Consider the following 288,358-nt stretch of genomic DNA (forward strand, 5'->3'; position numbering starts at 1 on the left):
CAAATGCTGCCAAAGATATAAAACCCAGACATGAAAACAGGTAGAATTTGCAGAGGTCAAGGAGTTTGGACCGATATGTCAGTTGTCCACAGAGGACCTGTCTCTGAGATCTCCCCAGGGGATCAGTCATTGACATCCTTTCTTGGCTACACTCCTGAGGCCAGAAATCAGACCATCAGCTACTGGGCAGCGCTGGCAGGAGGAAAAGTGTGTTTAGAGGAATCAGGACAGTTGGCCAAGGACTCCGCCATCCAGGAGTTTGACATATGGTAGGTTAAGAGTAATAAATCTCTTGTTTAAGTGAGAGGTGGTTAGAGTGTCTACTTTGTTCTCAGCAAATCTCTAAGGAGAGAAAAAATTATTTCACAGGATCAGAGGAATGGGACTAGATGCTACAATTAGGCTCCAAGTCCTGAGTGGGCCATCAAGAGACGAGGTAAGCAGGGAGCCTGTGTGATTCAAATGAGAACCTCCAGGCTCTGAAGAGGCTCCAGATTTATTAGAATCGGAGCTGATATGGGCGTGCTTGGCCTTGGGCAGGCTGACAGTGCACACTTGTGTTGTGCTTGCTATGATTAAAGGTGATGTTAGTGTAAAGGCTCTGTGCTCTGTGCCAATGGGCAGCAGCCCTCTGCCATTCTGGTTTCTGAGGGTTCCCTTTAACGGCTCCCAACCTTAATCTTTTCTTTTTCCTCTGAGCTTTTAATTTTTCTCAAAAGTCTATATATATATATATATATTTTTTTTTTTTTTTAAATTTATTTTTTGCGGTACATGGGCCTCTCACTGCCGTGGCCTCTCCCGCTGCGGAGCACAGGCTCTGGACGCGCAGGCTCAGCGGCCATGGCTCACAGGCCCAGCCGCTCCGCGGCATGTGGGATCTTCCCGGACTGGGGCATGAACCCGTGTCCCCTGCATCGGCAGGCGGACTCTCAACCACTGCGCCACCAGGGAAGCCCCCTATATATATTTTTTAACATCTTTATTGGAGTATAATTGCTTTACAATGCTGTGTTAGTTTCTGCTTTATAACAAAGTGAATCAGCTATACATATACATATATCCTCATATCTCCTCCCTCTTGTGTCTCCCTCCCACCCTCCCTATCCCACCCCTCTAGGTGGGCACAAAGCACCCAGCTGATCTCCCTGTGCTATGCAGCTGCTTCCCACTAGCTATCTATTTTACATTTGGTAGTGTATATACGTCCATGCCACTCTCTCATTTTGTCCCAGCTTACACTTCCCCCTCCCTGTGTACTTAAGTCCATTCTCTACATCTGTGTCTTTATTCCTGTCCTGCCCCCACGTTCACCAGAAGCATTTTTTTTTTTTAGATTCCATATATATGTGTTAACATATGGCATTTGTTTTTCTCTTTCTGACTTATTTCACTCTGTATGACAGACTCTAGGTCCATTCACCTCACTACAAATAACTCAATTTTGTTTCTTTTTATGGCTGAGTAATATTCCATTATATATATGTGCCACATCTTCTTTATCCATTCATCTGTCGATGGACAGTTAGGTTGTTTCCATGTTCTGGCTATTGTAAATAGAGCTGCAATGAATATTGTGGTACATGACTCTTTTTGAATTATGGTTTTCTCAGGGTATATGCCCAGTAGTGGAATTGCTGGGTCGTATGGTAGTTGTAGTTTTAGTTTTTTAAGGAACCTCCATACTGTTCTCCATAGTGGCTGTAGTAATTTACATTCCCACCAACAGTGCAAGAGGGTTCCCTTTTCTCCACATTCTCTCCAGCATTTACTGTTTGTAGATTTTTTGATGATGGCCATTCTGACCCATGGCCAGAGTGTGGGTGTGAGGTGATACCTCACTGTAGTATTTGATTTGCATTTATCTAATGATTAGTGATGTTGAGCATCCTTTCATGTGTTTCTTGGTAATCTGTATATCTTCTTTGGAGAAATGTCTGTGTAGGTCTTCTGCCCATTTTTGGATTGGGTTGTTTGTTTTTTGATATTGAGCTGCATGAGATGCTTGTAAATTTGGGAGATTAATCCTTTGTCAGTTGCTTCATTTGCAAATATTTTTTCCCATTCTAAGGGTTGTCTTTTCGTCTTGTTTATGGTTTCCTTTGCTGTGCAAAAGCTTTTAAGTTTCATTAGGTCCCATTTGTTTATTATTGTTTTTATTTCCATTTCTCTAGGAGGTGGGTCAAAAAGGATCTTGCTGTGATTTATGTCATAGAGTGTTCTGCCTATGTTTTCCTCTAAGAGTTTTGTAGTGTCTGGCCTTACATTTAGGTCTTTAATCATTTTGAGTTTATTTCAAAAGTCAATCTTGATCGAACTTCTTAATCAGTCTAGCTTCTCTTCTTTGAAATTACTTCCCTTTGACAATCTCTTAATAGTAACTAAGGCATCTATGCAGAAAATTAGAAATGTGTTGCCCATCCACCTCCCATGCTCATCCCCTATTCAGTGAGTGGGCACTGTTGGCTGGACCCCAAGGTTTTGAGAGAAGCAGAGGAATGCCTTCAAGAAAGAAGAAACCATATTATGTCACTATACCATTCTTGGAATCCATGTCTCCCTCCCCCTCCCTCCTACCACCATTTCTTCTTCTTCTTCTTCTTCTTCTTCTTCTCCTTCTCCTTCTCCTTCTCCTCCTCCTCCGCCCCTTCCCCCTCCCCCTCCTCCTCCTCCTTCTTCTTCTTCTTCTTCCTCCGCCTCCTCCTCTTTCTCTTCCCCTCCTTCTCCTTCTTCTTCTGAATTTATTAGCTGTTAGGCAAGGGGTTCTGTACTAGGCATTAGAAAGAGATAAAGAAATCAGAGCAATTTATTGTTTCTGTTCTAAAGAAATATTCAACCTGGTAGGAAAGCTGCTAAGATATAGTAATGAAAGATTAAGGATTTGGAGTCAGAGGAGCTGAGTTCCAATCTTGCTCTTCTACTTCCTGGCTATAGGTCCTAGGGCAAATTATGTACCCTTAATAAACCTATGTTTCCTCAGCTGTGGGATGGAGTTAATAATAATAACACCTTTCTTATATGGTTGTTGTGTGAGGATTAAATGATAGAGAGTGGTGTCTGATACATATTAAGCACTTAAAAATGTTGGCTGTTTTTAGGGGAGGTAGGATGAATATACACATCATTTAAATAGTATAAAATTAACATTATATAAGTGAAAAATAATGAAAATGAAATAGCTACAAAGAATCAGTTATTTAAGAACATTTTCAGGAAGGCACCCAGTAGCATACATTTTATGAAATAGGTAATTTACAGTTCAAAAATTCAAAACTAAATTGTGTCCTAAAAGCTCTTCTAGCAAGAGTCAAAAATAATAGTATCGTGCTTCATTTGCTTGTTAACACTAAAACTCACTGTTACGTTTAATGCAGCAATATTTGAAGTGAGTGAAGAGACAAGTGTCCAAGATAATGTGGACTGGGAAAGACATTAGAATCTACAGAAAGTGAAACATGTCAGAAGGTGACACCCTCTGTTAGCTGTCAGGACCATAAGCAAGATACAGTCAGGAGATGACCCCATTGAAAATGTCTTTCCTATAAAACTTGGTGTTGAAATTGAATATGTGATATTGTAATATATAGAATACTGGGGAATAATGAAAAACAGTGGCTCAGAGTAAGAATGCACCATGTTTTCAGGCTTAAACTGAGAACCAATGGACTCTAATTCTAATGAGCAGCTCCTCTTTATTTCCTATTTAATTTAAAAATATAGTTCTGAATATTATGTACTCTTTGAAGGAAAGGAACATGCCTCATACTTTATCATCTCTCCATGGAACCCAGCAAGGTGCTGAACACTTTGAAGTCCCAGAAGGGCTCTTAGAAAAGAGTTAGGTAAAAAGGTCTTGCTTTACAAATGCCAAACTTGAGACCCTCAACAAATATCTTGGTTGACTGTAGAGACTGAGAAGGGTTTTTAGGGGGAAAAATATCCACAAGAATATATGAGGCAATATTTTTTGTTTTGACTCATAGGGAGATTGCTGATAGAGAATTTGATAGATTATTTCATTGCATACAAAGAAATTTTGACTATTGGTCCAGTTACATTTTTCAGCACATTTTGAAAAAAGATGGAATCTCGGGGCTTCCCTGGTGGCGCAGTGGTTGAGAGTCCGCCTGCCGATGCAGGGGACGCAGGTTCGTGCCCCGGTCCGGGAGGATCCCACATGCCGCGGAGCGGCTGGGCCCGTGAGCCATGGCCGCTGAGCCTGCGCGTCCGGAGCCTGTGCTCCGCAATGGGAGAGGCCACAACAGTGAGAGGCCCGCGTACAGCAAAAAAAAAAAAAAAAAAAAGGAATCTCTTTTATCTGCATTCTGGAGCTCAGTTCACAGGGACTGGAGTGAATGATGGAATCAAATTTCCTGCCCAAGCAAGGCTGAGAACAGGCTCTTGCAGCTGAAGTAATCTCATCAGGTCAATAGAATAATTATTAATATCTGTAGAGTATTTTACAGACTACTCATTTCTTCATTTAAGAAATGTTTATTTAGCATCTTCTATGTTCTATATTTAGCTACTATATACTATATTTATTTGTAACAAAGAAATAATAACTGCATATCTTGAGAAGTCTCTATGTCCTATACTTTTTTTCCCAAGCTTCTTATTTATACTCATTGGATCCTTGCAACAGCCTTCCCACATAGGTAGTATTACCTGCATATTACAGGTAGTAAAATTGAGGCATAAAGAGATGAGGCATCTTGCTCTGTGACGCACAGCTCATAAGTAACAGCTGATATTTAAACCCAGGTGTGTGTTTGTCAGGCTCTAAGACACTTATGCTCCATGATAGCTACCTTCCGGGGGCTCATGATACAGAAGGAACACGAATAAAAAAGCAATTGTGATGTATGATAGGAACTAACACAGAGTTATGTGAAAATATGTATGATTTATTTATTCTTTAAATGTGCATGTGCTTTATTCACAATGCTGCAAATTCTCTTGACTTTGTAAGTTATTGTAGTAGTCGCTTCTGAACATTAATATTCTCTGTTTCAATCTCTTGCTCTATTTTTGGTGGAGGAAATGACTTTAGAGTAGGTTTAACTGACAATTAAAATTATCAGAGTAATAAGTGAGTGAACTAGGATTCAAACATAGGGTTGTCAAGTGTCAAAAACTACCTTCTAGGGCTTCCCTGGTGGCGCAGTAGTTGAGAGTCCGCCTGCTGATGCAGGGGGCGCGGGTTCGTGCCCCGGTCCGGGAAGATCCCACATGCCGCGGAGCGGCTGGGCCCGTGAGCCATGGCCGCTGAGCCTGCGCGTCCGGAGCCTGTGCTCCGCAACGGGAGAGGTCACAACAGTGAGAGGCCCGTGTACCGCAAAAAACAAACAAACAAACAAAATACCTTCTACTGCTTTTTGAAGGGCTCGGAGTCTTTGGTGCTATGAGATGATAGGAAGGGTTTACTCAACCCTTCCTGGGGGAGTCCTGGCTGACAAAGTAGCTCTTGGACTAAGGTTTGCAGGATTAGAAGCCCAGTAAGTGAATGAGAGGATGGAGGGCGTCTCAGATTGTAGAGTCAGCATGTGCAAACTCTCCCAGGAGAGAAAACTAGAGCTGATTTGGGGAAGAGCCTGTCATTTGCTACAGCTGTTGACATGCAGTAGCTTTGATTTCTCACGACATCATAAATAAAGCACTGGCACAGTTCAGAGAAGCTAAGAAAGTAATGTTGACTCTAGGAGAATTAGATAAGATCTCATAGGAGTGACATTTGAGCCTTGGAGGATGAGTAAGAATTGGACAGATGGAGATGGAGAGGAAAAAGCATTCCACATGTCAGGAATAATATTAGAAAGGGAATAAATAAATATTCAGTCTGTGAGCAGGAATCATGACTAATCACTCAGTTTGACCAGACTTGGGGAAATAAGACTGAGAAGGATACTTTGCCATATCCAGGAAAGCCTTGACTATGGGCACAGGAATTTTATTTTACTTGTAGAAATCACCAGAGGAGAGACATGAACAGAACTGTGCTTTAAGATGTTGGAAGTTGATATAGAATTAATTTATAACACCCTTTAATAAAAGTCATTGTTGGAATAACTTGGTAAAAATTAACACTAAGACAAATAACTGAACTGAATTTTGTATCACCTGTTTTAGTTTATGACCTGTTGCAGCTAAGGATTCATTTGATCCTTAAGCAATTTTGGATGCAGGCAGATGAGGAACCTTGAAAAACAGATTTTAGGAGATGTTCCAAAACTCACCCTGTTCTTACAGAGTGCATGCAGATCTTCTGACTCCAACTTCCCTATCTTCTGAGTATTGTCATGGTAGGCATTGGCATTTTGCATTTCTTTCTTTTCTTCTTTAGATCATCTTGTTCTTCCCACAAAGAAATTGATAAAAGTCTGCAGTGTCTATTTCAGCATAAATGATAAAAGCTAATATTAATGATTATTTTATATATCAGGCACAATGATAAATGTTCTCTGTGAATGAGATAAATTAATCATAACAACTATCCAAAGTAGGTAACTTTTCCATTCTATAGTTTGCCCCAAGTACTTGAAGCTATTAAGTGACAGAGTCTGGGTTTGAACTCATGGAGTAGGGCTTCTGTGTGTATTATATCACTGTGCCTTACTATTTTTCCAAGGGCAAGAGTTTTTTGAGGGCTTGGTTAATATAAATGCAAAATAAGCAACACTTTAAAGACAACAGAATTATTTCCGGGCTTGACAGGATATATATAACAATACTTCGCAATAATAATCATAATATAAATCTATACAGTGATTTATTTGAAAGTAACAGTTCAGATTTATAGGTTTTCCAGGGGCTGTTGAGATGATCTTTGTAGCATTTTGATCCCTTTATGAGTACCTTCTAGCCAACCTAGAGTTGTGCACTGGTGAGAGTGAGAAGAAGGCAATGCTTTATAGGATCTATTCCGATTGGTCTTAGTGGTTGGTAGCAAGTGTCTTAAATTCATTCTTTATAAAATAAATAAAGCAGAAATAATCTCTAAGAAACTTTCTGATTGTAGATAAAAGCATCCAGTATTCTCTCTTTATCTGCTTTCTCTTTATATCATTATATCAATAGGTACATCCACCCACTGATGTGATACCTGCCACGGGCATCAGATCCAGCTTGTTGAACTATTTTCCCAGAGTGACTTATATAATCATGAACAGGTCACAAGTCATGAGATCTTAGGGTCTGGGCTTGTCTACTAATAGAAAATTATATTTTGCTGATGGAATAATTTGAGCCACATCTGAGTAATCGTCTATCTAATTTACAGTTTTAAAAAGATAAAAGGAGGCATCAAGATGAGAAAGAGAATAACCAAGATGATTCATGGAAAATAAATTTGAAAATGTGTGGCAGAGCTTAGAAAGCTTGGAAAAGCAGTAGTTTCCCCCCCCCCCCTTTTTTTTTTTCTTCTTCTTTTTTTTTTTTTTTTTTTTCCTGCGGTACGCGGGCCTCTCATTGTTGTGGCCTCTCCCGTTGCGGAGCACAGGCTCCGGACGCGCAGGCTCAGCGGCCATGGCTCACGGGCCCAACCGTTCCGCGGCATGTGGGATCTTCGCGGACCGGGGCACGAACCTGTGTCCCCTGCATCGGCAGGCGGACTCTCAACCACTGTGCCACCAGGGAAGCCCTCTTTTCTTTTTTGTTAGCCAAAACTTGTCTCTTTCCTTCTAATCCTCCCTCCCCTACTTGCCTGCCTTATTCAAGAGAACTATCAACGTGCAAGTTCAGGTTCTTTGTAGATGTCAAGTCAGTGTGGACAGGGCCCAAGTACTCAATGAGCTTAAAATCTGCCTTTGGAAAGAGACTGCAAGCCTCTGTTATACATAGGAAGCAGTCTCTGGGAGGTAGAGTTTTTTATTTTTATTTATTTATTATTTTTTTAGGAGATTTTATTTATATTTATTTATTTTAAGCAGAGGTCTTCTTAGAAGCCCATATGATTTAAATTTATTTATTTATTTATTTATGGCTGTGTTGGGTCTTCGTTTCTGTGCGAGGGCGTTCTCTAGTTGCTGCAAGCAGGGGCCACTCTTCATCGCGGTGCGCGGGCCTCTCACTACCGCGGAGCACAGGCTCCAGAAGTGCAGGCTCAGTAGTTGTGGCTCACGGGCCCAGTTGCTCTGCGGCATGTGGGATCTTCCCAGACCAGGGCTCGAACCCATGTCCCCTGCATTGGCAGGCAGATTCTCAACCACTGTGCCACCAGGGAAGCCCTATTTATTTATTTTTATTGGCGTATAGTCGTTTTACAATGTTGTGTTAGTTTCTACTGTTCATCGAAGTGAAGCAGAGCTCCCTGTGCTATACAGCAGGTTCTCATTATTTATCTATTTTATACATATTAGTGTATACATGTTAGTCCCAATCTCCCAATTCATCCCACCCTGCCTTTCCCCCTTGGTGTCCATATGTTTGTTCTTTACATCTGTGTCTCTATTTCTGCCTTGCAAACCAGTTCATCTGTACCATTTTTCTAGATTCCACAAATATTTGTTAATATGCAGTATTTGTTTTTCCCTTTCTGGCTTACTTCACTTTGTATGACATCTCTAGGTCCATCCACATCTCTACAAATGACCCAATTTTGTTCCTTTTTATGGCTGAGTAATAAAAATAATTTTTTTGGCTGCGTTGGGTCTTCGTTGCTGTGCGTGGGCTTTCTCTAGTTGCGGCGAGCGGGGGCTACTCTTTGTTGTGGTGCTTGGGCTTCTCATTGTGGTGGCTTCTCTTGTTGCGGAACACGGGCTCTAGGTGTGCAGGCTTCAGTAGTTGCAGCATGCAGGCTCAGTAGTTGTGGTGCACGGGTTTAGTTGCTCCGTGGCATGTGGGACCTTCCTGGACCAGGGATTGAACCCGTGTCCCTTGCATTGGCAGGTGGATTCTTCTTTTTTGGCAAATGATTGCTGTCTCTTTTATTTTATTTTATTTTATTTAACAGCTTTATTGGAGTGCAATTGCTTTACAATGTTGTGTTAGTTTCTGCTTTATAACAAAGTGAATCAGTTATACATATACATATGTTCCCATATCTCTTCCCTCTTGCGTCTCCCTCCCTCCCACTCTCCCTATCCCACCCCTCTAGGTAGTCACAAAGCACAGAGCTGATCTCCCTGTGCTATGCGGCTGCTTCCCACTAGCTATCTATTTTATGTTTGGTAGTGTATATATGTCCATGCCACTCTCTCACTTTGTCACAGCTTGCCCTTCCCCCTCCCCATATCCTCAAGTCCATTCTCTAGTAGGTCTGCATCTTTATTCCCGTCTTGCCCCTAGGTTCTTCATGACCTTTTTTTTTCTTAGATTCCATATATATGTGTTAGCATATGGTATTTGTTTTTCTCTTTCTAACTTACTTCACTCCGTATGACAGACTCTAGGTCCGTCCACCTCACTACAAATAACTCAATTTCATTTCTTTTTATGGCTGAGTAATATTCCATTGTATATATGTGCCACATCTTCTTTAACCATTCATCTATTGATGGACACTTAGGTTGCTTCCATGTCCTGGCTATTGTAAATAGAGCTGCAATGAACATTTTGGTACATGACTCTTTTTGAATTATGGTTTCCTCAGAGTATATGCCCAGTAGTGGGATTGCTGGGTTGTATGGTAGTTCAATTTTTAGTTTTTTAAGGAACGTCCATACTGTTCTCCATAGTGACTGTATCAGTTTACATTCCCACCAACAGTGCAAGAGTGCTCCCTTTTCTCCACACCCTCTCCAGCATTTATCTAGATTTTTTGATGATAGCCATTCTGACCGGTGTGAGATGATATCTCATTGTAGTTTTGATTTGCATTTCTCTAATGATTAGTGATGTTGAGCATTCTTTCATGTGTTTGTTGGCAGTCTGTATATCTTCTTTGGAGAAATGTCTATTTAGGTCTTCTGCCAATTTTTGGATTGGGTTGTTTGTTTTTTTGATATTGAGCTGCATGAGCTGCTTGTAAATTTTGGAGATTAATCCTTTGTCAGTTGCTTCATTTGCAAATATTTTCTCCCATTCTGAAGGTTGTCTTTTGGTCTTGTTTATGGTTTCCTTTGCTGTGCAAAAGCTTTTAAGTTTCATTAGGTCCCATTTGTTTATTTTTGTTTTTATTCCCATTTCTCTAGGAGGTGGGTCAAAAAGGATCTTGCTGTGATGTATGTCATAGAGTGTTCTGCCTATGTTTTCCTCTAAGAGTTTGTTGGTGTCTGGCCTTACATTTAGGTCTTTAATCCATTTTGAGTTTATTTTTGTGTATGGTATTAGGGAGTGTCCTAATTTCATACTTTCACATGTAGGCAGGTAGATTCTTAACCACTGCGCCACCAGGGAAGTCCCTGGGAGGTAGAGTTTTTTAAAATGAAGGTGTTAATAGTCCAGGAAGTCCGAAGCTCTAAAGGAAATGATCTCTGCAACAGCTGATATCTAATAAAAAGGGAGGATGGAAAATGTCACTGGAATTTTGATAAGAATTGCACTGAATCTGTAGATTGCTTTGGGTAATATGGACATTTTAATGATGTTAATTTTCCCAATCCATGAGCATCAAATATCATCTATTTGTGTCTTCTTCAGTTTCTTTTATTACTGTTGGTGGGCATGTAAATTGGTGCAGCCACTATGGAAAACAGTACGGAGGTTCCTCACAAAGTTAAAAATAGGTCTACCATACGATCCAGCGATTCCTCTCCTGGGTATCAATCTGAAGAAAATAAAAACACTAATTTGAAAAGATATTTGCACTCCTATGTTTATTGCAGCATTGTTTACAGTAGTCAAAATATGGAAACAACCTAAGTGTCCATTGATGAGTAAACGGATAAAGAGGATGTGATATTTATAAACAGTAGAATACTACTAGGTTATAAAAAAGACTGAAATCTTGCCATTTACTTCAACATGGATGGAGCTTGAGGGTATTATGCTCAGTGAAATAAGTCAGACAGAGAAAGAAAAATACCACATGATTTTACTTATATGTGGAATCTAAAAAACAAAACAAACAAACAAAACCCAGACTCATAAATACAGAAAACAAATTGGTAGCTGCCAGAGGGAAGGGAATGGGGGTGGGGTGAAATGGGTAAAGGGGGTAGGTACAAGCTTCCAATTATAAAATAAATGTTGTGGGGATGTAAAGTACAGCATGAGGAATATAGTCAATAATATTGTAATCACTTTGTATGGTGACAGATGGTACATAGACTTATTTGGTAATCATTTCACAATATCTACAAGTATTGGATCACTATGTTTACACCTGAAACTAATATAATATTGAATGTCAAATATATAAATATATACACATATATAAGTGTATGTGTGTGTGTATATGTGTATATATATACATATATAGATGTATGTATGTATATAGATGGCTTTCGTGGGCTTTTGTCTCAGTGACTACTGCACTGGAAATCAAGTAGAGTCCCCCCACTCCACATGGCTCTTTTTTTCACCCATCAATATGAATTCACAATCCCACCCCAGGGGCTAAGCCTACTCCTTCCCAGCCACCATTTGCTTAGAAGAGCCTGGATTTACCCCAAATGAAAAATACTGATATTTTAAGAATTCAGGTTCACAGAAAGAACAGGTATGGGCCTGAGGCTTGTCCTCTTGCCTAGGGGTGAAGAGCTAAAATCTTCATACATTCTTCACACATTGAAGATTAGCTCTGAGTGTCATGATTTGGGGCAAAGCCAATAGGTCTTACTGTCAAGGAAATCCGCACGCCACTCTTCTTCAACTTTGAACTGAGCAAGTTGGGCAAGTTGCCAAACCTTGATAAGCCTCCATTTCTTAATCTTTAGAAAGAGAATAAGACTTCTTGGTCTTCAGGATTGTTGTGAAGAGGAGCTAAGTTTGCTTGGCAAAGTCGGTATAAGATGATGCCTGGTCTACACCTGTTGGTTTTCTTTACCCTTCCTCATAAATACCTCATTGCACTGTGAAGAATGGGAAGAGCTTTAAGACAGAGTGAAGTGGTTAAAGTTGCCATAGGTCTGGGCATTGTGAACCCAAGTCCCATACCTATTGCCAAGAGTCATTGAAAGAATATCTCTGTTTTTCCAACCTCTCCTCCTTCCTCCAAACATCCGTAGTTTATTTGTGAACTTCTTGCACTTGTGTTAGGTGTTTGTGGAGAGAGAAACGAGGAGACAGGTAAATGGTCAGTTCTTGGCTTGGAAAACCTACTGTACTCTCATATCCAAAACTGACCTTGTAGTACAGCTTCTAGAATCAGGCTGTGTTTTGGAACATGAGTCCAAGCTGAAGGGGGAAACTCAAGTGCTAGAACCAGTCAGATCTGACTGAGGGAACCATGACTTTTTCCCTGTCTGTCGAAGGCAAGCTATCTGGCTATCTTCAAAAAAGTATTATTCTAGGGGCTTCCCTGGTGGCGCAGTGGTTGAGAGTCCGCCTGCCGATGCAGGGGACGCAGGTTCGTGCCCCAGTCCGGGAAGATCCCACATGCCGCGGAGCGGCTGGGCCCGTGAGCCATGGCGGCTGAGCCTGGCGTCCAGAGCCTGTTCTCCGCAACAGGAGAAGCCACAACAGTGAGAGGCCCGCGTACCGCAAAAAAAAAAAAAAAAAAAAAGAAAAAAAAAAGTATTATTCTAATCTGCATAAATTTACCCAAGTATAGATTATTTTTTTCTCTTTATAGAATCATTTAAATCATGGAAAAAATTTTTACGCATTATTTTTTTTTAAGCATAATGTTGGTCCAACAAAATGGAGTGCCAGAATTCTGGTTGCATGTTGACCCTGGCAAGAGATATTTGTCCAAAATGTGCTGATCACTTGAAATCTCCCTCCTGGTTTGGAGACCCGGTTCCTCGTTTTCCAGTCAGGGTGCTACCACTTCATTTTGGGTGTGCTGAGATCTCATGAGTTTCCTTTATTCAGTGTGTGAAACCCAGTGCCAGGTATATATCAACACATATTTTCAGATTTGTTTCTCCCTTTGCCATTTTTACTTTTATACAAGGGAGAGAGAGGGAAAGAATAGAGGAGATGATTAAAAAAAAAATGCATGGAGTGAAGAAACTTTGGCCAGGGGTGGAATTTTCATGATCCTTTGGGTTATGGTTAGCTCTATGCCTTTTAGAAAGTGGAAAGCCCAAGTAAAAACAAATACCTGTAAAAAGCTAAAAAAAAAAAAAAAAAGTAAAGAAATTTTGGGAGAAGCTCTTCTAGTACAAGGGCTTTATGGTAGAAATGAGTTGTGCTTTCTAGAATAGTAATAAAACTGTATTTCCAAATGGAATGGAACTGCTGGAATGAGACAGGACTTGGAATGGAAACACCTGGACCCGAGTTCTTGCTTTGCTGATTTATAACAGTGCTTTTCCAGGCAAGTCTCTGGCCATCTTCTTCATTTATAAATGATTGCATCTACCTAAATGACCTTTAATATGATTTCCAACTCAGAAGACTCCATGATCCTAACTGAGGCTTCCTGTCCAAACTCCATGTATAGGGCCTTTTCAGTTCTCTGCTTTACGATTCTGAATGAAGGTCTCACTTCCACTTCACCACTTTCACCACTGTGTGGAAAGAGAGGAGAAAGGTCTGGAAAGGGACTCTGGGTTGTTAACTGCCATCTGGCACAAAGAACAGCTGTGCTACCAGAATTTCTTATTCCTAAAAAAATACGATGTGTGGAAGTGGACAGAGAAAGACCACGGAGTAGAAGGACTAGAGCCTCTGGAATGTTTGCTTTATTTAGCCCCCAACGATTGGCAGCCAGCTGTGACATTATTACTCAGCGCATCTATGTTGCCATTCAAAACATTTGTTGCAAGTGCTCAAAAGCAAACAGTGGGCCTGTGTAGCTCTGTTTTCTCTCTCTCCTAAGGGGTGGGGAGGGATGCTTACACAACTTGCTTTGAAGAATATTAGTGGTTCGAGTCAGGGTCTGGTGATGGTCGGTAGAATTTCTCTAACTCCTCACGTGGTCTCATTTTAAGAAAAATGCTTTCCTCCTTCTGATATAGTTATAGTGTACACCTATTGTCCATCAGAATCATAACTTCAACACCAAGACATAACTACATTTTGGAAAAAGATTTCATAAGAAATAGATCAGTAAGAAGCCAAAGGGGGCTGGGAGGTAGGAGACACATACATCTACATAGGAAAACAGACCTGGAGAAGTTAAGCAACCTTTGCGACATGTACAGATTCTTTATACTACACCACACTTCCTCCAGGGCTCAGTTAAATCTTTCAGAAGGGTGAAAGCACTGTTGACACTCAAAAGCCAAAGTCAGGACTTGGGATAAGGCAGTGTTGTTCTCTAGTTCTGAGAGAAAAAAAGAATCACAGTGCACACCAGGAAAATAATTTTGGAAACTTAGTTAATTGCGAAGGTGATGCTGAGCCAGCTTGTGGCTGGAGACAAAGGAAATATTGTTCACTTCCCATAAATGATTTCCCATATGTAAAGTGAGGCTGGTCCTAGCAGGTGACTTCAGAGATGTGGAAACATTTAATCACATATGAATAAATCTTGCAAACACTTAAAAAAATGCAAAATGTAACCTTTAAAATAAAATCATGGCTGTCACATTTTGAGACTGAAAGCTCTAAAAGCAGAGCTTGCTTATAGCAACCACAAAGGCCAGGGACCTGTGGTTTTATTGGATTTCTCATCCCAAGAAAATATTTACACTTGGAGGAGATGATGTGTTTTTAACTATAAAAGCCATACGTAGAATATTTGTGGAAAATGTTGAAAATAAAAATGTTTTTTCCCTTCAGGCTGGCAAAATTGACAGTTCTGCTTAAGGCATTAAAAAGTAGGTAAAATAAAGAATTGTGTTCCTTTTAAATGGGTGAAGTTTTAAAAGTCTTAGTGGGGAGGTGTTTGGTTGATTGCCATGAAGGAAAAAAGATCTTTGGGGAGCCTCCTTCTTTCTATTGCCACAAAATTCCAGTCACTAGAGTTATTGGAAGCTCAGATACATGAGAGGGAGAGAAAAGAAAACCACAAGACAGAATGAGAAAAAAATAGCGTAGATATAGCTCAACAGACCATAGGCGAAATGGAATAAATGAACATTGTAGGGAAATAAAGGCAATTTGGGGGAATTTAACAATGTTTGCCATTCAATCATTGACAATCCAATTCAAAAAAAAATTACGGATTTAGGGATCCATTGGTTTGTGGAAAGAAAAACACCCCAGACAAAATATTTGTCTTTTGTATTAGCCATTATGCCATAAAATAAAGTTTTTATTTTAAGCGGAAGCCTCCAGGCTTCTAAATAACAGAGGCAGAAATAAAACAAAAGCTGCAAGCTGGAAAAAGTGATCCAGAAAAGGATGTGGCCACACATGCTGGTATTTTGTCCTAACAAAAGTAATATCCAAATGCACTAAAATGGAGGGAGCCAGACCTCTGCCTTAATATTCCCTATTGCTTCTCTCACTTTTATAATTTCTGAATGCCTCTCTAAAGAATATAAGCCCAACCCATGACAAAACTATATAAAGAACTTCTCAAACTGTATTGCTGGACTGACATTTAATTGTAGCAAATGTAGCAAATATTGCTTGGAATATAGAAATGAACGATCCCAAGAATTCAGTGTTTTTTGGATTATACTGTTGTGAATTTAAAAAAATCACTGATATGATTATATATTTGCTTCTTTCTCTCCAGTTCCTGACACAGGGCTCCTAAAATCCTTGTAGTTTCCTATTCTAACAGGGTGACTCTTGGCGGGCTCCTGGGTGGGGTCTGGTCATGAGAAAGACCAAGTCATGATTAAAAGTTTGGAATTTTCACACACACACATCCCCCAACCCCCGGAGAGGGGAGAGGGCCTGGAAGTGGAGATAATAATCGATCATGCCGGTGTGATGAAGCCTCCATAAAAATCTCTGCAGTATGGTGTTTGGAGAGCTTCCAGGTTGGAGAACATGTCCAAGCTGGGATGGTGACACACCCAATTCCATGGGGACAAAAGGTCCTGCAATCGGAACCCTTCTGGACCTCACTCTATATATCTCTTCGTCTGGCGGTTCATCTCTATCCTTGATCATAGCCTTTATTATAGAGTACACTGATAAACATAAGTATTGTCTCTCTGAGTCTGTGAGCTGTTCTAACAAGCTATAGAACCCAAGAAGGCGGGTGTGGGAACCCCAATTTATAGCTGGTTGGTCAGAAGTACAGGTGACTATCTGGGATTTTTGACTGGCCTCTGAAATGTGGACCGCCTGTGGGACTGAGCATGTAACTCGTGGGGTCTGACGCCAACTCTAGGTAGACTGTGTCAGGACTGGGTCAAATTGCCCGTTACCCAGCTGGCATCAGATGCTTGGTGGGTGTGGGAAAACCCTCACATCTGATGTCAGAAGTCTTGTGAGTGTGAGAGTAAAGGAAAACAGTGAGTTTTTCCTAGACAAATGAGATATTTATTTTCACAGTGTTTGTTGGACCACACTGGGACTTGATTGGAATAACAAATGGCAAAAGGCCACAAGTCCAGCAAAAGAGGGGGCACCTAAAGCTTCACGCTAACTGGAACGAGTTAGCAGGGGACATTTCTCCATATGCCCATGTGACTTCTGTTCCGGCTCAATTCCTTGGCCAAATGTGTGTAAACTAGAGCAGGTACTTGTAAAAGTGGGAGAATCCACTTCAGAGAGGTTGTGCTAATGAGAGAAGACATTCACTTACCTGTGTGAGCTGTGGAAAAATATTGCTCCTCTATACCTCGTAATTGTACATGTTAACACTTTCTTTAAGTCTGGAGATGGGCCCCTCCCACCAGCCCCCCTCCTACTGCCAAGTTAAATGGACTGAGGGAATTAGCTTCCTTTAGCTGTTATATCTAAAAGAATCCCTGCCCAACCCAGTTTATGGCTGTCTTTATAGCTCTCTGAATGGCAAACTGCTACCTTTTTTTTTTTTAACATTTTATTTTGAAATAGTTGTAGATCCGTAGGCAGTTGCACAGAAATGTACAAGGAGGTCTTGTGCGCCCTTCACCAAGCATCCTGCAATGTTAATGTCTTACATAAGACATTATAGTACAATATTAAAACTAGGAAATTGATATTGTACAATTCCATTATCACCAGTTATATATATCTCATTGTGTGTATGTGTGCATGTGACTCTATGCAGTAACCACCACCATTATTAGCTACTTTACCATCACCATAAGGGTCCCATCTATCTGCTGTCCCTTTATAGCCAGCATCTATCCCTAATCCCAGGCAGCCCCTAATCGGTTCTTCATTTTATAATTATGTTATTTCACAGAAGTGAACTAAGAGTAGAATTACATGCTATTCAGACTTCTACCTTGCATACATAACAATGTCTTACCCATGACAGTTTTTGATGGAGTGTCAGCTGCGGGCCTAGCACTTTTCTTATTGCTTCGCCTATATTGTCTCATTTAATGCTCACAACAGGGTTAAACTAAGAATGCTCACTAGTTTACAGATGGGAAAACTGTGTTCAGAGAGGTAAGTGCATCCAAGCTTACACACTTAGCAAACACTGTGCCGTACTCACATGGGGCCCATGGGTTGACACCCAAGCCCACATACCTCTGCTACTCACTGTTTTAGAAAAGAGAGATCACTTGTAGTTTTAAATACTCAATATTCCAATTTCCTTCCCAATAAAAATCATCAAAGGGAAAGATAATCAACATCTTCTTTATTGTTAAAGTACATGTCAGATAGAGGGAAAATTATTGTCTGGGCATGGGTTGAAAATGGATGAAAATAACGGCCTAAGAGCTACACAAATTTCAGACCTTTGGATGCCACCTTTAACATTTTTTCTGTAGCTTTGTAATACCTGCATTACTACTTACTTTACATGGACTTATCTTTTTTTTTTTAAGTTAAAAATGTAGTTATAAAGAAAAACTTATATCATGGTGCTGTATGGAAAACTAGCGTCATGTATTGTAAGTAAAACGTAACCAAAAAAATATATAATGAAAACATGGCAACTTTATTAAGTTTTAGCTCCCTCCATTTTTGGATTTCCTCCCTCAGTTTCTAGCCCCTCTTCTCCCTCAAGCTCCTTTCTCTCTGTCCCACTACACAGGAAGGACAGAGGTTTTCTGTTTGAATTCTCTTAGGAGTATCCTCAGGGTAAACATCTTGAAAAATGAATGGCACTCTGGTTCACTTCCCTTCTTTCATGTTTTGACTCTTTCCCAGTTGCTACCCACTCTTGCATCATCTTCAGTGCCTTTAAAAAGTTGTCTTTGGTGTTAAGAGTTTGCAACTGAAATTTGCAAAAGGATAATTCTGACTCAAGCTACTCTGTCATGATCAGAAGCTAGAACTGTTTTATCATAGTTAGAAATAGATTTCTGTGTTTTTGTTTGTTTGCTGGTTTGTGTGCATAGTATCTATCTCTTCCATGAAACTCTAAGCACAGGAAATGAATGTTATAAAAAGAGGTCCTCAGGAAAAATTCTCATTTGTCACAAGCTCCTTCTTACTGACCTTAACTGTCTTGGCCTATTTTAATGGCTTCACCTTGATTTCAGGAGTAATATTAATAAATTGCTCATTCTTTATATCCATTTTGATTATTATATACGAAGGTTATAATGCAAGAAATCTTTAATCAGAATGCAACAACAGGGACTTCCCTGGTGGTCCAGTGGTAAAGAATCCACCTTCCAATGCACGGGACATGGGTTCTATCCCTCGTCAGGGAACTAAGATCCTACATGCCACAGGGCAACTAAGCTCTCGCACCACAACTACTGAGCTTGCGTGCCTCAAACTGGAGCCCACGCGCCCTAGAGCTCGTGCGCCGAAACTAGAGAGGGAAAGCCCACACGCCATGATTAGAGAGAAGCCCGAGCGCCGCAATGAAAAATCCTGCACGCCTCAACAAAGATCCCACATGCTGCAACTAAGACCCGACGCAGCCAAGAATAAATAAATAAATCTTTAAAAAAAAAAAGAATGCAACAACATAAAACACCCATGAAATGAGGCTAGAATAATAATCTTTTATAATCACTTAAAGTGAGCAAAGTATATTTGAGCTCTAAATGTCATGAACAGAAACATGAGTTGAAGGCTGGTGTTGTCCAAGGAAAGGGGATCCCAAATAGAAGGACTGTGGGTCCAGTATGGTGTTACCTTCTGGAAGACAGGGAGAAGGGCTTCCTGGTCAGAGGCTGAGATGCCCCACACCGTTAGTACTTCACAACGGCCGGGTGGATCTTTGCCCAAGCTACTCTAAGACCCAGAAGTTTCACAGACAACTTTTCAGGTGGAGTTCTCTGAGGAACAGCCTTACTGTCTGCTCCCTGAGCCTAAATCCTAAATCCACTTCAGCCAGTGGTCTCAGAGGGTTCCTTTCTCCCTTGGTGAGCTCACAGGCAAACAGAGCAGAAGTAGAATTGGTTATATGCTTTCTCCCTTCCTAACCATCTCCTTTCTCTACTCTGAATCTATAAGGAATTGAGGGGTGGGAAGGGGTGGCAATAATACCTTTAGGAAAACTACAGGTAACTCTCTACTTACTCTTTGATTCTTCCCTGAGTAACTCAGAGTAAAAATGGGATGCTTTTAAAACAAAGTTGGGGCGCTTTAATTAGTAGATTGGAAAATGATTCAAACCCTGACAGTATGTTCAGGGACTGACTTGTTGGGTTGGTTGACTTGTTTCCTCATAGGGTTTAGCATGGTGGCTGACTCATTGTAAATGCTGACTATTATTCATTTGGTAAATGAATCAATGAATTTAGGGACAAAATATACCAAATGAGCTTTGGTATATTATCTTAGCTTGCATGGTTAAGACAACCCTTGTTCTCAGAAAAGTTATAAATCGATGGGGAAGTCAGACAGCTAATAAAATACCATGAGTGTTATGATAAGAGGTACACAAGGTACAAGGGAACATGGGGCGGGGGACCTAGCTTGTTTGGGTGAACATGTCCTTAAAAAAGTAACTTTCAGCTGGCCAATCAAAGAGGAGTAAGAGTTAGCCCAGATAAAATGAGAAAAAGTTCCCAGCAGAGAAGGCACCATTTGCCAAAAAGTTCCCAGCAGAGAAGGCACCATTTGGAGAAAGAGCTTGAAGCATGGTAGACTTGGAAAGCTGAAAAAGGCTAAAAGAGCTTATGTGAGGAACACTGGTGTGAATGTGCAGGGAAGGGAGGCGGCAACCAGGTCACACAGGCTTTGTATAGATCAACAAGTTTGAACTTCCGGGCAGAGGACAATCTCCGAACAATGTGTATTTTATTTATTTATTTATTTATTTTGCGGTACGCGGGCCTCTCACTGTGGTGGCCTCTCCCGTTGCAGAGCACAGGCTCTGGACACGCAGGCTCAGCAGCCATGGCTCACGGGCCCAGCCGCTCCGCGGCATGTGGGATCTTCCCGGACCGGGGCACGAACCCATGTCCCCTGCATCGGCAGGTGGACTCTCAACCACTGCGCCACCAGGGAAGCCCCAATGTGTATTTTAGAAAGATGGCTCAGGCTGCAGTAGAATCTGTCGGTTGGGAGTCCATTTGGACATTTCCAGACTTAAGAGGATTTCCACTGGCTTTGCACAGAGAAGAGGCTGCAGGGATTAAGGGACATTGACATATGTAAGACATATCAATGAGTTAGAGTCAACAGTGTTTGGACGTGGGCTGCACGTGGCAGGAAGGAGAGGAAGACAAGAGAAAGGCTCAGGATGGTATCTAGGCCGTGCAGTGGTCTTGGATTGAGGATCTAAGAGAGAGGTCTGTGCAGGTTCTTCTAGACCGTCCATCCCATGCCACACAGAAGGCTGTGCTTGCTCTCCAATGTAGCTCATCTAAAATAATTTGATGATCACCGAAATTGTTCTCTTTCAATCTGATTTTCCATTTTATTTGGCTCAATTCCACTCTTTGAAGCTTCCTTTCCAGATTGTGGGTCTCCAATGCATTGCTTTTTTCACTGTGGGAAGACAATGCTTCTGAAGTCCCAAACCAATCCCTGAAGCAAGATGAACAATCAAAGACACTCTCAAACGCACAAACCCTCACGGGATTTAGGTGGATTAGCTACAGTTTAGTCCTGAGGCATATGACACACCTGTGCATTGCCGCAAACAGTTTAGAAATAAAACCCATTCGTGACCTGCAGCAAGGCCTTCGAACCTGAATGTTCTCTTTCTGGTATTTAACACCTGGGCCAAAGCTGAGAGCACACACCTCCTTGAATTTTGCATCCTGGACCCCTCACTTGCTTCATCCTAATTCCAGTTTTGTTTAACACGTCTCCAAATAGTTCATAGGAATGTAAGTGGAGTTTAGATCGTTTGATGGAGGGGTGTTTTTAGGAGGATGATCTGAGTGGCTAAATCCATGTTGGTGGGATAACAATTCTGGTGAATTTAAATCATGTCGATGAGGTAGACAGAATCCCTGGCAGCTGTGCTATGAATATTGTCCCGAGAAGCGCTGCTATTAGAATCTGATACCACAGCTGTGAGCGTGAGCTGGAAGGCTCCCAAAAGGCTTTCTAAGGGCTCTGCCTCTACTGAGTGCTTTTTGTTCTTAGAGCTTCTAAACTCAAGGGTTGAGCTTTGAGTAGAGTATTGAGTGGTTCTTGTGATTACTTGTATGCCATTGTTAGTACTGGCCTGTCAGCACCTTGAAGGGCAGAGCATTTTCTGTTTGTTCTGAAAATTACTCAATAATAAATCCTTAATTATATAGCAGTATGGCTTTTTGAAATGTTGAGTGATGCACTGCTGTTGTTTTATGTTGCTTTCATGCTTTCATGCTTTCATGCTTTCATGCTTTCATTCTTATGGTGTGTATGGCCTTCAATCAATAAATGCAAATGATGTAATGGAATCCCACTTGAGTCTGCCATTAGTTATCTCACAGATATCTTCATTGCAGGGCTGGTGATATGGGCCAACATTCAAGACAGCTAGAAAAAAATATCCACTAAAGTTTCTTTATTTGGAGGGGATTTATGATCTGTGGAGACACATGAATCATGTATGTATACACACATCCACTTTCATGTACCTAGGTCTATACTCACTCATACATATTTACATAAAACCACATGTGTGGCTAAATAGACATAAACATGCAAATATATATTATAGATATGGACACATATGCATATATATGTATCTATGTATATATAGATACAGGTACACACACCTCAAATATATATGTGTACTGTACACGAATCTTTTGGTTGCAAGTAGCAGGAAACTCGACCCAAATAGACCTAAACCATAAAAGGAATTTATTTGTTCTCAAAGTTTTGGTTTCTTCCATCTTTCCTCCAGATCCGAAAGCTAGTCCTCTTCATATTTATGAAATGGCTGCCCAAACCTTCCACATTAGCAGGAAGAGCATGACTTTTTAGACAGTTTCTATGAAAGAGTGAGCAGCTTCTTTCTCAGAAACCCTAACATACGTTTTCTCATGTCTCATTGGGTTTCAAGCCCAGCTCTGATCTAATCCCAGTCACTAATGAGATGAGATGTGAAAATGGCCTTAAATTAATCCCTGGAGCTTGTGGGTTATTGGGTGGGGTGCAGTGTCAGCATGTCCAGAAGCACAGAGTCTGCAGAGGGGAGAGGCAGATACCCAAAGGAAAATCAGATTCGGTTACTAAGAGAATCCTGAGAGTTGACTGCATTCTAGATGGCCCGGATTAAGAAATGCCTCAGCTGCTGGCTTCCACACATACATCACAGTTGTCAGAATCTTTACAGTCGAAGATTTCTTTTATAACTGATTTACTTTCTGGACTTCATGTTTTGACAGATTCTATCTGCTAAGAAACTGAGAGCATTGTTATAACTAACTCACTGTTGCATTTTCATGCATGAGAAACTGGTATTATTACCACAATGAGTTTACATAATTCAGCTAAAGCAATAAAATGGATGTTTTAGATAGCCTGGGAGACCTGACAGGAAGTAAATATACAATTGCAATTAGAAATACTGAAATATTAAAAATAGCTTGATGAGTCTCAGGAGTCCAGGGCCTTGTTTGGGGTCACTTTTGTAAAATATACATCCTTAGGTCAGGGTTTGAACAGATCTTTCTTGGCAAAGGTAGAAAATCAAGATGAATAATTCTCTGCACACACAACTGAGGGTAGAATTGCCCTTTGGTGTGCCTCACCCCACCTGGCCCTCCTTCATTTCCTGTTTCACTTCCTTTTTCCTCTAGTGATAGGATATCACCAAGAGGCTCCCCTGCTGGAAAAGAGTATTTGGAAGTCACCAAACTTCTTCCTCTGGCTTTTTTGGTTTAAAACATAGTCATTATTCGGTATTCAGAGAGTGTTTTTATCAGCCAGTCCCCGATCTCAGTGATTTAGCAAAGTAAACATTTATTTCTCATTCACACCACAGTGCAAAGTGGGCTGCTTGTGGGGTAGGTACTGGGGTCTGCTCTACACGTTGATATAGGGAACCAGGCCTCTTCTATCTAAGGAGTTCCTAGGACATCAGAGTTCTCCAGTGGCACCTTTAAATCCAATCTGTGGATGAAGGGCAATGATGACATATGGACAAAACACGGATGATTGTGTGGGCAGATTTCAGTGATCTAGCTTGGAAATGGTGCATATTCTTTCTGCCCACATTCCACTAACTGCAAGAGAGGTGACACATGTGGTCTAATTGTGTGCCCAGATGGAAAAGGAACCAGGATTTGGCTAACCCATGGCCATCTTTGCTGCAGATAGAAAAATGCTTATTTAGAACCTTACTTTTCTCCTGATACAGGTACACAGGAACATTGTGAATGCCAGGAGTTTTGAATCTTGGCATTTCAAATTGGGAGGGTCAAAGTCTTGACTGATGGAGCTGAATCCCTATTGAGTAACAGCTTGTATTGCAGTTAACAAAGAGTTTCTGCGAGATATATTTTTACCCCAGAGGGCACTGCATTTATAGTCTCTGTGCACTCCAGGACTTCTAGAGAGAGCACACTAGTAGCCAAACCCATAATGCAAGTAACATATCCATTTCCCTCCAGCTTGGAATGTGGTGGCTGTCCTGAATAGCAGGATTTGGTGTGCTGTTCTGAGGCAGCACCCTGGGAAGGTGGCAGGATCTCAAAGGGATTACTGTGTGGTTTTGAAAGGGAGTTGAACCTAAGGGCTCAGATTTATACACTTAAAGTATTCCCATGCCTCAAAAGCAGAGAGTCAGTGAACTGGAAGGGACAATGGCAGGCGTGGAGACTGGATAGTGGACATGTTGGCATTAACCAGTAGGGACCAAAATTGGGAGGTGAGAGAACGGGGCCACTAGGCATTAAAAAAATTTTTGCTCTTCACAAGACCTTAATTATCTTGTATGGCCCTAAAATGGAGTGGAGGGGACTCAGTGACAAATTAAATTACCAGCCAGTTTTGCTAGATGAGGCCATGAAATCAGACTTCTTCTTCTTTTTTTTTTTTTTTTTTTTGCGGTACGTGGGCCTCTCACTGTTGTGGCCTCTCCCGTTGCGGAGCACAGGCTCCGGATGCGCAGGCTCAGTGGCCATGGCTCACGGGCCCAGCCACTCCGTGGCACGTGGGATCTTCCCGGACCGGGGCACGAACCCGTGTCCCCTAGCATTGGCAGGCGGACTCTCAACCACTGTGCCACCAGGGAAGCCCCAGACTTCTTTTTGTATAAAGAAAACAAAGAAATATATATTTTTTTCTTACTCAAGATGGGGGCTGCGAATTCATAGGCCTTACAGTCAGAAGGGCTTTAATGCAGGAGTGTTAGTGGAATGAGCTCTCTGTAAGGTGAGAATACAGAGAGATTGTGGGCAGCAACGGAAGCTACTAGAGAGAGTGTTGGGAGAGCTAGGGTTCCTTTGGGCCCCTCAAGACCCTTTTGGGGGCCCACACTTATACTAAGACAAGATTTGCCTTTTTCACTCTCATCTTTCTTTCCTCTATGAGCGTACAGTAGAGTTCTCCAGAGGCAATGAATCGAATGAGAAGTAGATATAAACATCCAGCTGTCTTCTCTTAAGCCAGGCATAAAAGAGATTTGCAAAAATGCAAAACACTCTACTCACTAAATATTCTTTGTTTATGATTATATGATTACTTTTCATAAAATATTTATGCTCACATGCTTTTTATTGCTGTTTTAAATGAAGTCATAAGTAAATATTCTTAAAATTTCAGTTTTAACTTCAAATAGAGTAAATAGTGATAAATACAACCTACTTTTTAAAAAGCTCTTTAGGGGTTTCAATTCTTTTTAAGAATGTAAAGAGGTCCTGACACCAAAATTCTTGAGAGTGCTAGGCTGGAGAATTCCATCAGAGCTGAGAAAAATTAAATTCGGCCATTTATGGTCTAATAATTTCAGAGAATGTGGAGAACTGAGAAAGTATAGTTTTTCTTTCTAGAGAAAAATCATTAGAAGGGCAGTTAGCTAGGGGTTATGGTGTAGATGGCCATTGGTGGGATAACTAAATTTTAATAACACTTCATCCAGCAATTTGTAAACCTAAAAAATTACAATACTGCCATCTAGTGTTCCATAATGAAAATATTTTAATATTTATTTATTTTTCATTCAACATATGATTGCTTCACAACTGAAAGACTATAAGGACTTTAATTTAATACCATGCCCTGTACTTTTTTAAACATCTTTATTGGAGTATAATTGCTTTACAATGGTGTGTTAGTTTCTGCTTTACAACAAAGTGAATCAGTTATACCTATACATTAGTCTCCATATCTCTTCCCTCTTGCATCTCTCTCCCTCCCACCCTCCCTATCCCACCCCTCTAGGTGGTCACAAAGCACCGAGCTGATCTCCCTGTGCTATGCGGCTGCTTCCCACTAGTTATCTATTTTACATTTGGTAGTGTATATATGTCCATGCCACTCTCTCACTTTGTCCCAGCTTACTCTTCCCCTTCCCCATGTTCTCTAGTCCATTCTTTAGTAGGTCTGCGTCTTTGTTCCCGTCTTGCCCCTAGGTTCTCCATGACCATTTATTTTTTTTAGATTCCATATATATGTGTTAGCATACGGTATTTGTTTTTCTCTTTCTGACTTACTTCACTCTGTATGACAGTCTCTAGGTCTATCCACCTCGCTACAAACAACTCAGTTTCGTTCCTTTTTATGGCTGAGTAATATTCCATTGTATATATGTGCCACATCTTCTTTATCCATTCATCTGTTGAGGGACACTTAAGTTGCTTCCAAGTCCTGGCTATTGTAAATAGAGCTGCAATGAAGATTTTGGTACATGACTCCTTTTGAATTATGGTTTCCTCAGGGTATATGTCCAGTAGTGGGATTGCTGGGTTGTATGGTAGTTCTATTTTTAGTTTTTTAAGGAACGTCCATACTGTTCTCCTAGTGGCTGTATCAATTTATATTCCCACCAACAGTGCAAGAGGGTTCCCTTTTCTCCAAACCATCTCCAGCATTTACTGTTTGTAGATTTTTTGATGATTGCCATTCTGAGCAGTGTGAGATGATATCTCATTGTAGTTTTGATTTGCATTTATCTAATGATTAATGATGGTGAGCATTCTTTCATGTGTGTGTGTCGGCAATCTGTATACCTTCCTTGGAGAAATTTCTATTTAGGTCTTCTGCCCATTTTTGGATTGGGTTGTTTGTTTTTTTAATATTGAGCTGCATAAGCTGCTCGTAAATTTTGGAGATTAATCCTTTGTCAGTTGCTTCATTTGCAAATATTTTTTCCTATTCTGAGGGTTGTCTTTTAGTCTTGTTTATGGTTTCCTTTGCTGTGCAAAAGTTTAAATTTCATTAGGTCCCATTTGTTTATTTTTGTTTTTATTTCCATTTCTCTAGGAGGTGGGTCAAAAAGGATCTTGCTGTGACTTATGTCATAGAGTGTTCTGCCTATGTTTTCCTCTAAGAGTTTGTTGGTGTCTGGCCTTACATTTAGGTCTTTAATCCATTTTGAGTTTATTTTTGTGTATGGTGTTAGGGAGTGTTCTAATTTCATTCTTTTACATGTAGCTGTCCAGTTTTCCCAGCACCACTTATTGAAGAGGCTGTCTTTTCTCCACTGTATATTCTTACCACCTTTATCAAAAATAAGGTGACCATATGTGCATGGGTTTACCTCTGGGCTTTCTATCCTGTTCCACTGATCTATATTTCTGTTTCTGTGCCAGTACCATACTGTCTTGATTACTGTAGCACTGTAGTATAGTCTGAAGTCAGGTAGCCTGACTCCTCCTGCTCCGTTTTTCTTTCTCAAGATTGCTTTGGCTATTTGGGGTCTTTTGTGTTTCCATACAGATTATGAAACTTTTTGTTCTAGTTTTGTGAAAAATGCCAGTAGTAGTTTGACAGGGATTGCACTGAATCTGTAGATTGCTTTGGGTTGTAGAGTCACTTTCGCAATGTTGATTCTTCCAATCCAAGAACATGGTATATCTCTCCATCTATTTGTATAATCTTTTTTTTTTTTTTGCGTTACATGGGCCTCTCACTGCTGTGTTCTCTCGCGTTGTGGAGCACAGGCTCCAGACGGGCAGACTCAGTGGCCATGGCTCACGGGTCCAGCTGCTCCGCGGCATGTGGGATCTTCCCGGACCAGGGCACGAACCCATGTCACCTGCATCGGCAGGCTGACTCTCAACCACTGCGCCATCAGGGAAGCCCTATTTGTATCATCTTTAATTTCTTTAATCAGTGTCATAACTATCTGCACACAGGTCTTCTGTCTCCTTAGGTAGGTTTATTCCTAGATATTTTATTCTTTTTGTTGCAATGGTAAATGGGAGTGTTTTCTTAACTTCACTTTCAGATTTTTCATCATTAGTGTATAGGAATGAAAGAGATTTCTGTGCATTAATTTTGTACCCTGCTACTTTACCAAATTCATTGATTAGCTCTAGTAGGTTTCTGGTAGCATCTTTAGGATTCTCTGTGTATAGTATCATGTCATCTGCAAACAGTGACAGCTTTACTTTGTTTTTTTCCAATTTGGATTCCTGTTATTTCTTTTTCTTCTCTGATTGCTCTGGCCAAAACTTCCAAAACTATGTTGAATAATAGTGGTGAGAGTGTGCAACCTTGTCTTATTCCTGATCTTAGAGGAAATGGTTTCAGCTTTTCACCATTGAGCATGATGTTGGCTGTGGGTTTGTCATATATGGCCTTTATTATGATGAGGAAAGTTCCCTCTATGCCTACTTTCTGAAGGGATTTTATCATAAATGGGTGTTGAATTTTGTTGAAAGCTTTTTCTGCATCTATTGAGATGATCATATAATTTTTCTCCTTCAATTTGTTAATATGGTGTATCACGTTGATTGATTTGCGTATATTGAAGAATCCTTGCATTCCTGGGATAAACCCCACTTGATCATGGTGTATGATCCTTTTAATGTGCTGTTGGATTCTGTTTGCTAGTATTTTGTGGAGGATTTTTGCATCTATGTTCATCAGTGAAATTGGCCTGTAGTTTTCTTTCTTTGGGACATCTTTGTCTGGTTTTGGTATCAGAGTGATGGTGGCCTCGTAGAATGTGTTTGGGAGTGTTCCTCCCTCTGTTATATTTTGGAATAGTTTGAGAAGGATAGGTGTTAGTTCTTCTCTAGATGTTTGATAGAATTCGCCTCTGAAGCCATCTGGTCCTGGCATTTTGTTTGTTGGAAGATTTTTTATCACAGTTTTAATTTCAATGCTTGTGATTGGTCTGTTCATATTTTCTATTTCTTCCTGGTTCAGTCTCAGAAGGTTGTGCATTTCTAAGAATTTTTCCATTTCTTCCAGGTTGTCCATTTTATTGGCATAGAGTTGCTTGTAGTAATCTCTCATGATCCTTTCTATTTCCGGAGTGTCAGTTGTTACTTCTCCTTTTTCATTTCTATTTCTATTGATTTGAGTCTTATCCCTTTTTTTCTTGATAAGTCTGGCTAATGGTTTATCAATTTTGCCTATCTTCTCAAAGAACTAGTTTTTAGTTTTATTGATCTTTGTTATCATTTCCTTCATTTCTTTTTCATTTATTTCTGATCTGATCTTTATTATTTCTTTCCTTCTGCTAACTTTGTGGTTTTTTGGTTCTTCTTTCTCTAATTGCTTTAGGTGTAAGGTTAGGTTGTTTATTTGATATGTTTCTTGTCTCTTAAGGTAGGATTGTATTGCTATAGACTTCCTTCTTAGAACTGCTTTTGCTGCATCCCATACGTTTTGGGTGGTCGTGTTTTCATTGTCATTTGTTTCTAGGTGTTTTTTGATTTCCTCTTTGATTTCTTCAGTGATCTCTTGGTTATTAAGCAGTGTGTTGTTTAGCCTCCATGTGTTTGTATTTCTTACAGATTTTTTCCTGTAATTGATATCTAGTCTTATAGCATTGTGGTCGGAAAAGATACTTGATATGATTTCAGTTTTCTTAAATTTACCAATGCTTGATTTGTGACCCAAGATATGACCTATCCTGGAGAATATTCCATGAGCACTTGCGAAGAATGTGTATCCTGTTGCTTTTGGATGGAATGTCCTATAAATATCAATTAAGTCCATCTTGTTTAATGTATCATTTACAGCTTGTGTTTCCTTATTGATTTTCATTTTGGTTGATCTGTCCATTGGTGAAAGTGGGGTGTTAAAGTCCCCTACTATGATTGTGTTACTGTCGATTTCCCCTTTTATGGCTGTTAGCATTTGCCTTATGTATTAAGGTACTCCTATGTTGGGTGCATAAACATTTACAATTGTTATATCTTCTTCCTGGATTGATCCCTTGATCATTATGTAGTGTTCTTCTTTGTCTCTTCTAATAGTCTTTATTTTGAAGTCTATTTTGTCTGATATGAGAATTGCTACTCCAGCTTTCTTTTGATTTCCATTTGCATGGAATATCTTTTTCCATCCCCTCACTTTCAGTCTGTATGTGTCCCTGGATCTGAAGTGGGTCTCTTGTAGACAGCATATATGTTGGTCTTGTTTTTGTATCCATTCAGCCAATCTATGTCTTGTTTGGAGCATTTATTCCATTTACATTTAAGGTAATTATTGATCTTTATGTTCCTATTCCCATTTTCTTAATTGTTTTGGGTTTGTTATTGGAGGTCTTTTCCTTCTCTTGTGTTTCCTGCCTAGAGAAGTTCCTTTAGCATTTGTTGTAAAGCTGGTTTGGTGGTGCTGAACTCTCTCAGCTTTTGCTTGTCTGTAAAGGTTTTAATCTTTCTGTCAAATCTGAATGAGATCCTTGCTGGGTAGAGTAATCTTGGTTGTAGGTTTTTCTCCTTCATCACTTTAAATATGTCCTGCCAGTCCCTTCTGGCTTGCAGAGTTTCTGCTGAAAGATCAGCTGTTAACCTTATGGGGATTCCCTGATGTGTTATTTGTTGTTTTTCCCTTGCTGCTTTTAGTATTTGTTCTTTGTATTTAATTTTTGATAGTTTGATTAATATGTGTCTTGGCATGTTTCTCCCTGGATTTATCCTGTAAGGGACTCTCTGTGCTTCCTGGACCTGATTAACTATTTCCTTTCCCATATTAGGGAAATTTTCAATTATAACCTCTTCAAATATTTTCTCGGTCCCTTTCTTTTTCTCTTCTTCTTCTGGGACCCCTATAATTTGAATGTTGGTGCGTTTAATGTTGTCCCAGAGGTCTCTGAGACTGTCCTCAATTATTTTGATTCTTTTTTCTTTATTTTGCTCTGCAGTAGTTATTTCCACTATTTTATCTTCCAGGTCACTTATCCATTCTTCTGCCTCAGTTATTCTGCTATTGATCCCTTCTAGAGAATTTTTAATTTCATTTATTGTGTTGTTCATCACTGTTTGTTTGCTCTTTAGTTCTTCTAGGTCCTTGTTAAACGTTTCTTGTATTTTCTCCATTCTTTTTCCAAGATTTTGGATCATTCTTACTATCATTATTCTGAATTCTTTTTCAGGTGGACTGCCTATTTTCTCCTCATTTGTTAGGTCTTGTGGGTTTTTGCCTTGCTCCTTCATCTGCTGTGTGTTTCTCTGTCTTCTCATTTTGCTTAACTTACTGTGTTTGGGGTCTCCTTTTCATAGGCTGCAGGTTCGTAGTTCCTGTTGTTTTTGGTGTTTGTCACCAGTGGCTAAGCTTGGTTCAGTGGGTTGTGTAGGCTTCCTGGTGGAGGGGACTAGTGCCTGTGTTCTGGTGTATGAGGCTGGATCTTGTCTTTCTGGTGGGCAGGTCCACGTCTGGCGGTGTGTTTTGGGGTGTCTGTGGCCTTATTATGATTTTAGGCAGCCTCTCTGCTAATGGGTGGGGTTGTGTTCCTGTCTTGCTAGTTGTTTGGCATGGGGTGTCCAGCAGTGTAGCTTGCTGGTCATTGAGTGGAGCTGGGTCTTGGCTTTGAGATGGAGATCTCTGGGAGATTTTTGCCGTTTGATATTATGTGGAGCTGGGAGGTCTCTTGCGGACCAGTGTCCTGAACTTTGCTCTCCCACCTCAGTGGTACAGCCCGGATGCCTGGCTGGAGCACCAACAGCCCATCCTCCATACGGCTCAGAATAAAAGGAAGGAAAAAAAGAAAGAAAGAAAGAGGAAGATAAAGTAAAATAAAGTAAAATCAAATAAAGTTATTAAAATAAAAAATAATTATTAAGAAAAAATTGTTTTTAAGTAATAAACAAAGAAAAAAATCAGACCGAACCTTAGGACAAATGGTAAAAACAAAGCTATACAGACAAAAATCACACACAGAAACATACACATACACACTCACAAAAAGAGAAAAAGGGGAAAAAAAAATATATCATTGCTCCCAATGTCCACCTCCTCAATTTGGGATGATTCGTTGTCTATTCAGGAATTTCACAGACGCAGGGTACATCAAGTTGATTGCGGAGATTTAATCTGCTGCTTCTGAGGCTGCTGGGACAGATTTCCCTTTCTCTTCTTTGTTCGCACAGCTCCCTGGGTTCAGTTTGGGATTTGGCCCCGCCTCTGCGTGTAGGTTGCCTGAGGGCGTCTGTTCTTCGCTCAGGCAGGACGGGGTTAAAGGAGCCGCTGATTCAGGGCCTCCGGCTCACTCAGGCCGGGGCGGTGGGCGGTGCATGGAGGGTGGCGGGGCGGGGCATGGAGGGCGGCGGGGCGGGGCATGGAGGGCGGGGCGGGCCTGCGGCAGCAGACGCCACCATGACGTTGCAGCTGCCATGACGTTGCAGCAGCCTGAGGCGCGCTGTGCGTTCTTCCGGGGAAGTTCTCCCTGGATCCCGGGGCCCTGGCAGTGGTGGGCTGCACAGGCACCCCTGAAGGGAGGTGTGGATAGTGACCTGTGCTCGCACACAGACTTCTTGGTGGCAGCGGCAGCAGCAGCAGCCTTAGCGTCTCATGCCCGTCTCTGGTGTCCGCGCTGATAGCCGCGGCTCTCGCCCGTCTCTGGAGCTCCTAAGCAGCGCTCTGAATCCCCTCTCCTCGTGCGCCAGGAAACAAAGAGGTAAGAAAAAGTCTCTTGCCTCTTCAGCAGCTCCAGACTTTTTCCCTGACTCCCTCCCGGCTAGCCGTGGTGCACTAACCCCTTCAGGCTGTGTTCACGCGCCAACCCCAGTCCGCTCCCTGCGCTCCGACCGAAGCCTGAACCTCAGCTCCCAGCCCCGGCCCACCCCGGCGGGTGAGCAGAGAGGCCTCTCCGGCTGGTGAGTGCTGGTCGGCCCTGATCCTCTGTGCGGGAATCTCTCCGCTTTGCCCTCTGCACCCTGTTGCTGTGCTCTCCTCCGTGACTCTGAAGCTTTCCCCCTCTGCCACCTGCAGTCTCCACCAGTGAAGGGTCTTCCTAGTGCGTGGAAACTTTTCCTCCTTCACAGCTCCCTCCCACTGGTACAGGTCCCGTCCCTATTCTTTTGTCTCTGTTTTTTCTTTTGCCCTACCCAGGGACGTGGGGAGTTTCTTGCCTTTTGGGAGGTCTGAGGTCTTCTGCCAGCGTTCAGTAGGTGTTCTGTAGGAGTTGTTCCACATGTAGATGTATTTCTGATGTATTTGTGGGGAGGAAGGTGATCTCCGCGTCTTACTCTTCCGCCATCTTGAAGCTCCTCCGCCGTGTATTTTTAATGTTTATTTCACCAAACACATACCCTTTAAATATCTTCCCTCATTTCCTTTGATAGTTAACCTCTTCTTTCTTCTTAGGATTAGGATAACTGGAGAGGGTAGGATTTCAACCTAGTTATACCTCATTCCAATCTTGTGTTCCTGTCATTACACAGTGTAGGATGAATTACTGCTGTCTTAGGGGAACTGAATCAGTAACTCTCCTCACTTTGATTTTTCCTAACTCCTCTTTTCACAGGCATTAAAAAAAAACTTAATTTTGGACAATTTTAGATGTACAGAAACGTTGCAAAGATAGTACAGAGTATTCCCGTGTATCCCTCTCCCAGCTTCCCCTATTGTCAACATCCTGCATGACTACGGTCCACAGGCTGTGTGTCTGGCACAGTGGATGAGAAATTCCACATCAAGCATGTGACTGTGAAATTTCAGAAACAGAAGCTTGGGGAGCAGGGAGGGTGGGCTGGGGCACAAAACAGGTGACATATAAAAGAATAGGACTGGATTGTCATCAGACTTCTCAGTTGCCACACTGGAAGCTAGAAAACCGTAAACCGATGCTTTCAAAATTCTGAATGAAAATTATTTCTACCATAAAATCCCATAGTAGCCAAACTACATACATTAGAATAAAGTTAATTGCAGAACTACAGGTTTCAGAAAACGTGCCTCCCATGCCCATTTTATCAGAAAGTTATTCAAGGATTTGTTTCTCTAAAAAGGGAAAGGAAAAAAAGAGGGAGAAAGCCCAGGAGACTGGTGAGGGAAGTTAAAGACTACATAGCTCTGTGGCTGCCTGAGAAACAAACAGTGCAGAGTGGAGCAAGCAAACAGAGGTGTTTAAACATAGATTCATAGTCCTGTCAGGCTGTTTGGGGATAAATTAGTGATAAGAATAGAGGAATTTAAATATAAGATCCAGACAGTTGAACCCTGGAGAAAATGAAAAGTTGCCTGTAAGCATGGTATACTACACAGCTCAGCTTTGAGCCATACGCAGTCAAATTCATGTACATATCGAATATTTATTTAAACAGAAGAGGTAATCCAACCACATCGGGTCGATGGAGGAAGGGGAGAGAGAGAGAGCACACATGCTAGGATCTTCCACCCTTATATCCAGAAGTCAGTAGTTATTATCTAAAATTGAAAAACAAATTAAGAGGCACCAATCTCAGCCTATTATTTGACAACAGGGGAATAAATATCAGAAGAAACACTTGAAAATGGTGGCCTCTAGGGAGTGGGGATAAGGAATTGGGAGGAATTGGCCAAGGGAAAGTTCTAGTAGGATTATGTGACTTTTAAAAACAATGTCCATGTGTTTCATTAAAAGGGACAAGATTAGATGAATGGGTGCCCTGCCAAAGCAGGGACCTGGTCTGTCCCCAGGCTGGCCCAACTCCGTTAAAAATCGGGGAGTGTCCGGAGAAGAACAGTGTAAATGGTCCCCCTGAACCAAGTGTCTTGGTTTCAAATCAAGGCTGTGGCCAGTCAAGTGGGATGCTTTAATCAGCTTGCATACTCGTTTGCATTCTGAGACTTCGGTCAGGGTGAGAGTTCACTTACTGTTTGCACAGCTGCTGGGCTCGCCTGCCTGAAGGGTGCAGCTCTGTTGCCTGAGTGCTCCGGTTGGCCGTCTTCTGAAAGCATGGATTTTCCTGCAGGATTTGGATGGGGGGCAGTCACCTCAGCTTATCAAGTGGAAGGTAGGAGAAGCTTCTTCCCCTTCTCCAGAGCTGGAATGGCTTACTTCTCATGGATTCTGTATGTCTGGGGAAGAAGGTTGGGTGAGGGGGCAAAAAGAAGAGAAGCAAAAGGACTGAAGAGCCCGTAACTGCATAAATGAAGCTATCCCTATTCACATAGAAGACACTTGCTTCCCATGTCCCTTTCCTTAGGCACAAGGGTGGTGGTGACGAGGGGCTGAAGACCCCTCTAAGGCTGTAATTTTGGTCCGTTCCAGCTCATCTGAGACATCAGTGTACACTGGACCAGCTGCTTTCATCACTGGTTTCTTGAACACATTTCCCATAACCTCCCTAAAAATGATAACAATTTCTCCTATTGGTTAGAAAAATATTGACTAAATACCTTCAAGGAGTCCAAGAGACATCACTGAAGGATGTTCTTCAGTTGGGAGAGGTTCCCTGTTCTATTTCAAGGCACCCCCATTTCCTGGGTGGCTGAGAATTAACTGTGAGATGGCAAAGCGCACCCAGAGTGGAGTTGGAGGTCTGAGTTCTGGTCTCCATCCTGCCAGGCATGAGCTTGTGAATCTGGTCTCCTCCTCTAGTCTCAGTTTCTTCCTATGAAAAATAGGAAGATTAGATTAGCTTTTCCCTATATATATTTTCCACCTAAGGAATTAGGGATTGTTAATAGCTATCATGGGAAAATATTTATTTGGTCAAATAAATGTGGAAACCCAGGGATAAATAAAGCTAAGAGAATTTCTGGCAGCATTTTCCTAGAACTGCTGTAGCAAATGACCATAAACTGGGAGGCTTAAACACAGAAATGTATTCTCTCACACTTCGGGGGGCCAGAACTAGCCATCTGAAGATGTCATTAGCTAAGATAAGCTAAGCTCATACTGGAGTAGAGTGGGGCTTTAATCCAATATGACTGGTGTCCATATAAGAAGAGGGAAATTTGGACACAGCAACACATGTGGAGAATGTCATGTGACAATAGAGGCAGAGACTCAAGTGATGCAGCTGTAAACCAAAGAACACCAAGGGCCGATGGCCACTCCCGCAAGCTAGAAGAGGCAAGGAAGGGTTCTAGCAAGAGTCTCAGAGGGAATATGACCCCGCTGAAACCTTGATTTTGGACTTCTAGGCTCTAGAAATGAGAGAGAATAAGTTTCTGTTGTTTAGGCCACCTCTTTTGTGGTACTTTACTGTGGCAGCCCTAGAAAACAAATACATCAACAAAAACAAGTAAATTAAAAAAGATCTAATTACTGCTTATGGTGAGTGCTAGGGTGATACCAGTTTTGATTTAGGAGAATCTCTGTGAATTACTGTCATTTAATCTGAAACTTTAAGGACGAGAAGGAGGGAGCCATTTGAAGATGGTGAAGGGTTTTCTAGACAGAGTGCAGGTTGATCCTGGCATAGTCCATGCTGCTTATGATGCTTATGATTCCCAGCTTCAGTTGCCATTTCCCAGGCCTCCAGAAATGAGAATGAGGAATCTCTGCTATGATCATTGCAACAGCTGCCATGTGGAAGACATCTTCCACGGGGACTATGTATGTTATGACACATATGCTCTGTGATACAAAGCACTTTCAAAAGAATGTCTGGGGATGTACAGGTTAATAGGGATTCCACGTCACTTTTTTTCTCTCTATGGTATCTTCTACATTTGTTCCCAGGTAATTTTCACTTGGTCAGGGTGGGTGACTTGATGAAGCTGGCCTTCTAGTAGTGAAAACAAGAAACAGGACGTTGGCTAGTTTCCTTCTCAGAAGAGAGGTCAGACAGAGCTGAGAGGGGGTTGCAGTGCACAGAATCAGGTTCTAGAAGGTGCACAGCATGGAAACTAGGAAGCTGAGTTCTGGAGCCAGACTCGCTAGACTGGGGGTCCATCTCTACCTTTTTCTAACTCTGCATGACTTTGAGCAATTTACTCAACTTCTCTGTGCCTCCTTGTCGGTAAGATGGGGGTGATTATGGTATCTACTTTATAGTGCTGCTGTGAGGTTTAAATACGATGACGTGTGTTAAATGCTTGATGCTCAGTAAGTGCTGAATGCATCGTATTTATATTTAGGTGGGGGAGGGTCACAAACGGGCTACTGAGAATGAATCACTTTAGAACTCCACAGTGAACTTGGCTGAAGCACACAGTCAGTTATACAAGACAACACAGTGGGTTTCAGTTCCCAGCTCCCAGATCCTGCTCACTCAGCCCTGGGGATAAGATTACTGGTCCTTTCTGAGCTTCTCTCATCACAGGGTCTCCGCATTGCTGTACCTCTTCTGTCTGCACTGGGCTTGCTGCTGCCTTATGGTAAGGTCTTTATTTGTTGTCCCGAACCTGCTATTGTGCTGTTAGCTCTCTAACAACAGCTTTCAGAAGGGAAATTGATCTTCCCTTCTCTTTTTGTCAATGCACAGATGCCTTTTATATGTTTCCTTGGTTTTCTTATCTATCCTTTTGTGCTGGGTTTGAATCCTAGCTCAAGCACTTACTAGCTGAGTGACTTTGGGCAAATAACTTATTTAAGTCTCAGGTTCCTTATTTGTAAAACTAGGAAAACGGTCATGCCCACTCTGTAGGTTTGTTCTGGGGATTAAAGAGGTCAGCATATATGACTGGAGCACAAGAGTGCCTGGGTCATAATATCCACGAAATAACAATAACAACAACACTCCCGCTACTACTACTAGTAATAATAATAAGGATGATGATGTTATTCTTTCTCCTGGCTGGATTCTCTCCCACTGTCTGTACTGATAGGAGAGCTACATCATCTGCTCCATTTACTGGGAATGGTCCTTTCTTCTTTGGACCACAAGTAAGAATATACTCCCTTCTTGCTCATTCTCGTCCTGATCTTCCAGCAGCGCCTGGGAGAGTTACTGTTTAGCTACCCCTTCCACCACTGCGAGGATCACATATGCAGGACGTCAACACGTGGCTTTGTCAAATCAATGTGGCCCGGAATTTAAAAGCTTGAAGTCACCTTGTCGCTTTTCGATTTTGAGAATCTTTGCACTTTTGAGCTTCCCTGGCCTTTGAACGTCTACAGAGCCTTTGGAAGTCATGGACACTCAGCAGAACTGAGGATTGAGCGTGAATTGTATTTATACAGAAAAAATCTATCTCGGTGATTTGTTATAAAACATCACTATGTATCTTTCTCCAGAGATTTTCAAAACACATTGTGTGTGTAGGTATCTTTGTTTTCAGACATCCTATCTGGAGCCCGGAGATACAGCTATAATACTCCACCCCCTCCCCACTCCCCTACAGACCCACGCCCACTCCCACACAGAAATAGAGATACTTGGGCTCTGTCACTTTTAATCAAAGGCACTCTCAGGGTCTTTTGCAGGTAGAGTGACCAGAGAATGCAGGACAGGCCTTCCGGTCCCTGGGCCTCCTAATATACTGACTACTTGCTTGCATATTTCACCAGACCCATGGCTCTTCGTTCTTCCTGTGCATGTCTCTTGGGCCTTCATGCTGGCCACTTCCCTGACTGTGGTTTTTAAGAAGAGTTTAATGTAATGTTTATTACATCAGAGTTGGCTGTGTAGTGCCTTTTGGAGGAAAGCGCCATATAAATCTAATAAATAAGTAATAAACAAGTGATATAAACAGGAAAATTATGTGTTTTACGTGAGCTGTAAAGAATATTGTAAAACCTGTAAAAATGTATTTGTTAGATGAAGAGGCAGGGAAGAAAAATGCAGATGATCATTATTCGTACAGAAGTGAGTTTCATGCAATATTTTAAAGTGCAGAAAAATTCCCATGATTTTTAACCCTTTATGAAACTGACTCTGCCTATGCTGTTGGCTGCAGGGAATGTGAGGCCCAAAACAGCAGGTAGCTCAGTGGCATTTTGTTTACTTCCTCAGTAGGCCACGGAGGGGCCATGAAAATAACATTTAGGACCTGATTCTATAGCTCTTATGAGCTTGTACCTCCCAGTGATTTCACGGAGGATCTCTTAAGGGGTGAATGTGCTCTACAAAATCCCACGAACCATCAGCAAAGTCCAGACTACTCCGTTAAGGCCTCCTGGTGTGATCTGAGTTTGTGGGTTTCTTTTTTTTCTTTGTCTTTTACTTTTTAAATTAAATTAATTTATTTTTTATGCAGCAGGTTCTTATTAGTTATCTATTTTATACATATTAGTGTATATATGTCAATCCGAATGTCCCAATTCATTCCTCCCCACCCTTGGTGTCCATACATTTGTTATCTACATCTGTGTCTCTATTCCTGCCTTGCAAACTGGTTCATCTGTACCATTTTTCTAGATTCCACATATATGCGATAATATACGTTATTTGTTTTTCTCTTTCTGACTTACTTCATTCTGTATGACAGTCTCTAGGTCCATCCACATCTCTACAAATTACCCAATTTCGTTCCTTTTTATGGCTGAGTAATACTCCATTGTATATATGTACCACTTCTTCTTTATCCATTCGTCGGTTGATGGACACTTAGATTGCTATGACCTGGCTATTGTAAATAGAGCTGCAATGAACATTGGGATGTATGTGCCTTTTTTTTTTTTTTTTTTTTTTTTTTGCGGTACGCAGGCCTCTCACTGTTGTGGCCTCTCCCTTTGCGGAGCACAGGCTCCAGACGCACAGGCTCATTGGCCGTGGCTCACGGACCTAGCCGCTCCACAGCATGTGGGATCTTCCCAGACCGGGGCACGAACGCTTGTCCCCTGCCTCGGCAGGCGGACTCTCAACCATTGTGCCACCAGGGAAGCCCCGATCATGTGGTTTTTATTCTTCAATTTGTTAATATGGTGTATCACATTGATTGATTGGCAGATATTGAAAAATCCTTGCATCCCTGGGATAAATTCAACTTGATCATGGTTTATGATCCTTTTAATGTGTTGTTGGATTCTGTTTGCTAATATTCTATTGAGGATTTTTGCATCTGTATTCATCAATGACATTCGTTGGTAATTTTCTTTATTTGTAGTATCTCTGTCTGATGTTGGTATCAGGGTGATGGTGGCTTCATAGAATGAGTTTGGGAATGTTCCTCCCTCTGCAATTTTTTGGAGGAGTTTGAGAAGGATGAGTGTTAGCTCTTCTCTAAATGTTTGGTAGAATTCGCCTGTGAAGCCATCTGGTCCTGGACTTTTGTTTGTTGGAAGATTTTTAATCACAGTTTCAATTTCATTACCTGTAATTTATCTGTTCATATTTTCTGTTTCTTCCTGGTTCAGTCTTGGAAGCTTATACCTTTCTAAAAATTTGTCCATTTCTTCCAGGTTGTCTATTTTATTGGCATAGAGTTGCTTGTAGTAGTCTCTTAGGATGCTTTTTATTTCTGCAGTGTCCATTGTACCTTCTCCTTTTTCATTTCTCATTTTATTGATTTGAGTCCTCTCCCTCTTTTTCTTGATGAGTCTGGCTAAAGGTTTATCAATTTGTTTATCTTCTCAAAGAACCAGCTTTTAGTTTTATTGATCTTTGCTACTGTTTTCTTTCTTTCTATTTCATTTATTTCTGCTCTGATCTCTATGATTTCTTTCCTTCTATTAACTTTGGGTTTTGTATGTTCTTCTTTCTCTAATTCCTTTAGGTGTAAGGTTGGATAGTTTTTTTTTTAATATCTTTATAGGAGTATAATTGCTTTACATTGTTGTGTTAGTTTCTGCTGTTTAACAAAGTGAATCAGCTATACGTATACATATATCCGCATATCCCCTCCGTTTTGTATCTCCCTCCCATCCTCCCTATCCCACCCTTCTAGGTGGTTACAAAGCACTGAGCTGATCTCCCTGTGCTATACGGCTGCTTCCCACTAGCTATTTTACATTTGGTAGTGTATATATGTCCATGCCACTCTCTCACTTCATCCTAGCTTACCCTGCCCCCTCCCCGTGTCCTCAAATCCATTCTCTACGTCTGTGTCTTTATTCCTGTCCTGCCCCTAGGTTCATAAGAACCTTTTTTTTCCCCTTAGATTCCATATATATGTCTTAGCATATTGTATTTGTATTTCTCTTTCTGACTTACTTCACTCTGTATGACAGATTCTACGTCCATCTACCTCACTACAAACAACTCAATTTTGTTTCTTTTTATGGCTGAGTAATATTCCATTGTATATATGTGCCACATCTTCTTTATCCATTCATCTGTTGATGGACACTTAGGTTGTTTCCATGTCCTGGTTATTGTAAATAGTGCTGCAATGTGTACATGACTATTTTTGAATTATGGTTTTCTCAGGGTATATGCCCAGTAGTGGGATTGCTGGGTCTAATGGTAGTTCTATTTTTAGTTTCTTAAGGAACCTCCATACTGTTCTCCATAGTGACTGTATCAATTTACATTCCCACCAGCAGTGCAAGAGGGTTCCCTTTTCTCCATACCCTCTCCAGCATTTATTGTTTGTAGATTTTTTGATGATGGCCATTCTGACCAGTGTGAGGTGATACCTCATTGTAGTTTTGATTTGCGTTTCTCTAATGATTAATGATGTTGAGCATCCTTTCATGTGTTTGTTGGCAATCTGTATATGTTCTTTGGAGAAATGTCTATTTGGGTCTTCTGCCCATTTTTGGATTGGGTTTTTTTTTTTTTTTTTTTTGATATCGAGGTGCATGAGCTGCTTGTATATTTTGGAGATAAATCCTTTGTCATTTGCTTCGTTTGCAAATATTTTCTCCCATTCTGAAGGTTGTCTTTTTGACTTGTTTATGGTTACCTTTGCTGGGCAAAAGCTTTTAAGTTTCATTAGGTCCTATTTGTTTATTTTTGTTTTTATTTCCATTTCTCTAGGAGGTGGGTCAAAAAGGATCTTGCTGTGATTCATGTCACAGAGTGTTCTGCCTATGTTTTCCTCTAACAGTCTTATAGCGTCTGCCTTACATTTAGGTCTTTAATCCATTTGGAGTTTATTTTTATGTATGGTGTTACGGAGTGTTCTAATTTCATTCTTTTACATGTAGTTGACCAGTATTCCCAGCACCACTTATTGAAGAGGCTGTCTTTTCTCCATTGTATATTCTTGCCTCCTTTATCAAAGATATGGTGACCATATGTGTTTTTCTCTGGGGTTTCTATTCTGTTCCACTGATCTATATTTCTATTTTTGTGCCAGTACCGTTACTGTAGCTCTGTAGTGTAATCTGAAGTTAGGAGCCTGATTCCTCCAACTTCATTTTACTTCCTCAATATTGCTTTGCCTATTTGGGGTCTTTTGTGTTTTCATACAAATTGTAAAATTTTTTGTTCTAGTTCTGTGAAAAAATGCCATTGTTAGTTTGATAGGGATTGCATTGAATCTGTAGATTGCTTTGGATAGTATAGTCATTTTCACAATGTTGATTCTTCCAACCCAGGAACATGGTATATCTCTCCATCTGTTTGTTTCATCTTTAATTTCTCTCATTAGTGTTTTATAGTTTCTGCATACAGGTCTTTTTTCTCCTTAGGTAGGTTTATTCCTAGGTATTTTAGTCTTTTTTTGCAGTGATAAATGGAGTGTTTCTTTAATTTCTGTTTTAGATTTTTCATCATTAGTTTATAGGAATGCAAGAGTTTTCTGTGCCTTAACTTTGTATCTTGCTACTTTACCAAATTCATTGATTAGCTTTAGTAGTTTTCTGCTAGCATCTTTAGGATTCTCTGTGTAGATTATCATGCCATCTGCAAACAGTCACAGTTTTACTTCTTTTCCGATTTGTTGATTCCTTTTATTTCTTTTTCTTCTCTTGTTTCTGTGGCCAAAACTTACAAAACTATGTTGAATAATACTGGTGAGAGTGGGAAACCCTGTGTTGTTCCTGATCCTAGTGGAAATGGTTTCAGTTTTTCACCATTGAGAATGGTGTTGGCTGTGGGTTTGTCATATATGGCCTTTTTATGTTGAGGTAAATTCCCTCTATGCCCACTTTCTGGAGAGTTTTTATCATAAATGGGTGGTGAATTTTGTCAAAAGCTTTTTCTGTGTGTATTGAGATTATCATATGGTTTTTATCCTTGAATTTGTTAATATGGTGTTTCACAATGATTGATTTGCGTATATTGAAGAATCCTTGCATTCCTGGGATAAACCCCACTTGATCATGGTGTATGATCCTTTTTATGTACTGCTGGATTCTGTTTGCTAGTATTTTGTTGAGGATTTTTGCACCTATGTTCATCAGTGATATTGGTCTGTAGTTTTCCTTTTTTGTGACATCTTTTTCTGGTTTTGGTATCAGAGTGATGGTGGCCTCGTAGAATGAGTTTGGGAGTGTTCCTCCCTCTGCTATATTTTGGAAGAGTTTGAGAAGGAATGGTGTTAGCTCTTCACTAAATATTTGATAGATTTGGCCAGGGAATCCATTTGGCCCAGGGCTTTTATTTGTTGGAAGATTTTTAATCACAGTTTCACTTTCAGTGCTTGTGACTGGTCTTTTCATATTTTCTATTTCTTCCTGGTTCAGTCTTGGGAGGCTGTGCTTTTCTAAGAATTCGTCCATTTCTTGCAGGTTGTCCATTTTATTGGCATAGAGTTGCTTGTAGTAGTCTCTCGTGATCCTTTGTGGTTCTGAATTGTCAGTTTTTACTTCTCCTTTTTCATTTCTATATCTGTTGATTTGAGTCCTCTCCCTTTTTTTCTTGAGGAGTCTGGCTAATGGTTTATCAATTTTCTTTATCTTCTAAAGAGCCACCTTTTAGTTTTATTGATCTTTGCTCTCATTTCATTCATTTCTTTTTCATTTATTTCTCATCTGATCTTTATGATTTCTTTCCTTCTGCTAACTTTGGGGTTTTTTTGTTCTTCTTTCTCTAATTGGTTTAGATGTATGGTTAGGTTGTTTATTGGAGATTTTTCTTGTATCTTGAGGTAGGATTATATTGTTATATACTCCCCTCTTAGAACTAGTTTTGTGGCATCCCATAGTTTTTGGGTCGTCATGTTTTCATTGTCAGTTGTTTCTAGGTATTTTTTTATTTCCTCTTTGATTTCTTCAGTGATCTGTTGGTTTTTTAATAAGGTATTGTTTAGCCTCCATGTGTTTGTGTTTTTTACGTTTTTTCCCCTGTAATTCGTTTCTAATCTCATAGCCTTGTGGTTGGAAAAGATGCTTGATATGATTTCAATTTTCTTAGATTTACCAAGGCTTGGTTTTTGACCCAAGATGTGATCTATCCTGGAGAATGTTCCATGTGCACTTGAGAAGAAAGTGTAATCTGCTGTTTTTGGATGGAATGTCCTATAAATATCAATTAAATCTATCAGGTCTACTGTGTTATTTAAAGCTTGTGTTTCCTTATTAATTTTCTGTCTGGATGATCTGTCCATTGTTGTAAGTGAGGTGTTAAAGTCCCCACTATTATTGTGCTACTGGCGATTTCCTGTTTTATAGCTGTTAGCATTGGCCCTGTGTATTGAGGTGCTCCTATTTTAGGTGCATATATATTTATAATTGTTATATCTTCTTCTTAGATTGATCCCTTTATCATTATGTAGTGTTTTTCCTTGTCTCTTGTAACATTTTTTATTTTAAAGTCTATTTTATCCGATATGACTGTTGCTACTCCAGCTTTCTTTTGATTTCCATTTGGATGGAATATATTTTTCCATCCTGTCACTTTCAGTCTGTATGTGTCCCTAGGTCTGAAGTGGGTCTCTTGTAGACAGCATATATATGGATCTTGTTTTTATATCCATTCAGCAAGCTTGTGTCTTTTGGTTGGAGCATTTAATTCATTCACATTTAAGGTAATTATCAATATGTATGTTCCTATTACCATTTTCTTAATTGTTTTGGTAGTTCCTTTTCTTCTCTTTTGTTTCCCACTTAGAGAAGTTCCTTTAGCATTTATTGTAGAGCTGGTTTGGTGGTGCTGAATTCTCTTAGCTTTTGCTTGTCTGTAGAACTTTTTTTTTCTCTGTCAAATCTGAATGAGATTCTTGCAGGGTAGATTAATCTTGGTTGTAGGTTTTTCCCTTTCATCACTTTAAATATGTCCTGCCACTCCCTTCTGTCTTCTATAGTTTCTGCTGAGAAATCAGCTGTTAACCTTATGGGAGTTCTCTTGTGTGTTATTTGTCATTTTTCCCCTGTTGCTTTTAATAATTTTTCTTTGTCTTTAATTTTTGTCAATTTGATTACTATTTGTCTCGGTATGCTTCTCCTTGAGTTTATCCTGCCTCAGACTCTGTGCTTCCTGGGTGGCTATTTCCTTTCCCATGTGAGGGAAGTTTTTGACCATTGTCTCTTGAAATATTTTCTTGTGTCCTCTCTCTCTCTCTTCTACTTCTTTGACCCCCCCAATAATGCGAATGTTGGTGCATTTAATGTTGTCCCAGAGGTCTCTTAGGCTGTTTTCATTTCTTTTCCTTCTTTTAGATTTGGCTGGGGAATCCAGCCAAAAAGAATCCTTCTTTTTTCCTTCTTTTTTCTTTATTCTGCTCCACGGCTGTGAATTCCACCATTCTGTCTTCCAGGTCACTTATCTGTTCTTCTGCCTCAGTAATTCTGCTATTGATTACTTCAAGGGCATTTTTCATTTCAGTCATTGTATTGTTCATCTCTGTTTGTTTGTTCTTTAATTCTTGTAGGTCTTTGGTAAACATTTCTTGCATTTTCTCAATCTTTGCCTTGATTCTTTTTCCGAGGTCCTGGATCATCTTCACTATCATTATTCTGAATTCTTTTTCTGGAAGGTTGCCTATCTCCACTTCATTTAGTTGGTTTTGTGGGGTTTTATCTTGTTCCTTCATGTGGTACATAGTCCTCTGCCTTTTCATTTTGTCTGTCTTTCTGTGAATGTGGTTTTTGTTCCACAGGCTGAAGGATTGTAGTTCTTCTTGCTTCTGCTGTGTGTGCTCTGGTGGATGAGGCTATCTAAGAGGCTTGTGCAAGCTTCCTGATGGGAGGGAATTGTGGTGGGTAGAACTGGGTGGTGCTCTTCTGGGCAGAACTCAGTAAAACTTTAATCTGCTTGTCTGCTGATGAGTGGGGCTGGGTTCCCTCCCTGTTGGTTGTTTGGCCTGAGGCGACCCAGCATTGGAGCCTACCCAGCTCTTTGGTGGGGCTAATGACAGACTCTGGGAAGGCTCACACCAAGGAGTATTTCCCAGAACTTCTGCTGCCAGTGTACTTGTCCCCACCATGAGCCACAGCTGCCCCCCGCCTCTGCAGGAGACCCTTCAACACTAGCAGGTAGGTCTGGTTCAGTCTCTCATGGGTTCACTGCTCCCTCCCCTGTGTCCTGATGTGCACACTACTTTGTGCGTGCCCTCCAAGAGTGGAGTCTCCACTTCCCCCGTCCTGTTGAAGTCCTGCAGTCAAACCCCACTGGCCTTCAAAGTCTGATTCTCTAGGAATGCCTCCTCACTTTGCCGGAACCCCAGGTTGGGCAGCCTGACGTGGGGCTCAGAACTTTCACTCCAGTTGGTGGACCTCTGTGGTGTAATTGTTCTGCAGTTTGTGAGTCACACATCCATCGGCCATGGGATTTGATTTTATTGTGATTGTGCCCCTCCTACTGTCTCACTGCAGCTTCTCCCTTGTCACTGGATGTGGAGCATCTTTTTTGGTGAGTTCCAGTGTCTTCCTGTCAATGATTGTTCAGCAGTTAGTTGTGTTTCCAGTGCTCTTACAAGAGGGAGTGAACGCATGTCCTTCTACTCTGCCATCTTGAACCCTAAGTTTGTGGTTTTTAAGGAGGCAAAGGCCTCAGTTTTATGAATGCTATTATCACCCCTGCATGCTGAGCTTTGATTTAACTTAGACTTTGACTTTATGTTGGCAGATATTGAGGCTGGCCTCAAACTTTAGCCATTTGTTTGTCTTGGTGTGTCAAAGATGGAATGCTATAGTTGAGAAGCTTGGGCTTACCTTTGCACTTACAAAAGTGGGAGAATAAACAAAGCAGCTGAATTCCTTCGTTTTAGGTACGGTTTGTAGTGATTCTATCCAGGCTGTTTCTTCCTGTACCTTTTAAAAACTGAACTGGTCCATTCAAACCTGAGCTAGAGACACTTTTTATCTACCTGCTATAGATGTCAGCACAAGCCCCATATTTCTTTAAATCACTTCCTGTTTGCTTTCTCTGCTCAACCAATTTTGGCAGTGTGTCTTGGTTCCTAGTTCCTACTAAACTCTTTGGAGGAAACATTCCAGTCTCGGACTTAATCTCTTGGCTGCCCTTGGTAGTTTTCTAGAACGGAGCTCACCAGATTGGTCTGCCCTTTGTGTGGACCACCTAAGAAAGGAGTGGGAGCAGGCTTAAAAGCATGGTCATTTATTTCTTGATGTGTAAGGAAAAAGGAAGAAGAAAAGTGAGGCTTTATTCATGAAATTTCTCACAGATTGAAGTTGAGGTGACAGAAAGGACCCTTATTTCTTTCCCCCAGTTTCAAATTTGAGATTCACAAAAACTCAAAGTTGCCCCTTTTTTTGAATGTACCATGAAATTATGTAGTCATCATTGAACGGGTATGGGCTTTGGCAGGGATGATATTCAGATATTCATCAGCTGATACACTGGCCAATCCAATGTTAACTGTAAACAATAGGTGTAGACTGGACTGGCACCTGCCTTAACTGAGAGTAGATGCCAGCCTTAAACAACTGGTATGGAACAGACCAGCATCAGCATCTTCATTGACCATTAAGAGTAGTGGCCAGCTGTCAACAACTGATTTGACTAGCCTGGCACCCACATTAACTAATCAGAGTGGGTGCCAGCTGTAATCAACCACTGGGGACACACTTCCATGAACTGACTGAATTTTAGCTTTAGGCTTATGAGTGGGACACAGCTGGAATATATCAGACTCTATTTGTGAACTACTAGAGAGTCAAATCACTTAATTTCTTCTAGCCTCAGATTTCTTACCTGCAAAATTCCTAATGCTCACCTCTTTTTTTGAAATTTCATTGGATAAGTGTTGGAGAGCTTTTTCTTATGTTTTGTACTTCTTTGAATCTGAGGTGATTTCCTCAACTTTTTCTTCCAGATTATTAATTTGGATGTTAGCTTTGTTCATTCTATTTTTCAGTCCCTCTATGGAATATTTAATTATGGCGATCATATTTTTAAGTTTTAGGAACACATTCTTATTCTTTGATTGCCTAATTTCCAGGAAGTCAATTTGTTTTTTCGGATATAGTCACCCTCGAATCTTTTTAAGAATGCTAGTTAAAAAAATTAAGTCTTTTTTTTCTTTTTCTTTCTTTTTATATCAATTTGAAATCTTTGGATTATTTGTTTATTTGGGTCCATATCTTTTATGCTATCTGTTTTTGTCAAATGGCTGGTGATCCTTGAATACCCGTTTATGTTTTTGAATGAAAGAATATGTTGATAGTAGTAACTGAGTTAGGCTTCCTTTGAAGTTAAGTAACTCTGTTGAACTGAAACAGTGCTGGCCCTATAAGAAGCAGGGTTCTGTGTAAGTGGGTGGGGCCTGTTGACAGTCAGGCTTCTCATAATGGACTATGTATATGAAGGAAAGGAGCCAAGATTTAGATCTCAATAATTGCCAGATAATGGGGTCTTTAAGAAGGAATGTTTTGTTTGCTTTTTATTTATTAATTTTTTAAACAACCTTTGAGAGACTACCACTTGTGTAGTTTTAAAAAAATTATTTATTTATTTATACTTATTTTTTTCCAACATTTTACTTAGCATTTCTTTCTTTCTTATTTAAAAAAATTTGTGTTTTTTTTTTTTTGTTGTTGTTTTTTGTTTTTTTTTTTTTTTGAGGTACACGGGCCTCTCACTGTTGTGGCCTCTCCTGTTGCGGAACACAGGCTCCGGATGCGCAGGCTCAACGGCCATGGCTCACGGGCCCAGCCGCTCCGCAGCATGTGGGATCTTTCCGGACCAGGGCACGAGCCCATGTCCCCTGCATCAGCAGGTGGACTCTCAACCACTGCGCCACCAGGGAAGCCCTTTTAAAATTTTTATTGGAGTTTAGTTGCTTAACAATATTGTGTTAGTTTCTACTGCACAGTAAAGTGAATCAGCAGTATGTATATACATATCCCCTCTCTTTTGGATTTCCTTCCCATTTAGGTCACCACAGAGCACTGAGTAGAGTTCCCTGTGCTATCCAGTAGGTTCTCATTAGTTATCTATTTTATACCTAGTATCAATAGTGAGTGTATATGTGTTAATCCCAATCTCCCAATTCGTGCCTGGTCTTAGTTGTGGCACGAGGGATCTTAGTTGTGGCATGTGGACTCTTAGTTGCAGCATGTGGGCTTCTCAGTTGTGGCACGTGGACTCTTTAGTTGTGGCATGTGAACTCTTAGTTGTGGCATGCATGTGGGATCTAGTTGCCCGACCAGGGATCGCACTCAGGCCCTCTGCATTGGGAACATGGAGTCTTATCCACTGGACCACCAGGAAAGTCCCTTGCTTTTTAAAAGTGTTTTTGTTAAGTCTATTTCTTTTTCTTCAGTTTAATTGAGATATAATTGACATATAGCACCTTATAAGTTTAAAGTGTACAACATAGTGACTTGACATATATATTGTCAGTTGATTACCACAGTAAGCTTAGTTAACATCTATTATCTCCTTTAGATACAAAAAGAAAAAAAGAAAACAGTGTTTTACTTTTGATGCAAAATGTTAGGATCTACTCTGTCAGCAACTTTCAAATATAGCATGCAACAGCTTTCGCTGTAGTCATCATGTTTAATATTACATCCTCAGTACTTATTTATCTTATAAACTAAAAGTTTAAACCTTCTGACCACCTTCATTCAATTCCCCCTCCCCCCACCTCCCATCTCTGGAAGGCACAAATCTGATGTCTTTTTCTATGAATTTGATTTTTCTGTTTTCTTAGATTCCACATGTAAGTGAGATCATACAGTATTTGTATTTCTCTGTCTGTTTGCTTTTGACTTTTGTTTCCCATCTACACTACCCTTCAAGTTCACGTTTAGTTCTAGAGCTTATTCTATTTTTCTTTACTGTCTCAGTGCCCTTGATAGCAAGGGCTGTCTTGTCCCCACATCTCTCACTTTTATTAATCATTTCTTGGAACTTCCACCTGGGGTGAAGGCAGCACTAACTGCTCTGTTTATCGGGGAGAGGAACCAGTCAGGCCAATAGTACATTAGATAATCCTTTAATTAATTACTGTGATGACTGCTCTGAGCCTGCTGTGCTCTCTGCAGTGGCTGACCTGCAGATTCTCTAGGGCAACCCCTCTGAATCCTTACCAGCCGTCTTCAGTGTGTGAGTATATGTTGCAATCCTTTGCTTTAATTTCTCAGGCAATTCAGCCCTAGTTTCTTTCCATTTGCCGGAAATACTTTAGTCAATGTGATATTCTTTGGGGGCTTTTTTGTTTTCAGCTCTGTTGTGGAACTTATTTTTTAAAAAAATTTTACTGTCATTTCAATGGGGTTGTGAGAGGGAGAGGAATTAAGTATGTCCACTGTACTCCCCATCCTGAACTGGAAGTGCTTATTAATATGTGTTTATAAGTGCCTTATAAACCATGCAGTTTTATTCAAAGTTAACAAGTGAATTTCCCTGTCTTCTTCTTACCCTTATCCTCCTCTATCACTAACACATCCAACCTCTGGAAATTTTCTAGTCCTATGCTTTTTAGAAAGAGGATGAGATAACATGGAATTGATGGCATTTTAGACAATGTAACAAGAGAAAGTGAAATATTGAGACAGGGTGAGGAAAGCCATAGCGGAGGAGGGGTACTATGACCAAGAAAGGCCATATGTCGAGGTGCCTGCCTCTGGGGTCAGCTGCTCTAAGCCATTTGCACTTTTCATCATTTCTTACCTCTCTTTATCCTGGACACACAGATTCTCCATGTACCAAGTTTCCGGGTACCTCCACTGGCTTCGTGGGCAGTGCTGAAATGTAGCTGCTGCCATCACTGTTGGTACATGTGGATTATTCATTGATAACAGTCTGCCTGCTCGTGTATTCTTTTCTACAGGCGAAGTTCTAGGTACAGAATGGATGCTTATCACATATGTTTAGGAAAAATATTTTTATTTGTACTATGGATGTATTAAAAAATAATTGTAGAATATTTAAAATATACAAACAAGAAAAAAAAAAGCAAAATAAAAAATCAGCCAGAGAGGTATTTTCAGATTTTGAGTATGTACTTTCTCTATACATTCACAGACTTTCATGCACTTCTGTTCATCCTAATAGGTACGTTCTGTAAATGGTTTTGGTTCCTGTTATACCCTTACAAATATCCTGATAGGCTATAACACATCTGCCTCTTTTCTCCTCTTCTGGTGCCCTTTCTTCCTTCTCTATCTTTCTGTACACATGGATGTTACATAGAAAGCTAAATGTGAGTAAATATATGTATCTTTGAAAAATAAGAGATAATTTGCTGCATTTCAAACATTTGTTTGGAGTAGGGTTCTATATATTGTCCTACAAATCTGTACATAAATTATTTTGTCACCACTAAATTCATCAGTTAGGATGGAACATTTGTTTATTTGGATGAATGTGTGCCAACATTGTACTGAAAAAAAGGCATTATTTATGCTGTTCCTTCCTGGGCCTGCCCATCTGGTAGGGGTTGCTTTCCAGGTAAGTTCACTGGTGCAAAGCTTAAGCTATTCTTCAATAATTATTAGGTCATCACACAGTGTCCCACACAGTATGGGACTCATGCTAGACCCTTCTTCTTAATCTCTCCTTTATTTAATCAATTATTTTTTGTTCTGTCTCCTCTATACCTCTTGGTTACACCCCTCTTCCCCATTACTACTTCCTTTCTTTTAGTTCCAGAACTCACCGCCTCTTAAATTCTCCTTCCCTCCCCTCCCCTCCCCTCCAATCTCTTTGGCACACTGCTCCAGCATGGTCTTTTAAAATTCCGACCACACCATTCCATTTCTTGAGAGATAGCATGAGCTCTGAAATCAAACAGACTAGGTTTGAACCCCGACTCCACTGCTTACCAGTTGTGTGACCTTGGGAGATAGCTAAGCTTTGCATACCTTTTTACATCATTTGTAAAATGGGAACAGTAAGGGTGTCTATCTCAGGGTTGTTGTAAATATTAAATGTGTTTATGAACATCGAATGCTTAGAACATTTGTACTGGGCACACTGTGTTCAGTAAATTTTAACAATTATTTAAAGTTTTTTATTTTCCTCTTACCTTCTACAGAATTATTTCTGAACATCCTGCATGGCATAAAAAAAACCTTTTGTAATTTTACCTCTGACTACTTCCCCAGTTTTATCCCTTGTTTCTTCTTCATTTGTATCTTATTCTTTGACCAAGACGAAGCACAAGTAATTCTTTAAATGTGCCATGACCTTCATGTACTGTTGCACGCACTGTTCCCTCTGCTTGAGTGCATACCTGACTGCTGGCATGAGCGGAGACCAACAGAGGACACCGATCCAGGCTTCCTAACTTCCAGGCTGGATCTCTTCCTACTGCAGCATACTGCCTCTTTCATCGTCATCCTTTATGCTACTCTTCTAAGTGTGTTATGTGAGCACGGTAGAGACAGTAAGGGGCTGGGAGTGGGGTGTGGCAAAGGAAACCCCCGAAAGAAGTTTTTAGTACCTATGAACAATCTATTCTCTTATTAACTATTTGGAACAACATGGATAATATGTCGTTTACCTGGGGGCATTTGGACATAGCTCCATGCTTTTAAGGATGACTAATATCATGAGAGGTATTGATATGGATTGATATGGTATTAAGATGGATATTATAGCTAAGTGTTTGTATTTCAGATGACAAGGGAGCAGCTGGGCCCCTGTTATTTTCCTTCGATTCTGCTATGTGGGCCTCTGCCTTGAGGTGCCCTAAACCAGCTGAGCAGTTCTGTATTGGCTTTGGATCTTTCTCAAGGTGCCTGCTTTTCCTTTCATTAGTGTGGATAAGCAGAGTTTGATTGTAAAGTATGCCTGGGCCAAATACAAGGGCTTTTAAAATTGTCTGCTGTTTTATATTATCCAGGCCACTGATCCCCCTTCCTTACCATGGATAATTGAGAATGGACCAAGCTGAAGAGTGCCAAGCAGAACCAATTGACAAAATAAATGAGATTTAAAAAATCCTTTATGTTTTGATAATAGAAAAAAAAAAAACCAGGCTAGATATTCTTCTTTTTTAATCTAAAAGAGCCTATTTTATATTTTGTAACAGTAAATATATTTGGTTTTAAATTGATTCAAAATAGGAGAGTATTTCCTAGGATGCACTAGTTTAAAATGTATACTGACCACAGCATGTATTTAATGGAGGTAGGGGAAAAATTGAAAATATAGGCAAGAGGTTGGACAGTTCCAGATTCAATGTCACATTCTCTTATAACCATGTTTATGTTTCAACTAGGTAGCAAGGAGTGGGTGGGAGTTACTTCAAATTCTGAAAATCTCTCTCTTGAAAGTGGAGGCTATAATTCTTTGACCCTAGTGAGCAATAACCATGTGGAGAAGGGCATTTCTTGAATGTTTGTGTAAGATTAACAGGATTCTGATTTCTGGAAATATATAATCTCACCTCCTTCTCATTTTCATCCTTTCCTTTTTCCCAGTGCATCCCTGCATACAGGGAGAAATGCATCTACATGTTACTTGACTGGGAATTTAGAGGACATGTTCTCAAAGGAACAATGTTGTAAATAGGGATTGGTGTCACTGAATGACTTTCAGGTGTACAATGAGATAAATAGGTTTGGGGAGTTGGCCTGGGAATTTGGAACATAATGTAAGAGGCAATGGTGAGTTTCTGGGCAGGTGACTCATAAACAAGGTTTTTGAAACATTATCCATTTTTATGTTGGGAATTGCCTAGCTAAGGCTTAAAGTCTCCCACAGCTCCCGTGAATAATCATTTAAATACAGGCTTTGAGACTTGGGGAAAAGAGTGCATTATTTAAAGACAATAATCTTCTTTTGGAGTCATTGTAGTCCTTCATACAGACGCATACTTGGGGATCTTTGAAAGAGCAACATTTTCTCTTGATGGTCCATTCCTTCATATATCTTATAAATTATCATCCAGGTCTAGGTGGCAGGCGCAGGTTAAGGATGCACGACAGCCACTCTGCACCAGAGTGTACTAAGGCTAAGAGACTAAGGCTCTTTCGAAAGGTGAAATATTACAAAGTGGCTTTGGCCACTGCTTATTGTATTTGTGTGAAGAACAAGACATGGGGATGGAGATGGTAAGGGCTCTAGTGTATCCTCTGGTTCTTTGTAGTGCCAAGAACTTGGCAAACGTAGGCACATAATACTTTCTTGTTGCCCAGTTGATTTGATGAAGGGAAAATGGAAGAGTTCTCAGCATAGAAACTATATAGCTGGGCCAAACATCCTCCAGGGTCATCTCAATACACTCTCTGTGGCTCGAAGAAAGACCAGGTACAACTATACTAAACCTATGATACAGTTGGCTTGTTGTTAGATGATGACTTTTCTCTTGTTAGCAATTTCTTTTCTCCAAGAAATAATTGGAGAGAAATTATGCAAGAACATTCAGAAAAGTTCTGTCTCCATGTTGTACCTGGAGACCTGGGTCCCCTGGCATGAATTAGTAATTAAAGTTAAATTGAATAGATTTTTATTTGAATTATTACTATGTAGTTCTTCCCAATTAGATATTTGTTTACTGTGAGTACTAGAGTCTGGAGGTGTAAAAGGTAAATAGAATGATCATTTGAATCCAACATTCTAGTGAGGTCGAGCGTCATATAAATGACTGTGATATCATGTGACAACTCTAGCAGTAGAAGAAACAAAATGATGTTGGAGCATAGGTGGGAAGAGTGGGGATACAAGAATAAAACTGGGGAAGATGGTATGCCATCTAAATTGAGCTTTTAAGGGAAAGTTTGTTTTGTTTTGTTTTTCAGGGAAAGACATAAGGAAGGGCATATTAGCAGAGAAAACATTTTGAGTCAAGGATCAGAAGTATGAATGCTTATGTTATATTTGGGGAATAATATAGTCACATTTAGCAAAGTAGGTAAGGGGTTTAGAATTCTAATACTTTAGAATGTATTAGAATCACCTGGAGTTCTTGTTACAGTGTAACTTTGGGGGCCTAGTACCAGGTTATATAATAGTGGTATTTACAGATGGGGCCCAGGAATTTACATTTTTTAGTGAGTTCTCTGTGTGATAACGTTGTGGATGGCTCATGCCTTGAGAAATTCTGCCACAGGCTCTGTTTTCTGATAACAGGGTGAATGGTAGGACCTGAAGCCAGAGAGGTAGATAGGTCCATGTCTTGATGCACATAAAGTACCAGGCTAAGGAGTTGATGTTAGGATCATGTGCTCTAGGTTCTTGGGACCTACAAAATATTCTTAAGCACAGGGAGTATTATGATCAAGTCTGTATATTAGAAGAGTTTTGACTGCAGTGTGGAGGATGAACTGAAGGAAGGAGGCGTGGAATCAAAGGAACAGTTGTTAGGCTATTGCAATAGATGAGGTAGATGATGATGAAGTCCTGAATTTGGATGGAGGGGACAGAATGGAGAAAAAGCAGAAAGAGACATCACTGAGGGACAACCAAAAGCATACGTTCATAAGTACAATGTAGGGCATGAAGGAAGTAGGAGGAGGACTAAGGTGACTCTTGTGATAACAGTTTAGGTAACTTTCTGGCTGATGATGCTGTGAATAGAAATAAAATACACTGGAGAAGGAGCAGGTTTGGAATTTGTCTGGAAGATATATAATAGGTTCAATTTGGATTTGAGAGTCCCTTAGTGTATTTAAAGGGAAATGCCTGGGAAGTCACTGGAGATTCATACTTCCATTTCAGATTCGATTTGCTCTTAGTTATCAGTGTGTAGCTGATAGTTCAAATCATAAAGGAAGAGAATTCTTGAAATAGGGTTATAGAGGGAAACAGAAAAGGAGCAGATTGCAAAGTCTGGATTATGTGCTGTAGAAGAATTTAAAAGACTCAGAAGAGCCCATAAGAATGTGACATTCTTCCAGAATATGAGGATGACTAGAAAGAACTTGAGGAAACTTCCAGTCCAGTGGTGTTAAAACATTTTTTTAATGCAGCAGAACTCGGTTTTCAAGGAAACTCTAGCTCAGGACTTTAATAAAGCAGATACAGATGGAGCATCTCTGGTCGAAGAGAAGAGTGGGAGAACATGTGCCTATCCACCCAGTGTTCCCTTCTTTACTGCTTCTTTCCCTCTTGTCAACTCCTGACTCCTCTCCAGGGAACATGGTTTTTAAAACATAGATGTGCATCCTTTATTTTATAGAGGCTGGATGATGGATTACATGATCAATGTCATGAAACTCATTAGTGACTGAGGGGGAACACAATGTGATAAAACCCACAAGAAACACAGCAACAAAAGGGAACCAGCCCAGTGGTGAAGACAGTACATTGTTTCAAGGAATGGGGGGTTAACATTCTGAGTTATAATATTATGGGAAGGAGTTGTAGAGGTGGTAGATTTTAAGAGACTAAGAAAACATTCAGGGGACTTCCCTGGTGGCACAGTGGTTAAGAATCCGCCTGTCAATGCAGGGGACACGGGTTCAAGCCCTGGTCCGGGAAGATCCCACATGCCTTGGAGCAACTAAGCCCATGTGCCACAACTACTGAGCCTGCGCTCTAGAGCCCACGAGCCACAACCACTGAGCCCACGTGCCACAACTACTGAAGCCTGCATGCCTAGAGCCCGTGCTCCACAACAAGAGAAACCCCTGCTAGCCTCAACTAGAGAAAGCCCGTGCACAGCAACGAAGACCCAATGCAGCCACAAATAAATAAATAAGTAAATATATTTTTTAAAAAAAGAAAGCATTCAGGGATTCAGTTTCTTTAGCTCTGCCCATTTAAGAGTCAGAGCTAAAGGTTTGTGCTGGGTTGGAGAAAGTTAGAAAGTGGGTCTTTCCAACTTCTACAAAACTGAGGAAGTTATCATAGACATTGCATTGCACTTATAGCCCAGACCCCATCCAAATTCCAGTAGAAGTGAAACTTTAATGATGGGATGAGAAGTGAAGGGCAGTAGTAGCTTTCCTTTCATGGAGGAGGGTCTTTGGGAGGACAGCCTAGTTGGGGGGCGAAATCTTGATAACTTGCCTTAAAGTTCCATTTGCAAGGCAAGTATGCTTTTCTTATTAGAATGCATGTTTATTTAAGAAGACTCTTTTGGAAGGTTGCTGATGGAACACCCCTTTATACTGCCAACTGGCATATAGTAGAAACTATTTGTAGCAACTACAATCATTCTTTCACATGAAAACTCTAGAATACTCTGCATTCAGGGAGTTGTTTTGCAGTATCAGCTGAAATCTGCCAAGACTGAAGACTGACCCAGTGTTTCCTGGGGGACCTTGAGGAAAGTCAATTTGTTTATGAGTCAAAGGAAGCTCAAATTATTCTAAATGACACTTGCTGCTATCGGAAATTTCTGTCCTGGAATTAGCAAACTGCTGCAAGTTCCAAGCTGCTGTCTTTTCTTAGAAAGACGCTTATGGGATATAAATCCTTGTAAGTGCATTTTATTGTACCAATTGTTTTGTTTAGAAAAAGCCTATTAGTTTGTTATTTAAAGTGGTCTATTTAATACTGTTAATAAATTCTAAAATTGGAGACTGAGTATTGTTATTTTGGATGTTTTTATAGTTCTGATTGTCTAAGTTACTTGGCCTTGGCTCATTTGCTTGGCCTTTGTTTGTTTTAATGGCTTGGGAAAAATTCCCCACTACACAGAGTTGATATAGTGGCTCTACATATATGTGGTACAAATATGGAAAATATTTGAATATGTTAACTAACAGTATTTGAATGATTGGATCAGGTCTATGTAACCAAAGTGAAGCAGACTAACTGAAAATTTTAGAGGAATCAGAAAGTTCAAGTAAAAATACAATTTCTTACAAAAAAAGTTTAACTTATTACATTTATTATTTTGAGTATAATTATAACTGTGTAATAACTATCCAGAAAAAGGACTAGAAGATTGTACTGCAAAATAGTAATACAGAGAAGTGATATAATGTGCTAGTTACTGGCACCAGTGCTTCTACACTTCACTGGCTTAGGAAAAACAAGCATTCAAATTAGACTTTCACAAGCAATGTAGTCTTGTTTTTGTTACTTAACCTTTTAAGACTTACTTCCCTCAGGTGAGTAATACCTACCTTTTGGAGGTTATTGGGAAGAGTACATGAAATAATTTAGGCAATCTCTTAGCACAGGGCCTGACTTTTTTTTTTTTTGCGGTACGCGGGCCTCTAGCTGTTGTGGCCTCTCCTGTTGCGGAGCACAGGCTCCGGACACACAGGCTCAGTGACCTTGGCTCACGGGCCCAGCCGCTCCGCGGCATGTGGGATCTTCCTGGACTGGGGCACGAACCCGTGTCCCCTGCATCGGCAGGCGGACTCTCAACCACTGCGCCACCAGGGAAGCCCAGGGCCTGACATTTTTTAAAGAACTCATTAAATGTTAGTCCTTATCATCATTGTTAGTCCTTATCATCATTCATCACCATCACCATCACCATCACCATCACCATCACCATCAGATGATGCGTTAGTCTGGGTCCTCCAAGAAGCAGATGCCAGGATGGTATTAAACATGCAAGAAATTTATTAGGGGAAACACCCATGAGAGAAACTGGAGTGGGAGCCAGGAGAGGCTGGGATGCAGGTCTGATGAGTGAAGGAGTAAGGGAAGGAAGAAAGAAGTTTGAGTGAAGCATTTAGACGTAAGTGAAGTTCAAAGAAATTTCACCAGGTCTTTGGGGAGTCCTTTATGCAAAGTTTCCTGTCAGAAGAGTCCCACATCTTCCAGGTCCAGGATTGTCATAGCCTTGCCATGCTCATCACTGGCAGGGACCAACCCTGGGAAGTGGGCCTCAGTGCCAACTCCAGCACACGTGATGGATTTCAGGGCTCAGTAGCTGGGGCCCTCAGTCAATTACACTCCTTGGAGTTGCGGGTTTTCAAAATGTGCTATTATGGCAGTCACAGTTTTGAGTGATTTAAACAGTCTTCCCATTTTGGGGGTATTTTATTAATATTTTATATTTAACCTGCATTACTGTAACATTTGGTAGAAGAGGTAAAATAAAGAATTTAAAATACTTCCTTTTGCTTGGGTAACCTGAACTCTTTTAGACTTGCCCAAATCTCACAGTAATTCCAAGCTTTGACTTTGCTTGAATATTTTGGTACAGTTATGTTATTGTTTCACCTGGATCTTTCCATGAAAAGTTTTATTTTTCTGCTTCAACTTTAATTTCTATTTAGAAAACTGATTTGATTAAAGAGTGAAAGTTGAAGTGTTTGTAACAGGATTCAATTAAAATAGGTCATTCTTGGGGCTCTGAAAATGGTAACTGGCCTTGAGCAAATTGGAAGAAAAGTTGTAAAATTCAATTGGATGCGTCACAACATTTAACATCTTTAAGGAGGACGTTTTGCCTAATAGATTCAATTTAGAAATATTTAGTGTAGGTCATCAGCTTAAGCACCTAAAAAAAATGTGTTTGTGTTTTTCTCCCTTTAGTTATAGCTAGACTCAGGACACCTGGACTCTATTAAATAAACAATTTGTGATGGGACCTTGAAGAAAGTCAATTAGTTTCTGTGACTTTACCGGTAGGTTAAAAAGGAGATTGTAATATTGGTGAATAATGTGCTTAGAGATGTTTGCCTAAAAGATGCTTTGTCATTGTAAAGTATTACTGAATATTTATGGTCTACCAGACTGAGCCAAATGGCCCAGAGGAAAAAGCAGTCAGATTTATGTAAACCTTGTTCAGTGTCCCAGATATTCCAGGATGGGTGCTCTATATATGAATGAATAAATAAATGGTATAAACATTATTTTAAATTTTGAAAGTACATCAGTAGTATCTGGGGTGTTAGTCAGTGTGCCTGACCTTTGACATTGAATGAAATGTTTTCCTCCAGGTAACTATTTCAATTACATAAATATTTTTAAAGCCAGAGGAATTGATGCAAGTAACGTTTTCTCAGAATTTTGTGTCTGCAAATAAAGGTAAATTATATCTTTACCTAAAACCTACAAGCAATGATTGTCTCTCACCCACAGAGTTGCTCTGAGAATTCACAGACTGAAATTGCATATCTTATACTTCTTTTCTTTCCTTTCTTTTAAAAAGGGTTTGACTCACTGTCTGCACAGTATTGTCACTTTATTGTGATAAATCTGAGCCTTAAAGAAAAAAAAAAATTAGCCGTAAACACTGCCCAAGGACTTAATGGATCTTACTGAGCCACGCAATGCAGATGTATTGGGACATAAATAGGTAATAGGAGATAAGAGGCACAGAAGCAATTTATTTGGATTGGGTCACTGCTTAATCCAAATGGGTTCAGCACAAGAATTCATGAAACGTGGCAGTGGGCCAAGAGGAACTTGCTGTGACATTTCAGACTCCCCTACCTCTTTTAATTAACCATTTCCAGTATAACAAAACTTAGATTACGTAAAGATTCAGTAAGACCCGTCAGTACCAAGTGTAGACCTGTCTGTGGGGGATGGATGGTTCTGCTCGCCTAAGGCAACGGACTATGACTCAATTTTACCTCAAGCTGGGCTTTTAATTTCTATGATACATTGATTCTGAACCGCAGTTTTCTAAAAGACAAAAACCACAGCAGAGTTACCTCATGACACAGCCTGTCATTAAATGCACTTGGAAATATTGCATTGATCTAAATATACGTTTGCAAGTCTAATGAGATATTTGAAAACATAAAAATCACATAGAAAGAGCTTGCTATCATGGGAATGACGGGAATAATAGCAATAGCAATAATAATGTGCCTTTTTAAAACAAATACTGTTTGCCACCATGCCAGACATTTAACACGTTTCCTATATAATCTTTCCCTTTTAAAAAATAAGGACAGAGTACAGCCCCAGCGGGCTTGGCCCTGGGCCGGGAGACCAGAGACCCGAGACCCGGCTTGAGCCAGGAACAAGCCATGCTGGTAGGAAAGAAGACCGCAACTCCTCAGGCAGCTGGACCCCATCTTGAGAGGATACACCTGTGACCTGAGGCTTCCTGCCAAAACTACTATCCAAGACTGGGGTCTGGAGGAGGAAGTGGTTCTGGAGCTGCTGGGGCTGTGGACGTTCCTCAGCAAGGCTCGGCTTTGCCCCCTTAACTCCTTGACCTTGCTGAGGAAGAAGAGATGACCAGTTCCCAGGAACCTGTTACGTTCAAGGATGTGGCCGTGGACTTCACCAAGGAGGAGTGGGGGCAGCTGGACCCCACACAAAGGGCCCTGTACAAAGAGGTGATGCTGGAGATCTATGGCAACCTGGCCTTAGTGGGAAAGAAACTTTATGACTGTGCCGAGTGTGGCAAGAGCTTCCGTCAGAGCACAGACCTTCACATCCACCAGAGAGTCCACACGAGAAAGAAACCTTTTGTGTGCGATACATGCGGCAAAGGCTTCAGTTATAACACGAATCTTTGCGTGCATCAGAGGGTCCACACAGGAGAGAAACCTTTTAAGTGCGAGGAGTGTGGCAAAGGCTTCCATCAGAGCCCCAACCTTCGCATCCACTGGAGAGTCCACACTGGAGCAAAACCGTACAAATGTGAGGAGTGTTGTGAGAGCTCCAGACAGAACGTAGACCTCCAAGAGCATCAGAGGGTCCACACAAGAGAAACCATTTCAATGTGAAACCCTTAAAGTACAAGCTTCCGTGCTCATCAGAAAGTCCACACAGGAGAGAAACCTGTAGGTGTGAGGAGTGTGGGAAGGATTTCGATCACAGTGAATCTTCACGTTCTCCAGAGAATGAAACTGCAAACGTGATGGGTGTGTGATAAGGGTTTCTTCAGTTAGAGCTTAGATCTTCGAGTTTATCTAAGAATTAATACAGGAGAAAACCCATTTATATGTGCTAAGTGTAATAAGGGCTTTGGAAAGAGCACTAACCTTGAGTTCCATAAGTCCCCACAGGAGAGCAATGTTACAAATGTGCAAGTGTGGTAAAGGGTTTCTTTAGAACACAGAGCTTCTCTGCAGAGCGTCTATGCAGGGGAGAAACCATTGCTTTCAGTGTCTGTGGTTGGGGCTTCCGTTACAGCACAAACCTTCATGCACATCAGAGTCCATGTGCGGTAGAGACCCTGTGCGTGTGAGAAGCGAGTCAGGCCTTCACATCCATCTGACTCCACGTGGGAGAAAACCATGCAGGTGTAGGTGTGTGCATATCTCCCCCTTCCCCGGAGAGCCTGTTTCTACCACGATTCTGGCAGCTCCAAGAGAGGGCAGCTGCGTGTGCTTTGCTCGCCGTTGTGTCCCCAGCTCCTAGCACAGTGCCTGGCAGGAGTAGCCACCTAGTAAATATTTGTTGAATGAGAATCCCTGTGGGAGAGAACCCCTGTTTGTGTGATAGTGGGGTAAGGACTTCAAGGTCAACATGTTGAAGCCTTTTTAGAAAGTGTGTTCACAGTCAGATCATGGGTTTTGTCATGAGTTAATCCCTGCAGGAGAGAAATCCTGTGAGCCTGATGATGATACTAATGGACTTAGAGATAAATGATCAAATTATTAAATCGGTATAGTAAATTTAAAAACACATGTCTTCAGCATAAGAATCCACACCCCCAAAACTGTATCAGCTGTGAAAATACTTTAGTCAAAACTCATACATTAAAATGTGTATCTATTCGGGAGAAAAAAATCCTGCGTATACCCTAATGAAGTTATGTGTCAGGCTCTGGACTGACCACCTCTGCATAAGGCGGACTCCACCAGAATCTGGTAGCAGTAGCTCTTCTTTTGTTTTATATTTCATCTCAAAGAGGTTTATGTTAGACATAACCAATGAGTTATCCAGGGCCAAGGATTAACAAGGTCTTCCTTTTGGGAGAGACGCCCCTTACCTGGCAAAGTGCCCTTCTAGGCTGGAAGCCTCCTGGCCCTGATTGAGTGTCTCCCTGCCCATCATATCATCAGGCTGCTGGGAGCTTTGCACCATGGATTGTAGAAATTCCCAGGTGAGGCATCTTCAGGGTAAATGTCTATAGAAGAGATAGCTTAATAAAAAGGGGGCTGGGTCAGGGTTTACAGAGGGGAGCTAGAGGAGAGGAAAGCAAGTCTGAAATGGTAGGGAATGGTTAGAAGAAAAAGGAAAAGAACAGTGCTTGGGAGGTAGTTGGGGGGGTTCATGGGGGTGGGAAGCCCCAAGGCTTCTAAGTCTCCAGCAAGTGTCTCGACCTCCAGTACAGGGCTGTCCTTGGAGATCTATGCTAACCAGAGTGTGGTCTGTAGTGGGTAGAGATGGACCCCGGTGGCATCAGGGCCAGTTGGGGCCAGAGGTGGAAGAGCTGCTGTGAGGGGCCTTGGAAGGCAACTCTATGCCCCATCATTTCCCCACGTGGCCCAAGTCAGGCGGGACCATTATCCCTCCAATAGAAGGAAGGATCATATATGCAGGCAATAATAAGCTTGACCCCCTTCAGGAGGCATAAATTAACTAGAGAACAGCCTGGGGGTCTGGCAATGAAAAGGGAAGACCTGGACCAGTGGAGGTTATGAAAAGGTCAGTGACCCAGTGTCATCTCTAAATCTGGGTAGGGAACAGAGAAAGTTGGTCAACATTTCCACTGAGTCCTTCACCTAAGAGCAATGTGTTTTTCTGCATCCCCGCTGAACAGCCAAATATTTGGGGGTTAGAAAGGCTTTGGGGCTCTTTAGGAGGACTGCCAGTTGAGCTGTCCAGGGACCACTGGCCTAAGTTGGGAAAGGGGATGGTATCCCTGAGGACTATGATGGCACCCAAATACCACTGAATGAAGGTATTAATAAAATTCTCACAACACTGAGGTTTTATATTAGTTTCTTTTCCTTCTTCCTCTTTCTTTTTCCTCTCTGTCTCTTCCCTTTTACTTTCTTTCTCTGTGTTTTTAGATTTAAAAAATATTTTAAGTACAAAATATTTCAGACATACAGAAAAGTTCAGAAAATGTAACAGCTATTTTCTCAACTGAGATTAAGTAGATGTTAAATTTTTTGCCATAAGAGCTTCAGGTTTTTGTTTTTGGTATGGAAAAAAAATGCAACAGATACAACTAAAGCCTCATGCTCTATTCTCTCAACTCTGCTCAGAGGTACCCATTATGCTTTAGTTACTATGTGTTGTTCCTCTGTATGTTTTTGGTTTTTTTATTACCTGTATGTCCATGGTATCTTAAATTTTTACATAGGTAACATCATCTTGTATATTATCTTTTTGCAATTTGCTTGATTCACCAAACATTACAGTTTTGATATTTTTTTATGCTGATGTTTTAGAACAAAGTCATGGATTTTAACTTCTATCATGTTCTAAGCTATCAGAAAGGTATTCTTTTCAATAGATTATTTGTATATCCCTGTGCCAGTAACACATTTTTGAGTAATCTAGCTTTATAGTAACTGTCCTAGCTATTTAAAACCCTTTATTCTTTCATATAAATTGTAGGATCAGCTTGCTAAAATTTTTGAAAAAATCTGTTGGATTGGGATTTGGGGAGTGTTGTTTCTTTTTCTCTCATTTCGTTCTTTCCATTGGATTATGTTGGATTATGTTCTCTTTATTCTCCCTTTATTTTCCTCTACAAGATTAGTATTTACGTTTTATCTCCTTTTGTTTTATGTTAACTTGCATAACTGTTAAATTAAGCCCCTCCTTAACAAGATAGAACAGAACACTAACTCTACTCCTCCTCTCATGTTACATGTTATTGTTGTATCAATACATGGTTTTAATTTCATCATGTTTTTAACACACCCCAGATTTATCACTATTATTATATGTTGTAAATAGCCAACACAAGTTTGGATTAACTGAGACATTTACCAGTTTCTTACCACTGGTTCTTGCATTTCCTCCTTCCTTCTGAGTTCCATTTCCTCAGCCTCCCAGAGCAGTTGCAGCTTGTATCGTGGTTAAAAGCACCAGCTCTGCAGTCAGCCTCCTGGGTTTGATATCTGGCTCTGTAGATCTCTAGCTGTGTGACCCTGGGCAGAGTACTTAATTTCTCTGTGCTTCAATTTCTCCATCTGTAAAAGAGAGATGATAGTATTATTTGCTTCATGAGGTTGTTATTAGGATCAAATGAATTAATATTTGTAGAATGATTAAAATAGTGCCAGGCATATACTAAGCCTTATAAAAGTATTTCTTATGTAAATAAAATAAATGAATCCTTCAGTAGTTTTTCAGCCAAAAAAAAAAAAAAAAAATAAGGACAGAGATTCAAAGAAGTTCAGTTGTCCAGAGTGAACTAGTATGTAGGAGTTCTAGAATTTTTTTTTAATTAGAGACAAAAAAATAAACCCACATTCCTGCTTAGGCAGATTGTAAGGAATTCTTGCCCATTAACTTGTGGGTTTGACATTCTATAGGTGCTAATATCTGGATATGACCCACCTCTCTTCAGGTCTAGCTCTCTAAGTCTACCTACCCCCAGCTCTTCTCTCTTCTCCTGGGAAATGGGAACTAAGAAAGAAAGCCCAGAGTCATGCCTCATTATCTGAAGCATTGTATGATTCATAAATATTTGCTGATATGGTCAAAAAAAGATCCAGCTGACTCTGAAGTTTGTGATTTTTTTACTCGTTACAAAAGGATGCCAAGAGAGACCTTCAAGATAGTGGAGGAGTAAGACGTGGAGATCACCTTCCTCCCCACAAATACATCAGAAATACATCTACATGTGGAACAGGAATGTGAGGTTTCTTCAATATACGCAAATCAATCAATGTGATACACCATTTTAACATATTGAAGGAGAAAAACCATATGATCATCTCAATAGATGCAGAAAAAGCTTTCGACAAAATTGAACACCCATTTATGATAAAAACCCTCCAGAAAGTAGGCATAGAGGGAATTTACCTCAACATAATAAAGGCCATATATGACAAACCCACAGCCAACATTGTTCTCAATGGTGAAAAACAGAAACCATTTCCTCTAAGATCAGGAACAAGACAAGGTTGTCACTCTCACCACTATTATTCAACATAGTTTTGGAAGTTTTAGCCATAGCAATCAAAGAACAAGAAATAAAAGGAATCCAAATTGGAAAAGAAGAAGTCAAGCTGTCATTGTTTGTAGATGACGTGATACTATACATAGGATATCCTAAAGATGCTACCAGAAAAGTACTCGAGCTAATCAATGAATTTGGTAAAGTAGTGAGATAGAAAATTAATGCACAGAAATCTCTTGCATTCCTATACACTAATGATGAAAAATCTGAAACAGAAATTAAGGAAACAATCCCATTTACCATTGCAACAAAAAGAATAAAATACCAAGAAATAAACCTACCTAAGGAGACAAAAGTCGTGTATGCAGAAAACTATAAGACACTGGTGAAAGAAATTAAAGATGATACAAACAGATGGAGAGATATACCATGTTCTTCGATTGGAAGAATCAACATTGTGAAAATGATTATATTACCCAAAGCAATCTACAGATTCATTGCAATCCTGATCAAACTACCAATGGCGTTTTTCACAGAACTAGAACAAAAAATTTCATAATTTGTATGGAAGCACAAAAGACCCCAAATAGCCAAAGCAATCTTGAGAAAGAAAAATGGAGCTGGAGGAATCAGGCTCCCTGACTTCAGACTATACTAGAAAGCTACAGTAATCAAGACAGTATGTTACTGGCACAAAAACAGAGGTATAGGTCAATGGAGCAGGATAGAAAACCCAGAGATAAACCCACACACATATGGTGACCTTATTTTTGATAAAGGAGGCAAGAATATACAATGGAGAAAAGGCAGCCTCTTCAATAAGTGGTGCTGGGAAAACTAGACAGCTACATGTAAAAGAATGAAATTAGAACACTCCCTAACACCATACACAAATATAAACTCAAAATGGATTAAGGACCTAAATGTAAGACCAGACACTATAAAACTCTTAGACGTAAACATAGGCAGAACACTCTGTGACATAAATCACAGCAAGATCCTTTTTGACCCATGTCCTAGAGAAATGGAAATAAAAACAAAAGTAAACAAATGGGACCTAATGAATCTTAAAAGCTTTTGTGCAGCAAAGGAAACCATAAACAAGACGAAAAGACAACCACCAGATTGGGAGAAAATATTTGCAAATGAAGCAACTGACAAAGGATTAATCTCCAAAATTTACAAGCAGCTCATGCAGCTCAATAACAAAAAAACAAACAGCCCAATCCAAAAATGGGCAGAAGACCTAAATAGACATTTCTCCATAGAAGATATACAGATTGCCAACAAACACAAGAAAGGATGCTCAACATCACTAATTATTAGATAAATGCAAATCAAAACTACAATGGGGTATCACCTCACACTGGTCAGAATGGCCATCATCAAAAAATCTACAAACAATAAATGCTGGAGAGGGTGTGGAGAAAAGGGAACCCTCTTGCACTGTTGGTGGGAATGTAAATTGATACAGCCACTATGGAGAACAGTATGGAGGTTCCTTAAAAAGCTAAAAATAGAACTACCATATGACCCAGCAATCCCACTACTGGGCATATACCCTGAGGAAACCGTAATTCAAAAAGAGTCATGTACCACAATGTTCATTGCAGCACTATTTACAATCGCCAGGATGTGGAAGCAACCTAAGCATCCATCGACAGATGAATGGATAAAGAAGATGTGGCACATATATACAATGGAATATTACTCAGCCATAAAAAGAAACAAAATTGAATTATTTGTAGTGAGGTGAATGGACCTAGAGTCTGTCATATAGAGTGAAGTAAGTCAGAAAGAGAAAAACAAATGCCGTATGTTAACACATATATGGAATCTAAAAAAAAAAATGCTTCTGGAGAAGCTAGGGCAGGACAGGAATAGAGACGCAGACATAGAGAATGGACTTGAGGACATGTGGAGTGGGAAGGGTAAGCTGGGATGAAGTGAGAGAGTGGCATTGACATATATACACTACCAAATGTGAAATAGATAGCTAGTGGGAAGCAGCCGCATAGCACAGGGAGATCAGCTCTGTGCTTTGTGCCCACCTAGAGGGGTGGGATAGGGAGGGTGGGAGGGAGGTAGACGCCAGAGGGAAGAGATATGGGGATATGTGTATATGTATAGCTGATTCACTTTGTTGTAAAGCAGAAACTAACACACCATTGTAAAGCAATTATACTCCAATAAAATTTTAAAAAGAAAAAGAATATATATATATTTATATATATGTATAACCGAATCATTTTGCTGTATACCTGAAACTTACACAACATCATAAATCAACTATATTTCAATAAAAATTAAAAAAAAAGAGATGCCATTAGCCCATTTTCATGAGTGCCAGGTTTAAATATGTATTTATCATATATCAAAATGGAATTAATTAAAATAAGACATTTGAATTTAACTGACATAATTGATTTACTAGGCCTAATTCTCGGAATATATTTAGGGAGCCCATTATTTTGCTTAGTTATGTTGGGCAATGAAAATCTGTAATTTGTGTTTGATAAGAAAATAATGAAAATCAAATGAGTGTTTATAAAATTCTTGGGTTGATTTGTTTCTAGAATTAGGCCTGAATTCCAGGAGTTGGGGTATTTTGCTTATCACATGATGTCGCTGGGAAATAACAGATAAAGGCAATGGTGCTCTTTGTAACTTTCATGCATCAGAGGCAGGTAAGAGTTAAAGGGTTTATTTAAGTCTTGCAAAGTGTGTTTCTTCTGGGCAACAGCAGTTGGAATGTAGGGCACTTTTTGCATTTTAAGCACTGTTTGATCCCTTGTCCCATAGTTATGTAATAAGAGAACTTTATTATTATTATTTTTAAAAGGGAAACAGAAAAAAGCCCGCTGGAAAAAAATGCTTGCCTCTAGGGGAAGAGCTTTCATAGTGCATTTTGTCCAGGAGCCATTGCCCCCTGCCCCAAAGTTCTGGAACAGGATGAATGTCCTTCTTACGGTACTGAGAGGCTAGATGATGCTGAAATGCATCTCCAGAAAAGAGAACCAGCCCTGTAGTCGTCAAGGAGGGCAGGGAGTCAAGGTGGGTTCCTAAAAGGACTATTTACTTTGAGATCTCTTCTTAGGAGAGAGTGTAGCCTGGAGTCATAGGTACAAACACTGTTTATCAACAACAACAATGAAACACTGCCTCCCAGCAAGTCAGTTTTAAATGCCTCAACTCCCATAAACATCCAAGAAATTTTCTCAACAACACTGCCAAAGAGGAAGACCCAGCTTTATTATCATCCTCATTTTGCAGATAAGGAAACTGAGGCACAGAAAGGTTGAGTGAATTCTCTAAGGTCACAAAGATAGCGAGGTGTAGAGATAAATTAACATAAAGAAAATATGAATTGAGAGACCATTGAGCGTAGTCAGAGCACAGTCTTGGATCAGTTACACCAGCTTACAATTTTAGGTTCACTACTTACCAGCTCTGTGATCTTCTTAAACTCAAGGAAACCTCAGATTCTTCATGGCTAAAAGGGGTAGAATCAGAAGGCAGAAAGCATGTGATGGGGTTCAGGACAAGTTCTCGCTCTCTCAAAACATGGCACTTTGGAAACTGAAGGAGTTTGAGAAAGTGGCAGAAACAGGAAGGTCTCTCTGATCCTCAGCCCCTGAAACAGGTCATAAAACATTCATGTGAGAGGTGTTCTCCCTATACCTGGAGGAAAGGCGCATTCTTGTCTCAGAAGACAGAGGGACATTGAGAAGAATCTGAATAAGCAGGCCTTGCTAAGTTTCCCCCAAGTTAGCACATACTCCTTGACCTATCATATTGCTCCACAACTGTCTACTCTTCATCAAACCCAGCATAAAAGTACTCAGGTTTAACTATTTTGTCTGGTCTTCATTTCCTTACGAGGTCTCCCATGTCATGTAAAACTTATATCACATAAATTTGCATGCTTTTCTCTTGTTAATCTGTCTTTGTCAGTTTAATTTTCAGGCCCAGCCAGGGACCCTTAGAGGGTCAAGGAAAATTTTTTACCCTACACATGTAAAGTGCTTAGCAAAGTGCCTACCCCCTGCTGAGGGCTTAATACATAATAGCTATTATCATCATCATGATGCTTTTTCCAGTATACCGTTCCATCCTCCCAAATGGGGCTCAGATTAGCATAGTGACAATCAGAGGCTGAAGCCAGCCTAGATGAATGCAATGCTCTGATGGATGAAAAGAGGAGAGATTTTCTTTCAAAGGCGAGAAAAGTGTCTTTCAGTAGATGGAGGAATTCTGTGCATAAATGCCTGAATGCAAAGAGACTTAACTGAAAGATAAAAGAATAATTGCAGTAGAATAGTAGAGGCAAAAGTAGTTAAGACAAAAAGGACAAGTGTTAAACAGGACTACAGTAAATGAAGAGGGAGTCAGGAGTCTTTGTAGCTGAAGACATTATGATTATCAGAAACCAAAAAACACAAGTACAGGGTTGGAGCCCAGAAAGTCAAGTCCCAGAACCAGGATTAAATTTCCTCTCACTATTTATTCCTAGAAGAATTTATCACTTCCCTGAATTATTAAGTCAGTAATTAACTTATAATCATGTTCTGTTATACATTATATTTCTACAGTCCACGAGTACAACACTCAGGGCACGCTCATAAAAGTAACTTCTTAATTTTCCCCACTGTACCTTTACATTTACCTAGTGGGGGTAGTTCTTCCCTTCTCTTTAGAAGAAAACACAGGTAGGCTCTGTTTGTCTGGTGGCCTTAAGTCTTATTGTGTACTGGATATATTCTTTTTTAAATTGAAGTATAGTTAATTTACAGTGTTGTGTTAGTTTCTGGTGTACAGTGAAGTGATTCAGTTCTACATATATATACATACTTTCTTTTTCATATTCTTTTCCATTACAGTTTACTACAAGATATTGAATATAGTTCCCTGTGCTCTACAGCAGGACCTTGTTGCTTATCTATTGTACTGGATATTTTCTGTGTCCATTGGGATCCACTCTCCACCTTTCCCTGCTCTTGGCCCTGGGAGAAGACCTATATGGATGGCATTGTCCTTTGGCTTCAGTTTGGACTTGATCATCAGGAAGCATTAGCAGGAGATGGTAGAGTCTGGGTAGGAGGAGGGAGAAGACAAAGTATTTATTCTTCTGGTTCCCCCATCTACTGGATTGCAGTGGGTTGGCTCTGCTAAAGAACTCCTCTCCTGCCAGGCAGCCCTCAGCAAGCCACTACTCTCTGCAGGCTTTGGAAGCCCCTTCTGCTCCAGCACCTTCTGTGGTGCTGTTGACTTCCTGCTGCTGCAGGCCCGGAGGTTCTGCGCCATCCTTGTTGCTTTCCTCAGACCCTGCTCACACCACAGTAAAATGTCCCTGTATAAAACTCTCCTCAATTACCCAGTTTGAGTGCCATCTGTTTCCTGCTGGGACCCCGGCTGATACATATGGCCACTTCAGTTGCAACACATAGTCTCATTTTGGTATTTAGAATAATTAATCTATGAAATAGTTAAAACTCCAAATCGGATTTAAGGTTAAGTTCCTTTCTTAGCTCTATTGGAGGAGAGGGTGTGTTCATCTTCATTTTTTCCCTGCTTCTCTGATTTCCGATTGTTCATCAAAGCTTCTGACCTAGTTAAACCTGGTTGACCTGGTTGAAGGCAAGGTAATGAAAAGGAAAGTTCTTAGGTTGGCTTCACAACATCCGATTTTGACAGATATTTCGATGATTCTTTTTCTCGTGGACACATCTGTGGCTTCCAGAGACCTCCCCAGTATCTGAGTACCGGGCAGTATCTGAGTACCACAAATGTATATCTCCCCCAGCCCATCACTTTCTCTATTCAGCCTCAGCTCCCATCTGTTGAGGAAAAGTCTGTTCTATAGAAGCATTTAGCTGCATTAAAGATGTTTGTTTTCAGGTTTTTTCTGTTCTTAAGATAATTTTAATAACACATTTTTCCTCAAAAACCATTCTGCTTTATTTTCTGTTTACTCCAAGATTTAGTTAGAATTTTAAATAAAATCCAAGTGGATAGATTGGCTTATTCTTTGGTTGTTAAAAATCTTCCTCCCTTCCTCCCTTCCTTCCTTCTTTTCTTCTTTTTTGTTTAATTGTCAGAGACTGTAGCCTGCATGAGTTCTAGTATTTGTGAATACTTCAAGCGTGTTTGAAAATAATTTTCTATTGCTGATTACCAATCTTTGTTTCTCTCGTTCATGTGTGTGTTTCATATGTATATATACACACACATACATATTTACCTATATGTGTAAAGTCATACATAGACTTCTATCCATAAGAGAATAAGCTTATAAACGATATTAACCAAATTCTTTCTTTCTTTTTCAATTTCTGAGAGAATTTCTCACTGTCTTAATTAAGTTTTCAATATATCCCAGCATTTGTAGCAGATTTTTTCTTGTATATTTCAAAACTCTGTTGTTAGATGCACAAAAGTTCATGATTACTCTATAGTTTTGGTGGGCTATAAGCTTTATTAATATGAGCTTATTATTCTTTGTTTTATTTGATGCTTTTTCCTTGTATTCATTTTTATATCATATTAATATTACTAAATCTACTTTATTTTTATCAGTACTTACATGTAAATATTTTTTTCCTCTTAATCTTTACCTTTGGTGAAACAGGACTGTTTAATGGATTTATAATTTTTATGATTACCAATATGGTTCAACTTTTTTCTGCCATTTTATTATTTTATATCTTCTAATGTGATAGTTTCCTTTTGCTTTGTCCTCCCTCTGTTCTGTCCGTTTCCCCTTCCCATTGGATGTTTCTTTACTCTTTTTCCCATCTCCTGCAGTGTTTTCCAGTGGAGGTGCCACTGGCAGTTGTTCTGGCCATTCCTTGGTGTGTGTGGCTGCTCTGTACTTAGCAGGACCTCTTATTGGCCCTGTCACTAAATAGCAGCAGCATCCCAGTCACTGGCACAGTCAAAAGCACACGTGCATGTTTCCACATGCCTCCTTCCGTGGCATGCCCTCCTACCTGCAAACAGGTGCTGACTAGTTTGGGACCTAGGTCTACCATTTTCCTTCTCTTTATTATCTTTATTTTTCTAACTTAACTTTTAGTTTTATCTTAGTAACATACGTGCATAGTTTAAAAACTCAGATAGTACTGTGAGAGTTATAATACCCAACAACAATATGTCACTCCTCTCTGCTTCTTATGTATTTTCCTCAAAGCCAATGCTTTTGAGTCTTTTCACTTTTACTAGGATTTACTTTATGTTTCTAAAGAGCATGCCTATACAGCTATTATTTGATGTTCTAGTTGAAAATATAACATTGACTTCCTATTATGTCAGATTAGATTTTTCTTTTAGGCCTGTTTACAGTATCTGCTCACAAAGCAAACTTTCTCTTCTCCATTTTCTAATGTGAGTATTTGGGAATTAAACAAATTTTGTTTAAATTATCATTTAGTTTTTGCATTACAGTTTTATGTAAATTTTGTGTGCAAGTGAGCCTAACATCCTATGACTTTCTTTTCTTGTACGGCTTTTCTTTTGGTCTGAGAGTCAATACTTTGTTGTTGTTGGCTTCCTGTTCTGTGATTCTTTCACTAATTCACCCCCACACTGTCTGCCAGAAATGTAAATTACTTCTTGACATGTTCAAACGTATCACATACTTCATCCGTTTCTTTTGTTTTTATTTTCTTGGAGACATCCTTCTGGAACCCTCCATCCTCCTGTGTTGTGATAGTGAAATGCGTTTCTACTTGGTATGGTGGTTTTTCTTATCACTTTTGGGGCCCTCATCCCTTCTGAATTAGCTTCAGGCACAGGGCACTCTTTCTAGATCAGGGAATCTTTGCTCTCCACAACCTCAAAAGTTTCACATAGAATAGTTACGTCTAATATTCTTAATGAATGTTAGTTGTAAAAATATATAAATGTTTTCATTTGAAAATACATCAGGTCACAATTTTTGAATGGCAATTACTTGAATTTTTAACTGTCCCCTCTTTTTAAAATAATTAATTTATTTTCAGCTGCGTTGGGTCTTTGCTGCTGCGCGCAGGCGTTCTGTAGTTGCGGCGAGCGGGGGCTACTCTTCGTTGCCGTGCGTGGGCTTCTCATTGTGGTGGCTTCTCTTGTTGTGGAGCACGGGCTCTATGAGCACGGACTTCAGTAGTTGTGGCACGTGGGCTCAGCAGTTGTGGCTTGCAGGCTCTGGAGCACAGGCCCAGTAGTTGTGGCTCACGGGCTTAGTTGCTCTGCGGCATGTGGGATCTTCCCAGACCAGGGCTAGAACCCATGTCCCCTGCACTGACAGGTGGATTCTTAACCACTGTGCCACCAGGGAAGTCCTATATTTCCTCTTTCAAGTAAAGAATTTGCAATCACTTACAAACACGGAGACAGCTTTTCCACATTTCTGTGAAGCAATGACATAGCAAACATCAATATTCCTATTTTATGTTAAGCATGCCACACAAAAAGCATTTTTCTAAGCACACACTGTTCCCATATGCCATTCTTGCTACTGGAGAAACAAAAATAAGTGAGTGACACCTGGACCCTGCCTTGACAGAGCGCAAAGGAGGCAAAAGATGTTTTTAATGTTGACTCGACACCATGTGTTATTTGTCCAGTGTGTACCCTGAGGAGGGTGTGATCGTGAAGAGTTAGAGAATGCTCTTGAGAAGAGGTTGTAAAGTAATGTCATTTTGGGGTTTTGAAGGAAAAGTATATATACACACACACACACGTCAGACACTTACTTAGTTTTTGCTTGACGTGATTTCCTTTGTGCAGAGGACTGAGGTCTGTATAGATCTATGTCCTCACAAACAGCATTGTCATGGAAAAAGTGAAAGTGACATGACACCATTTGTAATGACGGCTTCTAAACCAGGTAGCCGAGGACCCCACAGATCCAATCATGCAGGTCCAGACACTGAATCTTCATCACAGGCAAGTTTGCAAATATGAGTTACAGTGCTTCCTACATGTGTACTCTGGCATCAAGAGCTGGCCACAGAAAGAAGAAAAAAGAGCAAATGGTCACTTTTTGTGTAAATTTTTAGTTAGTATTTATTGCATTGAGTCTAGAAGACTAGAAAACTAACACTTGCTGCATACATACTATCTGCCACACGCCCTGTAGACACTTTGGCTTTGGCTCAGTTGATCTTTATGAGAACCCTACAAAGTGGATATTATCCTCTCACTTCATATACAGAGAAGACAAGTAGAGATGGAGCTGAAACTCCTCTATGCCAGCTTTAGAGCCTGTGCTCTTTCCATAATCCTTTGCAGCCTTGGAAGTTTTTGATATTTTGATTTGTAGGTAATGTCAATAGTTTACATTTTTTTGTGGGAATCCTTTCTATGTCCTCATATGGTAAGAATTTCAGAGACAGTTTTATTTTCTTCCAAATTACTAAAAAAGCAAAATACAGGAATTTGCCATTTTTGCCAAAAATATTGCAACAACCTGCTAACTGGTCTTTGGGCTTCTAGTGCCTTCTTTCTGCAATTCACCCCCACCATTGCCACCGAATTACACGTTTGCTTTTCCCTTATCAGAGCCACTGTTATAACTCCTACTCATCTTTCAGCACCTGCCTTAAAATGTTTTCTCGTGGGCAAGTCTACCTGCCTCCCAATGACGGAAGTAACTCGTGAGTGCTTGCTTCTTGGTTCTCCCGTAGTGCTTTTACATGATTTTAATATAGCTCTTATCTTAATGTAGTCTAAGGCTTTGTCTGATATCAACTAGACTGTGAGATCCTCAAAGGAAGGTAGATATTGCAGTTATTATTTGGGAAATGCGTAGAGGTGGAACGAAACATTAATTCACAAAGAAAGATTTCATTTTGTCTAAGACTCACCTAAGTGGTAAGTAATGAAGGAGTTTAAACTGTTGATGTCAGTAAGGGTAGGACTGGGGTATCATGTTTTGATAGTCACAGTTATTAGCTATATGATATTGGAAAGTTACTCAGTCTTTATACTTTTGTTCTTATTAATAATAGTAGTACATCTTCTAAGGGTTGTCATGGGGGAAGAATGAGATGGCCAGTGTAAGTTTTTGATATAGGAGTGATAGAAAGCCAAGGCTCAGTAAATGGCCCTTATTATGAACAATGAAATGTATTATAAGATTTGTTTGTTCAAAAAACAATAGCAGGCTTTGTGCAGTGGCAGTATCGTAGCCAATGATGTTTATCCGAGGCACGATTATTGCTAATTGAAAACTTTTCCCAAAAAACAATAGCAAAAAACATTTATAATTTCTGTGTAGAGAATCAAAAATAAAACTGATATCCACATACTCACCATATTTCTAGGACCCCCTCTTCAGTACTTTCTCCTACCCCTTTTCCCAGAGGTACCCACTAAGATGAGTTTTGCATTTATTCATTCCTTGCTTTTCTTTATGATTTTATCATGGTAGACTATATAGCTGAACAATTTCTTGTTTAGCTTTACATGTTTTGGACATTGTATAAATGGAAATACATTGTGTGTATTTTTTGCTTCTTCCCTCTCAATATTATATTTGGGAAATTTATGCATGGTGATACAGATGTGGTTCATTCATTCTTACCCCTGTATAGTCTTTCATTGTATGACTATTCCATAGTTTATTCATTCATTCATTGATTTGTTGTCCTGACAAAGGAAATTTGGGCTGTTTCCAGTGATGGTTTTTGTTGCTGCTTTGCAATCATGGTTATATATGTCTCCTGGTCTGCATTTGTAGAAACAGGATATATGGTGGTATGTGAATTATGGGGTTTTGATATATGTGCTTCTTCAACTCTACTAGGTATTTCTGTATTGTTCTCCTACCAGCATTGTATAAACATTCTTGCTTTGCAACAATCTCTCTAATGCTTGATATTGCCCAACTTTTAAATTTGTGCCAACTGTGTGGTTGTAGAATAGTATCTCATTGTGGTTTTCATTTGCATTTCCCTGTTTTTTAATGATCTCCTATGTGTTTTTAAATGTTTACTAGCCATGTGTTTCTCATTCTGTGAAGGAACTATTCACATCTTTTGTCCATTTTTTTATAATCTTATTGGTCTTTTTAATTGAACTATCCAAATACAAATGTGGATCTGTCTTTGCAGTTCAATCAGTATTTGCTTCATGTATTCTGAATCTCTGTTATTAGGTGAATAAACATTTAGGATTGTAAATCCCCTGAATATATTGACCCCTTTTAATATTATTAAATGGCTTTCCTTATACCTGGTAATATTCTTGCTCTGAAATCTACCCTGGTATTAATATAGCTACTCCAGTTTTCTTTGATTAGTGTTAGCATGGTATATCTTTTTAATCCTGTCACTTTTAACCTTCTTTTGTCTTTATATTTAAAGTGGGTTTGTTATAGGCAGTATATAGCTGAGTCTGGTGTTTTAACCGATCTGATAATCTCTGCCTTTCAATTGGGTTGTTTAGATTCTTTCATCTTCAGTGATATTATTTATATGTTTAGGTTTAAATCTACCATCTTGCTATTTGTTATCTATTTGTTTCATCTGTCTTTTTTCTCTTTCCCCTCTTTTTATCTCTTTTTCAGATTATTTTTTATAATTCCATTATATATTCTTTTGGCTTTTAGCTATAACTCTTTTAATAATTTTTTAGCTATAAGTCTTGTTTGTTTTCTAATGCATGCATTAACTAGATATCACAATGTTTTACTATTGTTTGTGATTTAGTTTTTTCTGTTTACCACTATTATGCCTTCTTTACTTTTTAATTAATTAATTTTTTATTATTTTAGCCCTAGCATTTTTTTACATTTTATTTATTTATTTTAACATCTTTATTGGAGTATAATTGCTTTACAATGTTGTGTTAGCTTCTGCTGTATAACAAAGTGAATCAACTATACGTATACATATATCCCCATGTCCCCTCCCTCTTGCATCTCCCTCCCACCCTCCCTATTCCACCCCTCTAGGTGGTCACAAAGCACCGAGCTGATCTCCCTGTGCTATGCAGCTGCTTCTCACTAGCTATCTATTTCACATTTGGTAGTGTATATATGTCAGTGCTACTCTCTCACTTCGTCCCAGCTTACCTTTCCCCCTCCCCGTGTCCTCAAGTCCATTCTCTATGTCTGCGTCTTTATTCCTGTCCTGCCCCTAGGTTCATCAGAACCATTTCTTTTTTTTTTTAGATTTCATATACGTGTGTTAGCATGCCCTAGCATTTAAGAAAAAAATTTTTTTGGCTTTGTCACACAGCACGTGGGATCTTAGTTCCTGGACCAGGGATTGAATACATGCCCCTTGTAGTGGAAGTGTGAAGTCTTAACCACTGGACCACCAGGGAAGTCCCTATTATGCCGTCTTTGCTTTTAAGCTATTCTGATGTTCCTTTTCAGATTTTTGAAAGAAAAAGCTAATGTTCTTTAGTTATTGAATTCTAACATTATTGGTCAGAGATTGCCGTCTGTATTTCTCCAGCTTTTTGAAATTTATGGCGACTTTATTTATGGACCAATTGGTGCTCAGCTTTCATGATGTTTTTGTGTGAATGAAAACAACGTATATTTTTCAATTGTAGCATTCATTATTGTGCAATGTCATATATATCAATTAGGTCAAGTTTTTTAATAAATGCTATACTTATTCTCTCTTGTTTCAGCTGCTGAGAGAGGTTTTAGTATCAAGGTTATTCTAACCATGTGAAATGAGTTGAGGAATTCTTTCTTTCTTATTTTTTGGAATAATTCATGAAAGAGTAGAGTTTATTGGTTTTGTTCTTTAAATGTTTGCTAGAACTTTGGTTGATTAAAACCCAAGGTGGAGTTTTGGGTTATGGAGGTGGATTTGTCAACTTTACATTTCAGTTGTGTCAATTTTGCTTCACATGTTTTGAAACCAGATTCTTAGATGCATACATATTTAAAACAGCATTGTTACTATGTGGTGACCCACCTTATCTCTAGTGCTTTTTTTTCCCTCCTTGAAGTCCTTTGCTTTTTTGGGGGGTGGATATCTTTCTCTATATTTTGACTTTCAATGTTTTTATATTCTTATGTCTTAGGTGTGTTGGTTAACAGTATATCACTGAATTTAAAATATATATATAGTCTGACAATCTCTGTCTTCTGTCTGGGGAGTATAGCCCATTGACATATTGTTATAAGTGATTATATATCTTGTCATACCATCTTATTTTATGCTTTTATTTTTCTTATTTCTTTGTTTACTTTTTATTGTTTTCCTCCCCTCTTTTAAATGTATTTAGTTTTCCTCATTTAGCATAATGGTTAAGAGCATGGGCTCTGGAATTCAACTGTCTGAGTTAGAATCTCAGCTTTAGTACAAACTGATCTAGGCAAATTAATTTAACCTCTTCATTTCTCAGTTTCCTTACCCAAAAATGGGGATAATAATTGCAGTTACTCATAATATTGTTGCAAAGCATCAATATAAAATGCTTAGAACAGAGCCTGGCACAGACTTGCTATATATGTGTTGGACTTGTCTTTAAAAAGAAATTACATTTTTTTCTTTAAGTGCTTACCCTAGAAATTTTAACCTGAGTATAAAATATAACAAAGTAAAATGTTAATCAATATCGTTAGTCCCCTTCTAGACAGTATATGAATCTGAGAACACTTTAACTCTGATTTCTTACCTTGGTGCTTTTATATATATATATATTTTTTTTGGGGGGGGGGCCCAGCATTTTAATTCTATCTAGTTATTCTTTTTAATTCTCACAAAACAGACATTTTATTATTGTTTTATACTTTAATAGCTTGTTTAGATTATCCACATATTTAATGTCTTATTTTCTATGCCATCTTTTCTAATGTTTAATATAATTTCTTAAGTTCATCTTCATGCTAACTAAAGTTAATATAGCAAAATAATTTAAAGAGTCAAAACAAGACTTTCAGAAACCATCAATCCCTTGTTCTCTTCCATGTTCCTCTCTCTAGAGGAAATCCCTTTTAATTCTTTTGGTTAATCCTTTTGGCATTGACTTCTATATCTTAAATATCATGCTTATATTACTATTTTTGAGGTTTTTTTCCTGTTGTAGGCATAATCTATTGACTTCTCCCTGTGAAAGATGAAGATTTACCCATTTGTCCACTTTTTCTCCCTCTCCCTTCCCACTTTCACCACCCCCATGCACAATTAGAATGGGAATAATTGCTAAGTTGTTACAAAGTTTCAGTTTTGCACAATGAAAAGAGTTCTGGAGATAGATGGTGACGATCGCCCAACAATGTGAATGCACTTAATGCCACATAACTGTACCCTTAAACATGGTTGAGGTGGTAAGCTTTGTGTGATGTGTATTTTACCCCAATTAGAAATATTCTTGTCAGCTAGAGGGTATACTGAAATGTGTGTAGATTAAATGAAGAAGCGTGGGTGGGATAAAGATGAAACAAGGTTGGCAAAAGTTGGAAACTGCTGAAGCTGAACCAGGGGTACATGGGGCTTCACTGTACTATTGTGCATGTTGACAATTCTCTAGTAAGTTTTTAAAATTTGAAAAATATCAAACTAAATATTCTAGTAGCATAATATTCTTGAAGAAATATTTCCCATAGCTATGGGAAATAGGCTGGTTTCCCATGGACTGGTTACTCCTTGGGTTTGCTGCACAGCTACATCATTCCACAGACTTCTTCTGCTAGATTCCTCATTTCCTGGATCCTGGATCTTTCTCTTTCTTGTTTTACATCATTGTTTTGGAGAAATTTATCCTCCAGTAATATCCAATGAGAGGAAAAAGTTTTCCCAGTATCCTGTGAGAGCTCGTATGTCTGCTAAAATCTTTTTCCATTCTCACACTTAATTAATGGTTTGAGAGCTGAGTTGTGGTTACAAATATCGAGGAGTAATTTCTCTCCCACAGGCTAGCTGCTTTGTTGTCTCTTTCTTAGGCAGAGCTTGTTGTTTATTCTGGCACTCTATGTGAAGTCCTTGCATCATCAGACTTATGTGAGCATCTTACCACAGGCTTCCCATTTTGGTGAGCTTTAGACTTTGTCTCTTTTCTCCCTTGTCCCACAGGCCATTAAAATGCAAGCTCACATCATCTGGGCTTCTCAGATGCTCTCAGGACAAAAGCCTATATCGCTACTCACTTATGCTTCTGAATTACCTCTCACTTTGATTTTGGGTTCCCTAACATCCTGCCAGATCGATGGCACATTTAACAATACATTTCCCATATTCCATCCGGCAATCGTAGTTGTTTGAAGGATAGCTCAGGGTATGTAGTCTGCCTGGAAACGGTAGTCTTGTTCCTCATAAAGAACAATGAACTTTTAATATGTGGACATAATTACATCTTGAGAAGATCCCTAATGAGCAAATGAGTTATTAATATCATTCATTCAGGAAAATTTACATTCAAGTACTAATGAGTACTGGCCACTATATACATTTTTTATTTTTTTAAAGGCCACTGTATATTTTTAAATCAAAATTTCACTTATAATCTTTACTTTGCAATTCATATTCTAGTTCTCATAGAAACAATGTTGTTTACATATGCTTCATCTAGTATACATCTAGAATGTATACTACTACTACTCTACATAAGTACGTTTTCCTGCTAAATGACATTTACCTCTTGAAATTGTCAAAACTTGTTTTAAGCACTTCAGATGGACTGTTTTCCAAAATGTGTAGGTCATGTTATGCATTTCTTAGGCTTCATAAATTGAGTAGCACGGGCATCAGTTGACTCTTCCTTCATTAGTCAGTCATTATTACTAAAAGCAGTGTGGTCCAATGGAAGGATTTGGACTTCAACATCAGACAGATCCGGAGACACATCTTGGTTCTACGTCTTACTAAGAGTGCAAGTGCTACAAGTCAATATTTGATGGATTGTTTTGTTGGTTGTCTGGACCTAGGAAAGTTATAGAAAAAATATTAATAATACAGAGTAAATGATTGTGTGTCATGTCTGTAACTGTTACATTGTGAGTAGGACAAAAAATTCAAGGAAATAGTCTTACGCTGTTTGAAAACTATTATCCAATTCAGCAAAGAAGCTGCTCATGTCACTAATGAACAAGTGAAATTCTGGTACATCTTTGTTATTTTCCTTTCATTGTGCTTGTTAATTTAAGCAACGATATCAGTCAACAGTCTGATACAGGACTACTCACACTTGTCAGATTGTACGTTGCAGTTTGCTCCCGATATGAGTTTGGCAAAAATCTAAACAAGCATAATATGAGAATCAATTGGCTATAAGGAATTTACAGTAAAGAGCATTGCATATTATTGCTTGGAGATGGTGTATTACACGTCCTTTATATCAGTAAAATTTATAATAAACTTATATACATATAGGTACATACATTTTTAACATACAGCCACTTGTTAATATTTACCAATACACTATGCCTAAACTCTCTGAGATTAAGCTTCTTCATTTATTGTAAATCTATTAACCCAAACTATAAGCACCATGCTTGGCCAAAATTGCATTTTAATATTCATACCTATTTCATTCTAAGATTGAACACCAGTATTCTTTTTCTTCCTACCTCTAAACCTTATATACAGACATAACTTGAGAGCCATTGGGATGTATAAAACTTTTTGCCTCTATTTGACATGGCTCCAGAGTACAATTTATTTATTTATTTATTTATTTATTTATTTATTTATTTATTTGAGGTACACTGGCCTCTCACTGCTGTGGCCGCTCCCGTCGCAGAGCACAGGCTCCAGACGCGCAGGCTCAGCGGCCATGGCTCACGGGCCCAGGCGCTCCGCGGCATGTGGGATCCTCCCTGACCAGGGCACGAACCCGCGTCCCCTGCATCGGCAGGCGGACTCTCAACCACTGCACCACCAGGGAAGCCCCCAGAGTACAATTTTTAATATTCATGATTTCTTTGTATAGATCTTTAGTACCCTACCTTGATATCAACTGTCGTTTTTGCTTTTGTCAGAGCTCCTTCTTTTAGCAGCCTCTCCTGTCTCCTCATGGTTCTCTCCCATAAATTATAGCCCAGGTTGTCTTTTTGTTGGTCTGGAGACTACATCTAATCCTATTAGAATCGTGCAAAAAATATGAGTAAGTTGGGCTTCCCTGGTGGCTTAGTGGTTGAGAGTCTGCCTGCTGATGCAGGGGATACGGGTTCGTGCCCCGGTACGGGATGATCCCACATGCCGCGGAGCGGCTAGGCCTGTGAGCCATGGCCGCTGAGCCTGTGTGTCCGGAGCCTGTGCTCCACAACGGGAGAGGCCACAGCAGTGAGAGGCCCGCGTACCGAAAAAAAAAAAAAAGAAAAAAAAATACGAGTAAGTAAATGCTAAATGAGGATCTAACAAACTTTTCTATAATTGCTTTAGTCTATTTACTCTAGCTGTGACTTCCTTTCTTACATGAAAGTCATTACGAACTACTTTAGGTATATAAAAAGGATTGTGGATAATGTAATCAAGAGCCTCTCATATACCTGTTAGCCAGCTTAAGGAGTGAAACATAAGAGATGCAAAGGGCCCTCAGGCTCCTCCTTGTTTCCGTTTCCCTCCATTTTCTACCCAAAGGCAGCCACCAGCCTGAATTGATCATCCCCAGGCATGCTGTTGTATGTTTACCTCATAGGTATATGTTCAGAAAATCCATGATTTGTTTTACATATTTTGCGTAAAACATGATAAAAGTACTGCATATATTCTTTTTAAAATTAATAACCTTTATATTTTAGAGCAATTTTAGATTTATAGAAAAATTGAGCAGAAAGTACAGAGTTCTCATATATCCCATTCCTCCAATTTCCCCTACTGTTAACATCTAGCATTAGTGTGGGACGTTGGTTACAAACGATGGGCGAATATTGATACATTAGTATTAAATAAAGTTCATAGTTTATGGGTTTTGACAAATGTATAATGTCATGTATCCAGTGTTACAGTATCATACAGAATACAGTCCACCCATGAACAAGTCAGGGTTAGGGGAGCAGACCCGCAGCACAGTGGAAAATCCATATACAGTTTTAGTAGTTTCACTTCCTTAAAAATCTCCTGTGCTCCCCGTATTCATTCCTGTATACATTCTTTTGACTCTTGATTTGTTGTTGTTGTTGTTTAATATTATAGTTTTGAGGATGTCTTAGTCCATTTGGACTGATCTAACAAAATACCATAAACTAGGGGCTTTATAAGCAACAAACATTTATTCTTCACAGTTCTGGATGCTGGATGCTGGGGATTAGGATGCCAGCATGGCCGGGTGAGGGCCCTCTTCCACATTACAGACTTCTTGTATCCTCACGGGGCAGGGAACATGGTGGGGTCTCCTTTTAGGAGCACTAATCTCATTCAGGAGGGCTCCACTCTCATGACTTAAGCACCTCCCAAAGGCCGCACTTCCTAATACCATCACATCGGGTGTTAGGATTTCAGCCTCTGGATTTGAGGGGACACAGACATTCAGACCAGAGAAGAGGGGTATCTGTGCTCTGATTCATTCACTTTAATAGCTGATTAGTGTTTCCTCTCTATGGATATACCCAAAATTAATGATCTGTTCTACTGTTGATAGGAAATAGGTTGTTTCCAGGATTTTGTTATTACAGAAAACTGTGCCTCAATAATCTCATATAATCTCTTTGTGAAAAGACATGAGCGTTCCTCTAACGTATGCCCTTAGAAGTAGAATTAGGGAGTCATGAGATTTTTAACATTACCCCTTTATACCATAAAATGGATTCTAACTACCATTTTAAACAAAATTTCTATGTGAATAGGGATTTCAAATCTAATGTAATTTTTTTACCTTCTGTCCCTTTAATATGTGACACTCTCTCTTACCTCTGGGCTTATTCTGACCCTGGCTCCTCTTTTTTTAAATTTTCCCCCCACTCCCACCTCTGAGAAATTCACCTTGATGAGTCAACATTTCCTTTAGATTTCAGCCTAGAAGCCATTTCTCTAAGAGACTTCGGACTCCTGCCCACATCTGGATAAACGCCCCTCCCTGGCTTTCATGCAATGGTCCTTCCGTTAGCTGTTTTATAATTGCGTGTAAGTTCTCCAAGGACCCGAAGCACAGCAGAGTTCACCATGATAGCCACTGTGCTTAGCATAGAGCCTGACACATTGCATTTGCTGAATTAAGGGAGGTATGAAGGAATGAACGTAGGATACCAATATCATCCCAACAATGGCAAAAACTAACCTCCTCTCCACAATAGTTGACTAGACCATCTCAGGCTCCATGGTCAGATGACAGGAGGATAGGGTTCAGGTGTCAGGGGTCAAAGATAAGGTCCCGAGACTGCTTTGTGCACAACAAGGACAAGGCATGTCAGTCATGGCCAGGAGAAATGTTCACAAGGAGGAGATGTTTTCAATTCAGACACTCATAAGCTGAGCCCTGCCTCTGTCTACCAGCTGGGAGATCTTCAGATAATGAACCGTGAAAGCCTGCTATGCCACAGCATTATGCAACAATTTTTCATTTGCCACCAGTCAGCTTCAGGGATCAAGGACAGCTGAACACATAACCCACTCATGCATGTTATTTTAAAGGCATATTTTAAAGTTACCAATATGATACATTGAGTTAATGAGGGATGTTCTTTGGGTGACAAATATTTACATTCCACATATGCCTCTTGATGTCAAGAGTGTAACTGTTTCATTTTCTTCTTTTTCTCAGGAGGCTGGGATACAGATGGAAAAGGCCCTTGTGTCTGGGACACATTCACCCATCAGGGAAGAGACAGAGTTTTCAAGAACCAGACTGGCGATGTAGCTTGTGGCAGCTACACTCTGTGGGAGGAAGATTTGAAATGTATCAAACAGCTTGGATTGACTCATTACTGCTTCTCTCTTTCCTGGTCACGTCTGTTACCTGATGGGACGACAGGTTTCATCAACCAGAAAGGCAAGTGTTTCTTAAAAATAGAAGGTTGCAGCTTTAATTCAAGGTTATTGCTACAGCCTGGCATAATTAATCCAGGGTGCTATTCTGCAGTGTTGCTTTGAAATTGCAAGTTTTTAGAGTGATTATAGGATAAATTTTTTGAAATGGGTTTGCATTAGCTTTCTCAGGACTATTATGGCTTCCCTCAACTGGAGATCTTTGTTGGGAGGGGTGGAAATAGATGGGCAGGAAGGGGGTTGGAATAAGTGTTTTATTTATGCAAGAGGTTATTTGACTGTTGACCTGAAGGTGAATTTCCAGAAGTTGTGTATAAACGATTTTCAGTTGTGTTATGCTGTGATGAGTCATGAAGAGCCCTGCGGAACTTGAGAAGATTCTGAGCATTTCAATTGAAGCTGAATTAGTGGAGCTAATTAACTAACACAGAGGTTAGCACCGGAGCCCCTGGAATCTGTTTACTTGGGATTAAGTGCCAGCGACGTCACACTATCTATGTAAGCATCTCCTGGGCATGGCTTGGTGCCTCAGTTTCCCCATGAGTAGAAAGGGATACTGTAATAGCTCCTACTTCAGAGTGTTGTTGGAAGATTAAATGAAATAATCTTTTAAAGTGCTTTACACAGTAGTAGCTGGTATAGCGTAAAAGCATTCAGTGTTAGTTATTATTCATATTATGCCTTGTAATGAAAAAGACTACTGTCCTATTTATAAGGCATTTTACATACATTTTCTCTAAACCCCACAAATCAATGAGGAAGATATAAGTATCACATTTTACAGAGGTGCATGTTCAATTCCAGTTATTTTGTAAATTTGTATTTTTTGGTGGATCTGGAATTTAAGCCTAAGGTCTGGCTAGCTCCTTCCACACAACAGTGTTGGCAGACTATGACCTGAGGCCAAACTTGGCCTGATTCCTATTTTGTTTAAATAAAGTTGTATTGCAATACAACCGTGCCCGTTCATTACGTATAGTTGGTTGCTTTCCCAATGTAATGGTAGAATTGAATAGTTGGGGCAAAGACCGTACAGCATGCAAAGCCTGAAATGTTTACTATGTGGTCCTTTATAGGAAAAGCTTTGTAACCCCTGCATCACAATTTAAAGACTTAATAAAGAACCATTATGGCTCCTTTGTTCTGGAAAAGATTTCACATTACTCCCAGGGTTGGGACTAGGAGAGGCAAGGAGGGACCTAACGTGGAAAATTTGAGAGGCATGTACTTTCAGCATCTCACAACTGCAAGGTTGTGCATGAAGTCACCTGCTTGCCTTGCTACACCTCCAGCCCAAAGGGCCGGCATAGATATTGAGGGGTTCTTTTTGAGTAAGTTATCTGATTTCCTACGTAGTAAGAACAACCTGTGATAACAGTTCCTAGGTGGACTTGTGCACTTGCACTGTAAGGTGGGGAAATCTCTGCATTGTGAAATGGAACCACAATTTATGCACTCACCCGTAGCACATGGCCTTAAAGTAGCCTCCCCCAGATAAGGACAATGCAAGACTAGCAGGTTCATGACTTGATTCTAAAGACATTAGCCTCTTTTTTTAACCACTCTTCGTTGAAGGTCTACTTTCTTGGCATCACCTGCCAGTTTTATTTTTTGACTTTGAACAGTAGGTAATTTGTTATTCAGTTTAAAAGTTAACTCATAATTTCCCACCATTCTAATCCATCATCTGTACCCTCTCTTTTCTCTGGCACCATCATAACCCTCAAGGATTAAAAACTAAGCGTAATCTCTGAATCTTCTCGTTTCTTTGCTTCTTACATCTAATTGGTTGCCAAATATGATCCATTCTTCTTATGCCTTTTTAACTTCTCCCCTTCTAGCCTTCTTCTCTGTCCCTGCCCTGGTTTAGATGTTTTTGATATACCCTTGATGGTTATACCTACTTTCACTCTCTTTCTTTGTCCTTTAATCCTTCATACAAAATGCCACCACAGCAATTTTCTGAAAGCTTGGCCCAAGTCATGGTGGCTTGCATCATCTCCTGCTAAAGCAGAGCAAGATAAAAAATTCTTTTTTGTCATTTAAACTCCTTCATATATCATTCCAGTTTTTGACTTAGTCTTAATTCACCTCTGAAGCATTCTAGGCTGAATCACCCATGCACGTGGTCCATGCAATTCCTCCACGCAAGGCCCTAAGCACATAACCCATTACTTACTAAACATGCTATGTGATTTTCCACCTTTGTAGAAATTTTCCTAAGCTCTTCCTCCTGCCTGGATTGGCCTTTTACAAAAACTCCCAACTATACCCGCTGAATGTTTATTCTACTGTTAAGGGCTAGCACAAATGTTTCCTCTTCTTTAGAGTCTTTCCCTATTCCAAGACAAAAGAAATCTTAAAAAAAAAATTCCCATAGCACACTGAAAAACTCTTAGGGTCTTTCTTCCACTCTTCGCTCTTGGCATTATTAATTCCCCTGCTAGACTGTGAGCACTTTGAGTTTAATTCAACCCAACAAACATATATTAAGTGTCTACTGTGTGTCAGGGACTCGGTCTACATACTCATAATGAAGATAAGAGAATCCCTGGAATTTTTTACAGGATAAAAAGGAGATGATTCTGCCTTGTTCACCCCTGTGGCCTAGAACAGTGTCTTGCAGGGATGAATTCAGTAAACACTTAACTGAATTTAATTGAATTAGGTCAATAATAACCATACAGATCACTCTAAGGGCAGTAATGGTTGCCTTTTATAGAGCATGTAGCATGTGCAACTCACTATGCCAAGCACTGCACCTGCTTTTGCAAATTTAATGCTCCGAACAGCCCTGTGAAAGAGGGCCCTCCCTAAACAGAGGGAATCATGGTAATCTGGGGTGTAAGGCTGGGCATAAATTTGCCAAGATGACAAATTTAGTTAGAGCTGAGTTCAACCTAGGTCTGTCTGATGTCAAAAAGTAGGATCCAGAGACATTTACAACCTTACCAAACCACTAGTATTCTTTGTGCTACAATTTCCCTGTTGGTAACATGAGGTGGAAGCACTGAATTACTAAAACTCTTTCCACTGTTCTAGCCTATGATTCTAGCAGTTTGGAGTTTTTAACTGAGCTTCCATTTGGATGGTAAACAACATAAAAATTAAAAAAGAAAACCCCACCAACTTGTAATATAGGTCCATAATCCCTTATGTGAAGTTCTAAAATCCAAAAGTTTCTGAATATTGAATCCATTTTAGTAAGTTTAGGTTTAGTAAGTTAGTAAGCTTTCTAAAACAGATTTAGCAGCAAAAGCTGACCTGAGTTGATGGGAAAGTTTTTTATCATCTCAGTTCATTTTGCTTGGTGAGATTATTTATCTATTTTACTGCAGAAATATTAAGGGATACTGACCCACACCCACTGGGGGTGTTAAACTTAATACGTAATGTGTACTCTGTTTCTTTTCTAAAAATCCTCAAATTCTGGACACGTGGCTGCCAAGATTTTCATATAAAGGATTGTGGACCTGTACCAATACGCCAACATATCCAGTTATTTAACACCAACTTAAGATACACAGGAGTTCATGGAGCTCACTGTAGATCAGGAATGCAAGAGCAGGGCAGCAGAAAAGCTAGAGGGTAGTGGTGGTGGTGGCTGGAGTCACTGGGGCCACCTGGACAACGTGAAGGATTCACTTGTGCAATTCTCACGTGGGGATCACGTGCTTCCAGCACTAAGCTTTTCATGTTTGGCACCAGCTTTTGTAAAGCCCATAGCTGATTAACATTACAGACTTTTCTATGAACAAAAGGGCAATGGAAGTGCTTCCAGTAGGCAGAATTTCAATAAGTGGTTGCTCATTCTTGTGCAGTGATCTGTTGAAGCAATTGGAACTGTTTTAGATCAGAAAGGCCATCATTTGTTTTCTCTGTTTAAACATTTTCTCAAAGAGCATGCAAAGAATTAGAGAACCCTTGTCACTATCTTTTCCAAGAAACTCCTGTTTTTGTATTTGACTCCCTATTTTAAAGCTTGATGAGAGGACATTTAGAAACTTGTAAGTAAAATCCTGTGTTCCCAAGCTGGAAGAATATTTTACAAAATGTCACTGTTACACAGTCTTTCTCTTTCAAATGTCAAGGTTTTGAGGTTTATCAAGAAGAGATTGAGCTGGCAACTGAAATCACATTTTTCTATATTTCTCAACTGTTCAAGTGCATTTTCATATCTGCTGCAAATGTAAGTTTCAGGTGATTAGCAAAAGACCCAAGTATTGGAAATAAAAAGGAAAAGGAATGGTTATGCAGAATTTCTTTTGCACTTTAAGATTTAAAATATGAGCACAGTTAGCAGGAATGGTAGTTAAGTAAATAACTAAAGAAACATTTATTAATCTCCTACTCTAAGTCGGGCAGTGAGGTAGGCTGAATAATGGCCCCTCAAAGTGTCCATGTCTAAATTCTTAGAAACTGTGAATATATTATCTTACATGGTAAAAGGGACTTTACAGATGTGATTAAGTTAAGGATCTTTAGATGGGAAGATTATCCTGGATTATCTGGATGGTACCACTGTAATCACACAGATGCTTAAAAAAGGGAGGAAAGAGGATCAGAGCCAGAGAGAGAAGATACAAGGACTGAAGCAGAGGTCAGACAGGAGACAAGGTGTTTCAGTGCTGGCTTTGATGATGGAAGAAGGGGCCACGAGCCTCTAGAAGCTGGAAAAGGCAAGGAAATGGATTCTTCTTGAGAGCCTTCCGGAGGAGTACAGCTCTGCTGACATCTTGATTTTAGCTCAGTGAGAACCATTTTGGACATCTGATGCCCAGAACTGTAAGATAATAACTCGGTGTTGGTTTAGGCCATTACATTTGTGGTAATTTATTACCGCAGCAATAGGAAACTAACACAGTCAGTTTGTCAAGAGAAGATAGGTCAGTGAAAGAAATGGGTGGTGTGGGTCTAGCAAGGAGTGAACCTAGAGAGTTATGTGTTTGACACATGGTGGGCACTTGGTCAAAATTAATTCTATGTTAAGACATTTACAGTTTGACTAGGAGAGTTCCAGTGTAGTTATTTTATGGACTGAGATATCATCTTTGCAAGTTTCAGCCACATTCCCTTGTAAGCAAATTTCCCCATTTCTTTGTTCTACATAATCCTGCTCTGCTCTTGGCCGCAGCTGACTGGATGAGGGAAAGACTTATTTTCCTGTGACATATAATTTGTTTAACTTCATTAAAAAAGATAATCCTGCTCAACTGCCTTCCTCTCTCAGGGATGTTTGGAATTGAGGAGCTGAGAGGCTGAGTTGGTGGGTGGTAGGCACTAGGGTTATGAGGTGTCATTGGCAGATGGGATGGCCATTTTGAGACCATAGCACAAAGGAAGCTGGTTCTTTGAGCAGGAAGTTGGGATGGGAGACATTAGTCTTTCCTGAGAGGCAAGATTTTCTCAGCTCCCAGCTTTAATTCCTTTAAGTTCCAGTGTGATTTTTTTCCTGTCATTGGGTATCTGACATCACTCATTTCAAATAATGCCCACTGCATCACATACTAACCAGCTTCTACCTCTAATGTCACCTTTACATTTGAGTTAATGTGAGTGGGCTTCTTTTCCCTATTTCCAAAAGACCTTTAACTTAAATATGCTTCATATTTTCAAAGATCAAATAAGAAGTGGGTTTAATTAAAACAGAGACGATGATAGTAACTATGAAAGAAGGCTGTGGAGATTTTAATACTGAAAATAACCCGGCCCTAAATATCCAGATGCAGAACAGGGTCCAAATGACCTCTCAGGGTTTCATGCTCCCTAGATTAGTAACAGATGATCATTTAAAAATACATGTTTATGCATAGAATTAGTTACCCTGAATTGTATGAGTCTGATAAAGCTAAAGCACTCTCTATTGTTCTCATTCAAAGCTTAAACACTCCTGAGGTGGCACTATTAATATTCCTCTTTTACAGATGAGGAAACATGGGTGTAGGGAGGCCACATGATTTGGCCACAATCCCTTGACTGAATTGTCTGACTCCAGAGCTCTGCTCTTAGAAGCCTCACTCCACTGCCTCATGGGAAAGTTTCATTACAACACCGAATAAACTGTACAAACCAGAAGTAAAGTGCTCGGTTCTGGGATGATAAATATTAAGTATGCAATGCTTTGTTGCTCTGCCATGTTGACGAGTAAAACAAAGTTTTACTTAGAAACTTCTAACTTCAATTCAATTGCAGTTCATCATGTTGTTTGAATTACATTGATTGCCATCATTAATGATAGTGCCGTATCTAATGATGCTTATAAATCATTGATTATTCCAGAAATTAAAAATAAAAAACCCTGATATTATGAATCAGCTCCAAAGTGGTGATTATTAAGGCTAGGGAAACAGTATCACCATGTTTCTGGATCTGAAACATTTGTGTGAGAAGGGGAATGTTGTAGTGGGAACAGCTCAGTGTTTGTAGTGAGACAGACTGGCTTCAAATGTTGGCTGTGCCATCTGACAACATTGTCGCTTTATGTCCGGTACTCACTCTCTGAATCTCCGTTTTTTCATATGTTTATTGAGACTAAAAATGCCCACCTCTTGTGCTTAGTGCGGGGATTAAACAAAATATGTGATGTTATGTACATATAGTATGAATGCAAAACATTAAAGCTGATATTATTTTTATATTCAAAGCCAATGGAAGGCGTTGGCTATAAAAACCTTAACACAGTCCAGTACCAAGATGATCCCATCATACAAATCTTTGGATATTCCATTTTACAAGTGAGGAAATGTGGGCTTGCAGAGGCCCAGAGATGGGATGGCAGAGTGCTCTTTTAGTGAGAGAGGAAAGAAAAGCTTTATAAACTTTGGTGGGTATACTAGTTTTCCTTGGCTGCTGCAACAAATTATTACAAGCTTACTTGCTTAAAACAATACAAACTTATCACCTTAGAGTTATGTAGGTCAGAAGTCTGACACAGGTCTCTCCTGGATGAAACCACAGTGCTTAACAGGGCTGCAATTCTTTTTCAAAGATCTAAGGGAGAGTCTGCTTCTTGGCTCATTTAGTTTGTTGGTAGAATTCAGTTTCTTGTGGTTGTAGGACTGAAGTCTCCATTTCTTTGATGACTGTGAGCTGAGGATCATTTTCAGCTTCTAGAGGCTACCTGCATTCTTGGCTGGTAGCTCCCTTCTTCCATCTTCAAAGCCAGCAATAGTAGGTTGAGTCCCTCTCATGCTGCCATCTCTTGTGCCTCTTCTTCTGTTGCTGCATCTCTTCGATCCACTCTTCTGCCATCCTCTTTCACTTCTAAGGACTCATGCAGCTAGATTGGGCCCACTTGAACAATCTAGAGAAATCTTCCCATCTCAAGATCCTTAACCTGAATTACATCTGCAAAGTCCCTTTGCAGTAACATAAAAAGTAAAGTAACATATTCACATATTCTATGGATTACTGCATGGACATCTTGTGGGGCTGGGGTGGGGGTGGTAGCTTATTATGTCCACCCAGAGAGTAATGGCATACAAAAGGGGCTTCCAAGTATGGAGTTGTTATGCACGATTCACATTATGTTCATGCTTGCAAAATAAGTGAGCTGTTGTTAAAAATTACCCGCTCTTACAGACAGATAGGCAGACAACACATGACCTTGCATAATTTGGCTTCTGCTTACCCTGCTTACCTCTCACTATTCTTATTGCTCTTCTGCTGAGCCATACACCCTCCTTATGGTGAACTTGCAGTTCCCAGAAGAGAATGAATACACAAACAAACAAAAGCCAGGCCATACATGACAATAGAACTCTGATCCACAAGAGAAGCTCAGGAAGCCAAACGACACCCACTGCAGCAGTTGGCCTAGAATAGTCAGAATGTGGTCAACAACTGCCAGCTTCTCTATTTTTTGCTCCTCTGTCCCCTACTTTGAACTTAGAACCAACCGGAAAAAGCCAAATATGCTTCCCAAACCAATTGCCTGGGATGCCCTTGTTCTAGTTAGCCTACCTCCAGCCTCCCTGTGCCAGCAACCTTCAATCAAAAGTACCTGAATCCTCCCCCCATTTTTCTTTTTTTAATAATAAAGCTTTCCTGCTTCCCTGATAGCCTTTAATTATCTGCCAAATGCAGGTGATAATGGCTGACTCCTTGCTACAACAAGCTTGGAATAAGTAAGCTGCTCACATTTGGGTGGGCTTTGTTTATTTCCATTCCTCCTTTGGACTTTTGCACATTTGTTTCCCTTTCTTCTCTTCCTGGATCACTCCTCCTTGCCTTATGTGGGTCATTTATTTTCATCTTTTGAAAATCAGCTTAGATGTCACTCATGACAATAATAATCATTATTAGGATGATAGCTAACTATGCCAAGAACTGTTCTAAGCATATTCGGTTTATCAACTCATTAAATTCTCACAACAATTATTGAAATACATTTCTATTATTGTCCACATTTTACAGACAAGGAAAGATAATTCAGAGAGATAAAGTAACTTGCCTGAGGTCACCAAACTAGTGGGTAAAGGCCTTGGGATAGAACTTAGGTAGCCTGTCACCATAGTTCACTTTTTAAACCATTATGCTACATTGCTTTCAGAATGTATTTCCAGATGCCCTCAGTTTGGGATAAGGACTCCTTATCATATGTTTAAATAGCATTCTGTACTTTATTTTTAATAATAACATTGTAGGATAATTGCTTATGAATTTGTCTGTAGTCCCGACTAAAATTTAAGTTTTCTTTGGACAAGGACAATGTTTATCTTACGTTTGTAAGTCCAGCATATAGTAGTTTCTCTATAAATATGTATTTGAGGAATGAATAAATTAATGATTGAATGAGTGAAACACATGCAAAAATCTAAATTATTATATTTAAAATTGGTAGATAATAAGTTAAAAAAAAGAGAGATAAAGGGACCCTGCTTCTATGCAAACTTTGAATGCAATACAATTCTACATATGAATTTAGTTATATTCACAACCTCTCAAAACAGGACAGCTTCTCTTTTCTTTGCTTAGTTTCCCTCCATACTCTTAGACATACAATCACGTGAAGAACTAATATCAGCCTTTCCTCAGAAAGTCTCTTCCAAGTTGACAGTCATTGTTAGGTTAGACCCAACATCTTCTTGGCATTGGTTTCTAAGGCAGAACATGTCCAACTTAATAACATTCTTCTGAACTCTGCCACATCCAAAAACTCTCTCTCTCACACATGCAGTGCTGGGAGAATCAGCTGAGAGCCAAGGGTAGCTGTGTATTCCCATGGACTATGTCAGAAATTTAGAGCAAACTCCCCAACTGAGCATTCCTTAATGTGCCACGTCCCTGGCTCACTGCCCTTGTAACCCACACTCTGGGACCGATGCTGAGCCCTTGTGCATGATCAGTGGGTCTCTCTTCCTAGACTTGTGAGACTGATGGGTCTGGAGAAGCACTAAGGCAGCCATTGGGTCCAATTTCTTTACTTATATTGAATACTTTTGAAATCTGTTCATTCATTCAACAACTATTTATTGAATCTCTACTAAATTTCTGGGATTGTCCCAGGATTTGGGGGATCCAGAGATAAATTAGATAGATAAGGCCCTTATTATCAGGGGACTTGTATTCAAGTGGAGTTGATCTACATAAAAACAAGCAAATAAAATAATTTCTTTTGTTTTAATATGAACATATAAATTTATAATTTTTAATTGAAGTAGATTTACAGTGTTTTGTTAGGTACACAGCAAAGTGATTCAGTTATACATATATATCTATTTTTTCAGATTAATTTCCCTTATAGGTTAGGATAAAATATTGAGTATAGTTCTCTGTGCTTCACGGTAGGTCTTTGTTGGTTATCTGTTTTATATATAGTAGTGTGTATATGTTAATCCCAAACTCCTAATTTATCCTTCCCCCTACAAATAAAATAATATTAATAAGCATGCCAATAACACAAAGTTAAGTGCTACCGACTTGCCCAAGTGAATCCCTTTCAAAACATACATCTTCCACAATCGTGTTGCCCCATCACATTTCCCTCTCTGATCAGCCAGTCTTCCTTGGACTTCTTCATGTTTCCTCCCAGCCTTTAATTGATTATAGGTAGAAAGTAATGAACCTTATTTTGGTTTAAAGTTATTTAGGATATTATTATTCCTGATCCTCTCCCAATCCTTATTTACTGTCAATGTACTAAAAATAACTTTTCTTATGCTTTTATTTTTCTCCTAGGAATTGACTATTACAACAAGATCATTGATGATTTGTTAACAAATGGGGTCACACCCATAGTGACCCTCTATCACTTTGATTTGCCTCAGGCCTTGGAAGACCAAGGAGGTTGGTTGTCAGAGGCAATCGTTGAACCCTTCGACAAATATGCCCGGTTTTGCTTCAGTACATTTGGGGATCGAGTCAAGCAGTGGATCACTATAAATGAGCCTAATATTTTTGCCCTGCTGGCATATGAGTTTGGTGCATTTCCTCTTGGTGTGCCTTACGTTGGAACTAAAGTTTTATCAGGCAGCTCATAATTTGATTAAAGCTCATGCCAGATCCTGGCACAGCTATGAATCCTTATTCTGATAAGAGCAGAAAGGTATGGTGTCTCTCTCAATTTTTGCTGGCTGGGTGGAACCAGCAGATCCCAACTCAGTGTCTGACCAGGAAGCAGCTAAAAGAGCCATGGCTTTCCAATTGGATTTCTTTGCTAAGCCCATATTTACTGACGGCGATTATCCTGAAGTTGTCAAGTCACAGGTTGCCCTCATGAGTAAAAAGCAAGTTTATCCATCGTCCAGGCTTCCAGAATTTACAGAAGAGAATAAAGTGATCAAAGGCACTGATGATTTCTTTGCTGTGCAGAATTATACGACTTGCTGAGTCAGGTACCAGGAGAATAAGAAAGGAGAACTGGCTTTACTCCAGGATGCAGAAGTTGAAGTTTTTCCAGACCCATCTTGTACGAGTTTGGATTGGGTCTATGTGGTGCCATGGGGAATACGTAAACTACTGAAATACATTAAGGTAAATGCACCTTTTGTTTGCGTCCATGTGTATTCAAACATGGGAAGATGGGCAGACGGGCATATTTCTGTGTGTATAAGAACCCGAACAAAGAATGATTTAGGCAATAGCATATACATTTGTTGGCCTGGGAAGAGATGATTAGGATTTAAGTCGATGGAGGTTAACTAGCTGATAAAGGGCTTCAAAGCTATTATTAAACTTAGGATTAAATTAAATCCTAAATTAAATTAAATTCAGTTGTGGCTACAGTAGCTTGGACATATTTTTCAGGCTGGGGTCACAACTGGAATTACTAAAAGGGATAATAAGGGTTGAAATAGCTGGATCCTTTTTGGGTCTCTGTTACACTGGATGGCATCCAGGTAGCTGAAATTAAAAATTTTAAGTTATCAGTTTTTAGGATCCCTGCTGTGTGGGGGGATAGAGGCTGTAGCTGCTGGGAGGGACCAAGGGGTTAAGGAGAAATGACAATCAGCAGATGCTGTTGGAAGAAAGATACTTCTGTCTTCTCATTATAACAAAAGTCATTTGACTGTCTTCATGGATATTTGCACAGTTTTTCTTTTCCATTGTTAGTTATAAAAGGTCAGCAAGCAGAACATTAAGTTAATAGGGTCAGTGCAATTTGATGAAAACTAGTTTTGGGGTTGTAGTTTAGAGAAGGTAGAGGGGAATGCACCTGATATAATGAGCTTTTTTTTTTTTTTAAACATCTGTTTGGAATAAAACTTCTGCTTTCTTGTTCCAGGATATGTATAATAACCCTGTAATTTACAGCACAGAGAATGGGTTTCCCCAGGGTGACCCGACATCTTTTGATGATGCTCAACGCTAGGAGTATTTCAGACAGACGTTTCAGGAACTGTTCAAAGGTACCATTTGAAATGATGAAAGATCAATTGTGCAAGCTTAATATAATTTTCCCATGTGCCTATTTGCATTCAGGAAAGACCAATGATTTTGAAAGCTGAAATTCATGTAAATCAGTGTAAAGCCATGTAATTAAGAGAGAGGGGAGAAAAAAAAAGTATTTAGGAAAGAGGAAGGTGAGGATTTTGGTCTAGCTTCAACCTGCTGAAATTTAAGCAAGTAAAAAGCGACTGTCTTCAGCATTTTGTGACTCCTGGGTGAAGGTGACATGAATAGAAGGAGTGGTGACTGTTGGGAGAGAACCTTAGTTATTACAAAAAGATCAGCTGTGACCAACTAGAGCATGTTTATTTGCATATTTTAATATCCTAACTACCAAGAAATGAATTGACAGAATTCTTAAAGGACCAAAATTAAGTATTTGTTCAATAAACTTTGAAGTGGTATGCATCTTCTATCAATGCATGTTTCATTTAAACTCTTACCAAGCAGCAGAAACAGTTTTTTTTTGTCATATAGAATCTGTGAATTTTGTTTCAAGACAATATTATTATTCTGGTATCTCCTTTTCCCTGATGGGATTCCTTTCATATTTGAAAACAAATGTGAAGGAATAATCTTTAACTGGTAGCACACATTTCTACCCCAGTTAATTTCTCCCTTTTAGCTACCACTTGGAACACTGTTGCTTCGTAAATTTAATTTCTCCTCCCTATAAAGGAATAATATCATAGCAACAAAATTCAATGCAAAATTAGATTTTCAATTTCCTTTTTTTAACCATGATAGGCACAGTTATTTCTCATCATTCTGTTTGAGAGGTCCTGGAATGATTCTTTCCAAAATAAATCAGTAACATACTGGAATCAGCCAGAAGGAATTCTGGAAAGTGACATAAAGTGGTTTCTTCCCCAAACCTAAAATATATTGACTCAGTTCCTCACCTGGGCCTGGAGTTTATTGACAGAGGGCAATTGGACTCCTACAGATTGATCCAAGCAAAATCATTCTTTTGTGTTACAGACAAAACGGATTCATCCTCTGTGTGGGAATTCCCCATCTGATAAGAAAAGGAAATCTCTCGGTTTCTGAGATTCTCCCCACTTCTCCCTATAAATGACCCTATTCATAGTTAATACACTGATGTTCCCAGCTTCACCCCACCAGACAAGTAGGCTAGTTACCATCATCAGATTTATGCATGCCATAGGGAACACAAACGACTTGTCCAAGATTGTTCTGTGCATGTTAGGGAAAAGAGAGAAAAAATTGAAATTGGCTTTCTTCATTCCCAGCTCTGTTTAGTGCTAACATAAGGACATTTCATTGCTCTCTGAAATTGTTTCAAGTACTTTATACAGTCCCTTAGATCTTTAAGACCCTCAAACTAAGATAACTTAAAGATAGAAAAGTTACTGAAGGCAAGAGTAGAAAATGTGAGAAGATTTGGTTTGTGAGCGACAGGAGAGAATAATAGGGTTAGGAACAAAATCCTGTTTTTGAACTTGTTGAATTTCTATTGTACTTTTGAATTGATGTAAAAAGTATCACGTACTTAAACCATTAATTTTTCACAGCATCTACAATCTCTTCTGATTCTTAACATTAGATAATTTATATTCATTGTAATTAACACAAAATATTGTTATTTTGATTTTTAAAAAATATGTAGCCTTTCAAAATGTGCAGAAATGTACACATTGACCAAAAACCCTATATTAAGTGTATATTCTGGACTGGGTATAGTGATAGCTATTTTTCATATGTTGTTGTAGTGGACAACAATTTTTTCATCTGCAGTGAAACTCTCTTTTCTAGTAACGAATCTGTTTTTTTCTATGAAATACCCACCTCCCCCCATCCTTAGACTCACCATACCAAGGGCCATGTAAGTAGAATAAAATACTGCTGTTTGTCAATAGATAATTGATTGGTCTAGATATAGGCACATGACATGAGCTGGGCCAATCCCAGTTCTGCCCTAGGATTTAAAACTTGGACCAATCAGTTTGTCTGTCTCATAGCTTGGATTGACCTTGGCAGGCCATTGGTGGCTATGCCTTGCCATGTAAAGCTTAGGGGTAGTGAGAAGGTGAGCTGCAGGTGCCCCAAGGGAAATGGAGACAAGAAATGGGGAGAGATTCAGGAGGGCACTTGCACCTCTAATTCCACTTTTTCTTCAGAGCCAGTTCCATGCGTGTTCTTGAGAAACATTACTTTTACTTACAACTAAGTGCTCTTTCTGCTTCATCTGCTTCTGACTGGATTTCTATCACTTGGAACAAAGAAAGTCTTAATTGATGCCATCATCTCATTTTATTTTCAAAACAGTGAGATGAGGTCATTGCTCCTAATTTACAGATGAGCAAACTGAGTTTCAAAGAAGCTAAGTCATTTGCTCAAGATCACAAAGTTACTAAGTAGTATTTACTAGAACAAGGCAGAATGTGTATATTATTATTACTACTACTGTTGGTATTGGGCTTTCTGACTCAGAGTGCTTGCTTGTCCCACCACACTTCTCCAAACTTTTCCTCACCTTTGGTGCCCTGGGCTTGCACAGATTCTTTGAAAGTGCTTCATGCTGCTTCTGCAACAGCCGACAGGTCCTACGACCTTGGACAAAACTCAGACACCCTGTATCCTGCCTGTTGTCAGAGGCACAGAGCTGAAGTTACTGATCGATTTCCTGAGACTCTTCCAAGGTAGCGCTGATGATCTTGGTTAGTGAGAACCTTACTAGTAAGAAGCACCTTGTGTGCAATTAAAAATAATAACAGACCGAGGAAGACATTTGTGGGAAGCACTGCAGGTGGGAGCCCTCCAGAACCCAGGGAGTCCATAGATGGACTATGGCTTTGTGATTCCCATGAAAAAAGCCCTCCCTCCAACATCACCCATCCAGACAGGCACATAATGACACCATAGTTGGATCAATGGCGGTCTTACTAATCTCTTCAGGTAAAATTCCACAACAATTAATTGAGCAGTAAAAAGAAAGCTAATGTTTCTGTTTCCTTTTTGGAAAGAAAAAAAAAAGAGGAAAAATGTCATTTCAAGAAAAAAAATCAGCTAACACCTTTTTAATCATTGCATTATTTAAATGCCTTTAAATAGATTGTGTTTTAATTAATGCAGATATAGATGAGAGAAAAGCAACACAGTGGAGACAAAAACACTGTAAATAACATAGAACTAGGCTTGCATTCCAGTCCCGGTTATTCAAGGACGGGCAAAAGGCTCAAACTCCCAAACTCTCAGTTTGTTCAGCAATAAAAATGGGATAACACTTTCCCTGGCAGAGTTGTTGAAAAGATTTTGCTTAATAAGCTATTGTGTTAAAAACCCCAAGCAATTGTCTGGCACATGGTAGGCCCTCAACAGATGGTATAATTATTATTATTACAAAATGTGCATTTTTAAGAACATATTTATCACCGCAAGTTATTTTCCTTATTATTTAAAAAATAGAATACCAAGACATTAAAAAAAAATTCCGTCCTCCCTCAAATCTCTAAGTTATGGCAGAACATTCCCACATGTCTGCAATTTTCTCCATCATTCTTTTTGGGAAACCTCTGAATGAGTGTTGTAACATTGGCCCTCTGGCTATTTATGATTGAACCCTGTGGAGGACAAAGCAGCCAGGACCTCCCTCCATTCGTTATTCCTTTGGAGAGGTTGCCAGATTAGGTGAAAAATCAAACCATTGTAGCAGAAACAACTGTCAATCAACTGGGTACCTGGAATTGTTCTGCCACAGGAAGTTTTGGAAAAGCTCAGGGAGCAGTGATCTTCAAAGAGTTAGGCTTTTCTCACATGATATGAATCTTTATTATATACATAAAATTTACACCAGTCCTTGCTGCTCTGGAGCCAGCAGGCAAGTTTAAGTTCATATGTAATCACACACAAAGGGATACCTCAATAATCTGAATGTTGATGAGCAGGTGAGAAAGTGTGAGAAATCAGGGGAAGTTATTCTCAATGGGCGATACTTGACCCATGACCTAAACTCTCCTAAAAGGGGATTCCAGTTGGGTTCGACCTGCTCCTCACACCTACCGAATATATGCCTGTTCTTGGCTTGGTTCCCAATCTTTCCTCAACTGGAATGTCATGGTCTTTGCCTTCTTCCTGGCCCAGTCCTGTTTGGGGTAGATCGACTAGCTTGAAGTCAGGCAAGACATGGGTTTGAAATTTAGTTCTTCCACTTACAAGTTCAGTAATTTGGGGAAAAGTCTTATGCAAACAATACTTCAGCCATCTAATTTTTAAAATGGGGATAATAAGAACATCTATCTTCTAAACCATGGTGAAAAATGAACAAGATAATGCATATCAAGCCTATATACAGTCTGGTACATTAAGAAAGATTCCATAATGATGGTTAATTTGGGGGGGCATCTCTGAGCCCTCTGAGAGTTGGAGCTGTGTCTTTTTTATAGTTATATCTTCAGCCCAGAGCACCGTTTCTGTCATGTAGTAGCTTTCTACACGTGTTTGTTGAATTTGGTTGTGTCTATCAGAGAAGAGTTAGTCAATGGATAATGAGAAATAAATGAAATGATTGGGAACTGTATTTTCTTTCCCTAAAGAAATATACACCACACAGGAAAAAAAATGCAGCCTTCTGGAAAGTTTCTGAGCCAGCCCAACTTTCCAGTGAGATCCATGCCTGAGTTAGCACAGTAGTAGATGATTGCAGAGAAGATTTGTTAATGACCAGCTTTAGGCTTTTAATGACAAAACCCCTCAGCAAGATGTCATCAAATTTATTGAAGACTTCACTGAAAGTGTTGAAGCTGATGCATTGTAACAAGAAGGTTATAAATCTTGCAGCTTGGGTATACCACCAAGACAGGATGCTGAGCGCAGAATCACCCTGCTGTTGTCTGTCAGCACTCTCCCTCCCTCACTTCCCATGGAGAACCAAGAAAGGAGAAATACATCCATTTCCAAAAGTGGTGCAGACGTGGCAGCCACCTGCCTATGTCAGTTTCAGACCACAGAGGCCCATTTAACTGGACAAAATGTGTTAAGCACCTGTGTGTTTCTAAATGTGCATTAAAAAAGTCCTAAGAATTAGGGGAAGATCTCAAAGTTTGACTCATTGACCTTTTGGAAAAATGAACCTATTAAAAATCCATTGCAAGCTCAGAATAGAGACTCAGTTACTTGAATATAGAGTATCACTCCATGTCTATTGTTTTATTGCTTCTCAAAGTAAACCTTTGTCAACCTAGCCCTATGGAGCAGTTCATCTCATAGCTCACAGAGAACTCACAGCTTTGGGAACGTGTGGGGTGGAATGTTGGATGCACTTAATACTGTTGCTCCTGGCTGGACTGGATGGAGCTAGCGAAGAGGAGTCAAGATCGGAATAGAGAAGGAAGAATGAGATTCGAAGGCCGTGCACAAGAATTGTTTGTGTGTGGTAGTGTACGGACTTGTAGCATTTGAAAAGTCATAAAGAAAACAATTTCCAATATATCTGTATCCCACCAACCTACATACTCAGACCACACATAAACTCAGGCAGCCAAAGATTACAGAGTAAACCTTAAGCAGAGATATGCCAGATGACCTTCCCCTATTGCTTCTCCCCTACTTCTCCCCAAAGTTCAGTAGCATACTTACCTTTGTCTTCCATTCTCCCATATGAAGGGTGGCAGAGTAGAAAGTCTGAAGGGTCTGAAGAGTGAAGACTTAAGTCCTGGGTTCTGGTGGTGTGCACTTGGGGAAGTTCTCATTGGGACTCTGAATGTCAACCTCCTCACCTGTTAAATGGGACAGATGCTAATTGCCATCCTGCCTAACCCAAAGTCAGTTGTGAAAATAATTTATGTGTATGTATGTCCTGAGCACCTTAAAATGTTAGCTATTATTCTCATATTTGATATAGTTACTTTACACCTTTAAGGATATCATCACTCTGGCCAAAAATACATAATCTGGACCTTAGTGTTCTCCACTGCAAAGGGAAGTGTTTGGTGCCCATTATCCAGATCCTGTCAACATTTACAATTCTCATATTCTATGGTTTTTATTTTCCTGCACGTTTCTGAAGGGCTGTGACAGTGGGATCAGATTAGGGGTTTGAGAGAACGTGTTCTGTGACCAAGTGACTGGTGTGGTGCTTGGCAAAGCTCAGAATCAAACACACACACACGCACACGCACACGCGCGCACACACACACACACACACACACACACACACACGCACACACACTGCTGTTGTTGAACTACTTCGCCAGACTTATCCAGGTGAGGCCCATACTGATGTGATCAGGAACATACACCATTTATCAGGCACACCCTCTTAGAAACACAGAACCTGGTGCATCTGCTTCCTGGGAACAGGTTTCATGGAGTTGCCCATTTGACAAGCAGCTCAATCACACATCTGCCCTTGTGCTTCCTGATTAGAAACCATTCTTTATCTTCTATTTCCATAGCATTCTAATACATATGCTCTGCCCCCACAGATGGACATTCCCTTTGGCTTCTTTTTAATTCAGTTCCAACTGTTTTGAGGGGATAATTACTTAAGTTTCTCCACCACATCAGACCCAGTGAATTTTAATACTACTATACGGCCTTTAAAAAATTTATTTAGATGATTCCAAACTCATCCTCCATTTTTAGAACAATCTGTCCAGTAGTTTTTGTGTTGATGTAGCAGCAAACAGAAGTGCAGTTGTATTTTTATAACTGTAAAAGAGACCTGTAAAATAATCAAAGTATAATTTATCTGAAGAAAATCTATTTTTCCAGTATAAAGAGTAGACTCAATAGAATCTTGAAAAAGGGGCAAAAATAAGGATTTGATAATGCTTTTTAAAATGAAGTATAATTGAGATATAACATTGTATAAGTTTAAGGTGTACAACATGTTGATTTGATACATTTATATATTATGATATATATTATAATATCACCATCTTAGTGTTAGCTAAAACCTCTAATATGTTACAGAGTTATTATTTCCTTTTTTTTTTTTTGGCAGTAGGAACAATTAAGATCTAGTCTCTTACAACTTTGCAGTTTATAATACAGTATTGCTGACTATAATCACTATACTGTGCATTAGCTCTCCAGAACTTACCTATTTATCTATTAGTTCATAGTTTGTACCCTTAAACAACATCTCCCTCCACCCCCAGCCTCTGGTAACCACCATTATACTCTCTGTTTTTACAAGTTTGGCTTTTTTAGATTCCACATATAAGTGATTTTATACAATATTTGTATTTTTCTGTTTGACTTTTCACTTTGCGTTATGCCCTCAAGTTCCATCCATGTTGTTGCAAATGGCAGGATTACTTTTCCTCTTCTCATGGCAGAATAATAGTCCACTGTGTGTTTGTGTGTGTGTGTGTGTGTGTGTGTGTGTGTGTGTATGTATGTATATATCAAAACGTCATTATTATACATTCATCTGTAGATCTGTTGATCATTTGTTGATGGACACTTAGGTTGTTTCCATATCTTGGTTATTGTCAATAATGCTGCAATAAACATAGGAGTTCATATATCTCTTGTCTATCATCAAGAAGACTAGAGATAATTATTGGCAAGGATGTGGGGATAAAAGAACTCTTGTACACTGTTGGTAGGAATGTAAATTGATTCAGCCACCATGGAAAACAGTATGGAGGTTCCTGAAAAAATTAAAAATAGAACTACTATATGATACAGCAAAATCCACTTCTGGGTATATATCCAAAGGAAATGGAAACAGGAGTTTGAAGAGTTGATGATTTTTTTCACCTGTTTGGGGAGAGAGCAATACTGGAATATTCAGGTGTTGAGAGGGCTATTGGAATTGAGAGAAGGTGAACATCTCAGGTTTTCCCCAGGTGAAGTTGTCCTCAATTGTCTGTCTACATAAGCTCTTATTTTCTGATCTCCAAAATAACCTGATTACCACCTGGCCTCTCAATTATCTAAGAACCTGCTTTGGAACAAGGCTAGTAGAATTTCTCTTGGTGTGATTGGCAGGGATTGCCTGGATAACTGTGTTAAGATGGATTCTGTTGGACAGCTGTGGGCTCTTGGAAAGAAGAGGGAGAAGTGGATGGCCAGGTGTTAGCCATTCCTACTCAGGAAACTCAGGAAACTTTTGGAGTTTTCCAAATCTTGGAAAAGGATATTCCCCACTATAAATTATTACATTGACATTATGTCTTATAAATCAAAGTCTTGTGAGTTCATCAGTGGAGATTAGCTCTGGGTGCACTAAGAAAATGAGTGTCTGGATTTGCAGTGTTGCTAATTAGACCTTAAGCAGTGTTAATCTCACCAGTTCTATGGCCTTCCCCTCTGTGGTCTTATCTTACCTATTTATAACTTTGATATTACTTATGCTGGACATTTGCTCTACAGTGACATAAATATTGTTTCTGCCAGCTTTCCCAAGCTTGTCATTGAGTAAATTCCTGGTTAACTACACCCTATATTGTTTTTTCAATATTGAGCCTGACACTGTATACAAGAAAATCAACAATATTATGAATAAAACATTAAACATTGGTGCCATAAACTGATTCATGAGACCCTCGTACAACTGCAGCCCTGTCACAATTGAATACTTGTTGAATAAGCCAACTGAATAGATGGAACTTGGGAAACACTTTGGTTTTTGAAGACAATGCCCATTATAATCCTTGAAAGGAAGGGAAAAAAACATTTTTAGGAGAAAATGGAAGTTATTAAAAGGTATAAGCATTCACAGACAAAAGCAGTGTGTAGTAAGATTTTATGCACCATTTTTTTACAGACAAAATTCTAACCAGAATCAGTTTTGGGGTTTTTAGTTCTATACTCAGCATTCAGTAAGTGCTAAGTAAATGTTTAATGAGTGACTAGGAGATTGAATCTACATTAGCAGGAAAACTGAATTACTCTCCAGAATTTCAATGAATATTAGATTTATACCATCATTTTGCTTTTTAAAAGAATTTAAATAAATGGTAGATTGTTTTTTACTATTATGAGAACAATTTACATGCATCAAGATTAGGCATGAGTGCTAATTGTACCCTTTTGACATTAAACTTGGGTGTGTTGTGACAATAATTGAAATCTATGCTAAAGTTTTTTAACCTTTCTATAAATGCACTTAACCTCTCTGTGCCTCAGTTTCTTCATTTGAAGAATAAAAGGCTTAAACTAGCTATTCTTTTGGGATCCTTCCAGTTTAAGAATTATGTGACCCTCTAGATATTCTTTCTCGGCAGGTATGTCAAGGATCATATTTTATTAGAACTCTTGGTAATTTCTTAGGCTATTTTAAAAAAAATTAAGTCTAAGGAATTATAATTAATAGTCTTTTTAAAAGAACTTTCTTCATTCTTCTCATCCAGCTACTTAATTTGAAATGTGAACACTTTTTTTATCTGGGCATAAAATTAGACCTTGCTCTCCAATGAACTGATTCTATTGATATTGATTCAGTTTCCAGGTAACATTTTCTTGACCTTCAGTCTGGGTGTTTCCTCCTTTATTCATTTGTATTGAAAATGAACCTCACTTTTCTTCCCCTGAGAAAGTTATCCCTTGAGTTCAGAAACAGAAGGGTCACCTCAGCTTCAAGTTTTACAAAGTTACTGTGGAGAGTGTAAAATCTCAGAGAGGAAATTGAATGAACAAATCAGTTCAAAGCATTAGAGGAAAATTCTCAATTGAACAACTCCACGGCAGTTACAATCATGAGCAGTGAAATCACCTTTCAAAACAGGATCATGGCAAGCACCACCTAATCTATCAAGTTTTAAGACAGTTAAGTATGATTTTCAAGCTTTGCCATAAATGCATAATTTAATTCAGTTAGGCAGTGCAGTAATTTTAACTTTCTTTAAATTTAACTTGAGCATGAAACTTTTGTCTCTGGGCAAGATCCTGAATTAGAAGGGAGGATCAGGTTTCAGAATTACTTTCCCGCAATAATTCTGGGGAGAGACTTCATATATGGGAAGTCTGTTTTTTTATTCTGAATTTTTGAGCAGAGAGATAACTCTAATCAGGGCTCCTTTGACCCCAAGTTACTGTTTAGGTAGCATTTTCTTCAATACAATGAAAATATCAGCATGATGCTAGAGATGAAAATAGTTCCTTTTAAGGCTTCTTAAGGCTTATCTGGAAATGCTACATGAAGCAAGAAGGCCAGTCTCTTTGATGAGGGTCATCTCAGAAGTGCAGCGTCTTCTTGGTGTGAATGAGATTAGCTAATGAAACAGTATCATGGCCGGAGATGATTCCATGCCTTTCTAAAGTTTAGCCACTTTCCCTCCTTGTTTGTGATATTCCATTATAGGAATCACTGTCTGCTTTGAGATAAGTGAAACCATTATGTGTGGAGGAAGAAGAGGCATTGGAGCCTTGAAGAATGTTAATTGGTGCTTGTGAATACAGGTGAACAAGAAGCCATAAATGTCTCAGGTGAAATTGTGACTGAGCTTGGGACTAAAAAGTAGATGATGGGAGAAGGAATGTACCACACCTGTTTATGAAATAACTTTTTTTCTCCCCTAACAAGTTGAATTCATTTCTTTTATAGATGTAAATCCAGCCTAAAGTCTTAAATAATTTTAAATGACCATGTTCTTTTACGAGGCAATTCAAATATTGGGTTGGCCAAAAAGCTCGTTTGTGTTTTTTTGTAAGATGTTATGGAAAAACCTAACAAACTTTTTGGCCAACCCAATGTATTTTATAGTTAAAGATAAGTGTATTAACACAAAAATTAGATCACTGAATAAAATATGAGTGAATGAATGTATATTAAGTATATACATTTATTGGTAAATCATTTTGTTATGTGGCTGAGGCTGTGCTAATATAGTCTCTTAAAATATTTTCTTCCGAAGATGTTCAGGCTATATTCTTCATCCTTTGAATGAGCAGTTGGCCTTTTATTAAAACAAAAAACAAAAAAAAAACTTGCAAAAATATTTCATGCCCAGAGTTTGCTGCCCTCGTGAATACATGGTAGCAATCTCAAGAATGGCTGAGAAAAATTCTTCAGCGTGTCTGGAAAAACAAAGAGTATGGGGCTTCCCTGGTGGCGCAGTGGTTGAGAGTCTGCCTGCTGATGCAGGGGACACGGGTTCGTGCCCTGGTCCGGGAGGATACCACATGCTGTGGAGCGGCTGGGCCCGTGAGCCATGGCCGCTGAGCCTGCGCGTCCGGAGCCTGTGCTCCACAACGGGAGAGGCCACAACAGTGAGAGACCCGTGTACCGCAAAAAAGAAAAGAAAAGAAAAAAAAACAAAAACAAAGAGTATGACCCACTGATTGTGCTTAAGTTTTATACAGACAGGCAGAAAGTTTTATGAATACTTTTATATAACAAGAATTTGCTTGTTTGACATAGTGAAAGAACATATTCCTTAAAGACACAGTTCTGCCCTCAAAATCTGGCTCTGACACCCTGTCTTGTTTTGTAACCTTGGACAAGTTATTCTAACTTTATGAGTCTCAGTTCATCATCTGTGAAATGTTATTTTTGGTGGGGATTAATGATATACTTCATATCCTAGAAAAATGCTTGGCACATAAGTCCCCCAAATGATAAAAAATGCAGTGAATTCTTTGTTACCCAGCATCTATTATCCAGGATTTTAGAAAAACTGTGACTTCCTGCACAGTCATCAAGCACTGATAATTTATATTTCTCTTGATGACCCTGAAATTCATTCTGAATAATTAGAGAAAGATTAAATTATAATCAGTTTAGTTTCAGTGTTAAGTGTATTTTAATATTCTCATTCTTTAAAAATTTGTAATCCTTCTGCATGTGGTAACAATTAACAGAAAATATTTGATTAGCTGGAGCACTCCATTTCCTGACTATCTGACTAATAAAGAGTTTATTGTGTATTGCTGGAACCCAAACTCTGCCCTGTGGATCAACTGGGCATTTGCTGTGTGGGTTCACTTCACACAGCCTTATATCCATTCTCAGAGTCAACGTGTTGACTTTATTGCCTGGTGGAAATTCTAGAATTAACCATTAAATATTCTCAAACAATAGTCTGAGTCTACACAAGGCCCTTTGCGTATTTTTGATCACAAGGTCATAATACTGGTCATCCAGTCTGATGTGCAGATGAGTAACTAAATCTTCTAGCCCTGATCCTTGTCCGTTCTTTTCCTATGGATTTCTAGAGATGGACATCTCAACCGACATTAGTACCCAATCTATCTTGGTGTTTCATCAACCTTTAGTTTTATCCAGTCGTGTTTTAGACATTTTCACTGGGCTTTTTAGGCTACATAACCTTCTAGATGAAAACTTCACTGTGCACTTAATCATTTTTGTGGTTCTTTGAATTATCCACGTTTCTCCCATTTGTCTGGTCCCCCACATAGTGTCACATGCTGCTTTAAAAGATGGCTTAACAACTGACTTGTGTTAGAAATAGTCTTTAAAAATGTATCGATGTATAGTTTCTTTGTGATCTCAGTAAGATGGATTTTCAGGCAAGCAGATTGATTTTGGAAGTTTAATTGATCACTGTAAGACATAGTATTCATCCGTCCTTCTCTGTCTGGCCTCATGCTGCCTTCCTTTAACTCTCTGCCTTGCCCTGAAATCCCCCTTCCAACCAACAGTCTTCTCTTCCGTAATATCTGTCACGTCCCAGCTGACATTCCCAGTACTTAGGGAATACAGTGGTGGCTGCAGAAGGAGGGTGATGGTTTCCTTTAAATGGGGAGCAAGGACAGGTAGCTGGTGAAGGTAATTTTGCTTTCCAAGATCAGGTGACTGTTGGTCCTGGTACGAAGCCAGGATTTGTGAGGATACTCCTGTCAAAATACGGGGTCTTCCTTGGCAATGTCTGGGTGCGTGCTAGGTGAAGATAGGAGCCTGGGTGACTAGCCAGAAAGCAATAGTTAGCACTCTAACCCTGTGCTGTCTCTGAGACTAAACACACTAGGTAACCATAGATCAGTTGATAAGGTAAGCTACCTATTACTACTACTGTGTGTAATTTCACCCCAAAGTGATTTTTTTCCCTCCTTATATAGACATATATTAAAACCAATAACTCAATGGTAATGTTATCACTGTTTCTCTAGGCACAACAAACCTATATTTGTTTGACTATTGCAAACATGTTTCATGTTTGACAAACCATACTTACATTATAGGCCTATGCTGAATCTTCTGAGAACCATAATTTTGAACTTTGGTATATTAGAATCGTCAATTGCAATCAATTGACCATTGACCAAAAAAATGGTCAATTTTTACTGAGGAGGCTTCTTTAAGAAAATGTGACATTTTCCTAGTTATGGAATCAGAGCTCCTTGGCAGAACAAATGAATTTATGTTAACATAAAATGTTAAAACTTAAGAGTGTTCATAAAATTGAAGTTAAAATCTCTTCACTGGTTTTTTTGTACCAATACATGCCAGAAATGTCATATTGAATATTTGTATTGGCCAGTCGTTGAGGAAAGTTTATATGAAGTTTCTTATTCTTTAACTTAAATTTTTTTTTGTTGAGATATAATTGACATATAACATTATATGAGTTTCAAGTGTACAATATAATAATTCAATATTTGTATATATGTTGTGAAATGATTCCCCAAATAAGTCTAAGTTGTGTTTTAACTCTTGATATTCCTAATGCTGGATTCTCTTATAAATTTGGGTAATTGCATTCAATCTAAGTCATTTATTGCTTTCCTTTTATTTAAGAGAGATCTGCTTCTTTGAAAAATCATCTTCTTTTTGTATTTCTAGTTTTAAAAATATTTTTTGAATAATACAAACACTGTTAAATCTCTCTTATTCAGAATAATGGTAGGGAGAACAGTTAAATGCCAGTTTAACTTGTTGAGAGGTATTAATTTTTGTCAGTTATCGAAGATGGGCCATTTGATTATATATTCAGGTTCCTGATGGAAAGAAATACAAGCTAGTAAGCCAGAACCAGGAGGGAAAGGGAGAATACAAATGTTCTGACAATAGATGTTGACAGAAAGCTTGAAAACTGGCACATAGCTTCCTGGCAAAGGGATTCATCATTCATTACAGCAGTAGTATTCAGACTGTGTGCTGTGGAGCCTTGGGTTCCATGGAGATATCTCTGGGGACTCTGTTAGATTGTATCGAGAGAAAGTGAGAAATTAGGGCTCTGGGGCACATCAGTTTTCATTGGTTGTATATATCAGAAATCCATAAAAATTTTCATTTGAAAAGAAGACTCTGTTGCTAAAAAAGGAAAAATTGGATACCCACTGACTAATAGGGAACTAATTATCAGAGGGGAAAAAACATAGTAGTAGATTGGTTAAAGAGGGTGGAGTAGAAGGTCATGTGCTCACTCCCTCCTGCGAGAGCACCGGAATCACAGCTACCTGCTTAGCAATCATCTATAGGAAGACACTGGAACTCACTAGAAAAGATACCCCACATCTAAAGACAACGGAGAAGCTGCAATGAGATGGTAGGAGGGGCGCAATCACAATAAAATCAAATCCCATAACCACTGGGTGGGTGACTCACAAACTGGAGGACAATTATACCACAGAAGTCCACCCACTGGAGTGAAGGTTCTGAGCCCCACATAAGGCTTCCCAACCTGGGGGTCTGGCAATGGGAGGAGGAATTCCCAGAGAATCAGACCTTGAAGGCTAGCAGGATTTGATTGCAGGACTTTGACAGGACTGGGGGAAACAGAGATGCCACTCTTGGAGGTCACACACAAAGTAGTGTGTGCATCAGGACCCAGGGGAAGGAGCAGTGACCCCATGGGAAACTGAACCAGACCTACCTGCTAGTGTTGGAGGGTCTCCTGCAGAGGCAGGGGGTGGCTGTGGCCCACTGTGGGGACAAGGACACTGGCAGCAGGAGATCTGGGAAGTACTCCTTTGCATGAGCCCTCCCAGAAGCTGCCATTACCCCACGAAAGACCCTGCAGCCTCCAGTGCTGGCTCACCTCAGGCCAGACAACCAACAGGGAGGGAACTCAGACCCATCCATTAGCAGACAAGTGGATTAAAGTTTTACTGAGCTCTGCCCACCAGAGCAACACCCAGCTCTACCCACCACCAGTCCCTCGCATCAGGACGCTTGCACAAACCTCTTAGATAGCCTCACCCACCAGAGGACAGACAGCAGAAGCAAGAAGAACTACAATCCTGCAGCTGGTGGAACGAAGACCAGATTCACAGAAAGACAGACAAAATGAAAAGGCAGAGGACTATGTACATGATGAAGGAACAGCATAAAACCCCTGAAAAACAATTAAATGAAGTGGAGACAGGCAACCTTCCAGAAAAAGAATTCAGAATAATGATAGTGAAGATGATCCAGGACCTCGGAAAAGAATGGAAGCAAAGATCAAGAAGATGCAAGAAATGTTTAACAAAGACCTAGAAGAATTAAAGAACAAACACCAAGAAGAATTAAAGAACAAGCAAACAGAGATGAACAATACAATGACTGAAATGAAAAATACACTAGAAGGAATCAATAGCAGAATAACTGAGGCAGAAGAACGGATAAGTGACCTGGAAGACAGAATGGTGGAATTCACTGCTGCAGAACAGAATAAATAAAAAAGAATGAAAAGAAATGAAGACAGCCTAAGAGACCTCTGGGACAACATTGAATGCACCAACATTCGCATTATAGGGGTCCCAGAAGGAGACAAGAGAAAGGACCCAAGAAAATATTTGAAGAGATTATAGTTGAAAACTTCCCTAACATGGGAAAGGAAACAGCCACCCAAGTCCAGGAAGTGCAGAGAGTCCCAGGCAGGATAAACCCAAGGAGAAACACGCTGAGACAGATAGTAATCAAATTGACAAAAATTAAAGACAAAGAAAAATTATTAAAAGCAACAAGGGAAAAATGACAGCATACAAGGGAACTTCCATAAGGTTCTCAGCAGAAACTCTACAAGCCAGAAGAGAGTGGCATGATATATTTAAAGTGATGAAAGAGAAGAACCTACAACCAAGATTACCCGACAAGAATCTCATTCAGATTCAATGGAGAAATCAAAAGCTTTACAGACAAGCAAAAGCTAAGAGAATTCACCACCACCAAACCAGCTCTACAACAAATGCTAAAGGAACTTCTCTAAATGGAAAACACAAGAGAAGAAAAGGAGCTACAAAAACAAACCCAAAACAATTAAGAAAATGGTAATAGGAACATACATATCAATAATTACCTTATGTGTGAATGGACTAAATGCTCCAAGCAAAAGACACAGGCTTACTGAATGTATACAAAACAAGACCTATATATATGCTGTGTACAAGAGACCAACTTCAGACCAAGGGACACATACAGACTGAAAATGAGGGGATGGAAAAAGATATTCCATGCAAATGGAAATAAAAAGAAAGCTGGAGTAGCAATACTCGTATCAAATAAAACAGACTTTAAAATAAAAACGTTACAAGAGACAAGGAAGGACACTACATAATAACCAAGAAGAAGATATAACAATTATGAATATATATGTACCCAACATAGTTGCACTTCAATACATAAGGCAAATGCTAACAGCTATAATAAAAAAGGAAATCAACAGTAACACAGTAATAGTGGGGGACTTTAACACCTCAGTTACACCAATGAACAGATCATCCAGACAGAAAATGAATAAGGCAATAGAAGCCTTAAATGACACAATAGACCAGATAGATTTAATTGATATTTATAGGACATTCCATCTGAAAACAGCAGATTACACTTTCTTCTTAGGTGTGCATGAAACATTCTCCAGGATAGATCACATCTGGGGTCACAAGTCAAGCCTCAGTAAATTTAAGAAAACTGAAATTGTATCAAGCATCTTTTCCAACCACAAAGCTATGAGATTAGAAATCAATTACAGGGCAAAAATGTAAACAGCACAAACACATGGAGGCTTAACAATACGTTACTAAATAGCCAAGAGATCCCTGAAGAAATTAAAGAGGAAATCAGAAAATACCTAGAGACAAATGACAATGAAAACAGGATGATCCAAAACCTATGGGATGCAGCAAAAGCAGTTCTATAAAGGAAGTTTATAGCAGTACAATCCTACCTCAAGAAACAAGAAAAATCCCAAATAAACAATCTGACCTTACACCTAAGGGAACTAGAGAAAGAAGAACAAACAAACCCCAAAATTTTTAGAAGGAAGGAAATCATAGAGATCAGAGCAGAAATAAATGAAATAGAAACACAGAAAACAATAGCAAAGATCAATAAAACTAAAAGCTGGTTCTTTGAGAAGATAAACAAAATTGATACACCTGTAGCCAGACTCATCAAGAAAAAGAGGGAGAGGACTCAAATCAATAATTTTAGAAATGAAAAGGAAATTACAAGGGACACCACAAAAAATACAAAGAATCCAAGGAGACTACTACAAGCAACTCTATGCCAATAAAATGGACAACCTGGAAGAAATGGACAAATTCTTAGAAAGGTATAACCTTCCAAGACTGAACCAGGAAGAAATAGAAAATATGAAATGACAAATCACAAGTCATGGAATTGAAACTGTGATGAAAAATCTTCCAACAAACAAAATTCCAGGACCAGATGGCTTCACAGGTGAATTCTATCAAACATTTAGAGCTAACAACCATCCTTCTCTTCCAAAAACTGCAGAGGAAGGAACACTCCCAAACTCATTCTACAAGGCCACCATCACCCTGAGACCAAAACCAGAAAGAGATATTACAAAAAAAGAAAACTACAGGCCAATATCACTGATGAATATAGATGCAAAAATCCTCAACAAAATGCTAGCAAACAGAATCCAACAACACATTAAAAGCATCATACACTATGATCAAGTGAGATTTATCCCAGGCATGCAAGAAGGATTCTTCAATATATGGAAATCAATTAGTGTGATACACCATGTTTACAAACTGAAGAATACAAACCATATGATAATCTCAATAGATGCAGAAAAAGCTTTTGACAAAATTCAACACCGATTTATGACAACAACTCTCCAGAAAGTGGGCATAGAGGTAACCTATCTCAACGTAATAAAGGCCATATATGACAAACCCACAGCAAACATCATTCTCAATGGTGAAAAACTGAAAGCATTTTCTCTAAGATCAGGAACAAGACAAGGATGTCCACTCTTACCACTATTATTCAACATAGTTTTGGAAGTCCTAGCCATGGTAATCAGAGAAGAAAAAGAAATAAAATTAATACAAATTGGAAAGGAAGAAGTAAAACTGTCACTGTTTGCAGATGACATGATACTATACATAGAGAATCCTAAAGATGCCACCAGAAAACCACTAGAGTTAATCAATGAATTTGGTAAAGTTACAGGATACCAAATTAATGCACAGAAACCTCTTGCATTCCTATACACTAGCAATGAAAGATCAGAAAGAGAAATTAAGGAAACAATCCCATTCACCACTGCAACAAAAAGAATAAAATACCCAGGAATAAACCTACCTAAGGAGGTAAAAGACCTGTACTCAGAAAGCTATAAGACACTGATGAAAGAAATCAAAGATGACACAAACAGATGGAGAGATATACCATGTTCTTGGATTGGAAGAATCAATACTCTGAAAATGACTATACTACCCAAAGTAATCTACAGATTGAATGCAACTCCTATTAAATTACCAATGGCATTTTTTTTACAGGCACAAAGGAGCCCAGATAGCCGAAGCAATCTTGAGGGGAAAAAATGGAGGTGGAGGAATCAGAGTCCCTGCTTTCAGATTATAGTACAAAGCTACAGTAATCAAGACAGTGTGGTACTGGCACAAAAACAGAAATATAGATCAATGGAACAGGATAGAAAGCCCAGAGTTAAATCCACGCACCTATGCTCAACTAATCTATGACATAGGAGGCAAGAATATACAATGGAGAAAAGACAGCCTCTTCAATAAGTGGTGCTGGGAAAACTGGATAGCCACTTGTAAAAGAATGAAATTAGAACAGTCCCTAACACCATACACAAAAATAAACTCCAAATGAATTAAAGATTTAAATGTAAGACCAGACACTATAAAACTCTTAGAGGAAAACATAGGAAGAACACTCTTTGACATAAATCACAAAGAGATCTTTTTTGACCCACCTCCTAGAGTAATGGAATGAAACAAAAATAAACAAATGGGACCTAATGAAACTTAAAACTTTTTGCACAGCAAAGAGACCTATAACCAAGATGAAAAGACAACCCTCACAATATGAGAAAATACTTGCAAATGAATCAACAAAGGATCTCCAAAATATATAAACAACTCATGCAGCTCAATATTAAAAAAAAACAAACAACCCATTCCAAAAATGGGCAGAAGACCTAAATAGACATTTCTCCAAAGAGATACAGATGGCCAAGAGGCACATGAAAAGCTGCTCAACGTCACTACTTATTAGAGCAATGCAATCAAAACTACAATGAAGTATCACCTCACACCAGTTAGGATGGGCATCATCAGAAAATCTACAAACAACAACTCTGGAGAGGGTGTGCATAAAAGGGAACCCTCTTGCACTGTTGGTGGGAATGTAAATTGGTACAGTCGCTATGGAGAACAGTATAGAGCTTCCTTAAAAAACTAAAAATAGACTTGGAGCTTCAAGAGGGCGGAAGACTAAGGCGCGGAGATCACCTTCCTCCCCACAAATACATCAGAAATACATCTACATGTGGAACAACTCCTACAGAACACCTACTGAACGCTGGCAGAAGACCTTAGACCTCCCAAAAGGCAAGAAACTCCCCACGTACCTGGGTAGGGCAAAAGAAAAAACAGAGACAAAAGAATAGGGACGGGACCTGCACCTCTGGGAGAGAGCTGAGAAGAAGGAAAGGTTTCCACACACTAGGAAGCTCCTTCACTGGCAGAGACGGGGTGGGCACTGAGGAAGTTTCAGAGGCACAGAGGAGAGCGCAGCAACAGGGGTGGAGAGGGCAAAGCGGAGAGGTTCCCACATAGAGGATCAGTGCCAACCAGCACTCACCAGCTTGAGAGGCTTGTCTGCTCACTCGGCGTGATGGGCTGGGGCTGGGAGCTGGGGCTGGGAGCTGAGGCTCGGGCTTCGGTCGGATCGCAGGGAGAGGACTGATGGCGTGAACACAGCCTGAAGGGATTAGTGCACCACGGCTAGCTGGGAGGGTGTCCGGGAAAAGTCTGGAGCTGCCGAAGAGGCAAGAGACTTTTTCTTGCCTCTTTGCTTCCTGGTGCGCGAGGAGAGGGGATTAAGAGCACTGCTTAAAGGAGCTCCAGAGACTAGTGTGAGCCGCGGTTGTCAGCGAAGATCCCAGACGCGGCATGGGATGCTAAAGCTGCTGCTGTAGCCACAAAGAAGCCTGTGTGCGAGCACAGGTCACTATCCACACCTGCCCACCGGAAGCCTGTGTGGTCCGCCACTGCCAGGGTCCCGTGATCCAGGGACAACTTCCCCAGGAGAACGGACGGCGCACCTCAGGCTGGTGCAACGTCATGCGGGCCTCTGCCACCGCAGGCTCGCCCCACATCCATACCCCTCCCTCCCCCTGGTCTGAGTGAGCAAGAGCCCCCAAATCAGCTGTTCCTTTACCCCGTCCTCTCTGAGCATAGAACAGATGCCCTCCGGCGACCTACACGCAGAGATGGGTCCAAATCCAAAGCTGAACCCTGGGAGCTGTGCGAACAAAGAGAAAAGGAAATCTCTCCCAGCACCCTCAGGAGTGGTGGTTTAAATCTCCACAGTCAACTTGATGTACCCTGCATCTGTGGAATAACTGAATAGACAATGAATCATCCCAAATTAAGGAGGTGGACTTTGGGAGCAGTGATATATATATATTTTTCCCTTTATCTCTTTTTGTGAGTGTGTATGCATATGCTTCTGTGTGTGATTTTGTCTGTATAGCTTTGCCTTTACCATTTGTCCTAGGATTCAGTCTGTTTTCTTTTTTTTTAACTTAAAAATATATTTTTCTTAATAATTATTATTTTTTTATTTTAATGACTTTGTTTTATTTTATTTTACTTTATTTTATCTTCTTTCTTTCTTTCTTCCTTTTTTTTTCTCCCTTTTATTCTGAGCTGTGTGGAAGACAGGCTCTTGGTGCTCCAGCCAGGCATCCGGGCTGTACCACTGAGGTGGGAGAGCAAAGTTCAGGATCCTGGTCCACAAGAGACCTCCTAGCTCCATGTAATATCAAACGGCGAAAATCTCCCAGAGATCTCCATCTCAACGCCAAAACCCAGCTCCACTCAACGACCAGCAAGCTACAGTGCTGGACACCCTATGCCAAACAACTAGCAAGACAGGAACACAGCCCTACCCATTAGCAGAGAGACTGCCTAAAACCATAATAAGGCCACAGACATCCCAAAACACACCACCAGACATGGACCTGCCCACCAGAAAAACAAGATCCAGCCTCATCCACCAGAACACAGGCACTACTCCCCTCCACCAGGAAGCCTAAACAACCCACTAAACCAACCTTAGCCACTGGAGACAGACACCAAAACAATGGAAACTACAAACCTGCAGCCTGCAAAAAGGAGACCCCAAACACAGTAAGTTAAGCAAAATGAGAAGACAGAGAAAGACACAGCAGATGAAGGAGCAAGGCAAAAACCCACCAGACCTAACAAATGAAGAGGAAATATGCAGTGTACCTGAAAAAGAATTCAGAATAATGATAGTAAAGATGATCCAAAATCTTGGAAAAAGAATGGAGAAAATACAAGAAACGTTTAACAAGGACCTAGAAGAACTAAAGAGCAAACAAACAGTGATGAACAACACAATAAATGAAATTAAAAATTCTCTAGAAGGGATCAATAGCAGAATAACTGAGGCAGAAGAATGGATAAGTGACCTGGAAGATAAAATAGTGGAAATAACTACTGCAGAGCAAAATAAAGAAAAAAGAATCAAAATAATTGAGGACAGTCTCAGAGACCTCTGGGACAACATTAAACGCACCAACATTCAAATTATAGGGGTCCCAGAAGAAGAAGAGAAAAAGAAAGGGACTGAGAAAATATTTGAAGAGGTTATAGTGGAAAATTTCCCTAATATGGGAAACGAGATAGTTAATCAAGTCCTGGAAGGAGAGAGAGTCCCATACAGGATAAACCCAAGGGGAAACATGCCAAGACACATATTAATCAAACTATCAAAATTTAAATACAAAGAACAAATATTAAAAGCAGCAAGGGAAAAACAACAAATAACACATAAGGGAATCCCCATAAGGTTAACAGCTGATCTTTTAGCAGAAACTCTGCAAGCCAGAAGGGAGTGGCAGGACATATTTAAAGTGATGAAGGAGAAAAACCTACAACCAGGATTACTGTACCCAGCAAGGATCTCATTCAGATTTGATGGAGAAATTAAAAGTTTACAGACAAGCAAAAGCTGAGAGAATTCAGCACCACCAAACCAGCTTTACAACAAATGCTAAAGGAACTTCTCTAGGCCAGAAACACAAGAGATGGAAAAGACCTACAATAATAAACCCAAAACAATTAAGAAAATGGTAATAGGAATATACATATCGATAATTACCTTAAATGTAAATGCATTAAATGCTCCAACCAAAAGACATAGACTGGCTGAATGGATACAAAAATCAAGACACATTTATAGGCTGTCCACAAGACACCCACTTCAGACCTAGGGACACATACAGACTGAAAGTGAGGGGATGGAAAAAGATATTCCACACAAAAGGGAATCAAAAGAAAGCTGAAGTAGGAATTCTCATATCAGACAAAATAGACTTTAAAACAAAGACTATTACAAGAGACCAAGCAGGACACTACATAATGATCAAGGAATCAATCCAAGAAGAAGATATACGAATTGTAAATATTTATGCACCCAACATAGGAGCATCTCAATACATAAGGCAAATACTAACAGCCATAAAATGGAAATCGACAGTAACACAATCATAGTAGGTGACTTTAACAACCCACTTTCACCAATGGACAGATTATCCAAAATGAAAATAAATAAGGAAACACAAGCTTTAAATTATACATTAAAAAAGATGGACTTAATTGATATTTAAGGGCATTCCATCCAAAACGAACAGAATACACATTCTTCTCAAGTGCTCATGGAACATTCTCCAGGGTAGATCATATCTTGGGTCACAAATCAAGCCTTGGTGAATTTAAGAAAATTGAAATCGTATCAAGTATCTTTTCTGACCACAATGCTATGAGACTAGATATCAATTACAGGAAAAAATGTGTAAGAAATACAAACACATGGAGGCTAAACAGCACACTACTTATTAGCCAAGAGATCACTGAAGAAATCAAAGAGGAAATCAAAAAATACCTAGTATCAAACGACAATGAACACACAACGACCCAAAACCTATGGGATGCAGCAAAAGCAGTTCTAAGAGGGAAGTTTATAGCTTTACAAGCCTACCTTAAGAAACAAGAAACATCTCAAATAATCTAAACTTACACCTAAAGCAATTAGAGAAAGAAGAACAAAAAACCTCCCAAATTTAGCAGAAGGAAAGAAATCATCAAGATCAGATCAGAAATAAATGAAAAAGAAATGAAGGAATCGATAACAAAGATCAGTAAAACTAAAAGCTAGTTCTTTGAGAAGATAAACAAAATTGATATACCATTAGCCAGACTTATCAAGAAAGAAAGGGAGAAGACTCAATAGAATTAGAAATGAAAAAGGAGAAGTAACAACTGAAACTGCAGAAATACAAAGGGTCATGAGAGATTACAAGAAACTATATGCCAATAAAATGGACAACCTGGAAGAAATGGACAAATTCTTAGAAATGCACAACCTTCTGAGACTGAACCAGGAAGAAATAGAAAATATGAACAGACCAATCACAGGCACTGAAATTGAAACTGTGATTAAAAATCTTCCAACAAACAAAAGCCCAGGACCAGATGGCTTCACAGGCAAATTCTATCAAACATTTGGAGAAGAGCTAACAGCTATCCGTCTCAAACTCTTCCAAAATTTAGCAGAGGGAGGAACACTCCCAAACTCATTCTACGAGGCCACCATCACTCTGATACCAACACCGGACAAAATGTCCCAAAGAAAGAAACCTACAGGCCACTATCACTGATGAACATAGATGCAAAAATCCTCAACAAAATACTAGCAAACAGAATCCAACAGCACATTAAAAGGATCATACATCATGATCAAGTGGGGTTTATCCTGGGAATGCAAGGATTCTTCAATATACTCAAATTAATCAACGTGATATACCATATTAACAAATTGAAGGAGAAAAACCATATGATCATCTCAATAGATGCAGAGAAAGCTTTCGACAAAATTCAACACCCATTTATGATAAATACCCTGCAGAAAGTAGACATAGAGGGAACTTTCTTCAACCTAATAAAGGCCATATATGACAAACCCACACCAAACATCGTCCTCAATGGTGAAACACTGAAACCATTTCCAGGAATAAGACAAGGTTGCCCACTCTCACCACTATTATTCAACAGAGTTTTGGAAGTTTTAGCCACAGCAATCAGAGAAGAAAAAAAGTAAAAGGAATCCAAATTGGAAAGAAGAAGTAAAGCTGTCACTGTTTGCAGATGACATGATACTATACATAGAGAATCCTAAAGATGCTACCAGAAAATTACTACAGCTAATTAAGGAATTTGGTAAAGTACCAGGAGACGAAATTAATGCACAGAAATCTCTTGCATTCCTATACACTAATGATGAAAAATCTGAAAGATAAATTAAGAAAACACTCCCATTTACCATTGCAACAAAAAGAATAAAATATCTAGGAATAAACCTACCTAAGGAGACAAAAGACCTGTATTCAGAAAATTTTAAGACACTATGAAAGAAATTAAAGATGATACAAATAGATGGAGAGATATACCAAGCTTTTTGATTGGAAGAATCAACAATGTGAAAATGACTCTACTACCCAAAGCAATCTACACATTCAATGCAGTCTCTAACAAACTACCACTGGCGTTTTTCACAGTACTAGAACAAAAAATTTCACAATTTGTATGGAAACACAAAAGACCCCGAATAGCCAAAGCAATCTTGAGAAAGAAAAATGGAACTGGTGGAATCAGGCTCCCGGTCTTCAGACTATACTACAAAGGTACAGTAATCAAGACAGTATAGTACTGGCAGAAAAACAGAAATATAGATCAATGGAACAGGTTAGAAAGCCCAGAGATAAACCCACGCATATACGGTCACCTTATCTTTGATAATGGAGACAAGAATATACAGTGGAGAAAAGACAGCCTCTTTAATAAGTGGTGCTGGGAAAACTGGACAGGTGCATGTAAAAGTATGAGATTAGATAACTCCCTAACACCATACACAAAAATAAACTCAAAATGGATTAAAGAACTAAATGTAAGGCCAGACACCATCAAACTCTTAGAGGAAAACCTAGGCAGAACACTCTAGGACATAAATCACAGCAATATCCTTTCTGACCCACCTCCTAGAGAAATGGAAATAAAAACAAAAATAAACAAATGGGACCTAATGAAACTTCAAAGCTTTTGCACAGCAAAGGAAACCATAAACAAGACGAAAAGACAACCGTCAGAGTGGGAGAAAATATTTGCCAAGGAAGCAACTGACAAAGGTTTAATCTCCAAAACATACAAGCAACTCATGCAGCTCAATATCAAAAAAACAAACAACCCAATCCAAAAATGGGCAGAAGACCTAAATAGACTTTTCTCCAAAGAAGATACACAGATTGCCAACAAACACATGAAAGCATGCTCAACATCATTAATCATTAGAGAAATGCAAATCAAAACTACAGTGAGATATCATCTCACACCAATCAGAATGGCCATCATCAAAAAATCTACAAACAGTGAATGCTGGAGAGGGTGTGGAATAAAGGGAACCCTCTTGCACTGTTGGTGGGAATGTAAATTGATAGAGCCACAATGGAGAATAGTATGGAGGTTCCTTAAAAAAGTAAATAACTACCATACGACCCAGCAATCCCACTACTGGGCATATACCCTGAGAAAACCTTAATTCAAAAGAGTCATGTAAGAAAATGTTCATTGCAGCTCTATTTACAATAGCCAGGATGTGGAAGCAACCTACTGTCCATCAACAGATGAATGGATAAAGAAGTTGTGGCACGTATATACAATGGAATATTACTCAGCCATAAAAAGGAACGCCTCTGAGTTATTTGTAGTGAGGTTGATGGACCTAGAGGCTGTCATACAGAGTGAAGTAAGTCTGAAAGAGAAAAACAAATACTGTATGCTAACACATATATATGTAATCCAAAAAAAGATAAAATAAATGGTCAGAAGAACCTAGGGGCAACATGGGAATAAAGATGCAGACCTACTAGAGAATGGACTTGAGGATATGGGGGGGGGGAAGTGTAAGCTGGCACAAAGTGAGAGAGGGGCATGGACTTATGTACACTACCATACGTAAAATAGATAGCTAGTGGGAAGCAGCCGCATAGCGCAGGGGGATCAGCTCAGTGCTTTGTGATTACCTAGAAGGGTGGGATAGGGAGCGTGGGAGGGAGGGAGATGCAAGAGGGAAGAGATATGGGGACATATATATATATGTATAACTGATTCACTTTGTTATAAAGCAAAATGTGACACACCAATTAGAAACTAACACAGAAACTAACACAGCAGTCATACTCTAATCAAGATGTTTTTTTAAAAAAAAAAACTAAAAATAGAATTACCATATGACCCAGCAGTTCACTCTTGGGCATACCCAGAGAAAACCATAATTCAAAAAGACACATGCACCCAGTGTTCATTGCAGCACTGTTTACAATAGCCAGGTCATGGAGGCAACCTAAATGCCCATGGACAGACAAATGAATAAAGGAGTTGTGGTACATATATACAGTGCAATATTACTCAGCCATAAAAAGGAACGAAATTGGGTCATTGTAGAGATGTGGATGGAGCTAGAGACTGTCATACAGAGTGAAGTAATTCAGAAAGAGGAAAACAAATATTGTATATTAATGCATATATGTGGAATCTAGAAAAATGATACAGATGAACCGGTTTGCAAGGCAGAAATAGAGACACAGATGTCGAGAACAAATGCATGGACACCAAGCATGGAAAGCAGTGGGGACGGTGGTGGTGGGGGAATGAATTGGGAGAGTGGGATTGACATATATACACTAATATGCATAAAATAGATAACTAATAATAACTTGCTGTATAAAAATAAGATAAAATAAAAATTCGACACCCTCCCAGAAAAAACCCCAAAACAACAGGAAAACAACAACAAAAAATAGTAGCTTCTTTGCAGAAATGAGGCTTCACTTCTTTTCTCTTTCACTTAAAAAAGTATTTCAAATATACAGAAAAACACAAATATACATATAACTATGACCCCGATTTAACAAATGTTAATATTTTGCCCCATATATTCTACTCTAAAAAAAGAAATAAAATGTGATTGACCCAGGTGAAACCGCTTTGTGCCCTTCCCAAATCTCCTGTCTTCCATCCCTTACCTGGGATAACCCTGCTTCTGAAGATGATGGGTATCAACTTGTGCACTAGATGTACATTTTGCTACAAAATGCATGGACCTATTTGTACATTGTTTTGTGCATCTTAGTATTTATATAAATGGTGTCACAGTAGACATAGCTGTTTTCAACATTACATTGTTTAAAATTTATCCATGTCAATACTTTTAGCTTGAATTCATTTTTTAAAATGGCCCTATGATAGTCTGATGTGTAACCAGACAACATTTATGTATCCATTTGCTTGCTGACAGACCTTTGGGGTCCAAATGATGGATATTTTTTTCACTTTTACAAACAGTGCTGCAGTGAATGTCCTTGAGTAGCTCATATGTTTAAAAGACATTTCCTACATGGGAGTTTAGAAAGCAGCCCCATGGTTAGCCCACATGGTATCTTTGTACCATTTAGAATAAGGCTCCCTTTCCTCAAAACGTTTTCTGGAAATGGTCACAAAGACTAAACAAATCTACAATGGCTTTATGTCAAGGGTGTTCTCTAGAGTTGTGCAAAGTACAACGTGTGTAAACATAAGCAGCAGTCCTTTATATAGGGGATGCTATAGGTGTGAACATCTGTAGGATGTGTAGAGTTTGGGTGAGTTAGTGTGCTTAAGAGTTTACAACTGGAATCTAAATAGAAGATTTGTGGTTTGTATTTCCTCAAGGTCTTTCTAGCTAAAGGTGGGGACTGGGGAAAATTGCACCTTCTTTGGAGATACTGTGTTGCAAATGGAGAACACAAAGAATGTCCGAGCCTTTCGCTTTTTCCAGGTCACAGAGGACGGGTGGCCGGGACAAGTGATAATGTGTGGCGGTGTTATGCGTATCTCCCCCTTTCTAGAATATTGCCCTCAAGCCTCTTCAGTGTAAACACATATACAGTGCAGGCTTTTACCAGGCTTCAGCTGCTAACTCAGCAGTGTGCTACTAAGGCAGGCAAGTTGTGCAGGAAAGGCGTATCTGCCTTTGCTCTGGGAAAGGAAGTTTGAAGTGTATCAGGCTGAGGTACCAAGCTGTGAACCTCCCACTGCGGCTGGTGCTACAAGTATCAATACCTTGAAATGCGTTAATCTAAAGTTCCTTTGGTCCTCACTAGGTGGCTTTGCCTGGGGAGGGAAACAACCCCACAACAGGCAGTACGATGTTCTCTATTATTGATGGGAGTTTAGTAGGGGAGGAATTCCGCCCAGCTTTGGATATCCTGAAAGCGTATTATTCGCTTTACAAAGTCCTTGTAATTAGATGTTGCTACAAAACAGTCTAACAGGAAACTTCGAGGTGCCTAAAGCTTCTCTCTTCTTCTTTTTTTCTTTTAGCAATGAAGTGTTTTTAAATTAAATGTATGTACATTGTTTTACAGACATAATACTATTGCATGCTTATTAGACTACACTATAGTATGAACATATTTTTTTCCCACAACTTTATTGGAGTATAACTGCTTTACAGTGTTGTATTTCTGCTGTACAACAAAGTGAATCAGCTATCCGTATACATATATCCCCATAACCTCTCCCTCTTGAGCCTCCCTTCCACACTTCCTATCCCATCCCTCTAGGTCGTCACAAAGCATCGAGCTGATCTCCTTGTGCTATGCAGCAGCTTCCCACTAGCCTTCCATTCTACATTTGGTAGTGTGTGTATGTCAATGCCACTTTCTCACTTCATCCCAGCTTCCCCTTCCCACCCTGTGCCCTCAAGTCTGTTCTCTACATCTGCATCTTTATTCCTGCCCTGCCACTGGGTTGATCAGTACCGCTTTTTAAAATTCTATATATATGTGTTAGCATACGGTATTTGTTTTTCTCTTTCTGACTTACTTCACTCTGTACGACAGATTCTAGGTCCATCCACCTCACTTCCTGCCCCTGCCCCATGCAACATTTTAACCAATGATTTGGGTAAAGAGTTGAGGGAATGCATTTCAAATTTGCGGATGACAAAATTTGCCGATGACAAAAATCTCATTAGGAGTGAGCAAAAACACGCTTGCTGCTCCTTTTATGATGGTTTGCTCCTTTTCATCAGCTAGGTCTTGGCTTAAATTTCACCTTCTCACAGAAGTTTTTCCTGTGCATCTGGCCTCCATTTCCAATCAATTTTTACCTGTTTTCTTTACCTGAAATTGTACTTCTTAGTTGTTTACTAGTTTCCTAACACGTCTTCATAGACTATAAGCTTGATGAGAGAAGGGACAGGGCTTCCCTGCTCATTTCTGGCAACCTAGGACATAGAATAGTCCTGGCACTTAATAGGAAGTTAATAAATTTCTGTTGATTGAAAGAAAGTTGGGGGAACCATCAAAGAATGTTAGGCAATAAAATGACATGATCACATTCCTGGTTTAGAAATGAAACTTGGTAGGAGTCAATCTAGAAGCTTGATAGAAATTGTTGAATATACTCCATGTATACTGAACATACATGTTTTAGTCATTTAAAATTTTCAGTCACAGTGTCAAATCTCCTGATTATAAGATGTAATAGCCTCACTCTCAGTTTATATCTGGAATATTATCTTCTATCTGTGGCACCATTAAGCATTAATGTTAATATTGACAATCTAAATCATACCCAGAAGAGAATGCCCAGGATAATCTCATATAGGGAGAGGCCTGTTAATTTTTGTTAAAATTGTGTAAGAGCTATCACATAAAAGACTAAAAAGACTCGTTTTGTGCTGTTGGAAAGGGCAGAGGTCAGGCCAGCGGGGGCCCATTACATGAAAGCAAGTTTCGATTCAACATAAGACACGGCTTTCTAACAATTAGTGGGACTGAGTAAGGGAACGGATGTCCTCAGGAGTTCATTAGATACCTGTCAATAGATGGCATGAAAACAGATGCCAGATGCCCATCTGTCAAAGATGTTCAGAGGATGTCTGCCCCATGTGGGATGGTCATTCCACAAGTGTGTGTAATCACCTAATATTTATTGAGTCCCCATGGTGTGCCTGTTTCTGTGGGGAATGCAGAAATATATAAGGTACAGCTGCTGTCTAGATGTGATCACCTTCCAATCCTGAATTCTGTGAATCTCAGGGAGTTTTAGCCAAGGCCCTGATGTCATTCTTACAAATTCCACATTAGAGCAGTCCAAAGTTATGAGGTCTCAAAACACCACCAACCTACCAGTCAGTAATACTTAAACTTATGCCCAACAGGGAAGAACACGGTTCGGAGAACCACTTCATATAGCCAAGTCCTACTATTGTCCATGAATTTAAGCTCCCACTTTGCTGGTTTTTCTTTTTAAAAAATTGACATCTATGTTGCATATAACATCATGTAAATATAATGTGTACAACACATTGATTTGAAACATTTATATATTGTACTACAGTTGCCAGGGTAGCAATAATTAGCACCCTCTATCAACTCACATAACTATTTCTTCTTAGTTTTTGGAAAAATTAAGATCTAGTACTTTTTCTTTCATGACATGGACGATTATAGCATATGAAAAGTGAGTTTCTTTCCTTTGGTTCACACCTCTTCTGGTCTTTAAAGTTAATGTGAATCCCGAGCTCAGGATGACGTGTGTTGGTTTTATTTAATCAAACTCTGTCAGGATAGATATTTTTGCATTAGAATTGGAGCTCAGGAATTCTCATTGATGGTAAAAACATGAATTATAAAGCAGAGAGTTCATGGAATTATAAGTAAGCACACTTAATTCTTTAAAGTCAAGTCTGCCTCAATCAATCACAACGTGTTTGACTTGGAAACCTCCTTCAGGGCACTAGAGAACATTAATAAATAAATGTCTGGATGGAACAGTTTTGGGGGCTTATGTTTGGATATCACATTAACAACCTAACATTTTGGTCTGAATTCTCTGTGCTGTGCCAAAGACCTGACCTTGGCTGTTGCATGGATCTGGCCTTTCTGTCTTTCACACACTTCAGAAAGGAGTGTTAGAATCTGATTAACATATTTCCTGCAGTGACTGGTCCACATGCTATCACAGTGACCTAAGAGATGAACATACTTCCTTAGGCTACTTATAACATTGGGAGCCACTTTGACACTGAGTAGATTACAGCCTCAGATCTTTAATGTTTGCTTACCTTACTGTGTTAGTAAATATGCAAGATACTTGGGAAGGCTTTAAAAATATTCCTTTGCCATATAGTCTGGGGACCTAGTTATTTCCTCTACTGGAGAGTGTCCCTTTGTGTGTGTCTCTTTTCCATTTTTTGACCTTGAAATTAATCCAGTTTAAAATTAGGTTTTCCCAGTGTAGTTTAGATTAATGTGCTGTGAGTAATGGATATAGTACAGAGGGAGTGTGTGATGGAGACAACTTTCCCAAGCCTTTGCTTTGGAGTGGCTAAGAATGATCAGCCAATGGGGCCTAAAGCTTCCATTTAGGATGATATGCAAGTATTTTTAAAGGATCTTAGCTGGAAGGGTAAAAAATTTGGGAAATTAAAAATATTAAAATAGAAGTTTGCATATTCTGACATTACTTTCTTTTTATTACTCTATTTTTTGCTATATACAGAGCAAACATTTGGAGCACTGCTTCTGAATCTCAGCTGCACACTGGAATAGCCTGGGGAGATTTCAAAAAAAGTGAGTTCTACCTGGTTCCCCCACCCCACCCCCCACCCCAGTGATTATACTTTATTTTTTTCCCATTTTTTGAGATATAATTGACTTATAACATTGTGTAATTTTAAGGTGTACAAGGTGATGTTTAGATACATATGTATATCGTAAAATGATTACCACAATAGAGTTACTTAACACTTCAATCACCTCATATAATTGCCTTTTTTTGTGTTTTGGTGAGAACATTTAAGATCTACTGTCCTAGCAACTTTCAAATATACAATACAGTGTTATTAACTATAGTCACCATGCTGTACATTAAATCCCCAGGACTTATTCATCTTATAACTGGAAGTTTGTGCCCTTTGACCAAACTTCCATCCCCTCCCTCCCTGCCCCTGGCAACTATCATTCTATTTCTGTTTCTGTGAGTTAGGCTTTCTTTAGATTCCACATGTAAGTGAGATCTTGACAATATTTGTCTTTCTCCCTCTGATTTATTTCACTTAGCATAATGCCTTCAAGGTCCATCCATGTTGTTGCAAATGGCAGGATTTTCTTCTTTCTCATGGCTGAATAATATTATAATATATATTATATGTATATGTATAATATATATGTATATTTATATAACTGTGTGTATATATATATTCTTTCTATATATATAGTTTATTATATACACATATGCACATATATATGAGATATATATCTATATCACATCTTCTTTATCCATTCATTTGTAGACAGACGCTTAGGTTGTTTCAATTTCTAGGCTATTGTGAATAGTGCTGCAATACACAGCAGAAACAGAGAGTCTAATTTAAATGCAGGGGGTGTGGCCTGGACATTAGGGATTTTACAAATTCCCCGGAGATTCTAATGTGCAGATAATGCTAAGAATCACTGATTTAGGGGCTTTGATCTCCTTATATTAAAGAGAAATCTAAAAATTTCCATGGTATTATTTGTGGAGCATCATTTACATAGAACATAGACTCTCTGTGGATCTGAGAATTGAAAAAGACCTAGTTTCTAAGAGATACTTCAGACCAGTGTTCTCATTTATGCTGAGCTATTGTGAAGTGGTAGGATCTTTCTGAAAATTACTCAGGAATGAGTTTTATCCAGGTGTAATGTTTTCAGAGCATTTCTGACATCTGTTTGAGAGTGCATTTCCGTTGTACTTGCACACGAGTAGCAATGTGTATGCTTCTAAAACTCTCCTTCTGCTCTTTCTTTTTCAAATTAAAAGTTTGATCCATTTTCTTCTGGATGTTACTGTTGTGGAAGCGAAGTTTGTAAATTGATTTGTGTTTCATTGTAGATGATTAAGCATCTGCATGGATGCTTATGAGAATAGCTGTTTTTTCTTGAGGTATGTAACCCATGATTCCTGTCTTTTCACTAATGTAGCTTGCCAATAAGCCATTTGCAATAAAAGTTTCAGGTTTTTCTTAAGCTCTCAAAAATTTTATGCTATTGTATCTTTGAGAGTTAGGTCTGTCTTATCTGTACCATAGCCTCTAATTGAGATTCTAATTTTTACAGATAGAGTGTCAGCATTTCTGAATCTGTTCTCCATGTCTTTTATTTTTTCCCTTATAGTTAAATCTTCTTGCCCTTCGGTGAGATTTGGGCTGATTTCCAGTTGTGTCTTCCACCATACTAATTCAATTTTTGACTATGCCTGGTTATCTGATTTCCACCAACCTGGTGATTTTTGATTCAGTAATTTATTTTGTCCATGTGTTCTTCGGTAATTTAGTTTTTCCATGTGTTCTTTCCTGATCTCATGACTACTTACTTTAGTTTCATAGATACAATAAACCCTCATATAATTTTGAGACAAAAGGACAGATGTGTTTTAAACATGTGTACTTTTCTTGCAATAAGTCTCTTTTAGAAGTAAAGCATTTTCTATAGTTTTTAGGGGTAGTTCTTTTCTTATGAAAGGCAATAACTTTTCAAGGGTCTAATTGTTTTCCTCCTCATTTAGGTGGAATTCAGGCTGTGGTCTTCCTGCTGGGGTGTTATCTTCCACAAGGGTGTTCTGTATTTACTTCTTGTCCACATCCATCTACCCTCTGTTCTTCCTTCAGTCTGGTGCCATCTGCCCTCTCTCCAGCAGACAAGCCAGAAAACTTACATTTTTTTTTTTTTTTTGGCAAATGGAGCAAATCCTGTATGGTTTCCAGAATTAATGCAGGTTTTACCTATCGTGTATTTTAGAATGTTTATAGGAATATGGAAATTGGGAGAATTAGGTGCTCATACTGACAGCTTATATAAAATCATGATAAATCATTGGAAAATATTTTTTTGATCCAGCTTCTGTTTATGTCCTTAAAATATAATTCTAGATGGAAAATTACTGTCAAAAAGTATGAACTTTTAAAAGTGTTTAAATATATGTTTTCAAATTGATTTGCAGAAATTAAATTTTTTCTTAATACTTATTAGGATACCCATTTTGCCACATCTTCACCAATAGTAGATATTGTCTTTAAAATGCACACATACACACAACATACAATTTGATAATTTGAAATGATGTTTACATTTGCATGTATGTCTCTCTTGTTTCCATTTACATTTATTTAGAGAAGATAATGTTTTATTTATTTATTAGTTATCTGAAATTCTTCTTTAAGGCTTCTGTTCAAGTCCTCTAAACATTCTATTGTGGTTTTCATGTTTAGCATATGTTTCAAGAAAATACCAGCCATTATAATAGCTGATTGTCATTTCCCCTAGCAGTCTCCAGAAAGTATGTAGAGAATGATGATTTTAAAATATGTGCTAAAGTCTTCAATTTTCTTTATATTTTTTTTAACATTGAATCCATTCTTTATAGTCTTAGATGCAGTTTTACACATATTTTAAAGCTCAAAATGAGATTTTAAGATGTAATTATATTAATGACATCATATGAAAGTGTCCAAAAGAGGATAAAGTGAGGGAGAGAGAGGAGGAGAGGGAGAGTTTCCCCTGTGGGATATGACACTCTAGTTCCATGAAGTATAGTTTAAAAACCAAAGTTTAGAACTTTTCCTTTTCTGTTTATGCTAATCAGACACTTTGGTATTATTTTACTGTAACTTCATTTGCCTTCACTGTCAGCGAATCAAGTGACATATCCCCCTAGCTGCTTACTGCTACAGGGATACCTACATTATGGATGCCTGTCATAAATTTAGTGATGATGATGATGGAGAAGAACATGCTGCTTGTTACATCCTGATTAAACCCAAAGTTAATTTTGTGATTCCTTAAATCTAGGCCACACTTTAGTTTAATCTCACAGACATATCTCATACTGAAGGCAAACAGATATATTGCATTATCTTTTTCCGGCTGTTTATGATTTACGCCCTTTCTGGGTGAAAATATGTTCATATGATTTTGCTATTGTGATACATTGAAGGTGTGATATTACAAACTAGGATTTGGAGCAAGAAAGACTATGAAAATTAAAGTTTCTGTTAACATGCAAGATGCTTTTTTAGTTGTTACTGAACTTTTTAGTCCACAGTCAAGATCTCTGTATAAAAGTTGTAAAAAGTCCTTCAGTTTTCTGGAAAATGACAATTTTCCAAACCTCATTTTTATATCGCTTGCTTATTTTATGACAAGGCCTTTATTTTTTGATGTGCCTTGTTCTTTACCGTTCTGTGTTTACTGCTATTCTTTCACCATTAATAGTCTTTCTACTTCAAAATGGGCAAACTGTAAGGTTTGATGCTCAATTCAGCCCGGCTTGAAATAGCTTTGTGTAAATAAGAGAACTGTGTTATATGCTGTTCAATCTTAAGGAATAAAAATGACTTTCACTTGACTGAAAAGAAGCATCACCATGTTTTAAAAATACAGGCTTTGAGAGCTGAGAGAACCATGGAAATCGTCGAGTCCATCCTTCTTGTTTCACGGATTAAAAGCGATCATGCTAGGGCTTCCCTGGTGGCGCAGTGGTTGAGAGTTCGCCGGCCGATGCAGGGGACGCGGGTTCGTGCCCCGGTCCGGGAAGATCCCCCGTGCCGCGGAGCGGCAGGGCCCGTGAGCCATGGTCGCTGAGCCTGCGCGTCCGGAGCCTGTGCTTCGCAAGGGGAGAGGCCACAACAGTGAGAGGCCCGCGTACCGCAAAAAAAAAAAAAAAAAAAAAAGCTATCGTGCAATCATTCTGTCATGGGGGGTAAACTGCTCTCTGTCCTCACGGGCCTGCCTCTCATTTCCTCAGATTAGGACAAGACAGAGTTAGGCTCAAGCACAGTACCTAAGAGCATAAGTTTGAGGTTAAGCAGATATGGGTTCAAACCAATTCTCTATCTTTCAGCTCTCAGACCTTTGACAAGTCATTTTACTCTGCTGAGTTTCAGTTTTCTCATCTATAAAATAGGGTGAATTGTATCAACCACATGAAGTCATTATGAGGACTGCATTATGTCGTATTTGTAGAATATTTAGTTCAGTGTCTGGTACAAAGTAAGTGTTTAAGAAATGGAATTACTTTTACTGACATGTGTTTTCTTGTCCATCTCCTCATCTAGACTGTGGGTTCTCAAAGCCACTGTGTCTTGTTCATCTCTGTGTGCCTGATGCCTTGACACAGCGTCTCATTTAGCGGCAACTCCCAGCTTCCAATGACTTGAGCTCAAAATCATGGAGTCATTTTTGTCTCCTCTCTTTTTTTTGTGCTCTCTCAACCAGTAAGTCTGCAGACACCTAGGTTTAAGCTACCATCATCTTTGCCTGGACTAATGGACCAGGCTCTTACCTGGTTTCTCATTTCTCCATCTTACAGAAGCCAGAATTATCCTTTTAAACTGTAAGTCAGATCATATAAATACTCTGCTTAGAGCTCCTCAATGGCTTTCCACATCACACAGAGTAATAGTGAAAATGCTTAACTGATTGACAGGGTCCTACACAGTCCCCTTCTTATTCAGACTCTTGGACCTCATCTCCCATTACTCTCTCTGCTTCATTCCACTCCAGCCACACTTGCCTTCTTTCTATTTCTCAACACTCCAGACACATGACTGCCCAGAGTTAGGATCAGAGTCATATTTTAAAAGAAAGATGGTTGCTAACCCATCCACATATAGTTTGTGCATTACCAGTTAGCACCTGCAATCATCAGAGATTTTATTTTGTTTTTTTGTGTCTTTTTGCGGTACGCGGGCCTCTCACTGTTGTGGCCTCTCCCATTGCGGAGCACAGGCTCCAGACGAGCAGGCTCAGCGGCCATGGCTCACGGTCCCAGCCGCTCCGCGGCATGTGGGATCTTCCCGGACCGGGGCATAAACCCATGTCTCCTGCATCGGTGGGCGGACTCTCAACCACTGCGCCACCAGGGACGCCCCATCAGAGATTTTAAAAATAGCTAATTTACTTTGGCTACTTGCTTTCATATAGGAATAGACAGGGCTTAAAACAAAATTAACATATACAATTAGATTAGTAACAAAAGTGAAAAGCTAAAGGAAGGTAACTCTTTAGGAATCTAAGCTGGCCTAGGAAAACAATCAATATAATCACAAGGAAGATGGCAGAGCACTTGTGCTGAATTCACAGGAGTTTTGCTCTGATCAGTTCCTTTCTTTTCTAGATTTCATGATCTCTAGGCACCATATGTTTTACTTCTATTTTATTGTCTGTAGTTTCTCTCTCCAGTCTGAAACACTATTCTAATTCCCTGGCTTTTCATTTTGCTAAATTTTTAGTTAGTTAGCTCATCCTATAACATAGGTGACCCATCACTAAACTCTCCACTTTTCATGACCGCTATGTAGTTTCTTCTTGGGCAGCTCTGCCTGAATGTGGCTTGAGCCCAGCATGGCTGGCTTAGAGTGAAAGGCATGAATATACCAAAACATTGGTCTAGCAAAGCTCCTGTGATTGAGCATTATGTTTACTGCTGAGTCACCTATCAGCCAGGACAAAAAGAAAAATACCGTGGGCGGCATTGTTTCCTTCACCCAGTGGAAGGGTGCATGTGAGTTCTTCAAGAGGCTAAATAGTATTATCTCCTGATAACAAAATAAATAACACTTGACAGTCTGTGACTTTATCAGTAACTTACTGTGTGGTATGTAAGAATTAGAACTCACATTTAATTGACAATGTATTGAGATTGAGATTTCACTTGATCTATGTTGAAATTTTTATGAAATCTTAGGATCATTGTAGTAAGGAAATGGAGGACATAAGAGCAGTTATAATTTGGTTACAAACTAATCAGAGTATTTCACCTTTGAAATGCAATCAAATTTCTACACTGAGGACATAGACTGGGATTGGCTATATTTTCAGTTTTAATTCACACAAGAATAACTATGAATTCAAATGATGTTGTAGAAACACGGTTTTTGGTGGATATGGTGATAACCTTGATGGTCTTTGGGGACCGTTGTGCTGCAATGGAAAAAACCCTAGACTTAAACCAAGAATCTTCAGTTTTGTTTTTGCCAAAAATGTGTGGCCATATACAAGTCATTTGATTTCTTTGACATTCTTTGTGAAATGAGGACTCATTACAGCTCTTAAATTCTGTAGGGTGTTTTGCCTTTTGGCTGCTTTGTATAAGGTGGCCACAAAAAACCAACCTACAAAACTGTCTCATATTTCTAATTGGAGCAGAGGCTAATCCTTTGCGATGAAGTCGACCTTGCTGATGACCCTGCATTGCTATTGTAGCTTGAAAGGCATGAACAAAAGGAAGGAGACCCACAGAATCCAGCCAGATAGTTGAACAAGGCCCTTTGGAGGACGGCCATAGCCATGCTCTTCAGCTTTGCTTGTTCAGAAACTAAAGTGTCAGCATTTCCAGAGTATAGCAGTTTCTCATGGAATAGACTTGTAGCTAACAACTTGCAAGACACCGATATATAAACCAAAGTGTCGATTTATTAATTTATGACTTGAAATACAACTGTTGAGGACATAAGGTATTTGTGTCAATTAGTTAACACATTCTCTTTCTGGAAAAAAGCTATAAGTGAAACATAGGAAGAGTTTAAAATGTAGCTAGATGGTCATGTCAGGGCAAGGACTAACAGCCTCATCATCTTTTAGCCTAATGCATTCACCTCTATTATAATAATATTCCTACATAGGGGCACAAAAATTGTACTTGTTGCCCAGGGCACCAATCCCTGGATGTGATGGACACATATTGATAAATTCTGCCCAACTTCCTATGTTTTTAGGGCTAAACTTCTCTTTTCTCCTGCTCCATTCTGTCTTTAGATGTAGTCACACCTTCATTATGGCTTTGATCAGCCCTGTTCTGTTCCAGCATGGGGGCAAGGGGGAACTGTGTTGCTCAAGAGAATTTCTGCAGCTGTCTTTGCTCATCCATGTTTACCCAGTGGTGCTCTTCTAACTCACTGAGCACTGGGTACGCTTTTTGTTCCCCCTGTGTTCTGCCAACATCATACTGTGTGCTTCTCCCTACTATATATTTTGGCAGTAACAAGAGGAATTCTCTCCAGGATCTGCATTCCCATGGCATGAGATATCTCCAGGCCTAAATGCTAGGGGAGGGGACAGGAAAATGAGATGGGAGGGGGTGATGGGAAAGATGAGGGGAGTGGCTACTGCCAAAGCCAGAAAATTTGGCTTTGCTTTGCCCTTGCTGGGCTCCAGCCCTGGAGGACGAACGCTTGGTACTTAGCAACATAGTCATATCGGACTCTCTTTTTGCAGTCCTTGAATATTTTCCCCCCTCAGGGAAAACTGGATTCTCAAGAGTAAAATGAATTATCTACTTGGCTAATTAGCTAGGACATAACAGAATTCTCGGGAGGATCATCCCATCTGAGAACTTCTATAATGTATGCTTGTTTTTGCAGAGTCGATCTCTTCTTGTTTGGTAGCCTGCCTGTCCGATAGATAGCTCATGCCTCACAGAGAAGGCAAAATTGTCATGTAGGCAAAACCTCTTTCTCTTTCCTTCACCTTTCTGCCTTCCTGTTCTTGCTCTGCCTTGTAAATTCTGATGCTTACGGCTGACCTAAGGCACTGGGTCCTCTCGGTCTGACCTGGTTCTTGCATTTGCTTGCTCTACCAATTTCCTGTTGTAGGAGATGAAATGCACCCCCTTTATCCCACAACCCCCCAAACTCCCACACAGACTACCCCCCCCCCCCCGCACACTCTTCTTCTTTCCTTGTACCAGGCTTGTACTGACAATCAGTGAAAGCACCAGTATCCTGCTTAAGTATTAAAAACTTGAAATGGTTTTACACCTTACCCTTTCCCAGTGGACATATGTTACTTCTTCTGACATTGTCCCACATTTCCCCTGAGCAATTCCTTTGGTCCCCATTTCAACCCCCTAATTTTGGCAAGAATGGTTCCACCCTAGCTTCAGAGACGAGCCCTAGTTTTAGTTCAAGTCAGTAAGAGAATCCTTTTCCCGAGACACTCTTGATTGGAGCATGGAAAGGGATGTTACCCAAACAGAGCTAAAGGGATGCAGGAAGATATTGGTTGGCGTTTCTACAAAGGTGGTTCCTATTGCTTCCATTGGAGCAGTTAAAGGAGACGCTTGGTCTTTCTCATGTGGTGTGAGAAAGGGAAGTCTGAAATTCTGGCTGTTGTGTTACATTCACAAGAGGAGAGCCTGGAGCTTTGGGGGCACTGAGAGAATCCTGAAACCGAAGCAGATATCATGGATGTCAGAATAGACAGATGGAGAGAACCCGGATCCTTGGAGCATGCAGATAAATATTTTGGAGAGTAGATTGGAATTCTCTCATTTGCTGTTACCCAGTCTCTCCTAAAAAGCCATGCCCACATTTGTATGAAGGGAACCATGCTGACTTCACAGAATTGTTTGGCAGTTAAATGAGACAATGTACTAAGGGTGTGCACTGGCGTGGGGCTGTGAGCTGTGCCTAATGCATGGCTCATTCAGAAAGCAGCATTTTCTGTGGTCATCATATCATAATATACACATATATAAAATCATTACACTGTACATCTTAAAATTACACAATGTTCTATGTCAATTATATCTTAGTGAAGCTGGGAAAAAATGGCAGTTCCTTCTCTCCTCACAAACAGCTAGAGACAGTCTAATTGAGTGATTAAGGGTTTGGAATTAGAGTAAGACAGCCTGGCTTCAAATTCTGGTCTCTTCTGGTCTCTTCAGACTTTGGGGATTCATGGGCAAAGGCATGGTAATGAAACCGTCTGTTCCTCAGTTTCTTCATCTGTAAAATGGGGGTAATAATAGCATGTACTTCATGGGGTTCCTGAGAGGACTGATGAGGTAAAGCAGGGGCAGGGGGACCAGAGATCCTGGTAGCAGAGGGTAGGGGTGGAGGTCAATGGCTGGTTGCAGCATACATCTCATTGAGTCGGGGTCTTGTGAGGGTTGGCTTGGAGATGAGAGTGGAAACAGTCCTTCCATTTGGGAAGAAGCTCCCATGCAGAGGGAAGATCCAGCATAGAATTTCTGAGCTGGGATCTGGCCTGGCATGGCCCAGGGACAGCAAGGGGGCCAACGTGGCTGGAACGACTTGGCTGAGGGGAAAGAAGTCACTGAGGGAGAGAGGGAACCTCTGTGAACAGATCCTGTAGGACAGGGTAGGCCTTTAATGGCATTGGCTTCTTCTTTTATACTTTGATGGAAATAGGAGTACTTGTAAGGTTCTGGGCAAAGGATGGAGAGAATTTAATGTGTGTTCTCAGTGGGTCCCTGACTACTCTATCAGGGAGAGATTTGGGTAGAGTATTAGTCTGCTAGGGCTGCCATAGTAAAATACCACTGGGTGGCTGAAACAATAGAATTTTATTTTCTTACATTTCTGGAGGCTAGAAGTCCAAGATCAAGGTGCCAACAGGTTGGTTTCTGGTCAGGCCTCTCACCTTGGCTTATATAGCTGCCTTCTTGCTGTGTCCTCACATGGCCTTTCTTCTGTGTGGATGCGGAAGAAAGAGAGAGATCTCTGCTGTTTCTTCCTCTTTTTATAAGGACACTAGTTTGATTAGATCAGGGCCCCACCCTTATGACTTCATTTAACCTTAGTTACCTCCTTAAAGCCCATTCTCCAAATACAGTCACATTGGAAGTTAAAGCTTCAACATATGAATTTGGGGGGGTGGGGTGGGGATGTGGTTCAAAATCTAGTTCATAACTAATATGATGGTTAATTTTATGTGTCAACTTGGCTAGGCTGTAGTGGCCGGATGTTTGATAAAACACCAGTCTAGATGTTGAAGTGAAGGTATTTTTTCAGTAGTTATTAACATTTAAATCAGTAAACTTTGAGTGAAGCAAATTACCCTCTATAATGTATGGATGGGCTTCATTCAAGCAGTTGAGGAAATTAAAAGAAAAAGGCTGAGGTTCCCTGAAGAAGAAGGAATTCTGTGTCCAGACTGCCTTTGGACTCAAGCTGCAACATCAGCTCTAGCCTGCCCTGAAGACTTTGTACTTGTCAGTCGCCACAAGAAAGTGAGCCAGTTCCTCAAAATCTGCCTCTCTACAACCAACTCCCCCCCAACCCCCACCACTCCATCCTACAGGATCTGTTTCTCTGGAGTGCTCTAATACAGGTAGCAGGGCTGCGATTAGGGGCCCAAGTCAGACAGCTGTTGTAGTGGTTCATCTAGACCAGGGTCAAGTGAGATATCTTACAACACTATACTGAGTTAATATGTATGATTTCTTATGTATAATAATATTATATCTAGATTTGGATTAAATTATCATAATATGTAATATTATATAAATATAATATTGCGGTATGCATATCATATTATAGTCTGGGATATTTACATCTGCTATATAAGATATTTTATAATATTCATACTATATTCTACAAAAGAACTAGGATCCCAACATGAGAAAAACAATGGCCCATTTTAAGGAGGATGGCATGTACAGGCTTACAGATATTTTGTTTTGAACCTTGTCCCTTCTGGGAGGTTTTAAAGTAGACTATGCTTATAGCTGAAACTTATGCACTGAGCTCATGGTAGGTGCTCAATATGTATCACATAATACATAAATGATGGGAGCAGATGCTTGTTAGAAATGAACCTCTGGGGGCCTTCATGGTGCTGAGAGCTGCCGGTCATGTCTCTTTGGCCCATTGCCTGTGGCGTCTTAGGGGTGTGTGGGGGACCTGGTCTATTTTATAGTTATTAGTTCCCCATGGTGCACCATTCAACCACTCTCTAATCCCTGTATTCATGGCAAGTTTATTCTTCAAGTAAATGTGTTTCAAAAGCCTCATAGCTTAATCGTTTTAAGGCAGGGGACAGAATCTCAGCTCTACTATTCTTACCAGTGAGAATTTGGACAAGTAGCTTCTCCTCTTTAAGACTGAATTTCCTCATTTTTAAAGTGGGGATGACATAGAGACAGAATACAGATTGGTGATTTCCAGGGGCTGGGAAGAGGGATGGAAGGGGAGAAACTGCTTAATGGATATGGAGCTTCCCTTTAGGGTGATGAAAATATTTTGAGACTAGACAGAGGTGGTGGTTGTACAACATTGTAAATGTACTAAATGCTTTTTCACTTTAAAATGGTTAATTTTTGTGCCATTTGCAGAGACATGGATGGACCTAGAGACTGTCATACAGAGTGAAGTAAGTCAGAAAGAGAAAAACAAATATTGTATAATATCGCTCATATGTGGAATCTAGAAAAAATGGTACAGATGAACTCATTTGCAAAGCAGAAATAGAGACACAGATATAGAGAACAAACTTATGGCTACCAAGTGGAGAAGGGGGGTGGAATGAATTGGGAGATTGGGATTGACATATATACACTACTATGTCTAAAATAGATAAATAATGAGAACCTACTGTATAGCACAGGGAACTCTACTCAAAGCTCTGTGGTGACCTAAATGGGAAGGAAATCCAAAAAGGAGGGGATATATGTATACGTATGGCTGATTCACTTTTCTGTACAGCAGAAACTAACACAACATTGTAAAGCAACTATACTCCAATAAAAAGTAATAAAAAAATTTTAAACTGGTTAATTTTGTGTTATGTGAATCTCACTTCAATAGAAAAAAATGGACATGAAAGTAGTACACCCCTCATAGGGTTATAATGAAACTATGAACATTAAATACTTAGCGCAACAGCTAATACTCAGCACGTGGTAACCAATCGAAGAATGTCAGTCTCCTTCCTCCTCCTTTTCTTCTCCATCATCATTGTTGTCTTCATTGTCATAGCCATTCTAGAACCAGTTCCTTCTCAGATAAAAATGCTAATTTGTGTCAGGTCACCCGAAGGGGAATGCTGGGAGATAAGGCTAAAAGTTTAGGCTATCTAATCTTGTGCCAACCTGAGATATCCAGAATGTATTTAATAGGCAGTGGGTAGCCACAGAAGATGCTTGAGCTGGACAGTGAAATGAGTCAGACTGTGCTTTGAATCAGTCAGCCTGGGAGCCACATGTATAGTGGTTTAGAAGGATGAGCCTGAAAAAGGAGACACAGTTAGCAGGTTACTCTCAACAGGGTCCTTAGATTTCACACCCTTATTTCCTCCTCAGCCACCTTGGATTTGGCTGGCTACATAGCAAACACTTAATAAATACTTGTAGATTAGTTATTTTATACTTGTTTAATGCCTTCCTTTGAAGTGCTTCCACTGGAGATTACTTCTACAAATCACATAATGCAAGATAAAATACCCCATATATCTGTCAGTTTTCTCTAAGACTGTTTTCTAAGTATTATATGTGCACGGTTCATGGACTGGGTGTTCAGTTGCTGGAAAAATAGAAATCACCCCATTAGTCATGCCTCTGCAAATTTCACATTTTATATTCCAGGTTTTGTGGTGGGTGATATTTAAAGCCTTATTTTTTGCTGGCTATTGTATCACTACAACTGTATATAGCTTGTGGACACTTTGTGATCTCAGATCTAAGGAAAATGATGATGTTCCATATGTTGTCACTTTGAGGGAAGCACAAAAAGACCTTAAAGTGAGAAACACAGCTTAATTAGCATGTTGGTGATTTATATTACCCAGAGTGAAATCTCCACCGGCACAAAAAGAAAGATCAAAACAAAAGGCATCTTTTGGATTTAAAATTTTTTTTGGTCTTACTCAGAATCCACAACCTTATTTCCATGACCTTAATCAGCAAAACCCACAACGTAACATCACTGTCTCAAAGTTTTCACATTTCACAATACCGGGCAAATGTACACAGCTGCTTATTGATTAAACTCGGAGGACTAATGTCCCTATGTCATTTATGAGCAAGTTTATACCTTGATGCATGTAACGCAAAGACTTTTAAACATCATAGAGTTTTAGAACCTAAGGGATGGCCAAAATTTTATTTCTTTTTCTTTTTTAAATTAATTTTTATTGGAGTATAGTTGCTTTACAATGTTGTGTTAGTTTCTGCTGTACAGAAAAGTGAATCAGCCATACGTATACATATATCCCCTCCTTTTTGGATTTCCTTCCCATTTAGGTCACCACAGAGCTTTGAGTAGAGTTCCCTGTGCTATACAGTAGGTTCTCATTATTTATCTATTTTAGACATAGTAGTGTATATATGTCAATCCCAATCTCCCAATTCATTCCACCCCCCTTCTCCACTTGGTAGCCATAAGTTTGTTCTCTATATCTGTGTCTCTATTTCTGCTTTGCAAATGAGTTCATCTGTACCATTTTTTCTAGATTCCACATATGAGCGATATTATACAATATTTGTTTTTCTCTTTCTGACTTACTTCACTCTGTATGATTCTCTAGGTCCATCCACGACTCTGCAAAATTTTCTAATGGTACCTTTACTATATATTGGTAGAGAAAATCCTACTAAAAATGTAGAAAATTATTTTTATGCTGATTTATATTTTATTTGGCTCATTATCTACATATATTATAAAAATATTTGTATATCACTGAATTAGACTGGATAAATAATTCAACGTATAGACTATGTCCATCAGATACATCTCTTTCGGTTACAAATAACTTAACAGAAACTGGTTTCAGTTACAAAAAACTTAATAGAAATAAGGGAATTTTTTTGCTCAAGTGGCTGAAATGTCCAAGGATAATTTTTAAAATTAACTGGACTTAGAGGCTTAACCTTCTCCATCTCTTGGTTCTACTTTTTTCTGGTGAATTTTCTTCAACTCCCAGTCTCTCTCCTTGTGGTGGGTGCTAGCAGACACAGGCTTGCATCAGTGGATACATGTGTATGTATGGTTGAGTCCCTTTGCTGTGCACCTGAAATTATTGCAACATTGTTAATTGGCTATACACCAATACAAAATAAAAAGTAAAGAAAAAATAAAGATCAAAGGGAAGATTTCTGCTTTGATTCTTTCCTTGGACTTGGGTGTTTTCTTTACATGCATGTTATGACCAAGGCAAAACTGAAGCCTGAAGGTTCAAGGAAAACCAGCCCTATTTGTATCACCAGAAAAACCATTGCCATTGAGAAGTTACACAGGACAGAAGCCGTGTGGCTGACAGGGTCTTGGTGCTCTGGCCAGTGTCAGGCCTGAGCCTCTGAGGTGGGAGAGCCAAGTTCAGGATATTGGACCACCAGAGACCTCCTGGTCCCATATAATATCAATCAGTGAGAGCTCTCCCAGAGATCTCCATCTCAATGCTAAGACCCAGCTCCACTCAACGAACAGCAAGCTCCAGTGCTAGACACCCCATGCCAAACAACTAGCAAGACAGGAACACAAACCCACCCGTTAGCAGAGAGACTTCCTAAAATCATAATAAGTTCACAGACACCCCAAAACACACCACCGGATGCTCTCCTGTCCACCAGAAAGACAAGATCCAGCCTCATCCACCAGAACATAGGCACCAGTCTCAGGAAGCCTACACAAGCCACTGAACCAACCTTACCCACTGGGGGCAGACACCAAAAACAATGGGAACTACAAAACTGCAGCCTGCAAAAGGAGACCCCAAACACAGTAAGTTAAGCAAAATGAGAAGACAGAGAAATATGCAGCAGATGAAGGAGCAAAGTAAAAACCCACAAGACCAAATAAATGAAGAGGAAATGGGCAGTCTACCTGAAAAAGAATTCAGAGTAATGATAGTAAAGATGATTCAAAATCTGGGAAATAGAATGGAGAAAATACAAGAAATGTTTAACAAGAACCTACAAGAACTAAAGAGCAAACAAACAGTGATGAACAACACAATAAATGAAATAAAAAATTCTCTAGAAGGAATCAATAGCAGAATAACTGAAGCAGAAGAACGGATTAGTGACCTGGAAGATAAAATAGTGGAAATAACTACCATAGAGGAGAATAAAGAAAAAAGAATGAAAAGAATTGAGGACAGTCCCAGAGACCTCTGGGACAACATTAAATGCACAAACATTCGAATTATAGAGGTCCCAGAAGAAGAAGAGAAAAAGAAAGGGACTGAGAAAATATTTGAAGAGATTATAGTTGAAAACTTCCATAATATGGGAAAGGAAATAGTCAATCAAGTCCAGGAAGTGCACAGAGCCCCATACAGGATAAATCCAAGCAGAAACACACCAAGACACATATTAATCAAACTATCAAAAATTGAATACAAAGAAAAAATATTAAAAGCAGCAAGGGAAAAGCAACAAATAACATAGAAGGGAATCCCCATAAGGTTAACAGCTGATCTTCCAGCAGAAACTCTGCAAGCCAGAAGGGAGTGGCAGGACATATTTAAAGTGATGAAAAGGGAAAAACTACAAACAAGATTACTCTACCCAACAAGGATCTCATTCAGATTTGATGGAGAAATTAAAACCTTTACAGACAAACAAAAGCTAAGAGAATTTAGCACCACCAAGCCAGCTTTACAACAAATGCTAAAGAAACTTCTCCAGGCGGAAACACAAGAGAAGGAAAAGACCTATAATAACAAACACAAAACAATTAAGAAAATGGTAATAGGAACATACATATCGATAGCTACCTTAAATGTAAATGCATTAAATACTCCAACCAGAAGACATAGACTGGCTGAATGGATACAAAAATAAGACCTGTATATATATTCTGTATACAAGAGTCCCACTTCAGACCTAGGGACACATACAGACTGAAAGTGAGGGGATGAGAAAAGATATTCCATGCAAATGGAAATGAAAAGAAAGCTGGAGTAGCAATTCTCATATCAGACAAAATAGACTTTAAAATAAAGACTATTAAAAGAGACATAGAAGGACACTACATAATGATCAAAGGATCAATCCAAGAAGAAGATATAATAATTATAAATATTTATGCACCCAACATAGGAGCACCTCAATACATAGGGCAAATGCTAACAGCCATAAAAGGGGAAATTAACAGTAACACAATCATAGTAGGTGACTTTAACCCCCCACTTTCAGCAACGGACAGATCATCCAAAATGAAAATAAGGAAACACAAGTATTAAATGATACATTAAATAGGATGGACTTAATTGATATTTATAGGACATTCCCAAAACAACAGAATTCACTTTTTTCTGAAGTGCTCATGGTACATTCTCAAGGATAGACCATATCTTGGGTCATAAATCAAGCCTTGGTTAATTTAAGAAATTGAAATCATATCAAGTATCCTTTCCTACCACAACACTATGAGACTAGATATCAGTTACAGGAAAAAGACTGTAAAAAATACAAGCACATGGAGGCTAAAGAGTACACTAATAAATAACCAAGAGATCACTGAAGAAATCAAAGAGGATATCAAAAGATACCTAGAAACAAATGACTGAAAACACAATGACCCAAAACCTATGGGATGCAGCAAAGGCAGTTCCAAGAGGGAAAGTTATAGCAGTACAATCCTATCTCAAGAAACAAAAAAAATCTCAAAGAAATAATCTAACCTTACACCTAAAGCAATCAGAAAGAAGAACAAGAAACCCCCCAAAGTTAGCAGAAGTAAAGAAATCATAAAAATTAGATCAGAAATAAATGAAAAAGAAATGAAGGAAACAATAGCAAAGATCAATAAAACTACAAGGTGATTCTTTGAGAAGATAAACAAAATTCATAAACCTTTAGCCAAACTCATTAAGAAAGAAAGGGAAAAGACTCAAATCAACAGAATTGGAAATGAAAAAGGAGAAGTAACAACTGACACTGCAGAAATACAAGGATCATGAGATATTACTACAAGCAACTATATGGCAATAAAATGGACAACCTGGAAGAAATGGACAAATTCTTAGAAAAGCACAACCTTTCAAGAATGAACCAGGAAGAAATAGAAAATATGAACAGACCTATCACAAGCACTGAAATTGAAACTGTGATTAAAAATCTTCCAACAAACAAAAGCCCGGGAACAGATGGATTCACAGGTGACTTCTATCAAACATTCAGAGAAGAGCTAACACCTGTCCTTCTCAACTCTTCCAAAATATAGCAGAGGGAGGAATACTCCCAAATTCATTCTACAAGGCCACCATCACCCTGATACAAAAACCAGACAAAGATGTCACACAAAAAGAAAACTATAAGCCAATATCACTAATGAACATAGATGCAAAAATCCTCCACAAAATACCAGCAAACAGAATCTGACAGCACATTAAAAGAATCATACACCATGATCAAGTGGGGTTTAACCCAGGAATGCAAGGATTCTTCAATATATGCAAATCAATCAATGTGATACACCATATTAATAAATTGAAGGGGAAAATCATATGATAATCTCAATAGATGCAGAAAAACTTTTGACAAAATTCAGAACCCATTTATGATAAAAACTCTCCAGAAAGTAGGCATAGAGGGAACCTACCTCAACATAATGAAGGCCATATCTGACAAACCCACAGCCAACATCGTTCTCCGTGGTGAAAAAAATGAAACCATTTCCACTAAGATCCAGAACAAGGCAAGGTTGCCCACTCTCACCACTCTTATTCAACATAGTTTTGGAAGTTTTAGCCACAGCAATCAGAGAAGAAGAAGAAATAAAAGGAATCCAAATTGGAAAAGAAGAAGTAAAACTGTCACTGTTTGCAGATGACATGGTCCTATACACAGAGAATCTTAAAGATGCTACCAGAAAACTACTAGAGCTAATCAGTAAAGTAGCAGGATACAAAGTTAATGTACAGAAATCTCTTGCATTCCTATACACTAATGATGAAAAATCTGAAAGATAAATTAAGGAAACAATCCCATTTACCATTGCAGCACAAAGAATAAAATACCTAGGAATACACCTACCTAAGGAGAGAAAAGACCTGTATGTAGGAAACTCTAAGACACCAATGAAATAAATTAAAAATAATACAAACAGATGGAGAGATATACCATGTTCTTGGATTGGAAAAATCAACATTGTGAAAATGACTATACTACCCAAAGCAATCTACAGATTCAGTGCAATCCCTATCAAACTACCAATGGCAGTTTTCACAAAACTAGAACAAAAAATTTCACAATTTGTATGGAAACACAAAGATCCCGAATAGCTGAAGCAAACTTGTGAAAGAAAAAATGGAGCTGGAGGAATCATGTGCCCTGACTTCAGACTATACTAGAAAGCTATAGTAATCAAGACAGTATGGTACTGGCAGAAAAACAGAAATATAGACCAATGGAATAGTATAGAAAGCCCAGAGATAAACCCACACACATATGGTCACCTTATGTTTGATAAAGGAGGCTAGAATACACAATGGGGAAAAGACAGCCTCTTCAATAAGTGGTGCTGGGAAAACTGGACAGCTACATGTAAAAGAATGAAATTAGAACACTCCCTAACACCATACACAAAAATAAACTCAAAATGGATTAAAGACCTAAATGTAAGGCCAGACACTATCAAACTCTTAGAGGAAAACCTAGGCAGAACACTCTATGACATAAATCACAGCAAGATCCTTTTTGAGCCAACTCCTAGAGAAATGGAAATAATAACAAAAATAAACAAATGGGACCTAATGAAACTTAAAATCTTTTGCACAGCAAAGGAAAACATAAACAAGTCAAAAAGACAGCTGTCAGAATGGGAGAAAATATTTGCAAAAGGAGCAACTGACAAAGGATTTATCTCCAAAACATATAAGCAGCTCATGTAGCACAATATCAAAAAACAAAAAACCCAATCCAAGAATGGTCAGAAGACCCAAATAGACATTTCTCCAGAGAAGATATACAGATTGCCAACAAACACGTGAAAGGATGCTCAACATCAGTAATCATTAGAGAAATGCAAATCAAAACTAAATGAGGTATCTCCTCACACTGGTCAGATTGCCTGTCATCAAAAAACCTGCAAACAATAAGTTCTGGAGAGGGTGTGGAGGAAAAGGAACACTCCTGCACTGTTGGTGGGAATGTAAATTGATACCGCTACTATGGAGAACGGTATGGAGGTTCCTTAAAAAACTAAGAATAGAACTGCCATATGACCCAGCAATCCCAGTCTTGGGCATATACCTGGCGAAAACCATAATTCAAAAAGAGTCATGTACCACAGTGTTCACTGCAGCACTATTTACAATAGCCAGGATGTGGAAGCAACCTAAGTGTCCATCAACAGATGAATGGAGAAAGAAGGTGTGGCACAAATATACAATGGAATGTTACTCAGTGATAAAAAGAAATGAAATTGAGTTATTTGTTATGATGGTTGGACCTAGAGTGTGTCATACAGAGTGAAGTAAGTCAGAAAGAGAACAACAAATACTGTATGCTGACAGATATATATGGATTCTAAAAAAAAAAAAAAAGGTTCTGAAGAACTTAGGGGCAGGACAGGAATAAATATTCAGACCTAGAGAATGGACTTGAGAACACGGGGAGGGCGAAGGGTAAGCTGGATGAAGTGAGAGAGTGGCATGTACATATATACACTACCAAATGTAAAACAGATAGCTAGTGGGAAGCAGCCACATAGCACAGGGAGATCAGCTCGGTAAGCTTTGTGACCACCTAGAGGGGTGGGATAGGGAGGGTGGCAGGGAGATGCAAGAGGGAGGGGATATGGGGATATATGTATATGTATAGCTGATTCACTCTGTTATAAAGCAGAAACTTACACACCATTTTAAAGCAATTATACTCCAATAAAGATATTAAAAAAAAATATGTAGGCTAGGAGAACTAAGCTAGCTTAGTCTAGGATACTCATCTGCAGGTAGAAATGTTGTATATAGTAGAAATATTCATAAAATTTTAATACCTGCTACAACAGTGTCAGCATTCTAAATGTAAGTAATTTTTGGATTTTGCCTTATTTTCATAGCTATCATTAAAAAGGAAAATACTATATAAATCATATTTTAATTATAAATTTCATATTCTATTATATCCTGTAATAGACACATCAACTTATTCTAATTAAAACCTTTTGGAGAAAAAAAAAGATCAAATAGAAGAGAATGACATCCTCCCATTTCTCTAACCAATGCTTGGCTTAGCTCTGATTATTCAGCTTGAATCAGGAGTTCATCTTTGGGCCAACATCATTATGACTTCAGTTTGGATAAAGGTTGATTGACCAGAAATAAATCTTGTGTCCAGACCTGGATCTAGGGGATGGAGCCAGTCCCATCCAAACATGTGCACTGAGTATGGAGAGTATGATTTTTCCAGAAAAACTGAGGTGTTCTTGCTAGTGGTTGGTGGGAGGTAGATGCAAGGTAGGCAAAACTAACCAATGCCTGTGAGACATTCACAGTGGATTCCAGGCTACCTTGCAGTAAAAACAGGATGGGAGGTAAGAAGTATTAGGAGGAACTCTCCCCAAAGGACTGTAAATGCACAGATTAGGAACTGTGTATTTCTATTTGCGAACTCTTTAATGAGGATATCATCTCTGCAAAAGGAAGTGGCTTGTCCATAGAATCACAGTTCAAAAGGTAGAGGCAGGGTCACATCATTCTAATGCTCTACTTACAGACCAGGCTATTTCTTGTTAATCATACACATGATTAAAAAAATAGTCAATTTTTGAAAGTGATATTTTTGCCTAATTTCAAAACTTTGGAAAATCCAAGAGCAAGTGAATATGACTTCATGAGAAAACTATTAAACTTTTCTGTATTGAATTATTTTGAATTTAATTCTGTAAAAGGAGAATATATGTATAAGCTCTATTTAATCAGTCTCTTGTTATGGAATTTTTAAAGTAGAAAATTTTCACTGGGTGTTTTCACAATTTAAACCATATGTGTTTGCAAATTCCTCAATGAGTTATCACCAGAATTACATTATTATCACATAAATGGCAACAGTTTTAGGTAAGGGGCTTTTTAGGCTTTCTTAGAGCCCTTTAGTCTACTTTCCTTTATCAACTAGTTTTCACTCTTCTTTGTGGCAGTTTCCCCAAGAGTTACCTCTTATGGGTGCTCACGGGAGAGCTGTTGTCATACTTGCCCTACACAGTCACCTGGCCCAGGAGACCTGGCCCAGTCTTGATGTCTTCCTGCCAGCTTCAGTACAGACCATGGGCAGGCCACTCACCCCATGAACTCTTGCTGCAGGGTCCCCTCATTTAACGAATAGCCCTTTTGGAAGTGCTTAAATTCCTCTATCTTCTGGCATCTGGTCGACCCATAAGAACTTTGTATATCTTTGCCTTGGTAAACTGTGGCAGATGCAGGATGCTCTCCAACCATTGCCCATCTTACCTCTGCCATCCTACTCTTGCCTTTAGTCCTGAGCAAAGGAATGCTCACCAGTCCCTGACTTAGAAGGGGTGGGGGAGGACATTTGGATCCCATCAGTATTACAGAAGGGGATGATGGAGAGGTCCCAGAAGAAAGGATGTTTGCTGCTCTATGACCTGTAATAAGATGACCTCTTTCCCTTCCTGGTTCTACTGGGTTGGGTGGAGTGTTGGTAATGATTGTGGTGGTGGGTGATGAACTGAGGTCTTGAATGAAGCAAGTTCTGTGGGGAAGGGGCTGCCACTGCTTACAGGCGTTCTTTAAACTGCTCTGCCCTTGCTTCCTAGTGGTCACTTCTTTGCTCAAAACAATCTGATGACTTTCCATCTCACTTGGAATTAGATCCAAATTCCTTGCTGTGACCTCCAAGACTCTACCTGATGGTCCTCATTTCCTCTCTCCCTCTTGCTCTACCACTCTTCCTCTGGTCATTCAGATCTAGTCTGGCCTTCTTGTTCCTTGTACATGTCAAAAATGTTTTCACCTGAGAGCCCTGAACTTGCTGTTTCCTTAGCCTGGAATGCTCATATGGTATACTCTCAGATTTGCTCCCTTTCTTTTGTAAATCTTGTCTCAAATAACATTTTATCAGTGAGGATTTCCTTGACCATTCTATATAAAATAGCATCTTCTGACAGTCTCAGCTCTTACCTGATTTCTTTTTCTTTGTATCACCTATCACCAGCTCATGTATACATGCCTGTACTTGTTTATTGACAGCCCTTTCCCAGGGACTTTTTCTGCTAGGTCCATTTTTCTACCCCTTCAGTCAGGGCAGTACCTGATACTTGGTAGCTCTCAGTAAATATTTGTTGACTTAATAAGTGAATGCCTGATGAATTCATTAAAATATATAAAGTAAAACTGAGACAAAACAAAGAAACTTACTTTGATGTTTCAGCTTACTGGTTTTAACTAAATGCAAATTTCAAATCCCCAGCTAAAAAGCCAACTCGCTCTCTTAATTTTGACACAATAGTTTTGCCTGTTTCCACTTTCGTGAAGAATAACTAGGTACCTGCACAAATGCTGAGAAGTCCTGTGGGCATTTGGCACTGTAGGTTCATTTCTTCTTCGCCAGTGGGGAAAGTTTTTGCATTCCATATTTTCACTCCCACACTCTGATGTAATGGAAGCTACAAGACCAGACTAGGTAATCAGTAAGGTCTCTTTCTGCTCTAAAATGTACACCTTATGCCTTTCTTTCCTTTCTGTATGCACTTTTGAGCAGCCATTGTTACTTCGCTCATGACTTACAGGTGAGGTTATTGTCGTCCATGATTTGGATGACTGGTCCTGACTCTGTCTTTCAAATGTGAGCTAATGGTGGCTGCAGAGGATGCTAATTTAGGAAGATGATTTAGGTAGTGTGGATGATGCAGTTATTGTTCAGAGTAGGGCTCTGCTTGGGGCTATCAGTTTCTATCTGTAGAGCTATGTGGAGTGTAGGGTTTTGAAGGCCATTAAAAATGGCTTCTTTCCCTTTAGCCAAATAGATTTGCTGAAGTGATTTTACAGTTTCTGAAGCTGTTGACAAGAAACAAGGGGAAAGCTTTTTCTATAAACATTTCTCACCAGAATATTCAACTCTCATTCTTGGTATAGGATTTTAGTCCCACTTTTGCCTAAAATCAATACAGTTAAATTTTTCTGGGTCTAGTAGGATATTGTGTGTGTGTTTGTGTGTGTGTGTGTGTGTGTGTGTGTGTGTGTGTTGTTTTTATTTTTTTTCTCCTTTTAATTCATGTAGCTGGGAGAAAAAGGATTTTGTGGCTAGACTGACAGAATGTTTGTATTGTGCACATTCCCAGCAAAGAAAAGAAAAGAATGTAAAACAAAGGCCCCAACTTGGAAAGAGAAAGTTTGTTTAGAATGGGAATTAACCTGTCTTGAACATGATGAATGCCATACTTTTCAAAGGTTTGTTACAGAATTGATTTCTTTCTCTATGTTTCTGGTGGTTTAATTTGATTGGTATAGCAAAATACTGCTATTTGATGTGAGAGAAGTTATTTTTAATGCACAGGACTGTAGGTGTAAATTTTATTTGTGTTAATAATGTTAAATAAACTGCATTTATGTGTTGGGTTTATTTCTGGCTACTGAGCTACTACATAATTTGATTGTCCAGTGTTCAGACATGGATTTAAATCTTCACACAGCTGGGAATTAGCAGGTCACATTGTATTTGCTTCTGCTTGTGGAATCAGGAAAATGACCACACTGAAGAAAGGAAGCTATTTCAGGGTTTTCTTCTCTTTTTTAAAGCACAAAATTATTTCCATAGAAACTTGATAATTTAACTCTTTACCTAAGTCTGTTTGAATGACAGGTCTGCAGGTATCCAGTTCTGACTTTTCCATTCAGCAGCTACCTATGTTTATCAAAAGATGTGACATGTTTTTTCTTATTTTTCCTTTAAACAAATCAATATATTATTTTTATGCTTTTAAGGAGATTAAATTAAAAACATAAAAGAGATTGAATAGCAATAATTGGCTTTTACAACATTATGAGGTTATTATGTTCAATACTTACCTTGACAATTATAATTTTCAATAAGTAATCATCAAGTACTCAAACCCATAAAATGTTTACCGGGTTAATGTTGTTTCAATAATACGATACATACTGTTTTCATCTATACTAAAATAGACTTCAGATTTTTCAGACAATAAACTTATTTGATCAGGTTTGTACAGCTTCAATGACAATTACAGTTAATTCATGCAGAACTTCAATTTGCTTTTTATTTTATTTTAATTTTCGGTCGCGCGGAGCAGCTTGCAGGCTCTTAGTCTTCCAACCAGGGATCAAACCCGCGCCCACAGCAGTGAAAGAGTGGAGTCCTAACCACTGGACCACCAGGGAATTTCCTCAATTTGATTTTTAGAGACTCTTCTACTTCTTAGGCTAAACTGTTGACCAACTCCAGTGGCATTAAGATCACGAAGGCTTTTGCATTCATCTACTTTAACTTTCGTATGATATCCTCAGAAAATAAACTACCTGTGGCTCAGGAGAAGTATAAGTTCTTGCCTTGACTTACTTTATTACCATTTCATTCTATGGGTCTGATTATATGTATATCTAACTTGACAGCACAACATGAATAGAGGTTAAATTGATTGGAATCTTTCAATCTGAAAGAATTAAATATTCTTGGTAATAAAGCAAACAAACCAATATTCACTCTAGCTGATTTTCATCAGGAATGACAGAAATTTACTCAAGAACATCAATCAGCAAACAGATATCTGTTGAGTGTTTAGAAGGTATGGGTGGACATGAAGGTACGTGGAACCTGTCTTCAAGGAGCATAAAATCAGATTGATAAGATAATTAATGCTTAGGTATAAGGAAAGTCACTTAGCAACACAGTGATACAAACTAATAATAAACTATATCTTAATTGCCGAATGAGGGGTGTAGCAGACATCACAGATGCCCTTAGTAAGTTTACTTACTCAAACCTGAGTAATCAGGGAATTCCCTGGAGGTCCAGTGGTTAGGACTTTGTGCTTCTACTGCAGGGGGCCCAGGTTTGATCCTTGGTCAGGGAGCTAAGATCCTGCAAGCCACACGGTGTGCTCCCACTTCCCAAAGACTTAAAAACAGCAACAACAACTGAGTAATCAAACTGGAGTAAGTTTATTCTCCCTCCTCTCACTTTTAATACTGTATTCTTTGGAATAAGGTGGGTTTTTCCACGCAAATAATCAAGGGCAGCAAATAAAACCAGCTAACATTTACTGAATTGTTCTTATGTGCTGAGCACAGAGACATTACCACATTTGAGAGCTCCAAATCACTGAAATAGGTCCTATGATCCTCATTTTACAGATGGGGAAACTGAGGCCAGAATAACTTGCTGAAGTCTGCACAGCTGGGCCAGAGCTGGGACTTAAATCCAGGCAGCCCAGGCTGAGAGCTTGTGGCTGCACCACTACACCATCTGCCTCTCCAGGACACCTGATTCCGGGTGCACCAAGGGAGGAATCTGGCTACAGAGAACTAGCTTCTCGCTGCAAGTTTACTTTCACAGCACTCCAATTAATCCACAGAAAGTTCACTTACTGAATGGGCTCTGAGTAATTAGCTAATGGGCTTTTGGTGAGCAGTGTTCTCCAGAGGGCTGTTTCCATAGCCTGTCGCACTGGGCAATCAAGCCTGTGGTTGTTAATCCCACTCCAGGAGAGCCCAGGCCTGCACACCAAAGTTGCTGGAAGATGGTTCCATATTGAAAACACAAACTGGATCCACAGTGCCTGGCTCTAGCTTTCAGAAGGCAACAGCCCAGCAAGGAGGGCCTGGATATCTGTGCTGGTAAACTCAAGAAACTGAGGATAGAGTGGGGGAAATGGCTGTCAACTTTCATATATGGGTTAAAACAATGAGGGCTTGTGTTTGGAGTTTTCCCTAGTTCACAGGCTTTGAAAGAACCATGGCTTCTGTTGAGGAACACAAAGATGTGTCAAGGCACTGACTTACGGCAGTGTGGTTCTGTTTGCTGTGGCACTAGACCCTCCCCATAGGGGAGATGGCAACAGGTAGATTCTTTGCCCCAACGGATACCACTTATTGCTGGCACCTCTTTGTGCCTCATTTGCTTCAGCTATAAAATGGACCAACAATAATACCTGTTGGGTAGAATTGTCATGGGGATTAAATGAATTGAAAAATATGAAGTTCTCAGAAGAGGGACTGGGTATTCAACACACACTTGCTATCGTCATTATTATTTTACTACTATTATTACATGTATTTTGTAGTGGAAAGAAAATGAGATTTAGAAAGGGTTCAAGTTCTGATTCTTCCCTCTGCTATTTTGTGGGAACTTGGACAAGTCACTTGATCTCTCTATTCAGGGCTCTTGTCCAAGATGAGGATAACACCAGCCTCATAGGGTTGTTTAAAGAAATAATAAAACATTATCTATCAATTTCATTTGTATACTGTAAAGCCTCATGTGCATTATCATTTTAAATTCTCCAAACCTGATTATTCTCTTGAATTCTCTTTCTTATTAACCCAGTTGACACAGCTATAAAACTGGGAGTCATATTAAACCCTTCCTTTCAATGAGTTGGCTGTAAGATTTGATTCTTCTCTTAATATCTTTAGTATCTGGCCCCTCCCTCCTATCCACTGCAATTTCCTCAAATATAGGGTTTTAGCATCCTCCTAACTGGCCTCCCAGACTCCATTCTTCGGTCTGTTACCAGAATGATTGTCCTAAAGTGCAAATTCATTCTTCCCATTTTCCTACTTAAAACTCCCTAGTGGTTTCTCATTGCCTTCAGCATAAAATTCCAATTTATTAGCATGGTGAGCAAGCTCTCTCATGACATGGCTTTTTACACACTTTTTACACATTCCCCCAAGATCACTCTTGCCCTTTTGCCTTTATCGATGCCTTGTGTCACATCAAATTAGGTATAGTTCCCCAGAACATGTCTTTTTCTTGTGCTTTCTGGCCTTTTCCTTCCCATTATCTTCTTACTTGCCCTTCAAGATTATTCATTCTAGCATCAGCTACTTTAAGAGCCTTTTCTGACATCCCTTTTCCCCGATGCCCTGAGTTAACAGTTCCTCTTCTGTGCCCCCATGATGCCCAGTGCTTGTGCTGATTGCTTGTATCCCAACTACTCCTTTATGTATCTCTCTTCCTTATAAGAAAGATGAACGCTTGAGGATTAGGATCTCATCCAAGTTGTTTTTGTATTCCCAGTGGCTTGGGAAAAAAAACAATAAATGTTGATTAAATGGAAGAATAAATATTTTGCTCAATGAGAATAAGATGATGAGATTACCCTTCAAGAATCATCTCCAAGTTGCAAATCCACTCCACTCTACAAGAGATTTACAAAGGAGATCATCTTTGACATGTATTGTCAGATGCATGATCTTGGGCAAATGACACAGCATCCCTAAGTCATTTTTCTCATCTCGTAAAGGGGGAATAATGAGTATCTACCTTACAGTACTGTTGGAAAGAGCAAATTAAATATGCATATAAAACTCTTAAAAGGTGCTTGGTATCCAGTAAACACACAGTAAACATGAATTGCTACTATCTTATTAGTTCCAAATGGAAGTGAATTCACCCCATCCTTCATTCAAGAAAGTTGCTCTTGGAAGTGGTCAATGAAAGTTTGGGTGGGAGGGGTGGTCTGTAGGTTTTCTTGACCTCAGTGAAGTAGCTCATAAAAGAGTGGATTTATTATCATCCAAATAAAGAAAAAAATCATCAAGAAAAACAATGGAGTTCAAAGACTTGTGGAGTTCTGGCATAAGCAAGAGAAAAACAAAACTCTGTTGACCCCATTCTCTCCTGGTTTGATAATTTTCTTTGCCATACAGTTCACAGTAAAATAAAAGGGTTTCTATTCCCATGCATATTCTCTACACTTTCTGTGATTCTGCTGATGCCGCTTAGGAATATTTTTGTTTTTTTTAATACTCAAAACCAGAAAAGCTTAACTGATATATGAGAGACAGAGAGGTCAAATGAAGAGACATCGGTTGGACTGGCCCAAGCCAGTCGCATGCTCAGTGTCAGGCACCTGTCCAGAATTCCTTTGATACTTCGTCTGCTATGGTCACCTACATGGCTGTGATCAGCAGTCTTTCAAAGCGTGAAGTAAAATAGAGAAAAAAATGGCTATTTTCTACTTCCTAAGCAGGGGCGTGAATGTTCATGAAGATGTATCAGGAAGAGGACAAGAGAGAATCTTGGGAAGAACATGGATTTTGGAGGCAGAGAGCTGGGTTTTAATCTTTTCTCTGTTACCTGTTCTCTTATCACCTTGCACATGTCTACTTTCTCTGCAATTCATTTTCTGGGTTCATATAATGGACAGAATAGCATCAGTCTTTAAGAATTGTTGTGAACAGCATGGTTTTTAGCAATAAATCATAGCTGTTCCTTTTCCTTTGTGCCTGGACAGTATCAGGTGTCATCTTTGATAATCCTCTGTTCTTCTCCTTGAGTCTGAAAAGGCTTGAAACCTAATGCCCTGGCTATATATTTGTGAATCATTGCTGAGAGCCTGGAGATAACAACAGTTTAGGGACACTGTTAATTGTTGGTCCTTCCTCCTTCCCTCTTTCCCTCCTTTCCTCTTGCATCTTCTCTTCCTCTTTGCCTCCTCTCTCCTTTATTCCCCTGCTCTCTCCCTTCTTCCCTCCATCTTTCTCTCTTTTTTGCCCTCTATCCACTTGTCAAATAACAACCACTGGTTAAAGAAGCTCATCTTCTTGCAGTTACTGATGGCATCATCATACCTCTAGGAAGCTAGTTACTTTTTTCATATGGCTCCAGGTCTACCATGTAATCCCAGAGTCAAAATGTTTATATCATCTACCATCGTTAGCTTTACATTCTTTATTTTAAAGTCTATATGATATAATCCTTCTAGGATACAAATCCTTAGGCCCCATGTGTTCAAATGGAATAAGATATGATCTTAGCAGTTAAGACTCAATCACTCTAACACTGCATAATGATTAGGCTAAGCGCCTTACATAAAATCCATTCCTAAAATCCTAAAATGTCTCACTGTGTACTATTTTGGGGTAGACTATTAGTTTCATGTAGACTTTCAGTTTGGAAAGAAACCTAGAGAGATTCTAATGCCATATAGACGTATAAAGATCACCCATTCCAAACCCATCATTAGACCATATGAGCAATCTGAGACACACACGTCTTATTCGTGCATAGGTTAATTAGAGGCAGAGATAGAAACAGGACTCTGGGCCTCAAACTGTTATCACCTTGCTGGTGGCCTTGGGAGAGGCCATTAAAATTGACACATGGACAAAGTTCCAATCTTCACTTACTTGGTAGCTAGTGAACTCATAGTTATCTTTCAAGTTTTGATTCAAATGCCTATTCCTCTGGAAAGCTGTTTGTGAACTTCCCAGGAGAGCTAAGTCACCTCCTCTTTCTGCCACCAGTGTCTCTTCGTAGTCTCCAACCAGTTCTCTTTGGACCTGTCTTCCCAATGAGACCATCACCTCCTGAGGGCAGAAACTATATGCTATCCATCTCTGAATCACCACACCCTGCCTGGAGTCTGGCACATAATAGCTGCTCTGTGGATATTTGTTGAGTGAATAATGAACAAATTTGACTTTTCAAATATTTGGATCAGTTGTGGAGTCACAGGGCTCACTTGTGAAGGGAAACTGTTCCTGCCTCCTCTGCTCTGGCCATTGCTGATGAATGAAGCCCTACCTCAATTCATTTCAAATGCTCTCCTGTCTTTGAGGGGCTGCATGATTAAACTGCTGCTTTTATTTTCGGGCAGACTGGAGGGTTCGATAGGCAATAATGTTGGAGTCCCTAGAATTTAGGAAGAGATATATTTCATGGCCCTCACTCTGAGGTCTGTAAGAAGTTTTATTTTCTGAATAAGTATTGATTGCAGCTTAAAAATACTGCAAACCTATTTAATTAAAAGAATGAGAGAAGTCATTGGTGGGCAATGCATGGGTGGGTGTAAGAGAAGACAAACTCTTCAGGTTCCTGGATTTTATAATTGTACTTGCTTAGGAAGCTTATTAAAGCCTTGCAGGTGCAGTGTTTCATCACAGAGTAGTGAACCTTTGAAAGATATGCATAATAAACAGAGTTTGAAATATGCTTTTATTCCAGGCCATATGGTCCTGTCTGGAGCTTTCCTGGATCTTTGGGTCAGTTCATTGTTGAAAGATGGGCTTGCAAGCACCTACCTCTCGGAGCAGCTGTCAGAGGCCTATCAGAAGGAATATGCTTTTGCATGATTATTTATTTTATGTGGCTCTCTGAAACAAGCCCAGCCTTGCTCAGGAGCTGAAATGTGCTGAGCAAAGTCTCCTCCCCGAACAGCTTGTGGCCACATCACCAAGCAGTGTCCTTCTTTGTCCTTAAAAAACAGACGAGTGAGACTTATACGATAGGCCAGGACAGGCAGTCTGGGTGAGGTGTACCCACCTGGGCTTGAACTTGGTGCCAGCAATATGAAACCGTACACGGTAGCATTTTAAAGACGTGCCACTGCTCTTTCTTCCCAACCCTCTGTTGCTCACTTTCCTGTATCCCTCGACTCTGGGCAATTACAGTGGCCACTGAACGCAAGCACTTGTGTTTTTGTGGTATTATTGTGGTGTGGAGAATGCTAACACTTGCTTCCTCTCCCTTTGTCATTAACAAAAGGAGGCTTTAACTCCTCTGAGAATGGCTTTTTAAGGGGTATTTAATGTAATTTATTCAACATTTATCGTGTAGGTATGGAAATACTAGTAACTGACAAGAGACATGGTCCTGAAGACAAGTGACCACAGAAAAATATCCCAGCAACCAAAATGTGCAGTGAGTTGATCATATTGGAAGGAGATATTTCTTTCTCTTTATTTGGACAAGGTGAATTTGGAGTTGAATTTTGTCATCTTGGCCAAGTAAATAATCTTGCCTTCTTGAGAATGACCTTTTCTCTACTCTCATCTTGCTAACATTATGTTTGGTGTTCTGTATCTATTTGTAGTTATTCACTGATTTAAGTGAATTATCCTTCACCAGCCACTGTGCTAAGTTTTGGGAATATAAGATCCATGTGCTTCCTGCCCTCATGGAGCTTAGAGTCTGGAGAAGAGGACAGACACTGAACAAATAGTTAATTCCATGTCTTATTCATGTTACAAAGGGAAGATAACAGTGTTGAGTGAATGCACATAACAGAGAAACTGTATGGGGTCTTTGCTCTTCTGTTTCATCTTGAGGGCAAGGTCTGCATTAGGTTCCATACCACCTCACCCCCCCAAATGAGAATCACTATGCCTAAAACAATAACTTGTATATAGTAGATGCTATGTAGTATAAAGTATTTTGTGGATATAAGGGAGGAATTAAAGAAAGAAACTAAGAATGAAGTACTAGCACTAGTCCATTTATTCAGAATACAGTTGGACAAATTACAATTCCAGAGCCCTAAATTAGTTTTAGAGCAAAACTACACATTTTTCTTTTGCTCTCACGTGCAGCTATACCATTTTTTATTTACCCATGGTGCCTATTTTTCCACCTCTAGAGCCCTAGAATATAGAACTTAGCCTTTCACCTGTGTATAGAAATACAGGACTCTGATATTTCTATCTGGGGAACCAGCTACCTTTTTTGAGGGCTGTTCTTAGGTCACTGTAGTTATTAGAGATACGCTAGTTCTATATACAAGTAGATCAACATTCTTATGATCTAAAAAATAATAGCTATTCCGAAGTGTGTACCTCAGGCCTAGGGATAAGATCGTTTGATGAGAGATGTTTTCTTCTGAAACTCTACTATGATACCCTAGGGGCTTCTGGGACCAAGGAGCCACCACTCAAGCTTAGTCTGTGTCCAGGAGAGTGTAGTGACATTGCCCAAGAGCACTGAGCACTTACAGTGATAATTCTCAAGAAGGGGAAAACACTCAAGAAGACCACCCCAGAAATACAGCCAAGGGCCAAATAAAGGGTTCCTTGAGAGATATTGGTAATCAGAGGTGAAGTGTGGTAGCAGCAGCTGAGACAGCAGAGAAGCTTTTGGGAAATGTCAGAGAAGAGAGGCCAGTGGAAAGTGATGGGGAATCTTAGGTCTGAATGGGTAGAGAGTTGGAATAGCCAGGTTGGGAATGGAAGCAGAGGCTGGTTTCCCGTGGGACAGGAACATCCAGCAGTGCAGTAGCAGGGATTCAGGTGCTGGATGGGGACTTGGAATCAAGGGCATTGACATCTTGGCTGTTCAGCCTGAAGATAGTATGATTCTGATACCCAGATGGGAATAGTGAGACCAGAGTCCTATTAAGATTATATTAAGATGACTCCCTTCCTCCCTTTTTCCCTTCCTCCCTCCATTCCTTCCTTCCTTCTTTCCTTCCTCCCTCCCTTCCTCCCTCCCTCCCTCCCTTCCTTCCTTCCTTACTTCCTTTCTTCCTTTCTTTCTTCCTTTCTTCCTTCCTTCCTCTCTCTTCCTCCTATATCTTTTTCCCTTCCTCATTTCCCTTTCTCCTTCATTCCTTCAACAAGTACTTATTTAGCATCTTCTGTATGTTAAGTACTATTCTCAGGGTTAGGAATATTGAAAAGAATAGACAGACAAGGTCCCTTTTTTTCTCATGGGATTTTCAGTCTTCCAGGTAGGATCAATAATAAAAAATAAGTACATGAACAAGGCAATTTCACTTAATAATAGGGCCACAAAGAAAAGAGTACAGGATGAGACAGAATGAGGTAGTTGGGAATATAAATAGAGGCATCAAAAAAGACCTCTTATGGAGGTAAACTTGAATCAAGACCTGAATGGAAATAAGCAGCCATGAGGTAAAGACATAGAGGAGTGATTCAATCAGAAGGGACGTCTGTGTAAAGGCTGTAAAATGGAAAACAGCTCAGTACATTTTAGGAAGCGAAAGAAGCCCAGCGTGCCTAGAGAATGGCCAGTGGAGAGCAGGAAGGAGAGGACGGGGGAGAGCTGTGCAGCAGCCTGATCATGTAGGACCTTAATGGTCAGATAAGGATTTAAAATTTTGCACTAAGTGAAATAGGAAACCATTAAGTGGGGGAGTTAGAGAAGGACATAAGGTAAATTGGTTTTTCGAAGATTTATATTTTCTGGCTACATTGTTTGCAAGAGTTGTGGCAGGAAGACTAGTCGGGAAGCTATTGCGGTGGTGTAGAGGGATCAAGAGATGGGTGGGGGGAGAGCCTGTTACAGATGGGCAGGCGAAGAGGATATGGAAAAGGGAGAAGCAGGCATGACGTCTAGGCATTTGGTATGAAGAACTGAGTGATGCCATTTTTTGAGATTCGAAAATAGAGTGGGGGCAGGTTTGAGGAATGGGTTATACATCAAGAGTTCTATTTTATATACGTTAAATTTTATTTATTTATTTTAAAATTTTAAAATTAAATTTACAGTTCACCTTGTTGTGCAACCATGATCTCCATCTATCTCCAGAACTTTTTCATATTCCCGTTGTACCTATTAAACTCCCCATCACTCCTCCCCACCATCCCTTGTAACTATTATTCTACTTTTTGCCTTTGTGAATTTGACATTCTAAGTGCTTTATATAAGTGAAATCATACAGTATGTGTCTTCTAAGTTTGACTTGTTTTACTTAGCCTGTCTTCAACATTCATCCATGTTGTAGAATGTATCAAAATTTTATTTTTTAAAAATACTGAATAATATTCCATTGTAGGTATATACCACAACTTGTTTATCCATTCATCCAGTGATGGACATTTGCATTGTTTCCATCATTTGACTGTTGTGAACAATGCTGCATTGAACATCAGTGTACAAATACACCCGTTAAATTTTAAATGTCATTTAGATCACAAGAGCAGAAGTAAAGTCATAAATTATATATAGATTTTGCAGGTAAGAGAGATGCTAGAGCTAGAGATATAAATTTTGGTGTCATCATATAGTCTTTGACCAGAGGATCCATGAACCAAATTAGGTTGTGGCTCCAGTTCTTTTTAGACGTCTAATGAGCTAAGCTGAGCCACATGACATAGTTTTTGCCTAAGTAGAGGTGGGTTAGAGTTAGTCTAAAACCCAGTGTTAAAATAGGCTGGAAAGGCCATAATTTCCCCTAAATTCGTCTTAGCATCTCTGAACTTATCCTTCTAATAGGATAAAAATAAGAACACACCGCTGTTCCACGACCTTGGAAATGGAAGCAGTGCAACAGACAGCAGGAGAGAGTGTGTCCCCAGTGCTCCCTGCCCCCTCTCCCCACCCCACAAGCCTGCCTCTGTCCTGGGCCTAAGCAAGTCCAGAAGCTCTGTTTTCAAGTAGCAAAAAGAGAAACTTTGAACAAAATCTGAACATTGGCCAAGTGTGCTCCAGGGGGAAAGAATCTGTGCCATCTGACCACTCTGACTTAAAGGTGCATGAAGGAGAGACCCCTACTCGTGCAGGCTATAACTCCATAAGGAGATCCCCTTTAAAACTCTCACCCCAGGGCTTCCCTGGTGGTGCAGTGGTTGAGAATCTGCCTGCTAATGCAGGCGACACGGGTTCGAGCCCTGGTCTGGGAAGATCCCACATGCCGCGGAGCAACTAGGCCTGTGAGCCACAACTACTGAGCCTGCGCGTCTGGAGCCTGTGCTCCACAAGAGAGGCCGCGACAGTGAGAGGCCCGCACACTGCGATGAAGAGCGGCCCCCGCTTGCCACAACTAGAGAAAGCTCTCGCACAGAAACGAAGACCCAACACAGCCAAAAATAAAAATAAATTAATTAAAAGAAGGCTCAACATTAAAAAAAACCCAAAAAACTCTCACCCCAGAAAAACTTGGACCAATTACTGAATACTCCTCTTCCTCAATGGTGCTAGTTTTTTGGTTTTGATCTTGAATTTTCCCTGGAGAGATATAAGAGGATTACAAAAGGGGTGGAGGAGACTTGAGAATTTTCCCTACACTACAAGCACTAGACTTTTGCTCTTAAGGAGTCAGTGCTACAGGTGTCACCCCCAGCTTTATGCTCTCCACATGTTTTTTATGCTCTGGCCATGTGATTCCCATAGTGGCTTTGACCCTTGCATGTCACCCACAGTCCTAGATGTGCAATCTTTCTTGATTTGCAGTGTTTCCATGGTATTCTTATAGAAGGATCATGGACTTTGGAGTCAGACAGTTTTAGTATTCATTTCCAAATTCTCCCCGTTTAGTTGTGTGACTTTGGTCAGATTACATCCACAGAGAGTGTCACCTATGGTTGTATCAGGTCAAGGACATGGGGCATTTCTGGCCCTCCTCATCAATCTCTCTTTCCAGCTTATCTTTAAATGTTGGGATAACATGAGGCTTGTACCAAGTCTTGGTTCCTTATTCTCTATTACCATCTTTACATGATGACTCCAAAATTTACATTTCCATGTCAGAACCTACTTTGAGCTCTTTAATTTGTCTGTCCAACTACCTGTTGAACTTTTCATTTAGAGGTCAAAAAAACACCTTAATGTCATCATAACCGAAGCTTGATTCATTATCTTCCCTGCCTTTTCTCCAAAACTTGTCTATGCCCAATATTTCCTAACCTAGAGACTGACAGTACTATCCATTAAATTGTGCTAACTTTATCACCTTAGCTCCTTCACCACTAATCTCCAATAAATTGTTCAGTCCTGTTGATTTTATCTGAGTATCTATTGAATCCATCTGATTCTTTGTCTTCACTTATGCCAACCCAGACCAAGCTCCTATCATCTCCCTCATGGTTTACTGCAATCACTCCTAAATGCTCTCTTGGATTCCACTCAAGTCTATTCTCCACAGAGGTCACAGTTCTCTTCTAAAAATGCAAATTAGCTAAGCTCACTCCCTTGCGTAACTCCTTCCATGACTTTTCATTGCTGTTGAGATAAAGATGAAAATCTTTATAAGGCCCTGCATGTCTTAGTCCCTGCCTCCTGGAGTGCATGTTCTCTCTCTCTCTAATTATTTTTTCCCTACAGCTTTTTTGAGATACAGTGACATACAACATTGTGTAACTTTAAGGTATACAACATGATGATTTGACACACTTATGTATTGTGATATAATTCCCACCGTAGCATCAGCTAAACCCTCCATCACCTTACATAATTATTATTTCTTTTTTGTGACAACATTTAAGATCTACTCTCTTAGCAACTTTCAATCTCATAAGACAGTATTGTTAACTGACATTACCATACTGTACGTTGGATCCTGCAAACTTATTCATTTTATAACTGCAATTTTGTACCCTTTGAGCAATATCTCCCTATTTCCCCCACTCCCCAGCCCTTGGTAACCACCATTCCAGTCTCCGTTTCAGTGAGTTCCTGATAATTCTTTATGATCCATTGATCATATTCTTTAAATTCCTTAAATGTGCTGTGAACTTTCCCATGCCTGATCTTTGACATATGTTGTTTATTTTTCTTGGATTTTCTTATTCTTCTTCATTTAGTGAAGTGGACATCTGTCAGGTTTTCTGACTGCTTAGCACTTGTTGAATACACTTGCTACCTTTGAGGAATAGCCAGTCTTAAGAGCTGTGTCTAGTCAAGGTAGAGAATGACATTCCCCAGGTTTCTTTGGAGCAGGGGCATGCACATGTGATCTAGTCTCCACCAATCAGACTGACTCATGTGAGAATTTAATCTGAAAGTAAACAGCTTGAAGAAGGCAGAACCTATCACGTGCTGGTGAGGATAGCAACAGAGGCATCCAGCTCTTGAGAATGACAGTGGTTATAAAGTCTACTTTCTGGTGCAGAAGTAGTTGAGATGCTTGTGGCTGCGTGGCTGCAAGAAAGTTGGGTTTTGACAGCAACACGAACTATGGGACTTAGTGCCCATTAGGTCATTAGCAGTTAAGGAAGTTTCTTCCACCCACCAGTTCCATGGTATGCTTTTGGGCACTATTTCTGAAAGCTTCGTTTGAGCCAAGTTTTCCACCTTGACACCTTTTTTGCTTCATCTGTCAAGGTCAGCTTCTGTTACTTACAAGTAAGAAAGAACCCTGGCTGGTAGCATTCAATAACTCCAACTAATCCTTGAGCTCTGAGCTCTAGTTCACTCTAGGAGACTGTTCCATCTTCCCTGTTCTCCAACGCTTGCTGACTTAGATAGATCTTCCACTACAACATGTTGTCAAGACTCAGTGTAGTAGTTCTATTTTTAGTTTTCTGAGAAATCTCCGTATTGTTTTCTGCAGTGGCTGCACTAATTTACATTCCCGCCAACAGTGTAAAAGGGTTCCCTTTTCTCCACAGTCTTGCTACCATATGACCCAGCAATTCTACTCCTGGGTATTTATCTGAAAAAGACAAAAACACTAATTTGAAAAGATACATGCACCCCAGTGTTCATAGAAGCATTATTTACAATTTCCAAAGAACTGCCAAAGTATGGAAGCAACCTAAGTGTCCATCAACAGATGAATGGATAAAGAAGATGTGGGGTGTGTGTGTATATATATATATATATATACATATATACACATACACAAGGGAATACTACTAAGTCAATAAAAAAGAACAAAATTTTGCCATTTGCAGCAACATGGATAGACTTGGAGGGCGTATGCTAAGTGAAATAAGACAAAGACAAATTTTGTATGATATCACTTACATGTGGAATCTAAAAATTACAACAAACTAGTGAATATAACAAAAGAAGAAGCAGACTCAGATATAGAGAACAAACTTGTGGTTACCAATGGGGGGAGGGGCAATATAGGGGTGGAAGAGTGGGAGGTACAAATTATTGGGTATAAGACAGGCTACAAGGGTGTATTGTACAACATGGGGAATATAGCCAATATTTTGTAATAACTGTAAATGGAAAGTAACCTTTAAAAAGTGTATAAAATTTTTTAAAAATTAAAAAAGAATTGGAGTTGAAAGTAACCTTTAAAAAGTGTGTAAAAATTTTTAAAAATTAAAAAAAAACTTGGAGTTGTAAACAAAACAAACAAACAAACAAATGACTCAGTATAGTGTCCTGGCTTGGCATGCAGGCTTTGCTGGTATCCTGCCTGAGTTCCAGTCTCAACCTTCCTACTGACCTGATATTTGCTCTCTGTGATCCCTTCCCTTCTCTGTAAAATGGAGACAATGGTAATATCCATCTAACTCACAGGTTTACTGTAAAGATTAAATGAATTAATGCATACATGAAACCCTTAAAGTGGTACCTGAGTACTCAATAAATGTTAGCTAATATGCTGTTCTTACCCACAGTTCCCATGTCTTTCTTTTCATAAGGTTTTTCACGGATTGTAATTAAAGGCTCACAGGGTGGTAATTTGATTAAGATATGTCTTCCATATAAGCTGTTAAGCTCTTCAAAAGGAGAGGCCACTTATTTTGCTCACCCTTATAGTCCCAATTCCTAGCACAATATATATTTATTGAATAAGTGTAGGATGGATGTAGGATCCCAGAAACCTTAAGTTATGCCATTCCCAGCTCTGAGTGCCCCAGGGCAGGAAGGCTTCAGCAACACTTGGTGTTCCTGGCAGCCTCACCCTAAGATCCTTGTCTTTAGTAATTTATTTTTCATGACCCACAACTGACCCTTTCTGACTGAGCACAAACCCTGCCCCAGATGCTGCACTTTCCCTTGATGCCCTGATTTCTCTGGTTCTCAGCACTGAGCACTTTGTGCTGACTCTACACCCTCTGAAAGCTGTTTGGAGCCAGATGGGAGGAAGAGAAAAAACAGATTTCATTCATTGCCCTTCCAGACTCTGAGAGAAATAACAAGAACAACAGTACCAACAAGCAGTGTATACTGAGTGTTTACTATAAACTAGGCATTATTCATAGAGCTTTATATGTATTAATTTATATAATATCCCCAACAATCCTAGGAAGAAGATGCTATTGCCCCCATTTTATAGAAGGAAAAAGTAAATCTCGGAAGGAAAGAAAGGAAGGAAGGAGAGAGAAAAGGAGGGAATGAGGCAAGGAAGGAAGATTTTCTGGTAGAAGACAGATTTATTTGCTGAGAACTTTGGTTCTAAGAACTTCCCACTGTAGCAGAAGTAACCATAAAAATAATATTGATGTAGAAATTATAGAAGATGACAATGAATGTGTACCTATCCTCCAATCAGCTTTATAATTAAATAAAAATACGATTTTATATGATATCTTTCATCTGCTATTTACAGCTTCCACCCCCCCTTCCCCCAATCTAATGTAAGTAATAGGAATGATGCAGATAATTAAGAAAACTTTACAGCTCATTTCTGGTTAATTGTCATTTTCCTATAAAATATTTATACGTTAGCCTTTGCTTTTCAAAGACTCTCTTTTCAGAGAGTCATAGTTTTTGCTTCTGGGTGTTCCCATGTGCCGGCGGGGCCTCCTGCTTTGGGGTTATTTGGGCATTTTCGCAGATGCTGTCCAGCCACTGATATTCACCTGGAGTTGTTAGGGGGGTAGGCTTATTGTGCATTTTCTATGTTTAGATCTTCCTGATGTTGTTTTATTTTATTTTTTTGAAAGAAAGGGGAAACAGCAGGCATGCCCGTTCTCTTTTAGGAACCCTTATACAGCTGAAGCTGTCCTCCAGTTGTAGTGCTCTTGTGCACTTGCACCAGACTCAGAGAGACACAATTTCTCAGTTCGTATGTGGGGCAATGGCCAGAAAATCGACTTCAAACTGTGTCCCGGGAAGGCTTTCTCTCTCCAGCTTTGCAGGCCTTGAGAGAGATTTGTATAAGCACTCAGCCTATTCTGGTGGGTGGTTTGGAACTTGGAGCCTGGTTGGCATCCACACCGAAGGATCTGGTGGGTCTCTTTCCTGTGGCTACTGTAACAAATTACCACAAACTTGGTGGCTTAAACAGCAGAAATTGACTCTCTCAGAGTTCTGGAGACCAGAAGTCTGAAATGAAGGCTTATCAGTAGGATTGGTTCCTTTTGGAGGCTCCGAGGGAGAATCTGTTCCATGCCCCCCTACCAGCTTCTGGTGGCTGCCTTGGCATTCCTTGGCTTGTAGGCAGATCACTCCAGTCTCTACCTCTGTCCTCACATTGCCTTCTTCCTTGTATATCTTCTCCCCTTCTCTTATCTTGTAAGGACACTTGTCATTGGATTTAGGACTCACCATTATGCAGGATGATCTCATCTTGAGCTCCTTCACTTACATTTGCAAAGGCCCTTTTTCCAAATAAGGCCACATTCACAGGTTTTGGATGGACAACTCATTTAGAGGAGCCTCCAATCAAGCCATTACACATGGTGAACTGAGAGGATTTCTCATGATCCACTGGGATAAGGGTGGGCTTCGACTAAGCAGTGGGATGAAAAGACATTTTGACACTCCTGAGCATGCAGCATCTTTCCCTTAGTGTCTTGTGGTCCTCATGCCTGAAAGGTGCTGTGACTTGGCCTGCACATAGCTGTGTCTCTGCACAGAGCTCCTCTAGCTATGACTATTGAGGAAAGGGGCTGATGGTGATTCTCTAACACTTATAAGCCTCCAGAGGGATGCCTCTGGGGTTGCAAGCTGTGTTCAAAAAGTCGTAGTTGACCATCAGAATTTATCCTAGGCTTATCAGCCTCAAACTTGATTAAGTATAAAAATCACTCAGGGATTTTATTGAAAATAGAAATTCTCAGTTCTCAACCTGTATTAGTTTGCTAAGCACTGCCGTAACACAGTGCCGTAGACTGGGTGGCTTGAACAACAGAAAGGTATTTTCTCACAGTTCTGGAAGCTGGAAGTCCAAGATTGAGTTATCAGCAGGTTTGACTTCTCCTGAGGTCTCTGGCTTTCAGACAAGCACTTTCTCACCGTGTCCTCACTGGTTTTTCCTCTGTGCCCATGCACCCCTAGTGACTCTCTTCTTATGAAGACACCAGTCATATTGGATTAGGGCCCACCCTAATGACCTCATTTTAACTTAATCACCTCTTTAAAGACTTTATGTCCAAATAAGGTCATGTGCTGAGGTACTAGGGGTTGGGACTTCAACATGTGGATTTATGGGGGACATAATTTAGCCCATAACCCACAACCCAAGAGACTCTGATTTTAGTGGGTTTGGGATGAGGCTAACAAACTTTTTTAAAGCCATGCCCCAAGATCTAACTGGTTTAGGTGGTCAGAGTCAACATTTTGAGAAAATTCCTTGGTGGACTGGTAATCATTTTGACATTTGTTTTGGCTCCATGTCTTTATATTGTCTTGCTTTTTTCCATATGCAGCAACAAATTAATGCAAATAGAAGATACCCCATGACCCTCTGTGAACACTCCCCAAGACCTCTCCCCACCTCTGGTGTCTGTCTGAGACCTGTTCCCATTCTAGTTCAATAACCTTGAATCTGAGGTGGTTTTGCATCCTGTCTTTTGGACTTGTTATGACATTGACTTAGCCACATAGTATTTAAGGTTTCGACTCAGACCCACTCTCCTAGTTTTTTCCACATCTTGGAAAGGATTTGCTGCTCGAGAAGTAAATCTCAGGATGCACCTGCTCAACTAACATCACACGAGTTTGAGAGCTTGGACATCAGAAACTCAGTGCTTTACGGGGGTCTTAGAACTGCTTCTCAGGGCTCAGGGAAGAAGGAAGCCAGGCAATGACTTGGAGATGTCACCCTGGAGCAAAGAAAGGAGTCTGTCAACTGATGTAAAGAGCCCTGCCTTCAGATTTATACAGTCTGTAGCTGTCCCTTTGTCTTTACAGTCACCTTTCTCAGACTGAATATTGTCCCTGTGACTCCCTTTTCCCTTTTACACTGTTGCAGATGTTCATTAAACCCAATTTCTACTTTATCAAAATGTTTGGGATGGGGGAGAGGGCACATCAAAGTGTATTTTTACTTTGGCTTCTATGTTCTTCTAAGGGGTGGCCAGAGGAAAGGAACAGAAACTCACCATGGGCTAGGTATTGTGCTGGGGTCCACACTATCCTGTTTCGTCTTTACAACAGTCCTAGGAGTAAGTATTAGTGTCTCCACTGTACTCAGGAGAAATGAGAGGCCCCTTCAGCTAGTGACTGCTGGACCTGGGGTGCAAACCCAATCTTGCAGAGGTTTCTTTTTCAAAAGATATTCCAAGTTGGTCTCTATGATTTAAACATAATGAACATGGTTATCTTATAGTCTGTCTGACAATTCTAATAACTGAGATCATTCTGGGTTTGTTTCTTATTGTCTGTTGATTCTGGTGATTTTTTTTATGTCATTATTTTCCAGCAGTCTGTATGGTCATACATGTGCTGATGATTTTACTTTAAAATGTTTGTAATAATAATTTGAGGTTTAGAATATAGGTATCTTCCTTTAGAAAGAATTTGAATGTGTATCTTCCCAGTATCTGGGTACTGTTAGTCTGGGGTCACCTCAATCCAAGATCCAGACTTAACATTTTCTGAACCACCATGTGACTTAAGACTTTACAGTGACTGGTTTGCTTCTGGCTCACACTTACACTCAGGGTTTAGTCTTTTGGGATCTTAGTTTTCTGAGTGTGGGGTCTCATAGTAGATTTCTTTGACACTTATTCTCACCCCAGAAAATAGAAAAAGTTTCTGATTTCCTAAGACTGGAAAATTCCATCAGGCAAAAGTAGCTGCCATGCCCACGAATCTCAGTTCCCACTTCCTGCTTTGGCCTGTTAATTCCCTATGAAATTAACAGCTTTCCATTGTTTTGAAAATATGTTTAAAAAATTTTAGTCAGCATGTTTACTTATTTTCATTACTTGATTGAATAGTGTAATCTGCCATTACCTGAACACAGAAATCTAGGGGCTTATAATTTCCATTTTTTAACATCTTTATTGGAGTATAATTGCTTGGCAAGGTTGTGTTAGTTTCTGCTGTATAACAAAGTGAATCAGCTATATGTATATATATATATATATCTCCCCATATCCCCTCCCTCTTGTGTCTCCCTCCCACCCTCCTTATCCCACCCCTCTAGGTGATCACAAAGCACCGAGCTGATCTCCCTGTGCTATGCAGCTGCTTCCCACTAGCTATCTATTTTACATTTGGTAGTGTATATATGTCCATGCCACTCTCTCACCTCGTCCAGCTTACCTTTCCCCCTCCCCATGTCCTCAAGTCCATTCTCTACGTCTGCCTCTTTATTTCTGTCCTGCCCCTAGGTTCATCAGAACCATTTTTTTTCTTTTAGATTCCATATATATATGTTGGCATATGGTATTTGTTTTTCTCTTTCTGACTTACTTCACTCTGTATCACAGATTCTAGGTCCATCCACCTCACCACAAAAAACTCAATTTCGTTTCTTTTTATGGCTGAGTAATATTCTATTGTATATATGTGCCACATCTTCTTTATCCATTCATCTGTCGATGGACACTTAGGTTGCTTCAGTGTCCTGGCTATTGTAAATAGTGCTGCAATGAACATTGTGGTACATGACTCTTTTTGAATTATGGTTTTCTTTGGGTATATGTCCAGTAGTGGGATTGCTGGGTCATATGGTAGTTCTACTTATAATTTTTTAAGGAACCTACATACTGTTCTCCATAGTGGCTGTATCAATTTACATTCCCACCAACAGTGCAGGAGGTTACCCTATTCTCCACACCCTCTCCAGCATTTATTGTTTGTAGATTTTTTGATGATGGCCATTTTGACCAGTGTGAGGTGATACCTCATTGTAGTTTTGATTTGCATTTCTCTAATGATTAGTGATGCTGAGCATCCTTTCATGTGTCTGTTGGCAATCTGTATATCTTCTTTGGAGAAATGTCTACTTAGGTCCTCTGCCCACTATTGGATTGGTTGTTTGTTTTTTTGATATTGAGCTGCATGAGCTGCTTGTATATTTTGGAGATTAATCGTTTGTCAGTTGCTTCATTTGCAAATATTTTCTCCCATTACGAGGGTTGTCTTTTCATCTTGTTTATGGTTTCCTTTGCTGGGCAAAAGCTTTTAAGTTTCATTAGGTCCCATTTGTTTATTTTTATTTCCATTTCTCTAGGAGGTGGGTCAAAAAGGATCTTGCTGTGATTTATGTCACAGAGTCTTCTGCCTATGTTTTCCTCTAAGAGTTTTATACTGTCCGGTGTTACATTTAGGTCTTTAATCCATTTTGAGTTTATTTTTGTATATGGTGTTAGGGAGTGTTTTAATTTCATTCTTTTACATGTAGCTGTCCAGTTTTCCCAGCACCACTTATTGAAGAGTCTGTCTTTTCTTCATTGTATATTCTTGCCTCCTTTAACAAAGATAAGGTGACGATATGTGTGTGGGTTTATCTCTGGGCTTTCTATCCTATTCCATTGATCTATATTTCTGTTTTTGTGCCAGCACCATACTGTCTTGATTACTGTAGCTTTGTAGTAAAGTCTGAAGTCAGGGTGCCTGATTCCTCCAGCTCTGTTTTTCTTTCTCAAGATTGCTTTAGCTATTTGGGGTCTTTTGTGTTTCCACAAATTGTGAAATGTTTTGTTCTAGTTTTGTGAAAACTGCCATTGGTAGTTTGATAGGGATTGCATTGAATCTGTAGATTTCTTCGGGTAGTATAGTCATTTTCACAATGTTGATTCTTCCAATCCAAGAATGTTGTATACCTCTTCATCTGTTTTTATCATCTTTAATTTCTTTCATCAGTGTCTTATAGTTTTCTGCAAACAGGTCTTTTTTCTCCTTAGGTAGGTTTATTCCTAGATATTTTATTCTTTTTTGTTTCAATGGTAAATGGGATTGTTTCCTTAATTTCTCTTTCGGATTTTTCATCATTAGTGTATAGGACTGCAAGAGATTTCTGTGCATTAGTTTTGTGTCCTGCTACTCTGCTAATTTCATTGATTAGCTCTAGTAGTTTTCTGGTAGCATCCTTAGGATTCTCTATGTATAGTATCACGTCATCTGCAAACAGTGACAGCTTTACTTCTTCTTTTCCAATTTGGATTCATTTTATTTCTTTTTCTTCTCTGATTGCTGTGGCTAAAACTTCCAAAACAATGTTGAATAATAGTGGTGAGAGTGTAAAACCTTGTCTTGTTCCTGATCTTAGTAGAAATGCTTTCAATTTTTCACCTTTGAGAATGATGTTGGCTGTGGGTTTGTCATATATGGCCTTTATTATGGTGAGGTAGTTTCCCTCTCTGCCCACTTTCTGGAGTGTTTTTAGCATAAATGGGTGTTGAATTTTGTTGAAAGGTTTTACTGCATCTATTGAGATGATCATATGGTTTTTCTCCTTCAATTTGTTAATATGCTGTATTATATTGAATTGCATGTATTGAAGAATCCTTGCATTCCTGGGGTAAACCACTAGATCATGGTGTGTGATCGTTTTAATGTGCTGTTGGATTCTGTTTGCTCATATTTTGTTCAGGATTTTTGCATGTATGTTCATCAGTGATATTGGATTGTAACTTTTTTTTTGCGGTATCTTTGTCTGGTTTTGGTATCAGGGTGATGGTAGCCTTGTAGAATGAGTTTGGGAGTGTTCCTCTGTCTAGTATATTTTGGAAGAGTTTGAGAAGGATAGGTGTTAGCTCTTCTCTAAATGTTTGACAGAATTCACCTGTGAAGCCATCTGGTCCTGGGCTTTTGTTTGTTGGAAGATTTTTTTGTTGTTGTTGTTATGCGGGCATCTCACTGTTGTGGCCTCTCCCGTTGCCGAGCACAGGCTCCGGACGCGCAGGCTCAGCAGCCATGGCTCATGGGCCCAGCCACTCCACAGCATGTGGGATCCTCCTGGACCGGGGCATGAACCCGTGTCCCCTGCATCGGCAGGCGGACTCTCCACCACTGCGCCCCCAGGAAAGCCCTGTTGAAAGATTTTTAATCACAGTTTCATTTTCAGTGATTGGTCTGTTAATATTTTCTATTTCTTCCTGGTTCAGTTTCAGAAGGTTGTGCTTTTCTACGAATTTGTCCATTTCTTCCAGGTTGTCCATTTTATTGGCATATAATTGCTTGTAGTAGTCTCTCATGATCCTTTGTGTTTCTGCAGTGTCAGTTGTTACTTCTTTTTCATTTCTAATTCTGTTGATTTGAGTCTTCTCCCTTTTTTTCTTGATGAGTCTGGCTAATGGTTTATCAAGTTTGTTTATCTTCTTAAAGAACCAGCTTGTAGTTTTATTGATCTTTGTTTTTGTTTCCTTCATTTGTTTTTCATTTATTTCTGATCTGATTTTTATGACTTCTTTCCTTCTGCTAACTTTGGGATTTTTTTGTTCTTCTTTCTCTGATTGCTTAAGATGTAAGGTTATGTTGTTTATTTGAGATTTGCTTGTTTTTTGAGGTAGGATTGTATTGCTATAAACTTCCCTCTTAGAACTGCCTTTGCTGCATCCTATAGGTTTTGGGTCATTGTGTTTTCATTCTCATTTGTTTCTAGGTATTTTTTGATTTCCTCTTTGATTTCTTCAGTGATCTCTTAGTTATTTAGTAGTGTATTGTTTAGTCCCCATATGTTTGTATTTTTTACAGTTGTTTTCCTGTATTTGATATCTCCTCTCATATTGTTGTGGTCAGAAAAAATACTTGATACAATTTCAATTTTCTTAAATTTACCAAGGTTTGATTTGTGACCCGGGATATGATCTATCCTGGAGAATATTCCATGAGCACTTGAGAAGAATGTGTATTCTGTTGTTTTTGGATGGAATGTCCTATAAATATCAATTAAGTCCATCTTGTTTAATGTGTCATTTAAATCTTCTTATAATTTTATTAAAATAATAAAATTATTTTAATTTTGGATGATCTGTCCATTAGTGAAAATGGGGTGTTAAAATCCCCTACTATTATTGTGTTACTGTCGATTTCCCCTTTCATGGCTGTTAGCATTTGCCTTATGTATTGAGGTGCTCCTATGTTGGGTGCATAAATATTTACAATTGTTATATCTTCTTCTTGGATTGATCCTTTGATCATTATGTAGTGTCCTTCTTTGTCTCTTGTAATAGTGTTTATTTTAAAGTCTATTTTGTCTGATATGAGAATTGCTACTCCAGCTTTCTTTTGATTTCCATTTGCATGGACTATCTTTTTCCATCCCCTCACTTTCAGTCTGTATGTGTCCCTAGGTCTGAATTGGGTCTCCTGTAGACAGCATATGTACAGGTCTTTTTTTTGTAACCATTTGGCCAGTCTATGTCTTTTGGTTGGAGCATTTAATGCATTTACATTTAAGGTAGCTATCTATATGTATTTTCCTATTACCATTTCTTAATTGTTTTGGGTTTGTTATTGTAGGTCTTTTCCTCCTCTTGTGTTTCCTGCCTAGAGAAATTTCGTTAGCATTTATTGTAAAGCTGGTTTGGTGGTGCTTAATTCTCTTAAGTTTTGCTTGTCTGTAAAGGTTTTAGTTTCTCTGCCAAATCTGAATGAGATCCTTGGTGGGTAGAGTAATCTTGGTGGTAGGTTTTTCCCTTTTATCACTTTAAATATGTCCTGCCACTCCTTTCTGGCTTGCAGAGTTTCTGCTGAAAGATTAGCTGTTAACCTTATGCTGATTCCGTTGTATGTTGTTTGTTGCTTTTCCCTTGCTGCTTTTAATATTTATTCTTTGTATTCAATTTTTGAAAGTTTGATTAATATATATTTTGGCATGTTTCTCCTTGGATTTATCCTTTATGGGACTCTCTGCACTTCCTGAACTTGATTGACTATTTCCTTTCCCATGTTAGGGAAGCTTTTGACTATAACCTCTTCAAATATTTTCTCAGACCCTTTCTTTTTCTCCTCCTCTTCTGGGACCCTTATAATTTGAATGTTGGTGTGTTTAATGTTGTCCCAGAGGTCTCTGAGACTGTCCTCAATTCTTTTCATTATTTTTTCTTTATTCTGCTCTGTGGTAGTTATTTCCACTATTTTATCTTCCAGGTCACTTATCCATTCTGCTACCTCAGATATTCTACTATTGAGTCCTTCTAGAGAATTTTTAATTTCAGTAATTGTGTTCTTCATCATTGTTTGTTTGCTCTTTAGTTCTTCTAGGTCCTTGTTAACCGTTTCTTTATTTTCTGCATTGTGTTTCTGAGATTTTGAATCATCTTTATTATCATTACTCTGAATTCTTTTTCAGGTAGACTGCCTATTTCCTCTTCATTTGTTTGATGTGGTGGGTTTTTACCTTGTTCCTTCATCTGCTACATATTTCTTTGTCTTCTCATTTTGTTGAACTTATTGTATTTGGGGTCTCATTTTTCCAGGCTGCATATTCGTAGTTTCCATTTTTTTTTTTTGTCTGCCCCCTGTGGGTGAAGTTGGTTCACTGGCTTGTGTAGCCTTCCTGGTGGAGAGGACTGGTGCCTGTGTTCTGGTGGTTGGGGCCTGGATCTTGTCTTTCTGGTGGGCAGGGTCATGTCCAGTGGTGTGTTTTGGGGGTGTCTGTGAACTTAGTATGATTTTAGGCAGTCTCTCTGCTAATGGGTGGGATTGTGTTCCTGTCTTGCTAGTTGTTCGGCATGGGGCGTCCAGCACTGGATCTTCTTGTTGGTTGGGTGGATCTGGGTCTTACCGTTGAGAAGGAGATCTCTGGCAGAGCTCTTGCTGATTGATATTACTTGGGGCCAGGAGGTCTCTGGTGGTACAAAGTCTGGAACTTGGCTCTCCCACCTCAGAGGCTCAGGCCTGATACCAGGCCAGAGCACCAAGACCTTGTCAGCCACACAGCTCTTATGCTGTAACCTCAGAGCCAGAACAGTACCCAGCACATAGGAGACAGTTAATGAGCATTTGTTCAATGAATAAGTGAACTGTCTTGGTAAATATCTGCAGTGACCTGAACTTGAAGGCCTGACTATTGCCTTTCTCTGGATGAGAAGTTTAGATTTATTCTCTTGGGCACTAAACAGTTGAACCTAAAATGGTCTGATGAAAACATGTTTCTACTCAACCAAGAAAAGCCTTTAAAAGGAGCAGCACAGAGATGTCTCAGGAGGAAAGTAGTCTCGCAGTCAGGTCACTCCCAGGCCCTGCCTGGTGTCCAAGTCACCCCCAGGGTCATGACTTAAGGGCCTATAATTTTTCTTCTTATCCATTCTTGGTGCTTTATCTCTCTCTCTCTCTCTCACTCTCTCTTTTTTTTTTTTTTTGTGAGGTGCTGCCTTTTACACTGTCCTGGACCTTTCCACTGTTTCATGTCCTGGCAGCTTGGGTCTGTGGATTAGTGGTATGTTTTATAGCTTCATAGGTATGTCACATTCATGGATGTCTTATATACGTTCTAGGCAATCTTGAAAACACAGATTATCTATGTTTATAAACTGTGTGGAAATAAATCCCACTGATGCTGAGTGCCCGATTTCTAGCCCTTTCTAACATGATAGACAGAGGCATAATCACGATACCTCGTTAAGTCAGTAAATTGAGAGGAATTTGCTCAATACCATGAAATAAGGTGTTTCTGAAGTGTGTGTGTTCATATGTGTGTGTGTAGTAAAGAGTTTGGTTTTGCCCAAAGCATGGATTGGCCTTTGCCCTTTTCTTCTGGGAGAAAAAAATCTATTACAACCTGATGAATGTCCTTGTTTAGGGTGAGTGCTAGTCACATTAGGAAGACCAATCATGTGACTGAGTGAGGGACTCTGGGTCACATGGTGTCACTTGACCTGGGGATTGAGACATCCACATGGGCAATCAATCAGTCATGCCAATGTAACAAAGTCCCTATAAAAACTGGACACCGAAGCTCAGGTGACCTTCTCTGCTTGGCAATACTCTGTGTGTGTTGTCACATGTCAACACCAGGAGGACAACTTGTCCTGACTCCTGGGGAAAAAGACAATGTAAACTTTATGTTTGAAGATATCGATTTCTGACCTATGTGTCTTTTCCTTTGGCTTATATTATTATGTATCCTTTGCTGTAATACACCATAACTGTGACTATAAGAGGTTTCTGTGAGTTCTTCTAGCAAATTATTGAAACTGAGCATGGTTTTGGGAACCCCTTGAACTTGAAGTTGGTGTCAGCAGTGAGAACAGTCTGGTGAAGGACTCTTTCCTCAACCTTTTCAGTTTGGCCATCACAGGGCAGTAAGTGTATGTGTACATGCATAAGTATGTGTGTGTGTATGTGTGTGTGTATAGTACAACACTGGCATAGATTTCTTATAATGAGAACAGCTGAAGGCTATAATATATTAACAAGTCTTAGATATTTTTCTCCTTGTATCTTTAAATTCAACCTGCTGACTGTGAGATCTTTCCTACTGGCCTTTTATTCCAAAACCAAACTCTGACCCCGGTATGGGTATCGTATTCATCCCCGTGTACTTTGTACCCACCGACAGTTCCTGTCAGTCTGGGTTTACTTTGCCTGCAACTCTGCTTAAAGAAAGAGAGTGAATTCACAGAAATGTTTTTTCCCTACTAAGATTTGGGACCCCATAAATCATGGTGACAAGAAATGTGATGATGGTCTCTTTCTGTTCTTGAGGAGGTAGGAACAGGAGAAGCATGCAGGTTCCGATACGGTTTTGTAATTTTTACCAGTGGTAGCACCATCAGAAGGATTCCAGCAGGCTAGCTCTTCAGCCCTAACCAGGTAATTCTCTACTTGAGTGTTCCTGCAATGAAAATGCAGAGACATCCACCAGTGTCACTCAGGCCGTTTAGTACCTGCTGCGGAACTCCTGGCAGTTAACAGTGAAATTGTCAAGATTTCCTTTTTGCTCCCTTCCAAGCAGGCAGGGCATTGTTTTTATCTCCTGGTTTAGCACATGAATCAATCTTTTTGTACATGATTGGTGGCACTGTGCATGTTTTCAGAAACTGTCTGGCTTTATACCTGGCAGACTGCCTTGTTGAGAAGTAGTTCTGCAAATGAGAAAGAAGATATGCAGATTTTCACATGTCCCCACATTGAATTATAAGGCAGTCAAAAAAGATTGCCATTTTATGGCCTGGTATTTGGTTTTAGTCATTTTCATTCTTAGATATATTCCTTCCAGAAATTAAATTTAAAAAGATTATTTAAAAATATTTGTATTTTGCAGATTGTGGTTGACAAGAGAGGGGAGGAGACATGTGACAAGGTGGTCAAGTGGGAGGAGAAGGCATACCTAGTAAGTGGTTTAACTCTTGTAAAGCTTGATGTGCTTGAATGGTATATATTTCATTTTCCAATAATACTTTATTTAAAAAGAGTCAATCCAGTTTGGTTTAATTCCTGCCTTGAGGCCATTCACAGGGCATTCTCTAAGTAAAGCACTTTGTATGCCTCCATGCACGAAGGTAGAGGGGTTATGCATCAATTAACCTGTCAGAAAACCTTTGTCAATGGACTCTCCATAGTAAAAAAAAATAATAATAATTCCATTTTTCTATAGACTATCCATACTAATAAAAAACATTCCATTTGTCTACAGAATATCCATAGTTAAAAAAAATTCTAAGATTTGGCAATCAACACATGTGTAATAGTATATGGGTATAGTAATTTTGAGAGACCTGAAAAATACAGATTTATAACAGAAAAAATTAAAAAGTGGATCTTGGTTTGCTGAAGCTAGAAGAGTCATTTACGTTGAAAGAAAGCCCCAGTAAAATTAAAATTTGATTTATTATATAAATGTTCATTTTCACCTAACTTATTTAGGATTATGTCTACCTTATAAAGAAAACTTGCCTTTGAATTTAATTTCTGCACCATGAAACAGAGTTAAGTACATCCCATAGATAAGGTTTACTTGCTATGGTTTTAAAAAAAGAAAATGCTCAATGCAAAGATTCACACAACCTAAAGGTTTTGCCAAACTTAAAATGCTAATTAAAAAAGGAGCTCAATTCCCTGACTAAAAGAAAGAAATCAGTGTAAAACTACTTAAAGAATTCTCCACACTTTGGCGTCTTAATATGGAGTCCACGGATGGTGTCTGGGGCATCCACAGATGAAATTATATAGAATATTGTGTTTGTACATATGTGCATTTGGAGGGGAGGTGGTCTAGTGTTTGTCTCTTAGGGCTTAAGCACTACTCTGAGTTTAGATGTGGGGCAGAGAAGATGCTGTGGCATTTCTGTGCCTACTCAGTCTAGGTTAAAGGCACAGCCAGAACCCTGTGCTGATCCTTTTCATTTTGGAGATTCTATTTCCAGAATTATAAGATATACCTCAGTTTGGTCACAAGGTAAGTACTGGGTCTTCCTCAGCTGTGCTGCTATCACTTTTTTCTAATTTACCAATGGGCTTTCTAGATTATCTTGAAGTTGTATTTCGAATCTGGGTAGTATTTTTACTGAATACATTTCTAAGGTATTAGGGAGAAACTCTGTGTGTGTGTGTTTCTTCGTGTCTGAAGAATAGTAGGTGTTGAAAAGATGTGTACTGAGTAAAAGACAATGAATAAAATGAATGTCAAAATGAATGAATAACCAAATATTTAGAATTATGTAATTTAACTTCTTTTCTTAGTGTCATTATTTATTCATTTATTTACAATTTTAATAAAAATTAATTGGGGCCTATTATATTCTTGGACCTTGGTTGAAATTCAGAGATTAAAGAGCTCCTCAATCTAAAGAAGGTGGGGGGGGACAACAAATAAAAAGGCATGTAAATTAACTTCTTGAATGAAGCCCTTGCTTGGTTAAAACAGGAAATTTAAAAAGGGGATTGAGGGGCTTCCCTGGTGGCGCAATGGTTGAGAGTCCGCCTGCCGATGCAGGGGACGCGGGTTCATGCCCCGGTCCGGGAAGATCCCACATGCCGTGGAGCGGCTAGGCCAGTGAGCCATGGCCGCTGAGCCTGCGCGTCCGGAGCCTGTGCTCCGCAACGGGAGAGGCCACAACAGTGAGAGGCCCGCATACCGCAAAATAAAATAAAATAAAAAGGGGATTGAGACAAGGCTTTTTCTGTTCCCACTGTGATCCTCTGCAGGAGAAAGACACCCATCCACACTGGTCATCAATGATTTTGTGTTCTCATAAAACCTTTGGGGAAATGGTAATTTTTTGTTTTTGTAATTTTAGCTATCCAACTTGATAAAGTCAGTCTTCAAATATATTGTGCTTGGTCTTTTTTGGATAACTTGAGTGGGCGCATGGGTACAGCAGCCAGTTTGGTCTCTTCCACGTTGATTTTGAAGATCCAGCAAGACCCCGAGTGCCTCACATGTCAGCCAAGGAGTATGCTAAGATTATCTGAAACAATGGCCTGGAGCGACCTCTATAGGAAGGGTGGCTGGGCAATTTCACCTGGAGAAGGGACCTCTGCTCTCGGAAAGGAAATCTGCTTTGGTAGATCCTTCAGACATCCTCAAGTTAACTTTGTAATAAATAGGTCCTACCAGCTGATCCGTGGTCATGAAGTCTGAATATATAATGTCTGGGGATGTATTTAATGATGACTTTTACTCTATTTGTATTTGATCAATGAAGCTTTTTAAAAAAATAGAATAGAAAACCACTGCAATTGATTTTTATATTAAGAAATCGGATGGACTTGGAAACTTCGATTTAAATCCTTAGAATTTTTCTAGAAAAAATAATGCAAAATTTATAAACACAGTGTGCTCATGATTTGCAACTCTAACAGCAGAACACTTATTACAAAAATACTTGTTTATGAGCCTATTTTTTTCTATTTACATAAGCTATTCTTTGCTTTTGTAGGTCCATTGGCATGTGTTCCATAACTTTCTATTACTTAATCTAGTATAAAAATCAAAATTAAAAGTTAGTCCCACCGTATCGTTATGAATTGTGTTCACCAAAGGGATTAACTGATAACCTAGTTAATAAAATGGATTGGTTGATATATTTGGCACATAGTTTACCTATGCATGAACGAGTACATCTTTCTCTTGCCTGATAAACTTTTGGAAAATAAGAAAGTAATAAAACAAACCAGAATGTGAATGGCAAAAAAGAGTATTTGAGCACTGATGTTTAACAGAAATTGGATTCCTACTCTATAACCACACCAGATTAAAAGCAAAAGAATGAGCAGGGCATGGTGTCTACTTTTGGATATTTTTTAAAATTAAGGATCCGGGGCTTCCCTGGTGGCGCAGTGGTTAAGAATCTGCCTGCCAATGCAGGGAACATGGGTTCAAGCCCTGGTCCAGGAAGATCCCACAGGCCGCGGAGCAACTAAGCCCATGCCCCACAACTACTGAGACTGCGTTCTAGAGCCCACAAGCCACAACTACTGAAGCCCGTGTGCCACAACTACTGAAGCCCACGTGCCTAGAGCCTGTGCTCCACAGTAAGAGAAGCCACCGCAATGAGAAGCCCGCGCACTGCAGCAAAGAGTAGCCCCTGCTCTCAGCAACTAGAGAAAACCTGCGTGCAGCAGCGAAGACCCAATGCAGCCAAAAATTAAATAAAAGAATAAATAAATAAATTTATATAAAAAAAATTAAGGATCCGTCAGAACATTAATGACAGCCAATAAATAAATACATGAGTTAATTGACTTACATTAGTGTAAGCAAAGGAGGGGAGGATTTCTTACCTCGGTGGTTGAAATGCCTGAGGTGTATGTGAGGTTGCTTGGCCTTGGACATTTTACTCAGCTTCCTCAGTGGGGGTCAGTAAGATATAGGGCTCACTCTGGACTTCCTGTCTTCACTCCATCACATCTTCCACATATGTGGACTTTGTGCCCTCACATACATATTTAAGTAATATTTACTAAACTTTCATGTGTGTATCCGGCTTGAAGAGAAGAGGTAAGTATTATCACCCCATTTTTCAGACTGAGAAACTGAGGCTGCACTGATGTGCATCTTCCTCAAGTCACATCAATGCTTGTTTACTGGACCTGGCACCTCCTTGGCATCAGCTCTGTTATGGCCAGCACAGTGTAGATTGTGGTGTCATCGAAGTCTTCTCTGCATTTTTTAAAAAGTAAAAAAGAAACAAGTGTGTGGAGTTACTTTATGCAGGAAGACATAGGGAAGGTGGTTTTCTATATTCTCCTTCTGCTTGCCTGAGGAAATGGAACATACTTTGCCATTCTCTTAAGGCTTTGGCCCCGAGCGGATGCTCTGCCATTTTTAAAAAACACTGTGGTCAGTTTCTGGATTGTTTTCATGTTCATAATCAGGGAATTATTTACAGCAAAGTACATTCTCTCAGTAACTTTGGACAGGGTGAGAAAGAAACTGTCATAGTAGTTCAATAAACATGGATGCACTGGGGAAAATTATATTAAAATTAAAATGGTATACATAGGAATTTCTATTACATCTTTGCCACTCGTCTGTTATTTTCGTTGTTTAATGAAACATTATCTCACAATTTGTGTTCATTTTAAAAGCACATTTCCAAATCTTTTTTCATTCTTCTCCTATCCAGCCTTTTTCATTTTTACCATGCATCTTATTTACAGTTTATGTGCCCTCCTTATATTATCTTGCAAAACAACTGAGTTTTCCTTTTAATTAGGATGTTGCTTTGAATACTACTTATCCTGCAGCGCATATTTACAAGTTTTACAACAATACAAATGAGCATTGTATTTTTGTTACCAAAACTAGAAAATTAATATTCTTGCTGTAAATAAAACGATCTGTCACATCTGGTCTACCAAGTGAAACAAACAATCTAGCATCAGTGGCTTGGCTGCCTCACAGTGCTGTGGCCTCCGCAGATCTCTGCTGCATTTGAAAGGCCAGCTCTTTGTCCCAAGAGATGGATCAAACCAAAGGTGCTTCTCTAATTAGCCCTGTAAATTAAAATTGCCGTAGGTGGGGGACCTTCAAGATGGCAGAGGAGTAAGACGTGGAGATCACCTTCCTCCCCACAAATACATCAGAAATACATCTACATGTGGAACAACTCCTACAGAACACCTACTGAACGCTGGCAGAAGACCTCAGACTTCCCAAAAGGCAAGAAAATACCCACATACCTGAGTAGCGGAAAAGAAAAAAGGAAAAACAGAGACAAAAGAATAGGGACAGAATCTGCACCTCTGGGAGGGAGCTGTGAAGAAGGAAAAGTTTCCACACACTAGGAAGACCTTTCACTGGCAGAGACGGGGGTGTGTGGGGGGGAAGCTTCGGAGCCATGGAAGAGAGCACAACAATAGGGGTGCAGAGGGCAAAGCGGAGAGATTCCTGCACAGAGCATTGGTGCCAACTAGCACTCACCAGCCTGAGAGGCTTGTCTGCTCACCCACCGGGACAGATGGGGGCTGAGAGCTGAGACTCAGGCTTCGGAGTACGAATCCCAGGGAGAGGACAGGGGTTGGCTGCATGAACACAGCCTGAAGGGAGCTAGTGCACCACAGCTAGCCTGGAGGGAGTCCAGGAAAATGTCTGGACCTGCCTGAGAGGCAAGAGACTGTTGTTTCAAGGCACACAAGGAGAGGGGATTCCTTCCCTGTCTGCCCACAGAAGGCAGAGCACCGCCTAAATGAGCTCCAGAGACGGGCATGAGCCACAGCTATCAGCTTGGATGCCAGAGACAGTCATGAAACGTTAACGCAGCTACTGCAGCCACCAAGAATCCTGTGTGCAAGGATAGGTCACTATCCACACCCCACCACCACCCGCCACCAAATGGAGCCGATGTAGCCCGCCACTGCCAGGGTCCTGTGATCCAGGGACTACTTCCCTCGGAGAACACACGGCGTGCCTCAGGCTGTTGCAATGTTATGTTGGTCTCTGCTGCCGCAGGCTCGCCCCGCATTCCAGTTAGGACTACCGTACCCCTCCCTCCCCTGGGCATGAGTGAGCAAGAGCCCCCTAATCAGCTGCTGCTTTAACCTCCTATTTTCTGGGTGGGGAACAGATGCCTAAGGGTGACTTACATGCAGAGGTAGGGCCAAAACCAAAGCCAAACCCCAGGAGCTCTAAGAACAAAGAAGAGAAAGGGAAATTTCTCCCAGCAGCCTCAGGAGCAGTGGATTAAATTCCCACAATCAACTTGATGTTCCCTGCATCCGCGGAATACCTGAACAGACAACAAATCATCCCAAAATTGAGGCGGTGGACTATAGGAGCAACTGTAGAATAGGGTTTGCTGTCTGTGAATGATTTGTTTCTGATTTTATGTTTATCTTAGTATAGCTTTTAGTGCTTCTTATCACTGGTGGATTTGTTTATTGGTTTGGTTGCTCTCTTTTATTATTTATTATTATTAATTAAAAATTGTTTTATTTAAATAAATTTTTATTTATTATTTTCCAGTCTTTTTTTCTCACTCTTCTTCCGAGCCATGTGGCTGACAGGGTTTTGGTGCTCTGGCCTGGTGTCAGGCCTGAGCTTCTGAGGTGGGAGGGCTGAGTTCAGGACATTGGACCACCAGAGACCTCACAGCACAAAGTAATATCAATTGGCGGAGCTCTGCCAGAGATCTCCATCTCAATGCTAAGACCCAGATCCACCCAACCAACAGCAAGCTCCAGTGCTGGATGCCCCATGCCAAACAACTAGCAAGACAGGGACATGACCCCACCCATTAGCAGAGAGGCTGCCTAAAATCATACTAAGTTCACAGACACCCCCAAAACACAAAACTGGACACAGTCCTGCCCACCCCAAAGACAAGATCCAGCACCTACCCACCAGAACACAGGCACTAGTCCCCTCCACCAGCAAGGCTACACAAGTCACTGAATCAACCTTATCCACTGGGGGCAGACACCAAAAACAACGGGAACTATGAACGGCTAGCATGTAAAAAGGAGATCCCAAACACAGTACGTTTAACAAAATGAGAAGACAGAGAAATATGCAGCAGATGAAGGAGCAAGGTAAAAACCCACCAGAACAAACAAATGAAGAGGAAATAGGCAGTCTACCTGAAAAAGAATTCAGAGTAATGATAGTAAAGATGATCCAAAATCTCAGAAATACAATGGAGAAAATACAAGAAATGTTTAACAAGGACCTAAAAGAACTAAAGAGCAAACAAACAATGATGAAGAACACAATAAATGAAATTTAAAATTCTTTAGAAGGACTCAATAGCAGAATAACTGTGGCAGAAGACTGGAAAAGTGACCTGGAAGATAAAATAGTGGAAATAACTACCACAGAGCAGAATAAAGAAAAAAGAATGAAAAGAATTGAGGACAGTCTCAGAAACCTCTGGAACAACATTAAACACACCAACATTCAAATTATAGGGGTCCCAGAAGAAGAGAAAAAGAAAGGGTCTGAGAAAATATTTGAAGAGATTATAGTCAAAAGCTTCCCTAACATGGGAAAGGAAATAATCAAGTCCAGGAAGTTCAGAGAGTCCCATAAAGGATAAATCCAAGGAGAAACACACCAAGACACATATTAATCAAACTATCAAAAATTGAATACAAAGAATAAATATTAAAAGCAGCAAGGGAAAAGCAACAAATAACATAGAAGGGAATCCCCATAAGGTTAACAGCTGATCTTTCAGCAGAAACTCTGCAAGCCAGAAAGGAGTGGCAGGACATATTTAAAGTGATGAAAGGGAAAAAACTACAACCAAGATTACTCTACCCAGCAAGGAGCTAATTCAGATTTGATGGAGAAATTAAAATATTTACAGACAAGTAAAAGTTAAGAGAATTAAGCACCAGCAAACCAGCTTTACAACAAATGCTAAAGAAACTTCTCTAGACAGGAAACACAAGAGAGGGAAAAGACCTACAATAACAAACTCAAAACAATTAAGAAAATGGTAATAGGAACATACATATTGATAATTACCTTAAGTAACTACCTTAAGTAAATGGATTAAATGCTCCAACCAAAAGACATAGACTGCCTGAATGGATACAAAAACAAGACCCATACATATGGTGTCTACAAGAGACCCACATCAGACCTAGGGACACATACAGACTGAAAGTGAGGGGATGGAAAAGGATATTCCATGCAAATGGAAATCAAAAGAAAGCTGGAGTAGCAATTCTCATATCAGACAAAATAGACTTTAAAATAAAGACTATTACAAAAGACAAAGAAGGACAGTACATAATGATCAAGGGATCAATCCAGGAAGAAGATATAACAATTATAAATATTTTTGCACCCAACATAGGAGCACTTCAATACATAAGGCAAACGCTAACAGCCATAAACAGGGAAAGCAACAGTAACAAAATCATATAGGGGACTTTAACAATCCACTTTCACCAGTGGACAGATCATCCAAAATGAAAACAAATAAGGAAACAGAAGCTTTAAATAACACATTAAATAAGATGGACTTATTTGATATTTATAGGACATTCCATCCAAAAACAACAGAATACATTTTCTTCTCAAGTGCTCATGGACCATTCTCCCGGATAGATTATATCTTGGGTCACAAATCAAGCCTTTGTAAATTTAAGAAGTTGAAATCATATCAAGTATCTTTTCCAACCACAACACTATGAGACTAGATATCAATTAAGGGAAAAAAACTGTAAAAAATACAAACACATGGAGGCTAAACAGTACACTACTAAATAACCAAGAGATCACTGGAGAAATCAGAGAGGAAATCAAAAAATACCCAGAAACAAATGACAATGAAAACACGATGACCCCAAACCTATGGGATACAGCAAAAGCAGTTCTAAGAGGGAAGTTTATAGAAATACAATCCAACCTTAAGAAATAAGAAAAGTCTCAAATAAACAAACTAATCTTACACCTAAAGCAACTAGAGAAAGAGGAACAACCCCCCCCCCATTAGCAAAAGGAAAGAAATCACAAAGGTCCGATCAGAAATAAGTGAAAAAGAAATGAACAAAATGATAGCAAAGATCAATAAAACTAAAAGCTGGTTCTTTGAGAAGATAAACAAAATTGATAAACCATTAGCCAAACTCATCAGGAAAAAGAGGGAGAGGACTCTAATCAATAAAATTAGAAATGATAAAGAACAAATTACAACAGACACCACAGCAATACAAAGCATCCTAAGAGACTACTACAAGCAACTCTGTGCCAATAAAATGGACAACCTGGAAGAAATGGACAAATTCTTAGAAAGCACAACCTTCCAAGACTGAACCAGGAAGAAATAGAAAATATAAACAGACCAATCACAAGCACTGAAATTGAAACTGTGATTAAAAATCTTCCAACAAACAAAAGCCCAGGACCAGATGGCTTCACAGGCGAATTCTATCAAACATTTAGAGAAGAACTAACACCTATCCTTCTTAAACTCTTCCAAAACATAGCAGACGGAGGAACACTCCCAAACTCATTCTACAAGGCCACCATCACCCTGATACCAACACCAGACAAAGATGCCACAAAGAAAGAAAACTACAGGCCAATATCACTGATGAATAGAGATGCAAAAGTCCTGAACAAGATACTAGCAAACAGAATCCAACAGCACATTAAAAGGATCACACACCATGATCAAGTGGAGTTTATCCCAGGAATGCAAGGATTCTTCAGTATATGCAAATCAATCAATGTTAACAAATTGAAGGAGAAAAACCATATGATCATCTCAATAGATGCAGAAAAAGCGTTCGACAAAATTCAACACCTACTAATGATAAACCCACTCCAAAACTAGGCATAGAGGGAACCTACCTCAACATAATAAAGGCCAAATATGACAAAACCCACAGCCAACATCATTCTCAATGGTAAAAAATTGAAAACATTTTCTCTAAGGTCAGGAACAAGACAAGGTTGCCCGCCCTCACCACTATTATTCAACATAGTTTTGGAAGTTTTAGCCACAGCAATCAGAGAAGAAAAAGAATTAAAAGGAATCAAAATTGGAAAAGCAGTAAAACTGTCACCATTTGCAGATGACATGATACTATACATACAGAATCCTAAAGATGCTACCAGAAAACTACTAGAGCTAATTAGTGAATTTGGTAGAGTAGCAGGATACAAAATTAATGCCCAGAAATCTCTTGCATTCCTATACACTAATGATGAAAAATCTGAAAGAGAAATGAAGGGAACAATCCTATTTACCATTGCAACAAAAAGAAAATACATAGGAATAAACCTACCTGAGGAGACAAAAAACCTGTATGCAGGAAACTATAAGACATCAATGAAAGAAATTAAAGATGGTACAAACAGATGGAGAGATATACCATGTTCTTGGATTGGAAAAATCAACATTGTGAAAATGACTCTATTGCCCAAAACAATCTACAGATTCAGTGTAATCCGTGTCAAACTACCAATGGCATTTTTCACAGAACTAGAGCAAAAAGTTTCACAATTCGTATGGATACACCAAAGACCCCAAATGGTGAAAACAGACTTGAGAAAGAAAAACAAAGCTGGAAGAATCAGGTGCCCTGATTTCAGACTATACTACAAACCTACAGTAATCAAGACAGTATGGTACTGACACAAAAACAGAAATATAGATCAATGGAACAGGATAGAAATCCCAGAGATAAACCCACACACATATGGTCACCTTATCTTTGATAAAGGAGGCAAGAATATACAGTGGAGAAAAGACAGCCTCTTCAATAAGTGGTGCTGGGAAAACTGGACAGCTACATGTAAAAGAGTGAAATTAGAACACTCCCTAACACCATATACAAAAATAAACTCAAAATGGATTAAAGACCTAAATGTAAGACCAGACACTATAAAACTCTTAGAGGAAAACATAGGCAGAACACTCTATGACATAAATCACAGCAAGATCCTTTTTGACCTACCTCCTAGAGAAATGGAAATAAAAACAAAAATAAATAAATGGGACTTAATGAAACTTAAAAGCTTTTGCCTAGCAAAGGAAACCATAAACAAGATTAAAAGGCAACCCTGGTAATGGGAGAAAATAGCTGCAAACGAAGTAACTGACAAACGATTAATCTCCAAAATATACAAGCAGCTCATGCAGCTCAATATCAAAAAAAACAAACAACCCAATCCAAAAATGGGCAGAAGACCTAAATAGACATTTCTCCAAAGAAGTTATACAGATTGCCAGCAAACACATGAAAGAATGCTCAGCATCAGTAATCATTAGGGAAATGCAAATCAAAAATAAAATGGGGTATCACCTCACACCAGTCAGAATGGCCCTCATCAAAAAATCTACAAACAATAAGTGCTGGAGAGGGTGTGGAGAATAGGAAACCCTCCTGCACTGTTGGTGGGAATGTAAATTGATACAGCCACTATGGAAAACAGTATGGAGGTTCCTTAAAAAACTTAAAGTAGAACTACCATATGACCCAGCAATCCCACTACTGGGCATATACCCTGAGAAAACCATAATTTAAAAAGAGTCATGTACCACAATATTCATTGCAGCACTATTTACAATAGCCAGGACATGGAAGCAACCCAAGTGTCCATCGACAGATGAATGGATAAAGAAGATGTGGCACATATATACAATGGATTACTCAGGCATAAAAACAAATGAAATGGAGTTATTTGTAGTGGGGTGGATGGACCTGTAGTCTGTCATACAGAGTGAAGTAAGTCAGAAAGAGAAAAACAAATACTATATGCTAACAAATATGGAATCTAAAGAAAAAAAGAAATTGTTCTGATGAACCTATGGGCAAGACAGTAATAAAGACGCAGATGTAGAGAATGGATTTGAGGGCACAGGGAGTGGGAAGGGTAAGCTGGACGTGGTGAGAGAGTGGCATGGACATATATACACTACCAAATGTGAAATAGATAGCTAGCGGGTAGGCTCTGCATAGCAGAGGGAGATCAGCTCGGTGCTTTGTGACCACCTAGAGGGGTGGGATAAGGAGGGTGGGAGGGAGACGCAAGAGGGAGGGGAAATGGGGATATATGTATACATATAGCTGATTCACTTTTTTATAGAGCTGAAAGTAACACAACAGCTTACAGCAATTATACTCCAATAATGATGTCAAAAAATAAATTAATTAATTAATTTAAAAAGTGTCCAAACAAAGAAAACAAAATTGCCATAAGTTAAGGTGAGGAAAAAAAAGTCCACCAGCCAAAACCCTATGAGCCCTTGTAGTATTTTAATTCATCTTATTTTTAATTGCTTTTTTTAGCATTTGAGAACAGAATTGATTTGCTATTGCCTGTCAAAGAAACAGAACTTGTATTCTTTAAATGGAAAAACAGGAGTTGTTAATTATACTTCAAAATCCATATACACTGTACTTAGATGTCTTGAAGGTCATCTGAGGCTTGTATAGCCCATGTTTTATGTCTGTTTTATCTAAGAAGAAACTTGGATATCACAATGATGGATTGGATCTACTTGTATTTCTCTCTACCTTCCTTCCTTGATTTTTTAAAAAAAATGGCATTGTGAACACATGTTGTTAACATCCTGGGGATCACTTTTAAAGAATTTTTTTTTGGTAGTTTTCATTTTAGGGTAAGTCATTTCTGAATTGCTAAAAACATGCAGAAAGTAATAGTAGTCCCTTTTCAGTTTGATGTATAGGACTTTCGTAACTCCTGCAAACAACACCAGGAAATGTCCCCTTAAGTCCTTTATTGAATGAGCAGTACAGTTTCTCATTAAGAAACCCGTAAACTAAGACACTGGCAACCCTGGTATTTGGCAGTGGAGTGCCAGTCAGGCTTTTGTGGTCTGGGAATTTTTATTCGGCCTGTAGTTTTTAATTATTTTTATGAACGAGAGAGTAATGAATACATTTGTAATATATTGAAAAAATTCCCCAGCACTGGCTGACCAAAAAGTAGATTTATATGATAATCCCCAAACATCAATTCTATTGCTTGGAGCAAGGCAGAAAGAAAATAGAAGATTGAGCTTCATTATTGAAAGAGCAGAATAAATCAAAACTGATGGAATTAATACTGTTTAATTACTAGCAATACTCCTTACCTGGAGAACACATATTCATCACTGATCATGATATTTTAGGCTCCAGTTGTCCTGGGAGGGATATAGTACAGAGCACAAAGCATGATGAGCCTTAAAGAATGAAATCAGAAGACATTTTGACATGGAGACACTTTATGGTGGGCTTTAGAATTATGGCTTACAGCAGCAGGAAGGGAGAAGAAACCTTATAGACTGTGGCAGTAGGTGAGATGGGGAGATGGTGGAAGCACTGGGTTAGATTCCCAATGGTGAGAGTTAATGAGTATCTCTTGTGGAGAGTAAATGGAGCCCATTGTCCCAGGATTTCCCAGGGTCTCTAAGTGTCACCTGACCCACGACTGTCTTATGTGGTTTTGCCTGAGTGATGGTATTGGTACCTGTTTCGAGGCCAATATAGTGTAATCATTAAGAGCCAATTCACCCGCATTTAAATCCTGACTCTGACATGTACTAGCCAAGTGACATTAAGTACCTTACTGGGTGTCCCTGAGCCTCAGTTTCCCTATCTGTAACACGGGCTCCTCATAAGGCTGTTGTGAAGTTAAACAAGCCGATCGATGTCACATGTTCAGAGAGGTTGGGCACAATGAGTGTGAGCCATTATGTTTAACTTTCATACTTGTTCACTCCCTCTGGTTCCTGCAGAGTTTTCTGCTCTGGGAACTTGTGATTCACCGTCTCTCCAATGTTTTGTGGCAACACTTTCCCCTGTTACCTCAATTGTCTGATGGATCTAAGAAGAATTGTTAATTTTCAGTTTGTTTGACTTTCTTCTTGTCCTTAGGATGGGAGCAACGACTTGCAAGCTCCTTACATATTGGACTGGAAACCAGTCAACATATTGGAATGGCAAACCAGTTGCCATTATTTTTATAATTATTAGAAGTGAAGGTTTCTAGCAGCCTAATCAGTACATATTTATTAAACTAAACTGTGCAGTACATTGTAGAGATGCGGTACTGCAGACAAGACAGTTCTTCTCTAAAAGAAGCTCATGGTCTGGTTTGGGAACTAGGAGAGGGACATGAAATGATAAAAGATGCTGGGTGAATTTTCCAGATGCTAAGAGCGGAGAGAGTTCTCTGCTAGATGGCGTGGTCGGATATGACTCCATGGGCAAGGAAAATAACGTAATATAAAAATAATATAATATAAATATTACATGTAAAAATACAGAGGTGGAAAGCATAAAGCTTGTTGGAGGTGGGAGGCAGGGTCTACTCCAGCTCTCCTTAGGGGAGAGGATGGGCAGGTTGGGACCAGAATGTGGAGAGTCTCTGATGTTCTTTAAAGACTTTCTGGTTTCCTTTTAGAGCAAGGCTAAAGATTTCTGGACAGGATGGTGATGATTTAAAAGCAACATGTTGAAAGATGGCACAGAACTGGGGATGTAGGAACCAGATAGAAAGCTTCTTTGCAGAAGAATACAGTTGATGTGTTAAGGGCCCTGGTTAAGGTGGGAAGTGCATAAATGAACAGTTAATGTATAAATATAATTAATGTATCAAAAGTACTCAGGAACTGAAATGCAACATGGTCCCTTGGATTGAGTCCTGGAACAGAAAAAAAGGACATTAGTGGAAAAACCTGGAAATCCAAATAAAGTCTTCAGTTTAATTAATAGTACTTTACCATTGTTAACTTCTTAGTTTTGATAAATAGTCCATGGTTATGTAAGAAGTTAACATTAGGGGAAGCTGGGTGAAGAATATAAAATTCTCTGGACTCTCTTTGCAACTCGAGTTAATATATTCAGAGTATATATTAGCTATAGAAATATAAGCAATGTATATGGAGATGATGGAGATAAAAGATAAGAAAGAAATAACCACTGTTAATGTCTTGATATTTCCTTTTATCTCTCTCTCTGGGTTGTGGTATGAAAATTTTTTCCTTCTTTATAATTTGTTCCTAAATTTTCTTCCTTAGCTTCTGTTTTCTTTTGTTATTAGAACTTTTTTTTTTTTTTTTGCGGAACGTGGCCCTCTCACTGTTGTGGCCTCCCCCGCTGCGGAGCACAGGCTCCGGATGCACAGGCTCAGCGGCCACAGCTTACGGGCCCAGCCGCTCCGCGGCATGCGGGATCCTCCCGGACCGGGGCACGAACCCGTGTCCCCTGCATCGGCAGGCGGACTCTCAACCACTGCGCCACCAGGGAAGCCCTATTAGAACATATTTTTAAAGACAAATGTCAGCGGTCAGATGATTCACTGGGTGTTGGAGTAATGGACATAGATAAGCCAGTGATGGCTCTGTAAGGAAACAGTGATACAAGTGACAGAAATTGACAAGTATACACTTCACTCCTTCTAGGTGATACTTTAAACACATCATGGCAACAACTGTTCTTTAAGTACTTGTTACACTTTCTAGATACTTATAAACCAATTGTTACCACTAGGCTATACTCATCAATTTATTATATCTCTGTCACACATAATGTTTTTTCTTTGCCCTTCTCGATGGCAAACAACTTTGAGGTCTTATCTTAATATTTCTAGTACCGAGCATGATATCTGGCATAGCTAAGCAACTTATAAATGTGTATTAAATCAGTGATGTAATGGATGTTAGGCAAATTCTTATTTGCAATGGAAACTTAAGATGTAGATTAACTCCTTTAATCCTTTACTATGATGCAAATTCTACAACTGTTATCCTCATTTTGCAGATGAATAAACTGAGGCAGAAAAAAGGTAAGTAACTTACCTGAACCACAGAGCTAGTGAGTAGTGGAGCCAGTGTTGCAACCAGACAGTCTGTTTCCAAACATCAAAATGCTACTTCATATTTTTAATGATAAAGTTGTGGCAGAATCAAGCCTGGCACCGGGGCTTTTGGCTCCCAGTTATTTTCAATGACACACGATTTAGCCAAACCACAACATTTCAGTATAAGATCTTCTGTGTCTCTGAAGCTTTAGTTGATTTTCTATATTTCACGGCCAGTCATTTCACAAAGTAGTAGATGTGTAGCTTCTTTCTTTCCTAAGACTTCCATTGTTTATACCAAACATTATGTTCTTTGTTTCTGCACTCATGCAGGCTGTTTTGTTTTTGAATCTCTTTTAATAAATTAGTTACTCTTCCCAGCAATGGCACTGACCAAACCAAAATTATTCCCACGATAAAACTGTTGCATTTCCAGTTGCCAGTTGAGCAGATGTGTTAAGCGCATGGATAACACCAGCTAACCCAGGGTTTTATCACAGCCCTAGCGTTTATGGAACACACGCCCTCAAGTGACTAAATCCGACTTCTGATTTTTCTTTCCCTCATCTGTAAAGTGAGAATTAAAATAAAACTACCTACTTTATAGGACTATAGTGAGAATTTAAATGAGGTGGTACACATAAGATAACTTAGGACACCCTCCACTAAGTGGCAATTACAATGTCCATTAAGTGGTAGCTATTATTATTTTTTTCTATTAATATTAGTGCAAAGACTCAAAAGTTAGGGAAATAATTTCAGGCAGTCACCTCTTGCTACATGCCTACTTTGCTTCCTTATCCCTTCCATGTGTACTAGAGCAGTGATTCAGTGAAGGGCATCCATTGGCAGCTCCAAGAAAGCAAAAGCTCATCCTTCTGGCAGAGGAGGGTTATCCTTCCCTGGGCTAGAGTTCCAATCCAGTGCTCAATTCCTCCATTACTTTACCAGGTCCATCCTGCTCAGGGGATGGAGGGCTGCCTTCCAGAAGAGTAAATTGCCTTCCTAAAGCTGCTGGCTGCTGAGTGATGATTTGGGAACTGTCCTGCTTCAAATATAATTCTGTGTTGGGCTCCAGGGGCCTCTTGTGGGTTCAGGTCACACATCAGGCAGAACCGAAAACATTTGATTTACCACTTGCGTAGCAACAAAGAAGACTGGTGTAGAAATCACACTTGTTTTTTTTTTTCTCTCTCTCTTCTTTTCCTCCCCGTAAATGACAATACACGGTTCTTACTATTTTAATAGACTGTGAATGGAAGATGGAACTAGTGAAAGGGTTTGGCTGAGAATAAATTTTTTTTCTCTTCTCTGTGTTTCATTTTTACAGTAGAATGGGCTCTGAAAACCTTCCAGATTCTCTTACTTCTGATCACACTGTCTATTATAATTCTGCCCGATGGCAAACTTCTTATTGACTCTAAATTACCTTTAATCCTGTTAAGATCACTTTTTATTGAAAGGCATGCATTGTGTTGACATTGACGGGAGTCCAGAAGCCAAGATGCCCAGCCAGAGGAAAATAAACTCTTGAAGTTTTCTAATGCTTGTCATTTTCATGCTGGGCCCAGCTGTGTAGCTTCTTGGAGGATGTAGCGGGTTGGGGTGTTTCGTGCAGATAATGGTGGGCTCCTGGGTGGTGTGGAAAACTTTCCAGCACAAGGAAATAATCTTTTGAACCCAGTGGACTGAAAAAGCAAAGGCCATCCTGAGCTAAGATAGTATAGTTCTATTACTGAAAAGCCCTTGCATGGGGAAATTGCCTGTGCTAAAATCTGTGCACAAATTAAAATAACAGGGCTAAGGGGGAAACTATCTCTATAAAAGGCTTTTTGACTAGTGGATAATAATATCCTTGTCACATTAGGACCTGGGGACCTAAAGATATAGGAGCTTATTTATACAGCATATGGGCCTTCCCTACTAAACTTTAGACTGTGCAATACAGCCATTCTTGGGTGCTTATCTGATGAGTTTGAACGCTGTGCCAAAGCATACTTTTGTTCTTATCAAGAAAAAGGAGAAAAACAAGGTCTGAATATCATTGCTGTGTGTTTACACCTTATAAGGTTGATGTCATCTAAAAGCCCCATTTTGGCTAAATGTTTTGCATGTGTAAGTTCCCTGTAATTTGCATGGGTTTTTTTGGGCAACAAGTACTGTTAACATTGCTGTTTTGATATGGCTTGTAAAATTTATTTAAATGCACACCTCGGTTTGGAATAGCTTCATTAGTAAGGGATAAATTGGGGGAAAAAAAAAAAGCTGTCAGCACAAATGCTGTTCATTTTCTAGGGTGACAGAAATCAAAAGTGCCAAGGACTGTAACAGCTGAATAGCTAACTTCATGTATCACAGCACTATCTGCACGGTGGGCCCTCCTCACTGATTGGACGGCAGCTGCAAATTTAATTCCATGACAAAGACAGTGTGAGCAACGGGCTGTCACGTATTTGAAAATTGTGCCATGCAAGTAAATACCCAGTTCATAATTCTATGAAAGGATGAGGGCAACATTTATTCTGGAATTAAGCAATAGTGAACCAGATAATTCTTTGAGCTCTAACAATGGACTAGAGTGTTTAGTACCAGTACACCTTTTCTGTAAACTATAGCAGAATTAAGATAGTAACCAACTGGTTTTATTTCCTTCCTCTCTTCTGCCTTCTTTCTCTCTCTTCTGCCTCCTTACCCCCCTCTTTTCCTTTCCTCCTCCTTTTCTCCCTGTCACTTTATTTTTTCTACCTTATTCTCGTCCTACTGCTCTGTCCTACTCACTCATTCACTCACCCACTTGCTCACTCACTCATTCTTGTATCCTTTCATCAGATATTTATTAAGAACCTATTTTACCTCAGGCATTGTAGGACTACATTGTGACCAAGACAGATACAGCTTTGGTCCTCATGAAACTTACAATTTATGTGGAAATGGTGTGGGATTTTCCAAAGGAAGACCAACACATGCTTAGGGCACCAGCCAAGGAGCTGCCTTCCGGCACTCTTTTAAAAATTAAGCTTGGCATATGATATTTGGAGCAAAGCATCAAAGCAGTCATGATGGGAAGTAAAACCTTGCTGGACATCTTAAATTTATTTGGAAGTTTTGATTTTTTTTTCTTAATTTCAAAATCCATATGGTGTTGGAGTAGACACCATTATCCTGTCAGAGCTTAGGGCCTCTAAAAGTCTTAATTGAGAACATGCGGGGAACAAGTAATTAGACAGTGACATTGAACAAGTAATTAGAAGTGTGATAAGGAGAAGCACAGAGTCCTATGGAGCATGTGACAGGGGGGCCTAACCTCCCTTCTTTTTTCTTGATGAAATCCAAGGCGTGCACATTTCAAACTACAGTGGAATAAAGCCCTTGAAAGAGTTTATGTTTACAGTGCCCCTGAAGTGGGCAAGGGGTGGGGAGAAGTAATCACTCTTTCTGACTGCTTATGAATTGGATAAAAACACAGTTCTGGGCAGACTGAGAAAGAATTGAAGACCCTTGAAAAATAATTTGCATAGCTAGGATAAATATTTTTTTACTTTGACAAAATTGAATAGTTGGACGATCTTGACCTCAAGAGATAAAAATAATTTTATCTCCAAATGGTAGGGAATAAGGGGAAGGGAAGCTACAAATAATGGCCATGTCACCTGCATTGTGTGGATAAGCTTTAAACATTCTTCTCCTCGTGGCTTTGAGGTGTTCTAGAGGCTTAATATAAAAACTATTGATATAGGGACTATTTCCTGGGATGGCTTTCTGATTACTGTAAGTACGAGCATATTGCTTGATCCTTAAGAAGTTTGATGGAAAATTATACGGCAATCATAGTAATACGTGGGCTACAATGTTTAGCAAATGCCAGTGGTTCTCAAACATGAGTGGGCATTAGTATCACCTACAGGTCTTGTTAAAACATGGATTGCTGTACCCATTCCTGAATTTCTGATTCAGCACGTCTAGAGAAAGCCCTGAGAATTTGCATTTCTCAAGAGTTGCCAGATGCTGACCACTTTGAGAGGCCTTAGTATATTCCAGTGAGTCAACTAACATTAACGGTGGCAAGGTAGGTGGCAAGAGCACTGGCCTAAGAATCAGAAAATGCAAGTAGAGCTTCCAGTGCTACTGTTTAAATGCCTTGATCATCTTAGTCTTGCCATTGAACTGCTCTAAGTTTCTTCCCTCATTATAGAATGCATGTTCTTATAACAAGGTTGTTACAAATCAAATTATATATCAGAAAGCATTTTGTAAACTGAACAAAAACCCTCTGAGATTTAAAACTTTTTCTCAGATCTCATCATGATTGTCCATCTCTAGCTAGTGTGTCTGATGAACAGATGCCCAAAGATTGGGGAAGGCTTCCCAGAGGGAGGAGAGACCAAATCTCTGACCTCCAGTAATCTTGGTGACATGAAGCACGCAGTGCAGACTATTGATAGGCCACAAATCAGACTTTACAGAAAAACTGGGTGAGAACAATTCTATGGTGTTTTGGCCCTCTGTCATTTTTGGGGGGGAATCAGAGCTGCCATTTTTCTCAGTTGGTTCCAATTCTGGGTGGATGGATGAAGCCTTTTGGCCAAGAGGGGCTATACCTACTTCAAGAGTAATAGAGTGTCAGCAAAGAATGCTATAGTTTAAGGATTTACTGCTGTAAAAAAAGAAACAAACAGACAAAAAAGCCAGAAGACAGGCAACACGATATCTTGGCTGCATGAAGCAACTCACTCCTATCAGTTGAGGAACGCTACATGTCATTTTTATTTTCTGGTGTATTTCCCCACTGTACAGTTCCTATTATTCAAATTTATTAAAGCTTAAAAAATTTAGACCTTAAACGAAAAAGCTTTCTGTCCCCATAAGCTAAAATTGAGGCCCTGTATTATATTGATTGTCAGCTTCCTAAGATTCTTTCTAGTCTCAGCTGAGCTCTACCAGTGTGAGCTGTTCCAGGAGAAATAGATGACTCTGAGCCCTGGTGAAAATTTGAACATCAACGTGTCCTCAAAGCATACCTATGAGATGTACTGGGAGCACAGCAAAATTGAGAATCCCCTCCATGGGATATCCAGAAATCCTTTATTTGGCCGTTAGACTGTTCATAGAACTTATCACTTTCAAGTGGTGACAGAAAATCATTGAGAAAGGTCTTTGCTGTCCAGCAATGACAAAGAAAACATCCCTGAGTATCAGTTGTCCTAGTGGTGGTTGTTCTGAGCCCTGGGCACATGCAGAGCAGCTTGCCAGGCAGTCCTGAAGGTTTTACTTGAAATATGGTTTTTTTCCCTCAAGTGTTGGGGGTACACGTTTACTTGTGTTTTAATAATTATGGGTGGAAGATTTCCTGTAGGAGGCTGAATAGTCTTACTATAACATTTCTAAAGGAGAATAATAGAGGAGGGAAGAAATCATACTAAAAAGAGGCCAGGACTGAAGGACTACTAGCAGGAGATCATTGAGGGTACTTCTTAGTTCTCATAAGAGTGAAACATCAGCGGCTGAAAGATGCAAGTCCAAGTTAACAGTCTGGACTCCAGAGACAGACAGCGTTGAATTCCTTGCTCCACACTTTCTAGCTCTCTGAACTTGGTTGGACAAATTAGCTTTTCAGAACCCCTGTTTCTCCAAGTACAAAATTAGCTTAAAAATATTTCCTTCCTTACAGAAGTATGGTGAACGTTAGATGAGAGAATGTCTATTAATCTCACCTAGATTGCATGTTTCTTTAGGGAAAAGAATAAGGACTTTATACATTTATTTTAAAAATACTGTATTGAGCAACTACTATATGCTGGGCAGTGGAGACATCTTTCTTCAGTATGTTACCGCATCCCATTGTGATTAATTTCATGCTTACAATGCAGTTAACACTTAAGTATACTTCCTGAAATAATTGAATGAAAGTTTCCTATTTTGCTCTTTTAAAATATGACCTAGTGTGGGTCAACTCTTTATTCACCTCTCACATCCTCCTTAAAATACGTGGGACTTTTAATTTGGACACCCTATTATTGAAAAGGTGGAATGGTAAAATGTCTTCCCAGGTCTCCCATGTCACAGTTTTTCCTGGGGACATGCGTGACTAAAACTTAACACAAGGGAAGTTTTATTTTATACGGGATAAAATATATGCAAAAGACCATGACTATGTTACTATCATAGTTTGCATTCTTGAAGTTTTTGATTTAGGCATTTTGCCCCCGATGAAATATTGTATGTTATAATGTAGCAGCTAATAAGATCTGATACAGTGACTTTAGATTGAGTTTCATTAAAAAAATAAGAGCATAAAATGTCTTCCTAATAGTCTTAATTAGGGAAAATGGAAGATCATAGTATTTCTATATTAACGCACCAACTTAGATAATTGGGATAATATGAAACGTGTAGCGAGAAAAATAGGAAGTTTGGAAGACAAGGGAAAAATAACCCACTACTTTCCAGTTTCTAGTATTTTTGGTTTGGGACCAAGGAAGCTCACCAGATGTCGAACACAACGTCTTAAAGTAATTATTCTCTTTCATGTGTACAAGTCAGTATCCTCCTACTGCAGCCCTGTTTTGTAGTGACTACTTCCCTGGGAAAGGCATTGTTCCCAACTCGCTGCTTCATAACAACTACCACTCATCTCCTGATTAGGGCATTGTATGAAAACAGTACATTCATCACAGGGTTCTCACTAATCTCTCTCCTTTCATCCAGAGCCTTCCAGTTTTTCAGAGAACTCTGCCTTTGCATTTTTAATTGAATGCTCCTAAAAGTTGATATTCATGAATTCTGCTTGCCTGAAATCTCTGTTCCTACCTCACTATGAAGGTCTTACCTGTCTCTTTTATATTTCAGTCTGGTTGGGGAGTGAAATTAGTGTTGGTTTCCTAATTGGAAGCTACATGGGGCATCCACATGATGATAACTGTATACAGAACTCAGTCTACCCAGCACTCTGAAACAGAAGGTCGCCATTTTGTAAAACCATAGAAAATGCTACCAGGCATTTTACAGAATTGTGAATCAGGATAGAATGGACACTAATTGCTTCTCCCACAGCTGTTAACATTCCTCTTCAGTGGCCAAGTAACCCTTAAGACAGAACAAACTCTCTTAGATGTCTGAAAATTTCCTACAAACTGAAGTACAGGTTTCCAAGGTGACATCTGTGATGAGTTGTCCATTGATTAACATGAATGAAGAGCTAACATTTCTGAACAAATAAAATATTTTAGACAGAATGAACTGATTCTACTGAAAGGATAAAGTGATCAAATAAAATTCTATGTCTATAATTTTGGGAGGGTTTGTGTTATTATGTTACTTTACGCAGTGTTCTGCAAAGTAGGCATGAAAAGTGAGCATATCAAGGGATGGATAAACCAATCCAACAGGGTCCATACCCATAACGAGTTATTAAAACTTCCTTCTATATTTATTTTTATCTAAAAATTAAGAAAAAATGTAAGCCTTACTAGTATTTAAAGTAAAAATTTGCAGTAGGAGATGTTTATAATTCATAGGTAAATATACATATATTGGGACTACATGCCCTGAAAATTTTTACTAACGGGAGTATATGTTAGTTATCTATTGCTGGATAACAATCATCCCAGAACATAACATCTTAAAAGAGCAAACATTTATTATCTCAGTTTTTATGGGTCAGGAATCTGGATGTAATTTAGCTGGCTGCCTCTAGCTTAAGGTCTCTTTATGAATTCGAAATAGAGCTGTTGACCAGGGCTGTGGTCACATGTGAAGGCTGAACTAGAGGAGATTGTTTTAAGTTCACTCACCTGATTATTGGTAAAATTCAGTCCCTTTCAGACCGTTGGCCTGAAGGCCTTAGTCCTTCGCTGGCTGTTAGCTGGAGACCTTTCTACTTTCCGTGCCTTTTTATAAAGTAGCTAAGCAATATGGCAGCTGGCTTTCCTTAGAGCAGTTGAATGAGAGAGGGAGAGATAGTATCCAAGTCAGAAGCCAAAGTCTTTTACAACTTAAAAGTGGCATTCCATCAATTTTGCCATATTCTATTCAGGGAAATAGAATAGAAACAAGTCTGTTCAATAGAATAGAATAGAATAGAATAGAATAGAATAGAATAGAATAGAATAGAATAGAAGTGAGTTGCTAAATCTAGCTTATTCTCAAGGGGAGGGGATTATACAAGGACTTAAATACAAGGAGGTAGGGATTTTTGGAAACTACCTTAGAGACTGCTTGCCACAGAGGGCATGATCAAAAATTCTGGAGACAATTTTTTTTACAGCACAGGTCTGTAGACTCTTTTGTAAAAATCAAGATTGTAAATATTTTAGGTTGGGTGGGCCATATATGATCACTACTGCATATTCTTCTTTTTAGTCTTTAAAAAATTTTTAAAATATTCTTAGCTTGAGGACCATACAAAAATAGGCCACAGGGCAGATTTTTCCTTCCAACCATTGTTTGCTAACACGTGCTCTAGTAGACTGTGAGGTAGATTTCAGCTCAAAATTCTAAAGATTTCCGACGATTAAGGCTAACCAATAATAGAACGTTTGCTCAAAAAATTGGATGAATCACTTATTGAATTGTTTAGGCAGAGTTACAAAATTGTCTCTCACTGGTTTAAGAGTGGTGAGGTTGGGGGGTAAAGCAAGGAAAATGGACCAGTTGAGCCCTTACCAAAGTCAGACATTAGTTTCACAATAAAAAAGCCCCTGGATGAATAAGGTTGGAAATGCTATGTGCTCTATCTGATTTTGAGAGAAATACAAAATTTTAGCTCATCAAAGTCTCTGGGAAGTAAAGAAACTTGTTTGATTCTGTTTCCTTTGAAATTATTTGACCAAGGAATCTCCCACCCCATTTAATTTTAATAACACCTAATACTTTTATTTCATGGAACAAACCTAGATTTGTTCCATAAGATTCAATGACATATATGATCTCTTTCAATTTTTTAAATTTAATGTTTAATTTTTTCTTTATTTTTTATTGAAGTATAGTTGATACACAATATTACGTAAGTTACAGGAATGCAGTATAGTGATACACAATCTTTATAGGTTATATTCAATTTATAGTTCTTATAAAATATTGGCTATTATAAATAAACATTGTACGATATATCCTTATAGTTTATTTTATACCTAATAGTTTGTACTTCTTGATCCCCAACCCTCACATAGCTCCTCCCCGCTTCCCTCTCCCCACTGGCAACCACTAGCTTGTTCTCTATATCTATGAGTCTGCTTTTTTTTATATTTACTATTTTGTTGTATTTTTTAGATTCTACACACAAGTGATATCACACAATGTTAGTCTTTATCTGTCTGACTTATGTCACTTAGCATAATGTTCTCCAAGTCCATCCATGTTGCTGCAAGTGGCAAAATTTCATTCTTTTTTTTTGTAGCTGAGTAGTATTCCATTGAATATATATACCACAGCTTCTTTATCCATTCATCTGTTGATGGACACTTAGGTTGCTTCCGTATATTCCTCCAACTTTTTTAGTTCATGATTCTATACATTGTAAGATAATATTTGGTTCTCTTAGCTTATAGTTTTATGTATATCTGCTTCCCTAAAAGGTTTAGTTCAATTTAACATTTATCAACTACTTATATCAGGCCAGGCCCTCTTGGCAGGCATGGAAAGGTAAAGGTAATATAGCTCTTGTCCTCAAAAAACACGTTAATTTATTCTAACCTCTGAACTTTACCACAATGCTTTTCACACAGATGGTACTTAGGAGAGGTTTGTTGAATGAATGAAAATTGAAAAACAGTGCCTTTTGAGTCATTTGGGATTATGGACAGACAGAAGAACTCAATAAATGTATATAAAATGAATCAATGAATTCTGGACGAAAAGTGACAATGCATTTAGTCATCCTGAAGTTGCCATACATCTGCCAAATATGTTCCTGAGCAATCAAACTAAGCTCATCACCATTATAAATTGAGAAGCTTAAACTAAACTTGTACCCCAGAAATTTGGATTCATATTAGAATCTGCCACTTTAAAAATAACCCTTGCAGATTCAGTTGATGTCTTTCCACTAGATGGTTTGATACGACTGTGGCTTTCATCTTTGTATAATAGAGTATTATCTGGTTACAACACATAATTCAATTAACATTATCCTTTAAATTTCTCCATCCTTTGTTGAAATGCTTAAATTTATTCCTCTTTTATCCTTGCCTCTCCTTTTTCAATCTTAGAAACTACTGTCATTAATCTGTATCTTTTGAGGTTATCAGTTCACTTTAGCTAAGAACCATTTCATTCTTATCATCCACAGTGCATCATCTGGGCTGTTCTTCTCTATCCTGCGTATTGCCATCAATATTCCATCCTTATATATTTTTAATCTCAGCCAAGAATGTTGCATCATCTTCAATTCTGGTCAGATAAAATAAATGTTCCATTGGATATGTAAACGATCCTCTAAGCCAGATGAATTAGGTGGTTTTGCTTTTAGTGCTGAAAAAAGAGCTTTATCTTTAAATCAGACATTAGGGAAACAAACGAAATGTTACTTGCTTGCATATTTTTAAATGCTAATTTTTTTCACTTCCCCATGAAGAAAAAAGTGGCATTTGAGACTCAGGATTTGCTCTGGAAAATGAAGTCTTTTCATTTATTTACAAAAAAGGAGGAACAGGAACACTTAGGGAAACTTTTATTCCTCGTCTGTGTCTCCAGCTGTCAGGTTGTAACAGCACTGGCCTCTGTTTACCAGGGCTGGAAGCAAATGGATGCCCCCCAAATTAGCCTGGGAAATCAAATTCCAGAATGTTTTAACTGGAAGGAATCTAAAATGATACCTGGTCCAACTTTCTGTTTTTATAGTTGAGGACACTGGGGCTAAAGGAAATTAAATGAATTATTAAAGGCCACACAGCTCTCAAGACTAGACTGGAGACTAGGTTTTCTGGCTCCCAACTCAGGGCTCTTTCTACATGTCAAAAACCAAGCTCTGCACACTGAATAAAACAAAGGAAAAAGATGAGTTTATTGCAAAGCTTTCCATCAGCGAGCCAGGAAACTCAAGATGATGGGAGCAATGAGTTCCAAGTTGCTCACAGACTAGGGGATTTTTATGCAGTAAACGTAGAAGTCATTTAGTTTTTGGGTTATTTTCAGATTATTGGTTGCCTAGAGGTCTTCTTCCCTATTGGATTAGGGACTCTTGAGTTGGGAGAACAAGGAAGTCTGGAGATAGCATGAACACACATGGCATTTGGGGAGTGGCTGTCTTGCTCTGCTGATTTCTGAAAAGAGTTGTAAGTTCCTGTATGGTGAGGTTAAGTTTCCATTATGCTCCTGCACTGACCATCTCCATTCTGTCTCTGACATAAGTGACTCCACTAATTTGGCTCTACATACTTCATCATATCATGATATGTTCTCTTCATCAGCTTTGCTGAATATTTAAGTGAAGACTTCATGAGCAAATCAGAGTCGTTAACAACAGATGCTCACTGGGACCCCCAAGTGGAATAGCAAAACAAAATAGGCCTTAAAATAATATAATAAATGGAATTTTGACTTACAACTAGGTAATCTATGGTGGAGGAAGAAATATGAGCATGGGAGTTATTAGTGGGTGGGTCTCCCTTAGTGTTGAAATGACTAGTTGCATCAAGAGAGAATAAAGTCCACGGAGAGGGAAAGCATACATGAGAGGTGAAATGTTTGGGAGGTTTAGATCCTCTGATGCTCCTCTCCAGAGGCCTAATCTGTAGTTCATTTTCATCGCATTTTACAAAGAGATTTAAGATGTTCTGAATGTTTAAAGAAACAAAACAAGTGGTTTGGATGTTGATATATCTGAAGGGTACCTTCCTTTGTTATCTTTAAATTTATTTATTAAAGATTCAAAAGAAACTTCAGACAATTATTGGGATACTAAACAAAACCTATGATGATCAGCAATAAAAAATCAATAGAAATCATTCTGATATCAAAAGGTAAATTGTAACTAAAAATTCAGATGATAACCAAAACAGTAACTTCCATTATGATTAGGTGTCCATCAAATCTACATCCTCTGTTTATGGTTTTGGACAATGGACTAGCTCCTGGTATCTTATATTTCAAACTTTGTTTCTTCCTCCAAACCTACATAATTCCAGTTATGGGAGCCTGAGTTCATATTGTGATTTGGCCCCTTTCCCTGCATCTTTATGTCAGGAGGCAGGTTAACTCCAATTCCCGGTGGTAGAAGTTCCTTAAAGCCATCCCTACATCCCTGTGGCTATCAATAACTTAGCTATACATGAAAGTGACTGTGAATACAACTATGGAAACCCATCCTCCTAAACCCAGACAAAGTGTGTCCCAAAGCAACTTTCCCATTTACCAAGAAAAGAAGAGACCCGGGGAGCCAAATGACATGACTTTGCTTACTCGCTGGTCTGTATGCTACTAGGGTTAGAACCCACGTCTCTGGCTCCCAGTCTGGTGGCATTTTCCCTACTTCATTCTTGGATGCCTGGGTTTTCCTGAGCTTCTCACTACACTTCCCCCTGGGAGCTGGGGAAAGGAGGACCTTAGGAATCTCCCCAGTTTTCCAAGGGGATGATTGTCAACGTTTCCTAAAAACAAATATTTCATTAGACTCTTCAGATGGAGGATTTTCAATGTATTCCCATAACTTGATGGTACAGTTGCAGAGAAATCCCTCTTTATGGAAACACATTTTTTTACAGTCTGGTCCCTGCCTAGCCCACCAGTGTTCTTTCTGGCCCTTCTCCTAGGTGCACTACAAGTTTTCTTTGTTTAGGAATTTATGCTGTCCTCTGTTTTTTTTTTTTTTTCTGTTTTTCTCCTTGCTTTTATTACTGTGTGTCTCTGTGTGAAATGCCCTTCTGATTTTTTTTCCTGTCTGGCTAATTATTTCTAGGTTCAACTTAGGATATAGAGGAAAAAGTCATATATCTCTCACCAATTTTTCAGTTTCCACCAGTCCCTGAAACAAATTGTATGCAGCACCATGTACCTAAAAATTACCTTCAAATACGGCAAATGGTTGAATTAAAATATCACCTCTTAGCCCTAAGTGGGGACTATACAAATATTTCACAGACAATGTCTGTAGTTAGTAGGCAATACAGTGCAAGCCAGCTCTTGTTTTTAAATATTATGCCCAGAAGAGATGAAATTTTATAAACAGATGGATTCTTTTTGCTTGATTCACTAACGTTTTACAATTAACTAATTAACAGGTTTATTGCCAAAATTAGCAACAAAAAGTGTTCAGGAGCTTTGACCAAAGCAGTACTTTGCAATTATATAGATACCAAGACAATCTGCACGATAGTTTGAGGCTAAATGTTGCTCAAATCAGGATTTCACCTGCTGTTTTCAAATAAAAGTTGACAAATACAAAAATGAACCCTGCAGATTTCCACACTCCTTTCATATACACCAGTCTCTGCCTTAATTAATAATAATTACAGGTAACACAAACTATAGTTGTAAGGCCTAAATGTACCCAGATTGCTTTCAAGTGTGCAAAACTGCTTAACAAACACAGTTCTGCAGAACGATTAGAAACCTTTTTTACGCGACGTCCATCTGCTCTCCTCTAGCTGGCAGGACCTTATTTGACCTATTCAACTTTATCTCCTACTGTTCCTCAACCACCAGCTGGGTCAGTCTCCTGTCCTGTGAGTCATCACCGCACTGCTCCTCAGATTCTACCCCTCATCCCTCTCCAGCACATCCCAAGTTTCAGCTATGTTTAAATCCTTGTGTTTCCTTGAATATGCCACACTCCGTATTTTGCTTTGGCGTGAGCTATTTTTCTGCCTTGCCTACCTTCTGGGCTCCTTTGTGATTTAGTTTGGGCATCACCTCTTTTGGGATGTATTCCCTGATCAACTCCCTGTTTCTGACTCCAGAAGAGGGAATTAGATTTAGGAGGGGAAGGAGGGCCAGTTATGTTCTCTTTTCTTGGTGTCCCTTCACTGAACTGTAAGCAATCTGCAGTAAGGGAATACGTTTTTGATTTTAAAAATAATTTTAGGTTCAATAAATATCTATGGAAGAAGGAAAGAGAAAAGAGGAAAGAGAGAGGGAGGGAGGGCAGAAGAAAGGGCAGGAGGAAGGGAAGTTAGGAAGGAAGGAAGGAAGGAAGGACGGAAGGAAAAAGACAATGCCATGTTTTTGCTTATTCCTAGGCACTGTTTTCAGAGTATTCCCTCTGTCTGGAATTTCTCAGTTTATCTCTCATAATCCCCATGGAAGTTTCTGTTTGTATCATACCACTCATTCTTACATTTTTATAAGCCTTGTTTTATACCTTTGTTTTTTCTGGCATGAAAAAAATCTGCTTCATCTATTAGGTTATAAGCTTCTTAATGGTGGCAGAAATGGAACCTCAGTATTCAAAGGAACATAGTGGAATATGACCTATTCTAAGTCCTTTCCCATTGTGAGAATCCCATTGGTCATAGTTCTGGTACTTCTGAAAATTCCCCTGAAGCTTTTCTGGTGCCTAGCCCTTGATAAACACTCTCTGTGCATGATTGATCAATGAAACATTCTTTGTGCTTAATAAGATTAAATACTGCTCTTATTATTTTATTGATTTATTAAATTAATTGCTTTTATATTTATACCCTGCCATGTTCCCCAAAACACATGTGATTGGATAAGAAGCAGTTATGGTCTCTTAACCTTATGGTGTGACTTGAGCAGTGAGTTAAAGTACAGCATATGTGCCTTTATGGCCTGATTTTCTAGGCTCAGTTCAGCTGACACTTCCTCCTAGAAGCCTTCCCTGACTTCTCCACCATGAGGTAGGTAGTCCTCCTGTGTACTTCCAAAGCACCACTGTGTATAAATTCATCACAGCACTTAGCCTTTGCTATTATCTGTCTCCTGATTTTACCTGCCTCCCTCACTAGGTGTCCACCACCTGGAAGGCAGTGACAGCATCTTCTTTATCTTTGTGTGGCCACTAACACAGGGCCTAAGACATGGCATTCCTCTCCCAATCCAGCAACTGTTATGCTACAGGAGATCTCCTCTTTATAGAAACAAGCCTGCATACATACTCCCCTACAGAAAAACCTCTGAGGACTCATTTTCTGTAGGAGCAACTACAAGCTCTTTAGTTTGGAATAGATGTCTTTTATTATATGGCCCATTCTACCTCCCAGTCTCATCTCTATCCTCATCCTCTGAACTTTTCAGGGCTTACGTGTCCATTTACCCCCGCATTACCTTACATTTTAAATGGAAATAAACAATCTTTCTTTCCATTGATCTCTTCCAGTTGAATATTTCTCTTCTTGGAAATGCCCTGTCCTTCCTTAAAGATTCAGCTCAAACATCACCAACTCTTTGGTATTCTGAAAGCACTTTGACCCAACATACCACATAGCCATCATTTAAATAACATTTCAATAAGCACCTACTAAGAGAGAACAGGAAACCAGGGTCTCACTACGTGAGCATGGAGTCTCTTGACTTGTTTGCTTCACTCACCTGACTAGGCAGGAATCCTGATTGTTTTGTCTTTGTACTTCTAACAAAACAGTGTTTGGCTAATGATGACAGTTTGGATGAATTCACTTTTGGGCATTTCTTGGTTGTTGATTCATTATCTACCTAAAGTCAATATTGTGTTTTAACAACTAGTCATGCTACAGATCATTTATGAAAATGTAAATGACTATAGGTAGAACTTCCATGAATGTTTTTTTTTCAGAGCACTACATTAGAAAACTCTCTGTATTTATTCTAGAAACTGAAGACATCTTAATGCTACCATCTCTCTAATCTGTTCATTCGGAATTCCATTCTTTCACTTTTATGCATTCCTGTAGTTAATTTTGGCCTTAATGTTGTCTTTGACATTGTATTAGATATAATGCTTTAATTTTTTAGTACAATGTATGGAGAATTAGGTATACAACTTCTCTACTGATAACGGTATTACTGATAACAGCAGTTTTAGTGTTCAAACTCCTTGCATATTTTATTAAAATGTATACTATTATTTCATCCCAGTTTCTTCAGGGAGCTGAGCAGACACTATTCAAGCAACTTTATAAGAAACACAAACCTTATAAACTATCATCGTTTTTTTGTTGAACAGTAACCTATTGCTGTGCTTTTCATGGAGGAGGAAATGCACTACAGAAAGATACAGCCCATTAAGAAGTGAAATTCAGTAGGCACACAATATGCAGTTAACGCATACAGAGTCCTACTGAAACAAGCATCACAGTCAGTAAAATCCACATCCAGGATCCAGAGCAGTCTCCAAGAAACCAAACCAAGAGCACTGAGTTCTACTAGGTTTTCTCTCCTCCTCTCTCCTCCCCTGGGAGAGCACATTTAAATAGTTGTATTTACCCAGAGTGAAATCACTCTTATCTGATCTCTACTTAATCAAATTGCTGGATTAATGCTTTTCTGGATTGATTTATTGCTTTAATTGACACTCTCCGTTCCTTCTCTAAAATATATGTGCTGACAATTCATACCGACTAACACTCCTGGCACTTTGAATACTCAGTTAGCAGTCCACGTTTTTTTTAAGTATATTTTTTTGATGAAATATATCACACATGCAAAAGAGTATTTAAAACATTTATGATTCCTTTAAAAGAATAATAAGGTAAATACCTGAGTGCCCACCCTCTAGCTTAAAAATAGAAACGTTTATGCCCCTCCCTCATGGCACCCTGTCACTGTTCTCCCCCCTCCTGAACTCTCAGCATGGTAAGCACTGTCTTGAATTTTCTCTAAATTACTCTCTAAATTTCCTTTATGATTTTATATGTACACATGAAAATATATTGTCTTATTTTTATCTATCTGTAAGTAAAATAATATGATGTGTCTATGTCTATATCTGTCTTCTGTGACATACTTATTTGGCTAAGTCTTATTTTCTTTTCTTTGTTTTATTTTTTCCCTTTATATGGTTGATGTTATGTGCTCAGTGTATTATTTTTTGTTACTCAAACACTTTTAACAGGTTTATTTAACCACCACCACCAATCACCACCACTTCATTGTCCTACGAGATATTCAAGGACCTTAAATACTTTAACCCTGATCACCCCTCTTTCCAATTTAAGTCTTAATATTATGTATTTTAATTCTCCTTTATTTTCCACAACAACTAAAATTTCTTATAGTTATTTTGAACAGTCAATGTTGATTTAAATTCACCCACACTTCCTATTTTTTTTCTTATCATTCTATCTCAGATACTCTGTGATTGTTTTCCTTCCATTTAAAGTCATCCCATAGACTTTACTCTAGGGAGAAGCTGGGTTGAGCTTCTCATATATTATCTGTCTAAGTATGTCTTTACCCTTTTTCTTGAACAATAGTTAAACTTTTTTCTCATAACATCGAGAGTATTATTCCATTACTATCTGGCTTTCATTGTTGTTATTGAAAAGTCATAAATTGGTCTAATATCCATTTCTTTGTGGGCAATTTGTCTTTTAAGATCTTCTCTTTTTTGGTGATCTTCAGTATTATGATGATGATTAAGGTGTCTATTTCTTTTAATTTAATCTTCTTGGGATTTATTGTAATACCTAGACCTGAATATTGGTGTCTTTAAATAGTTCTGGAAAATTCTCAACAATTTTTGAACATTACCTTTTCTGTCTTCTCTATTATCTCTGTGGCAGAGGCAAAGCTTTGAACATTCAGGCATAGAATAGTATTAGCTTGTCTAGCTGTCTTTCAGTTAGAGTTGAAAGAGATGGAGTTACGGCCAGTGGAATGTGGGTGGAAGGGATGCTGGTTCCACTCAAGTTTGGCAGATATACAAGTGGTGCATCTGGTTATCATTTTGTGTGACCAGAGGAGGGACAACCTCAGGATAAAATATATATGGATTCATGGGAAGATGTGAATGTCCTGAACAGGTGATCAGACATCTGAAAGGAGAAAAAATAGAAGTCTCGTGACAAGGTGATCTGGCATAGAGGCATGTAGGTGAATACACGGGAATAGATGCTAAGTGTGAAAATCTTTATAAGACGTAAATGTCCATAAGAGAGCATCTTCCATGAAAGAGGTACTGACTTGGCTGGTTGTCATTGGCCACCATCTGTCCTTGGCCACCCATTGCTGGTGTGATGGGCACGTGAATGAGATATCCATGGTGACAGAGATGGAGGCCATGAATGGCCTCAACAACATGGGCTTACACTCATCAAGGCTGATAGTGCTGTTGCCACTGCTGAATGATCAATTGATTGATAATAGATATCAATGATGAGACCCTGATACAGCACCACTCTTTGAATAAACCAATAGCCAAGTGATGGCAAGTTGACTGCATTGGGTTCCTTCTACCATTGAAGGTCTAGTGATTGAGTCTCACAGGAATAAATACATATTCCATGTACGTGTTCTCTTTTTCCTGTCTTCAGGGGCTCAACAAAATAGATAGCTAGTGGGAAGCAGCCGCATAGCACAGGGAGATCAGCTCGGTACTTTGTGACCACCTAGAGGGGTGGGATGGGGTGGATGGGAGGGAGGTTCAAGAGGGAGAGGATATATATATACGTATAGCTGATTCACTTTGTTGTACAGCAGAAACTAACACAACATTGTAAGGCAATTATAATCCAATAAAGATGGAAAAAAAAAACCTATCAACAGATAAAATGATCCAGGATGACATCACATTATAGGTTTGGCCACTTCACTCATTATTCCAAATAGCCTTAAAATATCTGCCATTAAATTGAGAGAGAGAGGTATGTGGGACAAAAAAACAAAGAAATAAATCATATCTGAAAATGATCTCTCAGGGTACTTCTGATATCATTATGGGCATGTGTAACTGACTGAAAGCAGATCAGAAACTTAATTTTTTAGAAAACCTATATTGACAAAGAAACTATTAGCCTGGATTTTTAAAAAGCATATGACTTTTACAATTTAAACCAACTTTTGGGTTCCAACTTTTCATAAACAGAAAATCAGTTGTGAAATCTGTGCAGACCACAAGAGTGATTGACTCCCAAAGCCCACTTTAGATGTGGCAAATGATAGTAAGTAAAAAGGAATAATTTACAGCATGACACCACAGGGCATAAGACCAATGGTAAAAGATTTTAAAATAGGAAAATTAGGGCTTAATCAAGGAAAATCTCCTTTGAATAAGGAGCATGCACTATGCCTGCCCAGTGGATTTTAGTGAAATATTATCTTATGTTATATCTTTCATTCATTTCCTTTCAGAATGGAAATATTTATTGCAATTTTTTTCCCTTTCATCATTGTTGATTTGATAGGATGGAGCATAATGATGACTTTTTAATTCACAGATCTCATGAAAAGAGAGCCCATGTTTGAAGAGACTAATATGATTATTAAAATCTTTGGATTTTGAGCTGAGAGCAGTAACTAGATGGGACTTTGGGTTGGGATTGAGTGTGTTCTATGTGTGGGTGGAAGAATGGAATGGTTTCATGACTGAAGGGCAAACAGAGGCGGAGCTAATGCTATGCAGTCACCTTATCATTTTTGATTATTCTTTGACCCTCCAGCTTTCTCTTCTCCTTTGGCAGAAACTGTGGGGACCACTCATTGAGATGGAAGATCCACAGTATCTCTGGGGCTCTTCAGGGGAGAATATTTCCCTGAACAGTTGTCTGATTCATACTGGACTTTAAGTGAGTGAGAAATACACTAGTTTTGTTAAGCCACTAAAACTTGGGGCTTACTTTGTTGCTATGTCATAGACTAGCCTATTTTGACTAATACCTTCTCTTTCTGGACCACCAATTAGGTTTATCCTGGACATTTTCCCTCTATTCTTTATGACTCTTACCCCCTTTTATGTTTCCAATCAGTTTTCTCTCTGGGATGCATTCTAGATAATTTATTTGGGTCTTTCAGCTCATTAGCACTCTTGTCTGTTGTCTCCAGTTTGCTGTTTAATTTACCCATTCTATGTTTAATTTTAATTAATTCATTTTTCATGTCTAGGAGTGTAATTTAGGTCTTTCCAAATCTATTTAGTTGCTCTTTAGAGTCTCTTTCCTCTGTTTTACTTTCAAGCTTCTCTTTTATTTCTTTAAACATATTGAATTTGTATATTTTATACTCTGCATCTGATATTGCAGTTACTGAGGACTTTCAGTTCTGATTTGCCATCTCATTGTTTCTTCTGGCTATCACTTTTGTGTTTTGTGATTTTTGGCTGTGGTCTGCTCATTTTCCTTGGCACTTTATGACAGTTTATTGAGGCCAAGCCTGTAGTTGGATTCCTCCAAACTACATTTGTGTTTGTTTAGGATATTTGGTAGCATTACTAACACAGGATCACTCTACTTGTTTGGAATTTTTAAAATTATTATTCAGATGGTAGCATGGATTTGGATTGTAAACTTCTATAATGATTGCCTATTGGTAACAAATTCTCAAATGAGATTTTTTCTCTCTCGACTCAGCATAGAATCAATAAATGCAATGAACTGATAAATGCAATTTTCCTTGTGTCTCTTTTTACCTTGAGTAAGCAGTCCTTGGAAGCTGAGCCTAGTGGAGTTTGTCTTCACAGGTCCCATCCTTGGGCAAATCCTAGATTTTCACTCCAGTCCCCTTACCTTTTACAGCATCAAAGCAGAGCTCAGGAACTCCAGAGTTTACTAGAAACCTCTACATATAATTTGATTTTAGTATCTTTTATCTTTCAAGGTTCCTGTTTCTACTTTTTCTTTGACCTCTGTGAAGGACTTCCTTTTACGCTGACTCAGCAGTTCTTTTTAGAAGATTGAATATATATGTTTTATCCAACAATTTAGCTGTGCCAGTCAAGAAGGTTGTTCAGAAAGATCTAGTTTGCCATACTGCTAGAAACAGAAGTCATTATAGGCCACCCTCTAGAACTACACTCATGCACATGCACCTCTACCAGTCAGGTTGTATGCTTAGCAAAATTAGAGATGTCTGTTACCAAACTGCCTTACTACATATGTGTTTTAGTATAAGTAATTAATTTATAGAAATATTATCCTAACTGATTAAATAATTGAGTAAGAAAACTTTTGTCTATTATGGAATAATAATAGCAAGTCTCCATAAAGATGAGTTGTTTAAAAACAGCATTAAATTAAATCTGGGAAAAATAACAGTAATAGATTTGGAAAAATTTAGAAGACTCTAGAAGGATTCTGTACTCAGATTATTTTGCAAGTGTCTTTAAGTTCTTGTTCCACTTTAGCAAAACCAAAATGGAAATTAATGCTGTATTATAGGTATGGTTTATGCAAGAAAGATGGCTGGGAAGCCAACTGAGAGAATTTTACTTGAGTAGAAGTTATTAGATTCACATGCAAAAATTAGCAGATAAAAATGTTTTAGGTAGGTATGCATCATTTTTTGTAATTCCTATATCTAACACGTTTTTTCAACAAACCGGTCCTGACTGTGGAAGGAAAAGAGCTGCTAGTAATCTTAAACCCATATATGTGTATTAGTTAACACACTTGATAATAGACTATGTGTACAGCAAAGATTTTTGGAGGTTTTTGTTTTTGTTCTCTAACTTTATCGAGGTATAATTGACAAATAAAATTGTAATATACTTAAAGTATACAATGTGATTCTTGATATATGTATACCTTGTGAAAAGATTACCTCAATCAAATTAATTAACACATTCATCACAGAGGTATTTGTTTTCTTGTAGTTCTAGAAATAGAAGGATGGGTTACATCTCAGCATTGCCTAGCAAATAACTTTTTATTCAAGAGAATATTTTTACTATTTCAATGTGGGGGAAGTCTTCAACCCCACTAATAATAAAATATGCAGCTTAAAACAACTATTAAATAAAAACAATTCACAAATCTTATTGTCAAAATTGAAGATGATAACACCCAATTTTGGTGAGCAGAAAAGTCACTTTTTTTTCCCAGCTCTGTTGAGGTATAATTGATAATATTCATATATTTAAGGTGAATGATGTAATTTTTTGATATACATATACATTGTGCGATGATGCCACAATCATTTTAATTAACATGTCCATCACCTCACATAGTTACCTTTTACATGTTTGAGTGTTGAGAACACAAAAGACTCTCAGCAAATTTCATTACACTCTTGGCAAATTTCAGGTATCATTTTTTTAAAAAAAATTTATTTATTTATATTTGGCTGTGTTGGGTCTTCGTTTCTGTGCGAGGGCTTTCTCCAGTTGCGGCGAGTGGGGGCCACTCTTCATCGCGGTGCGCAGGCCTCTCACTATCACGGCCTCACGTTGCGGAGCACAGGCTCCAGACATGCAGGCTCAGTAGTTGTGGCTCACGGGCCCAGCTGCTCTGTGGCATGTGGGATCCTCCCAGACCAGGGCTCGAACCCGCGTCCCCTGCATTGGCAGGCAGATTCTCAACCACTGTGCCACCAGGGAAGCCCTCAGGTATCATTAACTTTGGTCACCATGCAACAAACAACTTTTAAGTGCATGTTTCATATCCTTCATTCTTGAAAAAGTTGTTGGAACAGTTTCTCTTTAATCAGGACTTTTTTTTTGGTTACTACTTTTTACCTTCTTCATAGTTCCTATCTTCTAGAGTCTTTCCTTCATTTTCAGACTCTGGTCTCAGGCCTCTCTTTTCACAGTGAAATGTGACACTGATCTATGATCTATTTTATGTAAATACAATACAAAATACAATTCTCATTCTCAGAGGAGTTTTGCCTTTGACTTTAAAAAAGCATTAACTTTTCTTCTTTATGATTTTTATTGGTTTTCTACTTTGTGCTATTGAATTTGTTAGGCTATTCCATACATGATCTTATTTGAAGTCACATAACAACTCTGTCAGGAAGGTATTATAATTTTCATTTCACAGATAAGAAATAGAGATCCAGAGACGCTAACTTGCCCAAGGCCATAAACTAGAAGTGGTAGAATTCAGTTTTAAAACCAGGGTTGCCTGATTCTTATGCTCAGGTTTTCTTATTATAGTATCACATTACCATCTACCCCCTTTGATATCACTTGAGCTTAATCCAGTATGTCTAGCTCTAAACCATGAGCATTGTTTACTTTCTTTCATAGCCAAACTAAATGCGGTCCAAACAATCTATTTGTCTTAATCTAAAATGAGAGGATTTTGAACTAGTTTTTGCCCTTTCCAGTCAAACCATCCTGTAGGATGACTTTATTTCAGACATTTAGTTTCCTCCTCAGCATGATCACTACACTATTATCTCCAAGATGACATTTTCTATCTTTTTCATCTTTGGATCTTCAGTATTTTCTAATGCACCCAGCATGTAGTAGGCACCATATTTATTCAATTTGAGAGTTCCCTCTTGTTCCAACTCAAATCTTCCCTCTGAATTGCTTTCCAACGTCATTACCCAAATGGCCATCTTGTAGGGGGATTTGGCTTATGCTGTAGGGTATGTCTAACCCAGAGTTTCACAAAATTCTGAAAAGTATTGCTCTTCCATAAGAGACAGTTTCCAAAAGAGGAAATACTATAAATAAAAGAAATGCAAATTAGAGTACAAAATCTATTCAACTCTCAAATTATCAAAAATACAAGTAAAGATAGTATCCAGTGTTGGCAATGTTGCAATGAAAGAACAAGTTCATATATTGTTAGTGGGACTATAAAATGGTACAGTCTTTTCCAGAAAGAAATTGGCCAATATGATCTAAAACTGAAAAAAAAAAGATTCTTAGCTTTGACTCACTAATTCCATTTCTTAAATGAGGAAAAAGCTTTACATGTGAAGATGTTCTACATAGCTTTATTTGTAAGATTAAAAGCAACAAACCACCTAAACATTCAGAAATATTAAAAGTATTACCTAGCTATAGTAATTTATATTAGTAGAATACTATACAGCCATTAAATTTGTCTTCAATAATTTATAATAATGTATAAAAATTCTATTTTTATTAGGCTAATTTCCTATGAAGCAGAATCTGAGATGAAGGCTTTGTGCCAGTAGGATCTTTAGGATGGGATTCCATGGAACAAGCTTACAGAACACAGGAGAGAGAAACAGGGAGAAACAAAATGAGGATGTGTTTTCATGTTGTCCATGGCTGATGAACTCAAACCCATCAGGATCTTCAGAGAGGTTTACGAAATATATCTCAGAACCATCTTCCTCAGGGATGAAAAGAGGATTTATCCACTGGCTCCTGGCTGTCACTGGTCAAGCATGGCTTATGGGCACACCTCCAGGTTATGCATAGGGTTCCCATGAGTCTCCCTGTCTGGGGAATGAGAGATGCCTTCAGGCTGGAAGCAAAAGTCTGTGGGAGGCATTCTCTAGCTGCATCAGGGCCTGCGGGGATGGATAAGTGGAGAGATTGGAGGGATTGTGTAGTGACGTACGAGATGTGCTTATTACACTGTTGCAGTGTTGGGAGAGAAATATGAGACCTAAAGTTACATGCTTAATAGGATCTCAATGAATTGGGGCATTCACTAATCTATTGGGTACCCAAGAGGTCCCAGGTACTGTGAAAGGAAAGACTAGGACACAACTTTCCCTTTCGGAAGCGTACTTTCCAGGGCAGAAGGAGCATTTGGGGACAGGGGTGTGGTGCCAGACAATAAACAAATAAATAAGCAAAGTCATTAAAGGTTGTGATTAGGTAGAGGTTAGAAATGAAGAGGTATAAAACAAATAGACAATGCAATTATGCCTATAAAAAGAACTCAGTAAAAATTTACATCAAAATCTTATCAGTGATGGTCCCTGAGTAGTAGAACTTATTCCGTGACATCTCTGTATTTTCCAAATTTTCTATAACAGGCATAGATTTCTCTCGATAAGCAGAAAAACCACAGTAAAGTTATTATTAAAAATTATTAAAAGAGAATGAAGTCACTCCCCATTACCTGGCTGGCACCTGGAAGCGACTCCGTATCCCAGTCTGTACTTGGTCTCTCTTCTGCATGGCTTTGGGCTTTGGCTTCCCTTTCTACTTATTTTTCGCAGGCTTTCTGAACTTTCACATAGGGGAAACAGATGTATGGGTCTGTGAGGGTGAGTATGTGTGTAAATGAAAAGAAAATCCCTGAAAACAGGACATTTCCAAAATTACCATACCCTTAACAAGAACTTGGTGAGGCAGTGCTCCTGAAATATACCCCAGTCGCTACTTGTTAACACGGCCAGCCATCCATGAAGTTGATTCTTTTTTTGGGTTTTAGCGTCTGAGCATTTAAATGAATGGTTTGGGAGCAAAGTCTATTACTGTATGCAGGATAGCCAGCGATTGTTTAAATTCAGGATAAACTATGGGTAGACTTAGGTTTTCAATTTCAAGGTGCCCACTTAGCACTGCAATGGGCAACTCAAAATTGCATTCCTGCTCCCCATTACAAGGTGTTGCCAGAAACACAAATCTATAAGGGGCTGTGCCGCTTACCATCTGCTTGATACTCAGGGTCTCCAAATGGCCTCAAAAGGTGGTGGCTGTTTGCAGCGCTCAGACTTTTGAATTGCATTAAGTACCCGTCTGAATTTTCTCTTTGGCTGACCTCTAAAGAATGGCAGAGGAGACCGATGCAGACGTCAAGTGCCCAGCAAAGGCACCTTCTGGGACAATCTTGCTCCCGTCCCGGATGCCAGTGTGACCAATTCAGCAATTGTGTCTTTCCCCAGGATAAAATGAATATTGTGTCAGTGAAGCTAGAATCAGAGAGTGATGATCTGAGAATCAGTGAGAGGAAGATGCTGACCTTGGAGAGGTTTAAGAATGCCTTACGAATAGCTATCTGGAACATAATTAAAGGCATTTTTAACATCATAAGCCTTGAAGAATGCGAACCATCACGACTGCACACTGGGGAGTAAAAGATATTGCTTTTATAGCTGCAGAGCTTATGGTCAGAAGTGATAGGAAATATTAGAAATGTGACAGTTTTATAATAATTTTATTCTTGCTCATTGTGATAATTTTCATTTGAAGCTTTTTACCTTTGAATATCTTGAATTACATTAAGCCTTCCTCACTCCGTCCTTGTCCTGTAATATTAGAAGCTGAGGTTTTCATCTGAGGAATTACAGTAAATGTTACAGGCACAAGCAAACAGATAATGGTGTTTATGATGCCTGTTATTTGAAGAATTAAAAGTTCTGAGTGAATTTGTCTCCCAGTTAATAAAAGCAATAGAGCCCTGAGTGAAATATTGCCTCTCCTTTCTTTTTATAGTGTCACTATCTCTTCTTGTATCCTGTTCCTTCTTTTAGCTGCTTTTTACTTTGGGTGTGAGAGGGGGAGGCAGGATGCTTTCTTTCAAATAATTTACTCTGCTCACTTTCTTTTTTCTTTGTCTATATTTTTCTTTCAAATACCATATGCATTTTCTTTACTGAATAAATAATATGACTATGAAAAACTCGGGTTAGAATTAGTGCTAGAGGTCATCTGGTTTAAATATTTCCATTTCTTAGACAAGGAAACAGAATCAAAAGGCTCAGTAGCAGCAGAGCTAGGACTACCATCTAGGTCTCCTGACACCACAAAAACAATGGCTAGCATTCACTGAGTGTTCGCTAGAGGGCAGGAAGGCTCTAAGCATTCACATGCATTAACTCTTTTGTGTGTGTGTTCCAATAAAACTTTATTTATAAATAAACAGGTAGTGAGCCAGATTTCAGCTGTGGGTGGTAGTTTGACAACCCCTAATTCTTTTAAGCTTCAGAGTGTCTGTATGAGATAGGTCCTGCTATTATTGTCACCTCCATTTTACAGAAGAGTAAACTGAGGCACGGAATGACTAGGCAACTTACCCAAAGCTGAATACTTAATGAGTGCCTCCATCTGAAGAAACCAAGCTGTTTGACCTGAACTTACATACTCTGCTGCACACAGTGTCTGAAAATCTTCTCCATATTCTTTCCCTTCCCTTCTTTTCCTGGGATACTTTCTGGGAGTGAAAGTATATGGGTTAGCATGTAGAATCTCACACACAAGTATGTACTATGGACTTATCTGGATGATGATTTTTAAAAATTTGTTCTCTTTCTATGGTGGGCAATGCTGTTTAGCACTGTGCTTCGTCTTTTGTGGGGAATCCAAAAGAAGCAGCTCATAAGGCTCTTGCCTTTGAGAAGGTTAAAATTTAGTTCTGACGTCAAAGAAATTAAAATCAGATATAAATTTACTGAGCACTTACTACATGCCAGTCCAAAATCATCTTTAACTTATGATCAAGTCAAAATTCAAAAGGCTGTTCATTAGCTTATTTGTTCAGAACTCCCAGGATACCCGACAAGCAATCTCTCAGCATACTTCTGTCAAGTTTTGTAGAAGAACTGTGATTATTTGACAGCTCTGATTTTTAAAACCCTCTTAAACATTTTCTCCAAATATGCTTGCATTTTCATTTTTTATCAAAAATAAGTTGATAACATGATAACTGCTTCAGACATGCCATTAATTAATGAAAGACTTGATCCCCACATCTCAGGGGACCGTGTCCAACCATCTATTGATGGCCAGCAGATTGCTTCACTTTTGCCTGAGTGAAAATCTTTGCTACTATGAAAATTTGTAAATTGACTGTTCGTAAATGAGGGGATTTCTGGATTATACATTACAGGTGATACAAAGATTACAAAAATATTTGAAACAGAAGTTCTGTGTTTGAGGAATAGAGAATCCAGTTGAGATGAGGCACGACTGCATTTCTGAGATCTCTCCTGATTATTCTATGAATTCATACAAGGGTTAGCTTACTTTCTCATAAGTGTAGTCATTCACGATCTGTCAGTAGGTGAGCGGGCAAATATCGGATGGTATGGCTGTGAGCCATGTGATCGCAGGGGAAGAATTGCCTGCCTAGGTGTCAGGCAGAAGAACGTGTTTGAACTGAATCCTAAAAGTTGGTTAAGATTTAGAAATGTGGGCAGGAGTGAAGAAACAGATTGACAATTCCATTTTGACATCAGAACCAATTATGGAGTGAATCACAGCCGGAAGGAACTTGGTCTCCCCTTCCGCTGCCCCTGCCCTATCCCTGTGTTCTGGCTGCGAGGAAGCAGTTGTTAATATGATCGGTCAGGTGAAAGCGCTCCTTAGGGCCATACCATTGTTACAGGCAGGCTTCCAGTTCTTACAGGTGGGAATGGCTTAGTTCCTTCTCCCTTGCGATATCTCTTCATATAATAAGCAGATCTAGGCAGAGCCTGCCATTCTAGAGAACCATGGTTAATTATTTTTCAGTCTCTCTCAGCGTATGATGTGGTAGGTGACTCAGGCCAGGGCCCGCCCTCTGTATTTACTCCTCATTCACTGACTCTTTCTCTCTTCTCTGTATCCTGGCGCCTGTCTTCCATTCCCCTCCACACAGATTTGACTTTGTATAATTGCCTCAGAAGTTAGATTTGCAGGAAGAGGGAGGGAATCTTAGGCCCTTCTTAGGTCTCTAGACAAAAACAAACTTGCTCCAATTCTGCCACGTAACAGAGTAAAATGGTAGGAGGCTCTTGCGCTGCTATTAATTTAGTGGTTCTTTTATTCTAAATGTCCTGCTTCTATATTTTGCATAGATCTCTCTTGGGAACCTTATGGGGAGATAAGGATATTTGTTAGGGTAAGATTTGAGGTGTCTTAAGTTCTTGGCTATCAAATCTTTACTCTTATTCCCTAACATTAATATAAGTGTTTATCCTGGAAGAGGACACCTCAAGTTGATCTTTGTTGTGCCAATAGATATAAAACTATCAGATGACTTGATTATAGCAGTTTGTGGTAGTCTTAAAATAATTATCATGTTCTTTACATTCTATTTCTTATAGGTTTGATAGTTTATTTGCTAAGTGATGGAGATCGGATGCTTTAATAGCTCTGATTCTGTCAGTCACTGGGCTGGTGTGTGTGTGTGTGTGTGTGTGTGTGTGTGTGTGTGTACACACATATACAAACCTCATGCTCGTCCACATGGTAATGCCATGTTGATTCTTCTGATGTCTAATCATTGGCCTATGTGATTTCAGTTTTAAAGGAATCCACTTTAGGCCAACTTCATAATTATTTACAAAGACTAAAATTGTATAACTCAACTTTGGAATAGTAGATGCCAACCAAGGAGCATCTAGATCATGTTTCTCAAATTATGGTCTGTGGTCTAGTCTACCTGCATAGGAACCACCTGGGACTCATGTCAAATATGCAGATTCATTGACTTTAGCCCAGATCTACACAATACACAGTTTGGGATAAGATACAAGAATATATATTTTTAATATGCCCCTTAATGTGATTATTATGACTACACGGGTTTGAGAACCAATGATTCTAGGCTATGTTTGTGTTGAGCCTATACATATAGAAGTCTAGATGTAGCCAAGGCATGAGATTCTGCACAGCTGGCTAAACCACAGACCTGGCTCCACCCTCGAGCCATGCTCCGTGATGAGGAATCCGTCTAGTCTCATTGGACAATTCTTTCTACAAGCTTCTTCATCGCATGTATAGTAGCTTCTACCATATCTGCAATCTGACCATTTGTTTGAGGGTGATGGGATGTAAGAGTGACAGTTTTAATAAAGTCTCCAAGCATTAATTCCTTAAACTCAGCAGATTTAAAGGCAAGCTCACAATCTGCAGGAGAATGTGTAGCAATTTATGCATTGCAAGTAACTGGCAGAGTGCAAAACTGCAGCAAATATTTAAGCAAATTAGAAGAACTTTGAGACTTTTTGATAAGTCCCAGAATGGCCCTGGTAAGTCAATCTGAATTCTTGACCAATGTCTCATTTCCCAAGGAGTGGTTGGTATGTTTGACAGGAAAATTCTGGTATGTTTTAGTTTTTCACTGTGTTTTCTGTCACCATTATCAGAATTGATTTGAAGCCATAGCTAAAAGCTAAGCCAACACTTTATGTAGTCTGGCCAAGGTAATAAGATATCTGTTTTCTGCAATGTTGATTCTTGAGCATATTGAAAATTGATTCACAGTGCCTTCTATCATCCAGCTTTATTTTTATTCATACTCAAATGCAGTGCTTTGGAAGGTAACACGCAGATGACCAGCAATTTTCAGAAAGCATGCTTTATTAAATGATATAATGTGTATCAAGCATTCAATGCAGAGTCTGATGCATGGTAGAATTGAATGAAAAAATAGTTACAGAAATTTTTTTTTAAAGTAATTAACCCTACTCTATTTCCTCTACAATACAAGGGGACAGCTCAGCAAGAAGGTAGGGTATAAATAAGCACATTTGGAGAAGAATTTCAGCAGTAACCTGCCCACGTGAAAATTACAGAAAGCAAAGAAGCATTCCTATAAAGATTGGTGCCTAACAGTACTGCTACCCTACTTCTTCCTTTCCTGCGGAACCCACCTTCCAAAGCTTATAAAGCCTAAAGTATCAGTTCCTTGCTTGCCTGGCCTCCCTTGCTGCTAGGTCATTGGCATGTGTCCCAGTCCTGACCAACGGGACCTGAGACCAAACCTGATAAGGACACTTGTCGAAGACTTTCCCTCCTGATGGAAGAGAAAGACAAACAGGGAGTACATCTTTCCCCATTTTTCTTGCTTTACATATTTTTGTGTGTGAGGATATGATGGTGGTGGTGTGGCTGCTGTCTTTACACCATTAGGACAGGTGCAAGAGCATCACAGAGAAGATGACACAGAGTCCTGTTATTGCTGAGCTACTGAATGAACTCCAGAACCACTCGAATTCTTTTTTATGTGAGAGAAACAAACCTTTATTTCACAACATTTTTGTTTCTGGTTATTTTGTTTGCTGAAACTAAAAGTATCTTCTCTGATATAACTTTATAACAGCTACACTTTCCTTTTAGAATGCAAGCCCCGTGAAGACAGGGACCAGGTCTAGTTCACTCCAAATTACAGTGATTTTAACCCAGTGGAAGTTTATTTCTCTCTTACACAAAGTCTCACCTGCTGTGACGGCTGTGTTATGTTGTCATGTGGGTTCCTTTTATGTTGTTGCTCTGCCATCCCGAAGGTGCTGCCTTCATCCATAAAGTTGAAGATGGCTCCCCGTGATGTCTACATTCCAGCCAGGAGAAGGGAGAAAGGGAAGAGGAGAGGGTGCCCTGTTCTTTTAAAGGCACTAGCTGGAAATTGCTCCGTCACTTGACTTATTATCCTGTTGGTCAGAACTTAGTCTACTGGGTACAGATATAAGACACATGAGAGATGGACTCAATACTCTGCATAGCCATATGCCCAGCTAAAAATTATCATACTGAAAGAAAAGTAGATATTGGGACACAAATAACAGTTTCTTCCATAGCATCACTAAAGAGGATAATAAATGTAAATAGATTCGAAATATGTTAACAAAACAAAACAATGAGACCTTGGTTTATGCCATTCACTCCATTAAGCTCTTTTGCAAAATTATCTCATTCGCCCTTCACAATAACCTTATGACATAGATAGTGTTATCATCCCCACTTTGCAGGTGTAGACAAAGAAACTCAAAGAGTTTGAGCAAGTTGCCCAGTGTCCTACATTGAATAATTGATGGAACTTGTATTTAAATCAAAGTTCATGCCTCTGATGTTAAAATCTATCTGTCTCACTGCCACCTGTCCCCGCCCCAATGGCCTCGCCCTAATCCTACATTCTGTGTTGTTTACTCTCTCTTCAGATTTTGCTTGTGAAATCCAGAGGCTTACATTTTTTACCAATTACCTCTTGTTCCACTTTTTTGCTTCTCCTGAGTCTTATTCTCTACCCTCTGTCTTTATAGCACCGCCCCCCAAATGGTACATATCTCTTTCTCTCCTTGGTTATTTCCGAGGGCCAGTTATTAAGGAATTGTCTCCCCACTCCAAACTGACCCTTCTCTTTTCCTCTTTGTCATGCTGGCACTGGGGCTCTGCAACCACATTTCTGCTTTGCTCTCTCCTCTCTGTTGTTTTGCCAAAAGGAGACACTAGAGGGAGACTGTGAGCAAGGCTGGAGGGGTGAAGGGACCTGCTACTTCCTGTTTTTTCCTGCTTGCTTTATTCACCTTCCGGTTCCTGTCAGTATCACTCAGGGGATGCTTCTTCACCCCAGCAGCTGAAAGCATGTTGAAATTTTTCAAAGCCTTGTAGGACCAATCCCATCACGTACCCTCAGAGACACCAGCTCTAGCCGCGCAGCACTCCCTCTTCGAAAGTCTGAGTTGAGTTTCAGCCTTATTGGGTCTTTGTTCTGTTTTAATGATGCTAATCTGTTCCCTTAGTTTTCCCATCCCTATGGGTGGTAGTTACTTGGTGCAACTGCTACCTCCACAATACTTAACAGTTTTTAAGTTATGCTAAGTCAGTTCTGGTTTAACTTTTTTCCTTCTCAATAAATCATTGGCTACGTTTTATTTTTTTGGTTAGATCTATATTTCCATTTTCAGAAAAATCAAGAAACTGCAGACAATCCTTGATTGAGGACAGGATTCCACTCCTATGTCTCTGTCTACTCCATGTAGAGCTAACCACAGTCTGGGGAACAGAGTGGGAACTTGATGAACACAGTGGATGAATGGTTTCCCTTGTGTACACTCCTTCTAGCCCAGAAGCAAACGCGGTTCTCACTGACTGAGTTACTGTCCTGCTTGCGCTCCGGTAAACTCAGAAGTACTTCAAGCCTGAAAGCACCTTTGTTTTCAAGTATCTCTCCGAGGAATAAAAATCTGAGTGACTCTGCCCACTCAACAGACAGGAAAATTGAGGGGGAGCAAGGAAGTTGGCCAAGCTTTCAAATTAGACTGAAACAGGGACAAGACACCATCTGATTTTTGGACTGTTTTCTCCTAAACTCCCTAGACAAGGGTGGGTGGGGAGCAGGCAAAATTGACCATTGACAGCAAGGTTGTTCCTCCTCTTTGACCTTTCTCATTGGCAAGTATACTCCTTCATTTTCCTGGCCTGTTAGTCTGGCACTTTCCACAAGCAAAAAAGTTCACTTCAGAGAAGGAAAATAAAGTAAGATCAAAGGCTCGCATAATTTCACTTCTCAGGGAGGAGATAAAACCTCATCTAGCAGCCTGCTCCTCAGGAGTTATCCAAAGCACCCTGTCTCTGTGGTTCACAGTGACTTGGAAGCAGCGGAGTGGACTTGGCACTACTTTCTGCAGTCACTAATGATACAAGCAGTGGCTTAGGCAGCCAAGGTAAATAACCCCTTGGAGGCTCCGGGAGGTGAGAATAAGTCATGGGACTCCCACCAGGACCATGGGAGCTGCACATCTAAGTTCTTTCATGTTGTGGCAAATCGGAGCCCTGTGTTTATTTGGCACAAAGTACTAGTTTGGATATTCGTGGCCAAATGGCTATATCTGAGCCTTTCACCAGGTGACGTTTCTTTGATGATGTCCAGCACTATGGCTACCATGGCTCGGCAATTGTCTGACTGCATCTCCAAGCCTAGTATTTTTTCTTTTTCTTTTATTTTTTGATAGTAGGAGATCTTGCCAGAGGAGAGGCTGGATGATACGATAAGTTGCTTTGAAGATGGAGTGATATTTAATATTTTGAGTGACTGCTTCTTGTTGAAGCAATTGGGTTTTTCAAGGACATGTTATACATGTTTAAAATGGGATGTCTGGGGCTGCCACAGCATAATCGACTGTGAAATAAGCCCGTTGGAAAGGACAATTACTCCTGGGGCCTCAAATGCAAGTCAGGCCTCCCGAGGCAGTAAGGGGAGGGTCCTGTTCAGTTCTAGTCAGGAGTAAATTTGACTGTTACTTCTGTGCTTAGCATGGGCTGGAACCTGCATTATAAGCTCACTACCCAGCATTACAGAGATATAGGTACAGCCCAGTCAATCAACCAACAGTGGCTCATGGTATAAGCGACTGCTGTGAACAGCCCACCTGTCCATCCTAACATTAACTAATCCAAAAACCAGTTATCAAGAACCTACTATATGCCAAGTATATATGTAGGTACTAGGAACAAGGGGACACACAGTATGCTCTTTAAGCATATAGTTAAGTAGAAAAGGAGAGAGAGAGAGAAGGCATGTATTAACATTTATTGAAATTATAACTGTATATAGTATAAACTATGTACTATATGCCAGAAATTATATATCATATTAATCCCCTCAACCATCTTATAAAATAAGTGTCATGTTCATTTTACAGAAGATGAAACTGAGGTTTGGAGTAGTTAAATAACTAGCTGGTACAGAGCAGCTTTGGGATTCAGTCCAGGCTGAATACATGTGTCCCCACTGCCCGATGGTGCATTGGAGAGGAGCTTACTTGGAAAGTAGCTGTGAAGTGATGGAAACTTCGTTCTTTCACAACTACAGATCTTGAAAGCCTTGTGACTCATGTGGCCATTTTTATTTCTTTCTTTTAATGGAGAAACTTTTTTCTTTTCCTAAACTAATCAGGGATTCTAAAAGCTGCTCAGGAGATTTTAGTGAAAGGTACATACTGAAGTCACATCCAATTAGATGCACAATTACAATGACAGTTCGCCAATACCCAAACCCGAGACACCACATTGAACAAACCCCATAGAAATTTAAGCCAACACTTGACCTAAAACTGCAGCTGATATTTGAAGTGCCAGATGTATTCAAGAAATCCCGTGGATGGTTCCAGGATCCAGTGAGCTACAGCGTAAGATGACAACAGTAGGCAGTCCTTCTGAGCTGAGGGACGCTTTTTCCTTATCAGCATTTCATTGTTCCCTACTGATAAATGCCCTTATCAGTCATAAAACAATTTCCTTAAAACACACACACACACACACACACACACACACACGCACACGCACACTCCAAAGCAGGAAAGATATTCTTTTAAAAAAGATTTTTGTCATCAATAAAATCTCTGATTAATATTTAGTTCACATTGTAAAATAAGTCTTTTCATTTGTTTATGTTGGTTTCTCTGTTTTCAGACTCTGTTTAATTCATCCCGGAAAAATTTCTCAAACCATCATTTTTATCATCAGCGCTTTAATCCTGTAATAGATTTTCTGAATACTGTGGTTTCCATCACTCAAACCACCAGCTTCCTTCTAGTTGAAGAGGTTAAAAAGCTGAAAACTACATTTCTGAGAATTCTTTATGGATAGAGCTCTGGGTTTGAATTAGGTGCTACCAATGAGTGATTTTGTGCAATATTTGTAAGGTGCTATCTTCCTGCCCTTCTTGGACAAGGGCCTGGATAGGTGGGTGTTTCTGCAGAAGCTTTCCACTGACCACCATCAGCTTCCTGGGCATTTGGAGGAAATCACAGTCGAGCGTGAGAGGCAGTTCCAGCTTCCTGATTCTGGCATAGCTTCAGGGGCCTCAGATATACAAGCTTTCCTAGTGGTTAATTCTATATAGATCAGCAGATGTTCCTGGAGGTACAGTCCAGCAGCTCCAAAAATCCTATAAACTCCCAATTTCCTATGTTAAATCCCTCCCCGACTAAAACACCTGGGGTGTTTTCTGTTTCTAGATGGAACCCCAACTGATACTGAAGCCTGGAAGACAGTCTGGGATCACTTGCATGGGGCCACTCTATGTCTCCAGCCAATTTTTTGGTCTTAACATCAAATTTACATTCTTCTAATCATCACATCATGACTTCCTCCTTCCATGCCTTTGCTCATTTCATTTTCTCTGCTTGGAATATCCTTTTATTCTTCCTTCAAACTGCAATTTGGATGTTATCTTCCCCGAGAGAGCTTTCTCTCCTAGAGTTAGGGGGATGTGAGATATTTGTATGCCAGGTAAATTCATTCTTTGTGTTTTGATTAAACAGTGGCCCAGGGATATGGAAATGAAAGACAGCCCCTACTTTTAGGGGGTTTTCAGTCTACGGTGGGAGATAGGTGAGTAAATATATAACACATATATTTATTTATGTTATATATAACAGTGCCATACAACTACACTAGCTTATCGAATCTCAGAGGTTGTACAGTGTTGGTGCTTCTAAATGTCTGCTAATGTGGTTTGATATGACATATATGGGTGAAATTATATATAGTGAAATTCACATGGCAGTACTTGATGCCGTGAAAGAAACATTGTCAGTCCCACTTTATGGATTCAAAGTGCACGCTTCATTTCAGGAGCACTAGGATAATGATTTGCCTACTGTTTGATCCCTGAAAGCCACTATGATTTCTTGTGGAAAGAGAATATTCCAGTTCTTTCTTTTCTACATAAACTTTGACATTCCTTGAATTAATTTCTTTCAGAAGACATCACATGAAGCTCCATCTGAATATTTTTTTAATGTACCTAGTTAATTCCAGGATTAGAGGCCCTCCCCCAGCTGAGAAAGGGAAAATGTTAATACGTTGGGGTTATTGCTTACTATCTCTGTTTAGTGAAATTAAGCATATATTCATGAAAGGTTTAAACTGAAGTTTTAGTAAAACAAAAACCAAAAAGGAAGCCAACAAAGGACAATTTTTTTTTTTTTTAGTTCTCCATTTTGTCTGCCTAGGCACAGGGCTACCTGCCAGACTGAGCCACCATCTAACACACATACAATTCAGAGTGACTTACAGTCTGATTTCTTTAGGGCTTCCACCTGTGCTCAATTAATGACCTGCAGAACTTGAAACCTGCTTTCCTTGAATCGTTTTGCTTCTTATTGGGTAACATCCTCTTTGCCTGACAAATGGAATGCCTTGGCAGTGTCCATTGTGTGTGGCAACTGCCCCCAGACCCCAGTTGTACCAGTTCAAATCTTCCTTTCCCCATAACAATGCTGGCTTGTTCTCTGGTCCCTCTTTTCCTTTCTTCCAACTTGACAACCCTCCTTAGGGCCACCAGATGGCTCCAGCTTAATTTTTAACCTTAACATCAAACTTACCCCATTTATCCCACCTACCGATGGCCCTATACCCTGGATTCTTGATTTTGCCTTCTTGCCAAGCTATCTCCCGCAACTCAAAACTGGGAATTGCCCTCTTGTTTAGCAAGATACCAAGGTAGTCCAAATCTGCATATTTCCTTTTCTGTGTCCCTTTGAGTGATATGTTGAAGTCCTACTCCCTGGTACCTGGTACCCTTTGAAAATAGGGTCTTTGCAGAAGTAATCAAGTTAAGATGAGGTCATACTCGGCTAAGGTGGGCCCTAATCTGACTGTGTCCTTATAAGAAGAGAAAACAGAAACACAAGGAGGACACCTTGTGAAGACGGAGATACACAGACATCGAGGAGAGAGGGCCATGTGAAGACGGAGGCAAAGATTGGAGTAATGTTGCTCCAAGCTACCAGCATTAGTTGGTGTTCTACCAGCTTAGAACGCCTGAGCTACCAGAAGTTTAAAGAGGCAAGGAAGGACCCTTCCCTAGGGTCTTTTGAGAGAGCATGGCACTGCTAGCACCTTGTTTTTGGACTTCTAGCTTCTGGAACTGTGAGAGAATAAATTTCTCTTATCTTTAGCCACCCAGTTTGTGTTAATTTGTTACTGCAGGCGTAGGAAACACATATAGAAACTCAAACAAGATGGGGGCCCAGTTGGCCCTACACTTGGGCACCGAACATCAAGAAAAGCAGAAACCATCTGTTCCAGCTTTCTGTTTGGAAATACTTTCTTATATTTTAATACCACATTAAAGTTCACAGAACAGTTTCCACATACATTATCATCCACAATTCCATGAGTTTGGTATGACCCCCTCATATTACAGATGATGTAACAGCTGAGGCTGGACGCTGACTGTCTTGATCAAAGTGACACAGCTGGTAGGTGGTGGAGTCCAGCCCACTCATTCTTGGTTCTTTTGACTAAAAGCCCAGGGTATTTTCTTCTACCCTATGGTGTCTACTTGGCATAGTGAAAAGAAATCCCTTGAATATACCTCTTTTCAACCCTCTCTATGTCTGTGTGAATGCTGCTGGACAGGTGATCTCATGACTGAAATTCAGAACCTGAGTTTAATCAGATCAGGGAAAGTAAGCACGTGCCGGGTTGATAGAGATTGCTGTTCTAGAATATGGCTTGAATGCTGTCTACCTCTCTCCATCTTGCTGCTTCCACCTGGTCCAAGTACCCGTCATGTCCCAACAAGGTCACAGCACCAGCCTCCTGTTGGTGTGCTCCTGTTCTTGTCCATGACCTGTTCTCAAAGCAGCCAAGTGAAACATGAAACATGAAAAAAAGCAGCCAAGTGAAACATGAAACATGCAACATGAAAAGTAACAAAACACCAGTTCCTCCCAGAGCCTTCCACAGTTTACAAAAGAATACTTACCTTGAACTACAAGGTCCTGCCAAATCCTCTGATTTCATCTCATGTCTCTCGTCCCTTGTTCACTGTGTTCCAGCCTCACTGGTCTACCTTTTTCCCCTTGAACATGTCAAGGTCATTCCCACTACTGACCTTCACCGTAACTCTTTCCTATGCCTAAGCATTCAAGTTGCAATTCGGATATTTCCTCTCTAGGGAGGCCTTTCCTAAATATTCTATGTAAGCTAGTAGTCCTTGTCTCCCTGTCTTAGTCTTTCTCTACTCCTCTACTTTGTTTTCTTTTCTTTTTCTGAAGTATAGCTGGTTTACAATGTTGTGTTAGTTTCAGGTGTACAGCAAAGTGATTCAGTTATATATACTCTTTTTCAAATTCTGTTCCCTATAGGTTATTACAAAATATTGAGTATAGTTCCCTGTGCTATAACAGTAGGTCCTCATTGGTTATCTATTTTATATATAGTAGTGTGTATATGTTCATCCCAAACTTCTAATTTATCCCTCCCTCATCTTTTCCCCTTTGGTAAACATAGGTTTGTTTTCTGTGTCTATGGATCTATTTCTATTTTGTATGTAAGCTCATTGTATAATTTTTTTTAGATTCCACGTATAAGTGATATCATATAATATTTGCCTTTGGCTGGTCTATTTCACTTACTGTGATAATCTCTAGATCCATCCATTGCTGCAAATGGCATTATTTCATTCTTTTTTATGGCTGAGTAATATTCCATTGTGTGTGTGTATATCACATTTTCTTTATCCATTCATCTGTCAGTGGACATTTAGGTTGTTTTATTTTCATCATAGAAATTGTTACTATTTCAAACAATCTTGTTTACTAATTTATTTCCTTGCTTTATTGCCTGCCTCCCTTCCAAGTCTCTAAGGTTCATGATTGCCAACCCTTGTCTATCTTTCTCTGTTGCTGTATTTCCAGAACATAAAGGAGTGCCTGATAGGTAGGAAATGCTCAGTACAGGTTTGTTGAATGAACACCAAATGTAATAAGCAATAATAGCCCAGTGTTACAGAGCTTACTATGCATCAGAGACTGATGTAATCCTTACATGAACGATCCCATTCACAGCAACCCAGTGAGTTTGAAATGATTCTTCACCCCCGTGTTAGAGATGAGACCCTGAGGCTGAGGTTAAAGGACATGCTCAAGGTCACACAGCTGGTGAGTGTCAAGACTCAAACCCAGGTTCGTGAATGACAAGTTTATTCTCTTGTACTCCCCGCTTGGACTATGCACAGACTTGAGAGGCTTATTTCACGGCATCAAGGACTATTTCAGAAAGCAAATGTTAGGTATTAAGGCAATTATTATTATTTTTTTAATGGAAGTTGACTGGCTCAGTACTTGTATCCAGGGCCACAGTTTAGGACGTGGAGTCAGGAAAATAGCCCTATTCTTGGCAGTGCCATTGTTTTTAGGGCTCCGTTCTGATGTCATTTACTTTGGTGCTTTACGGATTGGGGTTGGAGGCGGGGCACGTTCCAGACAAATCAGCGGATCCCCTGACAGTTGAGAATTCTTAGAAACAAAGAGATCACGGTAGACTATCGCTCAATGCTCTCCCTCCTCTTTATATGCCTCCCATTAATTTCTTCTCCTGCGTTAGCAAAGCTGGCTGGGACACAGGCTCCATTTAGCAAAACGATGAAACACAAACGTTTATGGAGACTGTGCTTTGAATCAACGGGGTTTTCCTCAGATTGAGTTGCCGCCAATTATCCTCCATGCAATTATGGCGATCCCAGAAGCAAGCAGATGGGGAAGAGTTTTGTTTTCAAATGGAGGAGAAACCAATATGTAGGAAGAAAAGGCAGCTTGTTCATTTGAACAGACTCCAGGTGGCTGGTTGCCAAAAGGCAGAGAGCTGGGGAGCCAGGTCTGGCCCTGGATCAGTCCGGCTGCACACAGACCAGAGGAACCAGCGAGGCGACAGGCTCTGCCCTCACTCATCCCGCTGGTCTGCCGGCAGCCAGCGTGGCAGGGAGAGTGGAGGCCAAGGCAGAGGTCCTCGCAGTTCAGGCTTCCGACCTTGACGCGGCTGGAATATCAAGTCCTGCTATTTTGTTGTCGTTCAACAGCAACATGTTGGTGTGTTTTATTCGAGAAGAAAATTCAAGAAAAGACGTGCAAAAGCCCAAGCCATATGGCAGACCTCCTGGGAAACCTTTGGTCATTTGGAGTTTCACAAAACCAAGAAGATATTTCCCCTTTTTTAAGGATCACATTGTCATAAACTTCTTGCTGGACTCTGCCTCTTGAGGGTACCATTCATAAGAAAACCAAGGATACTATTGAGCGACTACTGTAATTATTTCTCTCTGGGTTTTTATTTACAATTATACAGGGCACCTAGGGCTGCATCAAAAATAGTCAATATTGTCAGTTCCAGGATCATCAATGCTTGGAGGGGATTTTTTTCCCCCTTTGACAAGAAGGGACCGTGCTCAAATTGAAACAAATCTGAGGCACATGACATGGAGTGTGGGAATGATTTACTCAATACATTAATTAAGGTGAAAAAAGTATAATTAAATGAGAGATATTTCCAGGCAAAAATTAGCCCACCCTACCAGCCAAATAAAGGTGGTTTGAATTTTAGTTATCACCCACATAGCAAATAAGGATTTGTGTTCCTGTTTCAAAAGAGTAGCCAATTTTCCTAGATTAAATAGGCAAAAATCATTTTATATGGCCTCACTTTTAGTCCCTGTTCAGCCACATATAGCTGTGTAGCTCTGGTCAAATCATTTATACTGTCTGGGACATGGTTTCTTCCTCTAGATGAATGTAGCACTCTCAAATTCCGGGGTGAATTTCTCTCATGGATTCTGAAATGTGCATTTTTGGTTAGAGGAGAAAAAAATACCCTGATAAATTTTGAGCTTTTTAAGGGGTGGATTCACTCGGTAAGCACCTAAATAATATTACCAGAGAGCATGTTAACAGTTTCACAAATGATCCCAACAATTGCACATCTTTTACCTGACTGAATATCACGGGGATGTACGGGGGTATGCAAAACAGATTCTGGCCATAAAACAACATGTACAAGATAGATGGTGTCTATTTTGAGGGTAAGGGGAAAAAAGCCCAGGAAATCTCTTAGAGGCGGGAAGCAGTTTTGGAAATGCTACAAAAGACAGTGATATTGTTCTTGGTTTAACAGGTGATCTGCCCCATGAAATAAAGCTGCAGGGCCACGTTTGTCTTGGTTAATAATGTCAGTGGAATGAGGAGGGTTAGCTGTAATAACGGTAATAACTGTGTCGATGTAACTGCTGGGGCTGAATTTCCATCTGCAGCCTCATAATATACGACCTTTGTTATACCCCTACCTGTTGATTTTTTTTAAGGCAAAATTGGCTTGTCTGTTCTGCTCAGGGAATAGAGGCTGAAATAGTCCATTTTCCCTGGATAAATCAAGGTCTTGTGGGTGGTGATTTAATCTCACAAGTGTCTTTTAGGACTTGATTAAAATTGCAGAGGAAAGAAGTTGGACATTAATAAATACATTGTTACTCTGATACCGAATCAGGTGGGTTTAAAGCTGGACATTTTTATTTACTTCTTGTCTTTTCTTTCATCACCTTCCTTTTTTTTTTTTTCCCATAAAACAAATACTGATGCCTGTGTTTTCTTCTATGATGTTTTCCCTGCCATCCTCTGATAGAGTTAACCATTCCCTACTCTTGGAATGTGTTTTCTTATTACACCTGTCATAATGTTTTGTAATACACTTGTTAATCCATCTTGTCTCCATCCCTGCCTTGTGGATCCTTTGAAGGTGGAGATGAGGTCTTGCCCATCTCTGGATCTCTAACACTCAGCATGGAGCATGGCTGATGTACATTACTTTCTAGCAGTGCAATGGAATATTCTGCCGAACGCTTTTTTTCCCCCAAAAATGTTTTCATGCAACGTTTCATATGTTGCATAATTCCATTTGGGTCTTCCAGTCATCTAATGCAGTAGTCAGGAGAGGTAATGGAGTAGAAGAGACTGAGATTAAGTGAGGTAGGTTGATTGGAAATTGGTTGAATCGCTAAAGATTTTCTGACTAATTAGTAGTGAATGTAGGGTCAGAGCTCTTGTTTTCTAATGACTAGCCTTGAGCTTGGGCCAGCCCATGTGAGTTGGGTAACCCATGGGATATGCATGGTAGCAGACACCTTTCTCATTCTTGTTTTCGCTCTAACACACCCAGGCTAATACACTACTTGTATTTATTTTTCTTTCTATCCCATCTTCCTTTCCCTCTATTAGATTTTTTAAATCTTTTTATTTTGTTCCCCTCACCACCACTTTCTTTTGCCCTCTTTTATCTTGTTCCCCCACATTGGAGGCCTTCAGGCTGTGACACATGCTGAAGCTTACTGCTTAGCTCAGACAATGTTAAGACTTTCCCTGGCAGGCCTAGTCATGTAGCTCTGTCCTTCTCAAACTTGAGGTCTTGGGATTGGGAGTTCTAGAGGCTCTGGAGTAGGCAGGTTGACATAAAAGTGTGAACGACAATATACCTAATACCGTAAGGGGTATATGATTACAGAAGGGGATGGATGATAAATGCAGTGACTTCAGAGGACACTGAGCTCAGTACATGGGATGTGGAGAGATCTGTGGAGGAGGAGAAACTTTGCTTGGGCCTTGAAGGATCCACCTGAGCTCTGGAGTGAGCCAGCTTGGGTTTTAATCTTGTCTCCAGCACTGATTGGCTGAGTGTGCTTGGGTAAAGTAATTATTCTTTCCAAGCCTTCGTTTTTCCACCTGTAAAAGGAGGATGATGACAATAATAATCATGCTGTTTCATACTGTGAGGATTAAAACAGACAGTGAAAGTAAAGGGCATAGATCAGAGCCTGGCTCATGGTCAGTGTTGCATACAGATTAAATATTATTCTTAAAATGTTAATTTTATGTTATTTTTTGGTTGCACTTACAGGCACAGGTCCATTATAGAGTGTAACACAAAATTCACCCGAGTCTCTGAATTTCCGTGATAAAACATAAACCCACAAAGAAGCTTTGAACCTTAATGCTAGGCAGCTTCAGGCAATCTCCAGGCCTAGACATTCCTTTGACTTGATGGGCACTGGCTCCATGGGATGGTTTAGAAGCAGAGACCGGGATGGGCAAATCCCAGCCGAAGATATTGAAGAGGAGACTGCAGAGTTTGTAGGCCCAAACTGGAGAGTTAACTAGGCTTTCAGGGAGAGGGCGGTCACGTTGCATAATTCCTACTGACTGCAATGGCCACTTCCCAGACAGCTATGTACAGTGGTCCTTCTTTCAAAGACAAAATAATGAGAAGTGGAAGCTTGTGCTCACTGGTCCCCTCCTTGCTTCCTTTTAGAGTGTCTCACACTCAGAATCTCACACACCCGACTCTATCTAGCTGCTCCGCCTGACGCCATCTCCCTCACTATTGTGCTAACCCATCTGTGCTTGTCCATCTAGTTCAGAACACTGTCCAACCCATTCTTCACCTCTGTCCCTGCCTCCAACTTCAATTTCATTCCCAAGAGGAGTTAGCAAATCCAATAAATGAATTTGTGATATGTAACCACATCTGGATGTATTATAAGAACTGGATTAATTTGCCAGTTATATGTTGCCCCTACCTTTGGTCATCTTTTCTTTTCTTCAATAGCTAGCTAAACCTGATCTGTCCGTCAAAGCTCAGCTGAAGTTTCTCTTCCATAATTTCACTCCAGAATCCTTCTGGAGGGCTCAGTATCCTCTAAAATTATAGCACTGACTATTCATACCCCTCACTAATCGTATGCCACCTTATAGAATCAGTTATATTATCATTTACATTCCTGTCTATTTTTGCCCTGTTTTCTCTGTTACATGTGCATAAAGCACATTTGAATATCTACAATGTGCAACACTCCATGCAATGCTCTTTGGTATCTCCGACCTCAAACAGCTCATGACCTTGGAGTCATTTCTGATTCTTTTCATATTTGCTTAGTGCTTTCTCATGGCTTTCTTACGCATCTTTGACTCATTTATTTATCCACATTTATGTCTCTTTACAAGGTGGGCAGGGCCATGTTCAACATCTCCATTTTATAGATGAGCGGGCTGATCTCAGAGAAGTGAAATAAGTTCTAGGTCACATGGCAACCCAAGTGCAGTGTTGATGATGATGGTGATGATGTCTCCATATCACTTGCAGGGAGACACTTGGTGGTGGTGTGGTGGTGCCTTGATGTTCGTGTGAATTCTTTTAATCAGTGAACCCCAATTTCGAGAAAGGCCTTGAAAAATTCTTCTCTGTTCCAGGTTAGCCACCAGCTTATATGTTGGTTCCAGTTTATCATTACCACCCTGATATGACAGTGAACACTCCAGCAGGGAGGTCTGCCTAAAGATGCCAACCAGACTTTGACAGTAACTCTTTGAAATTCCAGTTCTAATGCTGATTTTCGCCATAAAAAACAACTCCAACGTCATGGGCCATTGCACAGAAAGAGAGAAGGAGGCTGGAGAAAGAGCTGACAGAAGGAAACAGTTATGATGTAAAATATTTGTATCCGATGCCTCTGGTCATACATTTTTGAGCTCATATTGATAGGGCCTCCTCTGTCTCTGCATTCAGAGTTTTGTACTCTTCTAATAGCAGACATTAAACCTTTGTTTCAAATTAGGTCAGAATCACTCAGGCAGAACCCTGAGTTAATGTGTAAATTTCTCCCTAGGGTATCCCTCATTTTGGAATGAAAGGCTTAGTCCTGTCTTAAAAGAATTTCAGGCATTAGTGAGCAGGCTTGGGAGTGGGGATTAGCAAGGAGAATTTTCCAAGTATTATTCCAAGAAAATATCACACGTATCAGTAGACTATACTCTGCTTTGTTATTTTTGCATCTCAAAGTTTGTAATATTCTCTGTTAGTCAACCATCTTTCCCTCAGTCTGTCATTTGTAAAGGAGGTAAGTGGGAAAAGACTGTTCTCCTGGGTCTCTTTTAGTCCTGATGTAACCGAAAGTGGGGTCCGGCTGCTGGCTGCCCAAGCCATTAAAGAGGCAAGTTGGTGGAAAGGAAAGTTTGCTTTATATTGGATGCCGACCACAGGGGGTGGGCTGAGGGCAGAATCCTGTCCAAAGGCTCACTCCCCCCCACTGACAACCGGTGGGCAAGAGCTTTTATAGATGGAGGGAGGGGGCTACATGCAGAAACAGCACAGTCAGCTCTGACAGCCATCTTGAAATTGGTCATGCGGTGGTCTGACCAGCGTTGTCTTGATTGTTGTAAGTACAGTTAATCTTCAGTTCCAGGGTCAGTTTGTTCCCATTTCCTTGAGGCCAGTTCTCAGAATTGTGGCAGCTTAGGTCATGGCTACAGTCTGATGATCATGTAGTTAACTTCTTCCACTTGATGGGGGTTTCAGTATCTATTAGACAGTTCACAAGTTAATAGGATATGGCTCAGAATATTATCTACAGCCCTTGAGAAGGAACTAAATGTCCTCTACTTTGCTTACTGACTAAACTATTATTATTTTGTCCTGTTTGACTGCTTTGTTTTGCTTCTGCATTTTCTCACTTCTCTGATTAAACTTATTCTTTGGCTAAAGTTTTTCCACAGACAAAAGGCATGCAGAGGACGTGGAGGGTGAGGACCAAAAGGTCCTGCTTTCTTTCACTGACATTCTAGGATTCCAGGTTTCCTCTTCCCTTCTTATCTGCTCACTATTCTTTCCAAACTTTTAACACCTTTGTGGTCATGTTATTATTAATTTTACGTTATTACATAGAAAGGTTAAATAAAAGAGAGAAAATTCTCTCTTCTTGTCCCGTCACTCCATTCCCTATGTCCACTCCTTGTATCCATTGTTGACCAAAGTCTTGAACTACCAATATTGAGCAAAATCTATTGAAACCCCCTTCCCAACACCTTTAGAAAGGTAAGACATTGGTTTATTATCCATTCCCTCTGTATTTCTCTTCCCTGTTTTTAATTAGTAAGATATTAATCTTCAGTTTGTCTATTGGTTACCTTTGTAAATTTAAGTAATGTGCTTCAACATTTATTTCCTGGTCCATCCACTCTAGTGAGACAGGGACTTTTGTTTTTGTTTTAGATGCCATTAGAAGAAACTTGTCCCTGCTGGAGTCATTTTGGTAAAAGACCAAGCCTGGTTTTTGCACTGTAAGAGCAGCACATCCAGGAAAACTACCTGTCATTAGGATGGAGATAAAAACTTTGGGACCAAGACACATTGGAAACCAATATCATAGAAGGTTTAGTAAAGTCAAAACTGATAAACTCAGGGTAAAAAACAAAAAATCAACATGATAAACAATAATTGGGAAAATCACTCACTTAAAAAAGGAACACTGTCCAACAATTAGCCGAATTAGCACCTCTATTGATTCTTGGAAGTATTTTCTCCCATTTAAGGTACTCAATTAATCACTTAGCTTGGCATCTGCCTCCAACTTCATATATCAGTATAGCTGTTTTCTCCCCAGCCTAACTGCTACTTAGGAGATAATGGGAGGGGTGGCCCATTTTACAAGACAATAACATGGTTCCCGGAGAAAGAAATCGAGAGGCTGAAGGAATCAGATTTAATTCCAAAGAAAGTGGTACATCCCTCCCTTGGTGCCTAACACATCAGTGGTTAAACAATTAGGTTTATTTTTGGATACAAAGTTAATTACTTTGAAAAGTCAGTGTGACTACCACTGACAAATACTACCCTTAAAACCCTTAGAAATAACAAGGCAGTCACTCAGAACTGCTAAAATGGCAGAATTTGGCATTTGTTATTGCAGGAATTATGGTCTTCCTGTGAAGTTACCTGATCATTCTCACCTTAACTGAACCTCAGCAGGGCAGGCTTTCGAAGTTTTCTGGAGGTGGAGACTGAGAACCCCACCAGTTTTCTTGTTAGACCCAGTGAATATTCCCCAAATGCCTCCACTAGCTGTCAAGCACCTTTCTCTCAGTTCTTAAGTCCCTTGATTTTAAATTCTGTTTAGGATTGAGGCTGGCCCTAAATGTCAAAGAACACCATCACAATGGCCAATGAGTGGATTGAAACTTGGTTTGCTTTCTGCAAAGTGTAGCTCCCTGCTAGAAGCCAAGGATCACAATAGGGAAGAAGATGAACCCATGTGCTATACAATATAAGATTTATACGGCCATTAAAAAAAATCTCTACAAATAATATTTAATGATAATGAAAATGCTGAAATATATAGTTAGGTGCAAAAAGGCAGAAAACCAACTACCCTGTTTCTTTAAAACAGCTGCATATGGAACACCTGAAAAAAAAAGGGCTGGAAAGAAAGAAGCTATGTTTATTTTAGGAAAGTGGGATTATGAATTTTTTAAATTTTACTTCTTTATATTTTCCCACATTTTTCAAATATTTATTTGACATCCATATCTCTATTAGCTGAAGAAATAGGCTATTTTTAAATAATTAAAGGGACACAAGGTTTAGAAATTCAAGGGCTTCAGATTCTTCTGCCCTCAACCTTTTCTACCTACTATTTCTTGACTTACCACAGGCAAGGAGCTGGATATCTCTACATTTCTCTTCCCTTTGCAGTTAAAAAAGGCTGATATCTACTTTTCTTTGCCATAGTGGGACACAATGAAGGATGATCAAATGATGTCTATTGAAACATTCACAACTTTAGAGAACAAAAGTTTATATACTCTTTTCACTTTAAAAAAAATTGAAATATAGTTGATTTACAATATTGTGTTAGTGTCAGGTATACAAAAAAGTGATTCAGATATATATATATGTTTCAGATTCTTTTCTATTATAGGTTATTACAAGATATTGAATATAGTTCCCTGTGCTATATAGTAAGTCCTTGTTTATCTCTTTTATATATAGTAATGTGTATATGTTCATCTCAAACTGCTAATTTATCCTTTCCCCATGCCTTCCCCTTTGGTAACCATAAGATTGTTTTCTATGTCTGTGACTCTGTTTCTTATTTGTAAATAAGTTCATTTGTATCATTTTTTTTTTGGATTCAACATATAAGTGATATCATATGGTATTTGTCTTTCTCTGACTTCACTTTGTATGATAATCTCTAGGTCCATCCATGTTGCTGTAAATGACATTATTTCATTCTTTTTATGGCTGATTAATATCCCTTTGTGTATATGTACCACGTTGTCTCCATCCATTCACCTGTTGATGGACACTTACGTTGCTTCCATGTCTTGGCTATTGTAAACAGTGCTGCTATGAACGTTGTATATGCTCTTTTCATATTGTGTTTCCTACGTGATGGTGGGTCAATTAGAGGCCCAGCAGGAGACAGAGGGCATAGCCACAAGGGATCATTGACAAGAATTTCATAAAGTGGCTCTTTAAAAAGATAGCAGAAGACTTAAGGGAAACCAAAAAGGGTGGTGGAACCAGGGAAAATACCAGTTGTAGGAGAACCTATATGAAAGTAGCCAATGTCGGTCTTTGTCGTGATAGGCCTGAAATGGAATACTACAATGCAATAACCTGTAATGAACTACTGATAGACTCAACAGCATAGATAAATCTCAAAATAATTATATTGAACAAAAGAGTTTGTACTCTGTGATTCCATTTCCATTAAATTCTAATCAAGGTAAAACTAATCTATACTGACAGAAGTCAGATGCATAGTCACCAGCACCCGGGAAGGCAGGGACTGACTGCAAGGGGAGACTACATAACATTTCGTGGTGATGGAAGCCTTTCTTTCTTGAATGCGGTGGTGGTTACACAGGTGGTGGTTACACATTTCTTAAGACGCATTGAACAGTACAAGTGAAAGGGGTTTCATAACAGGCAAATGAAGTTGATAAAAAGAAAGAGAGAGACAGAGAGAGAAAAAAGAAAAAAGTGAGAGGAGAGAGAGTGAGAAAGGAAGGAAGGGTTGAAGGAAGGAAGGAAGGAAGCCACCTTTAATGATAGGTCCAGCAGAAAAGAAACTGGGGGGATAAAATACAATCTTCCTCCCCTCCCATCATCTCTCATAGGTAGAGTAGCTACCCAGAAGCCAGGGGACCAGTTCTGTGAGGCAGGGCTTAGAGGTCAGCCTTTTGGGGCCCAGAGCAGAGTGGGGAGAGATCCGTAGGAGCAAGTGGAGAATATCCAGCACAGAATGTTTTCATGCCATGGGAGATCCTTGAAGAACCACCTGGGAGAAAAATGTTAGGTAGGAAAGTACTTCTTGGTTAAATGACTTGCAAATGGGACAATGGACAATACAGGGCAAATTGATGGAAGGACCCTGTCTATACCAGGAAAGTACAGTGTGATATTGTAAGAGAGTCATCCATGGTGTGCCTCTGTATTTCCCATCACTGCACATAGAAAGAAAAATCCAGGCACCATAGTTTGAAACTTCTTTCTCACCTGCAGAACCCTCTGTCTGATAGTCCCAAGGGACATGTGAAACATAGATGTGCCCATCTTTCTGGATGTCAGAATCAAACATTAGTGGCTACTTCATGCAGCCTAGCATCCCACAGTGATTCATTAGATGTCTGAGATCTTTTTTTTAATGCATATATTTAATATTTTATTTACCTGCTGTCACAACGTTAGGGGGATTTATATTTGAATTCAATGGATGGTGACTGAAATGCGACATTGTATATAATTTTTAATGAAAAATAATAAAAAAATGTTTAAAAGTTATGGCACACTTTCACGTTTAGAGAGAGGAAATGCAAAACATAAGTTTTTTCATCTTTGGAAAGATTCAGTTTAATCAGAATACTTACGTACTTCTATAAAATAGGGATGCACTGATGTTATGTGTTAAGTGGGACTTCCTTCCTCTTCCTTAAATGGCCTCGGAGTGCTCTTATTATTGTTTTTCAGGTTTTGTCTGACTTTTTGTCATTTGTGTTCTTTCTGTCAGACTGGTGCTTCCCAGTGCTTCTAGCGTGTTTGACTATGCAACTGAGCCTAATCTAGAGAGGACTGAAAAATTACATTTCCATATTTGTTAGAATTGTGTGTAAACAAAAGCTAAACAGGCACCAAGAAACTAAAAGTGACAAATTTTCATGAATAAACATTGTGACACTTATTCTGTCTTTTACTGGACTTTTCTTCTCTTTTTCTAAGATTTTCAGATAAGCTCTGGGTTTTCAAATCCCCTTTCAGTTCTATATTTCTGCATTTCCATTTCATCCCATACCATTTCTCAGGTTTACTGGTTTCTTATGTTTATTACCTATTTTACACAGTCATTTTTAAAGTTTATTTTTCTCAAAATAAGTGACTCATGCTTCCATATGGGCTTGGAGGATGTGGAGAAAAGTCTGAGATCTAAGTGTACCCCAGTTCGTTTTAAAGGTTTAGTTATAGTCATGCTTGCTCAGAAATTCCTGCCTATAGGTTTTCGATCTCCCAACATGAGTCACTCGCTTTTCTATGGGATCCTCGTAGTTGACCCTCTCTGTATTTTTCCTACTTGACGATACTGTTTTTATTTATGGCAAATGAGGCCATAAATCTTTTTTGTTTTGTTTTGTTTCTTTGGATTAGAAATTCTGAACCTGGGGTTTGGACCATATAAATCTTTAACAAGGTAGATATCATGATGCCTATTTTACAGTGAAAGAAATAAAGAAGTTGAGGCCTTGGAGAGATTTATTCACTTCCTCCAGACATCTTTGTTAGTCAGTGGAGAGTCAAGACTTACATACAGGCTTGTCTGGTTCAATATTCTTTTAAAATTATTATCAGATTTAGTAAGTTCTCATTTGCTCAGAATTCTATAAAGGGTGCCACTATATGGAGTGATAAGAAGACTGTTGTGTTCCTTCTAGTTTGGAAGGTCCATTTTGGAGTCAGAGAATGTATCGTATTCATTTTCTGACACTTAGTGCCTTCAAAAATTTTGTTAATTGAATAAGAATCTCTGATTTCTATACTTATATTTGTGTAGTTTCGGACTGCAGAGTAAAGTAAAAAAAGTTGCTTTTATAAATCTCTGAATTAATAAGTCTTAATTGTCAATCAAGAGTCAGAAGGTATTCATTTGGTTACTTGAAGAACATTGATTGAGCAACTACCAAGTGCCCTACATCAGTGTATTAGTTATCTATTGCTGTGTAATAGGTAATCCCCAAGCTTAATTGCTTAAAACAACACGTATTCATTATCTCAGAGTTTCTGTGGGTTAGGAATCTAGGAGTGGATTAGCTGGATGCCCCAGATTCAGGGTTTCGCACAAGACTGAAATGAAGGTATCTGTGGGGGCTGCAGTCATCTCAGGCTCAGCTGGAGAAGGGTCCACTTCCAGGTTCGTTCACATGGCTGTTGACAGGTTCAAGAATATCCACTGCCAAGCTCACTCATGTGGCCATGAGGAGGCCTCAGGTCCTGGATGTTGATGGGAGACATCAGTACCATGCCATGTGGGCCTCTCCTTAGGGCTACCCAACAGATAAGGAGGTTTTGTGTGGCAGTGATGAGTGGGCTCTAAAGCAGCCAAAAGATGGGTGTGAGTCATTTCCATTTCCCAAGAGAATTGCAGTGGAGTTGAAGAGATGGCCTATAACCAACAGGAATTGTTAATTAATACAAGGCTGTGTGTAATTCTTTGTAAAAATAAGTGGCGTTGCTTATTACAGATGAAGCATGTATCTGATTACCTGTGGTTTAAACTAAAAAATCACAAGTTCTGCAAGAAAGAGATTGTATAGGAGTAAAACGAAAGGGAAGATGACTGCAGAATTAAGGTACTAGTAAAATCTAAAAATTTACCTGGGAACCCAGTCATAATTTTTAGGTTTCAAAGAAAGGCTCCTAATTACTTTCATAAATTTTAATTCATTAAGCATTTACTGTGCATGCCCTGTGTATGAGACACTGTGCAAAATATTCCAAACCAGAATCTTCTTCAATGCACATAACCCTGAAGGTAGTTATCATCACTCCCATCTTTACAGGTGAGTTCACTGAGACTCAGTTATGCGAACTGGCATGCTCAATGATAGAGTTGGGATTTAAGTTTGCAATGCCATGTTGCAAGTACTATATCATTCATTCTTTTTTTTCCCTTTTATTTGTTCAGTACTTTTATCTAAATAAAAATATTCCAGGATCTTTTCAAGGCCTTGGAGATACAGAGATGAACAAGGTAGAAGAGTGCCCTGATGTCTTATGGTTTACATTCTAGTGGGAGGAGCAGTGGGCTGGGCAGACAGTTAAGAAATGAATAAACCAGAAAAACATCAGGTAGGGATTATCTGTCTTTCCCCATTGGAAGGTAAACTTGAGAACAAAGACTTTATCAGTCCACGACAGTATTCCATAGTACCTGGAAGAGTTCTCAGCACAGAGTAAGAGTTCAGTCAATATTCTCAATTAATCAAAAATAAATTACCAAGTAATAGAATTTAACAAGTAGAGAACAAAGTCAAGATGTGATCGAGGGGGATTGAGGGATTATTTCAGATTAGCTAGTCAGGGAGTACTTCACTGAAGAGTTCAACATTAGATCTGAGGTCTGAAAGGCAAGAGGAAGTCAGCCATGCAAATACCTGGATGAAGAATGTTCCATTCAGAAATGAACAGCTAGTGCAAAGGTCCTGAAATGGGAATAGGCTTTGTGATTTTTTAACAACAGAAAAAGGTGAGTGTGCTGAAGCGTGGGGTATAAGGTGGGTAAGAGAGGAGGCCAGAGAGATGGGCAGGGCAAGGTCATGTGAGGCCCAGGAGGTCCCTGGGTAGAGTTTGGATTTTACTTGAAATGCAGTAGAAGCCACTGGAAGGTTTTAAATAGAAAAATAAGACAATCTTTTGTAACAGCCCAGACAAGAAATAATGGAAGCTTAGATTAGCGGATAGCAGTGAAAATGGAGGGAAGGGGGCGATGTTACTCACTGACAGACCGCTTATTGATTGGTGGTTGGAATACAGGGAGTTGTTGAAGAAAGTGAACAAATCAAGGATGACTCTTAACTTTGTGACCTTGGTTTTTTGGGAAATACGGGTGATGTTTCCTCAGACACGGAAGACTGAGACAAAAATCTGTATGAGTTTGCTAGAGCTGTCTTAACAAAGTACTATAAATCAGGTGCCTTAAACAGCAGAAATGTATTGTCTCACAGTTTTGGAGACTAGAAGTCCGAGATCAAGGTCTGGTACGGATGGACCCTTCTGAGAACTGTGAGGGAGAATCTGGTCCATGCCTCTCCCCTAGCTTCTGGTGGTTCGTTGACAATCCTTGGTGTTCCTTGGCTCGTAGGTGCATCTCCCCATCTCTGCATTTGTCTCCATATCGCATTAGCAGGCTGGGGGCAGGGAGGAGATCTCACAGCTTCTCTTTTGACTATGCTAACAGAGGTTTGACTATTCGATTCCAAGGAGTGATGCCAGTTACTACAGGAGAGCAGAGAAGAAAGAGGCAGATCATAGCCGGAAAGGTTTCATGGAAAAGTGCCTCGAGGATGGGTAGAGTTTTGGCAATATTAAATTCCAGGCTTCTCTGGGACTCCCGTGTCATTTGGATAAGGAAACGGATAAGCAAATGTATTATAACCACAGAGAAGCATTTATATTGAACAGTTTTTCCTTTCACAGAGGGGAAGATTGCCAAGGAATTATTACACTTGTTATTCCAACAAATAAGTTTAGCCATTTCCAGATGGAGCTGACATCTGCCCAGGAGGGAACGCAGACTTATAAATATCCCTTGCTTCCCAGTGACAGCATCTCTCCTACAGTTTGGGTTCAGCGAGCAGGTCTCAACTGCTATTGGTTTAGTCTCGCCCATGTCAAGGAATATGAAATGAAGATAATGGAGATAACAGAATCACTGGATTGGGAAAGACTCCCAGCTCTAACATGGCATAGATATGATGTAAGGGACTGGCTAAAAATTCTAGTCTGATCATGCCCCTTCCTTGATTAAAGACTTTTAATTGCTTCCCATTGCTTTTAGACAAAACCCCCCCATCCTAAACTTTGCCTAGAAGAACTTGCATGTTCTGGCCCTGCTAATTTTCTCTCTTCTGTGAATTCCAGCCTCTCTGGCCTTCCTTTATTCCCTCCTCCCGCCCACATGTAGCTTACTCCCTTTTGCATCAGGGACCTTCACCATAAGGGTCTCCCCTGTAAATTTGAGTTTTCTTACCCTCCCCCAACTCCAACTTATGAATTCCACTTAGCCTCCAGATGACTGAAGTACCTATGTTTTTAGGGCGCCTCAGAAACCTGTTTCATCCTCATTTGACATTCCACACTCGTCTGCTGCTTTTTGTAATATCTTTTTGTAATATCTTTCAAAGAAGTAGGTAGGTTTTAACAAAACAACTCATTTGTAACGCAGGCAAATTTAGGATATTCCCTGCATCACCACTAGGGGGAGGGCTGCACTGCCCAAGTTTTCTGCTTCAGAACTTTGGTTATAGGTTATTTGATGGAATAAAGTGCAAAAGAGAAAAGTTCAGGGCAGATGCCCAGCTGCAGTGGAGAAGTGGGGGAGTGAAGGCAGTGTTGGTACTGGAGGATAACAAAACAGGACAACGCAAGACAAAAATCAGAGAGGAATGGTTGGCGATTACTGGTGTTGAAGGGATGTGGCACCAGGCGTTAAAGATGTAATACTGACTGCGTTTGAGAGGAAAAGACATCTTTGCAGAGGGCACTGCTAGGGTATTTGGTGCTCGGGGGCTCTTTGCTTACTATTCCTTGTTGCCACCACTATGCAAAAACTGGAGATAATCAAGCAGAAGGGCTAAAATGGGGATTTTACAAAACTCTTGCTAGGTAATCTGCAGATTTGAATTTTGTTGCACACAACAGGTCCAGAAGGTGGGGTTCAAAGCTTGGGCTGTGGTTCTGGAATCTCTGACTTTGAGTCCCAGGTCTGTCACCTACTTGTTGGGTTACCCTGGACAAGTGACATTACTTCTCTGGGCCTTGGTTTCCTCATCTGCAAGTTGTGAATAATGTGAGTCCTAGGAGGGTTATTGTGAGAATGATTAACAATTAAAAACAACATCCTGCTTATTATGTGTCAGGTGTTATTCTAAGTCTTTTATGTCTGAATCCTTTGGTTCTCAGGGCAACCTATGACAAAGGTATTGTTGTTATTATGGTTATTATTATCCTTATTTTACAGCCGAGGAGTCTGAGGCATAGAGGAGTTTAGAAATTTGCCTGAAGTCGCACAGTCAGAAGTGGCAGAGTCAGGATTTGAACCCACCAGGTGCTTGGAGCAATGCCTGGCTTACATTAGGTGCTCAGAAAGGGTGAGATGTTCTTCTGCTATTTCCTGAGAGTCCCCTGCCTGGCTCTATTTGGGTTCAGGAGCTAGACATCTAGTTTTCATAATTTATTTTGTGTGGGAGGGGAGGTCTGGCGGGAGTGAAGGGAAGCCGGGGAAAACCTAGGATGCATGGGAGGTTCAGCTTCTTGGACTACTTTCTGTCGACTTTGAGAGGATTCTAGATGCCGGGGTCTCAGCAGCACTTGCTTGGATAGCCTGGGTGGGTAATCCTTCTCTTCGTGTCTGTGTGAAACGTGACTTGGTGCCTCTACCTCTGCGAGGCCTGAGAGGGTGGCAGTGCTGTTTTGGGACCCCTCAGCTCACAATGTGGGGAGGAGGGACATTCTGACTCTGACCCCCAGGTGGACATCTTTGATCCCACTGAGGACCCTGGATGAAGTGAAAATGGGAGAAGCTTCTAGAAGAATAGGATGTCAACTGATGGGCTGGAGTGAAGCAAGAAAACGCTTCAGAGGGTACATTACACACCCGGGAGACCTCAAGAAATAACCAAGAGAGAATTTAGAGGAGGGAAATCGAAATACCTTTTGCATGCACGTCAGGTCATCAGGCATCCAAGAACGATTATTCTCAAAGGGAACATATTCACACTTAGTCTGTTATGTTTGGGGTTATGGGAGAAACAGGGATCTATTTCCTTTTAATTCTCTCTATATTATAGAAACAATAGAACAATTCTCTCTATATTATAGAAAGGATATTCATGATGTATTGTATGGTATTTATTCCCTGGGACATCCACCCCACATCGCTCAGAAATCTGCATCTTTGCACCAGAGTTTGATTGACGTGAAAGGAAGAGGCTGTAGACGGCACCGAGTTATAATTCAAGTTCAATTTATGGCTCAGTCTTGAAGCAAAATGATAGTCAACACAAGTTTTAAGAACATACTCTCTTAGGAAAGCACTTAATACACTTCTACAGAATTTGCTATGAATAGAGACCACAGTAATAAGTGTTGAAACCCAATATTTTTATGTTATATAACTGAGTGCTGTGTCCATCACATAGGAGCTAGAAGTGCACGCTTGAAGCCTATATGTATCCACAGACTTGGTATGTGTTTACGCTCCTAGAGGGCAGGATGGCCTCTACTTATCTGGTTTTATATTATGCCCAGAGCTCTGCTGGGAGTAGATGGATACTCCATTGATGCTATTTAAAGCTACTGGTGCTGGTGACTTGTTTCTGTTCACTCACCAGAAAGCACAATTGGAAAATATATCTAACTCTCCTAAGAACTAATGACCCCATGAGATATGAAAGATTTAGATTCCCCTGCTAGAGATATGGATCAAAAGGACTGGTAACCAGCCTCAGAGCTTAGAGGGATGTCAACGTGTACTATGGTCACTACAAATTATTTCCATCAAATTTATTACAGTCTGGTCAAGGTTAATAAACTTGTAGTTCATTTCTCATCAGCATATTAAAGATGTAGAACAATAAACGATCATTTCTGCCACCTTCCTTAGAAGATATAATCACAATAACTGACTGTGGAAGGTGACAAGACATGGAGGTGGTAGGGGGGGATTGTATGAAACACAGAGGGAGTAAGCTGCCACCACGACGAGTTTGTAAATATTCTCTCAGATTGAGACAACTCTACTTGTGAAGGCGTTTTCAAATAATCACCCCTCCCCACAGTGTTGCACAATGGCTCACTGTTACTGAGAGTAGATAAACAGGAAGTGATGCTCCCGAGTTTGAAAAGCTTTATTGGAGGTGTACAGAGAAATGGTTAGTAAAGTTGGATCAGAAATGCTTAGAGGGTTTCACTCAGCTTTGCATGTTTTCCCAGAGTAGTTTTTTTTTTTTTAACATCTTTATTGGAGTATAATTGCTTTACAATAGTGTGTTAGTTTCTGCTTTATAACAGTGAATCAGCTATACATATACGTATATCCCCATATCTCCTCCAGAGTAGTTTTTGAAATGGTAAAACTCCAGTCCTAAGTATAACAATAATACCTAACATGTACTGAGGGTTTAGATCTGTGAAAGGAGACAGGTGCAAATGAGACATTAGCCAAACTTGATACCTTTGTTGTTTTGATTTGTACACTAGGCAGGTGTGGATTTGCAGCTCTGAAACCAAGCGACCGGTTTTCCATTGGATGCTAGAAGGTCAAGCATTGGGGAAAAGACAGGTTGCTTGCTCTTTTCTGTGCTGAAGTTTGGGGCCAAGGAAAGCTTGGCTATGGGACAGGATACAGTTTAAAACAGGGTCAAGAGATATAGATAAGCAGTAATATAGATAATTATGTAGTAATATAGATAATATGGTAATACAGCAATATAGGTAAAAAAGTAATAATGGGATTCAGCCACAAAAATTTTAATACTGCTTTGCTTTCCCTGAATTTTCTTTTCTGAAATGGAGATTTGTATCTAAAAGTACAATTTTAACTATTTTTTAAAAGATAAATAAGCTTGGAGATAGACTAGTATAATACAAAGAACACAGGATTAGCTCTAGACCTTAATGACTGAATAGCTATGTGAAAAATAAAATCAAGTCAAACTCTTTCTGGGGTAGAATTGCCTTATTTGTAAAATATAGAAATGATGAGGATGATGATGGTGATGTAAAATGGAGAAACTAGATGACGTCCAAGATGCTGATTAGTACTAAATTCTATGATTTATACTATGAGATCATATATATTCTTGACAGTTTGGAACCCAGCAGCAGTGCTATGTGACTGGTTTGCCAGGACATCTGACAGTCCTCAACTGCAACTCCAAGAGGCTGCATGAATCCACTGTTAATATGTTAGAGGAGCAGTAACCAGATCTTAATTTACAACTAAAAGCGCAAACCCAGCATCGCAGGCAGAGACAGTTTTGGCAGAGATGCTTAAAAAAGTTGAAAAACAGTTATTTGATGCACTGAACTACACGTTACTGGGAGAGAAAAAAATGGTATTTACATGTAAACTGACATCTTAAAAGTGGTTGGAGAGAAGAAAGAATAAAAGAAAATGAGACATAAAGGAAGGAAGAATAGGATGGGAAGGAGAAAGGAAAAGACAGGAAGGGGAAGGAGGCAGAAGGGAACAAAGTCGAGAAGGGAGAGAGGATGCTGGCAGACTCAGTGCTGTGGTGATTAAGAGAATGGCTTAAAACCAACTGGAATCTCAGCTCTGTCTCCTACTAATTGTGTGACTTTGGGTGGTTACTTAGCCTCTCTGAACCTCAATTTCCTCATCCAGAAAATGTGTCTAATAATGCTTGGTGTCTGCACTTTCCTTACCAGAGTGCACACTCCATCGTGATGCTGTAAGGTGACACAGATGAGCTGCTTTGCTCAGGATCTGGTCAAATCTCTACAAACATTGGCTGTTACTGTATTATTATTGTGGTGGTGGTGGTAAGGATTAAATGGTAAAATGTATCTGAATTCTTGAAAACAATGCCTGGCACCTGCTAAGCTGTAAATGGTAGAAAGAAAAAGGAATATAATTGTGTTTATAGAGACTATTGATAATGGTCTGTACTTGTTGAGAGCTTCATTGTCACCACCGTGACATGGCAAGGCTGTGCCATCCCCTTCCTTTGTACATGAAAAAAATTGATGCTTGGAGGTTACCTGACCCACAACCATGATGCTGAGAGAGACATGTACTCAAAGACGTTCCAAGCCTTTTCTTCTACAGCATTGCCAGGCATCATCTTTGACTCTTTAATAGTTTATTCATTTATTGTTTACAATAACTCCGAGACATAGGCATTCTGCTTTTCATTTATAGAAAATCCCAGAAAGAGGATCTAAAGCCATAATTCTGATCCCAAAGCCTACTCTCTTTCCATACTGAGAACATACAGATGCAGGGATTTCCCTGCTGGCACAGTGGTTAAGAATCCGCCTGCCAGTTCAGGCCCTGGTCCGGGAGGATCCCACATGCCACAGGGCAGCTGAGCCCATGCGCCACGACTACTGAAGCCCGTGCGCCTAGAGCCCGTGCTCCGCAACAAAGAGAAGCCACCGCAATGAGCAGCCCACGCACCGCAACGAAGAGTATCCCCTACTCGCCACAACTAGAGAAAGCCCGCGTGCAACAACGAAAACTGAAAGCAGCCAAAAATTGAAGTTGGAAGTGGTGACTGAAAATTTGGTTGGAAAACCGAAAGCAGCCAAAAATTGAAGTTGGGATTGAAGTTGGTAGCCACAGCAAGATTGTCACCGTATGACTAGTAAAACTAACAGAAAGGAAAATATGATCAAAGATTTTATGAATCAATCCTATCAGTGAAATTTTGGACTACACTCGCTAAATCTACAAAGAAAAGAAGAGTCTCACTTATTTTGCTCTTAAGAAAAAGAACTGATTTGTTCATTCAGAATAGGAACTCGGTTGCTTTTACTTTTTTAAAAGCAAACTTTAAAAAGGTAGTGAGGATTTTATGTGGAACAGGAGGAAATACTTAGAATTCATTTACCGGATATTTAGGCAATACGAAACAGGGAGATGGGAGAATGAAAACTGAGGATGCCATCAAAGTCTTTTATCAGCAAAGCTGTCACTTTATAGAGATGTAATCTGACAGGCCCTACACTGAGTTTGCTTTGGTTGAAAGCATCCACTTGTAAGGTAATTTCATGAACTATACTCAGAAATTCATGGGAAAAGGCAAGAGGCAGTATCACATGCTTCTGCCTCTTTTATTTACTTATGTCACATGAACCAGACGTCAGAACTCTTAAATTTGGAGACTTTTAAGTCCCAGTGAACTAGATAATAAAGTTGACAGGGCCAAGGAGTTTCAATAAAATGGTAAACTTCTGACATTCAGAAGCCACAGTTACATAATACTTCACTGGGGTAGTTAATAGTTCCAGAGAGCTACAATGGTGTTCTCAGAGCTTTCTCTCCAAACCTAGACCATAATCAGCTCCATTTTTATGTCTGTAGTTCACCCAACCAAAATACCTGTTTGTGCCTGGGTTGTATGTAATAATTTTAGGTGCATCCTCGTTTAAGTGTTGTTTCTTCATTTCCTATCCCTTGCTTGATTTTTTTCATCTACACCATTGCTTTATCAAACTCTCCTTATTTTTATTATAATTCTAGAACAACTAGCAATACTAGTAATTAAATTGCTGAAATCTGCCTGGGTAGAGTAAGAACATTTCAATTCTATCCGGATGGGTGTTAATTATTTTAGGCAAGCTGTCATTTAGGCTTTCTAAAGTGGATTTTGTTCTTGCAGTCAAGAACATTGCTTAACGCAGAATTAATTAATCATTATAAATATAAAACCTGCAGTATCAGCTCCTGTTTTCAGAAAGGTTTCAAGAGGCAAGGTTGAAAGAGTCAATAGTCTGCTGAAGGGAATCTTATCAGGCACACCCTCCCCCAATCTGATAAAAGGACAATTAAACTATGCACTTCATTTTTATACAGGCTTATTCCAGAAACTGGAATCATTTCAGAGGATCATTCCAGAAACTGGAAATGTGCTTTTCTAACACAAATTTTTTTTTCTAAATATCTTCTTTTAAAAAGATTTTTAAAGGCAAGATTGACAAGGCAGTGACTGAAAATTAGAATTTACTTTGGTTGAAGGAAGATTCCTCCCACTCCGCCTTCCACAAAAACCATTTTTGTAGCTCTATGCTATATTGAACACACATCTTCTGTGGGCTCTGAATTTTCTCAGATACTCAGTGGCTACTTAAATGTACTCTATGATGACCACAATAATTGTATTCCTCACATTAAGGCTCACAGTCATCTGCTACAAGAGAAAAAGTTCACATTTTCATTGCCTTTCCCATTGGTTTTTAAAATAATGATTCTACAATATTGTGTCATATCTCTGCTTTAAAATGGAAACAAAATTCAGCCAAGTTATACTGGAATACATTGACCAAAACAGGGAGATCATGCCTGTATGGGTAAAGAAACCAATTGATTTAATAGTCTAGATAATGATGTTATTAACTAGCATTTAATAAGCTCAATGATAGGCACTGTAAGTGCTTTAAATCTAATTGCCTTGTATAAGCACATTATATGTAATTGTCTCACTTAATTCTTACCACTCAGAAGTAAAGGATGCCCTCAATATAGAAAAAAAATGGGCTCAATTTTTAAATGTAATTTTGCTAATACATCAAAATTTAAAAAGAATTTATTTAAAATTGTACGTTGAGAATTAGTTCTTTCCAAGGCACTCTCCTAAGAACAAGGCAAAGTGTACTGCCTCTCGAACTTGAATGTCTGGGCAAACTACCCGAGCATCTAGTCACACTGCTGATTCTGATTCAGCAGGTCTGAGTGGGTCCTGAGCCTCTGCATTTCTAACAGATTCCCAGGCAATGCTAATGCTGCTGGTTTGAAGACCACCCTTTGAGAACAAGGACAGAGTCTATACTGGAAGCAATTTTGAAGTGATAAATGCCAAAGGACTGTGTTATGGTTGCTCTAAGAAGCCAACTAGTAACTGCAGCTGAGAGAAGCGGGCTTAGCTTTGTCAAAAGAACAACATTTGAGTTGGATCTTGAATAAAGTAAGTAGAAGGGGGTGTTGCTTAGTATGTTCTAACTGGTTAATCAGTTGATAGAAAAGATGTAGAATGTGTCTGGAACCATGATGGGATATACATAAGGCTTTTGGCTCTCAGAAGAGAACCAGTGGGAATCTATACGTTTTATTGGTGTCCACACCTGCATTTGACATGCTCTTCCAATTGTTCCTTCTTCAGTAAAGGAAGCATCTACCTGCATCTGAGCAGGTGGTGACTGAAAAGGACAATGCTGTCTATGTGGTACCTAACCTTAATTATGCCAGCATCCCCCATTTTTTAGTTTATTTTAAAAGATATGATTTTATGATTTGTATCACTACAATTATGTTCCTAATGGGATTTTAATTGATTTTGAATCCAATTAAAGAAAAGCTATTTTTAAAGCACATCTTAGCTGCTGCCACTCGGAAGTCAGGCCAGGCTGGCACAGTGTAAGTCATCAGAGTGTAATTTGAATGCATTCGGTGTGATCGGCCAGGGAGATTTGTGAGTGACCTATATTTAATATTCTTTAAAAAAGTGTCTTGATGCGTTTTGTATTTCTCAAGGCTATATTTATGCCTTAATGATATAAATAACTATTTTTACTAGAGAGAGGTCTATGGTCTTTTCAGTAAAATTTATTGGTTCAGGTTTTGGGAAAAGGACATTTTCTAGGATGCAGTGCCCCTTTGTCCATATAATGTGTCTGTAAATTATGATTTTTTCCCCCAAAGTCACATCTATTCTGAGCTCCTACAGAGGACTGTTTCAGATCATTAAGTTTTTTCTTCCAGACTTGGTTTAGTTATATTGCTCACAAACCTAAACGTATTAGTGGTTCCTCTTTGTCTATTGAATAAACTCTGTAATCATGGCTCTTAACAGTATGGTCTAAACCTAAACTGAAGTCAAACCCTAGTTCTTGCTGTCCCTTCCTTCCACCCCACTACTGTTTACTCAGTGTTGTCACTTTTATTCTTCCTGCCTAGAGTAAGCCCTTTAATAGTCTGACTTGAAGATATTTTGAAAGACCAGTCAGAGCCAACTTGAAGCCATGTGGTGATTGAGAACAAGGAAGGGGGTGGATTGATGGCATGGAAAGAGCAGGTAGCCCCTCCACAGTCCTTTCATTGGCCCTGTATACAGGTGGTTCAAAAGAGATGGAAAGTTCCAGAACTTCAGGTAGCAAAGTGAACACCACTTCTTAATCCCCAAAAATATCAGTTAAAGGCTCAAACCTCATAGAAATAAAGCAAAAATAAACAAATGGGAGCTAATCAAACATAAGCTTTTGCACAGCAAAGGAAACTATAAACGAAACAAAAAGACAACCTATGGACTGAGAGAAAATATTTGCAAATCATGCGGCTGACAAGGGCTTAATTTCCAAAATACACAAACAGCTCATACAACTCAATAATAAAAAAACAAACAACCCAATCAAAAAATGAGCAGAAAGACCTAAATAGACATTTCTCCAAAGAAGACATACAGATGGCCACGAGGCACATGAGAAAATGCTCAAAATCGCTAATTATTAGAGAAATGCAAATCAAAATTGCAATGAGGTGCCACCTCACAACAGTCAGAATGCTATCATTAAAAAGTCCACAGATAATAAATGCTGGAGAGGGTGTGGAGAAAAGGGAATCCTCCTACACGGTTGGCGGGAATGTAAATTGGTGCAGCCATGGGGGTTCTTAACAAAACTGAAAATAGAGTTGCCAAATGACCTAGCAATCCCACTCCTGGGCATATAGCTGGACATAACTATAATTTGAAAAGATACATGCACCCCTACGTTCATAGCAGTGCTATTTACAGTAGCCAAGACATGGAAACAACCTATATGTCCATTGACAGATGAATGGATAAAGAAGATGTGGTACATGTGTACAATGGAATACCACTCAGCCATAAAGAAAGAATGAAATAATGCCATTTGCAGTAACATGAATCGACTAGAGATTATCATACTAAGGGAAGTAAGTCAGAAAGAGAAAGACAAATACCATATGATATCCCTTATATATGGAATCTAAAATATGACACAAATGAACTTATCTACGAAACAAAAACAGACTCACAGACATAGAGGACAGACTTGTGGTTGCCAAGGGGGATGGGGGCGTTAGGGAGGGATGGACTAGGAGTTTGGGTTTAGCAGATGCAAACTATTATATATAGAATGAATAAAGAACAAGGTTCTACTGTATAGCACAGGGAACTATATTCAATATCCTGTAATAAACCCAAATGGAAAAGAATATAAAAAAGGAAAGTACTTAATATTACATATTTGTATCCTTGAAATAAGGCTCAAACCTCAAAGGCCAGTAGTTTGTAGCCCAGTGGCACTTTCTACCCTTTGCATCTTAAAGTAGGGGCCTCAAGTAATGTTTAAGAAACATCATAAAAGTGGCATTCGAAAAAAAAAAAGAAAAGAAAACAGTGTTTCAAAAGGCAACATACAGCAGCTCTGCCCATTTTGAGAGGAGCCTTAACTGGAATGAAAAAGTCCCTTACAATGAGTCCTTGCCTCAGCTGAGCCTGTTAGGCTAGGCATCCACGGAAGCCCACACAATTCCAAGTTTCCTAACCCCTGTACAGCCCCAAGCAGCCAGACAACTATAATTCTCCTGGTCTACCTTGCCACCAATGAGGCTCAGTGTTTCCAGGAGCCTGGCTGTACTGAGAGAAAGTGATTTTCTGCTCTATTACCAAAGATGGGTTTTACATATGAAGAGGCAAGGCTGTCTCTCAGAGGTCATCAAGGCTACAGCTTGTAGAGGAGGCAGGCTATCACATCCAGTTGTCTCTTAATATCCCTGGGGGATTGGTTCCAGTTTCCCCTGCCGACATCAAAATCCTGGGACGTTCAAGCTCCTTATATAAAATGGCATAGCATTTGCATGTAACCTAGCACATCTTCACATCTACTTTAAATCATCTCTAGATTACTTACAATACTTAATAAAATGTAAATGCTATGTAAATAGTTTCCAGCACTGGCAAAATCAAAGTTTGCTTTTTGGTTGTAGGGAAACATGAAGAAGACTGGTTGAGTGGGAGGGGCTTGAGGTGCGGATGAGGATGGACGTTCTGAGTGTAGGCCACAAAGGAGACCACGGACCACAGTGGTGGTGTTAGTGCCATTTCAAAAGGATTCAGGTGTATCCAGCTACACCTCAGTGGATTCTGGGGCAGGACATCACATGGTCTGGTGGAACAGTTGGACCACGTGAGAGTGTATGGATGAAAACAGACCCAACAACTGCTCCTTCTGGTAATACCATGAGGGTTGGGCTTTCTAGGATTTTAGATCAAGTCCAAGGGGAAAAAGAAAGTAAAACGGTGGGCAGAGATCCTGAAAACAAAAGAAAACAACAAAACAGACCATCCTTGAAGTTTGTTCAAACCAAAAGAAAGTGTTAAACTGGAAGAAATTGTTTCAATAAAAACTGATGGAACAACCTTGAAATGGTATGATTGAGTCTTTTGGCACCAAAACAGTAGGAATTAGGGCTCATGAGCAAATTAAGTTGAGCTATAGATAGTTACATGCATCAAAGAGTGTAAACCTCTATCCACCCTGTCCTATTTCTAATGTCTCCTTCTCCCTGATATCTTGTCCATTCCTTCAGTTGAATATTTTCTCTTACTCAAAGAAGTTTCCAACATAACCTACTTTTTATGGTCTGGGTTCATAGAAATTGGTAACCCTAAAATCATAGATTCTCAGAATAAAAAAGGGTCATCATTCAGAACTATTCTTTCCACAAGATAATTCTTGAAGGAATAAAAGTCTTTCATTTGTTCTTGTATAGCTCAAGGTATGAGTGTAGATCTTTGCTCATCCTCAGTATAATCAGTGTGTGTTCAGCTTGTGATACAAAGGCTTGTGATTTTCTTGCCTGTAAAACCATGAGAGGGCTTCCCTGGTGGCGCAGTGGTTGAGTCTGCCTGCCGATGCAGGGGACATGGGTTCATGCCCTGGTCCGGGAAGATCCCACATGCCACGGAACGGCTGGGCCCATGAGCCATGGCCACTGAGCCTGCGCGTCCGGAGCCTGTGCTCCACAACGGGAAAGGCCACAACAGTGAGAGGCACGCATACCACCAAAAAAAAAAAAAAAAACAACCGTGAGAGACAATGTCATCTTGAAAGTGGACAAGGTTAACTCTTCCTTCAACCTATCTTAATTCCTTTGGAAGGAATTAACCCTTTTTTTGTGATAGTAAGGACCAGAGAGAAGAACAAGCAAAGTTTTAAAATTGTGTATCCTTGTTGTTGTTTTTGCTGTTGAAACTCACTTGGGCTGTGCTGAGCCTAGTCAACTGGGGATTGAATGAACTGAATTTTAAATCTGACTTTGACCTTTCAGGCTTAACTGAAACAGTGATTAGATTATAAGCAAAAGGCTATTTTTATTTTTTGTTAAAGCTTACTTCAAGTGAGTAGATCTGCAACATGCTGACTTTTAATCTATCAGTATTTGTCACAATATCTTTATTGTTGTTGCTTTTATTGTGTTCTCACCTAGAACTTCAGAACAGGACTTGTTCTGTAGCTAAGTTCCACTGGAACATAAAAAACTATATTTTATATTTGAGCCTTTAAATTGTTTTTGCTAGGTATAAAAGGCAATAAATTAGCTGCCTCAATTCTGTTTCTTTTCTCTCTCTCTCGCTCTCTTTCCCCTTTTCTGTGAACTACCAATAAAGAGGGTCAATGATAGGACTCTGGAAGGACCAACGTCTTGGTTGCATGTGGATTGTTTACAGAGTCCTAGAGTCATTAATTCTCTCGCCCCCCACGCCCCCCCATCACGTTGTTCCACTTTGGTTCTAGACTTTTCAATTATAGAAGTTCTGACAATGGTTTTTATTCCAGAAGCCTGGACACTGGCTTCAATCATATAAGAGTTGTGTGTTTTATTGATAAACAGATTGAGATTAGTGGTGCTCTTGATCCACTGGAAAGGTTTCTGTGAACAAAGGAGGAAAAAAAGTTGCATGAGATCATCACAAACTCAAAGGCCACAAATTTACCAAAGATAGCTTTTATCTGGAATGTCTTCTTTCAGGAATCGGGTGAACATGGGAAGAGTGCAAAGACCTGGGAGAGCAGATAAACCAAATTGAAGATATTTTAGATGAACTTAGAACCAGAACTCAGGCAAAGTGTCTAGCTCTGGAAACAGCAGAGAAACTGAGGTAGAACCAAAAAGTTAAAAAAAAAATAGAGGAAGCTGCTGAGAAGAGCTCTCTGGTCACATGGTACAGGAGAAAAGGGGGGATGCCACAGGGTCTAATTGCTCTTAAAAGTGTTATTAGAAGAACACAGAAGAGTTTGAGAATTCTGAATTCTAATTTGACTTCCAGGTTGTGTTTTTATCTAAGTAGGAGGATAGAACATATTGTATTTCATAGTTTGTTAACTTGATCTGTAACTTTTGAATGTTTAGACAATGGTATGAGGGCTTCCATTTGTATATATTCTTGCTCCGGGCCCCATAGTTATTAGGAGTGGACCTGCTGGAAAGCATAAAACATAGTAGTAACCATCTTACCACTAACATTCCTCTTTCACTTGGATGTCTTCACTTATTTGGATATTTCCTCCTTTACTAGGATTATACCCACTGCTGGATTAGAAGAATGTAACTTTTCCTTTGGTACTGGAGATTGTCTTGTTCTCTAAATTGTGTGGACATGAGGGGTATTGTGATTATCTGTGTGTCCTATTGACTTTTCAGACTTTTGAGAGAAAAAAACACACACACACAAAACTGTATTGAACTAATTTTTTGTATTGAACTAATTCATGGATGAATCACCTCCATTCCAGGTAGTACTATAGGACTCCTGGATAAATTTGGGACCTGAATTCCAGATTTTTTGGACTGTAATATCATTGGACATTAACTTGAAAGGCAAGAACATTTAATCTTGAAGCCTTAATTTTTCTCTAGGAATGGAAAGATTTGTTTAAATCTGGAGCTTTTTTGGGTAGGTTGTTGATGTTGTATCATCTTAGTACCTTTATGTATTTATGTGATAACTTTGTGTTACGGGTTGAATTGTGTTCTTCCAAAATATGTGTTGAAGTTCTCTCGGTACTCAGAATGTGAACTTATTTGGAAGAGTCATTGCAGATGTGATTAGTTGAGTTAAGAAGAGGACATCCTGCAGTAGGGTAGGCACTTAATATGACTGGTGTTCTTATAATGAGAAGAAAGGGACTACAGAAAAGAGATCACCATGTGAAGACACAAACACACAAATGGAGAAGAAAGCCATTTAATGATGGGGAGAGAGATTTGAAGTGGTGCATCTATAAGCCAAGGAACTTAAAGGATTGCCAGCAACACCAGAAGCTGGAAGAAGAATAAGGATTCCCTGTACAGGTTTCAGAGGGAGCATGGCTCTAACTGATTTCAGACTCCTATCCTTCAAAACTTTGAGAAAAGAAATTTCTGTTGTTTTAAGTCACCCAGTCTGCGGTAATTTGTTTTGGCAGCCTTAGGAAACTAATACACTTTGTATAGCTCTGGGAAGCCGTGTAGAATAATTTACTGGGCAAAATTTTGGATGATAAATAGACTAAGAAATGAATTTGCCACCGTGGGTGGGACTTGGCTTTGGTGTTTAATCAATTAAAAAAGAAATATTTCAGAGCCTTCTCTAAGGAAAAACTCAGCTGTCCTCCTGCTCTTCCAAAGAAGCAGTGGTGAGGGGAACCATCTCATGAAAGTGGAGTAAGTTTGTTCCAAATAAAATGCTAATCTTCCACTCCTCCTTTATCTGCAGCCAGAAAGGTGGCTACATTCCGATTGACATTGTTGAAAGGTATTAGAAAGGGCCTCAATTCTCACTCCTTAAATTTCTGTGACTAGCAGGGTGAGGAATGCTGGTGGAGTGGGGTTCCACTACACTTGCCGGAGGGAAAATTTTAGAAAGTATGCTTCTGATATTTCTCCATCACTCACTCACTCCTCTCCCTTGGAGAAGTGTGACTCTTTTGACTGCTGAGATTGGAAAGAGGGTAAACATGCATAGGTGAATCCATTTCTGGTTTCTCCCTTTGGATCTGCCTGCCTACTGCATGGCTGTTTTCTGCCTTGGTTTTCCATATGACTAGTACATGTGAATCAGGGCTAAGCCTGGTTTCTAAAGGGTAGGCTGGAGTTCTGACTCTTCCTACTAGTAAGAAAAAAGGCATGTGGTCCAAAGTTTCTGAGTAACAGTTTATGATCTGCATGTCTACATTCTCCCTCAGGTGGGTCTTCCCAAGGTCCAGATTTGGGGGGTCAGTATTGGGAAGCCCTCATGTGGAGGCCCATTTAAGCTGGCTTCTCTCTTCCACTTTTACCTGTAATAAAGGAGATACTTATTCTCCATCTACCTAATGTTTCTTCTCCTTTCTTAAGAAATGGATGTGGGAAATAGGTGTGATTATTTATGAACCCTAACCCAAACACATATTAAAGAGTTTGTCCAGTAAAAAGTGTGATAAAATGCAAGGGAAACATTTATGTAATGAAAAGAGCATCAACCTTGGAGTCAGCCTTGAATTCAAACCTTACCTCTTTGACTAACCATTTATCTACCCAATTATTCAACCTATCTGAGCCTCATCTGTGAAGTATCACAAACAAACCTATCTTACAGGATTGTAAAGATTAAATGATGTAAAATGTATAACTTCATTATCTCTCAATATCACCAAGGCTGGCATATAGTAGAACTCTACTTTGAATTATTTTCCTCACTTCTCTTCTCTTGAACAAGTAACATTTATTTATCTTCCACCCCCTCACATACACATCTTCTGTACATTCATAAGCCCATTTCACTTTATCATAATCACTTGACCTATTGTTGAGGGAGGACATGTTTGCTGGGAATGCAGATGACCCAGGGCAGCATCTAGCATATACACATTCAATGAAAATTATGCTGTTTTTCGTTTCTTACCAACACAGCCCCATTGAAACTCTGGGTTTTTTTCCTTATGATACACCTGCATTTTAGAGTGTGATAAAAATGATTTAAAAGAAAGTTATCTTAGTTACAAACTTATGGAATTTTATCATACGACTGGAAAGAAACCTTTCCGTTACAAAAGTATATAGTTATATAAAATGCCACAGTGTTATTACCCTTGAAACTATTTTGTTGTGCTTGTTCCATATAATTTCCCTAAAAATTAGCCAATGCTTGTGTTTATAGTGCTTTTATATTTTTCTTTCATTCCATAGAAGGATATAGAAAAACAAAATTATTTTCCTTTATCAGCAAAACCGGAAAAAATATGACCACAGTGGGTTATTTTAAAACCACACAGAGGCACAGAAAAGCCTATTTAAATGTGCCTTTGCCATGGGTTCAGCCTATGTTGGTTAATTATTTCATTCAATGTACATTTACTAAGCTGGAGTCTGCCAAGTCCCATAGGTACTGGGATCGCCGACTTGAATGAGATTTGCTCCCTGCCCTTCAAAGTCTCTTGATCAAAAAAGGCAAAATAAAGTGTAAGGTGGTGGCCACAGAAGACACATTACCTTGGTATCAATTAGAGCTTAGTCAGAGAAGTAGAACTGGCAGGAGATACATATTAAAAGATTTATGGCAAAGAATTGGCTTATGAAGCTGTGGAGACTGTCTAGGCAAGTCTCAAATGCATAGGATGGGCCATCAGGAAGGGCCTGCTGGAATCCATGGGATCAAGTGAAGCTGATGACACAAGTAGACTGGTACTTCATCAGGGAGGCCCCAGCTGCAATTAAGACCTTTAAATGGATTAAATCAGGTCCACCCAGATTATCTAAAACAAAGTCTCTTACATGAAGTCAACTGATTATAGACTTTTACCCCGTCTACAAAATACTCAGAGCAACACCTAGATTAGTATTTGACTGAATAACCCTGGGTTAGAGCCAGCCAAACTGACACATAAAATTGACTATCACAATCATCATTTGCAAAATCCTCATGAGTCAGAGATCTAATGTAAAGCTCTTCCAAAATCACAGTGACTGGTAAGCAAATATGAGAATCTGTTACATAAATTGCTAACAATCTTACCTCGAAATTATAATCACTAGTTTTACCTTGGCTTCAGAAGTTCAGGACTCTTGCTGGTGTGTCTCTAGGGAGGAATTAGGTGGAGAAATGAGTTTTATATTACTCCCTTAATTCCACGTGTGTGTAGAGTGGGAGAAAAATATAAGCATATGATATTAAAAAAGAAATATAAATGGGTATTTCTAATAAAACATACTATTTTGTTATTAGAGTCAATGAATGTTAAGGGCCCACCTTTCCTAAAGTTGGTTCCCCAGAACACTAATTTCTTTTTTTTTTAATTTTTCAAATTTTATTTATTTATTTTTATACAGCAGATTCTTATGAGTTATCTATTTTATACATATTAGTGTATATTTTTCAATCCCAATCTCCCAATTCATCCCACCACCATCACCACCATCCCTGCCTGTTTGCCCCCTTGGTGTCCATGTGTTTGTTCCCTACATTTGTGTCTCTATTTCTGCCTCGCAAACCAGTTCATCTGTACCATTTCTCTAGATTCCACATATATGCATTAATATACGATATTTGATTTTCTCTTTCTGATTTACTTCAATCTGTAAGACAGACTCTAGGTCCATCCACCTCATGACAAATAACTCAATTTTGTTTCTTTATATGGCTGAGTAATATTCCATTGTATATATGTACCAAAACTTCTTTACCCATTCCTCTGTTGATGGACTTTTAGGTTGCTTCCATATCCTGGCTATTTTAAATAGTGCTACAATGAACATTGGGGAGCATGTGTTTTTTTGAATTATGGTTTTCTCTGGCTATGCCCAGCAGTGGGATTGCTGAGTCATATGATAGTTCTAGATTTAGATTTCTAAGGAACCTCCATACTGTTCTCCATAGTGTCTGTATCAATTTACATTCCCAGCAGCAATGCATTTGGGTTCCCTTTTTTCCACACCCTCTCCAGCATTTACTGTTTGCAGAGTTTTTGTTATTGGCCATTCTGACTGGTGTGAGGTAATGCCTCATTGTAGTTTTGATTTGCATTTCTCTAATAATTAGTGATGTTGAGCAACTTTTCATGTGTTTTTTGTACATCTGTGTGTCTTTAGAGAAATGTCTATTTAGGTCTTCCACACATTTCTGGATTGGTTTGTTTGTTTTTTTGATATTGAGCTGCATGAGCTGCTTGTATATTTTGGAGATAAATCCTTTGTCAGTTGCTTCATTTGCAAATATTTTCTCCCATTCTGAGGGTTGTCTTTTCATCTTATTTATGGTTTCCTTTGCCATGCAAAAGCTTTTAAGATTCATTAGGTCCCATTTGTCTATTTTTGTTTTTATTTCCATTTCTCTAGGAGGTGGGTCAAAAAGGATCTTGCTGTGTTTTATGTCATAGAGTGTTCTGCCTATGTTTTTCTCTAAGAGTTTTATAGTATCTGGCCTTATATTTAGGTCTTTAATCTATTTTGAGTTTATTTTTGAGTATGGTGTTAGGGCGTGTTCTAATTTCATTCTTTTACATGTAGCTTTTTAGTTTTCCCAGCACCACTTATTGAAGGGGCTGTCTTTTCTCTGTTGTATATTCTTGCCTCCTTTATCAAAAATAAGGTGACCATATGTGTGTGGGTTTATCTCTGGGATTTCTGTCCTGTTCCATTGATCTATATTTCTGTTTTTGTGCCAGTACCATACTGTCTTGATTACAGTAGGTTTGTAGTATAGTCTGAAGTCCAGGAGCCTCAGTCCTCTAGCTCCATTTTTCTTTCTCAAGATTGCTTTGGCTATTCGGGGTCTTTTGTGCTTCCATAAAAATTTTGAAATTTTTTGTTCTACTTCTGTGAGAAATGCCATTGGTATTTTGATAGGTATTGCATTGAATCTGTAGATTGCTTTGGGTAGTATAGTCATTTTCACAATGTTGATTTTTGTAATCCAAGAACATGGTATATCTCACCAGCTGTTTGTATCATCTTTAATTTCTTTCATCAGTGTCTTATAGTTTTCTGCATACAGGTTTTTGTCTCCTTAGGTAGGTTTATTCTTAGGTATCTTATTCTTTTTGTTTCAATGGTAAATGGGAGTGTTTACATAAATTCTCTTCCAGATTTTTCATCATTAGTGTGTAGGAATGCAAGAGATTTCTGTGCTTTAATTTTGTATCCTGCTACTTTACCAAATTCATTGATTAGCTCTAGTAGTTTTCTGGTAGCATCTTTAGGAGTCTCTATGTATAGTATCATGTCCTCTGCAAACATTGACAGCTTTACTTCTTCTTTTCCAATATGGATTCCTTTTATTTCTTTTTCTTCTCTGATTGCTGTGGCTAAAACCTCCAAATCTATGTTGAATAATGGTGGTGAGAGCAGACAACCTTGTCTTGTTCCTGATCTTAGAGGAAATGGTTTCAATTTTTCACCATTGAGAACAGTGTTGACTGTGGGTTTGCCATATATGGCCTTTAGTATGTAGTGGTAAGTTCCCTCTATGCCTACTTTCTGGAGGTTTTTATCAGAAATGGGTGTTGAGTTTTGTTGAAGGCTTTTCCTGCATCTATTGAGACGATCATATGGTTTTTCTCCTTCAATTTGTTAATATGGTTTATCACATTGATTGATTTGCGTATATTGAAGAATCCTTGCATTCCTGGAATAAACCCCACTTGATCATGGTGTATGATCCTTTTAATGTGCCATTGGATTCTGTTTGCTAGTATTTTGTTCAGGACTTTTGCATTTATGTTCATTAGTGATATTGGCCTATAATTTTCTTTCTTTGTGACATCTTTGTCTGGTTTGGTATTAGGGTGATTGTGGCCTCGTAGAATGAGTTTGGGAGTGTTCTTCCCTCTGCTATATTTTGGAAGAGTTTGGAAGGACGGGTGTTAGCTCTTCTCTAAATGTTTGATAGAATTCACCTGTGAAGCCATCTGGTCCTGGGCTTTTGTTTGTTGGAAGATTTTTAATCACAGTCTCAATTTCAGTGCTTGTGATTAGTCTGTTTATATTTTCTATTTCTTCCTGGTTCAGTCTCGGAAGCTTATGCTTTCCTAAGAATTTGTCCATTTCTCCCTGGTTGTCCAATTTATTGGCATATAGTTGCTTGTAGTAATCTCTCAAGGTTCTTTGTATTTCTGCAGTGTCAGTTGTTACTTCTTTTAAATTTCTAATTCTATTGATTTGATTCTTCTCCCTTTTTTTTTCCTGGATGAGTCTGACTAATGTTTTATCAACTTTATCTTCTCAAAGAACCAGCTTTTAGTTTTATTGATCTTTGCTATCATTTCCTTAATTTCTTTTTCATTTATTTCTGATCTGATCCTTATGATTTCTTTCCTTCTGCTAACATTGGGGTTTTTTGTTCTTCTTTTTCTAATTGCTTTAGGTGTAAAGTTAGGTTGTTTATTTGAGATGTTTCTTGTTTCTTGAGGTAAGATTGTACTGCTCTTTTCTTCCCTGTTATAACTGCTTTTGCTGAATCCCATTGGTTTTGGGTCTTTGTGTTTTCATTGTCATTTGTTTCTAGGTATTTTTAAATTTCCTTTTGATTTCTTCAGTGATCTCTTTGTTATTTAGTAGTGTATTGTTTAGCCTCCATGTGTTTGTATTTTTTACAGATATTTTTCCTGTAATTGTTACCTACTCTCAGTGTTGTGGTTGGAAAAGATACTTGATATGATTTCAATTTTCTTAAATTTACCAAGGCTTTATTTGTCACCCAAGGTATGATCTATCCTGGAGAATGTTCCATGAGCACTTGAGAAGAAAGTGTATTCTGTTGTATTTGGATGGAATGTTCTATAAATATGAATTAAGTCCATCTTGATTAATGTATCATTTAAAGCTTGTGTTTCCTTATTTATTTTCATTTTGGATGATCTGCCTATTGGTTAAAGTGGGGTGTTAAAGTCCCCTAATATGATTGTGTTACAGTCGATTTTCCCTTTTATGGCTGTTAGCATTTACCTTATGTATTGAGATGCTCCTGTGTTGGGTGCATAAATATATGTAGTGTCCTTCTTTGTCCCTTGTAATATTCTTTATTTTAAAGTCTATTTTATCTGATTTGAGTATTGCTACTCCAGCTTTCTTTTGATTTCCGTTTGCATGGAATATCTTTTTCCATCCCCTCACTTTCAGTCTGTATGTGTCTCTAGGTCTGAAGTTGGTCTCTTGTAGACCACATATATATGGGTCTTGTTTTTGTATCCATTCAGCCAGTCTATGTCTTTTGGTTGGAGCATTTAATCCATTAACATTTAAAGTAGTTATCCATATGTATGTTCCTATTACCATTTTCTTAATTATTTCGGATTTGTTATTGTAGGTCTTTTCCTTCTCTTGTGTTTCCTGCCTTGAGAAGTTCCTTTAGCATTTGTTGGAAAACTGGTTTGGTGGTGCTGAATTCTGTTAGTTTTGATTGTTTGTAAAGGTTTTAATTTCTCTGTCAAATCTGAATGAGATCCTTGCTGAGTAATCTTGGTTGTAGGTTTTTCCCTTTCATCACTTTAAATATGTTCTGCCACTCCCTTCTGGCTTGCAGAGTTTCTGAGGAAAGATTAGCTATTAACCTTATGGGGATTCCCTTGTATGTTATTTGTTTTTTCCCTTGCTGCTTTTAATATTTTTTCTTTGTATTTAATTTTTGATAGTTTGATTAATATGTGTCTTGGCGTGTTTCTCCTTGGATTTATCCTTTATGGGACTCTCTGCACTTCCTGGACTTGATTGACTATTTCCTTTCCCATATTACAGGAGTCTTCAACTATAAACCTTCATATATTTTCTCAGTCCCTTTCTTTTTCTCTTCTTTTTCTTGGACCCCTATTATTCGAATATTGGTGCATTTAGTGTTGTCCCAGAGGTCTCTAAAACTGTCCTCAATTCTTTTCATTCTTTTTTCTTTATTCTGCTCTGCAGTAGTTATTTGCACTATTTTGTCTTCCAGGTCACTTATCCATTTTTCTGCCTCAGTTATTCTGCTATTGATTCCTTCTAGAGAATTTTTAATTTCATTTATTGTGTTCTTCATCATTGCTCGTTTGCTCTTTATTTCTTCTAGGTCCTTGTTAAACATTTGTTGTATTTTCTCCATTCTATTTCCAGATTTTGGATCATCTTTACTATCATTACTCTGAATTCTTTTTCAGGTGGACTGCCTATTTCCTCTTCATTTGTGTGGTCTGGTGGGTTTTTACCTTGCTCCTTCACCTGCTGTGTGTTTCTCTGTCTTCTCATTTTGCTTAACTTAATGTGTTTGGGGTCTCCTTTTCGCAGGTTGCAGGTGTGTAGTTCCCATTGTTTTTAGTATCTGCTCCCAGTGGCTAAGGTTGGTTCAGTAAGTTGTGGTGGCTACCTTTTAGAGAGGACTGGTGCCTGTGTTCTGGTGGATGAGGCTGGATCTTGTCTTTCTGGTGAGCAAGATCGCGTCTGGTTGTGTGTTTTGGGGTGTCTGTGGCCTTATTATGATTTTAGGCAGCCTGTGTTCTAAGGGGTGGGTTTGTGTTCCTGTCTTGCTAATTGTTTGGAATAAGGTGTCCAGCACTGTAGCTTGCTGGTCGTTCAGTATAGCTGGTTGTTAGTTTGAGACGGTGATATCTGGGAGAGCTTTCGCCGTTTGGTATTATGTGGAGCTGGGAGGTCTCTGGTGGACCAATATCCTGAACTTGGCTGTCCCGCCTCAGAAGCACAGGCCTGACACCTGGCCAGAGCACCAAGACTCTGTCAGCCACAGGGCTGAGAAGAAAAGGGAGAAAAAAAGAACAAAATTAAAAAATATATAAGTAAAATAAAGTTATTAAAATAAAAAATTTAAATAAAAATTGATACAAAAGAAAAAGAAAAAAGGAAGAGAGCTACCAAACCAAAGAACAAATCCACTAATAACAAGCAGTAAAAAATATACTAAGAAAAAAGAAAAAGGACAGACAGAACCTTAGGACAAATGGTAAAAGCAAATCTATATAGGCAAAATCACACAAAGAAGCATACACATACACACTCACAAAAAGAGATAAAGGAAAAATATATTTTATCTATATATAAAAAAAGGGAAGAGAGCAACCAAGTCAATAAACAAATCTACCAATGATAATAAACTCTAAATACTAAACTAAGATAAACATAAAACCAGAAACAAATTAGACGCAGAAAGCAAACCACAAGTCTACAGTTGCTCCCAAAGTCACCGGCCTCAATTTTGGGATAATTCATCTTCTATTCATGTATTCCAGAGATGCAGGGTACATCAAGTTGGTTGTGGAGATTTAATCCACTGCTTTTGAGGCTGCTGGGAGAGATTTCCCTTTCTCTTCTTTGTTCACACAGCTCCCGGGGTTCAGCTTTGGATTTGGTCCCGCCTCTGCATGTAGGTCACCTGAGGGCGTCTGTTCTTTGCTCAGACAGGACAGGGTTAAAGTACCAGCTGATTAGGGGGCTCTAGCTCACTCGGGCCAGAGGGAAGGAAGGGGTACGAATGATGGGTGAGCCTGCAGTGACAGAGGCTGGTGTGATGTTGTAACAGCCTGAGGCATTCTTTGTGTTCTCCCAGGGAAGTTGTCCCTGGATCACAGGACCCTGGCAGTGGTGGGCTGCATAGGCTCTCAGGAGGGGAGGTGTGGATAGTGACCTGTGCTTGCACACAGGCTTCTTGGTGGCTGCAGCTGCAGCTTAGCATTTCAGGACTGTCTCTTTTGTCCATGCTGATAGCCGCGGTTCATGCCCGTCTCTGGGGCATGTTTAGGTGGCGCTCTGAATCCCTTCTCCTTGTGCACCCTGAAACAATGGTCTCTTGCCTCTTAGGCAGGTCCAGACTTTTTCCCAGACTCCCTCTCAGCTAGGTGTGGCACACCTGCCCCCTTCAGGCTGTGTTCATGCAGCCAACCCCAATCCTCTCCCTGGGATCTGACCCCCGAAGCCGGAGTCTCAGCTCCCAGCCCCCACCACCCCACCACTGGCGGGTGAGCAGACAAGCTTCTTGGGCTGGTGAATGCTGGTCGGCACCGGTCCTCTGTGTGGGAATCTCTCCGCTTTGCCCTCTGCACCCGTGTTGCTGCACTCTCCTCCGTGGCGCTGAAGCTTCCCCCCCGCCACATCCCATCTCTGCCAGTGAAGGGGCTTCCTAGTGTGTGGAAGCTTTTCCTCCTTCACAGCTCCCTCCTAGAGGTGTAAGTCCTGTCCCTATTCTTTTGTCTCTGTTTTTTTCTCTTTTCTTTTGCCCTACCCAGGTACGTGGGGAGTTTCTTGACTTTTGGGAGGTCTGAGGTCTTCTGCCAGCATCCAGTAGGTGTTCTATAGGATTTGTTCCACATGTATATATATTTCTGATGTATTTGTGGGGAGGAAGGTGATCTTCACGTCTTACTCCTCTGTCATCTTGAAGGTCTCTGATCATATGGTTTTTATTTTTCAATCTGTTAATGTGGTGTGTCACATTGATTGATTTGCGTATATTGAAGAATCCTTCCATCCCTGGGATAAATCTCACTTGATGATGGTGTATGATCCTTTTATTGTGTAGTTGGATTCTGTTTGCTAGTATTTTGTTGAGGATTTTTGCATCATATTCATCAGTAATATTGGTCTGTAATTTTCTTTTTTTGTAGTATCTCTGTCTGGTTTTGGTACCAGGGTGATGGTGGCCTTGTAGAATGAGTTTGGGAGTGTTCCTTCCTCTGCAGTTTTTTGGAAGAGTTTGAGAAGGATGGGTGTTAGCTGTTGTCTAAATGTTTGATAGAATTCACCTGTGAAGCCATCTGGTCCTGGACTGTTCTTTGTTGGAATATTTTTAATCACAGTTTCAACTTCATTACTTGTTATTGATCTGTTCATATTTTATATTTCTTCCTGGTTCAGTCTTGGAAGGTTAAACCTTCCTAAGAATCTGTCTGTTTCTTCCAGGTTGTCCATTTTATTGGCATAGAGTTGCTTGTATTAGTCTTTTCTGATGCTTTGTATTTCTGTGGTGTCTGTTGTAACTTCTCCTTTTTCAGTTCTAATTTTATTTATTTGAATCCTCTCCATCTTTTTCTTGATGAGTCTGGCTAAAGGTTTATAATTTTGTTTATTTTCTCAAAGAACCAGTTTTTACTTTTATTGATCTTTGCTATTTTTTCTTTGTTTCTATTTCATTTACTTCGGCTCTGATCTTTATGATTTCTTTCCTTCTACTAACTTTGGTTTTTTTTTTTCTTTTTTCTCTAGTTCCTTTAGGTGTAAGGTTAGATTGTTTATTTGAGATTTCTCTTGTTTCTTGAAGTAGGATTGTACTGTTATAAACTTCTCTCTCAGAACTGCTTTTTCTGCATCCCATAGGTTTTGGGTCGTCATGTTTTTGTTGTCATTTGTCTCTAGGTATTTTTTGATTTCCTCTTTGATTTCTTCATTGATCACTTAGTTATTTAGTAACATATTGTTTAACCTCCATGTACTTGTGTTTTCTACATTTATTTCTCTGTAATTGATTTCTAATCTCATAGCATTGTGGTCGGAAAAGATGCTTGATATGATTTCAATTTTCTCAAATTTACCAAGGCTTGATTTGTGACCCAAGATTTGATCTATCCTGGAGACAGTTCCGTTTGCACTTGAGAAGAAAGTGTAGTTTGGTGTTTTCAGATGGAATGTCCTATAAATGTCAATTAAATCTATCTGGTCTATTGTGTCATTTAAAGCTTGTATTTCCTTATTAGTCTTTCTATCTGGATGATCTGTCCATTGGTGTAACTGACGTGTTAAAATCCCCCACTATTACTGTGTTACTGTTGATTTCCTCTTTTATAGTCATTAGCATTTGCCTTATGTATTGATGTGCTCCTATGTTGGGTCCATATATTTTTAGAATTGTTATATCTTCTTCTTGGATTGATCCCTTGATCATTATGTAGTGTCCTTCCTTGTCTCTTGTAACATTCTTTATTTTAAAGTCTATTTTATCTGATATGAGTGTTGCTACTCCGTCTTTCTTTTGATTTCCATTTGCATGGAATATATTTTTACATCCCCTCATTTTCAGTCTGTATGTGTCACTTGGTCTGAAGTGGGTCTTTCGTAGACAGCATATATATGGGTCTTGTTTTTGTATCCATTCATTGAGCCTGTGTCTTTTGGTTGGAGAATTAAATCCATTCACATTTCAGGTAATTATCAATATGTATGTTCCTATTTTCTTAATTGTTTTGGGTTTGTTTTTGTAGGTCTTTTTCTTCTCTTGTGTTTCTTGCCTTGAGAAGTTCCTTTAGCATTTGTTGTAGAGCTGGTTTCGTGGTGCTGAATTCTCACAGCTTTTTTTTGTCTGTAAGGCTTTTGATTTCTCTGTCGAATCTGAATGAGATCCTTGCTGGGTAGAGTAATCTTGGTTGTAGGTTCTTCCCTTTCATCACTTTAAATATATCATGCCACTCCCTTCTGGCTTGTAGAGTTTCTGCTGAGAAATCCTCTGTTAACCTTTTGGGAGTTCCCTTATATGTTATTTGTCATTTTTCCCTTGTTGCTTTTAATAATTTTTCTTTGTCTTTAATTTTTGTCAATTTGATTGCTATTCATCTCAGTGTGTTTCTTCTTGGGTTTATCCTGCCTGGGACTCTCTGCATTTCCTGGACTTGGGTGGCTATTTCCTTTCCCATGTTAGGGACTTTTTCGACTATAATCTCTTAAAATATGTTCTCCAGTCCTTTCCCTCTCTCGTCTCCTTCTGGGACCCCTATAATGCGAATGTTGGTGCATTCAATGTTGTCCCAGAAGTCTCTTAGGCTCTCTTCATTTCTTTTCATTCTTTTTGCTTTATTCTGTGAATTCCACTGTGGATGACAGTGAATTCCATCATTCTGTCTTCCAGGTCACTTATCCGTTCTTCTGCCTCAGTTATTCTGCTATTGATTCCTTCTAGTATATTTTTCATTTCAGTCATTGTATTGTTCATCTCTGTTTGTTTGTTCTTTAATTCTTCTAGGTGTTTGTTCTTTAATTCTTCCAGGTCTATGTTAAACATTTCTTGCATCTTCTCGATCTCTGCCTCCATTCTTTTTCCGAGGTCCTGGATCATCTTCACCATCATTATTCTGAATTCTTTTTCTGGATGGTTACCTATCTCCACTGCATTTAATTGTCTTTCTGGATTTTATCTTGTTCCTTCATCTGATACATCGTCCTGTCTTTTCATATTGCCTGTCTTTCTGTGAATATGGTCTTCCATTCCACAGGCTGCAGGATTGTGCTTCTTCTTACTTCTGCTGTCTGCCATCTGGTAGATGAGGCTATCTAAGAGTTTTGTGCTATCTTCGTGATGGGAGGGTCTTGTTGGGGGTAGAGCTGGGTGTTGCTCTGCTGGGCAGCCTTCAGTAAAACTTTAATCCTCTTTTCTGCTGATGGGTGGGACTGAGTTCCCTCCCTGTTTATTGTTTGGCCTGAGGCCACCCAGCACTTGAGGCTACAGGCTCTTTGGTAGGGCTAATCGTGGACTCCAGGAGGGCTCATGCCAAGTAGTACTTCCCAGTACTTCTTTTGCCAGTGTCCTTGTCCCCATGGTGAGCCACAGCCATCCTGCCTCTGCAGGAGACCCTCCAACACTAGCAGGTAGGTCTGGTTCAGTCTCCTATGGGGCCACTGCTCCTTTCCCTGGGTCCTGTGTGCCATCCAAGAGCGGAGTCTCCATTTCCCTCAGTCCTGTTGAAGTCCTGCAATCAAATCCCGCTAGCCTGCAAAGTCTAATTCTCTGGGAATTCCTCCTCCCATTGTTGGACCCCCCAAGTTGGGAAGCCTGATGTGGAGCTCAGAACTTTCATTCCAATGGGTGGACTTCTGTGGTATAATTGTTCTCCAGTTTGTGAGTCACCCACCCAGTGGTTATGGGATTTGATTTTATTGTGATTGCGCCCCTCCTACTATCTCACTGTGGCTTCTCCTTTGTGTTTGGATGTGGGGTACCTGTTTTAGTAAATTCCAGTGTCTTCCTGTCAATGATTGTCCAGCAGTTAGTTGTGATTCTGATGCTCTTGCAAGAGGGAGTGAGTGCACATCCTTCTATTCCACCATCTTGAACCAATCCAGAACACTAGTTTCTTAAGATGAAATGTCTGTTTGCAATATTGTTATTTATATATCTATCTGCATTTATATCTGCATTTACATACAAAACATGAATTTTATAATATAGGTAAATACATGTGTATGTATTTACATACAAATACAAATGTATTTGTACAATGTATTTACATACAAATACAAATTTATATACAAATGTTTATAAACATTTTATACATTTATGCATTATTTATATTTGTATATATATAAAATTTTATGTAATCAAATACGTGGCAGAAATGTTGGAATACATTTAAAAAGTCTTCTTTGCTGCTGGATTTTTCAGAGTCTTTAATATGTTGACATCATTCTCATCTTCAAGAGGGAGATTTGGAATTTAGCTTTACTGAAAGTTATTTGACCATGGAACACCTTTATTCATTGGCTAATGGTTTGGATTATTATTCACTGCCATGCATGTTTAAAAGCTGGGTAATAAAGTATTGTTTAGGGGGTTATGGGATTGGTTAATAATTAAACAGCTACATATTCAAATTCAACTGAAAGTTCTATCATAACATGGCAGGGATGGAAGAGAGCTTAAAGGTTGTCAAGTCCAACCACTCATCCAATGGATAATACTTTTATTTTCCTTCAATCACACAGCTGGTCAATACCTCATATATAAAAGAAACTGTAGAGTCTGACAACATGATCCATCACATTGTCTCCATCATCATTTTGATAATGCCATTTGTCACTGTCAAAGTCTCCAAAAAAAAATATTTCTAAAAAGAAAACCAAAAAAGTAAGAGTAAAATCAGTGCCATGCAGTGTGGTCCATCAAGCATTTATTGAGGATTTACTACATGCAGAGCATGGAGCAGCTCACCACTCTCTATCTGGGGATATGGTTGTGCCTCAAATTAATTAATATAATGCATTACAAGTCATGTCAACTTATAAACAAACTGCCACAAAAACACAAGTGGGTGAGGCCATTTCTTCCAATTGTAGATATGTGTGTACTGGGGGAGATAAGGGACTTTATAGAGGTCATGGCTTTTGAGATTGGCTTTTTGGTGAGTAAGATTTCACCAAATTGAATAAGACATGAAGGAAATTCTATATGCAGAGAGAAAAGAATGAGGAAACCCCTGGTGGTGTTAAAGAGTATAGGATGATTTGGGGACCTGAATATTAAATGGGATCAGAGCATAGGATAAGAAAATATTGGATGGGAGATGGGAGGTGTTATGGGTTGAATTGTGTCTTCCCCCCCAATTTATATGCAGAAGTCATAAGCCCCAGTTCCTCAGAAAGTAACCTTACTTGGAGATAGAACCCTACATAGGTAATCAAGTTAAAGTCATTAGGGTGGGCCCTAATCCAATATGACTGGTATGCTTCTAAGAAGAGGAGATTAGGACACAGATACACATAGAGAGAAAGTGATGTAAAGAGAAACAGGGAGAAGACAGGCATCTATAAGTCAAGGAAAGAGGTCTGGAACAGATCCTTCTCCCACAGCCCTCAAAAGGAACCAACTCTGTCAACACATTGGTTTTGGACTTCTAGCCTCCGGAACTATGAGACAATAAAATTTGTTGTTAAAGCCACCCCATCTGTGGTAGTTAGGGCCGCCTTAGGAAACTAATACAGGAGGTGAAGCAGGAAATGTAAATTGGGGCTAGACTGTGAGAGCCCTTCATTTGTATGCCCAGCAGTCTGAGCAGCCGGGAGCTTCTGAGGTTGTCTGAGGCTGAGTAGCCTGGTTAGAGGAACCTTAACAAGCTAACTTTGCAGCAGAGTGGAAAAACTTTAGGCTGAAGGAGGAGAGGGTGACAGCAGGATGCCAGAGCCCAGGGCTTCTTCAATGGACCAGGTGAAAAATGTTGAAGACCTAAATTAGGCCAGGAGCTTTGGGTGGGATTTGTAAAACATTGCATAAGTAAACCTGATCAGCCATAAGACAGAGCTGACAAAAAAGGAGAAATCAAAACAGCTGCTAGATTTGTAGTAGTTTTCTCCTCAGATTGATCACAAGTGGGTAATGTGAAAATTAAGAAACAGAAACCTTATTTATTTATTTTTGTGGATTCAATTTTAAAAACTGAAGTACATTTTACAATATATTATAAATATTATAATTTACAATATTATATTAGTTTCAGGTGTGCAACATAGTGATTCAATATTTTTATGGATTATACTCCTTTTAAAGTTATTATAAAATTGGTTATATTCCCTAAGTTGTACAATATATCCTTGTAGCTTATTTATTTTATGCATAGTATTTTGTACCTCTCAATCAGCTACTTCCCCTTTTCTCTCTCCTCACTGGTAACCACTAGTTGGTCCTCTATATCTATGAGTCAGTTTCAATTTTGTTATACTCATTCTTTTATTTTTTTAGATTCCACATATATAAGAGATAACATACAGTATTTGTCTTTCTCTGTCTGACTTACTTTACTAAGAATAATACTCTCCATCCATGTTATTGCAAGTGGCAAAATTTCATTCTTTTTTATGGCTGAGTACTATTCCATTGTATGTACATAGCACATCGTCTTTACCCATTCATATGTTGATGGACACTTTGGTTGCTTCTGTATCTTGGCTATTATAAATAATGCTGCTATGAACATTGTGGTGTATGTGTCTTTGCCAATTAGTCTCTTTGTTTCACAGAAACCTTACTTAAAATGTAGGCAGGAGGCCAGAAGGGGGAGCTGTCATGCCCTACCACTCCACCTCATTTGCAGACCCAACAGGTAGAGATATATCTTGCATCTCCAACAGAAAGAGGGTTACTACTTTACTACTTAGCAGGAGGAAGGAAGAATTTTCCTTGTCTGGCAAAACCCAGCCAATGAGAGACTGTCACATCTCAGCCATTGGAAAGCCACTACACTTCAAACTCTCAGTTTCCTCCAATGGACTTATAATAACCCTTCCCAACTCCCCTTTCTCCTCCGTAAAGAATGTTTCTCTCCTTTGTTCTCCAGACTTGCCTGTGGTTCGCCATAGATTGCATGTCCCGAATTGGAATTCTTTGCTGTTGCTGAATAAACCCATTTTGCTGGTTAAAATACCTGGCTGTTTTATTGTTTTAGGTCAATAGTAAGAATCCTGGGTCCAAAGGTAATGGATTGATTTTGAATATAACCCTCTCATTGGCCATGAGGCTTTGCAGATGCACTCTTACAGTCACTTTCTTTACATAAATACCCCATCCACTGGCTTACTTTGTGATCTGTAAACATTCCAAGTGCTCTCCCAGCCAGAGCCTTTGCATTTCCAAATCTCACTGCCTGGAAGACTCTTCCCTCACTCCCATCATCACATGAATGGCTTATTCCCATCCTTCTGGTATTAAAACCATCTCCTAGAGGGTTTGCTTCCTTTCCTGAACTCTCTGCTCCCGGGGTCCTTTGAGTCCCTACCCTGTTTATTTTTTCCTCAAAGCACTTCTCATGCTCTGAAATCAAAATCTTTGTTTGTATATTTGTTTATAGTTATTGTCAGCCTCTCCCACTTCAACTCCCTGCCCCCCATTTATAATGCAAACTCTAAGCGTGTAGAGACCCTGTCTATTTAGTTCTATTGCTTCTTCCTGGAGTCAAGAACAGTCTCTAGCACCTAGTAGGTTCTCATTAAATAGTGGTTGAATAAATGAATGGATTACTATGTTTCAAACTGAATTATAGCATTGTAATTTCCTGAGAGTTAAAACCACTTTAATATTTTATATCATTTCACTTTCACTCAAAAGGAATGATGTTTTCGGTTAATACTTTTACAATTAAAGAGCTCATTCCTAATAATAATTTTAGAAAATATTTAAGTTTCAGAAGATGTAACAACACATTACAGTAATGGAAAAGGTGAGCTTTTAATTTCACATTTTTCATAGAAAATATTTTATATTAATATTTTTGAAAATTTGCATGAACATATGGACAAGACAAAGGAGAAGGAGTTTCATAATTGTATTTGTTGTTTACTCTCCCTCCCTTGATTCTAGGAGTCTGTAATTTGCATTAGGTTTTGCAACAGCAGATAAAGGCATCCTCTGACCTTTGGGTTGCTTAAGCATTTAAACACCTGATGGCAATCTTTCACTAAATTTGGTATAGCAACAGTCATTCTGCCAGGTTGGAGAGAATTTGTTTTTCTTCAGCAATCTTCGTACCAAATTTCTGAAAATGTTTCCCAGTGACAGACAATACTGAGAGCTTAATGTTTTTTCTAGATGAGAATGGCGGTTTTCATCGAGAGAAAATGATGTGGGTGGATGAGCTCAATGAAAAGTAAAGAAAAGAGGAAGGGAAAATGAAGTTTATGCATGGTTCAGATACATTTACAGACTTGGGCAGCCTACTCAGAGAGAGAGCAGGATGCAATGCTAATAGGCAGGAAACAAGTTCGGTGAGATTTATGTTGTGTTAAAATGCAGTATAATCTGGTGAGCCAGTGTTTCCTCCCTCCTTCCTCCTTCCTTGGTTTCTCCCCACAGCTTTCCACTTGCCTTAGGCTGGGAATAAAAGGTACAGTTTTGGTAAAAGGGTGGATGTTTCTCCCCAGCAAGAATGAAAAGGGCAGAATTGAATAGGGACGCTTTCTCAAGTCTCCCTACTCGTTCATTGGGTCAACATTTTCTGTGACCTTAATGAGTAATAATATTAGTTAAGGGCTACCTTTAATCAAGCACCAGCAATGTGCCTCAATTGCCTTTGTCTTCATGTAATGAAGAAACTAAGCCAGAGAGTATTTAGTACCTCTCCCAAGTCATTCTAGCAGAGGATGGATTTGACTCTGAGACCTAGGCACTCACCACTGAACAAACAGCCTTCCTCTGTGCTTAGTACCCACTGATCCCATCCACTGCCACAGCACGACATGTCATCCTCTTGCTGATGACTCCCTACTGAGTCCTCCTGTCTCTGTCTCTCTTCTGAACAAGACCTACCTACTCAGTTGCCTAAAGCCATCTCCACCCAGGTATCTCACAGGCATCCCCAATTTACTCAGGACCAAACTCTGCTTCACTTCAAGTCCTCTCATTTTAAGAAATAATGCCTAATGCCATGTATACCCAGTCTTCATTCCAAATCCTCAGGAGTCATCTTTGACACTCCCACCCCCAACACTAACATGCAAACCATCACAAAGTCCTGTCCCTTTTGCCTCTAAGATATATTACCAATCTGACCCCATATTTTAGTCTCCACCAGCTTGGACTAAGCCACCATCACCTGGACCAAGACAATAGACTCTTTTTTAATTCTTCATTTTTATTGTGAAATATAGCATACACACATTCTATTTTATATAATAGAAGAATTTAGAGGACTTAAATGTATTGTTTAAAAGATAATAATAAAATGACGTCCCTGTATCCATCAACCAGTTTAAGGTTTAGGAATCACCAACATCTTTGAAGATGTTGATTGCATGCGCCCCTGCCTCCTGAGTAAACCTCTATCCTGCATTTTGTTAATGATCCCCTTTTTTTCTTTATAGTTCTGCCACATATATATGTATCTTTACCGTATATTATACAGTCATCCCTCTGTGTTGGCAGGGTATTGGTTCCAGGACCTGCTATGGTTACCAAAATCTGTCCTCGTGTACGTGGACTCACACAGTTTAAATTCATGGTGTTAAAAGGTCAACTGTGTTATAAGGTTGGCCCTCCCTATTAGCTGTTCTACATTCGTAGATTCAATCAACCACAAATTGTGTAGTGCTATGCTTACAATCCCTTCCAGGTTGGTTGAACCCTCACATGCAGAATCAACAGATATGGAGAGAGGAGGACAGACTGTGGAACTTAAGCATCCCTGGATTTAGATATCCAAGGCACGTCTTGGAACCAATCCTCAGTGGATACCAAGGATTGGCTCTATTATAGTTTTGCTCGGTTTTGAAATGTAAACAAATGGAGTTATAACATGTTTTATTGCTACTTGTTCTTTTCATCTAAAGTTGTGACAGTCTCTCACTGGCTGGGGTGTTGCTAGGGAAGAAGAAATTCTTCCTTCCTCCTGCTAAGTAGTAACCTTATTTTTGTTGGAGATGCAAGATATATCTCTTCCTGCAATTGAGGTGGAGTGGTAGGGCGTGACAACTCTCTTTTATGGCCTCCTGCCTCCATTTTAAATAAGATTTTGGTTAAACAAAAACACTAATTGGAAAAGATACATGAGCCCCAATGTTCACAGAAGCATTATTTACAATAGCCAAGATATGGAAGCAACCTAAGTGTCCAACAACAGATGAATGGATAAAAAAGATGTGATAAACACACACACACATACACAATGGAATATTACTCAGCAGTAAAAAAAGAATGAAATTTTGCCATTTGCAACAACATGGATAGACCCAGAGGTTATTTTGCTTAGTGAAATAAGTTGGATAGAGAAAGACAAATACTGTATATTATTACTTATATGTGGAATCTAAAAAATAAAAGAATGAATATAATAGTAACACACTCATAGATATAGAAACAAACAGATCAGAATAACTGAGAATGATTCTTTTTCTTTCTCAATCCCAACATTCAGACAGTCATCTGGTTCTATTGATTTCACCTGTGTCCCACAGAGTTCTTTAAAAAGAGCAACTAGAGATGTGGATGGACCTAGAGTCTCTCATACAGAGTGAAATAAGTCAGAAAGAGAAAAACAAACATCGTATATTAACGCATATATGTGGAATCTAGAAAAATGGTCCAGATGAACCTACTTCCGGGGCAGGAATAGAGATGCAGATGTAGAGAACGGACATGTGGACACAGGGGGGGAAAGGGAAGGTGGGACGAATTGGAAGATTAGGATGGACATATATACAGTACCATGTGTAAAATAGATACCTAGTGGGAACCTGCTGTAAAGCACAAGGAGCTCAGCTCAGTGCTCTGTGATGACCTAGATGGGTAGGATTAGTGGTGGATGTGGGAGAAAGATCCAAAAGGGAGGGGATATAGGTATACATATAGCTGATTCACTTCACTGTACAGCAGAAACTAACACAACATTGTAAAGCAATTATACTCCAATAAAAAAAGCAACTCTAAGAACTGAAATCTCCTGATTCTTAGACAATGTTTAATTTCCATCTCACCATAACATGATTTTTTTCTCCCCTATGTTGTGTTGTCCAGAACACCAAAAGGTCATTGTTCACTGCTGAACAAGTCCTGGTTGCTTTACAGATTAACAAAATAGTTCTGTGTCCTTGAAACTAGAAGACGGAAGAAAAATGTGAGGAAAGGTTAAACATTTTCTGCAGGGTGAGGATCTTACCCATGACTGATCATACTTCATTGACTATTTTGCCTTGTATCAGTCATTATCCTAAGGGGACAACAGATAAATGGCAATACTTTATAGGTAATACTTACTGAGGTCGTTCAATGTTTCAAGCATAGTTGTTTGGATTTTCTGTACCCTATTCAGTTCTTATAACGACTCCATGATATAGGTACTACTATTATCTCCATTTTACACATGAGGCAAATGAGGCATAGGAAGGTTAAGAAATTTGCCTGGGGGACCTCCCAGGCAGTCCAGTGGTTAAGATTCTGCACTTCAGGGGCTTCCCTGGTGGTGCAGTGGTTGACAGTCCGCCTGCCGATGCAGGGGACACGGGTTCGTGCCCCGGTCCGGGAAGATCCCACATGCCGCGGAGTGGCTGGGCCCGTGAGCCATGGCCGCTGAGCCTGTGCTCTGCAACGGGAGAGGCCACAATAGTGAGAGGCCCGCATACTGCAAAAAACAAAAACAAAAACATTCTGTGCTTCAACTGCAGGGGGCGCGGGTTCAATCCCTGGTTGGGGGAACTAAGTTCCCACAGGCCGTGAGGCCAAAAAAAAAAAAAAGAAAAGAAAAAGAAATCTGCCCCAAATCTCATAGGAAGTGAAGGAACTCAGGTATTAACTCAGGAAGTTTGTATTTAAAGCCCACGATTTCAATCATGACACTTCGGAGCTCTCAACTGGAATAAAATATAATCCCTTTTTATGAGGATTATATGGTTGGTGTGGAAGAGAGATACATAAATATATGACAATATGGTAAGCTGTGATTCATTCAAGATATGATTGAATTGAAGATATGATAAGATATGATTCATTCAACATACCTTTCTGATGACTGCTATGTAGTGAATATTTTGTAATGTGCTTTCATTTACATAGTATAGAGCAAAGAAAATGAACTCAGAAGTTAGAGTTTGGGGAGAGTTATTTAATGCCTCAGAACAATTTCCTCATAAATAAAACATGGATACCAATACCTATTTCAAAGTTTTACTATTAGTGTTAAATATGTTAACATATATCAAATAGTCAGCACATAATAGGCCAACATGAAAACTTTTATGAGTTGTGGGAGTACTAATAAATAGGAAAGAGCTATGTATAATGCATCAGATGAGCATTAAGGCAGAAACTATTAGCTTCGCCTGGGGGATAGGGGGATTCCCCACAGCTGAGGCGCTGGGACTTGAAAGATGCACTTAGTTTATTTCTCTGTTTCTCCTTTCAACATCCAGATTTTTCTCTGGGGAACCACTCTTTCCTCAAGGTATGTATGCTCCATCCCATGTAGACCTTGTTGCTGCTTATATTCATCCTGTAACCCCAAGATGAACCTCCCAGATACTGAAACAGATGCTGTAGAAGGCAGAGAAAAGGGATGGCAAGATGTGAACCCTTGATAATGCCGATGAGTCATTGGTTAAACCAACTTTGAATCCTGTCCACCTCTTGACTTTCCATTCTGTGAGCCGATATATACGCTTCATTATTGAAGCCTGTTTGAGCTGAGTTTTCTGTTACTTGCGAATGATTTATCCTAACTGCCGGGAATTCTAGATAGGAGGGCTACATGTGCAAAGGCTCACAGAGAAGAGGGCATGATAGGTTTGGAAATGTTACATTAAGAAATGAGGCCAGGGCTTCCCTGGTGGCGCAGTGGTTGACAGTCCACCTGCCGATGCAGGGGACACGGGTTCGTGCCCCGGTCTGGGAAGATCCCACGTGCCGCGGAGCGGCTGGGCCCGTGAGCCATGGCCGCTGAGCCTGCGCATCCGGAGCCTGTGCTCCACAACGGGAGAGGCCACAACGGCGTACCGCAAAAAAAAAAAAAAAAAAAAAAGAAAGAAAGAAATGAGGCCAGAAAGTGGATGTCAGCTTTTCAAGACATTGACTTCCAGTTTAATGAGTTTGGACTCTAGCCTGTAGGCAGTGGGGAGCAACAGTTTCTGAGCGGAGAAGTGACATGATCAGATTTGCATTTTAGAAATATGACTCTGGCTGTGAAGTTGAGTTTGGATAAGAGTAGGGAAGGCTGAAAGTAGAGAAAAGAGTTAGGCAATAACTGCAATGTCAAGACAATGGTAGCGGGGATAGAGAGGAAAGAACCAGGTATCATTTTCTTTCTACACCCACCTTATTATTACATACTTATTTTCATGGATTCTCTTGTTTTTTTTTTTTATGAGTTCCAGATACCTCACCAGTTACAGCTGCATAGTGGTAGACAGGGGACTCTGCTCTCCAGGTGCACTGAAGAGCCTTCAAAAACCAAGACATGAGGCATAGGAGCTTTCTAACTTTTAATATTTCTTTGCTTTCCTTAGTTCTACATCATGGTGACGCTCTTCAGCTACACAGTTATAAAGTCTGTGATCATCACAGACCAAAGTTCAGGAACCCAAATTAAATATCTTTCTGAATGCATAACTAAGTTCCCTTGTTTCTTCCCTTTCAGGCAGGAGATGCCCCAGCAGCAAGTACCAAAATATTGTCATAAAAGTCATGTTTATTGCCTCTTTTTCCTATATCAGAAAATCTCCAACTAGTTATCATGGAGTTAATTTTTGTTCCCACTCTCCTGAAATCTTTGCAATAGAGGAATGTTGCAGTTGTATGGGGGCAGAGATGCATAAACAGTTGGGAGCTTGGTTTTATGTATTTACATTTAAAAAAGCAGGCCTTCGTATCTAGTCTCTCTGGCACTATGCTTTCATTTGCTTCATGCAGTTTGGTGCAAGTTTGAATAGTCAATTAAACATCTGTTAATAGGACCAGGGAAGAGTTATAACTCCATGGTTCCATGAGTAATACTTTCTATGTTATGCTAGTCTTCTGCTGAACTACAAAGTCATAGTCAGAATCACATTGGGGGACTTCTAGGGAT

At 39.3% G+C, this 288,358-nt stretch overlaps 1 pseudogene across 1 annotated transcript; it reads left to right on the top strand.

Moving 5' to 3' along the window:
• Positions 1-34,634: 34,634 nt before the first annotated feature.
• Positions 34,635-183,181, top strand: LOC309960675 (cytosolic beta-glucosidase-like; annotated as a pseudogene). Its single transcript, XR_014327190.1, has 5 exons — positions 34,635-34,745; positions 85,360-85,587; positions 95,763-96,557; positions 97,309-97,432; positions 182,624-183,181. The product of XR_014327190.1 is annotated as a cytosolic beta-glucosidase-like (transcript).
• The last annotated feature ends 105,177 nt before the right edge of the window (positions 183,182-288,358 follow it).

The sequence above is a fragment of the Leucopleurus acutus genome (assembly GCF_964270905.1).
Source record: "Leucopleurus acutus genome assembly, chromosome: 4".
Classification (NCBI taxonomy): domain Eukaryota; kingdom Metazoa; phylum Chordata; class Mammalia; order Artiodactyla; family Delphinidae; genus Leucopleurus; species Leucopleurus acutus.